The 243,132-nt window shown below is 43.4% G+C and overlaps 18 protein-coding genes and 2 long non-coding RNA genes across 22 annotated transcripts; 18 read left to right on the top strand and 2 right to left on the bottom strand.

Annotated features, from left to right (window-relative positions):
* The first annotated feature begins 15,092 nt into the window (after positions 1 to 15,092).
* Positions 15,093 to 52,918, top strand: LOC132996765 (histone deacetylase 4-like). Its single transcript, XM_061067120.1, has 25 exons — positions 15,093 to 15,207; positions 24,144 to 24,481; positions 29,070 to 29,220; positions 30,817 to 30,940; positions 32,508 to 32,626; positions 39,328 to 39,456; positions 39,587 to 39,696; positions 40,472 to 40,606; positions 40,745 to 40,937; positions 42,935 to 43,158; positions 46,515 to 46,727; positions 47,187 to 47,382; positions 47,480 to 47,613; positions 47,737 to 47,839; positions 47,984 to 48,030; positions 48,424 to 48,531; positions 49,130 to 49,185; positions 49,476 to 49,563; positions 49,953 to 50,072; positions 50,245 to 50,342; positions 50,636 to 50,754; positions 50,908 to 51,041; positions 51,529 to 51,613; positions 51,943 to 52,087; positions 52,876 to 52,918. Exons 1-25 carry the CDS (start codon positions 15,093 to 15,095, stop codon positions 52,916 to 52,918), a joined length of 3,327 nt encoding a protein of 1,108 aa, XP_060923103.1.
* A 5,715-nt stretch (positions 52,919 to 58,633) lies between these two features.
* On the top strand, positions 58,634 to 66,222 carry LOC132996769 (ribose-phosphate pyrophosphokinase 2-like). The gene is made up of 7 exons (XM_061067124.1): positions 58,634 to 58,926; positions 61,503 to 61,686; positions 62,796 to 62,894; positions 63,497 to 63,621; positions 63,808 to 63,981; positions 64,251 to 64,410; positions 65,041 to 66,222. Exons 1-7 carry the CDS (start codon positions 58,805 to 58,807, stop codon positions 65,131 to 65,133), a joined length of 957 nt encoding a protein of 318 aa, XP_060923107.1. The 5' UTR covers positions 58,634 to 58,804; the 3' UTR covers positions 65,134 to 66,222.
* Positions 66,223 to 67,618: 1,396 nt separating this feature from the next.
* On the top strand, positions 67,619 to 69,771 carry LOC132996770 (thymosin beta-12). The gene is made up of 3 exons (XM_061067125.1): positions 67,619 to 67,708; positions 68,639 to 68,751; positions 68,913 to 69,771. The coding sequence occupies exons 2-3, from the start codon at positions 68,652 to 68,654 to the stop codon at positions 68,945 to 68,947; spliced, it is 135 nt and encodes a 44-aa protein (XP_060923108.1). The 5' UTR covers positions 67,619 to 67,708; positions 68,639 to 68,651; the 3' UTR covers positions 68,948 to 69,771.
* Positions 69,772 to 94,916: 25,145 nt separating this feature from the next.
* LOC132996844 (transcription elongation factor A N-terminal and central domain-containing protein) lies at positions 94,917 to 96,736 on the top strand. The gene is made up of 2 exons (XM_061067210.1): positions 94,917 to 94,980; positions 95,162 to 96,736. Exon 2 carries the CDS (start codon positions 95,167 to 95,169, stop codon positions 96,118 to 96,120), a length of 954 nt encoding a protein of 317 aa, XP_060923193.1. The 5' UTR covers positions 94,917 to 94,980; positions 95,162 to 95,166; the 3' UTR covers positions 96,121 to 96,736.
* Positions 96,737 to 99,519: 2,783 nt separating this feature from the next.
* LOC132996657 (ras-related protein Rab-9A-like) lies at positions 99,520 to 101,390 on the top strand. Its single transcript, XM_061066985.1, has 2 exons — positions 99,520 to 99,638; positions 100,448 to 101,390. The coding sequence occupies exon 2, from the start codon at positions 100,518 to 100,520 to the stop codon at positions 101,121 to 101,123; it is 606 nt and encodes a 201-aa protein (XP_060922968.1). The 5' UTR covers positions 99,520 to 99,638; positions 100,448 to 100,517; the 3' UTR covers positions 101,124 to 101,390.
* A 4,322-nt stretch (positions 101,391 to 105,712) lies between these two features.
* On the bottom strand, positions 105,713 to 121,892 carry LOC132996656 (neuronal membrane glycoprotein M6-b-like). The gene is made up of 7 exons (XM_061066984.1): positions 121,760 to 121,892; positions 108,949 to 109,135; positions 108,708 to 108,867; positions 108,105 to 108,273; positions 107,003 to 107,076; positions 106,851 to 106,916; positions 105,713 to 105,865 (listed from the first exon to the last, which is right to left on the bottom strand). The coding sequence occupies exons 1-7, from the start codon at positions 121,827 to 121,829 to the stop codon at positions 105,713 to 105,715; spliced, it is 879 nt and encodes a 292-aa protein (XP_060922967.1). The 5' UTR covers positions 121,830 to 121,892.
* Positions 121,893 to 124,765: 2,873 nt separating this feature from the next.
* Positions 124,766 to 126,377, top strand: LOC132996653 (tubulin alpha chain-like; the record flags this gene model as incomplete). Its single annotated transcript, XM_061066977.1, has 3 exons — positions 124,766 to 125,000; positions 125,174 to 125,322; positions 125,406 to 126,377. Coding segments are annotated over 3 exons (1,356 nt in total), but the record flags the coding sequence as incomplete, so codon positions are not given.
* Positions 126,378 to 133,136: 6,759 nt separating this feature from the next.
* gemin8 (gem (nuclear organelle) associated protein 8) lies at positions 133,137 to 135,037 on the bottom strand. 2 transcript variants are annotated; one of them, XM_061067067.1, is made up of 4 exons: positions 134,986 to 135,037; positions 134,784 to 134,834; positions 134,158 to 134,491; positions 133,137 to 134,072 (listed from the first exon to the last, which is right to left on the bottom strand). In XM_061067067.1, the coding sequence occupies exons 2-4, from the start codon at positions 134,784 to 134,786 to the stop codon at positions 133,813 to 133,815; spliced, it is 597 nt and encodes a 198-aa protein (XP_060923050.1). In that variant the 5' UTR covers positions 134,787 to 134,834; positions 134,986 to 135,037; the 3' UTR covers positions 133,137 to 133,812. The 2 variants fall into 2 exon arrangements, with proteins under 2 accessions (XP_060923050.1, XP_060923049.1); XM_061067066.1 differs by having other exon boundaries at positions 134,784 to 135,028.
* Positions 135,038 to 136,571: 1,534 nt separating this feature from the next.
* LOC132996918 (uncharacterized) lies at positions 136,572 to 137,925 on the top strand. 2 transcript variants are annotated; one of them, XM_061067277.1, is made up of 5 exons: positions 136,572 to 136,700; positions 136,837 to 137,166; positions 137,362 to 137,482; positions 137,598 to 137,634; positions 137,707 to 137,925. In XM_061067277.1, exons 1-5 carry the CDS (start codon positions 136,637 to 136,639, stop codon positions 137,815 to 137,817), a joined length of 663 nt encoding a protein of 220 aa, XP_060923260.1. In that variant the 5' UTR covers positions 136,572 to 136,636; the 3' UTR covers positions 137,818 to 137,925. The 2 variants fall into 2 exon arrangements, with proteins under 2 accessions (XP_060923260.1, XP_060923262.1); XM_061067279.1 differs by having other exon boundaries at positions 137,598 to 137,925.
* Positions 137,926 to 143,788: 5,863 nt separating this feature from the next.
* On the top strand, positions 143,789 to 147,068 carry LOC132996995 (uncharacterized). Its single transcript, XM_061067366.1, has 7 exons — positions 143,789 to 144,022; positions 144,251 to 144,371; positions 144,487 to 144,523; positions 144,596 to 144,641; positions 145,889 to 146,218; positions 146,450 to 146,570; positions 146,686 to 147,068. The coding sequence occupies exons 1-7, from the start codon at positions 143,896 to 143,898 to the stop codon at positions 146,765 to 146,767; spliced, it is 864 nt and encodes a 287-aa protein (XP_060923349.1). The 5' UTR covers positions 143,789 to 143,895; the 3' UTR covers positions 146,768 to 147,068.
* A 16,353-nt stretch (positions 147,069 to 163,421) lies between these two features.
* LOC132996854 (nectin-4-like) lies at positions 163,422 to 166,688 on the top strand. Its single transcript, XM_061067220.1, has 6 exons — positions 163,422 to 163,494; positions 163,727 to 163,816; positions 163,975 to 164,229; positions 164,730 to 165,056; positions 165,845 to 165,944; positions 166,100 to 166,688. Exons 1-6 carry the CDS (start codon positions 163,455 to 163,457, stop codon positions 166,224 to 166,226), a joined length of 939 nt encoding a protein of 312 aa, XP_060923203.1. The 5' UTR covers positions 163,422 to 163,454; the 3' UTR covers positions 166,227 to 166,688.
* An 813-nt stretch (positions 166,689 to 167,501) lies between these two features.
* On the top strand, positions 167,502 to 188,434 carry LOC132996649 (OX-2 membrane glycoprotein-like). The gene is made up of 7 exons (XM_061066976.1): positions 167,502 to 167,558; positions 168,425 to 168,763; positions 168,995 to 169,222; positions 187,024 to 187,062; positions 187,151 to 187,232; positions 187,396 to 187,452; positions 187,559 to 188,434. The coding sequence occupies exons 1-7, from the start codon at positions 167,507 to 167,509 to the stop codon at positions 187,683 to 187,685; spliced, it is 924 nt and encodes a 307-aa protein (XP_060922959.1). The 5' UTR covers positions 167,502 to 167,506; the 3' UTR covers positions 187,686 to 188,434.
* On the top strand, positions 169,426 to 171,127 carry LOC132996650 (uncharacterized). The gene is made up of 4 exons (XR_009677123.1): positions 169,426 to 169,501; positions 169,827 to 169,892; positions 170,015 to 170,143; positions 170,435 to 171,127. It is a non-coding gene; the product is annotated as an uncharacterized LOC132996650 (long non-coding RNA).
* LOC132996651 (uncharacterized) lies at positions 178,993 to 179,719 on the top strand. The gene is made up of 3 exons (XR_009677124.1): positions 178,993 to 179,099; positions 179,222 to 179,350; positions 179,650 to 179,719. It is a non-coding gene; the product is annotated as an uncharacterized LOC132996651 (long non-coding RNA).
* Positions 188,435 to 192,215: 3,781 nt separating the features above from the next.
* On the top strand, positions 192,216 to 194,968 carry LOC132996993 (OX-2 membrane glycoprotein-like). Its single transcript, XM_061067365.1, is given in 5 exon segments — positions 192,216 to 192,276; positions 194,077 to 194,412; positions 194,570 to 194,722; positions 194,725 to 194,846; positions 194,948 to 194,968. Coding segments are annotated over 5 exon segments (684 nt in total). The 5' UTR covers positions 192,216 to 192,224.
* A 5,891-nt stretch (positions 194,969 to 200,859) lies between these two features.
* Positions 200,860 to 203,437, top strand: LOC132996992 (OX-2 membrane glycoprotein-like). Its single transcript, XM_061067364.1, has 4 exons — positions 200,860 to 200,919; positions 202,480 to 202,821; positions 202,970 to 203,272; positions 203,349 to 203,437. The coding sequence occupies exons 1-4, from the start codon at positions 200,865 to 200,867 to the stop codon at positions 203,435 to 203,437; spliced, it is 789 nt and encodes a 262-aa protein (XP_060923347.1). The 5' UTR covers positions 200,860 to 200,864.
* A 4,110-nt stretch (positions 203,438 to 207,547) lies between these two features.
* LOC132996991 (OX-2 membrane glycoprotein-like) lies at positions 207,548 to 210,766 on the top strand. Its single transcript, XM_061067363.1, has 8 exons — positions 207,548 to 207,844; positions 208,939 to 209,277; positions 209,434 to 209,595; positions 209,816 to 209,854; positions 209,943 to 210,024; positions 210,179 to 210,244; positions 210,362 to 210,490; positions 210,610 to 210,766. The coding sequence occupies exons 1-8, from the start codon at positions 207,790 to 207,792 to the stop codon at positions 210,764 to 210,766; spliced, it is 1,029 nt and encodes a 342-aa protein (XP_060923346.1). The 5' UTR covers positions 207,548 to 207,789.
* Positions 210,767 to 215,602: 4,836 nt separating this feature from the next.
* LOC132996990 (OX-2 membrane glycoprotein-like) lies at positions 215,603 to 219,594 on the top strand. Its single transcript, XM_061067362.1, has 7 exons — positions 215,603 to 215,651; positions 217,206 to 217,544; positions 217,682 to 217,972; positions 218,518 to 218,556; positions 218,645 to 218,726; positions 218,890 to 218,946; positions 219,051 to 219,594. The coding sequence occupies exons 1-7, from the start codon at positions 215,603 to 215,605 to the stop codon at positions 219,121 to 219,123; spliced, it is 930 nt and encodes a 309-aa protein (XP_060923345.1). The 3' UTR covers positions 219,124 to 219,594.
* Positions 219,595 to 220,997: 1,403 nt separating this feature from the next.
* On the top strand, positions 220,998 to 234,304 carry LOC132996989 (OX-2 membrane glycoprotein-like). Its single transcript, XM_061067361.1, has 7 exons — positions 220,998 to 221,072; positions 231,884 to 232,213; positions 232,351 to 232,665; positions 232,742 to 232,780; positions 232,869 to 232,950; positions 233,105 to 233,170; positions 233,280 to 234,304. The coding sequence occupies exons 1-7, from the start codon at positions 221,021 to 221,023 to the stop codon at positions 233,404 to 233,406; spliced, it is 1,011 nt and encodes a 336-aa protein (XP_060923344.1). The 5' UTR covers positions 220,998 to 221,020; the 3' UTR covers positions 233,407 to 234,304.
* Positions 234,305 to 234,956: 652 nt separating this feature from the next.
* Positions 234,957 to 236,818, top strand: LOC132996988 (piggyBac transposable element-derived protein 4-like). The gene is made up of 2 exons (XM_061067360.1): positions 234,957 to 236,276; positions 236,399 to 236,818. Exons 1-2 carry the CDS (start codon positions 234,957 to 234,959, stop codon positions 236,816 to 236,818), a joined length of 1,740 nt encoding a protein of 579 aa, XP_060923343.1.
* Positions 236,819 to 243,132: the final 6,314 nt, after the last annotated feature.

The raw sequence follows: 243,132 nt of genomic DNA, 5'->3' as shown, positions 1-243,132 counted from the left end.
CCTCTGCCAACACACACACACACACACACACACACACTAGGGCGTGAACATGCACATCACCCCTCCCCTTATGCCCTCAGCTCCACCCCTCCTCCACCCACCTCGCCCTCAGGCAGTTTTACCCATTCTATTTGTGGTGGTAAAGTTGACTTGAAGCTCCGGGCCCGAGCCGTGATCACATCTGACACCCCCCCCCCCGGCCGGAGGAATTCAGGCTACGCTGTGAAAACAAAGAAAAGATCATTTATTAACACAAACAGTGAAAAGAACAATCATTTACACGTCCAAAAACAAAGAGAAGAGCATTTATTCGCAGAACAAGTACACGAGTCAGAGGTTTCCATTTCCATCTCTGAATAAAAAAGTAATTTTAGCTTCTTTTTTCCATGTTACTTCTTCATCCTGGAGCAACAAAGTAAAAAAGAAACTGTGTCTGGGACCAGCAGTTTATTGCCAGGTTGGGTTTCAGCTCGGTCCAGCTGAAGCTCGAGGTTGAACTTGAGGGCCTATGGACTTTTCGATGGTGGTCTCGGATCAAGAGTTTTATTTCTAAAAAACCTTGAGTGCGTTTAAAGAGGCAGTCGTCTGTAATTGGCGAGAATAAGAAGAAAAAGGCTTTTAAATTAAAAATGATGTGTGAAGTTATTGGCAATTATCATCTCAGCATATGAGGGATTTCCCTGAAGGTTTCCAGAGGTCGGAGGTGCTCACTGCTGGAGTTTGAAATTATTCAAATACAACTTTACGTTATTTAAAAAAGATTTCCACTTTGTTTTCAACTGCTATCATTTCCATATACCCATATTTGTAAAAGAGAGCCGGCTACATTTATTGCACATTATTGGCTTATTACCTAATGTTAACCTTAGATTTAGTGGAGGTATCTTTATGTAATGACAATTAACTAGCTTCACTGAATAAGGTTAATTATTTTTTATGAATATCCATGTTTATTAGCTTGGTTCGCAGTTTTCTTAGCTGTTAAATAGGCTACATTAGTTTTATCTTCTGCCTCTCTCATACTCATACATTAGTTTGAGTATGAGTACTTTCACTTGGCTCAGTTTGGCTCAGTTCGGCTCAGTTCGGCTCAGTTTTGCTCCACGTACGGGAAATCCCTGCAGGAGAAATCATTTAAAGTCTGCAGTTGCTCAATTTGCATTTCAGCAATATACACAATACAGGTCTTGCCATTTAGATAATCTATTTTCTGTGTCTGTCTGGCCTAGGTTGGGGGGGGTTGCCTTTTGAGTCTGGCTTTTAAAACGCGTATCATTTAAGTGATTAAATAATAAGTAAAGGTCTCATTTGCTGGTGAACTGAATATCTTTGTGTCTTGTAGTGTTCATGTGTCAAAACCAGAACTGTAAAGTCATTTTTAAAGGGTTGGTAATTTGTGTTGAGCAATGCCTGACATTTCATAAGTTATTAATCAAGGAAATGATCATAAATTACTCAGTTTTTTAAAGCAGAGTGGTGATGTGGTCCTTTTTATCCTCTGTCAGGTTGGTGCTGGTGCCAGACATCCCACTGCTGCTCTGATTGGACTAACCAAATCAAAAGGCTCATGGGGATTGGATGCTGCTGCTGCTTGGACGTCTGCTTCCTGTTTCCAGCCTTGAGGGATTCTCGAGGGAGCGTCCTGAGTGTTGGCTCAGCCTGAACCCGAGCACACACACAGACACACACACACACACACACACACACACACACACACACACACACACACACACACACACACACACACACACACACACACACACACACACACACACACACACACACACACACACACACACACATACACACACACACAGACCTCTCAATCCCAGACATCCACAGTTTTGGCAGAACACAGCCTCTTTATTACCACCCTGTAAATCACATCTGCACAGACACACACACACACAAACACACACTGATCGCCTGCCGTACAGCGTGGACGCCCACCCCCCCGATCTGTCAGTGATGACATCACACAGCCACCAAGGTAAGATCATCACTTTTACTTACTAGCAATTAAAAACCATTTAGGATAAAGTTAGAATATTACAATTTGACTCTTTAATGGGTAATTTCCAGGTTTATATGACGATGAAGATGATTGGCTGATGATGCATCCACCTCATATTCACATTTCATCTGAAAACCTCTGGACCCACAGTAAAGGGAGGATCTTCTGCTTAATGCAGCCATTTATTCATGTTTATGGGAATTGGAAAACCATATGTGTCAGTTGGATATGTGCAGTCGATTAAAGCTGATTTAAGAAGCAGCTCGTGCTCTGATATCAGTGAAGCCTTTTTGCATCGCAGGTTTCGATTCTGGGGGAAACTTTAAACGCTTGTAAGGTGTTGACATCAAACTGATCCGACACCAGTGAGTTTCAGAACTTACTTTAACAGCTGTGTGTCTCCCCTGTATGTAAGATAGATATCATTGCTGCATGGCCGGGCTCAGGTTAAAACTTAACTACATAGAGACAGGGAATGCCACAGTATTTCTAGTTTGACGGGAAAATAACCTTGCTTGAAACTGAAGTCTATTGTATTTGTCGCTTTTTTACTCTTGGGACTTTCCAGTGTGAAATATTTCAAAATTTCGGACTTTTTTTTCGCTTGTTCTGACAAACACAACTGGAAATCACTTCTTCTTGAGTTGATATACAGGAAAAGAAAATTCCAGCTTTATCTGCAACTAATATACTTCATAGACGTGGTATCACTACATAGATTTGTGTACTTTTCTTTGCACAAGTACCAGAGGTATTTATGATGCTGGTATCAGTATTGGTAAATCTCTATATGCCAGTGTAGGACAATAACACAACCAGCTGATCAAACTTAGTAGCTTCCCCTCAGCCTCTGCACTGAAGAAACATCAACACATTACTGCAGCTGAAGCAAACTGGGAATCTTGACTTGTGGAGTAATGAGAATCTAGCTCCTCGGCCCATTCCCATTAAGAGAGATCTCTCCGCCGCCACACTAATATATATGTGAAAGTTTTGTTTAGGAACGCAGACGGATCGCGGCCGGCTGAAACGCAATAAAACATTTTAATCTGGTTTTATCGCTGTTAATTGACTTGATTCAATATGGATGAGCTCCACAGTGCGAGAGAGAGAGATAAAGTCCATAACACACGGCTCATTAAGAGACTCTGCTCTTCTCTCTGACACCTAATCAGGCTCAATTTAAAAGCTTTGGCTTGTGTTTTAGAGGCCAGATAAATAATTTGGTGAGCAGCTGGCAGACGAGAAGGTCGCTGCGATACCTGACAGTGTCCACCGTGTTTGCTGTGTACACCTCGGGAGTGTGTGCACTATAAATACCACAGCTGAGGTAACCAGCGCTCCCCGGGGGGGACGTGAGCGAGCGGCGGCCCCCCGACGGCGCCCTCAGCCCTCCGACATCTCCATCACTGACAAGCCCGAGCACCTGATACACATGTCTGTGGTGGGCGCCCGTGTCTGTACCTCCCAGAGATGACACGTTGCCACGGTGACAGCTCACTCTCCCTGTCCCCCAAGCAGGCGAAGCGCATTATATTGTTAGATCAACCTGGGATTAGCGCGGCTCAGCACCAGTCATCGTTAGACGGCCCCCTTTCTAATTCCTCCACTCGCTCACTTGTCTCTGACTGCGGAAATTAACGCCGTGTTAATCCTGAGAAACGACAGTGATGTGCGGCAACATCTGCAAAGTGACATGTTAATTAGTCAGAGGTGTTCATCTTTAAATAAATGATCAAATATAGTCAAGTATAGAACGCTGATGCTTTTATATTTCCTATTTGTCCTGAGCCGAGAAGTTTATGTAGTTTATATAGATAAATATTTTGTTAATATAAAATCATCTTGCTCGAAAAACCATCCACATGCAAAACAGACATTCAGACGTTTGAGCTTAAAATACAGTTCTGTCACAATTATGTTGTAAATTGAAGGCTACTTATTTGTTTCTGGGCTGGTTTTATGATTAAGCTGTCATATATTCTTAAAAATATCTCAAGAATGATATTAAGCCAGACGTCCTCTCTCTTAGTTGACTCATAACTCTTTTTTTTGCTATTTTTGTGGTTAGTTTGAATAAATATTTTGTTTCTGTACAGTTCTGCCGTGTCCAAAAGGTTTTTAAAAGTCTAAATATACAGTTTGGATGTTTAAATTCAAGGCTGATTCGTTTCTGAGCTGGTGTTGTGATTTAGAAAAGTGTTAAAAATAAAATCCGACCAGTCGTGCAGACTCGCAGTCTTCCCCTAATCTGTGTCTGAGCTCATTAATCATAAGCGTTATGATTTAAGCGTATCTCAAAGGCTTTGAAAAGTCCTAAATATAGAGTTGTGATATCTATGTCTTGTGAATGGGTCGTTAGATGAAGTGGTTTTAAGTTTTAATTTGCTCGTGTTGTGCTTCTATAAAGGAGGCGCTCAGGAAACATCCTGTAAAAAATGGTCAAAATTGAAGCCTCTAGTCCCGAGTACGTGTCCCATAATGCACCTCATTAGGAAATATCATTTATTAGATCTTCTGGAACTCACAATTGCTTTTATCTTTTAATAATTGTGTGAAGTGATACCTCTGTCATTATCATATCATAATACGATTCTGTTGGAGGAAGACAAACAGTGATATTGAATCAGTGCCCAGCGCAGAACGCAGCCAAGACGGGAAACTTCCTTCTCTCCTCATCATTGGCTGCAGCAGCTTATGTAGCAGATAAACTAAGCAGCGTCTGTCAAAATATAATTTAGCTGTCTTTAATTTCCCCAACCTGCCTCCCGCCGCCTTTCATCCCCACAGTTTCACTTCCCCGAGTTGGGATCTCGCCCGTGTTCACTCGCCTCCCGATCAAAACACAGAGAGAGATGCTGTGATCTTTCAGCGCGAGTCCGGGAGAGACGACTCCGACCTGCAGCTGCTGCTCCTCACTGTCTCCTTCTCCTGTGTGAAGCCTGAGGAGGAGAGGAGAGGAGCCGGGTCCTCCGAGGCGCTGCCAAGTGTGGGCGTCAACTCGAGGTGTTGCTTCTCTGGTTTGAGTGACAGCTCGGAGACAGCCTGGTTGGAAGGGAGCGAGATGGAAACAGGCAGCCAAGACACATTTAAAGACATGAAATGTGCAAAGTTCTGGCCTTGTGGTGCCTGTCTTCTTCACTGAAATATTTCTGGCGGGGACGTTTAGAGAAGTAAGAGGAGTTTCTCCTGCTTTGTGAAATGCTGCCGTTCGATTTCTCTTTTTCTAATTGTCCTTTAGAGAAGTAGATGAGGGCAAATTGATCCTCTGGCTTCAGATTGCATCAGGGCTGTCTGCCACCGCCACAGTCAAATTGAATTTGTTTTACATTGAGTGTAATTAGACAACACTGGCTTTGTTCTCAGGGCGAACAATGAGACTCTGAGATCACAGCTTTGTTGCTTTTGCCGTGGGATCCACAGCTGCCAACTTTTTTCTCCTGCACTTGCTTTGCACTTATTTCCGATCATCTACCAGTGGGTGAAGCCCTGGGAGTGTGTGTGTGTGTTTGTGTGTGTTTGTGTGTTTGTGTTCACCCCCGTGCAGCCGTCCTGTTGGCGAGCATGCGTGTGTGTGCCTGCGTGCCTGTGTGCCATTTTTGTAATCTGTAAATGAGCTTACCAGCACGCATGTTTTTTTATCCAGGACTTACTCATTTTCTTTATTACAGCAGCAGTGGGATTTTTAGATTAAATATCATTTACCATTAATCTCTTCCTAGAAAAGTGAAATATGAAACACTTATTTTTTCGGGGTTTAGGTTTCCCAGAACAAAAGGGGTCAGACTGATAAGACCTGTCATTTTTTGCGGGGGTTATCTGCAAAGGGAGTGATTACTCTGTGTGTAACATTAGCAGGCGACATTAGTTTTAATCTTACGCTTAGCATAGAGCTAACGTAAGAAGCCAAAAATATGTTTTGGGAGGTCACAGTGACCTTGACCTTTGACTGTCAACCTGCAGATTCTAATCAGTCAATCCTTGAGTCTGAGTGAATGTCAGCACCACATTAAGAGACATTCCTTCAAGGCATTCTTGAGATATCATGTTCATAATCCAGGGCGGATGGATGGACGACCCAACACAGGAAGCGTTATTGTCCAAAGCAGAAACATTTGAAGTCAATATCTTTGTCTCCTTTGTGATTCATTGACTCTTTAAAGGTTTATTTCGCTGCTCTTTCACAGGCCACCTCTCAGAGAAGCTTCACCTCCGTTTATCTTGTTGCCTCTTTTCCCAGATGTTGTGAGGCACCTCTGTGGTTGTGCTCACTTGCCAAGAACTCTTATCAGATCCCGGTGACAGTTTTGGTTTCCCCCACTTTCCAGATGGAGAGAGAGATTATAGCAGACCATGTTTCTGTGGGTTTGCGAGAAGCAGAGAAAAAGCCACCTGTGATGTGAAGACGGGTGAAGTGTAGAAACGTGAAGGATGCAGATGCACGGGTCAGTTTCAACCCGTCTGAAAACCTGGGGAGTGCTTTTATTTTGGAGGACTGGTGTCCAGAGACCTTGAGATTATCCGACGATAAGCACCGAAGCTTGCCTGCGTTGTTTTCTGTGTAGTCACACACACCAGTTGTCAGGATTCACCAGCGACTCATTAACAAGCATCAACTGTGTGTGTGTCTGTGTGTGTCTGTGTGTGTCTGTGTGTGTGTGTGTGTGTGTTTGCGTGTTTACTCAGGCAACGGTTTGATACACATTCGCTCTTTGGATCGATCTCATTGACTTTACTTACCTACAACGCTCCTTCTGTCCATTTGCCCAACAAGTGACACCCGGTGAGCATTAACACATTATTCCAGATTCTCCAAGGAACCAAGAACTAAGAGAATAATTGATGCATATCACTGATTTGACACAGATTGTATTTAAAGGTGAATGACACCCGGGATATGTCGGCTTCATTTCTGGATAGAGGGTGGAAGAAGTCTACGTACAACGGCTATTTCTTCATTTCTTCTTTACCTTCACCATCCAACAATGCATTCAGTACATTATATAGTTGGCTGATGTGAACGAGAGAGTCTGTGGCTGAAGCTGGACGGGCCGGTTAACATGTAGCAGCCATCTTACTCAGGTGTTACAGCGTCTTATTAAATAGGGAAAGTGATGCCACTACCTGGCAACCATTTATTTTTGTTGTAGTCATAAATGCTCCGGCTTTCCAGGAGAGTCTGCCGTGTTTACCACTGGAGCGAGAACTGGGTGTGCACATGACACACACACACACACACAAACTCTCACACACACACACACACACACACTAAGAGGTTAGTAGTTAGTAAGTGCCAGGTACAGTAAGTGATTATTCTTGAATGAGCGGTTTGAACTGTACATTGTAAAATGCAAAAATTAAAAATTAACACATTCCACGGACACTATCAGGAGCTGTTCTCCAGCAGGAAATAAACTGTGCTCACCGTTGGTTTTATTGCTTTATTTTTTTCGAGTGTGTGTGTCTGTGTGTGTGTGTGTGGGCGTGAACCCCTTTTATGGCTCTGAACCGCTGAACTTGACACAGTGCTCCTTTCCTCGAAGGCTCAGCCGTATCTAGGTTACAAGTGCAACGGTTTCTATACGGCCGGGAAACACAAGAAAAACCAGAGAGGGAAATAAAATAAAGTGGAATAAACATTAATGAGCGGGGGGGTCAGGACTCTGGAGATCGCATCGTTTCTCTCGAGCCAAGGATGAGAAAAGTCACTTCAGGCCTCAGGGAGCTGTCAGATCCATCTGTGGGTTTGCATTTAGAGATTTACTTTATTTGTCTCGGACACACTTGTCAAATTTTGATAATCGTCATTCATCAAGATTAGATATATTGACACAGGTTAAATGTAAATACAATTATTTTTCTCAGTTTGCACTATTTCCATGCTTATTTTTCTTTCTGGAAACGATTTTCCTATTGGAGCGTGCACGCACAGACTCACACTCACGGTGTGTTCAGGGGCTGTCGTAGAACTCAAACTCTCACATCCTGATGAATGAGGCGTCTTGAATTGAAGCCTCCGCCGCGGCGTCTCTTCATGGTGCCTTCTGAAGTGTTGATGAAAAGAAATCCCACCGGTGGCGTCTCGACTTCTCTTTCATACTTTCAAGGTAATTGTTGTTGTGACAAAAAAAAACAAATCTTGACGGTTCATTAGCGCAGGTTCTAGTAAAACCTTTTATCACCCGTCTGCTGACAGAAGTGTATTTACACTGAAAGACACTTTTTTGACGTCTTAAATTACCATTCAAGCTTTTTCCCGGCAGCTTTGGGATGTTTATCTCTCATTAATAATTTCATGGCCCATTTTGCCTCATCTGAACCATGTTTGTGTCTCTAATAAACCGGCTGGACAGTATATCCAGAGCTCTCATCAGATAGCATGAACTGGGCTGCAGTGTGGTCTAAGGAAGAGACACACTGGTTTGTACCGGCTGGTTAATGAGGAGAAGTAAGAGGACAAGACACATAATTCATAACTGGTGCAATAGAGCTGCCACAGAGCAGCCAGGCCATATGTCACATCCATAACGATCCAGAGGAGCTGGGAAAAATAAAGTGTCATCTTACTGTAAAGATGGGAATATCAGGTCAAAGACGGTCGATAGTTCATGCATTAAATTTACATTCCCCTCCACCTGCTGCTGCTCTCCCTCCTCTGGACCTGCTCGCTGACCCCTTTTCATCCACTTGTCCAAACGCACGCAATCACACACATCACGCTGCTTAAATCCAGGGGTGAAGGGGTTAAAAGCTTTCGCTGCAATAAAGAGGGCCCGGCTTATCCCTGGGTCTATTTTTAGAAGCACACACACAAGATATGCGCACGTGCATGCATGGCGGACAAACAATCATTATTTTCGGTGCCTTACGACTGAGCGGTTTGTTTCTGCTCGTGTGTGTGTGTGTGTTGTGCAGCTAAAAATGGACGAGTGCACGTATGACACAACCGCTGGCTCTTTAGTGCGGCCGGTCATTGTGACACGAGCAGGAGCCAAATCGGTGACAATTTCGCCAACGCTTTTCGGCGTCCGCTTGTGCCGACATGTTGTTTTTACCCCACCGAGTCGAAATTATGAAATTGTTTGCAGATTGCAAAATGCACTTCCCACAGTGCCGCGCCCTCCCTCCCGCGCCGGTGGAACCCGGTAAACAGAGGAGAGAGAGAGGAGGCTCCTGCCAGCCAGACGGTTCACCAGCTCTCACCTCCCGGGGGCCACCGACCCGGCCGAGCACGGCTCTCCGAACAAAAACCAGGGGGTCTCTCGTGCAGCGGCTGACCACTGACATGTGCGTGCTCTGCTTTGTCCTTGTGCACATGGGGTGCAGCACCCAACCCCCCCCCTGCAGAAACAAATGCTCAATCAAGGCCTTTTTGCACGGGGTGGTGGATATCCCGGTGCATTAGAGAAACTATTTTTAATTGGTAGTAGGACAGAGGCGGCGCGGAGGGAACATGAGCTAATGAAAGGAACGGGACGCGTCTTTTGTCCCCGTGTCTTTTGTCTCGCCCCGGCCCGAGAAACTGGATACACTGTGTTCAGCCAACGAGCTGTCAGCGGCAATTACGGTTTACACCGCCGCCTCGGAGCCCTGGGCCGGTGCCTTTTGACATAGTGCTCCACAGGGCTCCACACAAAGCACGGATGTCTGGCCCGGGTATCAGACCGCCGTGATCCAAACGGCTCAAAGTACGGTAACAACATGTAAATATCAAATGGCGTACCTGTGCGTTTTAGCCAGAGGTGTAAAAAGTACTGAAATATTGTACTCAAGTAAAAGTACCTTTACTTTGATTAAATTTTACTTAAGTACAAGTAAAAGTACCCATCTAAAAATCTACTCAAGTAAAAGTAAAAAGTAGTTCATTTAAAATGTACTTTAAGTAAAAGTTACTTAGTTACTTCCAACAACTTGATGGGGGTCGCACCTATACAGTGCAAAAAAAGGACAAGGGGTCATAAATCCTATCCAACAACAGTTATTTTTAATTTAATGAGAATATTTACAAATATAAGTGCAATGACATTAAACATGTCAAACATTAACATTTAACATGTCAACACAACATTTAAGAACTTTTGGGAGGACATGTCAAGTTCAGTTAATTTCATAGTTTTAAGGTGGAAAGTGAGAATGAAAGACTTAACTTGTTTTTTGGAGAAAACTTTATCCATCCATATGAATCAATCATGTTTTTTTTTTAAATTGTATTATTGCTAATTTTGCGTGTTTATTTATTCATACTCTGCACACAAAAGGCACAACAAATCAAAGTTTTGATACATTTATTTTGAAATGGTTTCTTTTAGTTTGAAGAGGCACTTCCTGAAAAATACGGAAAAGATCGCTACTGGCAGGTGTGCCTGGCTGTTGGAATGAACGCGTTCACTGTCTACCACTGCAGTGAGAAGTGCCTTGCGCCTTGAACTATGTTTTTTTTTTACTCAGTAACGGATGTAATTTCAAATGTAGCGAAGTACAATACTTCAGTCAAAATCTACTTAAGTAAAAGTAAAATTTCAAAAACTACTCAAAAAATTACAAAGTACACAAAAAAACTACTCAATTACAGTAACTTGAGTAAATGTAATTCGTTACTTTACACCTCTGGTTTTAGCTGCATGTTGTGGGTGTTTGTTGTCGTGAGGAAACCGGCCCGGCTACTGGGGCTTCACAGTTGCATCACACATCTCCTAGCAACCGAGTAGCACCGTCGTCCATTAACAGCCGATGCAAATGATCTCTAAATATATCGGAACCTCTCGGGGACGATGTACATGAAAAGTGGCGCCTGCAGGTCAGCTCAATAATTCATGCATCTTCTCTGTCTGCCTTACCTAATTATTTGCTGCACAGGGTCACCGCAGGGGGGGGCTGCGATGTTTCCCAGAATGCACTGGGTGAAACTTCAGGGGAAACACCCCTCCGCTGATGCTCAAGGGCTTTCCACCATGGCTGCAGCAGCACCCTCCACGTAGTGTTGTTGTTGTGTTATTATCTTCCAAAGCGATAAGCAGCACAGGACAAACCAGTCGGACGTCTCGTTGCCAGAGTTGTATTTCTTCACTCTCACAGTTTGCTCTTATTTAAATGACAATGTTCTTTAAATTGGGAGCAGAAGGAATGTTCCCCTGCACCCGTTTTGTTGAAGTCGGATCAGATGAATAAAAGGTGTTGGCAGCTTATCCACATAAATTTGCAGCTTTTTGAGCAGCAGCGCTAAAACCTCCGCTCCTTGAATTATAAATGAGGGAGTAGCAAATCACATACAACCCCCCCCACCCCCCCCCTCTCCCATCACACACAGCCACGGTCATATTAAAGTCATAAATCTGAGCTGCGGTTTTAACACAGGCGTTAACACCAATGCTTTGTATCAGAAACTTTATTCTAACGTTTCAGATCTTTCTTCTCTTCACTCCTCTGTTGACCTCATGACTTTGTGTGTTTTTGAACATCTTCAGCTTTATTACAAATCACAAACTAATGACAACACTCATCGAGAACCGCAGAGAAGCTCCTAGACGCCAAAATTTCATCACCGCTTCATTTTTTCCAACTTGACCAGCGTGGGAAATGAGGGTCAGATGTTTGCTTCCGACTGTTCACGCTCACACAGGGGTCACCCATTCTCTGTTCTCCGTCGCCATGACGTCAGCCCGCTGCCCTCGGGAGAAGCAAATCTGCGACCCGGAGGGAAAAAGGCTCTTCAAGGAGAGGCGTGTTTGATTAATCGTATTGTTCCTGTCTGGATCACCTTGCTCGCCCGAGTCACCCGGGGAACGAAAGCCGCCAGAAACGGAAGTGCGCTGAATGTAATGAGGCTGGAGCATCCTTCCTCTCTTCCTCTCTCTCTCTCCGTCGCTGTCCCTCTTTGTGAACGGCCACAGACAGACATCTCATTCTCATCCTCCAGCACAACAAAGGCCTCTGTCAGCAGACAGTGAGCGGTCCGAGGTCAAACCCCCCCACCCCCCCCCGTCTCCCTGCGCTGTCACAAACCTACATTTAGCAACGCAGCACACACGCCTCTCCTCCATTCGCTCGCTCATTACTCTTCGTCCTTCGCCCGATTATCAGCTCCGATCACAACATGCATGTTTCTGACGAGCGCTAGCTGCATTAGCTCGAGTCGACTGCCTCTCCGCCCCGGGGCGAGCCGAGGCTATTTATAGCTCCCCGTCTCCCGATGCTCGCCCAGTGGGACCGAGTGGAGAGGAGGAGGATGGAGAGAGAGAGAGAAGGAGGGAGAGAGCTGGAGGGAGGAGGGGGCTGCTGGGTAACTAGGCTACATTCAAGATTGATGGGGCCCTGTTGCCAAGGTGTAGAGCACTCCTCCTTTGCCGGCGTGTGTTGTGAATAGGGTTGCAAAGGGGCGGAAAGTTTCCGGTAAATTTCCGGAAACTTTCCGGAAACTTTCCATGGGAAGTTTAGCTCGGGAATTTTGGGAATTTTGAAAAAAAAAAAAAGTATGCAGGGAAAACATATTAGCATGCTGATTGAGGATTGTTCATCTGTTCATCTAGCCTATTTCCATTCATTTATCCATCAATTGTAAAATATGTTTACAGACTATTCCAATTGTTTGGCTAACTATTCATATCTCTGGCATTGCATTAGTGTTTTTTTACAAACTTTTTTCTCATCTTATTCTACAGAACAATGCCACGTGCACTATCTCATGTGTGGAGACATTTCACCCCATCCAATGTAGAAGGAAAGGCTGTGTACATTTGCAAATACTGTGCAAAGACCTATGGACTCAAATCAGCTTATGACAAAACAAAATGTTTATATTTATGTCTGTATATGACAAGGTAAATACAGTTAGTATAAATTACCCACAACATTTCCAGTTTATTCCCGTTAATTCCCGTATATTCCCGTATATTCCCGTTTATTCCCGTTTATTCCCATATATTCCCGTTAATTCCCATGGAAAGTTTCCAACTTGGAATATTCCCGGAATTTTGCAACCCTAGTTGTGAATGTGGTTTGTTGCCTGATTGCCGGGATGTGTGTGTCCGTACACACCTGTGCCCCCCCCCCCACGTGCAGTCTCAGGTATCACCCGTGCAGTTTGGACTTGGAGGCTTATCCACTCTGCCTAACCCACCGCAGACAAAGACCTCCGCCGCCCCCCCCCCCCCCTAATCACCCGCACTTAAGTCGGAGATGTAAAGCTCCTGCCGGCAATTTGTGCAAAAGCAGGTGTCGAGTTCCCCCCCCGAGCCACAGGTGTGATCACGTGGCTCATTTCCATTGCAAAATCCAGCGTGTGTGTGTGTGTGTGTGATTTGAATAAGCTCATCAGGAGATATCAGCTTTCTTGGGCGTGTTTGTTTTCGGAGAGCGGGCGGACGTGACCTCCTCTCGGCTCCCGACGTGTTTCCCGACGTGTTTCCCGACCTTTTTACATAAAGTCCGACTCCGTGTTTGTGTGCGACGCTGCACGTTTGTCCCCGAGTCGGGCGAAAGTGTTTGAATTTGAATGTGGACGGCACCTGTTTGGAGGGCGGACGGGCGGCGGTAACTGGCAGCCGGCCGCGGGTAGGATTTAGGAAAATAAAAGAAGCCATGTGTGTTGAGTTTCGTTTGAACAGGACCCAACGTGATGTTCGAGTCCACACCCAGGTCCTCACAGAGCCTGGTGCATCGGGGGGGCGGGGGGGGGGGGAAGGCCGTGCATGCTAGGTAGTGCGAGACGAATACACACACATAATCAGCGTGTGAAGCCTCCTCCAGCTTCATGGCTAATTAAGTGAGTGTGTGTGAGTGTGTGTGTGTGTGTGTGTGTGTGTGTGTGTGTGTGTGTGTGTGTGTGTGTGTGTGTGTGTGTGTGTGTGTGTGTGTGTGTACTCGTCTGATCCGAGTGAATTCCAGAAATAGATCCTGCTCAGTGAGATGTCTCTCCTGCCTTCGCCCCCTTTTATTCCTCCAGAGGGATTTAACACGGGTTTCATCTCCCGTCCAAAGAAATAATTGCATGTTTGTGTGTCTCAGATGTTTTTTTTTAAAGCTCATGCTCAGAATATATATGGCTCAGGTGCTTATGATGACTAAAAATACATGCATGTGTATATGAATATATATTTATATATATACAGTATGTAGTGAATGTGTTTGTCAGCATCACAGTGTGTGTGCAGTCGTGATGCATGTCAATTCCATCCTCTCCTTTTTGCACCGTTTCATTGTTTCTCCTCCATCTTTCCACTGCCTCCTCCTCCTCCTCTCTCCCCTCCTTACCTCTGTCTTCCCCCTCTCCCCCGATGCGTCCTCCTCCTCCTCCTCCTCCTCCTCCTCCTCCTCCTCCTCTACCACCCCTCTCTGTCGCTCTGCTTTTTATAGCCATGTCTTCCCAGGGCTCGGCAGCTACAAAAGCCTTTTCATGTTGCCACTATAATTACAGCCTACACACTTTGCGCACAACACACGCACACACACACACACACCCACGGACACGCATGCATGCACACACACACACACACACATGCGTGCACACACACACACACACACACACGCACGCATGAGGAGCGCAACAGCAGCTGTGCGTCTGTGTCTCCGCGTGTGTGTGTGTGCGTGCTCCGCATGTGCCGCTACACACAAAAGGGTGAGCTATTTTTACCTCGCTCCCTCCCTCTCCTCCGCTCCACTGCCCCCCCCGCCCCCCCCCACCACCACCACCACCACCAACCCCCTCATCCCTCTCTGCCGCTGCTGCCAGCCACATTTGCTATGCTGAGCACAGGCGGTATCAGTCGAGCCCCAGCATCCCTCCTCCTCTCCTCTCGCACCGGACTCGGCTGCTCCCTCGGCGTCCCTCCGCTCTCCGGCTTGTTTCCCAGCGGCTCCGCGGCCGAGCGTCTCGGCAAAACACCCTCCTCCGCTCGCTCTCCCTCGCCGGTCATGGATCGGGCGGCCGCTCAGGTGGCGGTGGCGGCGCCGCGGCATGCGCTCTCCGCCGTGCAGATGACCTGAAAGCCCACCCCCCCCCTGCTGCTCCCTCCCCCTCGGACGGTGGTCTCTCTCCTGCCCCCCCCCCGATTAGCAGATCCGTCCCTGGAAGCTCGTCTCGATGTTGCGGACCATATTTGAAGCGGAGTGTTCTCTCTCTCCCACAGAGGGGATCTTGGGGAAGGAGCAGGCGCTGGAGGTTCTGAAGACGTCTGCGCTCAACCACATCCCAACAGGTTGGTGTGTTTGTTTGTGCATGTGTGTGTGTGTGTGTGTGTGTGTTTTGCATGAGCTCCTATAAAGCAAAGCTGTGTGTGTGTGTGTGTCAGTGTGTGTGTGTGTGTGCACCTACGTGATTTCACTATTAACCGCCTCCTGTGTGACTTTGCATGCAGAGGTGTTCTTGCTCGGCTGTGTCCGCATGGCGCGATTGTTTCAGACCAATTACAGCTCAGTTGTTTCTGAAGTGACCTCACTGTAAACACCGTCCTCCTGCAGCAGCATCGTGACAACTCACGGTTTGTGTGTCTTACGTAAGCGACACCTCACAGTTGTCCTGAGAGTCCACCGCGTGCACCTGTACGTTCTATTTATGCCGTTTAGCTGAATGGGAACAACAGCAGCCTTAACGAGGACGTGCTGGTTTTTGGAGCTCGTGCGAAAGTGTTGTCGGATGTCTCGGGAGACGCACAAAAAAACAACACACTGCAGAACAAGCGATTGTGCAACCTGGGGAAGTGTCTGCTGCAAGTTTTCTGACACACTTTGATAGTCCCGGAAAACAAATCAGAGCCACCTTCCTCTCCAGCTTCCTCTGAAAAACAGTTCTTTCTCACTGGATTCCCACCGACCGCAGCCTCCGCTCCGCTGTGTTTACTACAGCTTCCTCCCGCTCCGGTGAGGATGAAGATACAAGTAGTGAGGAAGAGGAGGAGAGGTGAAGCAGTGCAGAGGGAGGTGTAGGAATAAAAAAAAAAAAAAAAAGGAGCACAGATGGAGATGAGGTAATGTGGAGGAGAAATGAGTCTGAAGTGATATATGCATAATGCATCATCTAATTCCACAGCGGGGGGGCGGGGGGGGGGGGGCTTGAAGTGCTCTCTGCATTTCATGTGAGACCACAGAGAACAATTTGAAATTTCCCACCGTAGAAAAATAATGAAAAATAGTGGAAGGGTGATTCATAACTCTCTCTCTCTCTCTCTGTCTCTCTCTCTCTCTCTCTCTCTCTCTCTCTCTCTCTCTCTCTCTCTCTCACGCTGCTCTCTGGATTCAGTGATTTGACAGAGCACACGCACACATCCAGCCTGTTGCTGAAGGAGAAAGTTTTATCTTTATAGTTTGTATCTGATCATCTTCTTCACTTCTTCACTCATCTTCCTCTCCTTCGTTCTCTCATGTTGTTGTCGGGGGGGGGGTTATTTCCTGCGTGCCTCTGGCTAGGCTGATCAAATATTGAAATTCACTGGAGTGACTTCATCAGATATTCTGGAAATCTGTTGTCTTGGATACGGAGCTGCCGGGGCGTCCACGTTGGGTGGCGTGTGAGCGTGACCCCTCGGGGGGGGGGGGGGGGGGGGAGTCCAGCACCTGTCCAGCAGCGTTTACAGAGCACTCTGTTGCCTCCTCCTGCCTCAGCCTGGGATCGTTTCCTCATTGAAAATGCAAAATGCAAGTTTTTGCATGGTTCACATTATGGGCTCAGGTGCTGGTGGATGCATTAGAAGCTGGTTGAGATGCAAAGCAGCGGCTGCACCTGCAGGTTGAGCTTGAGACTCAAAGTGAACACCAGAGTTTGGTTTCACTCACAGTAGCTACTGGTCGTTTTACAAATCTACTTTTGTCATTTTCTAACGTTTATTGGAGCCTCTATTGTAGCTGTAACAATATAAGACACACTATCAATTGATTGTTCTATTCTGTAGTAATTTGTTTCTGGGTTTTGGACTTTTAGTCACACACACTTATCTAATCAAACTATTTATTTAATTGAGAAAATAATTGGCAGATACAGTTAATCAATGAGAATTATTGTCAGTTGCAGCCCGGTCCAAATACGGTAGATATCTTTTAATCAACAACCTTTTGGGTCATTATCAGAAACAATATCAGTGGTTCTGGTATTTGTTGTTTTATTGCAGATTTCATATTTTTGTATTGTGGTCTGCTTCGACAAGGAGTTTGTGTTTTTATGTTTGCGTTTGTCTGATGCAATTCAAGTCTAGAGCCGTACTGGATCAAGGGGCGGATTTATTTTTCCTCTTTCTTTAACATTGTCATTTATTTCTCAGAGAACAAGTGAAGGATTTTGATGGAATCATTGAATTTTTCAAGTTGTCTGCAAACTTATAGGAATGAAAACAACCAACGAAAACAGCAGCAGTGCTCACATATCGTAAAATAATAAACTAAAGTAATTATAAAATAATGGTACAGCTCTTTCACCTGCTCTTATCTTACTGCACATACACTGATAAAGATTAATAAACAATAACAATGAATTTGATTGGCTCCTGCCCCCATTGCAACCCCTTAAAAAACAAGCGGTATAGATAATAGATGGTTCATTAAATTTTCAAAACCATGTCTTTAAACCCTGGATGCATGAATCTGAAATGAAGGAACTCATCATCTTTTACAGCAGGTCGAACCCCGGCAGGAAGGTTTGATGTGACACATCGCCCCCCCCCCCCCATGCCATGTATCACATTGTTATGTCTCTGCCTCGCCGCCGCCCCCCCCCCCCCCCTTCCTCCTCAGCTGCGATGCTGCAGACCGTTGTATGATGTCATTGAGACCGCGACGAGTCGGAGCACGCTTCTGGCAGAACGAGTCTCTCTGCACCTCCACACGTCCCTCCGTCACGCCCTCCCCTCTTCCTCTCCGTATCCTGTCTAGTTTTTCTTCTTCTTCTTCTCAAGAGGTCACGGTGCCATTTTCGGCAGCGAGATCACAATCAGTCTCTTTGCCGGGAGCCTATCACCGAGGAAAAGCTCTCATCGTCTCCTGAGAGTTCGAGCTTTTCGTGAAGGGAAATTCAGAGCAGCTGAGGGAGAGAGAGAGAGAGAGAGAGAGAGAGAGGGAGGCTGATGCTCGCCCATCTACCCACGGAGACCAATCAGCTTCTTCCTCAACCGTCAACAGATGTGCGACTTGTTGCCGCTCATCTCGCTGAGCAGCCAAATCCAGCGTGAAGCCCTCCGCGGAACATCTCCTCTTCCTTTTGTCGTCTCCTCGCTGGGTTTCTCAGACACATTTTCACCGAGGCCACGCTGAACAGCTCGGCTCGGCTCAGTGTGACTTCTGTTCAGCCCAACGAGTGCGGAGCTCAGACCGTGGGATACACACGCTGCAAACCCAGTCTCGAAACCAGGGTCGCCAGATCTCTGCATTGTCTGGTATAAATAGATCTGCGATTGGATCCAGAAGAGTTGTGGAGTGTGCCCGAGGGCTTGTAAACAGATTGGGATTTGTTGAGGGGGAGATGGAGGGAGGAGAGAGATCAGGAGGGAGCTACCGAGCGAGAAGGGATGGAGGATGGAGGGAGGAGAGAAGAGGAACTAGGGGTGGGAATTGGCAAAAATGTGACGATTCAATAGTATTGCGATATTTGGGCCACGATTCAATAGTATTGCGATTCTGCGATATATTGCGATACTGCACGTATTGCGATTCGATTCTGCGATATATTGCGATTCATGTCCCCCATATTATTCAAAGGCATTACAAAAAATGAGGAAAATAAGACTCAACTCACTTCAAATGTCACATTTAATTCTGTGAACAACATTGTCTTCTACACATTTACTGAAATGCAACAACTAAGAAAGGGTCGTGCAAAAACTTTGTCCTTGAACATTCAGGACACAGGACCTTTGTAATTATTTTCTGAATAGGAGACCTCTCACCCAAAATGTTAAATTCATTTGGGAATATTGGCGTTTTTGTTCAGAAAAAGGAGTTGGTCAACATGCTCATATGTTAAAGTTCCTCTGGGCCGTTACTAGATCTCCTTTCCTTATCCTTTCCACAGACACACTAGGTATCTTTTAAACTCTGAAACTCTCCTCGTCATGCTTTGCCAGCCAGGGGCTGTTACATATATAATTGTAAATAAATATTAAAATATTTTTTTAAATATTGCAATACTTTGTGCTACAGTATCGATATAATCGCGGGCGCAAAATATCGCGAAACTGAACAGAATCGATTTTTTCCCCCGGCACTAAGAGGAACCCAGTGGAAAGGGAGGATGGGGAGGGTTCAGGTGGAGCTGAAGGAGAGAAAAGAGTTCAGTCATGTCATAGCAGAAGAGGAGTGGAGAGACACGTTTGCCCCGAGTTGTTTAAATCATAATTAAACGTTGCCGTGGAGATTCCCCCTCATGCTTCAAAAATGTTCCATATCAGACTTAAGGAAACTTTAAACGCTTAAAGGAAAAGAGCGAGAGCAGAACTGTGAGGTCTCCTTCCTCTCTTCCTCTCGTCCTCTTTTCCTTTTTCCCGGCGACGTCTGTGTTGAATCCGACCTCAGATGCTCCTCTCGTCAAACTCCTGCTGATCCAGATCACGCTGTCAGTCGTGTGAAAGACGCCTGGAGGCTCCTCCTCCCCCCCCCGAGACGGCACCTTGCCTTTGGGTGTTTTCTCCGACTGCCCCCATGTTGCTTCTATCTGTCGCACTTCAGTAAACTGAGCTACGTGCCCGACGTCACGGTGAGAGATGTGTCGATATCGGAGTTTATCTTGGCAGACGGGTCGATCGGATTGGATTTGCATTGGCCCGTAAATGTTGTTATAATCGGCCTGTGCAGCATCATTCACTGGGGTTCAACTTGTGTGCATTTCGTTGAGTTTGACCAGGACTTATCGCTCTTATCGCCCAAAGCTCACAGATCTCGTAGTCTCGCCAAGTGGACATCTCTGTGAATGTCTATTGCATTTATGTCTCCTCTTTGTCATCCTGAGATATTTGTGTTCTTCATGTTAGAAACATTAGAAACATCTTCATTTTCCTGCTGTATTCTCACATGGGCTCACTCCGGACATATCACTGACCTCGGACGTTTGCGTTCTCACACACAGCCTCAAGCAAAATGCCTGGAAGTGGATTCAATCACATGCTTAAACGTGTCTTAAAAGACTCTCAGCTGCTCCTGAGAATAACCTGTGATAAAATGACCGAGACGACAGCAAATCAATTATCCGAACAGAGATGCCTGATTTGACTCTGATTTGAATCATCCGCGGCGCCTCCCTGCTGGGTCCTCACTCCGCTTCACCTGAAACCATTTTGTGGTTTCATTTGTTTGGGAAAATGCTGGCAAATTCCAGGCCAGGAATTTGAGCACACAGTATTAAACCGCATGAGAGAGAGTGAGAAAAGTGAGGGAGAAAGAGAGAGAGAGAGAGAGAGAGAGAGAGAGAGAGAGAGATGGTTATACTGTAAGTAGAGGAGGGTGTGTGTGTGTGTGTGTGTGTGTGTGTGTGTGTGTGTGTGTCGGGAAGGAGGCAGAGACATTTGAAGCACTACAAACCGACGTGAAGGGTTTTCCTTGGCCTTCGAAGCAAGGAAAGCAGGTTGAGCGGGGAAAAGAGCAGACAGGGTAAGGAGAGAGAGAGTGTGCTCTGTGTGTGTGTGTGTGTGTGTGTGTGGCTGTGTGTGTGTGTGTGTGTGACGTTGGTTCCTGGAAAAGCAGAGGGCTGCAGAATAAACAGGCTGCATGCCTGAGACTGCCCTGTGATGTCACCACTGGGCAAACCAGGGACGAGGGGAGGAGAGAGAAAGGAGTAGAGCGAGCGAGAGAGAGGGAGGGAGGGAGGGAGGGAGGGAGGGAGGGAGGGAGGGAGGGAGGGAAAGAGAGGGAGAGACAGTGACGCCCATCAGGTTAAAAACAGGAGAGGGGATGAGCGAGGAGGCAAAAGTGACGGCGGTGGAGAGCAGGAGGAGAAGTCAGATGAACGGAGGGAGCGTGCTGTCGTTCCCTGTAACTGAGTGAAGGAAGAAGGGAGGAGGAGGTGCAGTGATAAGGAGAAGAGGAGGCTGCTGTAAAGAGGAAGAGGAGGAGGAGGAGGTGCAGTGATAAGGAGCAGAGGAGGCTGCTGTAAAGAGGAAGAGGAGGAGGAGGAGGAGGAGAGCACTGATGGGTAACAACCGCACCAATTCCCACCTCTTTTGCTATCTCTCTCTCTCTCTCTCTCTCTCTCTCTCTCTCTCTCTCTCTCTCTCTCTCTCTCTCTCTCTCTCTCTCTCTCTCTCTCTCTTCTGTGGTGAACAATTAGCTGCTGCCGGTGTGACCGAGATGCCGTACGAGGTGTGTTTGTGCGTTTGTGCGTTTGCGTGCGTCACCGTTCCAAGTGTGCGAGGCTGTTTTGTGTTGTGTCAGGGACTCGACATCCGGAGAGGAACATTGTGTACAGGGGGAGTGTGTGTGCACGCGTCTCTGTGTGTGTGTGTGTGTGTGTTATGGATTTTAATTAGCCCCGAGATTGGAGCCGCAATGTTTTGAGGGTGAAGTGCAGGTTTCAGTCACGGCCACACGTCTCCGGTCCTGTCCGTCCTCCAGTGCGTCTGATATGAAAAGACCGATGAGCTCCACGTGCAAGTTAAACTCGTATTAGATTAGAATAAAAAGCAAAAGATGAAAAATTAGGCCTGGGATCGCCGAGACATCACCCGTCACGGTGCATGTTTACCTTTCACGTCAGCATCCAACTGACCCTGAAGACTTAACATGGAGTTCCTGTTGCTTCTCAGCCTGTAGCCAATGAGACTCCTTCATAGTCAGGAGGACGTTGACTGAGGATCTGAAACTGTGGAGTGACTCAGACGGATCCAGGTGAAATCGGGACGCAACTCTGAGAGGAAATAATACTTGAGAATGAAATGAAATGTCACCGTGAATCAGACAATATGATTATTTTGTGAGAATACGACAAACTAACAAACCTCCTCTCTCTCTCCGTGTGTTCTCGTCTCATCAGCTGCCAAACTGTCAAACGAGCGCGGGTCAGAGAACGGCCAGAAAATCCGAGGGAGTCTCTGCATTTAATTAAATATCGAGCACCTTGTTCGGCAGGTTTTCCAAAAAACGGCCAAAAAATCTCGGTGCTCCTCTTCTCGTAAAAAAGGAAAACCGACAGAGGGACACAAAAGGAGACTGGAGAGAAATGAGGGAATGAAAGGAGGAAATGTCCGACCTCATGTCCCGCGGGGGTCGCAGCTAATTTTCACTTTGGTTCCCGGTTGTAATCAGATTACAACTGTGTCGCCGGCTGACTCATGTGTTGTTGTCACCCGGCACATGACGGCCGTCCTTAAGGACCTGTTGCGTGTTGTTGCTCTCGCCTCCTCAAGGCCTGGACCACAATAGTGTTTCACCTGCTGCACGGGAAACACAAAAGACCGAGTGGAGATTATGAGAACGCCATATGGGTTTGATAATAAGCGACGAGCGGCTGCTGTTTCGCAGATTGATGAAACTCCTTCTCAGCTCACGCCTGGCAATCAATTCAAAATGATCATGTTTGAGTGTTTCACAGCTTTAATTCTCCGTCTGGGAGAAAGATGCACCGTAGATCAAACGAGAAGAAAGTGCGGGATGCTTAGTTCTCCCTGTCAGGAAATCTGAGGAAGACAGATGTGTGTTGTCGCCTGTCGCACGCCCCTCCAATCATTTTGTCATCGTGGGCCTGAGAAGCTGTTTGTCAAGTCGAGTGCATCCCCGATCATCGGCGCCTTATTAAAAGGGGTTTTTTCACACTTCGGTCTGCGTGGTGCTGTCGGATGCTTGAGTGCAACGCTGACGGGCTCGAAATAATCATGAGAAATCTCTCTGGGTTTGAGGCAAAGCACGGCTGCTCCAGGCCGGTGCAGCACAAGTGGAAATTCGCCTCTCGCAAAAATTGCATTTCCTCACATTTGAGTGGCTGCGTGGAGCCGCCGCCGCTGCTAAGTGCGCCCGCGATGGCGTGTTTGCCTCTTTATTAACGGGCAAGTGTCCCTGGCTCCTGCCGGGCTCTCTGCAAACATGTAGGTAAATAATCAGCCAATCGGCTCCTGTTTATTCAGATTTAATGGGGAGGAAGCGGCGTGATTGGAGGGCTTCCTGTGCAGTGATTTGTGGGCGGCTGGCCCCGGCTCAAGGTCTGAGGCCGCTCCGGGTCAATGCAATCTTTGTCAGATGTCGTCGGCCTTCGTGTGTAACTGCGGCATCATTCATTGGGTAGTGTGCGTATGCAGCAGGCGGGGGGGGGGGGGGTTCTTTCTTTTTCTAGTACATAAAGAGGGGATGAGATCAGAAAGACACCGATGTCAGAGGCTTTTTTATTTATGTCACGCGATGATGTCTCTTTCCCAAGGTGGTCGGATCTCACTGAAAATCATCGGTGCGATTTCACTCAGAGCAAAGATGAATTACTTTGAAATAAATGCAGCCGATTTAATTCATACTCACTCGTCTCCAAACATATGCAGCCTTTGTATTTTATTTGCAATTACAGAAAATTACAAATCACACATCTTCAAATCCCTTTCCCGAACCTTTTAGATGCTTCAGAATTGATGTTGACACCAGATATCACTCCAATCTTTTTTCATATTACCACCGAGCACACACACACACACACACACACACACACACACACACACACACACACACACACACACACACACACTCTAAAAAGCTTTGATTTAATCCCTCTCGGCTGCACAGGTTCTTTCCCGTGCGGTTTGCCTTGTCGGATCAAATGTGACGCACGACAGTGATTTTATTTTGACATGACGTGACGTGCAGGTGTGAAGGTAAAGAGCCGATGACCCCGACACCACCGGACTGAAATCGAGCACATGACTAAATAATGAACGCTCTGTGCTTTATTTCACATCTTTTTATGTCGCTAAAAATACGACTGGCGCAAATTGAGAATCTAGAAGTGGAGAAAGGGTTGTTATGATCATCTGTCTGTGACCTTGAGTGGTTTCAAAAAGCCGCGTATTGAATTTCTCTTCACTCTGACGTCCGTCAAACTCTGAATTACTGCAGTTTAGTGGATGTGACACCTGCCAGGATCAAACCATTTCCTCTAACAAGATAAAGAGGAGCGTGTGTGCGAGCTGTCCCCCTGTGATCACCAACCCCCCCCCCCTCACCTGCTTTTCCTTCCTCCCTCCAGTGGACATCAACTCGGCGCTGCCCCTGCGTCTCCCACCGGCCGCCATCCCCATGGACCTGCGCGTGGACCATCACCAGCAGCAGCAGCAGCAGCAGCAGCAGCAGCAGCAGAAGGTGTCCTCCCTCTCCCCGCCCGGCCACCAGGCGCCCGGCTCCCTCGGAGGCCCGGGCCAGGGGGGGGCGGTGGCGTCCTCGGTGCGCGAGCAGCAGCTGCAGCAGGAGCTGCTGACGCTGAAGCAGAAGCAGCAGATCCAGCGGCAGATCCTCATCGCCGAGTTCCAGCGGCAGCACGAGCAGCTGTCCCGCCAGCATGAGGTCCAGCTCCAGGAGCACATTAAGGTACATCACTTCAAAACTGTAAAAGAATGATTTTTATCTATCACATGACCTTTGAAGATACCAGAGTTTGAGATCTTAAAAGAAATTCCAGTCAAATATTCCGTCGTCCTAGTCCAGGATTCGGAGACAAGGTTACCAAACTCGAAACGTCAATATTTAAAACCAAATTCCTTCTTCTGATCGTCCGTACGCCAGAGGAAAATGTCAGGCTCTTTACGATCCATATTTTCACTCTTAAATCATCATCCCTCGTACAGTACAGAAGAAACTGTGCCTCACTTTCCACCTCTAAATCACACACAGCTCACGTAATCGGTTTCTCTCCCCAAATATGTTTGAATCTGCCAAACTCGATGGAAGAACACCTGGCGTGAGGGAAATAAGTGAAAAGGTCCAAAAACACCTGATCTCACTCTGATAAAGTGATAAAAAATCGCTCATTAGGGGGATTTGGTTTTTCCGGGGGGCCCTAATCTGGATCTGCGCCAACATTTAATGAGTTCTCTCTTGGCAAATTTCCCGTTCTCCCGCCAAAGCTGCGTTCACACATGCACTGACCTCCGGGCATTTTCCTGAAATTATCCAGAGAACGAGTATGTGAGAAAGCAAACGTTCGAAAAAGACGCTGACAAAGATGTCAACTTGGAAAGGCAACGAGATCTGATGATGTCCGGCCTCCTGCATGCGTCTGATCCCAACAATCTCCTGCTGGATTATGAGAAATGAAAGTGAAAACCGTCCAGACCAAATATTTGCAGACTTTGCTTGTGTGAAAACAGCTCACGTTTCAAGAAAATCATTTAAGTAGTTTAGTTTAAATCCTGTTAACACAGACAGAGGAGTCAAAATACAGTTTTATTTAAAAACCTCGCCAGGTTTGTCTCCCAAACCTATTTAAAGACAGAGACAGCTCTTAATTTACTCAGCCACCGGATTCTTCATTAACCATCAGCTCCGTCAGCTCCGACCTCCTCTGCAGAAAACAAGGAGTCACTCCGGCTCCGCGTCCTTCAGGGATGGATGAAAGTCAGGATTGCGTAACTCCACCCTTTTGCACCAGGTTGGAAACTTTCCATGGGAATTAACAGGAATAAACGGGAATTAACAGGAATAAACTGGAAATGTTGTGGGTAATTTATACTAACTGTATTTACCTTGTCATATACAGACATAAATATAAACATTTAGTTTTGTCATAGGCTGATTTGAGCCCTGAGGAAACTTTGGGCACTTGACTATACGCTTCTGCATCGTTGTGTCATTCTTAACATAGGTCTTTGCACAGTATTTGCAAATGTACACAGCCTTTCCTTCTACATTGGATGGGGTGAAATGCCTCCACACATGAGAGAGTGCACGTGGCATTGTTCTGTAGAAGAAGATGAGAAAAAAGTTTGTAAAAAAACGCTAATGCAATGCCAGAGATATAAATAGTTAGCCAAACAATTGGAAACGTCTGTAAACATATTTTACAATTGATGGATAAATGAATGGAAATAGGCTAGATGAACAGATGAACAATCCTCAATCAGCATGCTAATATATTTTCCCCAGTAATATCATGGAAACTTACCTGACTAGTCCTTCACTCTACAGCCTCAATAGCCCTGCTGTAGAGTGAAGGATGCTGGGAATTATCTGTGCATGTGATGGAAGAATGAACAGTGGAGGGTTGTAACTCAACGTGCAGTGTGTGCTGCATTCCATACATCTTTAAAATAGAGTTTTGAGTGATGTTTTTATTGCTTAGCGTTTAATTTGCGTATTTTATTTTATTTTTTCAAAATTTCCAAAATTCCCGAGCTAAACTTCCCATGGAAAGTTTGATTACCAGAAGCTTTCCACCCCTTTGCAAATCCTACTGGTGTTTGCTTTCTGTACGATTCCGATCACATTCCCATATTGTAGTGACCTGGAAACACAAAGTGAATCTGGATCATCACGCCCACACTCTGACGCTCTGAGACATCGGGACCCGCGAGAGCAGCCGAGCTCCTGTGGGGCCGACATGTCACCGAGGAGTTTTCCTGTGTTTGTTCTTCTTCAGCCGCGTCTCACTGCTGTAATATGAATTGTAATACACGCACATACAAGTGAGCCTCGGCTTTTTCCAGGGCTGATAATCAAATGTCTAAAAATGGAGTGAGTGGGCAGCAGATTAGATTGCACACGGCAGGAATACGGCGTTCGGAAATTAATCATTTTCATCACTCCTCTATAAGTTGATTTGTTCTTTCTTTTCTCGCTTTTTTCCCTTAAATTCCTCACCCTTCTTTCTCCTCCTCCTTCCCTCCTGTCCTGTTTTACTGCCCTCCTGTCAGCTCTCGTAATTTTTGCCGCTCGTCTTTATAATCTCATCTTTTTTTTCCGTCTCCTCTGTCCTTTCTTGCTTCTTCTTTTTCGTCCTTTAGTTTTCGTCCTTCCTCACTGTTAATGCCTTTCTTCTTTCTTCTTTTATTTCCTCTCTTCCCTACTTTTTTTTCCCCATCTATCTTCCCTTATCGCTTCTTCCTTGTCATCCTCTTTTCCCCTTCTTTTCCTTTCCTTTCCTTGCTCACTTCCTCAGTCTTCCTGTTCTCCTCTTTCCTCTTGAACTCCCGTCTTCCCACCTTCTCCTTCTTCCTCTGTCTTTTGTTCTTTTCGATAAATTATCTTTGCCGTGCTATCTTCCATCTTCTTTCCCTCCCTCCTTCAGGTCTGTTAGCACTTCTGAAGAGCATCTGTAATAAATAAAAGATCTACACGGGAAAGAGTTGTTTCAGCTCTGACACGTTTCCACGTCGTGTTGGACGCTGAGTGTTTGGCTCCTGCAGGTGAACCAGTGTTTGGGATGAGTGATGCTGTCTGAGGGTCCGTCTGGCCTGTGGGGGGGCTGCAGGACCACTCAGGTGGAGGCCGCTGACGCACAGCCGGAGCAGGGAGGCCCGCTCTCAATCAGACCCATTCACTGGCCCTGTGTGTACTCACACACAAACACACACACACACACACACACACGCTGCAAGTTGTACAGGCATTAAAACATACACATCCTCTCAAATGTCAGCAAACACACTGACACACACTTGCCCGGTTTGCCTCCACGTTAGGGACAGCAACACACACACATGCAGATATCCTGAAGCTCTTGAGATTATTAGTCAAAAGGAAAAGTTTGTGTGTGGATCTGTAATCTATTGAGCCACAGGGGTTTTCGGTGTGTGTGTGTGTGTGTGTGTGTGTGTGTGTGTGTGTGTGTGTGTGTGTGTGTGTGTGTGTGTGTGTGTGTGTGTGTGTGTGTGTGTGTGTGTGTGTGTGTGTGTGTGTGTGTGTGTGTGTGTGTGTGTGTGTGTGTGTGTGTGTGTGTGTGTGTGTGTGTGTGTGTGTGTGTGTGTGTGGGTGGGGAGGTTACTTTGAGCCGTCCCACCCACTCAATCCCAGATCCCCAACCTTGTTTGAAAGGCATAATAAAAAAAAAAAAGCCGGATGGAGGCTTCTGGGCTGGAAGCGAGCCAGCCACAGCGCCCATGCACTCTTCTCTCTTCTCTCTTCACCTTCATCTCACCTTCAGCCGCTAATTTATTCCCCGACTCGTCTCAAGTGTTCGAGTCGCCCTTACGGTAAAACACCAGTGCACGTCCCGGCTACTGAGTGTCTGTTTACGGTGTTTTAATAAACGCAATCAGGAGTTGATTACACGCAGTTATGGCAACTGATCAAATATTGCCATTGGGCGTGCGGTGACAAGCAGGGAGAAGTGTCGAATCCTCGGCACGTGGGGTCATTATGTGGCTGGCGGAGTGCACGCGCAGACAGCTCGGCCATTTATTGTATATTACAGAGACATTAAAGAGTAATTGGGACTCTTGATTTGGGGGCTCAGCTTGTCACAAGGCATTACGGCACCGAAGAAGGTGAAAAGCCCGATCCACCGTGCGCTTGTGGCATTTAATTGGCGCTCTCAGCCACGGCGACTCACTAAGAGCCCCGGGTCTCGCTCAAGGACGCTCGAGAGGTGTGGGCGAGCACATCCAGGCTTTTATGTGGATTTTAATTTTGACCTTTTGGTTACAGGACAAATCGTGCGGCCCCAGCCGAGCAAGTTTGTTTGGTTTAAACGCCCCGAGGAAGACAGACTTTAAAGCGTTTAGCAGATGTTCTTCCCCTCACTTCTCTGCGAGCAGATTGGATTATGTGTCTTGGTAAAGCCTCACCCGCAGTTAAATTGTTTATACTTGTTTAAAAGCTCCAGCTCGTAGCCCGAGGTTTTTTTTCATGGTATTGCAAAGGTTTTTATTTTCTGGCTTCAAACACCTGTCGGACTTAATTATTCCTGACGGTGACTTTAGCGTAGCACGAGTGGAATGTTAATAGGTGTTCAAAGTCGAGAAAGTAATGAGTTGATTATGTGGAGGACAGAAAACCAGAAGTGATGGTGTTTCATGTATCTTGCACTTAGGAGGGCTTAAGAAGTGAATTTGTAAAATGTTTTAAATGTGAACTCTGCCAAGACGTTGTTTACTTCTTCCTCGCACGTCTCTCTGAACTCTACCGGCGCTCGTGAGGTGACCTGAGTTTACTGACGTGACTCTGATGTTCTCGTCCACAGCAGCAACAGGAGCTCCTGGCGCTGAAGCACCAGCAGGAGCTGCTGGAGCACCAGAGGAAGATGGAGAACCACCGGCTGGAGCAGGAGCTGGAGAAGCAGCAGAGGGAGCAGAAGCTGCAGCTGCTCAAGAACAAGGAGAGAGGACAAGAGAGTAAGTGGCAGCGGGAATGGATTTCGGGTGTGTGTTCTCAAAAGAGTACGAGGAATTTATCATGGCGAAAGGAATACAAACATGAAATGCAGCAGAAAACCAGGAAACCCAATTCAAATAATCCGATAAATTCAATAACGACAGCTCCAAAGCAAAGATAGATAACCGACAAACTGGTTGTTCATTGTTGTGTAAAGATTTATTTATATTTGTGTCCTTTCTCAGATAAATAACTGTTAAAGTAGATAATAAAAGAAGTTCAAATACGATATCGGCTCCATAATCTGTATCTGCCGATATCTACAATCCCAAATATTGGAATCAGTATCAGGAGGAGAGAGGGAATCAGAACATCTCTCCCTCCCGATGCTCCCGATGTATTTTCGTCTCCACACTCAATATGTTTGGTATCTTCTGCCAGCGTGTTCCGAGCTGCTCTCATTCAAAACGCTCCAAGGTTGGAAAACGACCGTTGAGATCAGTATTCACAGAGTGTGTTTCTGTGCATGTTAGTAAATGTGAGTGTGTGTGTGTGTGTGTGTAATGTGTTTGCAGGTCTATGTGTTTCCATTTTACTTGGAGAACCTGTGTGTTTACTGTGGGAAACGAGCTGTATTAGCCGGTGGCCTTGGCGGTGGCTGAGCCGCGTTATTACCGCTGCCTGCTGGATGTCTCTCAACAGTTCATTGAAAGAGAGTGGACAGGAGTCCTTGAGAGCAGTTTGCACACTGTATGGAAAGTGGTTACAGATCGAGGCTGGTGAGAGAGAGGGAGAGAGAAAGGGAGAGCGAGCGAGCACGGTGGGTTTGCTCTCACGTGTACCTGCGGGTTCTGTCAGTGGCTTCAGTTTTCTCAGCATTTTGCAACGTTTTCAGTTCTTCTTCTTCTTGCTTTCTTGTTGTTCCTCCCTTTTCTCCGGTGCGTTAAGTAAGTACCGAACAGGAAGAGGGAAGCTGACTCATAACGATCACTTTCGATATCCATTCTGCTGCTTTTCATTTTAAGCGTCAATTCCTCGGTCTCTAAAAATACTGAACATTGTGAAACTGGTAAATATTTTCTTGAAGCCCAAAGTGACTTTAAATTGGATTTTACAACTGAGGGGGGAAAAAAACACAGAATATTTGGTTTAAGAGAATTTAGGTTGATTTTCTGCCCCTTGACTAATCAACTAATAGTTTCCGAGCATATTGAAGTTGGAAGATAGAATTTAAAATGGACTTTACCTCTTATTTCTGAGTAATTTATTCTCTGATTCTGCAAGATTATGTTTACATGTATTCACACTGAGGCGGGTTGGTGGCCCGAGAGTTCAATGCCTAACAACCCCCAACATTAAAATGCCAAACATGCCTTGCAAGCTTTTGGCGAAGCTGTCTCTCCAAATATATATCTAAATTAATAATTTTTTAAGATTTCCATTTGACCATTATGTAACCTCGATGTTGCATCTGGCTCCAGCCCCCCTCTCAACCCCTAGAAGGATAAAGGCTATAGATAATGGATGGATAATCATGGCAGGATATTTTAAACATCGCTGCAGGCCACAGGGAGGATTTACATTTCCTAAAGTATAATCATGTTGACCTCCCTCAGGTGCCGTGGCCAGTACTGAGGTGAAGATGCGTCTCCAGGAGTTTGTCCTGAACAAGAAGAAGGCGCTGGCCCAGCGGAGCCTCAACCACGGAGGCCTCCCCAACGACGCTCCCTACTGGTACCGGTGAGGAACAGTTGACTTAGATAAAGTTTAAAAAGGTAGAATAGATGCATATAGATCCGGCTGTTGTGGACATGCTACAGATAATCCAGCGAGTGGTTTGCATTATAAAGTAAAGCATCAAACCCTGTGTGCTTTTAAAGACTCCTGCTGCCTTGCTCATATCCCTGACTGCCTGTAAGCAGGATGATACAATGGAAGCGATCTGCAGATCATTATAAGTTTAGAGGGTAATTCTCTCTCTTGACAGCCGATGAATAATGCATCGGACTGTGTCTTCATCTGTCAGCGAGCTTCCCGTCTTCCTCACCTGCCACACGATGTGAGCGCCACTGAGAGATGCACCACGCGGGGTTATAAAACAAAAATGGGAATACACATGCGCCCTCACACACGCGCGTGCACGTGACAGCGGGATAATTGGAACCCGATGATGGCGGCTCTAACGCTGAAAGCTCTGAGTGTTTATTGTAGCATCACCGGCGCCCTGTGCAGGTGTGCACACTCGCTGCTTCCTCTCCGCTGGGGGCCGCGTGAATTTATTGTGCCCAAGGAACCATAAAGAGTTCATTATGCAAATTGGGTAACAAATAAATCAGTCAGTCTCTCAGACATTAAATGGAAGCAAAAGATTATCCCGCATTATGAAATTTGGTATTTCGCTGCAGCATTTTTTGTTGTAGGTGGCTGTGACCGAGCAGATTTATCATGCGAGTGTTTCCTGTAAATCTTATTTTCCCAAATTTTAAAGGAAATGGTAATTTAAGTGAGAATGAACATTAATATTTAGAATTTTTTGTTGTTGCTATTAGATTCTCTGTGTATCTGAACAAGAAAGAATCGCAGCAGTAGAACAAACACCTGCAGATTGTAAACTAACAAGAGGGAGATTTTTGTTTGTTTCATACGCTGGTTACATGTTTTCAATGATAAATAATGTTAAAAGTAACTTGTAACTACAGCTGTTATATAAATATAGTAAAGAGCAAAGCACGAAGCATCACCTGAAACAACCCGAAAGAATGTTTCCATCGCAGTTGAGCACTGGACATGTTTTCTAAAAATAAGATCTCCGCGATTATGTATTTCATCCTGACAAAACAAAAGCTCTAAATCTATAAAAATGCAAATAAACAACGTTGCGTAATCCTGATGAGAGACAGAGTGAAACACCCACGAGCGTTGACTTCCAGCAGCTCAAAGTAATGCAAAGTGTCTCTCCCTATATCCTGTCTCCCTCGCCGGACCCTCAGCCCCCTCAGCGGTGGAAGAGATGAACGTGTGTACATCCGCTCGTCAGGAACATGCATTTGGGCCGGAGCCAGCTCGGCTTAACTTTGCCCACAAACACCAACTCACTCTGTAGGCAGCCAGCAGATGGTCTAACCAGGGGATTTACATGATGCTTTAATCATACAGATCTGTGACAGCCATGAAGTTAGTTACTCTGTCTGGATCCCTCATCGGGTCACATGTTCACAGAGTTACCAGTGTCGGGCCTTGTTTCATAGGATTTAGTTGTGTGACGTTGTGGGTCATCTGTAACTCTATGTGTGTGTTTGTTCCGTAGTAAAACCCAGCACAGCTCTCTGGACCAGAGCTCGCCTCCACAGACTGGGATGTCCACCTACAACCACCCGGTGCTGGGCGTCTACAACCCTCGGGATGACTTCCCCCTGCGGAAAACTGGTAACTGACACACACACACTTACACACACACATGCTTACACACACATGCTTACACACTTGGCTCTTGCAGTGCAGTCCTGTTTATTTGCTCCTGATAGCAAACCCCAGGCTCACTTTTTGAGATTACACACCTATTGGAACAGTAATGACCAGTGGCTGCTCTGCAGATTCACATCTAACACAATTGAGATGGCATCAGAGGACCACACCATTAATCACTTCCACATTAGGCCTTCAGGGTCTCCCAGCTCCCCCCCCCCATGAGGGGTGTAGAGGACAGGTAAGCGTAGGTGGTTCAAGAGTTCAGGATAGTGGAAGAGGTTTTCAGCAATTTAGCTCCTGGTGTTTTATTAAATTTGAATAGTCCCTTAACCTCTGGGCTTGTTTTGAATCAGCTCTTCTGTTTTGTCTTAAGAAACCTGGGCTTAATGCTGACGGTCTTAATACTAGGGTCGTTTGTGCTCGGCTCAGATTCTAGATATTAGTTTGTGAGAGATTATAAGAGGTGTTAAGTAGTAGTAATTTGAATGCAGCACCTTGCTTCTCCCTTTAATTCATTTAGTAATTGCATATTAAAACTAAGTGGGTTTGACACGTCTCACTTGAGGGCGAAGCCAGTCGGGAACATCTCCTCTTTGCAGTGCAGCAATTACTTTTGGACTTCCCCAGGGCTCCATTCTCGGCCCTTCATTGTTTATCAATTTACGTTCCACAGTAAAACCATCAAACTTTTCCTCTGTGTACTAACTCATAACATTGCAATCATCGAGGCGGTAGTTTGCTGCTGTTAAATGCTGATAGATCGTCTTTGTGCACAAAGCAAATCAGGGTAATGTATTGCAGGTATTGCAGGCAGAGGTCCAGTAGGGGTCCGGAAATTCACATCAAACATTTTATTGAGGCAACAACTAAATGTCTATTTTCCAGGACATTCATTTTATTAATTTGTACAAAACAAGCACGTGAAACAAACATCTATTCGTCCAACACCTTAATTGAACTGCTGACCCTGTCTTATTCTGCATATGACTAATAAAACTTGAAACTTGAACGATATAGATATTTTTTGACCATCAAACCAATCAAATGACCTCTTTCAGCTTCATGGTTTTTACAATATCTTTATAACACAAGCACGTTTTGTCCAGAGTTGCACTTATTACTTGTGTCCCTAGGAGTCGATTTTAAAAAGTGTCTTATTTAATTTGACTTTAACTATTAAGTATGTAGTGTGTGTGTCCTTTGTGCTTCTTGTGCCAAAGCACTTTGTAAACTTGTTTCTGGAATAGTGCTGTCCAAATAAAGGTTATTAATGCACTGCACTTGAACTGCTGCTGCTGCACAGTGCAGATCCGAGGGTTTTTAGAATCAGGGAGTTCATGTTTGTCTTTTTAATTGGTGTCAAAAGCCATTACCAGACCTTTACAAACCAAGAGTCATTACAAGTGTTAAAACTTCTACAAAAAGCACCAATGAAAGTTGGTGAAGTTTTTCTCGTGGGCTACAATTTAAACTGTTTGCAGTGTGTTTTGGTCAGGTGTGTGTGAACAGCTTTGTGTGTCTGTGTGTGTGTGTGTGTGTGGTGGTGTAGCCGTGAAGCAGCGGTCGTCTTACAGTGCAATTATTCACTTAGCGCGGCGGCAGGCGGCTGCAGCCAAAGCTCTGGGCCTGTTGACTCTGCTGGATACGATAGCAGATAGACCACAGTTGACTCTGGCTCCCGCAGCCACATTCCACCCTGAGAGAAGTGAAGAGGACGAGCGAGAGAAAGGAGGGGAGGAAAGAGAAGAGGGGGACGGAGAGAGAGAGGAAGATGAGGGGAGCAGGCTTCGGCGGCCTCACTGACCAGTTGGAAGACCTCGAAAAATATTTGAGGCCCGAGATGGAGGGAGTGTCGGTTTCCTTAGGAAAGCAGAGAAATGGAGGATGAGGTTCTGGCGAGCAGGAGTGTGAACCCGATCCGGCGAGCGCCACACAATGATGCCACACTCCCGTGAACTTGCTTCACACGGAGAAAAGAAAACCGGCGGGAAGATGGCAGCGGGGGAAAAGGTCGTCCCTGGAGTGTCAGTTCCTCCCGTGGTGTCTATAAGGCTGCGGATTGTGCTCGGTGGAGGAATCCTGTGCCACCCTGGTATTTGTCCACAGCGATGACGTGCTTTGCGGGGTTTACTTATGTTAATGCCAGCCCAGGGAGGTTAGAGGCTCTTTTATATCACCGCCTGGCCATAAAGCAGCGGACTGGCACCCAGGGCTCCCGGCAACGGTCAAAGGAAGCAACAGCGCTCTTTTGTGCGTCCGATTTTTTTATTTTTCACCGCGGCTGATGTGTTCAGCCGATGCGACAACAGAGGAAGCCAAAAAATGTGTTTACGGCAAGATAATATAAAAGTCTTAAAAGTTGTAATCCTCGAGATTTCAGTGCCCGGGGTTTATTTGGCAAGGACTGTGGTTGCCGTGGTAACAGCGGGCAGCGTTCGATACGACAGCAGCTGCTCCGTCGGAAGAGCAACTGGTCCGTGTTGAACGGTGCAGCCGAGGAATCCCTCAATATTTTTAATGAGGAAATCGATCAGAAACAATTACAGATGCGACCTGAAGGAGTCGGAGGTGCTCGCTGCTCCCGGCAATATTTTAAATGTAGTCGCTGGCAAAGTAATCCCACAACTGGTCATGTTTTCTCAACGGATTTTATATTATGACTAACCTCTGCTTACTCAGTCAACACCAATGAAAACTAGCATTTACCAACCAAATACCAAGAAGCCGGCCCTGGCAGCTCATCACCCGAAACCCTCATCCTCCCTCCCTGGCTCCTGGTCAAGTTCTTCCTCACGTATAAAATCCTCCTCTTCGTTCTGAGTCCTTTTTGTCCCTCGACGATCTGCTTCCATCTGGGCCGGTCCTGAGCCATGTGTTGGGCCTCTGTTCTTCTTCTTCTTCTGCATATTCTGCTGTTTCCTCTTCATCATCTTCTTCTTCTTCATCATCTTCTAATTCATCAACTAGTTCACCTTCATCTACGTCATCATCCTCTTTATTTTCTTCTACTTCTTCCTTCTTTCTCTGCATGTTCCTCTGCTATTTCTTCTAATTCTTCTTCCTCTTCTTCTTCTTCTGTTTCCTCTTCATCATCTTCTTCTTCATCATCATCTTCTAATTCATCAACTAGTTCACCTTCATCTACGTCATTATCCTCTTCATCAATCCTCTTTATTTTCTTCTACTTCTTCCTTCTTCTTTCTCTGCATATTCTTCTGTTTCCTCGGCATCATCTTTTTCTTCATCATCATCTTCTAATTCATCAACTAGTTCACCTTCATCTACATCATTATCCTCTTCATCAATCCTCTTTATTTTCTTCTACTTCTTCCTTCTTCTTCTTTCTCTGCATATTCTTCTGTTTCCTCTTCATCATCTTCTTCTTCATCATCATCTTCTAATTCGTCAACTAGTTCACCTTCATCTACGTCATCATCCTCTTCATCAATCCTCTTTATTTTCTTCTACTTCTTCCTTCTTCTTTCTCTGCATATTCTTCTGTTTCCTCTTCATCATCTTCTTCTTCATCATCTTCTAATTCATCAACTAGTTCACCTTCATTTACATCATCATCTTCTTCATCATCCTCTTTATTTTCTTCTACTTCTTCCTTCTTCTTCTTTCTCTGCATATTCTTCTGTTTCCTCGGCATCATCTTCTTCTTCATCATCATCTTCTAATTCATCAACTAGTTCACCTTCATCTACGGCATTATCCTCTTCATCAATCCTCTTTATTTTCTTCTACTTCTTTCTTCTTCTTCTTTCTCTGCATATTCTTCTGTTTCCTCTTCATCATCTTCTAATTCATCAACTAGTTCACCTTCATCTACGTCATCCTCTTTATTTTCTTCTACTTCTTCCTTCTTCTTCTTTCTCTGCATATTCTTCTGCTATTTCTTCTCCTTCTTCTTTATCATCATCATCTTTTTATTCCACTTCTTATTGGAGGTATTGTATGAAAACATCCTCTGAGTTGCGTGACTAGAGCTGCTCGCTGAAAAGCCTTTGCATTTGCAGAATGCCAGTTTTCTTTACAATCACCCAAACACCTCTTTATCCTGCACAGATTCAAGGGTGAGAGGGCATCACATGAACATACAGCGTGGCCTTTCCGGAGCATGTTCTCACATACATGTGAAAGCCTCCGAAACATGCGGACCGGCTGGGAAAGTTTGAGCCCCTGTGACTCACTGTGCTCTTTGACAGCGGCGGAGCACGGCACGCTGTTCCCGTCTTTTCACTGATGAGCGAGCGTGTTTTCCGTGGCCTAACTGGGGCAGCACGTCCTTCACATGGACACAATGGCACATCGGCAGACGGGTCCTCCGCAGTACACGCCGTTGGTTGATAACCAGACTGTGCTGCTCGTCCCTGAATAGACGGAGCACCGTGCGGCTGTCTGAATTCAGCACGTCACTCGGTGAATACACAGCCTTTCACCCCTGTGCTGAGGCCCACTTTAACAGGGCAACAATGCGCCGTTTGTGCATTGATATCATGTGTGATTGTATGTGCTCCTCTCAGAAGGAAAACTTTACTTTTCTTATGAAGAAGTTGAAAGAAAACCAGTGAAGACTTCGCATTAGCTATATTTTCCAAATATGAGACACAGCACTGTCCATGTTGTCTTACTTGACATGAAATGAGTCAAAGGGAAAATGATTTCCCAGAGCTAAGGAGCGGAGACGCAGTATGGATCCAAGACCACACACTTACAATCACGCTTTTGTCCAGAGACACTTCCTTGATATTTACCAGCTGCGTTTCTGTTATTTTTCCTCTTCATTCCTCTCAAATAGCCGAGGAAAGCGCTTTTCACAGGTATTGACGTTCTCCCCTTCAGCTCCGCTCGGCTTATATTCTATCTTTGCTGTGATTAATTATGGTGCCGTGTTACTGGATGTTTTTTTTTATTCTGGCGGAACCAAAAAACCTAATTACCGCTTCAACAGGCTAATTACTGCCCCCTTTTTTTTTTTTGCTTAGAATTCCTCTCAAACAGACGCTGTCCTCAGATGAAATTCTGAGAAAATAAGCTCCGTCATTAGTCCTCGGAAACTGTAAATGATGTGTCACTGCTTTTCATGTTTCAACAGATAATTTCAATTTGAATCTCTGAGAAGAACGTCGTGATCTTCTATATTCAGACTCGAACGTGAATGGAGATGCACACGCGTAATTTCGCCAATTAAAATAATTGGCGAAATTCAAGTGACACGAATCTCTCAAACATTAAACATCCGTAAAAACCTTAATTTAATGTTATTTAAGGATTAATATTTCATGATCTAACAGCGGACACTCTACTCTCTGAATATTATAATAAAAATCAGCCTTTGTCTTAATAATGTGGTTTAATTAACTCAATTACCTGTTGGAGCAATTGGTCAGGTGGGAAATCCCATTGCTGCTGATTTCCTAAGAAAATAACCTTCTTCCTCATTAAATTACAACTTAATTATCGTGATATAATTACATGATTCTTCAACAAAATATGTCCCTGATGCTCGGTTGTATAAATTGTGTCCAAAGATCTGAAAATCAAATTCACTGACAGGGAACATCTGATTAGAAATAAACTGGCTCCACAAACATGGACTGGTTTGCTTCCATCTGGCCGGAGCTCTCTCTCCCACTACGTGTTACTGTACCTTCACACTTCAGAGTTCTCACTTCACTCTTGCTCCACACATTTATTTTTTACCTGACACTTGATTGGGAGCGAGTTCATTTTCTTCTGAATGTTTTCCGAAAAGGGAAAAGTTTGCTCCGGGCTTCGTCCCTGTACCTTTCAGGGTTAGATTAATCTGGTTGAGTCAAACCGTGGTTAGTTATTTGGATTCAGCTCCTCTTTGATGATTAAATATTGGATAATGAATGGTGAAATTATCCAAGGCCACTGATTGGCAGGGCAAAGTAAACAGAGCATTAGCCTCTGTGGCCGGAGCCAGTGTGACATGCCGTTCCCTTCTCCCTGTCTCCATTCACAAGACTGTGACAGTGGACACAAAGGACCAAAAGGCCTTTTGGCAATCAGACACGGCTCCCAAATTGGAGCTAATTGCTTTTTAGCCGCCGTGTCTTTGGGAAAATGGATCAGAATCTGTCCTGTTCAGAAAGCATCTAAATAGGAGGCAGTAAATGAATAGCAGCGTGTAACAGTTTGTCTGGCAAACAGGTTTCATAACAGAGCAGCTGTGGGGAAGGCACTTCACGACAGATCGATGTGAGCAGCTCCGAGCCTGTGAGACCGGGGCTCAGGTAACTCTCCCACCCTTTTGGATTGATTGGTGCGAAGCTGCACAGCCGCCAGTGATCAGCCTGACTTCACAGATGCTTGGTTTAAAGATGTGTTGGAGTTGTTGCAGTTTCATGAAATCCTGCAGGTCAAGGTGCTGCACAGGAGAGAAACTCCCAAACGTCAACAGGGCTGCACCTACAGCCAGTCACCCTCAGTGGATCAGGAGCTGAGTTGAAAAAGTATTATAAATTAGAAAGAATAAGTCTGAAACTATGGAGCAGAACTACAACTTCATAAAGCTATTCGTGGTATTACTACACACGAGTCTATTTGGATTCCACCAAATGTAACTTTGGCAGCCAGACTGTGAACGAATGAATCATGTTCTGGTTGCTCTCTCTCCTTCCTCCTCGCAGCCTCGGAGCCCAACCTGAAGCTGCGCTCGCGGCTGAAGCAGAAGGTGAGCGAGCGGAGGAGCAGTCCGCTGCTGCGGCGCCGGGACAGCCCCATCACCACGGCCAAGAAACGCTCGCTGGACATGGCAGGCAAGAGACACGCAAACACACTGGCCTCCCGATTTGTGTTCAAATGCTTCAAAATTTCAGTTTTAGGCTGATGTGTTTTCTTGTGACTATGCGTATTTCATTTTGTTGTGTCCATGCGTGTGCGTTTCAGACTCTGCATGTAACAGCGCTCCGGGCTCAGGACCCAGTTCCCCGAATAACAGTTCACACAACATCCCCAATGAGAACGGCATCGCTGGGTCACTGTCCAACAACCATGAGGTAACACACACTCACACACACACACAATACATGAATTTGTTGATATATTGACCTGTTATTGTTCTCATTTAGTTCGTGTGCATCTTCCTCCACACTCGGTTTCTTACTACGTTTTATTGAGTAGTTGAGTTCTTCTGTTAAAGACATTCCTACCATCTCTCTAAACCCAAACCTGGGAGCCGCTGGTCATAAACAACTGCAGATTTCCTGGCTGTTACTGATGGTGTGAAATGTTTTAGCGCCGAGATGCTGATTTACTTCTCCCCTGCAGAAAATACAATCACGTGTGAAAACGACATATTTGCATCAAACTTTCCCAGAGTGAAAAGGTTATAAATCTCTTTAATAGGAACAGGGCTTTAAAACTGAGGATTTATACAACAACAAGAAGCAGCACTATAACTATGGATTAATTATGCATACTTTTAGTGTCAGGGTAGCTTTGCTGTTTTTATGTGGCTGCTGGACTACAGGTGCTGGTTATGAGCTTTTAATCTTGGCAGCCCGGAGCGCGAGCAGAAAGGCTCAGAGTGAGGGATGAACCGATAATGGGAGTGTAGAGGGAGGAGAAGAGCGGAGGAGATGGCGAGATCCTCTCTGTGGCGGCCATTAGGGCCACTCAGGCAGCGTGGAGGGAGCTCGTGGCGGCGAGGAATCGAACCGCCGGCGGGGTGCAAACAGCTCTCTCCCCCATGTGTGTGGACGTTTGCTGTTTGCCCTGCAGCGATGTTTTCATGATGCAAACGCAGATCAATCATTTGAATGTGCTTCCCAGGCGTCTCTGGCCCACAGGCTGAGCGGTGGCGCCGAGCACGGCTCCGTTAGCCAGCTGTCCCTCTACACTTCGCCGTCCTTACCCAACATCACCCTGGGGCTGCCCGCGACTGCCACGGCCACGGCTGCTTCCAACGTAAGGAGCAAACTGCTGCCAAGCTGGCGGAATCGCTCGCAGATTGACTGTGAATCTATTTAACTGTGACTGTTTGGTGTTTCCCGACTGTTACAGTTTTATCAGCGCTGGTGTTCTCTCCCTCCGTCCGTCTCCCAGGTGACCTCGGCCCAGCAGGACGGAGGTCTGCAGCCGGCCCTCTCCCTCAGCCCGCCTTTCCTCTCCGGTGGCCACTTGACCCCCTACCTGGCGGAGGCGGGCGGGGGGGCAGGCGGACATGGCGCCCACAGTCCGCTGCTCCAACACATGGTGCTCATGGAGCAGAGCCAGGCACAGAGCCCCCTGGTGACAGGTGAGAGTAACATAGTCAAACTGAAGTTGCCGAAGCGGTTATTAGTGGCAAAAGTAGCAGAGAAAGCTGAAGTAGTTTCGGTGAAAATTGATCTTTATAAGAAAATCAAATCCAAAAAAGGATTTGCATTGTTCAGTTTCGCTCCTGTCACTCGCCGGCGACCCACAGAAAGAGAACCATCACCGTGTGTGTGTGGTACACTGTGTGCCCCCCCCCCCCACGCTGACAGACGTCCATTCATTAGCTCCGACTAATGAGCTCCTTTCATATGTCAGCGTATGCTATGAGCCTGTGACATGGTTGCTTTGTGCGCCCTTTCCCATCAGCTCATTTACCGACCTGCGACAGCGCGGCTATTTTTGGGGCCGGCGGCATCGGCAGTGAATGGGCGATGACGCACACACGGACATGTGTATGTGTGAGACCACGCGGGCGAAAGACGTACAGACAAGGACGTCACACGCCCACACACACAGGAGAGCGAGATATCACAGCCCACTTGCAATAGATTCCATCGGAGCCATAAAGCAAAGTCTCCACGTCCAACTTTACCCTTTAATATCCGCTCGTTCTTCTTCTGCTAAGTCTTTCCACGGCTGCTCTGCCATGTGGTAGCATCAACATTTATCTCCTCAGATCATTTCCCAGGCTCGACTGGAGTCTGCGTTCTCACTTTTCCTCCTCCGGATGTTACACTGTAAATGCATCTGAGACGTTTCCTGTTCCCTGGCTCGTATCCTCACAAAAGGAGAATACTTACATCATATATTTACACATTTTAGACACATAGACTCGTGTATAATAATTAGGGACGGGAATCGTGAGGTTTCGCTGCTCTTCGCTTCTCTGGCATAAATGAGAATAAAACAAATATCTCAGAGTTTTGGACTTTTGAAGATGCTATTTTGGGTTCTCATTAGGGTTGCAAAGGGGTGGAAAGTTTCCGGTAAATTTCCGGAAACTTTCCATGGAAAGTTTAGCTCGGGAATTTTGGGAATTTTGAAAAAAATTAAAATACGCAAATTAAACGCTGAGCAATAAAAACATCATTCAAAACTCTATCTTAAAGATGTATGGAATGCAGCACAGGCTGAACGTTGATTTTTAACCCTCCACTGTGCATTCTTCCCATTCATCACATGGACAGATGACTCCCAGCATCCTTCACACTACAGCAAGAATACTTACATCCTATATTTTTACATTTTAGACACATAGACTCGTGTATAATAATTAGGGACGGGAATCAGCAGAGACCTCCGGATACGATATTATCACGATACTTAGGTGGCGATACGATATGTATTGCGATTCTGTAAGTATTGCGATTCGATATTACGATTTCCTGGGATTTCTTTTGGTTATTTTTTTTTTTTAAATACTGGACCATGGAAAAATGTTGAATCATTCCTTCAAATACAACACAGTCAAATTCACTTAGAGCTTTACCAGTTTCATTTCAAATATTAACATTAACTTAATGACTGCCGGGCAGCCAATAAAGAAAATAAATAAAAATGTGCCCTATTATTGTATAGCCCCTGTCAACTGCACACAAACTGACAGATTAAGAAATGTATGCCACTTAGGCTACTTTTAAACAATAAATAAAAGGTAAATTAAATAGAATGAATAAAAGTTTACCTAAAATATAAACCTTGAAATAAACAAAAAGTAGGCTCAAAAGTTGTTTGCATGTAGCCGATGCAAAGCTAGTGCTTAGGTATGTTTAGATTCTTGTGCAAAAACAAGAGCTGGTCAACTTGCTCTGGGGTGATGTTGCTCCCCCCATATATCCCCCCCGGTATAAACCAATAAATATGTTTAAAAAAAATAATAATAATACATTTTTTCCCCCATCCCTAATAATAATAGGAAAAGTAATATGTAAGTGTCTTGACTGAACAACTTTTCCCTGGGAACCCGCCTGGCGTTCGTATCGACTCTGTGATCTTTGGTTTCACCGCCTCTCACACGCTTTCCTGTTCGTCCCCCAGGCGTGAGCGGCCTGTCCATGTCCCCGGCAGCGTCCATGGCCAAGCTGCAGCGGCAGCACCGGCCCCTGGGGAGGACCCAGTCGGCCCCCCTGCCCCAGGGCAGCGCGGCCCAGGCCCACGCCCAGGCCCTGGCCCTGCAGCAGCTGGTGGTGCAGCAGCAGCACCAGCAGTTCCTGGAGAAGCACAAGCAGCAGTTCCAGCAGCAGCAGCTCCACCTCAACAAGGTGAGAGACACCGAGTCATCCTGATCTGGGCTCCTTTGACCTCTTCTTCCATCCGTTCCTCCACTCTTCCCACGTGCACCCTTTAGTTTTGACTCTTTATAGTTGTACATGTTGTCATCAGTGGTGTATAAAGTACTAGAAAGTCATACTTGAGTAAAAGTACAGATATCTTACTTGAAAGTGACTTCGGTAAAAGTAAGTCACCCGTCACAAAATGACTTGAGTAAAGTATATATGAGTATATAATATATGAGTTACTTAAAGTAACTCATATATTATATACTTATATATATTTATTATATTATTATATCATATATTGAAATGTACTTAAGTATCAAAAGTAAAAGTACAAGTACCAAAATTAAAAATGCAAAGTGCTTTTTATAGTAGTCATATACAGACACAAAACAACCCAAAATGTTTCTCCTCAAGATTTATCTCAACTGACTGAAAAATTATAACAACAATAGGAATATAATGTATATAATGTAAAATTTTACAAATTTTGAACCCTAGATGAGAGAGAGAGAGAGAGAGAGAGAGAGAGAGAGGTGTGCGCGTGCAGCGCCAACCTCCGCTGCTCAAGTAACGAGCCAGTTTGAGAATGTAAGAAGTAGAAAGTACACATATTTTTGTTCAAATGTAACGAGTAAAAGTAAAAAGTCGTCAGGAAAAAAAATACTCAAGTAAAGTACAGATATGTGAAAAATCTACTTAAGTACAGGAACAAAGTATTTCTACTTCGTTACTTCCCACCACTGGTTGTCATTATTATTGTTATATAACATGTTATCAGCGTTTAGATAGAAGAGATCTGAAGTTGTATTCAAATAAACTGATAATTAATTAGGCCGATACGCCACAGTGGGGCTGTAGTGTAGTTGTTTGTGTAGGCGGCAGCAACTTACACAGCCAATAGTGTGTTGTAGCTGTGTGTATATATGTGTGTGTGTGTGTGTGAGAGAGAGAGAGAGCTTCTTGATTTTATTCAGCCGTTCTTTCTCTCTCTGCTTCTCCCTCTGTAGTATTTGTGTTAGCGAGGCAGGTACGGGTTAATGTGTACAGCGCTCTGTGTGTGTGTGTGTGTGTATGCTTTTGAGAATGGTTGCGTCCACGTCTCCGTGTGACTGTGGCTGAGACAGTTGCCACGGGCTGCCTGCACGGTAACCGTGCGCTGCCATGGCAACGCAGCGGAAGCCGTGGCCTAATATGGTCAGGGAGGAAGCACCGCTGCTCCGGACGGTTTTTACCTATTCGAGCAGAGTACTCGCTGGAGGAGAGGTGGGTGGATGAAACAAGGGATTTCCTCTCCTCCTACGCCTCCCCCGCTCTCTCTCTCTCCCTCTCTCTCTCTCTCTCTCTCTCTCACTCCCTCCATATGTTTGCGAGCTCTCAAGTGGCAGCTTTTCACACAAACATCTCTATAAAAGCCTCTGGCACACCAAGGACAGATTCTACAGGAGTTTTTTTGTCAGGACTCAAATGAAAATCTCCTCCTCTCGCTCCGAGTTAATCAGAATACAAGAGGTTGGAGAGCTTCTTTTTATTATTCACACAAAAGACTTCCTGTTTAATATCATCTTTGGGTTTTGAACTGTCGAGCTATGATCGAACTGAATTGGCGTCGATAGTTCTGATTCCTGACCTGATTGATATCGTAGAAAACAGAGAAAACCCTCAATCTGCATGATTCTGGACTATGTGAGGAAACCCAGATTATGTCTCGGCCTGCAGCTGTAGCTCATTGGGATTATTCTTATGTCACCAGGATGTAATTGTATAATATCTGGATCCATCCTCAAAAGCAGACATCACACCCACAGTTTGCGGAGCCGGAGCAAAGAGCAGAACACGACACTGTATTTCATTTGTGTTCGTTAAATTTGACATTGACTCTCACGCTGCGACACGACAACACCGCGGCTGATTCCAATCTCACAGATCACTTGTGCACATCGCTGCATCCTGATGTTTCTCTGAGCTCCGGGGGGAATTGGGAAATCGCAGTTGTAGCTCTGAACGCGATCAATTCAAACGACGTAGGACTTCACACACGTTGAAGGATTAATTGATATGTAGCAATTGTTGTTTTTTTCTGCACAAATGAGAAACATTGACTGGGTCCTGCTTCTCACCTGTGAGGATTCGCTGCTCTTCTCTGTCATAAATGAGAATAAAACTAGGGCTGGGCAAGTTAACTCGTTTGAATCGAGTTACCTCAAGTGATGAGTTAACTCGATTAATTATTTTATCTCGCATTAACTCAGGTTTGATTATTTATTGTTTTATTGTGAAAGTCAGGCTTTTATTTTGTGAAAGTCTGTTGCTGACTGCTGCAGAACAGGAAAAAAGAAAATAATTGGCGGATAAACAATCGAGTTAACTCATCACTTGAGTTAACTCGATTAAAACGAGTTAACTTGCCCAGCCCTAAATAAAACAAATATCTCAGAGTTTTGGACTTTTGAAGATGCTATTTTTGGGTTCTCATACATCGGATTCATCTTCCTATAGCTCACTGCTTTTGTGATTAAGGAGGAAACGATTGAATGTGAGAGAGAGAGGTTTAGGGGGGGTGGCAGCCACGCAGAGGAGGGCAGCTGGGTCGAGGGAATGTGAGGCAAAAAGAGGGCAGCGGGGGGGGGGAAGTTTGTTTGGATGCAAAGAAGACAGTAGAATAGTATAGAGGGAGTGGGGGGGGGGGTAGGGGTAGGGGGGGACGAGAGCTGGTGAATGCTCTGACGTCAATGCTGTCCCCTGGCACGGAGCCAGGGGACCCTGAGGCTTACAGCTCTGGGAAACACACACACACACACACACACACACACACACACAGACACACACACCTGTAGATCGAACCCACTCTTGAGGTTTTCTCTCACATCACAAACAGTCCCACTCACGGGGGGCCGGTGCTGCTGCTCGGCTTCTAACGGCTCCGCGAGTCGTCCAATGTCGGCGACGGCGGATGAATAGACAATTGAATCACTTCTCGGTGAACAGCAGGCCCCCGGAACGAGTCGATGGAAAGTGGCACAACAGGCCGCGTGGAATGTCTCTGTTCGCCGAGACACATTCCGCCCCGGGGGTACAGTCGGCGGAGCGGCCTCTCACATTCAATTAGAGCGGATAGGTTTGAAACGAGCAAGACACCGATCTGACTCGGTAATCCAAATTAAGCTTGTTAAAAGAAGAATGCTCCAGAGAAAGGGAGCGATTTGCCGGGAATTAGATTCAGAGAAGAGCGTGCCTGTTTGTCTGTGTGGAGCCTCACACATCGCGGGGGGGGGGGGTTTCTCACATCCTGCTGTTTGATTATGAAGTAAATCTCACCCTGCTCGCCTCCCTCCCTGCAGATGATGGCCAAGCCCAGCGAGTCACCCGTGGGCCGGCAGCACCAGAGCCACCCGGAGGAGACGGAGGAGGAGCTGAGGGAGCACCAGGACGGCGGAGCTCTGCCGCCGGGGGTCTCCATCAAGCAGGAGCCCCTGGACCCGCAGGAGCTGCAGGAGGAGGCCATGCAGCAGCACCGGGAGAGGCAGGTGGAGCAGGAGCTGCTCTTCAGACAGGTACAAAGAAGGGGAGCGTGACATCCGCTCCGGCGTACAGGCGGAAACCAAACATGGGCGGAGAGAATCAATATGACAGTAGCAGAGAATTGATTCCTTCTCGGCTCGGCACCTCCGTATTGCAGACGGTTCCCGGGTTCGTCCTGGGGAGGTAACATCTCAAAACAGGCGCGACAACAGTCATTTGAGCTGTTCAAACGTTGCTCTGATCCCCGAGGCATCCCGGTGATTAAGCGCTGAAGGGAAGTGGAAACTACATCATTTGTTTTGGCTGCCACCATTCGGCCATAAGTTGCGCTCGCGATATAAAACACGTCAAATCACTTTTCCCTCCCTTTCGTCCTCCAACACATTTTACATCCGAGGCGTTTCACAACACGACTCATCACGACAAGTGGCCAATTCATCTTCTTTATTTGTGTTCTGCCACTCTCTCGTTTATTGTGTGGGCATGAGCAGCAGGCCTTGTTGCTGGAGCAGCAGCGGATCCATCAGCTGAGGAACTACCAGGCGTCCATGGAGGCTGCCGGCCTGTCAATCTCCTTCCCAGGACACCGGCCCCTGTCCCGGGCCCAGTCCTCTCCGGCCTCGGCGTCCTCTTTTCAAATCAGCGTCCCAGCCCCCGATCCTCCGGTCAAACCTCGCTTCACCACAGGTCAGCATCGCCAAGTTCATGCTCACATTCCAGATCAGAGTGACGCCAAATAGTCAATGATACGACGAGTGCATGTTTCTGTGTGTGTCTCCCTCAGGTCTGGTGTATGACTCGTTAATGCAGAAGCACCAGTGCATGTGTGGCAACACCAACAGCCACCCGGAGCACGCCGGACGCATTCAGAGCATCTGGTCCCGGCTGCAGGAGACCGGACTCCGATCGCAGTGTGAGGTACGTGAACGGTGGAAATATCAAATACATCCTCGCTGAACGTTACGCAAAGGATGAACTGTATCTGAGAGTTGGGTTCCTCTTTGTGTGTGTGTGTGTGTGTGTGTGTGTGTGTGTGTGTAGTGTATCCGTGGGAGGAAGGCCACGCTGGAAGAGCTGCAGACGGTTCACTCTGAAGCCCACGTCCTGCTGTACGGAACCAACCCTCTCCGACAGAAACTTGATTGTAAGCTCACGCACACGCACACACACACACACACACACACACACACACACACACACACACACACACACACACACACACACACACACACATCTTATTTGCCTTCACCATGTGTCTCTAATTTACTGTTAATTTCCTGATCCCCAGGTTCAATCACTCCCATGTTTGTACGGCTACCGTGTGGTGGTGTGGGGGTGAGTACAAGTTGTTCGAGTGTATTAATGCAAGTTTATATTGCGATATTAAACGGAAACGCTCATCTGAAAGGATTCAAGGTTCTTAAAAATGTCAGACACTTGGTCTTCAATGCGTTCAAGTAGGTGTTTATGAGTAGAGTTAAGTATCATTTAACACTACTTCTGTCACACTATTGAATATAAATCTTTTCTTTCACAATGATACAGATATTAGCACTTAAATAAAACTAAAAACATGATCAGCGGTATTTTCTACTTGGCTACTTCACCTTATTTGTTCATTATGCTCTTGAAAGGGTTTTTAAAAAGTCAGAGAAACCCTGTGTTTCCTCCCCTGTGTGTTTCCTCAGCTCAGGTGTGTGAGCAAAGTGTGTGTTTGTGTGTCTGCAGGTGGACAGCGACACCATTTGGAACGAGGTGCACTCCTCCAGCGCGGCCCGGCTCGCCGTCGGCTCGGTGGTGGAGCTCGTCTTCAAGGTGGCTACCGGCGAGCTGAAGGTAACCACGTCACACTCGTCCAGTCATCGTCTCTTCGGCTGTTTCATCTTCTTTAAGATCTTACACGGGCCCCGACAGTCTTTGATAATCCTCAAATGTTTGTCTTGAAAGCACTCATCTGCACATCCTTAGTGAAATACAGACGTAAACGATTTCAATAGAATTTATTAAGAGTCTGTAACATCCAATTATCCTTTAATTGGTTGAGTTTAATTAATCGATCATTCGTTAAATTTAATATTTTGCCTGTTAACACTTGATATCAATTCGTATTCTTTTTCCGAGGTTTAACGCTCCAGTAGCTCCAACAGCTCTGCTCCTGTTCATAATATCAGACACGCACTGGTGTCGAGACATTTTCCAGAAATCTCCCTGACGAGGCTGAATGTGAGAACGCCAAAGTCTGAGTTGTTTGCTTTGGACACATTCAGGAGCTTCACTTGCCAGGACGCTGGTGGGATATTTGGAAAATGCGGGCGCGTTGGTGAAGTTTCTAACATGCCACGGATATGACATCAGGCTCCGCCCATCGGCTGAATGCTCTGGACGTTTCCCTGTTGTTGCGAACGTGTGATCAGCGTCTGTCTTGTCTTTCCAGAACGGTTTCGCTGTGGTCCGGCCTCCTGGACACCACGCAGAGGAGAGCACCCCCATGTAAGGCCACAGCCACACGTTACCCATACATCTACAAACACCAGCGTCTGGAACTGATGTGACACAAATCATAAATCACTTTATAAAGTACAGAGTGGCTTTTATCCTGCCAGCTGTTTCAAGGACTGCTGTATTTATTTCTCATATCCTTCTCACACGTCGTGAAAATGCACAGTGGAAACATGAAAGTGGAGCAGGAGAGTTTCTCTCGGCTCGGCTGAGTTTCATAACGAACCAGGGGACTCAGCTCTCTCTCTCTCTCTCTCTCTCTCTGCTTGCTGCTGTTTCAGGGGATTCTGCTACTTCAACTCGGTGGCCATCGCAGCCAAGCTGCTGCAGCAGAGGCTCAGCGTCAACAAGATCCTCATCGTGGACTGGGTCAGTCTGCGTCCCAGTAACCTGTCTCAATGGGAGAGGGAGCAGTTTGCATGCAACGGGACCAGTTCGATTTAGACTTCCTGTAGTATCTGTTTTTTAAAAAGCACGCAGCGTAAATAGGACTGTATATTCAAGATTCAAGATTCAAGATTTTTATTGTCAAATGAACAGAGATAACATGAAGTAGTCACTGTCAATGAAATGCTTGGGTCACTCACACACTCTCTTTAAGCAATGCTCAGTAATTTCAACCCAAAAAAAAATAAAATAAAAATAGAAATCGTATAAAATAGAATAAAATAGAATAACAATGAAATAGAATATCAAAAATTTAAGATAGAGAATAAAATATATACATCTAAATATATGTGTGTGCTGTTTACCCTCAGGACGTTCACCATGGCAACGGCACCCAGCAAGCATTCTATGAGGACCCCAACGTCCTTTACCTGTCTATTCATCGCTATGACGATGGAAACTTCTTCCCTGGAAGCGGGGCGCCTGACGAGGTGAGTGTGTCTGTGTGTTTGTGTGTGTGTGTGTGTGTGTGTGTGTCTGTGTCAGTGTGTGTGTGTGTGTGTGTGTGTGTGTGTGTGTCAGTGTGTGTGTCTCTGTCTCACTGCAGGAGACTCGCTGCTGCTCATGAACGTGACTCACAGGTTCTTCTTCTTCTCTCTGCAGGTGGGCAGCGGCCCGGGAGTCGGCTTCAACGTCAACGTTGCCTTTACTGGAGGCCTGGATCCTCCGATGGGAGATGTGGAGTACCTGGCTGCCTTCAGGTAACACACACACACACACACACACACACACACACACACACACGAACCGACACACACTTTAATTCAGATGACCAGCCTGACAGTGAGTCAGGGCAGGTAAGAAGGTAACTAGTAGCGTGTGGAGGTAAAGAATGGAATAGATAACATTTTAAATGTGATAATTCAGAATTATTCACTTTGCCATAACCCGACACTAATCTCCCTTTTATCCTGTTTGAGCATCTTTGCCGTGCACATTGAAAAATTGGCTGTTCCGCTGTTTGATCTTTTATTCTCCCCCCTCCCGTCCACAGATCAGTGGTGATGCCCATAGCCAACGAGTTTGCTCCGGACATCGTGCTCGTCTCTTCAGGCTTCGACGCCGTGGAGGGACACCCGTCCCCGCTGGGCGGCTACACCCTGACCTCCAAATGTGAGTGAAGTGTGTTTCTTATCTCACACTCAAAGTAAACACAACTCAGGGACTAACAACAGTTGTGAGTCTCTTGGGGAGACGATGTGATTTGAATTCCGAGCACAGCACCGATTTACATAAACCCACGTCTTGTGTGTAACCTTCCTCCAGGTTTTGGCTATCTGACCCGGCAGCTGATGACCCTGGCTGGAGGCCGCGTGGTCCTGGCTCTGGAGGGGGGGCACGACCTCACCGCCATCTGCGACGCCTCCGAGGCCTGCGTGGCCGCCCTGCTCGGCCAGGAGGTGAGGTCGTCTCTGCCAACGCTCAAGATCCGAATCCTAATTAACGATGATAAATCACAGTGTTAACGTTTGGAAGTGAGGAGCCATTTTAATGAAGAGCTATTTCATTCATTATAATCTCATATTGATCTTCTGTGGTGGAAATGTAATAAGAATGAAAATGCATTTAAAGAAAACATGATATTGTTCTTATGCCAAAGCTGTAATTCCATCCCCTTCATCTTCCAGCTGTCTGATTTATTCTTATAATATATTGAGGTGGTTGTGGAATTAGTGGAATTGATTCATTTTTCAGCTCAAATGTTGAAAAATTAGATTATTGCATCAGAAAATGACAAAAATCCTTCATTAGGTCTGAGAGTGTAAAGAGCTGATGTCCCACGGTGCATTCCTTCCAGGCCGACCCCTTGTGGAAAGCATTGGAACTGCATCCTGGTACATGCTGGTGTTTACATGTTCCCTGTGTGTGTGTGTTTGTCCCGTGCAGCTGGACCCGCTGCCGAAGGCCGTCCTGGAGCAGAGGCCCAACCCCAACGCCGTGCTGTCGCTGGAGAAGGTTTTAGAGACGCACAGTGAGTTTGTGCACAACAACACGACACTGATACTCACACAGAGGATCTTTAAAGGTCCAGTGTGTAAGACTCAGGTGAAAGGGAAACATTGAAAAATTAATACAAAACAAGTGTTAATGGGTCCTTTATATATAAATACTTTATATTTACATCGGGAGCGGATCCTCTCTTAATTATTTAATACACACCAGAAGAAAACCTTCAATTGTTTATGTGTCTTTCCTCCTCCTCCTCTTCTTCCTCCTCCTCCTCCTCCTCCTCCTCCTCCTCCTCCTCCTCCTCCTCCTCCTCCTCCTCCTCCTCCTCCTCCTCCTCCTCCTCCTCCTCAGGTAAGTACTGGCGCTCGGTGCATCGCTCCTCGCCGCTCTGTGGGCTCTCGCTGCTGGAGGCCAAGCGAGGGGACTCGGAGGAGGCCGAGGCCGTCAGCGCCATGGCCTCGCTGTCCGTGGCCAACACCAACACCATGGATCAGAGGTAAAGGATCCACAGTCTAAGAAGTTTCACAAATCTACCATTTATAACCTTAGATGATTCAGATTCCAGTTAAATAGATGAAATAGGTGAACACGAGAGAACATTGCGGAGTTATTGCACCGTCACCAGTGGTGGGAAGTAACGAGGTAGAAATACTTTGTTTCTGTACTTAAGTAGATTTTTCACATATCTGTACTTGACTTGAGTATTTATTTTCCTGACGACTTTTTACTTTTACTCGTTACATTTGAACAAAAATATGTGTACTTCCTACTTACATTCTCAAACTGGCTCGTTACTTGAGCAGCGGAAGTTGGTTCTCTCTCTCTCTCTCTCTCTCTCTCTCTCTCATCTAGGGTTCAAAATTTTTACATTATATACATTATATTCATATTGTTGTTAAAATTTTTCAGTCAGTTGAGATAAATCTTGAGGAGAAACATTTTGGTTAGTTTTGTGTCTTTATAGGCCTACTATAAAAAGCACTTTGCATTTTTAATTTTGGTACTTGTACTTTTACTTTTGATACTTAAGTACATTTCAACACCAGATACTTTTTATTCTTAAGTACTTTTAATATGAGCTACTTTAAGACTTTTACTCAAGTCATTTTCTGACGGGTGCCTTCTACTTTTACCGAAGTCACTTTCAGGTAAGATATCTGTACTTTTACTCAAGTGTGGCTCACTGAGGTCAGGAGGTCATCAGCAGCAGTGGAAGATGATATTTTACAAGTGGTTTGTGTTCTGAGGTCTGACGTCTGCTTGTGTGTGCGTTTGTTTCCCCAGCCGGCCGGAGGAGGAGCCGATGGAGGAGGAGGAGCCACTGTAACGGCGGGAAACACCAGGGTGTCACACTGTTACCATTGACCTCCGCGGAGAGCGTCCTCTTTGAGCCGCGACGAGTCTGGACTGAACCCTTCATTTAGTCCCCCTAAACCCCACCCACCACGTCAGTCACCTTGATTGGCGGCCCCTCGGCCAAAGAAACGAGGGGGGGGAGGAGGGGGTGGGCTCAGCCTCAGAGAAGGGAGCCAATCAGGAGACGGAGGACTGAATTGGGGGAAAAAATTAAACATGACAGCGTCGCTCGCTTTGGCGGCACTCGCTGAGAGACACTTTTTTTCTGTCAGTCTTCACACCCCGACGTTAGCCCCCAGCGGCTAACCACGTGAGGGGGGGGGGTAGATCGGGTCTCGCCACAGAAAGGTGTGATAACAGGAACATACGGTGCTTTACGCCGCTGCCCTTTGACCTCGCACACACACGTGGACACACCCGGGACAGCAGACGTCCCCGGCTGTCAACCGCAGCTCGGGGATTCTCTTTTCTCTTTTACTCGACTATTTTTCCCCCCGACAAAACCAAGGGCACCGCGGCAACTGAGATAATATTTTACAAGATGCGTTCACTGTGGACTTTGGTCGGCCGAAGATTTGCCGGTGAGTCTGTCGCCGCGCTGGGCCGGCCGGTCGCCGAGAGGAGACGAGGGAGAGGAGTGCCTTGAGGGAGGGTCCGCTGGATTTCAGGATTGTTCAGAAAACAGATTGCCTTAAAGTTTTCGGTGCGAAGGAGGGAGGGAGCGAGGGAGGGACGGAGGGAGGGGGAGATAGAGCGAGTGCTTCGAGCGCCGGAAATAAAGCAAACAATCTTTCAGCATGTTTACTTGGATCGTGATGAGGACAAACGTTGACGTCTCTCACGGCCTCTCGTGAAGAGTTACTTTACTTTTGGATGGATCTATTTTTCTGTAAAACAAAAACAAAAAAAAAAAAGAGACAAAAAGACGACGCTTTGTAAAAGGTCGTTTCCAGCTTCAGTAGAAAAAAAAAAAGGTGCAGACGCGGAGACCTTAGAAATTAGAAAAAACGGCCGAAAAAAAAAGGTTTAGCCTTTAATGTAGCTTCCCTTCAACCGAAGTCGGCGCTTTGTGAATCACGGAGCATGCGCAGAGCAGAGAGACCCGGCCTTTTCCGCAAGATTTTTTGAATGTCGTCCAAACAGAGAAAGCCAAGCAAGAAAAGCCAAAGCATGAGTTTGCATCTACAGTAGTTCTTTCACTCCACTTAGCTGGCGAGTCGACAAACCTTTCTCGTACTGGTCCTTCCAGATAAGGCTCCTGGTACCCAGTTCAATGTTTACTAATGTAACCCTTCACTGATCAAGTGAGCTTCTCCTTTCTTTTTTTTTTACACGTGTGCCGACCGACCTCCCATCCTTTTGCCGGTCGGCGACTCCCTTGGTTACCGGTGCGAGCTGAACACTCGTCATGTATATTGAATTGAATATATTTTAAGGGGCAGTATTGGAGTATCGCCCGTTTGTATCTACATGTATTGTTTCCACATCAAGTTGTCAATTTACAATTTCAACAAAAAAAAAAAAAAATAACGTGTTTGGTAAGCGTGTCCACTTTTTATTTTTTTATCGTACAAGATTATTTTTCTAACTTTTTTCATCCATAGATTTGGTTCTGTGTTTTTTATCCGTTTTCTGGATAGTTATAGGGCTGATGTTCACCGTGCTGTCGTCACTCGTCGGAAACTTTCTTTCTCTCTTCTCGTATTTATCGGAAACAAGGAGCGACTCTTTTCTTTCTTTCTCTCGACGGCTCCTTCTGCATTTTCATCGACTGTGTATTTATAACATGTACTGTTTATAGGAGATTTGTATATGGAAAATTTATAAATGTACTCTAACTAATGACAGCTATGATATTGTGAGCAAGAACCAGTGATATTACTCCACGGACAAAAAAAAGAAAAGCAGCGTATTTAACTCGTCATCACCTGCACTGTTTCCACGCCGCCCTGAACGGGTCTTTACGCGGCGCCTCAAATTGACTTTTCGACAACATGTGATCACTTTGTTGCCTAATGGATCCATTTTCCTCTCGTGCACGGGCGAGATGCACTTAACCTGCACTTAACCTTTCAACTGTGACAACATCACACATCCCAAAAAAGAGGTTTAGAGGCCATTTTATGTAGCTAGCCGAGTTTTGCTCGGTGGGAAAAGAGAGGAGGAGGACGCGGAGGTGAAGGACTTGGAGTTTTTTCGGCAGGAAATGGAAGGAAAACGTGAGCCGATCATTTTTAATATCCACTCTGAGCATGCATGAAAATCAGAGTCTTCTAGAGCCTGACCGATACGGATTGTTAGGGAGTTTTTTAAAATTCCGATACCGATATATACCAGCCAATATTTAATATACTCTATAAAAATGTCAACACATAGTAATCAAACCTTCAGTGAAAAGAAAAGAAATGTACTTGTGTTTACATTCTACATATTTAAACTCTATATCTCTATTTATTCTGTATATACTAATATTCTTATTTGGAGCAAGTGTAGTGAAACCCGATAAATATTTCAGATTCTTGTTATTACGAGACATTACAGTCTTACTTTATTATAAATAACACCAAATGAAAATCAATCAAACCAACTATATAGAAGATGAATTTAGAAGGTAAAGTTAAGTACGTATAATGTAAACATAAATGCACATCTTTTCAGCCTCACTCATTCTATAGAGTAAAGTTATCGATAGCATCGGTCGGGCTCCGGTGTCGTCCTCTTCCCTTCTCCCCCCCCCCGAACAGATCCGATGCTAGAACATTCAAATCCCATCAGTCACCTGCTTTGTTTACACCCGATTAAAGACGACCACCATGTTTATATAAGTTGATATCATCCTATAAACTTGTACAATTTGACATCAAGTAGATTTTTATTTCTCATCTCCAACATTCCACTTGTTACTCGTTCAATTTGGCTTATCATGTTTTATTTGTTGTTGGTTTTATTTAAAGACGAATCTGAGGTTTTTTGTAGAAACTTTTTTACTACTACTCTTTTCTTTCGTTGCCGTCTGCTCGCGCCAACTTTAACTCTTTGCATGGATTGTGAGTCAGCATGCCTGCTTGTCTATGTAATAAAAAAATGTATTTGCACAATAGAAGAAGAACACTGGAGGACTTAAAAAAAGGAAAACCTCCCAGGGCGCCTCCCCCCGCCCCCAGAGGGCACCAGGCGGGACGGCTTTCTTCCTCTCTGGTGTTCGAACCGTTCAAAAGACTTTTGTCCAAATGGCTCCACTGGGAAACATTTGATATTGTTCTTATTGAATATTGTCTCCAACAAGTGATTTTGACAAGCACTAAACAACATGTATGGACTTTGTTGAGGAGACACGTTCTCTGACAAACCTCTGCCACGTTCACAACTTTTAAAAAAACAAGACTCTCCCAAAGAATGTTCCTCTTTCAAAGATTTTTTTAAACGGGCACAGAAATGACGGATATCTGAAAGGTTGAGAAAGAGTTTGGAGAAACAAAAAAGGGCATCGTCGATTGATTGTCACACCCACCTCAGCCAGTTCAATATATATATATATGTATATATATATCTAGGTATATGTATATATATATAACCACTGTGGCTCAAGAGCAATTCTTGGTTTACATGTAAATGGATTGAAAAGTTATTTTTTGTTTGTTGTTCGTCTCTATCGATGAAAACTGTTATCTTTCTTTGGGACCTACGCTTTGGACATTTCATCTCTGACATCATCTATAAAATATATTTCTGAAAAATAACAGCGTCTCTGGTTGTGTTGACTTTTTGTGTGTCTCCGCGCTGGTGACACCCGGTGGCCGGAGGCATCGTGGTTTCTGGTCGTCCATCCTCGGTCTCTTTCTTGAGAAGACGCTATCTCAAGAACATGTCAAGAAGACCTTGAAGGAATTTCTTCAGATTAAAGTAAATATAGAATTTAGTGGCGAAAGGTCAAGGTCACGTTGGCCTTTATGAACACGTCCTCCTGAGAACCATTTCAAGTTTGGTAAAAATGTTCACTTAGACTCAAGGATTGATTGATTAGATTATTATTTGTGTTAAATTAAATTAAGGGACATAAAAGATGTTCAGCGGTTAAATAAATTCATGTTTCCGACTTTTTCTGCTATTCCAGGAATTTCACATCAATAACGGTCTAGACAATAATCCAGTATCTGCTCTTAACTCCAGACGAGATGGTCACGCTTCAGATTATTCCCCCGATGATGAAGTGGGATTATCAACTGACAGAAAACCTGAGAAAGCTTTTTCTTCACCTCAGTCCAAATCCATGTTTTCACAATCCAAGTGTCAATAATCAATACTGCTTGTTGTGTGGTCGTATAGATCGTGGGATTCCTGAGATGTTTTCAGAAAGATACAAACCCTCCTCGTCTCGTGCACCAGTGTGATTCCTCCTGTTTCTGATTAAGCTCTGGATCTGAAGAACGGCCAAATTATCTGCCCGGCACATGACCATCGTCACCAGAGTGAAGAAGGAAGGTCGTTGGTTTGAGGAGACGTACGAGAGGGAATGAAGTCTCAGCTGACTCCTCTCTTGAGTGGAAAATCTAATTGAGAGAACCAATATCACAAGTGTTCACGCCGGATTTAGGCAAAGTCCAAGGCAGCAGCTGTCAGGTGACCTGCTCCTTTTGGTTTCTGTCTGAGTTTTATCTGACGGCTGTGAGGAGTCTAAAGACCAAAGGGCTGCAAGGCACTGATTTGAGGTTTGATCTATAAAAGGAAAATGGAAGCAGGGGACTGAAGTGACTACAAAAGTTTGATTTGGAGTATTGATCACATGCAAGCATATCTGGCCCACTTAAATGTTATATCATAATTATTTTACTCAAAAAGCAAGAATTATTGCTAGAAAAAGAAAAATTCCAAGAAAACTACAAAATGTGTGCTCAATGTGTGTTGCCTCAAATATATTTGTAAAATATAATACGATAAAAGCCAGTAATCAAACACTTATGAGGCCAATTTAAAAGGGAATGCTCCCAATAATAATTTTTACAGGCCTTCAAGGTTGACAAAGGGGATATTTCCATGCACACATATAGGTGAGACTAATCAAAATACTTTTAAAACAAGGTTAAAATAGTCTTTGTTTATTTCCTGTCAACAAATCCAATATCAACAAGAAGAAAAGCAACAAGTACAAAATAAATGCATATAGTCTGCCGATACCACTTATACACAGACGTTATTTAATTGGCTTCCTGAGGTTTGTCATTAAAAATGGAAAAACGAGACAAACCAACAAAGAAGAATTGTATAAAAATCCTTTATCACTTTTGTATTTCTCCTTTTAAACGTCCTATTTATTAAAATTTTAAAAATATACCACTTTAACAGATACACCCCTATTTTTTCTGTCCTTACCCTTGTTCTGTTAAACTAACATATTCTCTTATATTTAATTTCATCCATTTTTCATCTGTTTTCTATGTTATTGCCTATTTTCATGCTCTTTTAAGACAAATAACTGGATAATTCCTATTGTATTTTATTTTGTAGTGTGGATTATTAATGTATGTTTGCTTTAGCTGTATAAACTTCCACTTGGTTATTGAACCAACACTTGATGAACCCCTGACAGATGCTAACGACCCGGGTGCTAATGGTTCCCAGTCCCGTCCAATGAGGGGAGGTCACTTCCCTTCTCCTCCACAAACACCCGGCCCCCCCCCCCCCTCTCTGCTCTCGGTCCTCCCCGCTGCACAGTGCGATGCTCCGGCTGCAACACTAGCGAACCTCACCCCCACACCTCCGCTCCTCAACGGCCCTCCAGAGTCGTTTCACCCCCTCTTCATCCACCTTCCTCCCCGCCTGAGTCGAGAAGAAGCCCCGGCCGGGTGTTTTTCCGGACATGCCGAACATCGTGCTTTTTAGCGGGAGCTCCCACCACGACCTGTCCCAGAAAGTGGCCGACCGCCTGGGGCTGGAGCTGGGCAAAGTCATCACCAAGAAGTTCAGCAACCAGGAGACATGGCGAGTACCTTCCGCTCCCGACCCGGGGTTAGGGCTGCTCCTCCCGGGGAGCACATGTTGCTTCCCATGTGGACGCGCTAGCTCCGGAGCTAACAATAGTTTAGCACACGTGACCTAGCTAGCCACATGTAAACACAGCGGGCTCCATGCTAAGCTAACTAGCTAGCTGCTTTGCTAGCCCAACTGCGTGTTAAAGTCTGCTAGCATCGTTAGTTCATATTAACGTGAAATGTTAGCGTAGTTAGCTGTTGTGCTACTTCATTTATAGTGAGTCCGCTGCGTGTCAAGCTAGCTAGCACAAGCTAACACGAAGTTGCATGTGTTTTTCCTGAACATGGAGGCCGAGAATCGAACCTGTGATGCTAAGTCACCTGAAGCTAACTCGTCACGGTCCAAACTCCGTAGAGAAACTTTCTAAATGAACAGTTCTTAGCTACGTGGGTTTTCTAAATGTTTAGCCTCAGAGCTAAAGTTGCTAATTTAGAAGCATTTAAAGTTGTGTCCAATATTTGACGTAACACCACCACAACGCAGTCACTTAGCAAAATGGCTACTAGCTAGCTGTGTCCAACCAGGAGACACGTAGATACAAGTGTATAATTCACACAACCATTAAGCACCAGTTTAATGGATTTATAAAGATGCACCTCTTGTCCAATATCAGCGGGGAGGAAGCGCTTTAAATCGAGGGGTGAGTCTGTCCGATAATGGGCTCATGCTAGCTAACTGTCCTTAAACATGGCTTCCACGTACCCCAGGCGATAACGTGGCTCGCAGGGAGCACTGCACACGGCCTCTGCATGTGTGTAACATGTCAGCTCCTGTTAGGGTTATTACAGCCTCCATGCAGGTTAACCCTAACCCTGCATGGAGGTTGTAATAAAGATGCATAAGGTGTTTATTTAGGGGGAAGTGTCCACAACTGCAAAAATCACATGCACTCCATTAGTCTTCATTTCCTCTGCAGCCCAGTTCATTATGCAAACCAGTGTGTGCACGCCCAGCTACAGTAGCCTGGCACGGGACTTCTCTCGTGACTTTAGCCTTGAGCAGATCGGTAAAGGTCACAGGTTTTAACCCCCCCCCCTGTAGGATGGCCTGTCTGCAGAACCCATCACCACGGTGTTCGATTCCCGCCGTGTGATCTGAGTGAACTGTTGATTCGCTGGAACAGTTTGATAATGCATTCTGGGTAAAAGAGCCCTGCATCCACCTCACTACCTATGTTTCCTTTACAACTCTGCCGTTTCCTGGCTTAGACAGGGGGCCCTGACCCCTTAATCCCCCCCCCCTCTCTCCCTCCTGTTGTACAGTTTCCACCCACAACCCTGAAGATCCACGTTCTCACCAGGGAAAGCAGCTGTTTGGGTGACGGGTGCAAAAACAAATATTATTTTCTCATCCTCTCACGCCCTCGGGAGGGGAGGTGAGAACAGTTCGCTGATAGCAGCTCTTCTCACCGGCTCGGAGCGGATTCCTGGGAATGGAGAAGAAGGGAGAACTTGTGTTTGTTTGGGCTGCTACTCAGTCTGAAACAGTGATCTGACTTCTGGGTCACTCCTGGTTCCTGTGTTGTGCCCCCATGACTGAGGCTTCATTGTAGCACCTGTGGCAGGACAGGTTCCGCCGTCCTTAAAGCTTGAAGAGAATCATGTCTCCTGCTTGTCTCTGTCAAACTGTAATCTTTATTTGCTCATGTTTAGATGAATAAAAATGAAATACCCAATAGTATTTGTTAATACGGTTCAGAGAGCAACGACTATTAAAGTGAGGGTCGATGTTTGTTGGTTCAGCTTATCAAGTTTGAGGTTTGCAGTTTATCAATATAATTTAATATCTGTGTATATGAGGGATTAGTTTACCATAAAATATATATGTGTGTAAATATATATAGTAAACTAATCCCCTCTAGGTTTTGAAAATAAGAAATTCTAAACTTGGAATTATTTGAAAGGACCAAACGATAAAGCAGATTAACTGAGAAAATGGATTTAATGAAAATATCATTATTTGTAGCCCTTGCTGGCTCCTGATTGGCCAAGTGGTTGTCTTTGGAAGCTGTATCTTGTCTTTATAGCCGTCCTCAGTCATGACTTAAGTTCTGGACTAAACGAGTTAATAAAGAGTGAGCGGCTGCTGACATGTGAAGAGTTGGCCTCTCTTAAAAACAACCCCGGCCCATGTGACTGTCTGTGCCGGCCCCGACTCTCACCCTGAACAATTGGGAAAAAAAGTACATGTCCACTGATCACATGACCGAAGCCGGGAGGACCTGGTAGTGTCCCACAGTGGAATGTTTCACACGCACACGCTGCCCGGGCTGTGACTCCTGCACGTCCACACTGTGTTTGAGCAGCTTTCCAAACATCCCCACAGCGGCTCGGCCCAAACCTGTTTAACAGTCAAGGTTGTGCCGTCATAGTTACAGCTCTCGTAGATCTATTGTTATAAATGTGGAGAATGTGGCTGCAAAAATGTGTTTATTCATGTGGATTAGTGCTTTTATTTTCAATTATGAAGATTATAAACGTTTCAAGCAGTCATCTCATGCTCTCCTCTCTCTGTTCCTCCCACAGCGTGGAGATCGGCGAGAGCGTGCGAGGCGAGGACGTCTACATCGTGCAGAGCGGCTGCGGCGAAATCAACGACAACCTGATGGAGCTGCTGATCATGATCAACGCCTGCAAGATCGCCTCCTCGTCCCGCGTCACCGCCGTCATCCCCTGCTTCCCCTACGCCCGGCAGGACAAGAAGGACAAGGTGCGCTCACACACACTCAAATCTACTTGTGCTCTTTTCAAGCCGTTATTCTGAGGGAACGGTCACTGCAGCTTCACCTTTAACCAAACGCTTACTGTTGTTGTCGCAGGTTGACATGTTAAGTCGTTTTGCAGTCACGTATTAATGAGAAACTTCACAAGAGTGTTACTGCAGAGTTGAGCTGTTCTGCATATCTGAAACAAACTCATCCAACATACCAGCAGCCGCCTGAGATACTGGTTCCTGGTGCTCGCTAATCTCGTGAATCATTATCTCCTGTTGCCTCAGTTGTTTGTTGATGTAACCGCGAATCGGGTCCAAGTGCCAGCGGCGCTACGGTTTGCTACTAGCTCACCGCAAGAGAGGAAGAGGTATTTTTATTAATGAAGTGTTTCTGCTCTGTCTGCACATGCAGCTCTGCTCATTCAGAGCTTTCCAAAGAAGTGACTCACATGAGGGTGGAACATGTGAGGATCTGTGGTTTACCTCGGCCGAGCTCGCGCGCCGGTTCTTCACTAAGATTTCACTTTGTGAATCGTGCAGAACTCCGTGAATTTCGAAATTTTACGCACATTAACGTCCTGCTCACATTTCACACGAGAATGTTTTTAATAATGTGGAAGATCAGGAGCTGCAAAGAGAAACAGCTCATGATCTGTGCATGTGTTTCCATTTTTTTAAGCAAATGAATTGAGCTCTACCTGGGCTGCACCTCCTGTTTCAATAATCCTGAATCGCATCTCATTTATGTTGTGTTAAAGCAGCGAGTCGACCTCGATTCCTCTGAGCACTCACACAAACATAGCTCAGGTAGTGTTTTGTCAACAAGCCTTGAAGCTCGGTGTCTTGCGTCTACAGCGACAAGGCGTCTGGTTCTTTCAGAAAAACAGCCAAAGCGTGGCAGGAAATTCCAGATTCTAAGTGACGCACCATAAAGGAAAGGTCACAGGTGGACTCGAGTCCTGCAGAAATGTCCTTGGCGATAAGAAATCCACCGCCGTCAAATAAAATCAACAACTTTCCCGTGTGTCCAACAACATCGTGCTGCTTTGTGACCGTTTTCTTTACTTTACTCACCTCAAGCGACTCTGTCTTGATGCTTGTCCCAGAGTCGAGCACCCATATCTGCCAAGCTGGTGGCAAACATGTTGTCTGTGGCCGGCGCCGACCACATCATCACCATGGACCTGCACGCCTCACAGATCCAGGTCAGTACATCGCTGTGGGATCTCAAAGTCTGTGATCGGGTAAAGGGTTTTGGTTAGAAACGGTCTGTAGTTTAAACGATTTAAATATGTATATATGAAACTACCCAGCTTTCTGTTCTGTTAAACCTGACTCCTTCACAAATCCCCCCCCATGGAGTTTCTCTCCTACTTTATTTAAGAGTGCTGTGTTTCATTTTGAGAGCATTATGTCTTCATTTCCTGTTTGGATTTCTGTTAATGCTCTCCCTCTGCTCCTGCCCACACCTGTGTGTCTGCACTAATGTCCAGCTTGTGTCTTCTGTCTGCTTGTGGGAGCTCGAGTTCTGCTCTCAGGTTTAATATTCAGCAAACAGAAAGTCAGGTATCATGCAGAGTCAGCCAACAGGTATCATACTTTGTTCAGAGATGAGAGGAAATGTGCTGTTATGAGTTTCTTTAGACTCATAACAGCACACTCTCAATGTGGATTTAATGTTATGTTGGTCTTTACTTTGCATCCGTGCAGTTTAATTTGATGTCAAACATGAAAAAATTACTCAATTGTTTGACATCTGTGTGATTCCTGAGCTTTCTTTCTCTAAAACCTGTTTGTTTTCGTAAAGGGTTTCTTCGACATCGCCGTTGACAACCTGTACGCTGAGCCCGCTGTCCTGCAGTGGATCAGAGAAAACATCCCTGAGTGGAAGAACTGTATCATCGTGTCTCCGGACGCCGGAGGAGCCAAACGGTGAGATTCAGTGACTGCGTTTCTCATTCACTGTGGAAATAATAGGTTCTGTAGCACCTCAGTGTTGTTGCAGGGTAGATTACTGTCTATATCTATATATTATATAGAGTAAACGGTCCAGTCTGAATTTGGTGTCTCTCTCCTGGCGCTCACTGTCTCCGTCCCTCTCTCTCTCTCTCTCTCCAGCGTGACGTCCATCGCCGACCGTCTGAACGTGGACTTCGCTCTCATCCACAAAGAGAGGAAGAAGGCCAACGAGGTGGACCGCATGGTGCTGGTGGGCGACGTCAAGGACCGCGTGGCCATCCTCGTGGACGACATGGCCGACACCTGCGGCACCATCTGCAAAGCTGCTGAAAAGTGAGTTCCATTTTAAACCCTGTGATGAGAGCGTTGTCTTGCTGTTGCGGATTTGAAACCACATGCAGTGTTTTGCACAAGGATTTTCGTGGCTCTAGCTTATTGACATTCAGCTGATAAGACGCTTTATCAATTGTTGTATTGCGACACAAGTTAACACACACTAAAGGAAACACCTCATCTAAACTTCACAGGAATCTCTGTAACAACTTTGCTCGTATTCGAATACATCGTAAGTGTATATGTATTTTCCTTCCCCCACCTTCTAGGCTAATTGACGCCGGAGCGATTAAGGTCTACGCCATCCTCACTCACGGCATTTTCTCGGGTCCGGCGATCTCTCGCATTAACAGCGCCCCGTTCGAGGCGGTGGTCGTGACCAACACCATCCCGCAGGAGGAGAAGATGAAGGCTTGCCCGAAAATACAGGTACACGTCACACAGTCACTTATCTGGAGCTGTTTCAGCTTCATAACTTAGTCGTGATAACAAGTGGTTAAACTGTTCATTTCTAACGCGACATAGTTGTCATCAAAAATGTCTACATTAAACTCTTTAGAACTGCTTTTAATTTGCTATTTCATTTGTGTTTTATATTTCAATTTTTTTGCCTTTGCCTTTGTTTGCTTTTCATTGTCTTTGAGCATTGTGAAAAGCCACATATAAATATGATATATTCTTATAATTGTTATTATTGTGTAATACCTGTGCAGATGTTTACAGCAAGTCTGTTTTATTTATGTCGCCCAAAGGGACAGAAATGAAAATATGATGAAGGTTTAAAGTGTCAAACAAATTCCTTAACAAAAATCCTCCTCACTTATAAATCCCTCCAGGCAGAGATCCTCAGCTCCACATCACTGGAACTCCATATAAACTCATTTTAACAGAGACCTGACCGCTAGTTTCTTTCTCCACAGCTCGCATTTGAATTTCTGTCCTTGGTCTGTTTTATTCTTATTCTTGATTCCTCTCTGAAGCGACCTCGAGCTTCTTGAAACTAAATACCTCAAAGTTGTGGTTATTTTCCCAAAATGAAAGATTTATTGTTTCCCTTAGGTCATCGACATCTCCATGATCCTGGCGGAGGCAATCAGAAGAACCCACAACGGCGAGTCCGTGTCCTACCTCTTCAGCCACGTACCCTTGTAGAGACCGAGAGAGGGGGGGCAGCTGCCGGCCCGCCACCCGTCCCCCCTCCACCCCTCCAGTTTGGCCACTCAGCCGGCACTGTTGGCCACATATCCTCCGGAAAGGCTCAGAGAGAAATGAGAAAAGGCCTGGTGGTTTTTCTGGCCAGCCCCATGTGACTGTTTAAAGGTCACGCCCACACAGTCGTTGACATTTCACCCAGGAGGCCGAGCGAAATATCACTTCCTTCTCTGAAGTTTGTATTTATGAGTTGCTCTTTTTCTCTGTTTCCTTTTTTTCCCTAATTTCCAGTCTCGCCAACCTTGGAGCAGCAGAGTCTGGCCTTCACTTTAACCAAAGGGTCCATTGTGTAACATAGTGTATTATTTGAAACCTCACTTTAAAAGAAGCATTCCACTGCGGCAAACCTTTTTGGCCACGAGTAATAAAAGTAGTGAAAAAATGAGACGCGAGCACCGTCTCCCTCGGGTGTTTGCAGCTGCTGCAAGTATTAAGATAATAAGGTTATAGTCTAATCATGAACTAGCTACAGCACCATGAACTTGTAGATTGTATTAATAGTTGATGTTCGGCCGCACCACAAGTAAAAAAATGTCGATGTGCCCACGGACGGAGAAAAGAGTCAAATTAGACGACCGGACACTTGATTTACCCACTTCCTCTTTTTCTTACTGAGCTGTATCGAATGTTGTCGCGTCTTTTCCAGACACGCTGCTGCCACCCGGTGGTGACACATCGGTACGGCAGCCTCCTCTAATACCTCCAAATGTGCTACAAAAAAAAACAAATACGTAAACCTTAATAGCAGCTTTCCAATCCCCCCCCGACAGGTTTGCTGTTGATTTAATGCGAGGTGTGTTGGGTGCTTTGCCCATCTTCCAAAAGGTCATGATGTGTAATTGAGCCCAAAGCTTGGTTTATTATAGTGTTATTATGAGATTTCAATCTTGAATTGTCATTAAAAAGAAGTGTGATTGTCATAGCTGTAACAAGGCAGGTGTCACAGTTGGTGAAAAAGCATGAATTCAATTTTTCTTTTTTTATATGTAACACTTTTCTTTGACAATAAAGCTTTGACAATGGCTTAAAGAGACGGTGTCCTGCTTGTCTTGATCGAAGTATTGCAACGTGAGATATCCTGATTGTGCGTTTTACATTTTTACACCAAGACGTGATGACAACTATCTGATTTAGACATAAGTTGAATTTGAGCTCAAGGGCTTAAAATGACACAAAACATCCCAGGAGATGTGGTTAAAGGCTCTGGAATAATTCCAGTAATTATTGTTGTGAAAACCTGTTCTGCTTCTCTGTGCCTGTGTATTCAAATTGCAGCAATTTAACTTCAGTTTGTCAAATTGAAGCAGGACAAGGTGACGTCCTGACTTGTTTGTCTGTAGCCCCACCTTTCCCATCATGCATCATTGTCCAAGCTCTATTGCTGACTCTTACTATGACATCATCACTTTCTCAGCCCCTGACTTGGAGATGTGGTTGAAAGCTCTGGGTAAATTCCAGTAACATTATTTCATTATTCTTGTGAAAACACACTGTCTGTAGCTGTGTATGTCTGTGTGGAGTTGTCTCCAGGTCTTCTGGCTTCTCCCAGTGTCCAAACACATGCAGGTTGGACTCAGGTTGCATGGAGACACTCCATTGAGAGTGAAGCTTGTCTGTCTCTGTCCCCGTGATGGACTGGTGACCTGTCTGTGGATTTGTCTTTATAAAATGTTCATATTGCTGCAGAACAAAGTGTCATATCCTCACTTGTTGTCCCTAAAGGCTCCATAACGCTGTGTCCTACATGTCCCATGATGCATTCTGATAACACTGTCCACGCTGTATCTCTGATGACATCACTCTGGCATCATCAGGCCCCTGATGTAGTAGTGTGATGGTACATGTGGTTGAAAGCTCTGGGAATATTCCAGTAAGTGAGGTATTCATTTAAATTGCTTGACGCTTTGCATTGATGTTTTCATGTCAAGCATTTTTTAATAAGTGACAATTCTCAGATTTCTCTTAACTTCTCACAAATACAGATTAAGAGAAGTCTGAGCATTCATATCGTTAAATGAACACCAGGGGGCGCCGTTCCCTCCCTCGTGCACCCACACACAGGAGAGAAATCAGATTCGACACATTTTGTTCAGTTTGAGTGATTTTCTCAACAATCACAGTAAAAATCAATGCTTTGTTTCAAATCTCAGGACAGATGTGTTAACGGTGAGCAGATGTGTGAGGGGTGACGTCACTTGCTGACGTGTAACAGTGATACAATAAGATGATCTATTGGGCAGCACGTTGCTCACAGGGAAGCGCCATGAATCCGCATGTTTCCATTATTCCTCTTCCGGGAGCTGAAGACCATGTGAAGCTTTGCTGGTTTCCAGTAAGAGGACGAAGGCTTGCAGGTGCCTCGTCCCGCCACTAGGGGGCCCACCGCGGGCGAGGAGCACGGTGATGTCAGCGTCATTAGCATATCTCTGAGTATAAGTGATGCCTGCGCAAAGACGCGCCACTATATTGCTGCACCACCTCGACCAGAGACCTTCATCCACCAGACAGCTCCAAGGTGAGTCCACGTTCATCTCCTTTCTTCTTCTTCTTCATCCACAGCAGGGGCGGGTGGACACGACCAGAGACCTGATGGATGATGTTTACCAGAAACACCAGATATGACATAATGCGAATAATCCAGAGGAGGCAGCTTGTTTCGTGGCCGCGGAGCAGGAGTGTCTTTTGTCCTCTTTACGCACAGACTCGTACGTATCCGCCGGTTCCCTTTGTCACCGGAGCGGAACGCGTCCGGTCCCGTTATAATCTCAAATTAAAAAAAAGGATGCATCGAGGCGTCCCAGGCTTATTTGTTAAATAATTCTAACGGGTTTTATTTTGAAAACGCGGGGTTGACCATGGTGATGGAGCTGGTGAGGATCTGGGCGGTGGTTCCTGCAGATCGCGTCCCCGGGGGGGGGGGAGAGAAGTACGTGACAAGTGGAATGCGGACAAGAGGAAAGTCATCTTTATTCTCCTGATGGAGTTTAATAATAAAAACTGCGCATTTACAGGGAACTCCCCCACCAGTGTTATGTAAATGTGGGATTTGAACGCATTGCACTGGTTTCCATTGTCTGGAGCAGCGTGGTCCCCCAGTGCCCAGCATCCCCACTGCACTGGGTAGACTGGGCTGTGATGGGAGCCACATCACGCTGGGCAGAGCCAGGAGAACAAAAGGAGGGATGGGGGGGGCGAAGAGAAGGAGTCCGCGGCTGCGCACGTAGAGAAAGTGAACAGAAGGTTTTTTTTGGGGGGATGAAGGCAACGCCCTTCGATTCAGGGTCGATTTATTAAAATGCCTTTTTAATAGGATACCTTAAGTTTGGGACTCCTTATATAACCACATGTTTATGGAGTCATTCCCTGCACCTGTAGTTTGCACATCTTTATTATCCATGTTTATTGTCCTGGTTATTAACTCCTCCCCTTCCTCTCTGATCCTCAGACTCTCTGCAACCATGAGCGACAAGCCCACTCTCACCGAGGTCACCTCCTTCGACAAGACCAAGCTGAAGAAGACCGAGACGCAGGAGAAGAACCCCCTGCCCTCCAAAGAGAGTAAGAGCCGTGTGTGTGTCTGTGTGTGTGTGTGTGTGTGTGTGTGTGTGTGTGTGTGTGTGTGTGGGAGGAGGGAGGCTACACGTTGCATCACATCTCGTATGAACCCGGTTCTGTGCTACATGTGTAAATTTACATCTCTCTCTCTCTTTTCTCCGCAGCCATCGAACAGGAGAAGGCGGCTGCGACGTCGTGAAGCCCCCCCCTCCATGTCATGCACTGTACACCCCCCACTCCTCCTCCACCACCTCCTCCTCCTCCCGCATTGCCTTGTTTTCAGTCACACCTTCTTAGCCGTATAACGTTGTAACCGAAATTATGAAAACGACAAACCGAGCCCCGCCCCCCCCAGCCGCCGCCGCACGTGGACGGATGATGCCTTTGCCAGGGCAGTCAGCGGCCGCCTCGGGGGGGCACCACCTCCGCCGCCTTGAGGAAGAGGAGAGGGGGGGCAGTAGTCTTCTTCTACACCACCTGAACCGAGAGAGACCCCCGGCGGCCCCCGAAAAACCACCAACATCCAACTTCCTGTGTGGCTGCGTTTGCACCAAAGCTAAAGGTGTCGAGCTTTTTTAAAAAAACGTTTTTTCCTTTTTGTCGTTTTTCGTCTTCTAATTTTCGGGAAAAAAAAATGCACAACTTTATTTGTACGCCGGCCAAAATGTAAATGCCCCCAAAATTGATACTGTTTTCTGTCACAGTGTTTGTTTCTTTTTTGTATGTACACAAGGTTTAAAAAGAACGTGTGACTGATTCCATCGAGATCTGGGAGACGCACACATGGACCTTCTTCTTCACGGTTGCATTGTAACATGCTTCGGCCCTTTTCTTTCTCAGAGCTATTGGGGATAACTTATCTGTCGTAACCTCTGCAAGATAAAAAACCACCGGCGACTGATTCCATGCATTCGCTTCGAGCCGTAGATCAAAAGTCCCAGTCGTCATGTTACTCTGCCACAAAACCCATTGCCAGAAAATGGAGAAACCGTGAAATGTTGTAATAAAAAGTTTGTTACTAAAGACGTGTCCTCAGACGTTCCTCCACACCTACACACCCGTCTGGGTTCTAACCCACTTCTCACTCTGTGTTGGCAAACAAACCTTCAGCTTTAGTTAAAGGATCAGGCTGTGCCCGACGGAACGGCTTAATGTCTCTGCAGCAGGGACTTACACAGGAGATGAATGTGTGTGTGTGTGTGTTTGAATGTGTGTGTGTGTGGGGAAAGACTAATGGAAATGAAAGTTGTTGGACCACCTGTCATGCTCACTTCCAAACCACTGATGATTACAGAAAACAATAAAGCAGAATGGTCCTGCCATCCAGGAAGTAGACGCAGCCTTTTCAGGAACTTAATCTAAAACTTTATATATAAAACACTGGAAGATATTTGTATTTCTTGAATCTGGGAAGAAGTTGTGTATCTGCTCGCTGGTTTGATACCATCGCTGAGCAGTGGCTTATGGGACGGCGTGCCGTGACCCCACACAGGGCGGAGCCTCAGCGCGGGAGATTTACCTTCGTCCTAAATTAGCCTCCACCTTGAACGGCTTAATGTCATTAGCATGACATCGCTGACATTTCCTGTAAAGTCACTCGGAGCGTGGTCATGTGACCGTGCAGCTGCACTCGGGCTTCAGAGGGAATCCCTCACAGCCTGACTCAGCAGCCAGGATCCATTTTGGACGCTTAAGCCGCAGGCTAGGGGGGGCGAGGCCGCGTGTGGGGGGGGCGGGGGGCATGAGTCGACATTTCTGAGCCATTCAAGATGTTTCCCTTCGTTGCTGAATTCACTGCAGTGCATCTGTGGACGTGGAGGCTTCAGCTTCGTCTCCTCACTGATCTCAGGCCGCTCGGCAGACCTGAGACCTCGGTGTAAGTGGATTGGTCTTAAGTCAGTTGCTCTTAATAAGGCATTAATCTGCATTGAGGAGGAGGAGGGTGGGGTGGACGTGGAGGTTAGATGGGGGACTTAGGCCAGAACCTTGCAGCTCCTCTCTCTCTCTCTCGCTCTCTCTCGCCCGGATGGGATTAACACCTCAACACGCCGTTCTCCTGCTGCAGAGCCTCCCAGAGAAAGCGATGGGGAGGATTTGAGGTGGTGCAGCAGATGGGGGGGGTGTGTGTGTGTGGGGGGGGGGGGAGAACACGAGATGTGTCAGCACCGTCCTGCCCGGTAACCCATGGCAACAGCTGCTGCTGAGTCACTTCCTGCACGCGGGGTTGGGCTGCGGGACGCTGGTCGTGGAGACGGCTGCTGAGCGGCGTGGTTTGAACGCTCTGGAGATTAGGATGTGTTTAGATGTAAGCGTCCATCTGTCCTCCTCCTCCTCCTCCTCCTCTTCCTCCTCCTCCTCTTCCTCCTCCTCGTGTCTCCACTACAGACTCGTCTTCAGGAGCCTGATTGATGTCATCGCTGAGGGCTCATTAGTTTGTGGTCGCGTTGGAGGCTCGTGGATCTGTGTGCCTTTGAATCAAAGGACGAGATGAGACTGGTTATAGAGACGCTGTGGAGATCAAACTGTTTTTGTCAATTTGATGATTTTGTTTGATTTTAATTGGTCTGGTCAAGATTTCATCCCTGTCCTGGAATTTCACATCACTTTTTGTTTTGTTTTTGTGACATTTTCCTTGATTTCTCGGCGGATAAAGCATGAAACTAATCAGGCCCTGATATCCGAGTGTGTGAGAACTGGTGCGGCTTGGGTTTTAGCATTTAATGTGTCCTGGCGACCACAGCTGCAGAGGTGCAAACAGGAAACGCCCGTATATATGTCAGTGCTACGACTTCCTGTCCAAACCAAACGATCTTTCTCTGCATTGATATCGTTCCTCAGCTGTGAGAACACAAGTCCTCTGCAGCCTGGAAACATGCACCACTTGTTCCCTCTGTGTCTTAAAGTTCTTATAAATCGACATATGGCCGTGGCAAGCATCTGAGGTATGAGCAGCCATGTTTTGAAGGTCAAGGGCCATATTGTGTGTGTGTGTGTCATAGGATGTGACCTCAGAGCGTAATGTAATCCAGCAGTCGACGCCATATGGTCGTGTGGACCAACATGAAGCTGCTCGGATCCCCAAACTTATTAAAGGAGGATTTCAGGGAGATTTGAACCTGATGCTTATAATAGAAATGCACAAGCCGCTGCCGTTACATAATATAACATATATAATATATATTTTTAGATAATCCTGTGTGTTTTTAAAAGGATTACCATGATTCTACAGCGGTGTTGTGCCACATAAAGGAAATATATTGTGAAAATGGCTTCGGCTGAGACATTTCACTGATGGAAATGAGTTTTTAAACATGTTTAAAGCAGAGAACTGGATTAAACAGGTTGAATTGATCCTGGAGTTGCTCTCCCGAGTGAGATGTTTATTTGAAGCGTCTCGGCAGTCACGTCCTCCCTCTGTTTGCAGAGTGTTTACAGATAAGTGCTGCTCTGCGTCCGGAGTGAGCAGGAAAACAGGAACTGCTGTTTTTTTCAATAGCTCCTTTCTGAACAAAGACGCAGATGATATAACACTGAAAGAAAGAGCAAACGCTCCGTTCTCCACTTTAATGTCAGCGCCGGCTCGCGATGCATTAACGGTAATTGCGTTGGATCCTGTGGATGGAAGTGTGTTTAACGGCTGCAAGTTACAGCACGAGACTGATGCATGAAACCCAGCTGCTTGTTAGGAGTGAGGGCGCCGCCCTGCAGGACACACTGGGCGTCTCCAGCTTCAGACACACTGGGGGTCTCCAGCTTCAGACACACTGGGGGTCTCCAGCCGCACACACAGACACACTGAGGGTCTCCAGCCACAGACACACTGAGTGGTCTCCATCCACAGACACACTGAGGGTCTCCAGCCGCACACACACACACTGAGGGTCTCCAGCCACAGACACACTGAGGGGTCTCCAGCCTCACTGAGGGTCTCCAGCCGCACACACACACACTGAGGGTCTCCAGCCACAGACACACTGAGGGGTCTCCAGCCTCACTGAGGGTCTCCAGTCGCACACACAGACACACTGAGGGTCTCCAGCCTCACACACAGACACACTGAGGGTCTCCAGCCTCACACACAGACACACTGAGGGTCTCCAGCCACAGACACACTGAGGGTACTCCAGCCGCACACACACACACTGAGGGTCTCCAGCCGCACACACACACCAAATGAGGGTCTCCAGCCGCACACACAGACACACTGAGGGTCTCCATCCACAGACACACTGAGGGTCTCCAGCCACAGACACACTGAGGGTCTCCAGCCGCACACACAGACACACTGAGGGTCTCCAGCCACAGACACACAGACACACTGAGGGGTCTCCAGCCACAGACACAGACACACTGAGGGTCTCCAGCCACAGACACAGACACACTGAGGGTCTCCAGCCCCCAGGTGAGACCCCTGATCGATGTAGCCGCACAACACGCCACATCGACTCATTGTGTCGTGATGAGGTGGTCCTGGAAAGTAAACCCTCCGAGGACAGTGGACAAAGGAGTGTGTGTGCGTGTGTGTGTGGGGGGGGGGTCCTGTGTGGGGGGGCCCCGGGACCACGTGAGCAGCTGGAGACTCGTGCGTGCATGAGTCACCTTGATGCAGCCGGGGAGTGTGAACACGGAGAAGCTCTCGGCCGCCTGCTCTCCAGAGGGCTCATGCGTAGTGACAGCTCTGACATTTCCCCCCCCGAGCGCAGAGGCCGCAGACGAGACAGCCCCCCCCCCACGCCCCCCCCACGCCCTCGCTGCTGGGCACACATCTGGGCCTCTGGCTGCAGGAGATGATGTCGCTGGCACTTCTGGTTTCTCCTACAAAACGCCACAGAGAAGATTTCTGTCGATAGGAATCAGTGAAACTAACCAGCTCCGATTCACTCAGACAAAGAAATTTTCTCCTCAAAAACAAACTTCTTATTATCATGTCTTGTAAAATTAAAGACTCTCATCTTTGGACACAAAACATTTAGAAAAATGTTAATTTAATTTGATTATTTTGCACATTTCTGTCAATTTCATTAGTATTTTCCTCCTCCAACTTATTTTGAATTGTGTTGTACAGATGTATCCTTCTTTTTTACTAGGCTGCTGATTTAATGTTAATTATTCGCGTTAATTACCCAGAATGCCCCAGGAGAAAGCTGCTTCAACCTTGCCCCCTTGTTGACAACAAACTCGTGTTCTTGTTTTGGTGTTTGTTGATCGGCGAGGGACCAGCATGCAACAGTGCAGAGCGAAGGGTCACTTTGACATGCCTCCCCCCCCCCCACCAGCTCTTGTTGTGCAATAGAGAGGAGGTGTGATCACTCATGGATCTTGATGGTAAAAGGAGGGATGTCTGCAGCTTGATTGGAGCTTGGTGAAGTTAGATAGAGTTTTCAACCTCAGACGAGAAGATGTGTTTGTTTGACTCGTGTAAAAACGTATAAACACTTCCATGCATCGATAGATACGTGTGCAACGTGTGTGTGTGTTTGCAACCGAGGGATTCATGGACAGACGCGAACCCAGCCTGTGTGTGTGTAGTCATTTATCACCGTGCTCCCTCTCCTGCAGCTCAGGCCCAAGGACGCCTCTCTCGACCCGCTGCTGTGTGTGTTGCACCACAGGCGCTGATTCGGGTTTTTGGAACGGCGCCCGTGCTCCTTCACACAGTCGATGAAGTCATGTGCATCACGTGGCTGCTCACAAAGACAAATCTGGTGCGTCTTGGTGGTGGTGGTGCAATCCTTAATCAGTGTGTATCAGGGTGCAGTTGCAGCTGATAGCGTTATCAGTCTGGTGCATTTCTGGACTCGGTCGGTTTTTTATAACAGGGGAGTGAAGCACGTAATAAAAAGTCTCAGTTCTCTTCAGCACGGCGTCTATCACATGCACTAAAATGACCTGAAATCAAACACGTTATTGTGCAACACCTCAGCGGCGTCTGAGCTGCACTCAGGGTCAGACCTGAATTCTGTGTGTTTAATGGGAATCTGCAGCATCACGTGTGTTTATATGGAGGTCTCACACTCGGGGGCTCCAGCCAACAACACCCCCCCGTAATCCACTTAACCTCATGTCTCATGTTTTCTTGACAGGACGGTTGTTTATTGTTTTTATTTCCCCTTGGCCTTACCCAGGCCAGTGGCGATAACACTCACGGGCACGGCAGTGAGTCCAGGGATCAGAACCTGGCTTCTATTGACATAAATGGTGTTTTTTTTCTCTTCAGGCTGATGCCAAGAAAAACTGCTTTAACACATAGCCCTGTATCTACAGAGGGTTGTCATGGTTACAGAGATTAGGATTCAGGGGTAGAATGAAAATGAGGCACGTTCACCTGCTGTGGATGTTCTCACAGACACACACCTACGCAGACTCTGTGGCACACTTTTCCATGGAGCTCACCGTCGTTATCTGGACGTTTTGTCTCTGAGGCTCTGGGATCTGAGGGCAGGGGGTGTGTGTGTGTGTGTGTGAGTGTGTGTAGATAATGATGTCACTTTCTCTCGGCTACATCTGCAGTTTGATTGTTGCTGAAGGCTTTTGCTTGTTTTTATTCGCCAGTGGACAGAAGCTTTATGTTCTCTGGTTGTCCGTTCGTCACCGTTATTGTGAACACGTCATCTGAAGAACGTCTTGAGGGAATTCCTTAAATTTTGGTACATATGTGCATTTAGACTCACAGATGAACTGATCAGATTTAGGTGGTCAAAGGTCACAGTACATATACAGACTGAATCAATAAATCAGTCTTTGAAGGTTTGAAGATTACAGTCCAGGCAAAGGCGTTTTACGACCGACTAATTGTAAAAGAATTTTTTTTCAGCATAGATAATTTCTATGAGGTGTCCAGAACAACATACTAAAAGTCCTAAGAAATCCTAGTTGAGGAAATATGTTTAATTCTCATCAATGTGTGCCAATAAGGCCCGGCAACAATACACCCCAAAAAGACTATTTTTTTCCTTTACTCCTATCAAAATAAAACTTTACACAATGAAAGTAACCATGAAACGTAACATTTTTTGTATTACAAGTTTCTTTGAAAATGAATTTGACAAGCACATGAGCTCCACACTTGTTGAATATGTCCTAATTTGCATAGGCAAACACCATTCATATGTATTACAAACACATACATAAATTCCTTTTCAAAGAAACTTGTAATACAAAAAATGTTACGTTTCATGGCTACTTTCATTGTGTAAAGTTTCATTTTGATAGGAGTAAAGGAAAAAAATAGCCTTTTTGGGGTGTATTGTTGCCGGGCCTTATATGCACACATTGATGAGACTTAAACATATTTCCTCATCTAGGATTTCTTAGGACTTTTAGTATGTTGTTCTGGACACCTCATAGAAATAATCTATGCTGAAAAAAATTATTTTACAATTACTTCTATTTTTGGCTCCAAAATGGGCTACTTTGCCTGGACTATTAAGAACTTTGTGTTTACTAGCTAAGTTCGAATCTTCACTTAGATCTGTGCTGCTGCTCTGCCGTCGACCTTCCAGCTCAGTCGAGGCCCTCGCTCGCCACAAAAACCTCATTTCACCAGGAATCCCAGGAATCCCTCCCCACCTGTTGTTTGGTCTACAGGAAGTGACTGGTTTCAGTGAGAGCGCCGAGCAGGAACTCACTGAATGAAGACGCTGTTGACACATCACAACCTCGACTCACGGGTTCTATTCTATCAGGAAGTTGCAGGTTTTTCTGTGAAGAAATCTCAGTGTTGGCATCGAGACCAGTGAGAGTGTTGGTGTGAAGAAACCTCAGCCTGACCTTTGACCTGAGGAAAATCGAATTTCCCAACAGGGTTTGTTTGACTCTGGATTCATTCTCAGTGCAGTAGTTTGCACAATTGTTTTGGAGTTGATTTCTCTCATGTCTCTGCTGCCAAGCTTCAACTAAATCTGGATTTGTGGGATGTGGAATTCCAGCAGTTTGACGCTGCCAGAGTTTGAGACTGGGATCAGATTCTTCTTTTCTCATCTTTAGGATCCTCAGGGTTTTTTTTATTTACCCCACGTGGAGAAATAATCCCCCGATCGCTGCCAAGATCGGCTCGGCTCTTCCTGCCCCCTGAATCTCCCAGCATGCCTTTCCAGTGCTGTGTGTGTGTGTGTGTGTGTGTGTGTTTGTTTTAATAAAGACGGCCTTTTGTGCACCTCTTGCTCCGTCCAAAAAAACAGGGAAGTCTGGCTGCACTTTTACTTCCTCTCACTTTGTGTCAGGAGTCAGTGAGCTGCTGCTGGTGACGTAGTTTCGGAACTATAATGTTTTGAACCGTTTGTGCCTCCGGTTGGAAACGTCAGGCGACGACAGGCAGGCAGAGGATTCTTGTTTTGATCATTTATAGAACTGATGAGAAGGAAGAAGTTACACAAAGGTTTAAGGGAACCACGATGAACCACACTCACACCGCTGGAGTCTGAGCATCTCACCTAATGGGTTCATCCAGAGAGCATTAACACCGACTGCACTGGGGAGGAAGTGAGCGGCGTAATGTGGAAACTCGGCTGCCCTCTCCCCACTCTGCATGCAAATCGTGCTTCCTGCTGTCAGCGTTTCATACAGTGCACGTCCGGGTCGGTTATTTATTGACCTGTTGTGTCACCGAATAAGTCACTTAACTCTCGCAGGCCACAGTGTTTGTTTGTCCTCTGTCAAGCGGGAGAACAGAAATATTCCCAGACTGTGACTCACTGATAGTGTGAAAGCAATCTGGGTCAACACCCAATCAATAAAGATAACGAGACCCGCTTTACTGGCAGCGTGCGTTATAATCTGTATTGTGAAAGTACAGTCGGGGGGGGGGGGGGTTTATCGAGGTCAATTATCTCGGGAGATTAAAACTGTTTGTGTGTAACTAAGCCGACAGATTAGCAGAGTTATGTCCTCATATTTGCCATTAAAGCTGCAAATCAGAGGTAGAACTCGTCTTTCTGTGGACGTGAGAGTTGAAACTCGCTCTGTCCTCCACAGCGAGACCCCATGAGACCCCCGGGTGGAGCAGGTCTGCACGAGGAAGTGGAGGAGGTGATTGCTCTTCCTGTTTTCTGGGTGCCAGTCGGCTCTGTTCCTTTCTGCCAAGTTCCCTGCGGGTGCGGCTCAAAGGTGAAGCCGGGGTTGCTCTGAGGTTAATGAATCGTGGAGGTTTGCGAGCAGCGGGCGATCCAGCGAGAAAAACCACGAGGAGGTGACACCGGCACGCTCACGCCGATGTGCTGCTGCTGTAAATCAGTGGACGCCACTTCCTGCTTGGTCTGAAACCCTCGCCTCACAGATTCAGAGCCGTTGCCCGGTGAAAAGAATCCCAGATGCCTGAGCGCCCCTCCGAGAAACAGCCGCTCCCTGTGTCTTTTTGTTCCGTTGAGGCCCCCTCCTCGCATAAAGGCCCCGGTCAGACGTGTGCCTACATTCCCTCGTCCCCCCCCCCCACCCCCCCTTCCCCCCCCTCTGCCGGCCCACTCCCCAAGTCCGACTGGCCTCCTGCCCGGAGGAGAGCCAGCTCGCCGGCTTTGTCTGCGGATTCTGGCAACTGGCACCGTGGGCCCGGCTCCAAACGCCACCCACGCCTTTATTGTTCCTTGTGCCCCCTAAGCCCCCCCGAAGCACGGTCGCAACGCCAAGACGGGCACAACAACAACAATAGTGTCGGTGCTCATGTGTAACCCGGCTGTAACGGCCTCATCGCCTCGGCCCGGCACGCTTCTGTTGTCGTCTGGATCGTCTCCGTGTGACGGGATTGAGACAAATTTCTTTTTTACGATGACTTGGCAGCAAGAGACATGTTTTTTTTTTCTCGCAACCGCAACTTAATGATGTTCGTCGGCACTAAAACACGGCAGATGTGATGAGTAAAGACGTGTTTGAAGGAGATGTTCCACAACCACGTCCCTGGCACTTGAGTCTTGCCACTGGGACCAAAAACAAAACCCCATATTTCAGCAATAACCACAGATGAGTTATTATTACAACAGATGTCAAGATCTAATGAAGATTGACGCTGAAATGAAAGTCGAAAGCATCTTGAATTCTTCCTGTGACTTGTTGAGTAGAAGAAGAAGAAGAAGAAGACGAAGAAGAAGAAGAAGGAGAAGAAGAAGAAGAAGAAGTCAGATTCCGGCCTCGTGTTCTGAAATTGCTCCCATCAGAATGTGAATGTTTGGAGTGGCACGGGGGGGGGTGAAACTGGGGATTCATCCCATCTGTTGCACAACAGATTAGCATTCTGATGTGGTGCGGACCGCGCTGCTTGCAGGCGGGAATAATTGAGGTGTGGGGGGGGAGGGAATTTGAGCCGGCGTGCTGTAATAACAAATCTCAGAAGAAGATTTCCAGTGCGTTTAGCAGCTTCTCTGAGATCAGCCCGATGACGACGTGTGAAATGAAACTCGCTCCTTCAGCCAGAAGATTGAATCTGAGCTCGATATCTCCCTCGTGTTTTCACTGGATTAAAAAAGGAATGAACGTTATTTAACCCTCACCTCCGATGAGACGGGAGCAGAGGATTAGCATGAGAAGCAGAGAGACGTGAGGGCTGGGAAGGAGACGTAGAGAAAGCTTCTTCCTCCTCCTCCTCCTCCTCCTCCTCCTCCTCCTCCTCCTCCTCCTCCTCCTCCTCCTCCTCCTCCTTTCACTCGGCTCCAGAATGTGGACAGTGGCTGTGAGGAGTGTGTGTCGTCTGTTGTCGCTCGTGTGTCTTCAGCCTCTGTGTTAGGAATCAGATGTAAGGGTTCGTTGTAGGGATGGGGGAAAAAATCGATTCAGTTACAAATCGCGACTCTTGTGAATAACGATTCTAAATCGCCATGCTGCCTCCCAAATCGATTTTTTTTAAATTAAAAAAAATATATATATATATATATATATATTTTTTTTTTAAAACATATTTATTGGTTGGGGATATATGGGGGGAACAACATCACCCCAGAGCATGTTGACCAGCTCTTGTTTTTGCACAAGAATCTAAACATACCCAAGCACTAGCTTTGTATCGCCTACATGCAAACAACAATAGCCTTCTTTTTGTTTATTTCAAAGTTTATATTTTAAGTAAACTTTTATTCATTCTATTTAATTTACCTTTTATTTATTGTTTAAAAGTAGCCTAAGTGGCATACATTTCTTAATCTGTCAGTTTGTGTGGAGTTGACAGGGGCTATACAATAATAGGGCACATTTTTATTTATTTTCTCTATTGGCTGCCCAGCAGTCATTAAGTTAATGTTAATATTTGAAATAAAACTGGTAAAGCTCTAAGTGAATTTGACTGTGTTGTATTTGAAGGTATGATTCAACATTTTTCCATGGTCCAGTACTTAAAAAAAAAAAAATAACCAAAGGAATCCCAGGAAATCGTAATATCGAATCGCAGTACTTACAAAATCGCAATACATATCGTATCGCCACCTAAGTATCGTGATAGTATCGTATCGGGAGGTCCCTGTCGATTCCCGTCCCTAGTTCGTTGCATTGTGTCTTTACAGATGCACATTTAGTTTGGTGTGTGGCAAAGCGTAGATTAGAGCTGTTTTCTGACACAAACTCCATAAAATGTCCAGAAAATAGTCTTTCATATATGTAGAACGTAGAATATATACACAAATCAAGTTTATTATTATTATTCTATCTGTGTAGCTACTAAGTTCGTACCAAAACATCACGTAGAACAAGGTGTGAGGTGAAGCCCGACAGAATCTTGTCTTGGACGTTCGATATAATGACTGGAGGCCTTGTCATGCCCGATGTTGTGTAGTTAAATAGTACAAATGTATATTGGCATCGTTACATCGACGTTCAACTTGCTTTTCCTGCAGCTTTGCACACGACCTGAGAGTGAAGCTCTGCAGCCTCCGCCCTCAGCATGCAAGCGGCTACAATCGTCCTAACGTCCTGATTCCAGACACAGTGGGTGTGTCAGTTTGGTGTAGCCGGGACAAAATGGCTCCAGATTGTTTACGATATATCTTTTTGAAGTCGTGTGTGTTTTAACCGAAGGGAACACGGATAAAGTGTGTTGACACTGTGACAGTAAAGTGGAGACAAACACCCGATTGGCTGGAAACGTCCTCGAGCTGAAGTCAAACAACGTCTTTAAACAGAGAACTCCTTATTTCCACCTTGTTTACATTCGGTGTTAAGTGCTGGAGTCCAAGTCTCGGTCCGATCGTCAGCTAATGACACGGAAACAAAAGGCTGATGTCGGGCTCTGGCTGCCGCTCGCATTCCTGCGTCCAGCAGACAGGTCCGCCCCCCCCCCCCCGCCCTCACTGGACGCCACTCAATTTACACAGGGACGGGAACAGCGCTGCTAAATGGATTCTCTCCCCTTCACATCTATGTCATATCGGGGCTCGGCAGTGGGGAGTGGGGGGGGGTGAAGTGGTTTGGCCGGGGGGGCACGGTGCAGATAAATAGGACAGTGAGGCAGGGAAGCTCTCGACACAATGACTTCTTGCTTTTCTCTCTCTCACTGCTTTCATCAGGATGTTCCAGACAGCAGCAGCAGCAGCTTCTGATGCTTTTCATGGTTAAAGCGATTTGAAGTTTTTGGCTTAAGAGCATCATGTTTACAGCTTTCATGCCAGTTGCTTAACCCGACCTTAAACGTCAATGTAGAGAGGCTGAATTTGTCGTCTAAAGTCTCACGTTTAAAAGATGCCACATTCGCTTATCTGCGTCCGATATACGATGGCATGGTGGTTCAGGGATACGTCCACTAGAGGGCAGCGTACAGTCGAGACTTTGTGATGCCACGTGGAAAAAACGCTGGTTGACTTATTTGCGATTTAAAAAGTTCTGTTGTCTTTATGGTCGTCTCGATTGGACTAGTAGCTACACTGCCCAACCCACGATTTCCCGTAGCTTGTCTGGTTTTGTTGGTTTCGTCCCCTCGTGCGTAAATATCAATAAAACAAACGATCCCGGCTCCGTGCTAGTCTGTCTACGTGCACAAATCAGCCCCAATGCTATTTTCATCCATTGGCTTGCTGAGTGTATTGTAACGGGATTCTAGGAACATGTTAATGGGGCGCGATTTTATTGGCTCCGACTCCCCCAGACAGTCGGAGAAAACACACAAACACTAATCCAGGCCGACAAGATGCTGATCAGACTGGGGGGGGGGGAGATGCCAGATACTTCAGATACAGTAGCTGTGCGAGTCCTGTCAAGCAGATGTGATGTGTGTGTGTCTGTGTGTGCGTGTGTAAGTGTGTCCACAGGCTACATCTTACGTAACCACAGCCAGACAGTCGCACACAGATAAGGTTTGAGGTTTCTCGGAGCCGAAACAATCCAACTTTTCTGCTTCCTGCTGTTGTCAGAGCTGAAACTGACAACTACCATTGTAAAGCATTTATTATCTGACACTGTCGCCCACGGAAGATTATGCTGAGTCAGCAGGGGGTCCCAGGCATGCCGAAGCCGAATGAATAACCGTTCTTTTAAATTGACTCAACTGTAAAGGAGAAGTCATTTCAGGGAATAAGCTCCTCTCTCGTCCTGCTGACTTGGAGGAGAAGTGCGATGCCACTTGTGTGTTTTCACGCTAATAATAAACTAACAGCCAGTAAATAAAACACATGTGCAATACAGCTTTTTCCAAATTGAAATATAACTAAATAAGTGAGATCCCTGATTGGTTAGTTAGATTAAAGCCTGGTTGGTTTATCTGGAGAGATTCTGTCTTTAAATAACCTCTGCTTTAAATATACAATCTGTCATTATCAGTTAATTAAAGCCCTGAAACCCCATTATTACGTCCGTCTGTTGAAACTGAGACTCACTTCACCCTGTAATTCATATTCTAAAGATGCATTTTAAGCCTTTAAATCAAGAGCTTGTGTTTTATAGAGTATCAGCCCAGGGAAACTGAACATCTCAGCGATACCTTCACTCAGACAGGAGGTTGGTGAGTGGGAGCTCTCAAAGCCCTGAGGAGTTAGAAGCTCATGGTTCCATTGCCAGAGCAGAAGGTCATGAAAGGAGATCTCCTCACAGACACAAGGAGTAACCTGTTTTCATGGGAACTGGAGCAGTGCTTGCTTTCTCATTGGGCCTGAAATACATTGTAGAACCACAACTTCCTCTTAAAAACACCCTAACGTGGAACCTTTTTTTCTGTGCACCAATGACAACTTGTTTTCATTGCTGGAAAATAATAATAAAAGCCCGTTCCCGTCTGTTTGGAGAACGTTGATCCAGGATTACAGCTCATCTGGGGCCATATCAGCGGCAGACATTTTAATACACGTTCAAAAGAGGCAGGAGAGAATTAACTTCTCCACAGAGCAGATTGTCGACTTAAATGGGACCGTCCTCCATTTATCAACACTGCGTTGTCATGGGAATGCTCGGCCGGGGCCAAAAGGGAGCAGATGGCTGGAGGAATCGATGGCTGGGACTCAAACTCGCTGCTCTGCTGATTTGCTTCAGGCCCAGCGGGAGAGTGTTTGGAGTTTTCGCTCCGTTTGTGCTTCAAAGGCTGTGTGTGTGTGTCAGTGTGTGTGTGTGTGTGTGTGTGTGTGTGTGTGTGTGTGTGTGTTTGTGTCAGTGTGTGGGTGTGTGTGCAGCATAAGATCGGGGAGAAAACATGAACAGGCCTGCTTCTCTCTCCACCGTGGTCTTCTTACTTCCCAGTAATGTAAAGAATGCGGCTGTTTGCAGAATTCAGCTTCACAGTGAAACAAACTGAAATAGGTTGTTTGCTGAGACACTTGTTTTCAGGCATTTAAGAGTCATTTGAGATGTGTTACCAGTCTTTCACAGGGTCATGTGCAGAGAGCTGAGGTCAGTGCTTCTTATTGTTAATTTTAGGAATGAGTCCAAAAACCCAGAAATAAGGTTTGCACTTCTGGTTTTCGTTGTGCGGAAGCCTGAGTGTTTTCAATTCTATATTTAAAGTAACACTGCAGCAAAAGTAACTTCAAGTAGGAGTGGAAGCCGTTCGCCATAGCAACCATCCACTCAAGGGTTTGAAGCTTAGGATATAGATGTTCGTGCACATTGACTCCAGAAAATTAAGCCAATGTGGGCGTGTCTGAAACCTGTATTCTCTCAAATGACCAGCAGAGGGCGATTCCATCAGTTGCAAAAAAGAAATGCGTAGCGTCAGTAACCTTTTTCCAACCTTTGTTGACTAAATATCTTGTTTCAAGTCGCTTTGAATCCAGTACGATGTTCATTTTTGTAAATTATTGTCCAGCTTCGCGTAAAATAGACGATAAATTACAAAATGCATGAGAACGTGGATACTAGCATTTGATTGACAGCCTAACGAACCAATGAGTGACGTCATGGTGGGTTCCCACTTGGCAAAAAATACGTCCAGACAGATTTGACAAACAAACAAGAAACCCCTTACGCAGCTTTCTGTAACCCTGTCTCAAGTGCCCGTCACTGTGTCAGCTTGTTTCTCTTCCCGGCTCTGTTTATAGCTCTACCCTGAACAACGCCGTGGGGCTTTTATTTTGAAAACCGCTGCACAAATAAAGAATGGATCTCATTGTTGTCCTTTCGCAGCCACTGCATCTATGTTGGTATTAATATCAATAAAGCCTCCGGCCCCTGAGAAAACATTCAGTCAGACTGACCGTCTGCCCTGGATGCTGCTTTCCAATATTACCCATAATCCACCGGGATGCATCTGTGCAGACCGGGCCAGTTGTCATGCTTAGAAGCAGCCAATCGGACGTCTTCTTATGTAATCCCTGACACACACACCCACACACACACACACACACACAATTAGACCATACACTTGCCATTGTCCCTCTAGACAAATTTTGTCTTCATTCGCCCTTCAATCTTTCACGCACACACATACACACACACAGACACACACACACACACACATAATTCGACCTGGCCGGCTGTAATATATTAAACATTCCTCCCCCCGAGCCAACAACGTCTCCTGTTGTGCATTCCTCAGAAATTAGACCGGGCCTCCACCGCCGCAGCAGATGGGACATTTCTGTTCCACTTATGTCATCACACACGCCGTATGTGAATTAATGGTGACGTATGAATCTGCGTGTGCTTGGGATGTTTGCTGGATGCTGTGAGGCAGCGGGCATGTGGAAACTTACACTTGTGTTTATTGCACTGAGGGGAGATTAAGGCAGTAAAACAGTTTAATGGATATTTTCTGGCTCCAGTGGATGTGAGGCCCGTTTTTCCAGCCTCTCACTCAGTGTTCTGTTTGAATAAGCTATTAACAGAAGCTCAGTTTTCACATTGATGGTTTTCCTACTACTGCGTCCCACTTGCCTTCGTAATGACTGAAGTATCTCACTTGTGTTCATGACATCGCCGCTAAATTCTGTAAGATTCAAGTAAAAAGCTGATTTCAGAGGAGGTTGTGTTTTCATTGCCGTTTGTCTGTCTGTCACCAGTTTGAGGCAATAACTACTGAATTGATTCTCTTGAAACTTAGTGGAAGGACGGGACAGAGGCATTTTCATCGATTTCTAAAGAGCGTACTTAATATAACTGGATGAACTGGCAGATTTCAGGGACTGATATCGATGAATGTGTGAAATCCGGTGCAGCTTGACCCTGAAGCAACTGTTGTTTTTACTACTCTGGTAGATTCTCTCTCACTGTCTCAACTAAGATGAAAATAACTTGATGGTTGTTTTCTTGTGACAGTGCCAAGTTGTATTGTGCAACCTTTTAATCTTTAGATAGGAAGTGGAGCGTAAGTTTCACCCTCATGCCCCTCGAATGATAACACTCTCTAACTGTAAAGTTGGTGCTAAAGAGAGAGAGAGAGAGAGAGAGAGAGAGAGAGAGAGAGAGAGAGAGAGAGAGAGAGAGAGAGAGAGAGAGAGAGAGAGAGAGAGAGAGAGAGAGAGAGAGAGAGAGAGAGAGAGAGAGAGAGAGAGAGAGAGAGAGAGAGAGAGAGAGAGAGAGAGAGAGAGAGAGAGAGAGTGTGTCCATTTTGCAGTTGTAGTGACCCCCCTTCCAAACCCTCACCCATCTCCCCCCTGCCTCCTGCCTCCTTTCTGTCTTTTCTTCTTCTCCTTCTCTCGCTGTACAGTATTAACTCGCCCGTGGCGGAGAAATCCAGGCGTGCTGTTGTCTGATTGGGGGGCCGCCGTTGGGGCGCGGACAACAGACGACCAATGAGAGGACCCCCCTGCTGAGAGCCGGTGGTCTGTGGGGCATTCCTGCTCATTAGGAGGCTTTGTTGTTCATGTTGTGTGTGTGTGTGTGTGTGTGTGTGTGTGAGCTGCATGATGAATCGACAGTGGCAGGTAAAATATGAGGGAGGAAATAAATATGCATGAGTGTGAGGACGTCTTTGTGGCTGGAGACAAGTCGTCGGTTTGAGCCCAGCAGGTGCAGCGAGCATCAAGGCTCCTCTCACTGTCTGACCTGTGGCTGGCGTGAGGCTCCACCTGGGGTCAGAGGTCGTCTGCTGCCTGTCATCACGTGGGCGTCAGAAAATGAGCTTTTCTTTCCCTGTCGGGACGCACACACCTACGGGCTCTTCTCTGTCGCTCTCGCCTCATTTCTCCCTCCTGTCCGTGTGCCAGCACGCTCCCATATTTGGACAAGAGTGAACAAAGTCTTGTTTTCTGTGCAGGAATTTTCTCCGTTTGGCTTCTTATCTCTGGCAGTCGCAGCTAATGATCGGTTTGGCCGAGGAGAGCATCTTCCAGGGAAGAGAAGGAATGTGAGGAATAAGTTACGCCACATTTCAACCCTAGAATTATGAAGTCGAAACTCTCATGAAGATTTCAAGCTGGAAAAAATCCACTTTCACGCAAAGCGAGGCTGGTTTGATTCATTTTTAATGCGTCAGCCCGCGTTGGGATTCACGTTCCCACTTTTGGGTTATTTAGAGCCGGGAAAAACAGTTCTCAAGCATGAGGTCAGCTCGAAGGAATGTGGGCCGTCCCTTCCTCTGTTACACTGAAAGCAGCCTGATAACCTGCACATTACAAGGACAATACGTTACCACATCCAGTGGAGCTGCTCTCTCTCCTCTCGCCCGTTCGGCCCTGAGCTGCAGAACCTCTGTTTTTGGGAGAGAGAGAAGCCATTGTGTCAGGAATGTGGGAGGGGCCGTGTTTATTATGGCGAGGACATTAACTCTGGCCTGAAACGTCATTGGATTTTGTGGAAAACTGTCCTTAGTGCGGTTCTGCACACTCACACGCTGCAATTGTCTTGTTTTAATTGGTTCAATCGTCTGGGAACGAGCCGAGTGTCCCGAGGGACGAACACTTCGACCAAACACCTTCTAGTTAGTGTGTAACTGAGGCGTGTGGGATTGTTATTCATTCAGGAGGTCACCAGAAAGGTGCAGCTTGGCACTTTACAAGATTTTTCACTGTCTTTAACATTGCAAGATAGTTTCCCAGGGAATGATTCATGGATCTTGATAATCTGATATATATTCAAGGGACTGATATCTGAGTGTGTGAGATTTGATGCAGATTCATGTAAAAATCCAAACCTAGCAGATTAAAATGTGATTTCTCAGTGCCACTCTAGTGTATTTGATGCGTTGTGGTCGACTTTCCCAAAAAACAACAACAAACACAGGCATCAAGTCGCATCATGTCACAAGTGACCTCATGTCAGGGATGAGAGCTGAAGGTCGGATCATGCTCAAAGAAAGAACTAATGTGTGGTCCGACCATGTACCAGGGCAGACATTAGATTAGAGAGAGGCCTGGGATGTGATAAAGAAAAACACATCATTATATTCAGTTTTCTATGTTTTCTTCCACTTTGCTGTTATTTCACTGTACCTCAGAAACAGCTCTACCTCCTCTGATGAGAGATTTCTCTGATCCACTGTCACGAAGCTCCAAATGCTCCAGCACATGTTTTCTATTATAGTTTGTGATGAAAATCAATTGAAACGGTGGATCCAATGAGAGTGTGTTGTTTTACTTTTTAATAAAAAAGGCTTATGCAGGAATAGCCCTCAATTTGTGAACGCTGATGGAAGTGATGAGGAGGAGGAGGAGGAGGAGGAAGAGGCTCAGAGAGAGAACTGAGAGCGGCCTCACTCCAGCCTGAACCACCTCCACTTCTGCATTCGCTCTTCCGAGGAGGAAGTGGGTGCATGTGGATTTTTCGGCCGAGCGATTTCTCTCTGCGCTCAATAACACTCGCTGAGAAATCTATCACGGATAATGGACGGATGGATGCATCATCCTTAATGACTGTATATCTGTGCACTGTCTCTGTGGGATATCGATGTCGAGTCATTATTTTAACTTCCAGCCAATGGTCTTCAAGATCTCAGCTCAATCGATTCAACACAACTTTGCTTTTGATACTTCACCCTTATATATATATATATAATTATTATAATTCCGGGCTTATCTTTGCATGAATTGAAATACAGGAAACAGCACAGGAAGTGTGACCCAGGCCTGATAACAGCACCCAGCAGACAATGAGGAGTCTGTTCTGTTTCCTGTTGGTTGTTTGGTCCCAACGTGTCTGAATGTGTCAAAATGAACAGTTTTGCTCTGAGGACTCGGTGACGGACAAAGAAACCTTCACACTCACGATTCCTAGAATCAGACAGGAACGCAGCTCAGCATCAAACCAATCAGAGGCCAGAAACTTCAGGAGTCAAGAAGCTGACTGGATAAATCTCCAGCTATTGTCATTCAGCTTTCACAGCAGACGCACTGAGTTTGTTCGGCTGCTGCTCCGCATCAGTCTTGGTTTGATGGAAACCTGATGAGGAATTTTGGCCTCTGAAACCTCACTTCCTTCCTTTTTGTTTTTCATCCACGTGAAGCCAAATAAGGCCAGTTTGCCACATCTGCTGAAACCCGAGGCCTCTGGGTAGCTGCTGGTCAGCGCCTCAGCGTTTCGCTCTGACTCAAAGAGGAAAGGAGGTGTGATGCTCGTGTGTTTGCTCCGACCTCATGTGCGTCTCCTACGATGAAACATATGTCATCATCTGGTTTCTTTCCCATCTCCTACCCTGTGAACCTTTGCCCTTTTCCACTCCCGACCACAGCTGCTGTGTTTCAACCACTGTGACTACGCACAATTAACTATCGTGCAAAGTCACACCTGCAAAAAGTCACTCTGCAGCTTTTCTGCTCATTTCATGACGTTTTCTCACATCTTGGGTCATATTTTGTGCGAGTTGTATCATTTTCAGTAAAATAAGCTGTCGAGACTCGAGGTGAGACTCTGGCTCTGCTCGCCATCTTCCTGTTTAGTGTTGCTTCCTCTTAGGTTGGAAACAAGTGTCTGAAAAGGAAGTGAGACACATTGGTTAACCTCAGACCAGCAGAGCAACAAAGGTTCAAAGCTGAGGGGACTGAAGAGAGCGTGACCTTCAGATGTCACTTAGAGTCGTGTGTACGCGTTGGTCTCATCTATGCAAACCCCGTTGAAAGCCCAGCATTCGTCCCTTTAGTAGTGTCTAGCTGCAGACAAGATCCAGCAGCTTCTACCTGTTGTGTATCGCTCCACAGATTCCACACGATCAGCAGGTCAGAGGTCAAATATGTGACGAGTTGAGACGACACCAACAGCCGAGTCGTGTGTGAGAAGTCCTGGGTTGGACCAGAGATGGTTTTTGGGTGTTTGTTCACACGGAGCATGTTTGGAACGTTTGCTTTTCCTGTGCAATTCAACCCACATCTCCTCTATTGTAGTTTAATTCCACTAAATTATCTTCAAATCAATTGTTCCCTCAAAGTAAACACTACTGGTATGAAAACCGCATGAAAATGAAAGTCACTGAACCTGAGAAAAGCTACTTCTCAGTCCTGGAAGCCGAGGCTACGTGACTTCTGCTGCCTGGCAGCAATTGTGGCCTCAAGTGGTATTTACAAGATCGTGGTTTATTGAATTCGCCGCAGTTTCCCCCTCGAGAGTCCATCGAGTCAGCAGCTGTAAAGACGTCGTCATCGTCTGCGCCGTGTGGAAATGTAGTGGAGCGGCAGGACAAGTGGAGACATTCAATCTGTGTTGGACAATCTAGAATATAGCTGTGTGTGTGTGTGTTTATGTACTTGTGAACGCAATTGTGTTATTTCCTCTTTCCAAAGCCACTATAAAGCAAATGGAAGTGAAAGTGGTTTTATTCTTGTTCAGTGCAAATAACTGAAGGTTCAAATGAAACTGTGTGTGTGTGTATGTGTGTGTGTGGGGGGGGGCTGTGTGTGTGTTCCTGTATTGGTTACTCAAAGGCATAAACAGTGAGGCTGAGACTCTTGTTCTCAGTTGGCTGTTGATGTCTTTGGTGCATGACCACACAGGAATTTGTGTATGTGTATGTGTGTGTGTGTGTGTGTGTGTGTGTGTATAGATTTCTATTTGGCTTGTGTCCAATCACAGTTCTCTAAACACCTCATACGACAGCTTCTTTCACACTTTCTTCTGTCTTCAGATCCAAGTTTCTCTCACAGTCGGATTCTCCAGCCTCCCGATTGTGCGTCCATCAGACGGCTGAATCGGAGGACTGGCGCCGATGAAAGAAATGAAGGATGTGGGAAGGGAGGAATGTGTGAGCCGGGGGAGCAGTGAGGTAGAGGAGGAGAAAGAGAGTCCAGGGAGGTGAAGAGCAGGAAATCAAGGAGAAGGAGGCAAAGGGTAGAGAAGAGGAATGAAAGGTGAGAGGAGTAAAGACTGTGAGGGTCCTGTCCGCAAACCCTGCAGGTCCATGACTCCAAACTGTGGGACATGTGGAATTCAATCACTTAGTGGGAACTTCCAGGGAAGTGGATGAGAAGAGGAGGAGGAGGAGGAAGAGGAGGTCGCTGGCTAAAAATGTGAAAAGGACAGTACATGCTGTCTCTTTCCATTTTGGGAAAAAAGAAAAAACGTTGCTCATAGCTTTGATAGACGCGTTGCAACAAAAAAAGAAAAACCCCAAATTAAAAGATGAATTCTAACGTGAGGAAAGTTTCTCGTGTTTGAACAGCAGCAAAACCTCGATGTTATGTCACAGCTGTAAATTACACTCAGTTATCACCTGCAGCACATTCAGCTCTTATCTTTCATGAGCTGGATCACACCTGTTTAAACTGCGTCATTGCAAGTAGATATTTAACTGTACACACACACACACACACACACACACACACACACACACACACACACACACACACACACACAGAGGAGGAACAGGAACAAAGGAAGTTCTGTGTGACTTGACCCGTCCTGTAACAATAACTGGAGGCCACCATGGCTGTGATTGATCTCTGGTTGATAGAGATTAGTTACAGATGCTGCAGAAGTTGACATTTTACATATTTGAGTCATGTTTTTAAAGGTACTATATGTAAGTTTTTTTTTATTACTCATTTAAATGTAAAAAGCTTTTATAAACTTGTCATAAGACACTGCTTTTATTTGCAAAGAGCTCCATGATGCTACTTGTTAGGATGGAAACGCTCATCTGGTGCCACGTTGAGTTGATCCCACACACAGCTGAACACCCCCCCAACCACACACACACACACACCTGTGTACCAGTTTGCACTTTGAGCCTCGCCGCCTCCATTGTGATCCCACTGGAAACGTTCAGCCCCAGTAGCTGCTGCACAACTGGGACCAACACGGGAGGATGTGGTTTATTTGTGACCCACAATCCCGCTGCTGGAGGGTTTCCCATGAGGCCGAGCGTGTGTGTGGGAGAGAGAGAGAGAGAGAGGGGGGGGGGGGTTCATGGGAAAACAAATCGGCGAATCAATGTGGATAAATGTTGGTGCACTCGGAGGGAACATATGGTCACAAGCACAGAGGAGAGAAGTCATGCGTGTGAGGAAGATTATTCAAATCAATACTTTGACTTTAATATTTCAGGTCACTGCTATTGGTTTATTGGATTCACGGAGATTCTTATAACAACATGAAGTTTCCCCCAATGACAACAAACCCGTATCCTGTGATTCTGTCTCAACCTGATACACGTTTTACTTCTTTATAAAGCTTTGACGAGTCTTATCAGGAAAGGACAATATTATGATCAGCCGGAGCAGACACTCAAAAACAGTCGTGGTAGTTTCTGTCGTTGCATCACTTCCTGCACGAAGGACGAAGCTCCGAGTAGAAACCAAACAATAAGTGCAAAGTCTGAGGTCCAAAATAGAATCTTGAGAAACACAGAGAAGACATTCAGTCCACTCCAGTCATCTGGGATCAGCCTCAAGGTCATGAGTGGGTTAGTGGGTGGGTGGGTCACACACACACACACACACACACACACTGTCAAGAGCATTAGGCACAGATATGAAATAGAGGTTGATTTTTCTCTCGCAGCATGAAAACCTCAGCTCTGTGAACTCCTGCGAGTTTCAAGGGGACGAAGCAAACAGACAATAAATCTGTCGTCGTGGCTGAAAAACAATGGAATAAAAATCAGTTTAGGGACTGTATGAAAATAACTGGGTTGTAATGTGCAAGAAAATCGTCCTTTGTCACTCGTAAAATCTTGCTATTTTTACTATATTCTTCCTATAGTAAAAACAACTTGAAACTTTCATCTTTAGTTCAAAAAAGACAAAATTATAAGGTGATTAGATAATAAAGCTTTTTTTTAAGATAAAGTTAAAAGTACTGGCCACTCGATCAAATCAGTAAACAAAGCCCCTTTGTTTGAGTCCGTCCTGCAGCACAGGGCATCATGGGAGTTGGAGTCTTCACCACAATCGCTGCTGGAAATCTACCTGATGCAACTCAAGTGAAAATCAGCTTCGACTGACTCACAAGCTAACACACTGTGTTTCCTTTATTCAAGGAAATGTGAATATGAAGTTTTGAACATTTTGAACATTTTGTATAATGTGAGTCCACAAGTCATCAACATGTTTTTTATTTATTCAGACATTTAAAGAGGAATCGTTACATGTTATATCTTTATGGATGAAATGTGTAAGATTAGAAGCGATGAGAAAATCAAATCCCTGAATCTAGAGACAGGATTTCTGGGACCAGAATAGAACAAAGGCCGTTTAGACCTGTCATGCATACTATAGAAAAAACCCTCAGAATGAATTTTCACTTCCTTTAATAGGTGGAATATTGAAAGAACTCGCTTCATATTCATTATGTGGGTATTTTCCTTCTTAATCTACGATAGATATCCTTTTTAATACCTTTTATTCTGTTGTGTGTTGTGTCTCGGTCACACACGTGTTCATGCAGTGCGACACACTTGTGCTTGATGTGTGTGTGTGTATGGGGGGGGACTTGCAGGGGCTTACCATGTTGTCATGAATGTCTGCCCATGAAGAAACTGATCAGTTTAACAAGAAGGCCTCCCACCTCCTCCAGCTCAGGGCGGGGCTTTGTGTGTGTGTGTGTGTGGGTGCCTGCTTGTGTGCGTGTACGTGTGTGTAAGTGCGTGCATGTGTGTGTGTGTAAACGGTTATGTGTACATGCCATCAAGTGTGTGGCGTGGTCTGCACAAGAGGAGGAGACAAACAAAAGCAGGATGTGATACAGCAGGACTCCACTTCCTCACAGGGCTCCATTCAGCCCAGCAGCAGTGCAGGGAGCGCCACCTATTGGCGAGAGCCCGCCACAGCTGCGGCGTGCTGGTAAAATTCCATTCCATTATTTGATAAGATCCGAGGAGCCTTGTGAGTGTTTTCGGGAATTCCAGTCATGTGTGGCTGGAGAAACAAAAGGCAGGGGGCCTGCGGTGTGTCGGCTGGTGAAGAGGGTCTTTCTTTTCTGTTTTGTCTGTTGCACATGTTCCCTGAAGGCTGAGCTGGACCCCACCCATCTCTACACACACACACACACACACACACACACACACACACACACACACACACACACACACACACACACACACACACACACACACACACACACACTGCAGAGGCAAGACACACCTTGAGGAGGGGTGAGACCCTCTTGTGACTGAGAGGTCACGGGTTCAATCCACTTAACTTCAACCTGATTGGCAGCGAAACCAACATCTTCCTTTGCACGTAGTCGTCAGGAGAACTCTTAGAAGGAAAGTTAGACGCTTCCTATAGAAGCTCTAATGTCCATTTGGGGTTTTAAGAGCTGCTGCTTGAAGACGTGAGAGCCAGAAGCCATTACACCAGGAGACAGTGCATCCGTTTTCCCACAGGGCCTCACTCCACCGCTCTCGGCCCCGGCTGCATGAATCCTGAAAGCAAATGTTTAATATATGTCTGAGAGGGTGATGTCATAGCGTGGGTTACATAATGACACCCTGCTCGTCTGGATCACAAGGAGCTATCTGTCTGGGTGATGATATATCATTTGACAAGGGTGTACTTTCCTGGACTTAACTGGCTCTCTGGTTCGGGTTGTGTCTAGTTTCAGGAAACTACCTTGGCCAGGTTTTTTCAGTGGAGTGTTTCCAAAGGGCCGTTTGTACAGATTACAAACCGGACGCCTCATTGTGTGTGTTCACGACTCTTGGCACAAGCATCAATAACATCCTGACAGATGTGATTTCCCTCAAGGCAGTGAATTATTAAGGTGGCAGGTTTTTGTTTCGCCCTAACTTCGCAGATGTATTCCCCAAAATCCGACAAGTGAAGGTTTTAAAGCCTGAAATCAATTCATTTGGATTGAATTTGTTGATTTTTGCTGCAGAAACTAATCGAATCTGTGTGAATAGTTTGACGGTTTTGACCTTCGACGAAGCTGGAATGTCTAGAATCCAGAAAGCTGTGGTAGATTATTCACTGTGTCACAACATTCACTGTTATTCAACTTCTGCTACTAGAGACTAGACCAGAAGACATGTGACAGGAGGTGATGGTGCAAATATGTGTTTTGAATAAGTTGTGTGACTTTATAGTTCTATTACCAATATATACTCGTCTGTCCACTGTATTGGTGCTGAGGCTCGATAACTTTTCTCGAAGTGACACAACTGGACAACACACAGAAAACTCCTCCTTTTAAAGGACATTTCAACATCTGCAGGACAGGCTGAGACAAGTCCCTCAACCTGCTGAGACAAGTCCCTCAACCTGTCCTGCAGATGTTGAAATGTCCTTTAAAAGGAGGAGTTTTCTGTGTGTCAGCTCCAGGTACATTCAGTTCCAGAGCTAGAGACTCATCCAGACCCTTCAGAGTCACCCTAGGCCTCTGATTCTCTGAGGCTGCAGCACCATCTAGTGGCCAAGGCGGGTAACCTCACTGCTTTGACGGCATGACACTATTCAACATGGCCGCTCCCATGCGGACGTGATGTTGTTGGTTCCTGTTTGTGTGAAGAAGCAGAAAAACAATGAGCGACTTCAGGTAAACAAACATAGAGAAATTCATCAATTTCAATAGATTCAAACTGCATAATGGAGCTACTTGCTTTTGCATCTGTGGCAAAGGCCTCCACATTCAATTTAGGATTTTTACTGATTCTTTTCTTAAAGGTTAAGCATCTTTATGTTTTGCATTCAGGACCTTAACTGTTTAATCTCTCCAGACGCCATGGAAGCCAAAGCAGTGGTTCGCTGTGCGCTGCAGATCGAGAAACTGACCTCGGAGAGAAGCTTCGGGAACATCTGGATCCTCCTCGGTGACCTCGAGGAGTCGCAGGTCACGGCCGAGCAGCTGGAGGTCACGGACATCGTCAGGGTTCTCTACAGGCTGCTGAGGACCTGCTCGGACGAGGGCGTGAGGAGGAAGGTCAAGAGCCTGTTGTCCAAGTGGAAGAGGCAATACAGCAAAGTGAGATGCAGAGGGGCGAGCGAGGAGGAGGGAGGGGGGTCCGGGCAGGAGGAGGAGCCCCCCGGTGGTTCAGCACAGGCAGGTGATGGCGTTGGGAGAGTGAAGGTTGAGGCAGAGCGAGAAGCATCATCCACAGTGGAGCAACACGACCTCCAGACTCTCACTTCCTCTGTGTCATCATCAGTGAGAGATAAGTGTGCTCAGCTGCTCCTCGCCGCCCTCCCCCCCGAGCCTCCGGACCAGGACCGGGCCGCACGGCTCGCCGGGGACATCGAGCGCCACGTCCACGAGCTCCACAGCCACAGCGAGGTCAAGTACAAAACCTGCGTGAGGAGCAAGGTCGCCAACCTGAGGAATCCCAAGAACGACCACCTGCCCCGGGGCCTCCTGAGCGGCGTCCTGACGCCCGAGGCCTTCGCCCGCATGTCGGCGAGGGAGATGGCGAGCGAGGATCTGCGGCGGCTCAGGGAGGAGTACTCGTCCCGGGGCGTGAGCGAGAGGCAGCTTCCTCAGGTGTTAGAGGGGACGCCGACGCGGAGGATTCGCTGTAAAAAGTGCGGAGGGACGGACTGTAGCGTGACGCAGGTGTCCAGGGGCGCCCTGTTCCTGCCGGCGTGGGTGAGGCGTGGCGGCGCCGACGAGGATGCGATGACCTTTGTGACCTGCAGGGCGTGCGGGCAGCAGTGGTACCACAGCGGCTGGGTCTGTCTCTGAATCCAAGTCAGGATGATTGGATCCACGAAGGAGGCGGAGTTTTCCTCTCCCGATGTTTGTTAGTACGATTACACAAAAACTACTGAACTGATGAATCGTAATCTTGCTTAAAACAAGTATTTTCTCAGCGGCAGAAACGGTGAAAACCTTTAACTGGAGGCGTAAAAGCCAAACTTTCAAACTGAAACCACAACTTTTCACGAGGCAGATCATCATCATCTTCTTCTTCTTCTCTCTGAATCATTTCCTGTCTCCTCCACTCGCTCTAATTGTCCGTCAGCGTGTCTCTCATTAACTTCCCCTGGCTTCCACATTTCACCTTTCTCCCTCGCTAATGCAAGCGTTCATTGATCTGCAGGAGAAAGAGCAGGATCCTGTTGCACTGATTTCTAAGCCCCTCTGAACTCTGGGTAAATTCTTCTGCCGACAATATCCCATTCATTTGGAGCAAACTGGATTGTGCGGATGAGCCATGTGACCTTAGAGAAGGAGCATGTGAGTCAGTAATCTGCCCCTCTGAGCCTGGGCCTCGGGGGGGCTGGATACCCGTGGTCCCGCTGTGTGGGGGGGCAGCCGACGTGGCGCTGAGACTCGCCGACACGTCAGCGTGACATCACGGCGAAGGGCCGGTGAGGCCGCCGCCCTGGAGTTTCAGAAAATGTCTCTTTTTTTAATAGAAATAAAGGTTTCCTCAATCAAAGAGGATGTTTTCCACTTTTTTCCCACAACTTCACTTGGTTTTTAAATGACAAACCACACGGGTCGTAGTAAAAACCCCCCCAGCTCTTGTGATTAGTTGCATGTGTTCAGATATGGGTGCTGAGATACAGTAGGAATGTGTGTGTGTGTGTGTTTGTGGTATCTGCAGCGCTGTGGCGTCTCTCTGTGTTGTGTCTCCTCTCAGATCCTCCATATCTTTCTTCTGGTTGTTGTGTTGTGTGAAGGATTTCACCCCATCAGTCACAGCGGTGTGTGTCAGTGCTGCTGCCTCCACCCTCCTCCACCTCACACTGACAGAGAGAGAGAGAGAGATAACGTAGGTGGAGGTAAGAAGATGGAGCTGGTAATGACTCCAGTTGATTTTCATGCAGTTTGACAAAGGGTAAGAGGTTTTAAATATAAACCATTTTGAGTTCTAAACCCTAAGATGTATCACTCACCAGTAGATTCCAAAGACGTGAAATGTCACCCGCCCTCAACAGTTGTTTAACAGATGAATTTCTAAATGGAAAATAACTGGATTTATATATTTCTTGTCTTATAGAACACTCAAAGTGATTCAAAGTTATTCACTTATCGGCTGCTGGGACATTTAGGTTTGTAGCGTCTTGCCCAAGGACACTTCGGTGGGAACCAGGGACATGATGGATGTAGGACTTTGTAACTCTTATCAAGATATTAAATATTCTTTGTTGCTTTATTTAGAAATCATTTTTTAAATTGTTTTACTGTGCAGTCATCTATTAACCCCTGATATTTATTTAGGGTCTTTTGCTTCAACCCACTGATCCTCGTCTAGATTTTAAATTCGATGTAAAGGTTTTGTTTCCTGGATGAGCAGCAGAACAAAAGGACAAAGAGTCAACTCTCTTTTTTTCTAAACGGATGAGAGAAGTACGATGCAGCACATGATGGGAGGGGGCGTGGCGGTCCCGGGTCATATGAGCGTCACCGGGGGGGGTGCACCACCTCAGCTCCTTGTGCCCGGCTGACAGCTGCCCCCGGCCGGCCTGGAACTTTCATCCTCAATGGGGGGGAATGCGTAGTGAGTGGAACTGTTGAGTGCGCCCTTTATCGGACAAGCAGCTGGCCGCGTCGTGTCTTTACGCATTCCGTTACGCACAAAACTTCGATACGCACCGGATCCACCGCTGGAGCATGTAAGTTACCTCGAGTGCTACTTTTATGATAATAAACAATTAGTTTTTGTATTTCCGCCATCATGCTCCCTGCTGCTCTTTGCTCCAACTTCAACAAAACATGATCTGCACCGGTTTGGCTGCTCGTCCGGAAATGGAACTCGAAATAAGAAAAGCATTTTTGCCACAAATATCACAGCCACTCGAATTTGTGTCTTTATCTGGAAGTAAACATCAGTTCGAGTTGTAGTTCCCTTGTGTTGTTGGATTATAAATCGAATCCAGTGATAATAAATGAGCCTTAAACTCAATCTGAGTCACATGAAATAATCCTCTTCGTTTAGAAAATATAAAGTTATAGTACATTTCATTTTAGTTTAATCGTGTGTTGAGTTGTAAACTTTTTACAGTCTCCTCCTCCTCTGTTGAATGAAGCATATGACTCAAGAGTGTGTGTGTGTGTGTGTGTGTGTGTGTGTGTGTGTGTGTGTGTTTCCACTCATGCTTCAACACAGCTTCTTAGATTTTCTCTTTTAAATGTTAAAGTGACAGCACCACAGTCTGTGTTTCCCAGGACAACGTGGACATTTATCTAGATCCTATATTTAAATATATTCCCTTCAGTCTCACTTAAACCTAACTTCATCTAACAAGCTGCAGATTTGCTCAGTTTAGGCCTAATTGGCTGCGGACTGCACCAAACCTCCTGTTGTGTAATGTACAGATCGTTGAAGACAGGAAATTATGAAACCTGGGGTCAAATATTGAACTGTGTGTGTAACGTTCTGTCCAACGTCTTTTTCTTATGTATAGTTACCAGCTTGAGGGTGAAATAATTAAATAATAATGTAAAGGCAATGATGGAGTTTGCAGAATTCATGAAACTTTACAGTGCCTCTGCAGGACTTGAGGTAATTTAAAGAATTGGTTGGGTGATGGAATTCAAAATACTTTTATTACCTACTACCTCTTAAAAAGCAAAAGATAATTCTTGTTTATTTTTTTTTCCAAGCCCAGTGTGACATATTCAACTGGTGCTTTGGTCCAACCATTAGTTTAAAAGCTAGAACCAGCACATATTCTTCTATGTTATAGGATTTGTGCTTTAAAAATGTCAGGAACCGAATAATTAATCAATAATTGCTCGTTAATTGTCACAACAACCGATAGACACACCCAGCCTATCACGAGTGAGGGTGAGCTGTCAATCATGACGTTTAATTTCTATAGCATCAAATAACTAAACACAACCAAACTTATCGGAAAAGTGATAAGTTAGCATCTGAGACTTTGTGTCTCTGGCTGGTCTCAGTGTATCTCAGACTGATACCAGGACAGCAAGTGATGGACGGGTGCTCCATCATATTATCTCAACTGTGGCAGGGGGTGCTGATCCTGTCCCCCCCCCCCCCTAAAGCTCCTCCTCCACCCCATTTAAACCTGCTCCCTAAGATTCCCCATCTACTTTCCCGAGCTTTATGGGACGGAGGTGGAAGGATCACAGCGAGTCTCCGTGTGTCACAGGATTATAATCCCACTTAAATCCTCATCAGTCACTTTGTGGGAGCTGAGCCTGTGAGTGGGAGCGAAACTTTAATACTTTCTCCGGTTCTCTCTTCACAGATTGTCGGACAGGATGAGCCACGTGCAGACATCACGGTGAGGAATCTTCCTTCTGGTGCTGATGACTCACGGGTCCTGTGATCAGGGTCCATGTGATGCTCTCCACTGATCCTTTCACACACGTTACACAGTGTAGGAGGTTGGTTTGTTGCGTAGTGTAATTAGGGGGCAGTGGCTGTTTAATAGGATTAGCTCAGTGGACTGACTTTGGTCTGATCTGCAGTTCTCATGTGAGGAAACATGTAAGCTCTCACAGGAAGTGGAATGTTGATCGAGTCTGCGTATTAAATAGCTCTTATGTGTATTTTCATTTTAAATAATCTGTCTGGTTTTCTTCTGATTGTTCCCTTTATTCTGTTAAAGGTCAGAAAACTCACGGAGCTTGTTTAATTCTATCAAATGCCCAAAACCCAAATGTAGTCAGTTAATTATCATTGAATAAATTGTAGTTTAGTTAAATATCTTATGACAAAAGAAGTTTAAAATTGTCATTTATGAGGATTTGGAACCAGGTACGTTTTTTGAAAATGACAATTCTGTGGTTCATCTGTTGATGTTGCCATGGCTTTATTCTGGTTATGTCCACCAGATGGCACTACAGAGAAGACTTTTCATACCCTCCTTAGTGAAGCTTTCATACTATAGATTGTGAATAAAGATGGACGACATGACAGCTCTTCAAAAGTGAAGCCACAGCGTCTGAATCGCCCCCTGGTGGCGGGCTGCAGTGTAGTTAATAGATCCCGCCTCCTCCATGTTAGTGGATAGGAGATGGACCAGCTGGAATGTTCTAAATTGACGTTGTTGTTTTGCTCTTTGGTGTTAAATGTTTTCCTGCTCCTCAGGTGAAACCTCTTCCTTCACTGTTGGCGTCCTCACACTTCCGTGGAGACTGAAGCTGGTCTGCCTGCGACCATGACGTCCAAGTCAACGTTCCTGAAGGTGATCCTTCTGGGGGACGGCGGCGTGGGAAAGTCGTCCCTCATGAACCGCTACGTCACCAACAAGTTCGACTCGCACCTCTTCCACACCATCGGCGTGGAGTTCCTCAACAAGGAGCTGGAGGTGGACGGGCACAACGTCACGCTGCAGATCTGGGACACGGCGGGTCAGGAGCGCTTCCGCAGCCTCCGCACGCCGTTCTACCGCGGCTCGGACTGCTGCCTGCTCACCTTCAGCATCGACGACCGGCAGAGCTTCCGCAACCTGGCCAACTGGAAGAAGGAGTTCACTTATTACGCTGACGTCAAGGACCCGGACAACTTCCCCTTCGTGATTCTGGGCAACAAAGTGGACGTGCTGGAGCGCCAGGTGTCAGGCGAGGACGCCAGGCGCTGGTGCGGAGAGAATGGCGGACACCCGTACTTTGAGACAAGCGCCAAGGATGCTACGAACGTGGCGTCGGCCTTCGAGGAGGCGATCCGCGGTATCCTGGCGATGGATGACAGAGCGGATGACCTCATCCACACCAACACGGTGGACTTACAGAGAAAGACTCGCCCGAACCCCAGCTGCTGCTGAGCCGAGGGAAACGCCCCCGGCTCACGTGAGGCTCCATGCAGTTTGTGGTTCGGCCAAAAGAGGAACTGGTGTTTGCTCAGCTGCGTCTGAACATTCTGCGGTGTTCTTCTCACTTCAGCCTTTTTAAGACAGATGAAAACATTTCAAAGAACGGAAGACACTCGGTGCCAATTTTCAGGATTTCCTTTTTTACCATCAAGGGACCGGAAACCTCCGTGGACCAGCTCGAAGTTCGGAGACTCGGTTATTACTTGATGAAAAGCAATAAAGAACGTCAAATTAAAAAAAAGCTCTAATATATCTTTGCAGATTCCATAGATTTATTTGTGGTTAGTAACAAACCTCAGTTACTGATGAATAATTGGTTGATATACCTCATTAATAATCACTTAGTATGTGTTGTACTTGCCACATTACACCAACCAGCTAGAAGCCAAAGAAGCTTCAGGAAAGTTGGTGAGAAAAGTGATTTTTTTTTCATCAGTTAATATTCTTCCTCCACTATGACAGTATGTAAATTACACTCTAGATTATAACCAGTTTATGTTGACAAACAAAATTACAATTTCTTAGTACAACACAATTAAATAGTGACAAACCGTTTTGAAATATTATATCACGACTTTGCATCTAAATTTGTTATAATTATCTTAATAGATTAGATTTGATGTTTTTAATCACATGATCATCTTGTATATTTGCTTGTTGGTGAACGGTGCCACAGCAGAGATTGTTTCTTTTAATACAGTTGTTGCTATAATGTGTGTGTGTGTTGACCCTGAAGTTCCTGGGACACTGTGGCCTCTCTGATCTCATTCCTCCGAGGCACATGACTCCCAGTCAGTGGCCACGAATGAAATAGAGGGAAAATACGTGATATCTTTTTTTTGAAAACCCTCTTTGTCCCATTTACCAAAAATCAGAGGTTTTCCCCCATTTGTGGTTTCATAGACACACTGCTTCGGATGATTTCTCCAGTTCCAATTTGAATGTGCGTACTAAATGAACAGTGTTATATCCTTTGAGTGAATGTGGGTCAGACTCTGCAGTGTGTGAGTGGAGACACCTGCAGGACTGCGGTTGCGGTTGTTTCAGTAGTTTCACAAACGTAATGTGCTGGAACCACATCCTGATTCCACATCAGAGCTGTGAAGAAACAAACTGACGGTTTCCACTGAGGTCTGAGGAATCACACAGCTCTCGATTGAGGTGAGATGTGGTTTTGTTTTGTGGAGGCAGCGCTCAGGAGCTCAGTTATTCAACCAGCAGAAAGGTTCAGGTTACTACAGGTGTAATTACAAATCTATCATTTCTTTATTGTTGTGGTTAAATTATTTTTATGGGTTGCATGGATTCATTTAAGCACCTTATTCCGATTTTATGATTCCAGCATGCTGTTTTTCTGTTTCTTACATTATAATCATTTAATACCTTGAGTTGTGGAATGTTGCTTGAATATAAAAATCTATTTTCAGAGGTCATCCTGGGTTTTATGGGTATTTTTACTCCCCAAAGGAGTTTTCATCTGCATTTGTTTTCCTCTTAGTTGTAGCAGGATTACCCAAAAAACTACTTAACGGATTAGCATGAAACTTGGTGGGAGGAGGAAATATGGGTCAGGAGAGAATGGCTGCGTTTCTGGTGTGGATCCAGGAATTCTTTTTTCACTTTAACATTGTGAGAGTCTGTTTTTCCACATTCTTCTGGGAATTTTCTGAAGAATTGGGGCAGAAATCTTTATTAAGAAACGAGGCGTATGCAGAGTGGGAAAGTTTTGAATCAAATAAACTTACTGTATGGTAATAAATATTCCTTTCAACCACATTTGACGTTGATTTTAGATTCTTCGATCACTTCAGAGACCCGAACTCAAGAAAGAGGCAGGAGACGACGGTGTCACGATAATAAAAAATATCGGTTTTACTAGAGAAGGTTACAAAAATCATCACTATATAGGAGTCATATAACTATTTCCAACTTAAAAAATAAAACCAATAATGAAAACACCTACAGGGGGACTACAATGCCATCAAAGTACAATGGAGTTTTCTTTAGAAAAGAGTGGGTGGAGAGGGGGACGGGGGAGGAGGAGGAGGAGGAGGAGGAGGAGGAGGAGGGGGTCAAACACCGCCTACCATAGTTGTCAGAACAATTGACTACACATCACCTGAAAAACTGCAAAGACACAGTCATGTCTCCTTCATGCAAACAACAAGGAAACAACAACACCCTGACACGCATCGTCTTATAGGAAATTGAAGTTTGCCTTTACATCAACCTGGCGGCAAAGCACGTATATTTATCAAACATAACACACATGGCAATATAGTCCTTTTTTATACAGAGTAGACAGCTGCACACATGGACGATACCGACATGCTTCATCCCATCAAAGTTCAAAAATGTGTCTTCTTCAGTGTTTTTTTTTACGGGTGAACTAACCGGTGACGTTCCGTTTGGAATATCGTTTATGATTATCAAACCATATTTGATTATAAAATCAATGTATGAAAATTCCTGACTTGTTTTATGCAGAGTGTAAACATCCAAACCAGTTTCTGTGGCTCACATGAGAAGCATGACGTCGAAAAAGCAAAAAGGAAAGAATACAAAAAAAAGTGACGTGTTTTTTCCAACTCGAACAAAAATAAGCAAGAAAGAAAATCATTGTTACAGAATCACAAGCTGCCTAAAACTGATCAAACGATAAAAATCAATTCCCATTTTTTTTTCTTAAATAATTTTAAAATGTACACGTCACGAGCACCTCAATCCATCATATCATGACTGCACTGTTTCCCTCTCACGACATATCATTGAAGATGTTACATTACAATTATTATATCAAATGCAGAACTAGTATTTGAGTGCTAAACACATATCGCAAAGGGTACATTTACATATATTTGTGGAAAAATAATAATAATAATAATAATAGAAGAGCATGGCAAAATCACTGATTGTGTTCTCCTTCTGGGAGACGTGTAAATCTGGATTTTTTTTTTGTGAGATTAGAATATTTACAGGTGAACTTCATTCACAAAAGGAGAAGTTTTACAAAATTAGGGAATCATATTGAATATATAATTCACACAGGACAGCGAATCAATCCAATAAGGATAAGTGTTTGGAAAAGAACGCAACGGGCTAAGATCTGATTTGGTTTGATACCTGAGGTGTGTTCGTGTGTGTTCGTGTGTGTTTGTGTGTGTGTGTGTGTGTATGTGTGTGTGTGTGTGTGTGTGTGTGTGTGTGTGTGTGTGTGTGTGTGACTTTTTCTTTACGGAAAAACAAGTCGGAAAAGAGTTGTTTCATTTTTGCTGCCGCTGGTGATAAGTGTAGCAAAAGAAACGTAGAAGTTTAAAAAAGAATGGGGAAATAATGGATTCTTGCAAAGATTTAGATGAGAAGATTGATATTACATCAGAGATCATGATGAAAACATCAAAGAACATCAATTACTAATTTAATAATATAAGTAATAAAGTATATTTTGCTCTTTTTTAATTAAGTGGTTGCATGTAAGTTTATAGTCTTTAGCTAGTTTGTTGCACCTGCCAAGATCTACTCCGGCCATTGTAAACCATAACTTGTTGTTTTTACACTTTTGTGTAAATAAAACAAATAATATTTAATGTGTTCATTTGTGAGTATTAGAAATGTAGGTAGGTGGATTTTGGACCCTTGGACCTTCAGCTAGTTGTCTTGTGTTTGAAGCTTAACGTCACACACACATGAGAGAGAGAGGTTTCAATGTTCTCATCTAAAAACTTTCCCAAAACTTTTCCTTGTAAAAAAAAGAAAGAAGTGAGCTACACCTCTGGTCTCTGGTTGATTGATGTAAATGTTCATGATTTGAGATTTTTTAGGTATTTTTATGAGCCGGGGGGGAAGGGGGAGGGGCCTGGGGTGCTTTGTGTTTTTAGGGGATTTTTTTCACTCTCCTCGTTTTTTTTTCTCTCTTAAATAGTGCAACACGTATCAAGCATTAGAAATAGAAAGTTAAAGATGGAGAAGAAAAGTAAAGGAGAGAAAAAAACAATGAGCGCAAAAACGTCGAAAGAAGAGAAAGAAAGGTCATTATAGTACCTGGCATACTTTTCAGAGTATTAAAAAAAACAACAACATTCATACACATTCGCACAATATATTCATATTCATATATATATGCATATAAAACACCAAAAAAAAAAATGGAGGAAGTTGGTCGCTGCCTGGCTTCTCTGTGGCCGACAGTGAACAATGTTTTTTTTTCCGGCTGAGAGGAGAGGCTGTGCTGGCTCAGGGCGCGAGGCCGTCACAGCCGCGCCATGTTCACGAGCCGCCGCCGCCCACAAGCACGGGGGGGGGAGGAGACGCTTCCCCCCGATCCTCCATCCTCTTCCCCTCCTGGTGCGGGTCGCTCCCACAGCGCCCAACAAACATGGCGGAGGAGGAAGAGGATGGAGCATCATCGGGCTGGGGGGACGATCAAACACGACCGAGGTGGTTTGTTTTAACAGAGGGAGAGGGGTGGTGGTGGTGGTGGGGTGAGGGTTGAGGTGTGGAGGAGGGGGGGTGGGTGGCGGCGGGGGAGCGGCCTCTCATCCTTATGAGTAGGAGGAGGAGTTCTGGCCGTCCTTGGAGCGCGCCTCGGCCTCCAGGTCGGCGTCGTCCTTGGTCTTGATGTCCTGGTACTCGTGCGTGGACACGGCGCTCTTCAGGTAGGCCCAGTTGGCCGCCAGGATCATCAGGTAGTGGATCTGCAGGGAAACAAGAGGAACTGTGATGCTGCTTCCTGATTCCATATATGGACTTAATGTCAGAATCATGGCGCCAGATCTTTCCTGTGATCTATTGATGACGCCTTCAGGAACACAGGACAAACCAGAGCAGATCATTCTCCTCCTAGTGGATACTGATGCTCTTTGGCTCAGTTGCTTCTCTCTCTCTCTCTCTCTCTCGCTCTCTCTCTCTCTCTCTCTCTCTCTCTCTCTCTCTCTCTCTCTCTCTCTCTCTCTCTCTCTCTCTCTCTCTCTCTCTCTTCTCTCTCTCTCTCTCTCTCTCTCTCTCTCTCTCTCTCTCTCTCTCTCTCGACAACCAGGGACTAATGTCATTGCTCTGTTTCCTGCCCTGGTAAAAAGCCAGAGTTGTGGTTGATTTCAGGTTTTATGAGCTGAATGCAAAAATCTCGAAACATTTAAGGATGCATGGTGTGTCAAAGAAGCGATCTGCACTGTAAAAGAAAATTAATTGCATTTAAGCCATATTTTATAATTTATTTTAATGTTTGTTATCATTTTTAATCTCTATTTCTTTGATGGAAAGGAATAATTGATTGCCCTACTCTTGTTCTGTAAAACTGAATAAAGTAGGTATTTAAAAATCCAAAAAAATCCCTCTCTCTCTCTCTCTCTCTCTCTCTCTCTCTCTCTCTCTCTCTCTCTCTCTCTCTCTCTCTCTCTCTCTCTCTCCATCCACCGCCCACAGGTAGTTGGCTGTAAAAACACTTTCAGGACTTTGACCCAACACAACATCTGGAGAGGTGCTTCTCTCTTGTTCTAGTCGCTCCCATTTATCCGAGCGCGTAACAAAACGTCCGCCTCCGCAGCCGAGTGGAACACTGACCCTGCGTGAGCGCTCGCTCAGAGGCGGAGTTGCTATGGCAACAGATGCACGCGCCATGGCAACTTGCATATTTTCGAGCAGCCCTTTATCAGCGGCGATCAGGGGGGGGGCGGGACTTACCAGTGCGATGACGGTGGCTCCGGCGCCGGCCAGAGCGACGATGTAGAGGTGGTAAGACAGGTAGAACTGTGGATGGAGAGAGAAACCAGTGAGGGGGCGGAACGGAAAGATGGATTGAAAAGAGGAGAGGAAGAGGGTCAGTGTCCTCTCACCTCACTCGTGTTACAGATGTCTCCGAGCGCCGCTCCACAGGCTTTTCCCGGAGTGGCGTTCCAGGGAATAATACCTGCGGGATCAGAAAGATGAAACGTGAATCACACACAAAGAGACAAGAGGCTTTTATTTTTCTCCCCCGAGTCCGACCGTATGATTGAAGGCATTATGAATCATGGATAAAGATTAAAGGAAACAGGGCTGCTGCTGTCCGAGCCTCTGAGCCTCTCTCTTGAATCACTTCTTTACATAGGCAGGGATTTTTTTTTATCAATTCTTCTCATCAAAATCTCCTTTTTTGCCGAATTCTTTCCCCAAAAACAGTGATTAAAAACGTCTCCCACGATGAATCAGCTTGCTTCAGAGAAGAATTTGACGTCTGCCGGGTAATTGGAGTTAATATTTCATGCAGAGCAGCAGCTCGACTGCCAATGAAGCATATGTGACCCTCGTCCTGCTCTGTACGGGCCAGCTGTCGTTCAAATGTGGGTCACATGCTGTACATTAGGCCATCGAACACATGAGCACAGATGCAATCACAGGAGAGTGTTACTGTGCCATAATACTGAGGATTTTCCTAGAGGCCCAATCCAGCTCTTTAGTCGCTGGATTCGAACGTGTTTCGTTTACACGGAGAAAAAGCAGAACACGTCCTTTTGAATCATTTGTAAAACGCCTGGTTTAATAGTCTGCGTCCTGCAGGTGAGCCTGGGCTGCACGTTTTCTCATGTGCAAATGTTTCTGAGCTGACTTTGCTTGATCAGAGGAATTTCTCCTAAACTTTACAGGCGAGTTGCTCAGCGTGCCATCAGAATGCAGCAGGGAGATGCAACGTGTTTAAGGAGTTTATTACTTTTCACAGAATGTGCCAGATTGTGTTTCTGGAACACATTTAACCCATTAGTCCAAAGAGCTGAGTTAGCACCACAGCAGTCTGGTCAGTGTGCAATAGACTCGGTTTGTTCACCATATCTTTTTAGATTCTATCTGGAGGGTCAAAAAAACGTTAATGTTACAGAATAGACAAAGCAGAAAAAGGTGTACGTACAACAAAGCATCAATTACATATCTTTGTCTTAATGGTTTGATAATGACACTGACCATACTGCCTGACGTCCACACAGATGGAGTCGGGCACGGTGATGTTGGCGTCAGGAGACCTCATGGCGGCGCAGGTGCTCCACATGTTGAAGAAGAGGAAGACCGGGATCGCCGTGAAGCCGAAGATGGCCAGGAAGGCCAGGAAGAGGATGTAGGTCAGGAACAGGAACTGGAGGAAGGAGAACGTTTCAGCCGTGAGTTCATATTATTCTTTCCACATTCACAGTCCATGTTTAAGCGAATGTTACTGGACATCTGCAGCAATTGGAGTAATCAGGCTGGAAAGGACAAACTGTGTCAGGGGTCGCCTCAAGGCTCGAGTGTTTGCGTCTTGCTTGTGTTTGTGTGTGTGTGTGTGTGTGTGTGTGCATAAACATGTGGAGGTGTGCGGTTGTGCCTCCAACATGACCCTTGTCCCGGCTTGTTACGCACAATGACTCACTGTTTCCACTTTTCTGAGCCTGTAAACACTAATTTAAGAAATAAATAAATAAACGTTGAAGTAATTAAATGTCATTCGGAGGCTTTAATGTGGAGAGACCGGGGTCAGTGTGTGTGTGTTGATGTGCAGCAGCTGCTGGTGTGTGTGTGTGTGAGACGTACGAAGGCGGTGATGCAGCGTCCGCAGGCGGTGGTCTTGAAGTCGCTCTGCAGCTCCTTCTTGATGGCGCTGGTGGTGTAGAAGCCCTCGGCCAGCAGGAGGATGGCGTAGACGAAGAAGAAGGAGGCCACGCCGTAGATGATGTACTGAAAGATTTGGATCCTGGAAAAGAGACGAGAAACTTTAAACACCAAAAAGCCGTGAGACCCATTTTGAGATGTGTGCTGCTGGCTGGGGACTTACACCAGGGCCAGGGTGGCGTGGTCGCTGGTCACCGTGGAGAAGTGGTTCTCCAGCATGGTCAGGGTGCCGGTCAGCGCCACGTGACCGCAGCCGCAGAACAGGGCCACGCCTGAGAAGCACAGGATGGTGGCCACCAGGGAGGCGTAGGGCACCCCGCCCAGACACTTGATGCAGCACTCGAAGCATCCTGCAGGGGGAGACAGAGAGGGGAGAGTTACTTCACAAAGAGGTTCCTGTTGCATTTCAAAAAGAGATTTGGACCCTACAGCGAAAAAAGCTTTAAGGAGCATCCAAGGAGAAACCGTCCAGGTCAGATGTGAAAGCGAACAAATGGCTGAAGGCCCGACTCAAAGAGGATGTGAGTGCAACGTGTCACGTGACTCCTCCCAGGCTCGCTCTGCTGACGACACCGGGCGCAACACGGCTGTTTGATTATCACTCGTGTGCAGCAGTCTGCAAGATTCATGATGAGACTGTGGAGGCATGCGTGTCACGCTCGTCTCCCCCCCCCCCCCCGAGTCCAAAGAGGAGGAACAACAGTCCTCCCTCTTCTCTCACAGTCCGTGCTCGTCGGCTTCGAGCTCTGAATATTACATGTGCGCTTAAAAAACTGTTTGTCTTTTAAGAAAAAACTTCTAAAAGTTTCTTCTTCCTTACGACCAGGCTGCATAAATAAGTCATGATCTCATCCTAAATAAGTAATTTCAAAATAAATGACTGGAGCTATTTTCCAGGGGGCGCCGGAGGGATGATGTGGAAGTGGCGCTTGTTAGGAGTTGTTCCCCTAAAACACTGACGCTTGTTTTCTGTTGGATTAAGATTCATTTACTTGTGAATTTGCATGTGAATTTAAAAAGTCTCATCATTCCCATCTCCCAAATGAGGACGGAGGATAAGTGATTCCTCGTGCTGGAGCGCTCTATGCACAGCGATGATGATGAATTAGTAAATTTGTTTTCCATTAACCGAGGCAGCATGTGAAGCCCCCCCCATGTGAGTAATGGGCTTCAGATATGCAGGTAGAGAAACGTACCGTGAATCCTCTTCATCACCGAGGACCGAGAGGAGATAACACATTTTATCCAGCACAAGAGTTGCGTCTTATATAACGCCTGATAAAAATAGCTCCTCTGGCAAAGCAGGAAGTTAGTCCGGGAAAAAAAAAAAAAGAAAAAAAATGAAAGAATGAACTGTCTTGTGTGTGCCACTTTGCTGTTTCCATGACAACCCGCTCCAATTGGCAACTCGGAGGCATCATCATTATTTCATGTTCAGAAGTTGGTTGAATCGAGACGCTTCTATTTGTAAAAGCCCCGAAAACACGATTGACCACTTTAGATCGCGCTGGGATGTCGAGCGCACACATGACGTAACACAACTAACACATAAAACACACAACTGGGTTCCGGTGATGGTTGTTCGTGATGTGCACCGTATATGACAGGTGCTCCAGAGAGAACATGAGATTTAGTAACACTCACACAGGCTGGAGTGAAATCAGCGGTTGTCAAACTCGATTGATGGAGTCTGACGGGAGGTGATGGCCTTCCATGAAAAGCGATTAAACCACAAACACAGACACACACAGACACACACAGACACACACAGACACACACAGACACACACAGACACACACATACAATTGTGTTGCAGGAGAACATCCTCACCAAAATACTGAGGAAATCATTTTATTTTGAAATTGATACCCTCATCTCCTCTTTGTCCTCCCAGTTGTTATTGACTCTACTGCTCAGGTAGTGTTTCAACCCCTGTGGACATTTGTTATCGATGTTTCTGAGGCTCCACGTGCCGGCCCCATATTCCACGTCTGAGTGAATACAAAAATACAAAGCCACAAATCTGCGAAGCGACCGCTCCCCCTCCAAAGTGTTTGGCCGCTGACGAGTTCTCTCCGGTTGCGTAACGCAGCGGAGCCTCGTTGCATAATAGATCCAAATCCTATTAATGTTAATGAAGGAAGCGGGCGGATGGAGAGAGGTGGAGCTGATGAGGCTGGACGGCTCCTGAGCCGAGGACCAGGCCTCGGGAGGAAAGGGAAAGGAAGGGATGGACTCACGGGTCGATACCGTGATGACAAGGGAAGCTGTTTAAAAGCCGCTCGACACTCACACTCCATCCTGCTGTTAAAGGTCGATCCCAACAGGTAGTTGTGGGAGGTTTGTCTTCCTGTCGACTTTTATTTAAAGAGTTGAACAAAACCTGCCGCTGAGAATCACAGCGTTTGACTCTGCCTCATGTCAAGCCGCCGTGAGGCCGTGAGGCAGGTGCTCTGACTCCGCCTCCTCCCCTGGCCCCATGCAGCTTCAGGGATGAATTCATAGATTCCTTTTAAAACACCCTCATCCGGTTCGCCTGCAGCTGTGATGGCTGCTCGTCAGCCTCCGTTTTAAAGCGTGCTAATGGGAACCAGACGGAGTGGTCAGCCCCTGCCGGCCCTAATGGAAATCAATGGGCTATTCATTGGAGTAGAATTTAGGTGACACACCGAGGCCGACCCATTGCTCTGGTGTTACACCTCGCTGCATCTCGCTTCCTCCGCTCCTGCCTCCTCTTCTTCTCTGCTCTTAGTTTGAAATATGGCAGCGAGCCGGCTGGAGTTTATCACTGAGACAATACGTTAAGCCCCTGTTGGAATTCTCCGTCGTGTATCATCGAGACAATCTACTGAGCGACGACGATGCATCGGTTTTTCTGGGGACGTTTCACGCACTGTCTCTTAAAGCAAAAAGGCTGCTGCTGCCGGCGGGATGGAACTCGCAATTAGGATTTCAATTTGCGGCCGTGGGCGACAGTTGAGCAAAAAGAGGGATAATAGATTATTTCTCCAACTGCAAAGACAAAAGGATGGAGTGAGAGTGGGAGAAAAGGCAAAAGAGTGAGGAGTGTGAGAGACGGAGAACGAGAAGCAGCGCTGAGCGGAGAGGAAGGCCGGGTGGAGGCTTGATGGGAGGCGAGCATAGGAACAAAGGGAAGAGGAAAAAGACGAGATGGAGGTGAAGAAAGAGGCATGGCGAGCAAGCGAGCAAGCGAGGAAGAAAGAGGAGAGAGAAAGAACGAGAGCGAGCGCGCGATGAGAGAAAGTGTAAGCGAAAATCAGCTCTTGGCCCCAGGGCCGGCAAATAGCAGTTGCCATAGCAACATGTTACCCACGACCCAGTTCAGCGGTAGTGTCGTCCTCCTCCTCCGCCGCTGCCTCTCTCTCCTCCCTCACACACACAGACACACACCGGTGAAGCAGCTTCAGTCAGAACCCAAAGGTTTGGTGCTGAATTGTAACAATTGCCCCAAATTTTTAGCAGATAAAACAAACAGAAACCCAACATGGATGTAAAGGAAAAGAAAGCGTTGACAAGAAAATGGAAGGAGGGAGATGTAGATTCTCCTCCATCCACGTTTATGCTCTGGATTCCCGGATGTGGGTCAAACTGAGATCGTATTATTTTGAAGTCAAAGGGAGACAGATGCAGGAGAAGAGGAGGTTTTCTCTCCCGGTTGCTAAGATACGCATACGGCAGATATGAAGCATCGTTATCACACATTCAGATCCTGAATTCACTTTTCTTTAAGCTTCGAGTTTGGTCTCCACCCGGAGGGGAAACAAACATGGCTGCCAAATGCTCCAGTTTGCTTATATACAAGCTAATTCTAGACGTTTTAGGTTTAAATTATTTCGAGCATTTACACAAGATTACACAACTGCCCGGAAGGAGATAATCCCCACAATACAAAACCGTCATCTGTCATTTTTTTTGTCTTTCATCGCATTCATGGTTCAAGTCGTTTCATTGGCCGAGACGGTGTTTCGAGCTCTTTGATTGGACGAAGGAGGGCGTGGCTTGGCGTAGACACAGGACCTGTCACCGGTGGCTGACGTCTTTTGTCCATCGCGCTCTGCTTCCTGTCAATCACCCGACACCCACGGCTCCAAGTGAGGGGCGTCGGCCTCGGAATAATAATCCCCCCCCGATGCCTGTCGCCTCACACGCGTCACATTGAACTCGTCGCATTTAAAACCATCCCAGAGCACTGAGGTTAATCTCATCCGTGTTTCCCTTGATCTGCAGCGTTCACCTTAAACTGAATCCATCCATTCTCCAGCAGAATTGATTTCTCTCTCTCTCTGCCCATAAAGCAGAGATTTAAATATAAATCACGAGCCGAGCACAGAGAGAGATTATACAGCGACTGTCCTGGTAGTTGATGATTTGCTATAAACTGTAGAACTCAGTGGCCCGGCGTGATTATCGCCAACTGTTCGGACGCGTGGTGCATCTGCCAGGAATAACGACATTAGAGCTTTGTGAATATTTCAGCGGCCGGTCTGGTGCCTGCCTGCGGCTGTACTCCAATTTGGAAGTGCTGTATTCATTATGGGGCATTTTCCCCCCTCACAGTGCATTATGGGTAGATTGCTCAAGAGTCGAGGAGTGCTTCAAAGAGAGAGAGAGAGAGGGGGGAGGAGAAAGGAAAGGTGAGGTAGAGTAAAGGAGGAAGAGATGGGAGGATGCATCTCTCCTCTGGTAGAGATGAAAAAGAGAGTCCCATCTGTTTGATGGCAGCAGACGTCACACACACGCACACGCACACGCACACGCACACACACACACACACACTCACACAAACACACACACACACACACACACACACACAAAACGACTCGTAACCTCATAACTTCAGCTCGGGTGATTTCCATCTTTTCACTCGAGCCGAAGGATGAAAAAAACTCCTCGGAGCTTTGATGAAAGCTTTTGATGAAACACTGAAGCTGCATCGTCATAAAGAGAAAAGCAAGACGGAGCGACATTAAAGAATCATTCCGGTTTGTCACAACCTTATTTTGCACTTTTGTCGACCACCAGGGGGCTGAATAAAAGATACGGAAGGAAACTCGAGCACTTGAGTGATCAGAAAAATCAAGAAAGAAGTCTAGTACTGTTATCTTAATGAATCTTGACTCAGAATTTGATCACTCTCTGCAAAGGTGTCAAAACAACTCATGATTTATATGATGAAGTAACTTGCCGACTACTTCCTCAGCTCATCAATCACTTGTTTTGTTAGATGTCAGATAATAGTAGAAAAAGAAGGAGGCGAGAGAACGTAGCATCTTCCACCAGCGATGTGAAAGGCACAAGATGGCGGCTCCCTAATCCAAAGTTGCTCTTCCCGTTCACAGAGCGCTTTAGAACATCCATTTAGTTCAATTTCCCGTTAGAGAAAATCACCTTAACCCCCCGGTGGTCCCGTGCTTAACCCTGAAGCCCATTCATCCAACACGAGGCAAACGTGAGTCATCGGCTTGAGGAGGCAATATGCTCGGCGCCAGGTGAGAGGACGATGCCAGCGGCCGTCACCGTCCTCGACCAGAACCATTGTTCCCCCCCCCCTATTTTTCCCACGGTGCATAACTGACCCTAATCTTTTGTTTGTGAGAAGCCCTGGGCTGGGTGTGCAGCATTATGAATACCACAAGGTCAGCATCTGGCTCGGGGTAATTGAGCGTGATGAACCGCACAGCTGTTAAATCCTGTTATTAGCGAACCTCCGAGTGATCAATACTTTTACCCAACTGATCTGAGGGATGTTGGTTCACTCTACATTTGTGTGTGTGGTCAAACTGGGCCAAACTCTGGCAGCTGGGCGAGGGACAGCGAGCGCACCGAGCCATGTTGGACGCACAAAAAACAAGTCAACAAACACAAACAGATACGCAGATGGGCCGAGGAGCAGACGCTGGAACCTCTGCACGCCAGGAAACAACAGCTCCCTCACGAAACCACATTCAAATAAACTAGATCCAGGGTTTGGATTTACACCAAATAGCACACGTTCATAAAAACCAGTCCCCTAAACATGTCTCTACTTTTAATATCAAGATTATTCTCTGGGAAATTGACGAACATTTTACAAAATACCCCCAAAAAATAAAATAAACTCACTATATATTCATTTCATCTTTGCAGAAATGGGCTTTTACTTGTTTCCTTTAATTAAAAAGTGGCTGCAGATTCCAGTGAGAGTGAAAACTGTCTGAGCAGTGTCCTCTCGTCTCCGGTGGTCTCCGGTGGTCTCAGGCGAAGAAGCCGGACCACCTGTCCTGAGATGCTCGACCGAGCGGAGTGAACGCTTTTAGTTTGAGTCTTGTTCAACCAAAATGTAAAATGGCCCCCCTGGCCAGGCGTGCCGTGGCCAGGCAGCTGGATGGCTCAGCTGTTACGCAACTCACTTGGCTAATGTCACTTTCCCTGAGATGTCAAAGAAGTCAGCGGCCCTCCGCCTCCGCTCCACCCCCCCTTCGCCCTGATGTGATTATTAAGATTCACTTTCCAGCAGCCTCAGGGGGTCGATTAACATTGTGTGTGCGTGCGCGTGTGTGTATGTGTGTGTGTGTGTGTGTGTGTGGTTGGCACAAGGTTCCCCACTGAGCATGAGCTCTCAAATATGAGATCCTGCAGAGAGTCTCTTTCTTTAAAGGCTGATTTCAGTTACTTCAGCCAAGGAGGGAACACTTTCATCTACATGTGTTTGTTAGTTCTCAGGATTTCCACGACACTTTGTGGAAGGATGCGGTCTGGGTCAGGAAAGATTTTATGAAAACTGTGGAGAAACTCCGATCTGAGAGCAGCACAATCAGCACAAGTGGGCTGGAAACCGACCCCACCCTAAACGGAGGTTGTTCGGTGCGCCGCGGTCGTTTGTCAATGTCAGCCGTCTCCGTGATGAGCGCTAATCGGCATCAGGCTCTTTGCGGGCCGTGGATGAGAGGAGCAGATTGGGCATCAGTGGGCGATGGAACCCGGCCAGAGGAGGTTGGCATGAGTCAGGAACAAGACACGCTGCGCCAGCCTGCCGCTGCTATTCATACACCCGCCGCCGAGCCGGGCTCTAACATGGAGGGCGATGACATCAAGATTTCTAAACTCTTTACAGCTGAAATAATCATTTTATTTATAGATTCATCTCAATAAATAGTCTATTAAACTTCTACTCCTTTTGTTTGTCCGTATCACCTCCATTTTGCATCATCATTCTAAGTTATAGTTGCACAAAAGCAGTTTTCTTATCGACAACATTGCTCTAAATTGCTTGTGCTTTTTTAGTCAGCGTAACAGTGACTGAGGCTCATGGGTATTGTAGTCTTTGGATCTGGATTCTCAGTTTACGACCACTCTATGGAGTCAATCAATAGATCTAATCAATTATCAGAGTAGCAGAGGATTGATTAATACTGGAAAAAAAGTGTATTTAAATGGGACCACATTGTTGCGACTGAGTGGGCTGAAGACCACACACATAAGATAAAGCACCGACACACACATTCCCCTCAACCAACCCTGGTCACTGACACGTAAACAACACACACACAAACACACACACACACACACACATCCAGATGGAGGCTGACAGCATGCTTTGGGCCAACGGCTTCAAATGAGGAACACATGAGCTTCTCCCTGTGTGACGGCTCTCACATGCTCACACAACCTCACACACCTCCGGGCCGAAGGGTGTGTGTGAGGGAGTGTGTGTGTGTTTGTGTGTGATGGAGTGTTTGTGTGTTTGTGTTTGGGAAAATCTATAAGCAGGGGAACCTTAAAAGGGACACATCCAAGAGGATTGTGGGAGTTTAATAAAAAGGATTCAGGGTATTTGGACATGAGAAGATGTCCACATCATGAGCGTAATTGATTTTAATGAGGAGTCTCTCGTCTTAGGGGATTTTATTTTTATCTCTTGCATGCGAATGAAAGCAAAGAAAACCGCTGTCAAGTTTCCGTTCAATTTTCATCGCGTTTGACCCAGACTCCACGTTTTATCTTGGATTAATCACGTGACTGTAACAGGAAGAAAACAACCAGCAGCTTTGTGTGGGCGCCTTTATTTCCCAATATTGTCAGTCAAGCTCTGATTAAAGTGTCGTATTCTACCGCGTTGTGTTGTGGTTTGGTCACCTGCCTGTGAAGATTAAAGCCAAACTCAAAGATCAGAGGCTGCAGTGCACACAAGCAGTTCTCAGAAAAATCACCCAAAGCAGTTGACACAACAGGATCCTCAGTGACGCTTCCCACCTGCTTCACACCCTTTTTCTTGGGTTGATGCCGTCAGGACGTGTCAGGTTCAGAGCCCCTGTGCAGGAGAGGGCTGCTATAAAAAATCTTTGATAGGAAGATAATCTTTTCTAGTAATTTATTGTGTCTTGTGTGTGTTACCATACACCAATGAATCATATTTTTAGCCTGTTCAGCTCTTTAAACATGCTTTATACTTTATATATATTCTTAATACCAACTTTGGACAGCTTCGGATTCCTCAAAATGACTTTTTATAATAAGAAACCACATCACATTAGACAACAAGCACTTTGTTTTTTTTTACACTGACATTGTGTAAAGTGTGTGTCTTCTAAGTGATGATTTACCCTCTCTCCGCCCTACATTTTTATTCTGGACCCACACAAACCTAATAATCACTTTAATTTACTTTCGGAGTTTGGAGTGGATGCTTCTGATGATTTGTGTGTGTGTGTGCTTTGCAGGTTATTATACTTGAGGTCAAATGAGGGATTCAGTGTCTCTCTCTTCAGTGTCTCTATCACCTTCTCTGCAGCAGCTATGATCCATAAAGAATAATAATGTTTTACACAATATGAAACATGTGATGCTTGAGACACCAGCTCCTCTTCGGTCGCCACACCCGACTGGAGCGAATCCAACAGGGGTCGACCTTTAGATTCCCACCGCTGGTTTCTGATTTACTCAAATGACCCCCCACCTGTGTGCCTTTCATCCTTATGTAACATCTATTGGAGGTCTTCAGGAGACAACCTTAGGGATGCAACAAATATTGACTTCTTATTTTCAATATCAGGTGATTATTTGCTCCACTTTTAATTCAACTTCTGTATAAAATGTCAGGACATATTGACATCAAATGTCATAGGAGCACTTAATCCCATTTGAGAAGCTTTTTACTTCAAACAGCGATTGATCTAATTAATTATCCTATTAATTAATTACCTAACGCAGTAGCTCCCACTCTTGGAAAACACCAAATAAATCTACTTGCAACCTTTTGGCGAGAGGACGTCCCTTCCTGAGGACGTTTGGGTGCAGTTTAAAAGTAAAATCTAATTTCCTCTTCGGCTGGTTGGTTTGGTGCAGATCTCTTTATTCAACATTTTCGTCGTTTACCCAGAGAAATTCGAAATTTCCTCAAGTAAGATGTGATGAGAAACACTGATTAAGAGGAAACTCTCTTTGTGCTTCAGACGCTGCAGCAGAGAATTCAACAGAACCTGCACCGCTCCAGACGATGATGTAATCTCCTCCGGTTCTGAACTGAGCATCATGGCAGCTGAGGACTGAGGAGCGTTATGTAAGAGATTCACACACACACACACACACACACACACACACACACACACACACACACACACACACACACACACACACACACACACACACACACACACACACAAACACACACACACACGCACGCACACACACACACACACACACACACAAACACACACACACACACACGCACAGAGAGAGAGAAGAGGAGGAAGGTGTGTGTGAGCATTTCAAACAAAGGGGACGACAGACAGACGTGGACAGTCCACTCCAAAGCCGCTTTTCGGGAGCCACATGAAAGGTTCAAATAAAAGCGTCTCATGGGAATTTCTCTTTCTCTAATCAAACCGTCTCGTACTAATGGAATCAGATTTGATTGTGCCTCAGAGAGCGTCGGTGATGTCTCGTTATCCGCCGTCCTGAGCGCGGCGTTCAAACCTCGACAGAGATGCAGATGAAAGATTATAGGAAGCAATCAAGCAAAAAAGATCAATCCATTCCATATCCCCACCAACAACAACAGCAGAGGCATCAGCAGCATCAGCAGCCGCTCCCCCGGATTATAAACATGCCCGTGTTCCGTGTTGATTTCTTCCAGTTTGTAATTACTCTCAGCTCAGTGTCATGCAGAGACGCCGCAGAAAGACACGACGGCGCCGCAATCAAGACCACGGACTGTTTACCATCATTAAGGCGGCTAATGCAGTCGCAGCCATTCAGCGGCTGTTCACCACAAAGACTGGGAACGAGACAAACGGTCAAATTAAAGCCACATATGGGCTAGAGTCATCAGTGTGGAGCTAAATCTTATTCATTTAAAGACTTAATTCAGGTTAAAATACAAGCATTTTCTGATTATTGCTTTTTTAAAGAAGCAAAATGCAACATGTTAACTATTCCTGTTTAAGGCTTTACGGAGAACTTAACTTTATACCGGATCATATTTCATGTTTAAGAAAATGAAGAAACTGTTTTCATTTTTTGTATGAATTAGAATTTGCTCATTATGTGATATTGGCTCCAAAGGATGAGCAGTATAGATAATGGATGGATGGAATTAAGATATGATCTAAAAAGTAATACTAATACTGATGATTTCCTGTCGGATCATTTTACACAAAGAACAAATCATTTATCCTGAAATATTTGACCCAAATCTACCAGTGGTGGAACAAGTACTCTGTTACAGATGTAACCTGAGTATTAAAAGTATTGTGTCAGTGTTATATGATTAAACATTGGATTACTGTTACATCCTGTTGGCTGCAATGCATCACATTAATACCCTCCGCTTTATACTATGTATTAGTCTGTAATGTGTCTATCTAGTTGTGTGTGAGTGATGTTACACACTGTGCACTGGCATCGACTTGAACTGAATCCCATCAATAACTAATGGTGTTGGAAAATGGAAACTACCCTGCTCTTAAATAAAGATGTATGGATGGTTCTTAAGTGAATTCACAACTTCCTGAATCCGGAACATGTGGCGATGGGGCTGAAGAGGCAGCGCTGGCGTGAACACTTCGGGCACAAGCTCCTTACACCACAGCCCTCGCCTCCTTGCCCCCATCACTGTAAATCTCCAGCGTCTTGATGGATGCTATAAGCTTATGGTCACAATCCAGATGTCAAAGGCACACACACACACACACACACGAGTGATTACACTGACAAACAGGCCGTCCTCCAATCCAGTCTAAATCGGTCCAGTACGCGCTGGTGTGGGCGGAAATCGGTTGTGCAACATCCCACCTGGAGCACTGGAGAGGTTGAACTGGGTGAGTGGGATACGTTTGTCCGCTGCCATGTAGAATGGCGATTAAGGAAATCAGAGGGTTAATTGCTAAGTATAAATATGGCCGCCCTGCTGCTCCACTATCAGCTGAAGTTGCAAGTGGGCTCTCATTGGGCACTGGCCTGTGTGGTAGCTGCACGCCTCGGGAGAGGATGATGTAATGTCTCTTCTCTTTTCACCGTTGAGGGACGATTGTGATTCGGCGACTCGGTGACCCTCAGCTCCAGCTGCAGGGACAACAAGTGGCCACGTGACGCACAGATGTTGAGAAGGTCGCAAAGATCTGACTAGAGAATAAAACGTGCAGAAGTTTCAAACATGGCCGCCTCTCATCCACCGGTTGCAAAGATATGAGTGGAACTGAAATCTGCTTCCAGAGTCGCACTGAAGGTGGAAATCAGATTGTTTGTGTCCAGATGTTTTACATTGGAAGACGTCCGACCCAACACACTGGCACACATGAAACTGAAGGGTGGTGGTGAGGTGTGTGTGTGTGTGTGTGTGTGTGTTTGTGTAAATCCCCCTGGGTCCATGCACTCCTACTCGGTGTCATGCGCTCCAACAGCCAAGAGGCCAAAGAGGCTTCATGCCAGATCAGCTGCAACCCTTCTCCTCACGGACATAGTTCTAAATTAGAGATAAGACCCCTTGAATTTTCATTATGCTTAGTTTTCCCCCCCATTTTTCATTTTTGCCCTCACACCCCTGCAACATCTGCACGATTTAATGTGTTTAAACTGTGCGTCGATATCTAATTTGTTCGATAACCAACATGGAGGTGCCATCCAGGAGCTCCACAACCCACAGTCCCTTCCACTCTGTATGGAGGGGGGGGGTCCTCCAACACACAAAGACACGCCCACACGCACACACACACACACACACACACGCACACAAACACACACACACACACTGAGGATGAGCAGCAGCAACAGTTTGATGCAGATTTGGACTAAATCCGCAAATTTGAGTCTGATCTGCGGCGCGCACCTAAAGCACCATTGCTGATTGCGCGTGCACGTCGCAAAAGACACCAGGATCCGTGCGTGTTTTTCCGTGCGTTCGATCCCCTCGGTGAGAATAAAGAGATGATGGGGCTGGAGTGTGTGTGTGTGTGTGTGTGTGTGAGTGATGGACACACACATCCATCCCTGTGCGTCAGGAGCATCGTCTCTTCTGCAGCCTCCTTCGTGTCTAATGAACCTCGTCACACACACACACACACACACACACACACACACACACACACGCACACACTCGGCTCCGTGCGCTGCAGCCGTCGATCCGCTTTATTTACCAGCTGGGAAAATAAGCTCCCGATCATGCATTGATGCGAGGAAAACAAATTGTGCGTTATTATTATTACGCTTCATAAACCCAGCACCGTGCACCCCCCCTTCCTACCCCCCCACCCGCCCGCCCACCCTCTTCTTCTTCTCCACAAAACGACAAAATTGCAGAGAATGCACACGCATACTGGATACTGATTTATACTGATATATTGGAGAAACGGCACGGAACCGCTATTGTGTCGTGCACGAGCATGGAGCCATTGCAAGTAGGTTAAACCGATCAGGGCTGGCGCGCACACGCAAATGGGGGGGGGGGGGGGGGCTTGAGGACACAAAGCTGCGCGTACCTTTGCTCTCCTGTCCCTCCTCGGGGGTCTCCTCCGCGGTGGACTCCAGGGCCGGCTTTGTCCCGTCCATGATTCTAGAGGAATATAGTCTCCTGGTGCCTCTCGTATACCTTCAGTGTGATGATGGTGGAGCTTCTCCTGGTGACTGGATGCTCTCCCTCTCCCTCCCTCTCTCTCTCTCTCTCTCTCTCTCCCTCCCTCTCTCTCTCTCTCATGCACACCCTCCCTCTCTCTCCCTCCCCCTTCTCTCTCTCTCTCTCTCTCCCTGCTGAAGCTTAGCACTGCCTCTCTCTCTCTCTCTGTATATTAACAATCCAGTTTTCAAGATGCAAACGTCCTGTCAGATTGGATTTATCAAATGATGCCTGATAACACTTCCCAGTCCCTGAAACCAGTCTGAACTGGGCAGGGGGAACCAGGTGGTGTGACACACTTCTCCTGCTCACATGTGATTGTCTCCACAGACCATCCTTCCATTCCTCTCTTTAAATCCCACTCGTTCCTGTGTGAGCGCTGCTTTCCTCCGTGCTGTGCCTCGGTGAAGCAGAGGAGGATATAAGGACAAAATGTGCAAAGGGATGTAAATATGCAAACTCATGGGTAACCATGTGTAGGCTATGCATGAACACACACATACAACCGCCCCCTCTCCATCTGGTGAGCTGAGAGAGAAACAGGAAGAGGAGGGAGAGAGGGGAAAGAAGAAGATGTGGTGTGGTATCAGAGAGTGGAAGTGTGTAGTGGGAAAGTGACGCCAGGAACTGACTGGTTTTCTGATAAAGACAAACAAGTCAAAGCTCCAGTAGAGTTGATTTAACACTTAGTGGTGAAATTTGACGATGAGCTGGTCCCACTGGGAGAAATGCTCACGTCTCTATTTGTTGGTTGTGTGGTTTCCTTGGTTGTGGTTCTGTTGACCATTGACTCAGAGCAATGGACCAATCAGAGCGTCTCATCACCCAAACAGCCACGCGCCAGGCTTTACCCTTTGTTTGCCTCCGAGGATCCTGATTGGCCCGAGCCCAGGATCCAGCAATCCAATGACAAGTCAACCGAGGTGACACCCTGAGGCCCTGAAAAAAAGGTTCACAGGAGGGGTGTGGTGTGTTTATCCACAGACGGGTGGGGTGTGTGTGTGTGTGTGGTGGTGGCGGGTGTGTGTGTGTGGTGGTTGTGGGGGGGGTGGGGTTCCATAATTCACCCCGTTTTCTAATAATAAACACATCCTCAAACAATGGGACGCCATCTGCCCCGAATCCTCTTAAATAAGGTTTTAAATCAGGCCCACGTGGCCTTGTTTCAGACAAAGCTCCGGCCGCCCCCCCCCCCCCCCGACAAACCACACAGATACACACACTGCAGACAAAGGGGACCCCCCCCCCACACCCAACCCCAAACCCCTGATGTTTCATACGACAACAACAAAACATCAGACGCCAGAGCAGCCAACCTGACATATATGACATTTAGTGGATCCATCCCCCCCCCCCCGAGGGCTGAAATTAACACCCGCTCCTCACCATATGCTGCTGGAGCAACGAGAGGTCGTCCATCACTCGGACCTGAAGGCCTCACTTGCGCAGAGACCCGTGAAGAAACCTGAGTATCAATTAATAACAAACAAACATTCTGGAATTGATAAAGCCAATGGACTCACAAAACAACCAACAAGAACATATTCCATCTACTATGTCGTGTTTGTGTTACTGTAATATAAACTGTGTTTTGCTCCTGTGTGTAAAGAAAATACAATTACCTAATTCAGAATTCAAAAGCCTTGTGTAGTAACATCGAAGTGCACTCACACACAACCTCTTTAGATTGTCAGTTATCAGGCTTTGGGGGTGAGTTTCAACCATTTTTCTCCCAGAAGGCCCATAATCCTCTGCTGGGTCACACAGATTAAGGACTCTTCCAGAAGATGAGATACACTGCTCCCTGGCACTCCTCACCCTCACCCCTGGCACACAGACTCACGCACACACACACACACACATACACACACACCATCACACACAGCTTGGTCTCTGGGCCAAACTAATGCTGCATTTCAGGGGGCGTCAGAAAGTCCCTTCAGAGATCAACGCAACAAAATGTGTGTTGAAGTTACAGCTTCAAATTTTTGTAATGTATTGGATCCATCAAATCCAATGAACTACTAAACATGATAGGCATAAACTTGGATCAGAGACTTTATTTTTGATAGGTTTATTCAAGTTACAGTTGGGACAGCTCCATCAGGAAGCTTTATGGTGGAAAGTAGTGCAGCTCAGAGTGTCATTTGTCCGATATTGTTTCCTTTTATGATTAATGACTTAACTTATAATAACTTCACATCACCAAGGGCTGGTGATCCACCCAAGATGTCTTGCTTATCTCTCTGTTCCCAAAATCTATTTAATAAATGGTCCCCAGGTGGGGGATACAAATATATAATATTCAAAAAGCAGGCCGAAGCATGGGGGGGAGGTGATCTGTATATGATGGTAAATCTGTATATGAAGTCTATAGTAAGTCTATTACCATAGACTATATACAGACTTACCATAGACTTAAATTAAGTCTATAGTAAGTCTATCACCAAAGACTTTATACACAGTCTCTGGTAATAACTGGGACTTAAAATGTCTTGAAATACAAATGGAATGTAAAGGAGCTCCTTTGATCTAAGGAAACTAAAACCGAGGTCCCATAAACAGGTCCCAAAACATTTCTCTTTACACCTCCACCTTTTACGCCTATTAACTAAACGAAGAAGTAGATGAGTAGGCATTACACATTGAGGAGCCACAGCTGTCCATTGGCAAACAAGTAGAAAGGCAGGAGCTACATCTAGCTTTCGATAAGAGGGACAATCTATTTCTTATACTCGTTCCTGCTGAAACGTCGGAGGGAGCAAACATCTTCAGAGAATGGTGAGTGTTTCTGTTAAACATTTAAACCACACTCTGTATCAGAAGTTGTCTAACATGGATTCAACTGGAGACTGACCTCTGATCCCTTCTCCTATCTCTAAAGCGTGAGTGTATCTCCATTCATGTCGGCCAGGCCGGCTGCCAAATTGGGAATTCGTGTTGGGAGCTCTACTGCTTGGAGCACGGCATCCAGCCGGACGGGCAGATGCCCGACAGCGGAGTCGGTGGAGGGAGAGACAACTCCTTCAACACCTTCTTCAATGAGACTGGATCTGGAAAACATATTCCCAGAACAATTTTTGTCGACCTGGAGCCAACAGTCATCGGTAAATAACTTGAATTGACAAAGGGGAGAGGCAGGGGCATAAGACTTTTTCAAACATTGTTGAAATTAGGAAAAATGCTGTCAAACAGCTTATTTAAATGATTAATCTGACATTCTCTCATTTAATATCTGATAACGGAACACAACTGATTAGCTTTTCTCGTTGCTCCTCAGATGAAGTTCGAACTGGAACCTACCGGCAGCTCTACCACCCGGACCAGCTGATCACGGGGAAGGAGGACGCAGCCAACAACTACGCCCGTGGTCGCTACACTACCGGACAGGATATCATCGAGCTGGTTATCAATAGGACTCGTAAACTGGTAAGCTCATCTTCTCACGTGTTAGGTTTTCCATTGTGATCCAAGCGACATCACAAGGTTTTAACTTCCCTGTTTCCCTGCAGGCCGACCAGTGCACGGGTCTCCAGGGTTTCTTCATCTTCCGTTCCTTTGGAGGAGGAACCGGCTCCGGCTTCACCTCTCTGCTGATGGAGCGTCTCTCTGAAGAGTACGGGAGAAAGTCCAAGCTGGAGTTCGCCGTCTATCCAGCTCCTCACTTGTCCACGGCGGTTGTGGAGCCCTACAACGCCGTCCTGACCACCCACTCCACCCTGGAGCACTCCAGCTGCACCTTCCTGGTGGACAACGAGGCCATCTATGACATCTGCTGCAAGAACCTGGACGTGGAGCGCCCCACCTACTCCACCCTCAACCGACTGATAGGACAGGTGACCTCCTCCATCACCGCCTCCCTGCGCTTCGACGGCGCCCTGAACGTGGACCTGATCGAGTTCCAGACCAACCTGGTGCCCTACCCTCGGATCCACTTCCCTCTGGCCACCTACGCCCCGGTCATCTCTGCGGAGAAGGCCTTTCACGAGCAGCTCTCCGTGGCTGACATCTCAAACGCCTGCTTCGAGCCGGCCAATCAGATGGTGAAATGCGACCCCCGTCACGGCAAGTACATGTCCTGCTGCCTCCTGTACCGTGGAGACGTGATGCCTAAAGACGTCAACGCCGCCATCACCGCCATCAAGTTGAGGCGCAACGTCAAGTTTGTGGACTGGTGTCCCACCGGGTTCAAGGTGGGCATCAACTACCAGCCGCCCACGGTGGTTCCTGGTGGAGACCTGGCCAAGGTGCAGAGGGCCGTGTGCATGCTGAGCAACACCACCGCCATCGCCGAGGCCTGGGGTCGCCTGAACCACAAGTTCGACCTCATGTACGCCAAGAGGGCCTTCGTGCACTGGTACGTGGGAGAGGGAATGGAGGAGGGAGAGTTCTCTGAGGCCAGAGAGGACATGGCCGCCCTGGAGAAGGATTACGAAGAGGTCGGAGCCGACACCGTTGAAGACGAAATTGACGAAGAAGAGTAGTAGATGACCTCCTCTTACTTGTTCTGTTTTATTGCCTACTCCACGATTTACTGATTGATTAGAGTTCAGAGGTCAGAGGTCACTTGTTAAATATAGAAGTGATGTCCGTGCACTCATTCTTCGTCTTGTGGACGTGGAGTTCGGAGATCAGCAGGTAGATGAATCAGAGGACATCAGAGCATGCATCATCATCATCATCATTAACGATGTTGCTTTGAGGTTATTTTAGTGTAGTTTAAATTTAAAAAAGAAAATTGTTTTTCTTTGGCGCTCCCTCGCCCTTTTCTCAGACTGTGACCTCTGTGGGCCTGCAGCCACAATCATTGTCTCTCTCTTCTCCTGACAACAAAATACAATAAAAAATATAGTCAGTTGTTGATACCACACATCGATACTTATATTTAAGTATCCCACTGAATCATAATGCTAGTTGACATTATGATGTGTGTGGACCTTTGGTGGAGTGATCAGTTGTAATCTCTCCTCTAAATGTCACTAAATTCTCCATTTGGCAGCTTTTAAAGTTAAAGTTTAATGTCCAATTAGGCTAAACAGCAGTTTTTAACCCTGCTCGCAGCATGGCTCAGGAAATGTTCATGGTCCCAAGAGGATGACCTGCCCATTAGCCCCAGCTGAATGCTGTATTTATTGCCCATTAGCAAAAATTGAACATGAGAAACACACTTACTCAACCATTAGCACCCTGAGTGTAAATTACCTCAGTAGTTTCCTTTGAGTCAAAGGTTAAAATGCATTCTTTAATCTCTTTAGGACTGTTTTTATTTGTTTTTATAATATTTATTATTCTTATTACTAGTAGTAGTATTAAGATTGTATAGATTGTGATTATTGTTTCCTTCCCCGGCCCCCTGGTGTCTCTTGTGATGCTCAGCAGCACCACAGGCATCGTGTTGACCTTTTAACTGCCGCCCCGACTCGCTGCTCCAGACCCGTGATGAAACTCTTTTGTCAGACGCTGACACCGGCGCTGAGGCTGTGAGCTCTGACCCCAGAGGTTGACCTCAGCGTGACCTACAGTGGGTCTCACGCCTGAGGAGATCACTCACAGCTCTGAGTCTCCATCTCATACAGGACTCTGGGTCACGGAGAATGAAATGACATTTGAGGATTTTTTTTGTGTCACCATCTTCTCCCGCACTCGCCAGTGTCGCCTAGCAACAGAGCTGCAGTTGGACACGGCGAGAAAGTTTTAGCACGTGTGCTGTTAGCCGTTTGATTCAGTTGAAACATGATTCATTTGTTGTTTTAGTCCCATTTATAGGAGGCGATAATAAATAAATGCTGTGACGCAATCGGCCTTCAAATGCAGCCTCCGAAGGACACACACGTCTTGTGTACTGTTTCAATATGAGGAGAAATCCAATGTTTTTACACCACACACTTAAGTGTAGCTGCACTAGACACCGTGCACCTCCTGCACAGAAGTCAGCCGCGTCTCATCCATCATCCGCAGTGTGTGTGCGGGTTGAAGAGGAAACCTCCACAAAGGCTCTTTCAGGTGCGCAAACTAAAAGCCTGAAGAGTATGTAGCCTTGAAAGTGAAAAGCAGGAAATCCTTTCACAATGTGACGAGAAACGACTCAAACTCAGATGCTCTCCTCTGTCTCACCCTGTGTGTTTCTGCCTGTATTGATGTATCGGCCTCCATTAGCCAAGTGGGAGCGTTTTATCAGTGACGCTGGAGAGAAGCCATCACTTCAGTTCACACAAACGTACAAAGACGTCAGCCTACACACTCACGCACACGGGGAAACAAGCGGCGTGTCTCTGCGGCGGCTTTACGAGCCTCCCGCTGTCGCTTAGTCTAATCCGTGCCATTTTAATGGGCTTCTGGCTTCCTCTAAAAGGGAAACCTTTGGCAGAGAGCGACACGGAAGCTCTGGCCTCTGTAGTGTCTTCACCTGAGAGGTTCCTCGGGTTCCTCTGCATGTTTGTGACAAGTGTGTGTTTGTGCGTTTGCTTGTCTACGTGTGTGCGTTTGTGCGTTTCCAGATCCGGGCCCTTAATCTGCGGTGGTGATGATGACCCAGTTTCGCCGCCGCCACCCCCTCCCCCCCCCCCGCCACCCCGCCAGAGGAGACGCTTCCCTCTCATCCCCGTGCAGAACCATTGGATTCTGACAAAGGTTAATCCATCTCTAACACACACACACACACACACACACACACTGAATAGGTCTTAATTCAGGTCAGTCTCATTTGGATCTGGTGTTTTTAAAGGAATATTCCACACAAATGCAGAAGAGATTTTGTTTATTAGCCGGGAGTTTCTATCTCTCCCTCTTTCTCTGAGTGAGGATTGAAACAGGAAGCAGGCACATGGGCACAGCTTTGATGGAAATTCATGCAAACGAATTCCTCTTGCACTTCTGCGCGCACACAATTTGCACACACACACACACACACACACACACACATACACACACCTGACTGAATGCCCACCTTCTACGACCAAGATCAAATCAGAGCAAAAGAGAATCATCGATATCTCTCATCTCTTTTTCAATATCTCACTCCGCTCTGTACGGATGGCTTAACCTTCAAACACACACTCCTACACACACACACACACACACACACACACACACCCCCCTTCCGTCCAGCAATTTATCCGACGAGCTGCTAATCCCGTTGGCCCAGATTTGGCCCACAGTCTGCTCCACATGATGTTACGTTGTCGTCGTCATCCCAACAACTGCACACACACCCAACGCCAAACCCCCACACACACAAACACACACACACACACACACAAGCATAGGCTGCATCACGTGACTCCTGCGAGAGTCATGTGACTCAGGAGCGGCAGCACCTGTGACCTACTGTACCGAACCACAGCACACACGCCAGCAGCCAAGTGGGATGAGCGCGGCTTCGGTGTGCGAGCAAACCATGAGTCACTGTGTGTGGGGGGGGGGGGAAGCAAAGCAGGGTGGGCTCATCATCTCCATCATCATCATCATCATCCTCACTGCAGAGGTGGTGGAGCGGCAGGAAGACAATCCCCTGCTCTCTGTGGCTCGTGTGTGTATATTTATCTAAAGTCTATTTTGTGTCTGTGTAGGTTCGTGTGATCAGACTCTTCGCATGTGCCCAGATCCGATATGACGCCCCCCCCCCCCTCGGAGCTCTGTGCATCGCCGCGTCACCATGGCAACAGGTCCTCTCAACGATGACTGACTCCGACACACGAGAGTCGCCGTCGGGCCGAATGTAAACGCTAAGACGAGCGGAACGCAGCCGAAAATATGAAAGCAAATATGAGGTGGGTGTGTAGAAAGCATGAATGCAGGCTGGAAATAATGCAGAAGATGAATTCTCTGTCTCCTTCACAAGCTTGAGTCGGATCCAAATAAACAGCACACAGTTCAACTCATATATATGATACCAGCACGATAAAATACCATCACATCACCTTTTGTTTCCAAAGCTAATGCAGTTTAAACCAACCTCTTACAGCCCATGTTCCCCAAAGGAACTTCTCTGAGCCACTTCCTGGTTGGACCAGACTTTTAAACGTCTGGGTTTTCTTCCCTTTGGTCTCGTCTCTCACTGCAGCTCGAGGAAAAACCAATAGTTCTGCCAGGTCCGCAACCTTCAGAGTCAATTTAACACATTTAACACGTTTAGTGTGAGTGAGCGAGCAAACAACTCTCGTACCAACACAGTCCTGGTAATTAACACTGAGAACTCTGCACTTGTTAATGCTGGAAACTGTGGGAAGCACTTATGTGTGAGCGTTTTGAGATGTTTAACTATATAATTTGCTCGTGTCTCATCTTGTGTGTATGTCACACGCTGAATAAACACTATTTTAAGAATTGAAGGCAAAATATAAGCTTTTCTTCCTGTTTGTACCAAATTTGAGCTCCTGTCCTGAAATACCAGCTTTCAAAAAACGTAGAAATTTAAGAAAACAAACAACTTAATTAAAAAGGTATTTATTATTTGTAATCAGCGATCCTCAGACTGTTAATATGACCGTATGGCCCCAGCTCAACAGTTGGTCGACTGCTAATGTAATCAGGTCAGCGGATCGCTCCACTTTCTCTGTCTTCTCCCAGCTGAGAGAGAGACAGAGAGAGAGAGAGAGAGAGTGATCATTTATTCTGTCAGAACGAAACAATCCTTAAAAACAGAAAAGGCTCTTGGAGTCTCCGAACATTCAACATCCACTCGGGGATGGACGGGAGAGGACGAGAGAGGATATGAAATTTCCACATTCAGCCGAGCCCAGAGATGAACTGCAGCAAAAAAAAAATAGCACAAAGAGCGAATTCATGAAGGAGGACGCGTGGGGGAGAAGAAGAGGAAGGAGGGAAATGGAAAGAATAATGATGGAGACAATGAGGAGGAGGAGGAGGGGGGTGATGAGAGAAGCAGATGCAGATAAAAGACGGGATGATGTTGATGTTTTTTTGGGGGAAAGGAGGTGAAGAGAAGGTTGTTTTTTTTTACGACGGCTCCCTGCAGAAAAAAAAATTGCTCCGGTTCCTCCATCGCTCTAACTCATGTCACTTGGCTCCATCCTGTCTGTTCTCCACTTCTCACCGGGCCTGAAGGCGATAAACAGATTCATTGGAAACAGATGTTGTGAATGGGAAAGAGACGGCAGAAAGATAGAGAGAGGTGTTCAGAGGCCTAATGAGATCCTAATGAATGGGGCTAGATCTGAAATCTCCATCAATAGCTGCATTAAAAAGTCAAATATATCCATGTATTGCTTTTGCATTGTGTAAACACATTGAAGAGGAATAACACATGATTATTTGTGTTTGTTCAAAACCGTCAATCAGGGGAAACATCAGCTTAAACTTATAATAATGTGATATTTATCGTGATGATTATTACGTTTTTATCACATCCACCTGGTTTCGAATCAACCTCGGCTGAAGCCTGACCCCAGATCAGCCTCTGGGGGCAGCAGCCGTTACTTCTGACAGCTTTGATACGGTGTTTACAACTAAATAAACTCAAGTCACCTTCAAGAGTTTTACTACAAGATGTTGACTTTTCATGCACGATCAACTGGTGTGATTTATATCAACATCTATCTCTGTGCACCCCCCTGATTGAATATGTGTACTACACGTAAAACTGCCTGAGATATAACCTTGGGGTTTTTACGCCCTGGCCTCACACTGTGGCCTTGGTCATGTTTCTCAATGTGATCCAGTCCTGACCAGGGTCAAACGGTGGAATTAACTGTGGACCGTTTTTTTGGAAATATATGACATCTCATTCCTCCTCTTAAATCTCGGTGACACTACCTGTTTGAGTAGAGCTTAGAATTTATTTTTCCCTTCACTTCCTGCCTCCTCCTCCTCCTCCTCCTCCTCCTCCTCCTCCTCCTCCTCCTCCATATGTAAAACACCTTAGGGAAAAGTTGCACTTAAGTCATGCTGGATTTTTCAGCCCCTCATCACTTGTCTCTTGTCTTTAATCAAACCATAAAACATGTCTTCACCTCAGATTTCAATGATTTACATTATGGGGTCTTGCTCTTTGTCCCCATAAGGAAGACAAGTCCCCACATTGTGACTGTTTAATCAGATTTAAGTCCCCACAACATGAGTTTTACTTGGACCACACACACACACACGCACTAAGCAGCTGCAATGCACAGATCTACATGCATTTTCTTTTCCGTGGACACAGACATGGAATTTACTAATGATTTAAACAAATGTTTCCTCTCCCTCTCAGTTTTCCTTCTCGTGATGATGTTCATTGGCAAAATGATGTGAGAACTCCGGGGTGAAACTCAGGACTGAGTCTGAGGCTCGAGACTGATCAGCAGCAGACGTGCAAGTCGGGACTCGAACCCCCGGGCACTCACACAACCAGAGGAGACAGCAACCCAAACCAGAGCAGATACAGTGAACAGGAGAATCCCTGTGTTTCTGCACCGCTGCTGAAAGAAGAAGTGAGACGGAGAGGGAGGAGAAGTGCAGAGGAAACGTTCACCTACCCATTGTTCAGCTGCTGTGGTGGAAACTGAACCCGGGAGAAGAAGAAGTGGTAAGAAGTACCAGATGATGTCCACAGGTTGTTGGAGGGGGTGGGCCCTGTTTCCCAAAGGGGGGCGGGACCATGAGTGGATCATTAGTCCCAACAGCCCTCAAATACACAGAGTATCTATTACACTGCAAAAAACAAGCTTTATTAACTTATTTCTACATTCATTCTATACATTAAATGTGCCTAAATACCAAATACACTTGGTCCTAGTAGGAAAACGTACTGAGGTTGTTACCCAAGGGATCAGTCAAACTGAAACTGCCCTGGCCTGATATGAATGTGAACATGTAGATAAAAGAGAGAGGATAACAAATCCTTTCAAACATCCTGCGGCTCCGTCCGGCGTTTTCTTTTTCAAGGATGCAGATTGTAAAAGCTTCTGTTTTGTCTTTGCATAAAAGATAAAGCCCGTGGATCTGTGAGCACTTCTTTGAGTTTGGCCCATTTTCACATTCACACGCAGCGACGAGGTCAGAAGGGCGGCGACCTCGGAGGAACACGTGCGTCACAGTGTGTCCTCTGTGTGCGCTCGGACACACGCTGCACTCGCACATCAGCAAGACACAACGGGAAAGAGAAGCTGAACCGTGTCAGACGCCTGCGAGAAATGCTTCTGCAAAGGGATAAAGCTGGATGAGGTGTTTTATGGCGGTGATGTAATCAGGAGTCCACAGAGGAAACGGAGAAATCAGGACAGACAAAGCTGGTTTTATCCGGACAAATACCACTTTATTATAAACAGAATTCATTCAACAAAAATTGTGCCGGGCGGAGGAAACACCGGAGAGACTTGTCCACATCCCTCCTGATAAACCACACAACAACGCTTTTAACCCGATGAAATGTCAGAGTCTGAGCCGCACAGTTTAGAAGGAAACAACCAAATCAGAGGCAGCGATGCAGGACGTGAACGGGGGGGTGGGGTGGAGGGGGAGTGGCTTCTGTGCTTTAACTGAGTTGACAGGCACAAGAGGAGCTGCTGCAGCGTGAAGCCTCACCGAGCTGCAGGGGGAACAAAACCAGATTAGAAAGAAACACGCAGGCACGTGGTGTTTGAATGTGTTCACGTTACCTGCGGGGGGGGGCTACACTGTACCTCTGACCCTCAGCCAATGACAAGGCGGCTTCTGCCCTTAAAAAAATCAAACATGAGTCCCGCGTCACAGCCGTGTGTTTCCGTCGGGGGGGCAGCAGCTGACAGCTCAGTGACGCTCCACTAATTCATGCAACTTTTAAAGGGCTTAAAATAACTTGCATCCCTCGGCCGAACCCAAACCGCTGCTTCCTCATCCGCGGCTCCGCCAGCCAACAATCCGTTTCACGCCCACGCCGCAGCGTCCGTGAGACGACAACCTCGCCGGACCCTCTGCGGCCCCTTCGCTGCCCGCGGGACGTCACAGCTTCAGCGGGATGACGGGCCAGTACTTGGGCTGCTTGACGTCGCAGTTCCTGTCGAAGGAGAGCTGCATGGCCGCCTCCATGGCCTGGATCTTGGGCGCGTCCTCGCCGTACAGCTTCTTCATCTCGGCGCCGCGTCTCTCGCCGGGCCGCTCGTGGGGGGGGGGCGCCGTGCTTCGCCAGGAGGGGGCGCGCAGGTCCCGGTCGGCCGGCACGTAGCTGTCCTGCTCCTCGGCCTCCAGCTGCTGCTGCTTCTCTGGAGGAGCAGAAATGTTTTTCGGTCACGTGTCTAAAACTTGTATTTATGATTACGAAATAAAAGCAATCTCTCGTCCTCTTACTCAGCTCCTCCCTGTGTCTCTCCGTCTGGGCGAAGTACTGCCGCAGCTCCTCGCTGATCTCCATGTTGCTGACGTCACACTCGATCTCGCTGTCCGAGCTGCTCTCCTCCTCCCGGGCGCTCTCCTTCCCGTGCCAGTCCGCGTAGCGCTGGTGGCGCCGGCGGCTGCTGGGAGGCGGCTCCTGGCCGTGGGCGTGGCCGGGCCCGTAGCCGGCCTCCAGGGCCTTTCTGTAGGCCCGCCGGTGCTTCTGGTTCCAGGACATGGCCTGGTGGTAGTGCTGCCAGTAGCGGCTGTAGACTGGACTGGAGAACCAGTTCATCACCATGCTGACGTCCTGGTGGAGAAGACAAAGATCAGAGGACAGGATTCAGCTTCTAAGTTCCTTATTGATCTGTGCACCTCTAAACGCTTCTATGGCTCTTAAGCTATTCCTTATTTACTTATTGTATTTATTTAATCTTTTAAAGCACATTGAGCTGCATTCTACATAGAAAAGATGACATTTAAATACATGTTATTCCTTAGAGGGATGCTAAATAACTTTAAAACTATATAAACACGCCCTAAGCAGCTTTATTGTATGATATGCCCAAGCTGAAGACTCCATTTCCCAGAATTCAACTCACCATGTCTGGAGCTCCTCCTGCTAACGGTGCTAACGATTAGCCAACGGTAGCCTGCAATGAAAGGACAGAAGAGCTAGCACCAACTAGCATGAGCTAGCTAGCATCAGGCTAACTCCGCGTTTCAACAACGTGAAGGCGACGCAACGCTGCGTGAATAACAGTGAGTATAAATAGTTAACGCGTGTTATTTACACACGTTTACCTCAGTGACGTCTGCTCTGATCGAGCTGCTTCCGCACACACAATCTCCCAGAATCCTTTGAGCCCCAGCGACAGCAATACCGGCTGTGTGGCGCCCCCTAGTGAGCACAGAGCGAACATGCAGGGTTTTAATATTCAATGTCACATTTCAAGCTTCGGGATTTAGGTGAAAGGATTAAAATGTGAAAATTAAATATCAAATAATTCAGTGATCTTTGTTTTACCCTAAAATGGGCCGTTTATATTTATATACCTTTTGTTTATATCCGGAGCAGCTCCTCTCTGCAACCTCACCACTAGATGTCGCTAGATTCTACACACAATTATCAAACGACAGAATGTGCGTCATGAACAGAATGATCATCTTCTCACAAGACTTTGCATTTACAATATATACTTGTACATTATTTTTTCATATTTAATCAATTCACAGCGGCAAACAATTTATTTGTATTTATTAGAGTAAAAAGCATTGTTATTATCAATAAAGTGATATTAATGGCACAAGACAAACAACAACATAAAGGAAAAAAACAAGTAGTATTATCAAGTAAGTGCTCTACAAATAAGGCTTATATTTATTATTATTGTGTAAAATAAGGTGAATTTAAATAAAATAAAGCAGCAGAAATGATCTCAAAGTTCTGGTTATGATACAGTTAATGTTTATCTACGTCTTCTCTCATTTTCTGAGACAGAAATGATGTATTTATATGTTAGGGCCAAACCTTTGCATGTACATGTAGATGTTTGCATTAGTCGACACACACACTGAAACCTAATGTGAGCAGGCGAGCAGATATCTGACTGTGATATTTTGGGGAGCAGGTGTGAAGCGGAACAATGGGCCAGAGTGTTTGAGTGCGCTGACTCATGTTTGATTCCATATCTGGGTCACGCTTCAGCTCCGGGCTTCAGAGCTTTCAGAGGAAAAGACAGATGTGCCTTTTCAAAGTGTGTGTTGTTTGCATGTAGATTTTACTAGACCTATTCTTATCTAAATTTGTTCTGCCTTATTATATATTTAATATATTCAAGCCTCCACAACCATATATTTATATTTGGTTAATAATGATTAAGTTAATTAATAGAATCAATTGTAAAGTCACATTTATATTATAGTAGTAATCAGCCCGTGGCTCCAGGATCCTGCTCTGCTCTGATCATCAAACACCTGAAACACATTCAAAAGCCTTGTTCTCACACGTTCTTGTGAACGCAACATCTCAGGAACACCTCAAGGGGATTTCTGCCAATTTGGTACAAACGTTCACTTGGACATTAAGATGAACTGATAGATTTAGGTGGTCAAAGGTCAAAGGTCATGACGGCTTCATACAACGTGTGTTTTACCTCCTGAGCACGAGATCTCACTTCGGAGCTTCGACATTTAACCTCAAGGCAGTAATTCTACTTCTAATGTTGTCCTTCACATGAAGGTATAAATGAAGACGGTTTGTATATATATATATTTTTTCATCACTTTCTCATGCGGTCTGTGTTCATTCTTTATATACAGTCTATGATGGTAACAGAAGCCCACTTCCTGTTTGGACGCCCTAACTCTCTCTTCTGTGTTGGAGGTTGAGGTCTGGTGCTGCAGATTCATACACGAGGCTGAGTTCTGGTGCATAAGTGTCTTGACCAGTAAGATGCATGGACTGAAACTATGGTTTGCTCTGCTTCTGTCGCTGATCTTCTGTGTTGAGAGCCAAGGTATCGTACAGAAACTACTACTTACAGCGTACAACTTACAGGAGACTTACTGTTCTCTGTTTATCCTTCTTTCTATGATAAGTGGAATATGTGGAAAGTGTTTATTTAATTCACTAATGCATGTTTTATCTTTCAGGTTCTAGCTCAGTGCCTCTGCAACATGTAAATACCACCGGGAAAGAACCGTACTTCGCTCCAGTCTGCGGAAATACAACCGAGGGTTTCATCATATTTCTACAATGCACCATCATAACAGAGAGAAACAGCGGATCACAGTGTGAACTTTTGTATTATCATGGAAAGGACTTTGAGAACAGATGTGACTCCAGGTTCAGATTAATGACGGAGAATCAGACTTTGTTCCTTCATCTGAGCAGCTTGACTCCAGAGGATGAGGTGATCGTCACCTGTGAGTGTTCAAGTCTTGATGGAACATTTCTTCTGCGTCTCAATGTCACTGTGGAAGGTGAGTGAATGTTTAATGTGTAATGACCTGTTTACGTCTGTAAAGTTAAAAAACACAATCCAGAAATCTTGGTGTTGTCATGGATTAATGACCTTAAGAACATAACAAGGTTTAAAAGATTTGTCTCAACAGGATTTGAAATAATAATAATATGTATATATATGATGCTTATCTGACCATGTTTTTTCTATGCAGAGGAGGCAATCGCCAGCATCTTGTCTGAAGAGCTAATTCCTTATGTTGTAATCGGTGTAATTCTCTTCATGGTTACATCTGGAGCGATCCTGGGACTTATCTGCAGAAACACTTACAACGGGTAAGAGACTAATATGGTGCTGATGGAGAATAAAGTGTAGTTGTTTTAAAATAATCACATGATTTTATAATAATATGATCAGAACCTAATGAGATGTTTGTCGTTCACTCCACAGACGACAACAGGAAGCCACCAGCGGTCGTCCAGACGTGGTACTGAGCACCAAAACCTTTGTTTCTTATCAAATAATCCAATAACAAAATGACCGGGTGTTGCTCAACAAGGAACCAGGAGACATTGAGCCATACAGCACCTTCACCCAGAGAGAGAGGGGACTTTATTCTGTTGTTAAAATATCCAGATTTAATTCATATTACATTTCAAGAAAGAAATAATTCACGTGTGTTTGCAGGAGATGAAACAGATTCAGGGACAGTTCTGTAGCATCTTCCTCCATGTGATGCTTGTTTTCATGTTGATGTAACAAACTTAACTTTGGGCTTTAATCATTTAACTCAAACTTGATTGTTTCGCTTGTGTTTTATTCACTTTGAGTTTAATGTTTTTGTTTTTAAAATAGTAAAACTGTGAATAGATGAGTGAACCAATAAACTCTTGTTCTCTTGTTGTCTTGTTCTCTCTCTCTCTCTCTCTCTCTCTCTCTCTCTCTCTCTCTCTCTCTCTCTCCCTCTCGCTCGCTCTCTCTCTCTTTATATTATATATATACATCATTTAGGAGCCTGCATATATTCAAGAGACTAACACATAGGACAGTTGAGTCAATTACACCATCAGCATCTTTAGCTAATTTAGCTTTTCCTTGACTGGAAGAATCTCGATGAATGCCACCGTTTCTATCAATAATTCAGTACTTGACTTTAATCATGTGACTGTTTGGGTTCAATCGGAGAACCTGACCTCAGAAAGAGAAGCCTTTATTTACTTGAACGTGTTTTGCAGTTATTGTGGAAGGTGAGTTTGTCTGTGCATGTTTCACTTCCGCTGAATCAGAAGAGATGTAAATAACACACTAGCCCACTACAGCACTGAAGTGTTAAAGTACTGACTTCCACTTCAGTGTCAGTAGAACAGAAGAAATAGTTTCATGCAGCCCGTGGCTCCAGGATCCTGCTCTGCTCTGATCATCAAACACCTGAAACACTTTCAAAAGCCTTGTTCTCACACGTTCTTGTGAACGCAACATCTCAGGAACACCTCCAGGGGATTTCTGCCAGTTTTGTACAAACGTTCACGTGGACATTAAGATGAACTGATTAGATTTAGGTGGTCAAAGGTAAAAAGGTCATGGCAGCTTCATACAACGTGTTTTTTACCTCCTGAGCACGAGATCTCACTTCGGTGCTTCGGCATTCAACCTCAAGGCAGTAATTCTACTTCTAATGTTGTCCTTCACATGAAGGTTTAAATGATTGTTGGTATATATATTTTTGTTTTCATCACTTTCTCATGCGGTCTGTGTTCATTCTTTATATACAGTCTTTATATACAGTCTATGATGGTAACACAAGCCCACCCTCTGTTTGGACGCCCTAACTCTCTCCTCTGTGTGAGACTTTGAGGTCTTGTGCTTCAGAGCCGTGCACGAGGCTGAGCTCTGGTGCACAAGTGTCTTGACCAGAAAGATGCATGGACTGAAACTGTGGTTTGCTCTGCTTCTGTCGCTGATCTTCTGTGTTGAGAGCAAAGGTATCGTACAGAAACGACTTCTTACAGCGTACAACTTACAGGAGACTGTTCTCTGTTGATCCTTCTTTCTTTGATAAGTGGAATATGTGGAAAGTGTTTATTTAATTCACTGATGCATGTTTTAATCTTTCAGGTGCTACTTCAGTGGCTCTGCAAGATGTGAAAACCATCGGGAAAGAACCGTACGTCGCTCCCCTGTGCGGAAGTACAACCAAGGCTAGCATCGCATTTGTACAGTGCAACATCATAACAGAGAGAAACAGCGGATCCCCGTGTGAACTGGTGTATCTTCATGGAAAGGGCTTTGAGAACAGATGTGACTCCAGGTTCAGATTAATGACGGAGAATCAGACTGTGTTCCTTCATCTGAGCAGCTTGACTCCAGAGGACGAGGTGAACGTCACATGTCACTGTTCAGGTTTTGATGGAACATTTTACCTGCGTCTCAATGTCACTGTGGAAGGTGAGTGAATGTTTAATGTGTAATGACCTGTTTACGTCTGTAAAGTTAAAAACCACAAAACACAATCCAGAAATTTTGGTGTTGTCATGGATTTATTAGAGATTATTAGCACCTTAAGAACATAACAAGGTTTAAAACATTTGTATATATATATATATGATGCTTATTTGACATTGTTTTTTCTATGCAGAGGAGGCAATCACAAGCAGCTCGTCTGAAGAGCTTATTCCTTATGTTGTAATCGGTGTAATTCTCTTCATTGTTACATCTGGAGCGATCCTGGGACTTATCTGCAGAAACACTTGCAACGGGTAAGAGACTAATATGGTGCTGATGGAGAATAAAGTGTAATTGTTTTATAATAATCACTTGACTTTATTATAATATGATCAGAACCTAATGAGATGTTTGTTGTTCACTCCACAGACGACAACAGGAAGCCACCACCGGTCGTTCAGCCATGGTACTGAGCAGCAAAACATTTGTTTCTTATCAATTAATACAATAACTTCAAACTTAATTGTTTCCCTTATGTTGTATACGCCTTGAGTTTCATATTTTGTGTTTAAAATAGTAAAACTGAATAAATGAGTGAACCAATGAACTCTTGTTCTCTTATTGTCTCTCTCTCTCTCTCTCTCTCTCTCTCTCTCTCTCTCTCTCTCTCTCTCTCTCTATATATATATATATATATATATATATATATATATATATATATATATATATATATGCATAATTTAGGAGCCTGCATAGATTCAAGAGATTGACACACAGGACAGTTGAGTCAATTCCACAATCAGCATCTTTAGCTAATTTAGATTTTCATCGACTTGAAGAATTTCGATGAATGCCAACGTTTCTATTAATAATTCAGAAATTGACTTTAATCATGTGACTGTTTGGGTTCAATCGTGGAACCTGACCTCAGAAAGAGAAGCAGTGCTGCTGATGGATTTTGCAACAAATCCTTATCATGCTTGTATCTCATGACTGTGATGTCCCAACATCCTTTATATTCTTGAATGTGTTTTGCAGTTATTGTGGAAGGTGAGTTTGTCTGTGCATGTTTCACTTCCGTTGAATCAGAAGAGATATAAACAACACACTAGCCCGCCACAGCACTGAGGTATTAAAGTACTTACATCCACTTTAAGATGAACTGATTAGATTTAGGTGGTCAAAGGTCAAAGGTCATGGCAGCTTCATTCAACGTGTTTTTTGCCTCCTGAGCACGAGATCTCACTTCGGTGCTTCGGCATTCAACCTCAAGGCAGAAATTCTACTTCTAATGTTGTCCTTCACATGAAGGTATAAATGAAGACGGTATGTATATATTTTTTTTTTCATCACTTTCTCATGCGGTCTGTGTTCATTCTTTATATACAGTCTTTATATACAGTCTATGATGGTAACACAAGCCCACCCTCTGTTTGGATGCCCTAACTCTCCCCTCTGTGTGAGAGGTTGAGGTCTGGTGCCGCAGAGCCATGCACAAGGCTGCGCTCTGGTGCATAAGTGTCTTGACCAGAAAGATGCATGGACTGAAACTGTGGTTTGCTCTGCTTCTGTCGCTGATCTTCTGTGTTGAGAGCAAAGGTATCGTACAGAAACTACTTCTTACAGCGTACAACTTACAGGACACTGTTCTCTGTTCATCCTTCTTTATTTGATAAGTGGAATATGTGGAAAGTGTTTATTTAATTCACAAGTGCATGTTTTAATCTTTCAGGTGCTGCTTCAGTGCCTCTGCAACATGTGAAAACCACCGGGAAAGAACCGTACGTCGCTCCAGTGTGCGGAAGTACAACCAAGGCTAGCATCGTATTTGTAAAGTGCATCATCATAACAGAGAGACACAGCGGATCACAGTGTCAACTGGTGTATCATCATGGAAAGGACTTTGAGAACAGATGTGACTCCAGGTTCAGATTAATGATGGAGAATCAGACTTTGTTCCTTCATCTGAGCAGCTTGACCCCAGAGGACGAGGTGAACGTCACCTGTGAGTGTTCAGGTTTTGATGGAACATTTCTTCTGTGTCTCAATGTCACTGTGGAAGGTGAGTGAATGTTAAATGTGTAATGACCTGTTTATGTTTGTAAAGTTAAAAAACACAAAACACAATCCAGAAATCTTGGTGTTGTCATGGATTAATGACCTTAAGAACATAACAAGGTTTAATCGATTTGTCTCAACAGGATTTGAAATAATAATAATAATATATATATATATATATATATATATATATATATAATATATATATATATGATGCTTATCTGACCATGTTTTTTCTATGCAGAGGAGGCAATCGCCAGCATCTCGTCTGAAGAGTTTATTCCTTATGTTGTAATCGGTGTAATTCTCTTCATGGTTACATCTGGAGCGATCCTGGGACTTATCTGCAGAAACACTTGCAACGGGTAAGAGACTAATATGGTGCTGATGGAGAATTTTGTGATTCGTTTTGTAATAATCATATGATTTTATAATAATATGATCAGAACCTAATGAGATGTGTGTCGTTCACTCCACAGACGACAACAGGAAGCCACCACCGGTCGTTCAGACGTGGTACTGAGCACCAAAACCTTTGTTTCTTATCAATTAATCCAATAACAAAATGAAAACCTCTTTCTAACCGTGTGTTGCTCCACAAGAACCAGGAGACATTGAGCCATACAGCACCTTCACTCAGAGAGAGAGTGGACTTTTATTCTGTTGTTAAAATATCCAGATTGAATTCACATTACATTTCAAGAAAGAAATAATTCACGTGTGTTTGCAGGAGATGAAACAGATTCAGGGACAGTTTTGTAGCATCTTTCTCCAAGTGATGCTTGTTTTCATGTTAATGTAACAAACTTAACTTTGGGTTTTAATAGTTTTACTCAAACTTGATTGTTTCGCTTATGTTTTATTCACCTTGAGTTTCATGTTTTTGTTTTTAAAATCGTAAAACTGAATAAATGAGTGAACCAATGAACTCTTGTTCTCTTATTGTCTTGTTCTCTCTCTCTCTCTCTCTCTCTCTCTCTCTCTCTCTCTTTATATTATATATATATATATATATTTAGGAGCCTGCATAGATTCAAGAGACTGACACACAGGACAGTTTAATCAATTCCACAATCAGCATCTTTAGCTAATTTTGATTTTCCTCGACTGGAAGAATCTCGATGAATGCCACCCTTTATTTACTTGAATGTGATTTTCAGTTATTGTGGAAGGTGAGTTTGTCTGTGCATGTTTCACTTCCGTTGAATCAGAAGGGATATAAATAACACACTAGCCCACCACAGCACTGAGGTATTAAAGTACTGACTTCCACTTCAGTGTCAGTAGAACAGAAGAAATAGTTTCATGCAGCCCGTGGCTCCAGGATCCTGCTCTGCTCAGATCATCAAACACCTGAAACACTTTCAAAAGCCTTGTTCTCACACGTTCTTGTGAACGCAACATCTCAGGAACACCTCCAGGGGATTTCTGCCAATTTGGTTTAATATGTTAACTTGGACATTAAGATGAACTGATTAGATTTAGGTGGTCAAAGGTCAAAGGCCATGATGGCTTCATTCAACGTGTGTTTTACCTCCTGAGCACGAGATCTCACTTCGGTGCTTCAGCATTCAACCACAAGGCAGTAATTCTACTTCTAATGTTGTACTTCACATGAAGGTATAAATGAAGACGGTATGTATATATATATTTTGATATCATTTTCTCATGCGGTCTGTGTTCATTCTTTATATACAGTCTTTATATACAGTCTGCGATGGTAACAGAAGCCCAATTCCTGTTTGGATGCCCTAACTCTCTCCTCTGTGTGAGACTTTGAGGTCTGGTGCTGCAGATTCATACACGAGGCTGAACTCTGGTGCATAATTGTCTTGACCAGTAAGATGCATGGACTGAAACTGTGGTTTGCTCTGCTTCTGTCGCTGATCTTCTGTGTTGAGAGCCAAGGTATCGTACAGAAACTACTTCTTACAGCGTACAACTTACAGGAGACTTACTGTTCTCTGTTGATCCTTCTTTCTTTGATAAACAGAATAAGTGGAATGTGTTTATTTAATTCACGTATGCATGTTTTAATCTTTCAGGTTCTAGCTCACTGGCTTGGCAACATGTGAAAACCACCGGGAAAGAACCGTATGTCGCTCCAGTCTGCACAAATACAACCGAGGGTTTCATCATATTTGTAACATGCATCATCATAACAGAGAGAAACAGCGGATCACAGTGTAAACTGGTGTATCATCATGGAAAGGACTTTGAGAACAGATGTGACTCCAGGTTCAGATTAATGACGGAGAATCAGACTTTGTTCCTTCATCTGAGCAGCTTGACCCCAGAGGACGAGGTGAACGTCACCTGTCGGTGTACAAGTCTTGATGGAACATTTCTTTTACGTCTCAATGTCACTGTGGAAGGTGAGTGAATGTTTAATGTGTAATGACCTGTTTACGTCTGTAAAGTTAAAAACCACAAAACACAATCAAGAAATCATGATGTCACAGATTGATTACAGATTATTAGCACCTTAAGAACATAACAAGGTTTAAAAGATTTGTTTCAACAGGATTTGAATTAATAGTAATAATAATAATAATATATATACATATATATGATTCTTATCTGACGATGTTTTTTCTATGCAGAGGAGGCAATCACCAGCATCTCGTCTGAAGAGCTTATTCCTTATGTTGTAATCGGTGTAATTCTCTTCATGGTTCCATCTGGAGCGATCCTGGGACTTATCTGCAGAAACACTTGCAACGGGTAAGAGACTAATATGGTGCTGATGGAGAATAAAGTGTAATTGTTTTATAATAATCACATGATTTTATAATAATATGACCAGAACCTAATGAGATGTTTGTCGTTCACTCCACAGACGACAACAGGAAGCCACCACCGGTCGTCCAGACGTGGTACTGAGCACCAAAACCTTTGTTTCTTATCAATTAATCCAATAACAAAATGACCGGGTGTTGCTCAACAAGGAACCAGGAGACATTGAGCCATACAGCACCTTCACTCAGAGAGAGAGTGGACTTTATTCTGTTGTTAAAATATCCAGATTGAAATGAATTCATATTACATTTCAAGAAAGAAAGAATTCTTGTGTGTTTTCAGGAGATGAAACAGATTCAAGGACAGTTCTGCAGCATCTGCCTCCACGTGATGCTTGTTTTCATGTTGATGTAACAAACTTAACTTTGAGTTTTAATAGTTTTAATCAAACTTGATTGTTTCCCTTATGTTGTATACGCCTTGAGTTTCATATTTTGTGTTTAAAATAGTAAAACTGAATAAATGAGTGAACCAATGAACTCTTGTTCTCTTATTGTCTTGTTCTCTCTCTCTCTCTCTTTCTCTCTCTCTCTCTCTCTCTCTCTCTCTCTCTCTCTCTCTCTCTCTCTCTCTCTCTCTCTATATATATATATATATATATTTTATTGTATTCAAATATACCGGCTGCTATGACAACTTAATTTCCCTTCGGGGATGAATAAAGTACTCTATCTATCTATCTATCTATATACACATCATTTAGGAGGCCTTTGTCGCTCTCTTGATATTCTAGTGTCTCAGCTTCCTGTCCCCTGACGTCACAGATGCTCTCTCACCTTCCTCTGTACTGATCTCCAGCACACAGAGCTTTTCATAACCGACTACATTCAGGCAGAATCAGACGTTGTCTCGTCTCAGATGCAGTTTATGTTTCCTATTCTTTCCCCATTATAGGACTAATAAAGGAATATCTTATCTATCTAGATGTGCCTTTTCAAAGTGTGTGTTGTTTGGATGTAGATTTTACTAGATATATTCTTTTCTAAATTTGTTCTGCTTTATAATATAAAACATATATTCATATTTGGTCACTAATGATTAAGTTAATTAATAGAATCAATTGTAAAGTAATTTTTATTTTTCACAATGTCAGTAGAACAAAAGAAATAGTCTCATGCAGCCCTTTGCCCACTTCCTGTTTGGACGCCCTAACTCTCTCCTCTGTGTGAGACCTTGAGGTCTGGTGCTGCAGAGCCATGCTCGAGGCTGAACTCTGGTGCATAAGTGTCTTGACCAGTAAGATGCATGGACTGAAACTGTGGTTTGCTCTGCTTCTGTCGCTGATCTTCTGTGTTGAGAGCAAAGGTATCGTACAGAAACTATTTCTTACAGCGTACAACTTACAGGAGACTTACTGTTCTCTGTTTATCCTTCTTTCTTTGATAAGTGGAATATGTGGAAACTGTTTATTTAATTCACTGATGCATGTTTTAATCTTTCAGGTTCTAGCTCAGTGCCTCTGCAACATGTGAAAACCACCGGGAAAGAACCGTATGTCGCTCCAGTGTGCGGAAGTACAACCAAGGCTAGCATCGCATTTGTACAGTGCACCATCATAACAAAGAGAAACAGCGGATCACAGTGTCAACTGGTGTATCTTCAAGGAAAGGACTTTAATACCAGTTGTGACTCAAGGTTCAGATTAATGACGCAGAATCCGACTGTGGTCCTTCATCTGAGCAGCTTGACCCCAGAGGATGAGGTGAACGTCACCTGTCAGTGTACAAGTCTGGATGGAAAATTTCTTCTGCGTCTCAATGTCACTGTGGAAGGTGAGTGAATGTTTAATGTGTAATGACCTGTTTACGTCTGTAAAGTTAAAAACTACAAAACACAATCCAGAAATCTTGATGTTGTCACCGATTGATTACAGATTATTAGCACCTTAAGAACATAACAAGGTTTAAAAGATTTGTTTCAAAAGGATTTGAATTAATAGTAATAATAATAATAATATATATATATATATATGATTCTTTTCTGACGATGTTTTTTCTATGCAGAGGAGGCAATCACCAGCATCTCGTCTGAAGAGCTTATTCCTAATGTTGTAATCGGTGTGATTCTCATCATGGTTACATCTGGAGCGATCCTGGGACTTATCTGCAGAAACACTTGCAACGGGTAAGAGACTAATATGGTGCTGACAGAGAATAAAGTGTAATTGTTTTAAAATAATCACATGATTTTATTATATTATGATCAGAACCTAATGAGATGTTTGTCGTTCACTCCACAGACGACAACAGGAAGCCACCAGCGGTCGTCCAGACGTGGTACTGAGCACCAAAACATTTGTTTCTTATCAGTTAATCCAATAACAAAATGAAAACCTCTTTCTAACTGTGTGTTGCTCAACAAGGAACCAGGAGACATTGAGCCATACAGCACCTTCACACAGAGAGAGAGTGGACTTTATTCTGTTGTTAAAATATCCAGATTGAATTCATATCACATTTCAAGAAAGAAAGAATTCTTGTGTGTTTGCAGGAGATGAAACAGATTCAGGGACAGATCTGTAGCATCTGCCTCCACGTGATGCTTGTTTTCATGTTGATGTAACAAACTTAACTTTGAGTTTTAATAGTTTTAATCAAACTTGATTGTTTCCCTTATGTTGTATACGCCTTGAGTTTCATATTTTGTGTTTGAAATAGTAAAACTGAATAAATGAGTGAACCAATGAACTCTTTTTCTCTTATTGTCTTGTTCTCTCTCTCTCTCTCCCTCTCTCTCTCTCTCTCTCTCTCTCTCTCTCTCTCTCTCTATATATATATATATATATATATATATACATCATTTAGGAGGCCTTTGTCGCTCTTTGTCGCTCTCTTGATATTCTAGTGTCTCAGCTTCCTGTCCCCTGACGTCACAGATGCTCTCTCACCTTCCTCTGCACTGATCTCCAGCACACAGAGCTTTTCATAACCGACTACATTCAGGCAGAATCAGACGTTGTCTCGTCTCAGATGCAGTTTATGTTTCCTATTCTTTCCCCATTATAGGACTAATAAAGGAATATCTTATCTATCTAGATGTGCCTTTTCAAAGTGTGTGTTGTTTGGATGTAGATTTTACTAGATATATTCTTTTCTAAATTTGTTCTGCTTTATAATATAAACCATATATTCATATTTGGTCACTAATGATTAAGTTAATTAATAGAATCAATTGTAAAGTAATTTTTATTTTTCACAATGTCAGTAGAACAAAAGAAATAGTCTCATGCAGCCCTTCACCCACTTCCTGTTTGGACGCCCTAACTCTCCCCTCTGTGTGAGACTTTGAGGTCTGGTGCTGCAGAGCCATGCACGAGGCTGAACTCTGGTGCATAAGTGTCTTGACCAGTAAGATGCATGGACTGAAACTGTGGTTTGCTTTGCTTCTGTCGCTGATCTTCGGTGTTGAGAGCAAAGGTATCGTACAGAAACTACTTCTTACAGCGTACAACTTACAGGAGACTGTTCTCTGTTTATCCTTCTTTCTTTGATAAGTGGAATATGTGGAAAGTGTTTATTTAATTCACTTATGTATGTTTTAATCTTTCAGGTTCTATCTCACTGGCTTGGCAACATGTGAAAACCACAGGGAAAGAACCGTATGTCGCTCCCTTGTGCACAAATACAACCGAGGGTGTCATCATATTTGTAGAGTGCACCATCATAACAGAGAGAAACAGCGGATCACAGTGTAAACTGGGGTATCTTGATGGAAAATACTCTGAGAACAGATGTGACTCCAGGTTCAGATTAATGACGGAGAATCAGACTTTGTTCCTTCATCTGAGCAGCTTGACCCCAGAGGACGAGGTGAAAGTCAGCTGTGAGTGTACAAGTCTTAATGGAACATTTCTTCTGCGTCTCAATGTCACTGTGGAAGGTGAGTGAATGTTTAATGTGTAATGACCTGTTTACGTCTGTAAAGTTAAAAACCACAAAACACAATCCAGAAATCTTGGTGTTGTCATGGATTAATAACCTTAAGAACATAACAAGGTTTAAAAGCTTTGTTTCAACAGGATTTGAATTAATAGTAATAATAATAATAATAATATATATATATATATGATGCTTATCTGACCATGTTTGTTCTATGCAGAGGAGGTAGTTGCCAGCATCTTGTCTGAAGAGCTAATTCCTTATGTTTTAATCGGTGTGATTCTCTTCATTGTTACATCTGGAGCGATCCTGGGACTTATCTGCAGAAACACTTGCAACGGGTAAGAGACTAATATGGTGCTGATGCAAAATGTTGTAATTCGTTTTGTAATAATCACATGATTTTATTATAATATGATCAGAACCTAATGAGATGTTTGTCGTTCACTCCACAGTCGACAACAGGAAGCCACCAGCGGTCGTCCAGACGTGGTACTGAGCACCAAAACCTTTGTTTCTTATCATTTAATCCAATAACAAAATGGCCGTGTGTAGCTCAACAAGGAACCAGGAGACATTGAGCCATACAGCACCTTCACACAGAGAGAGAGTGGACTTTATTCTGTTGTTAAAATATCCAGATTGAATTCATAGTACGTTTCAAGAAAGAAAGAATTTTTGTGTGTTTGCAGGAGATGAAACAGATTCAGGGACAGTTCTGTAGCATCTGGCTCCATGTGATGCTTGTTTTCATGTTGATGTAACAAACTTAACTTTGAGTTTTAATAGTTTTACTCAAACTTGATTGTTTCCCTTATGTTGTATTTGCCTTGGGTTTCATGTTTTGTGTTTAAAATAGTAAAACTGTGAATAAATGAGTGAACCAATGAACTCTTGTTCTCTTATTGTCTTGTTCTCTCTCTCTCTCTCTCTCTCTCTCTCTCTCTCTCTCTCTCTCTCTCTCTCTCTCTCTCAGAGACTGACACACAGGACAGTTGAATCAATTCCACAATCAGCATCTTTAGCTAATTTAGATTTTCCTCGACTGGAAGAATCTCGATGAATGCCACCGTTTCTATTAATAATTCAGAAATTGACTTTAATCATGTGACTGTTTGGGTTCAATCGTGGAACCTGACCTCAGAAAGAGAAGCAGTGCTGCTGATGGATTTTGCAACAAATCCTTATCATGCTTGTATCTCATGACTGTGAGGTCCCAACATCCTTTATATACTTGAACGTGTTTTGCAGTTATTGTGGATGGTGAGTTTGTCTGTGCATGTTTCACTTCCGTTGAATCAGAAGAGATATAAACAACACACTAGCCCACCACAGCACTGAGGTATTAAAGTACTTACATCCACTTTAAGATGAACTGATTAGATTTAGGTGGTCAAAGGTCAAAGGTCATGGCAGCTTCATTCAACGTGTGTTTTACCTCCTGAGCACGAGATCTCACTTCGGTGCTTCGGCATTCAACCTCAAGGCAGAAATTCTACTTCTAATGTTGTCCTTCACATGAAGGTATAACTGAAGACGGTATGTATATACTTTTTTTTCATCACTTTCTCATGCGGTCTGTGTTCATTCTTTATATACAGTCTTTATATACAGTCTATGATGGTAACACAAGCCCACCCTCTGTTTGGATGCCCTAACTCTCCCCTCTGTGTGAGAGGTTGAGGTCTGGTGCTGCAGAGCCATGCACAAGGCTGCGCTCTGGTGCATAAGTGTCTTGACCAGAAAGATGCATGGACTGAAACTGTGGTTTGCTCTGCTTCTGTCGCTGATCTTCTGTGTTGAGAGCAAAGGTATCGTACAGAAATTACTTCTTACAGCGTACAACTTACAGGACACTGTTCTCTGTTCATCCTTCTTTATTTGATAAGTGGAATATGTGGAAAGTGTTTATTTAATTCACTAATGCATGTTTTAATCTTTCAGGTGCTGCTTCAGTGCCTCTGCAACATGTGAAAACCACCGGGAAAGAACCGTACGTCGCTCCAGTCTGCGGAAGTACAACCAAGGCTAGCATCGTATTTGTAAAGTGCACCATCATAACAGAGAGAAACAGCGCATCACAGTGTCAACTGGTGTATCTTCATGGAAAGGACTTTGAGAACAGATGTGACTCCAGGTTCAGATTAATGATGGAGAATCAGACTTTGTTCCTTCATCTGAGCAGCTTGACCCCAGAGGACGAGGTGAACGTCACCTGTGAGTGTTCAGGTTTTGATGGAACATTTCTTCTGTGTCTCAATGTCACTGTGGAAGGTGAGTGAATGTTAAATGTGTAATGACCTGTTTATGTTTGTAAAGTTAAAAAACACAAAACACAATCCAGAAATCTTGGTGTTGTCATGGATTAATGACCTTAAGAACATAACAAGGTTTAAACGATTTGTCTCAACAGGATTTGAAATAATAATAATAATAATATATATATATATATATATATATATATATAATATATATATATATATGATGCTTATCTGACCATGTTTTTTCTATGCAGAGGAGGCAATCGCCAGCATCTCGTCTGAAGAGTTTATTCCTTATGTTGTAATCGGTGTAATTCTCTTCATGGTTACATCCGGAGCGGTCCTGGGACTTATCTGCAGAAACACTTGCAACGGGTAAGAGACTAATATGGTGCTGATGGAGAATTTTGTGATTCGTTTTGTAATAATCACATGATTTTATAATAATATGATCAGAACCTAATGAGATGTGTGTCGTTCACTCCACAGACGACGACAGGAAGCCACCACCGGTCGTTCAGACGTGGTACTGAGCACCAAATCCTTTGTTTCTTATCAAATAATCCAATAACAAAATGAAAACCTCTTTCTAACCGTGTGTTGCTCCACAAGAACCAGGAGACATTGAGCCATACAGCACCTTCACTCAGAGAGAGAGTGGACTTTATTCTGTTGTTAAAATATCCAGATTGAATTCACATTACATTTCAAGAAAGAAATAATTCACGTGTGTTTGCAGGAGATGAAACAGATTCAGGGACAGTTTTGTAGCATCTTCCTCCATGTGATGCTTGTTTTCATGTTAATGTAACAAACTTAACTTTGGGTTTTAATAGTTTTACTCAAACTTGATTGTTTCGCTTATGTTTTATTCACCTTGAGTTTCATGCTTTTGTTTTTAAAATCGTAAAACTGAATAAATGAGTGAACCAATGAACTCTTGTTCTCTTATTGTCTTGTTCTCTCTCTCTCTCTCTCTCTCTCTCTCTCTCTCTCTCTCTCTCTCTCTCTCTCTCTCTCTCTCTCTCTTTATATTATATATATATATATATATTTAGGAGCCTGCATAGATTCAAGAGACTGACACACAGGACAGTTTAATCAATTCCACAATCAGCATCTTTAGCTAATTTTGATTTCCTCGACTGGAAGAATCTCGATGAATGCCACCCTTTATTTACTTGAATGTGATTTTCAGTTATTGTGGAGGGTGAGTTTGTCTGTGCATGTTTCACTTCCGTTGAATCAGAAGGGATATAAATAACACACTAGCCCACCACAGCACTGAGGTATTAAAGTACTGACTTCCACTTCAGTGTCAGTAGAACAGAAGAAATAGTTTCATGCAGCCCGTGGCTCCAGGATCCTGCTCTGCTCAGATCATCAAACACCTGAAACACTTTCAAAAGCCTTGTTCTCACACGTTCTTGTGAACGCAACATCTCAGGAACACCTCCAGGGGATTTCTGCCAATTTGGTTTAATATGTTAACTTGGACATTAAGATGAACTGATTAGATTTAGGTGGTCAAAGGTCAAAGGCCATGATGGCTTCATTCAACGTGTGTTTTACCTCCTGAGCACGAGATCTCACTTCGGTGCTTCAGCATTCAACCACAAGGCAGTAATTCTACTTCTAATGTTGTACTTCACATTAAGGTATAAATGAAGACGGTATGTATATATATATTTTGATATCATTTTCTCATGCGGTCTGTGTTCATTCTTTATATACAGTCTTTATATACAGTCTGCGATGGTAACAGAAGCCCACTTCCTGTTTGGACGCCCTAACTCTCTCTTCTGTGTTGGAGGTTGAGGTCTGGTGCTGCAGATTCATACACGAGGCTGAACTCTGGTGCATAATTGTTTTGACCAGTAAGATGCATGGACTGAAACTGTGGTTTGCTCTGCTTCTGTCGCTGATCTTCTGTGTTGAGAGCCAAGGTATCGTACAGAAACTACTTCTTACAGCGTACAACTTACAGGAGACTTACTGTTCTCTGTTGATCCTGCTTTCTTTGATAAACAGAATAAGTGGAATGTGTTTATTTAATTCACGTATGCATGTTTTAATCTTTCAGGTTCTAGCTCACTGGCTTGGCAACATGTGAAAACCACCGGGAAAGAACCGTACGTCGCTCCAGTCTGCACAAATACAACCGAGGGTTTCATCATATTTGTAACATGCATCATCATAACAGAGAGAAACAGCGGATCACAGTGTAAACTGGTGTATCATCATGGAAAGGACTTTGAGAACAGATGTGACTCCAGGTTCAGATTAATGACGGAGAATCAGACTTTGTTCCTTCACCTGAGCAGCTTGACCCCAGAGGACGAGGTGAACGTCACCTGTGACTGTTCAAGTCTTCATGGAACATTTCTGCTGCGTCTCAATGTCACTGTGGAAGGTGAGTGAATGTTTAATGTGTAATGACCTGTTTACGTCTGTAAAGTTAAAAACCACAAAACACAATCCAGAAATCTTGGTGTTGTCATGGATTAATGACCTTAAGAACATAACAAGGTTTAAACGATTTGTCTCAACAGGATTTGAAATAATAATAATATTATGTATATATATATATATATATGATGCTTATCTGACCATGTTTGTTCTATGCAGAGGAGGCAATCACCAGCATCTCGTCTGAAGAGCTTATTCCTAAGGTTGTAATCGGTGTGATTCTCTTCATGGTTACATCTGGAGCGATACTGGGACTTATCTGCAGAAACACTTGCAACGGGTAAGAGACTAATATGGTGCTGATGCAAAATGTTGTAATTCGTTTTGTAATAATCACATGATTTTATTATAATATGATCAGAACCTAATGAGATGTTTGTCGTTCACTCCACAGACGACATCAGGAAGCCACCAGCGGTCGTCCAGACGTGGTACTGAGCACCAAAACCTTTGTTTCTTATCAATTAATCCAATAACAAAATGACCGTGTGTTGCTCAACAAGGAACTGTGATGGGAATTTTGTATTTAGACATGTTTATATGTAACAGATTACATTTATATAGAAAGAAGTTTACTGAAAGATGTATTTCTGTGTTTAAGACTCATAGTCAGAGTTTAGCTCAAGTTAACACTATGCATAATACTCTTGAAGGGCCTTATAGACGTGGCCTTCTCAGTCTAGTGTGAACAAAAGGTTTCTCAACAGGGGCCAATTAAGTCTTCTGCAGCAGGGAGCTTCAAAGGCTAATAGGTGTGACCTGCAGAGACAGGAGATCTCTGAGAAACTCAACGGGTCTGGAACAAGATGCGTTTAGCATCTTGTTCAAACTTCAAAGAGACCGCCAGAGACCAATGTCTGGTCTTCCTGTAACGACATGGAGAGAAGCTGATTGGACAAATGTATTTTACTGTGGAGAGGAGGGATCTGATTGTATAAATGGAGTGTACTTTTGAGAGCTCATTGCCATTGCCCTAACATCTGTCACCGTGATGTTTGAGCTCTGTGCCATTGAGGTCAAGTCTGTTGTCGTGACTTGACCTTTGTAAACCGTCCGCAGACGGTTTGAATTAAACATCCAGAATTGATAATTGCTTGTTGTGTCATGATATGTAATAATTTCCCATTACAGAACCAAGAGACATTGAGCCATACAGCACCTTCACTCAGAGAGAGAGTGGACTTTATTCTGTTGTTAAAATATCCAGATTGAATTCATATTACATTTCAAGAAAAAAATAATTCTTGTGTTTGCAGGAGATGAAACAGATTCAGGGACAGTTCTGTAGCATCTGGCTCCATGTGATGCTTGCTTTCATGTTGATGTAACAAACTTAACTTTGAATTTTAATAGTTTTAATCAAACTTGATTGTTTCCCTTATGTTGTATTCGCCTTGAGTTTTAATGTTTTGTGTTGAAAATAGTAAAAATGTGAATAAATGAGTGAACCAATGAACTCTTGTTCTCTTATTGTCTTGTTCTCTCTCTCTCTCTCTCTCTCTCTCTCTCTCTCTCTCTCTCTCTCTCTCTCTCTCTCTCTCTCTGTATATTATATATATATATATATATATGTATATATATTTAGGAGCCTGCATAGATTCAAGAGACTGACACACAGGACAGTTGAATCAATTCCACAATCAGCATCTTTAGCTAATTTACATTTTCATCGACTGGAAGAATCTCGATGAATGCCACCGTTTCTATTAATAATTCAGAAATTGACTTTAATCATGTGACTGTTTGGGTTCAATCGTGGAACCTGACCTCAGAAAGAGAAGCAGTGCTGCGGATGGATTTTGCAACAAATCCTAATCATGCTTGTATCTCATGACTGTGATGTCCCAACATCCTTTATTTACTTGAATGTGTTTTGTAGTTATTGTGGAAGGTGAGTTTGTCTGTGCATGTTTCACTTCCGTTGAATCAGAAGAGATATAAATAACACACTAGCCCACCACAGCACTAAGGTATTAAAGTACTTACATCCACTTTAAGATGAACTGATTAGATTTAGGTGGTCAAAGGTCAAAGGTCATGGCAGCTTCAGTCAACGTGTGTTTTACCTCCTGAGCACGAGATCTCACTTCGGTGCTTCAGCATTCAACCTCAAGGCAGAAATTCTACTTCTAATGTTGTCCTTCACATGAAGGTATAAATGAAGACGGTATGTATATATATTTTTTTTTTCATCACTTTCTCATGCGGTCTGTGTTCATTCTTTATATACAGTCTTTATATACAGTCTTTATATACAGTCTATGATGGTAACACAAGCCCACCCTCTGTTTGGATGCCCTAACTCTCCCCTCTGTGTGAGACTTTGAGGTCTGGTGCCGCAGAGCCATGCACGAGGCTGAACTCTGGTGCATAAGTGTCTTGACCAGTAAGATGCATGGACTGAAACTGTGGTTTGCTCTGCTTCTGTCGCTGATCTTCTGTGTTGAGAGCAAAGGTATCGTACAGAAACTACTTCTTACAACGTACAACTTACAGGAGACTGTTGTCAGTTCATCCTTCTTTATTTGATAAGTGGAATATGTGGAAAGTGTTTTTTTAATTCACTTATGCATGTTTTAATTTTTCAGGTTCTACCTCAGTGCCTCTTCAACATGTGAAAACCACCCGGAAGGAACCGTACGTCGCTCCAGTGTGCACAAATAAAACCGGGGCTATCATGTTTGTAAAGTGCATCATCATAACAGAGAGAAACAGGGGATCACAGTGTAAACTGGTTTATAATCATGGAAAGGGCTTTAATACCAGTTGTGACTCCAGGTTCAGATTAATGACGGAGAATCAGACTGTGTTACTTCATCTGAGCAGCTTGACTCCAGAGGATGAGGGGAGCTACACCTGTGAGTGTTCACGTATGGATGGAACATTTTACCTGCGTCTCAATGTCACTGTGGAAGGTGAGTGAATGTTTAATGTGTAATGACCTGTTTACGTCTGTAAAGTTAATAAACACAAAACACAATCCAGAAATCTTCGTGTTGTCCCCGATTGATTACAGATTTTTTGCACCTTAAGAACATAACAAGGTTAAAAGCTTTGTTTCAACAGGATTTTAATTAATAATAATAATAATAATAATAATAATTTATATATATATATGATGCTTATCTGACCATGTTTTTTCTATGCAGAGGAGGCAATCACCAGCATCTCGTCTGAAGAGCTTATTCCTTATGTTGTAATCGGTGTAATTCTCTTCATGGTTACATCTGGAGCGATCCTGGGACTTATCTGCAGAAACACTTGCAACGGGTAAGAGACTAATATGGTGCTGATTGAAAATGTTGTAATTCGTTTTGTAATAATCACATGATTTTATTATAATATGATCAGAACCTAATGAGATGTTTGTCGTTCACTCCACAGACGACATCAGGAAGCCACCAGCGATCGTCCAGATGTGGTACTGAACACCAAAACCTTTGTTTCTTATCAATTAATCCAATAACAAAATGGCCGGGTGTTGCTCAACAAGGAACCAGAAGACATTGAGCCATACAGCACCTTCACACAGAGAGAGAGTGGACTTTATTCTGTTGTTAAAATATCCAGATTGAATTCATAGTACGTTTCAAGAAAGAAAGAATTTTTGTGTGTTTGCAGGAGATGAAACAGATTCAGGGACAGTTCTGTAGCATCTGGCTCCATGTGATGCTTGTTTTCATGTTGATGTAACAAACTTAACTTTGAGTTTTAATAGTTTTACTCAAACTTGATTGTTTCCCTTATGTTGTATTTGCCTTGGGTTTCATGTTTTGTGTTTAAAATAGTAAAACTGTGAATAAATGAGTGAACCAATGAACTCTTGTTCTCTTATTGTCTTGTTCTCTCTCTCTCTCTCTCTCTCTCTCTCTCTCTCTCTCTCTCTCTCTCTCTCTCTCTCTCTCTCTCTCTCTCTCTCAGAGACTGACACACAGGACAGTTGAATCAATTCCACAATCAGCATCTTTAGCTAATTTAGATTTTCCTCGACTGGAAGAATCTCGATGAATGCCACCGTTTCTATTAATAATTCAGAAATTGACTTTAATCATGTGACTGTTTGGGTTCAATCGTGGAACCTGACCTCAGAAAGAGAAGCAGTGCTGCTGATGGATTTTGCAACAAATCCTTATCATGCTTGTATCTCATGACTGTGAAGTCCCAACATCCTTTATATACTTGAACGTGTTTTGCAGTTATTGTGGATGGTGAGTTTGTCTGTGCATGTTTCACTTCCGTTGAATCAGAAGAGATATAAATAACACACTAGCCCACCACAGCACTGAGGTATTAAAGTACTGACTTCCACTTCAGTGTCAGTAGAACAGAAGAAATAGTTTCATGCAGCCCGTGGCTCCAGGATCCTGCTCTGCTCTGATCATCAAACACCTGAAACACTTTCAAAAGCCTTGTTCTCACACGTTCTTGTGAACGCAACATCTCAGGAACACCTCCAGGGGATTTCTGCCAGTTTTGCACAAACGTTCACTTGGACATTAAGATTGAACTAATTAGATTTAGGTGGTCAAAGGTAAAAAGGTCATGACGGCTTCATACAACGTGTTTTTTACCTCCTGAGCACAAGATCTCACTTCGGTGCTTCGGCATTCAACCACAAGGCAGTAATTCTACTTCTAATGTTGTCCTTCACATGAAGGTATAAATGAAGACGGTATGTATATAAATATTTTTTTCATCACTTTGTCATGCGGTCTGTGTTCATACTTTATATACAGTCTTTATATACAGTCTATGATGGTAACAGAAGCCCACTTCCTGTTTGGATGCCCTAACTCTCTCCTCTGTGTGAGACTTTGAGGTCTGGTGCTGCAGATTCATGCACGAGGCTGAACTCTGGTGCATAAGTGTCTTGACCAGTAAGATGCATGGACTGAAACTGTGGTTTGTTCTGCTTCTGTCGCTGATCTTCTGTGTTGAGAGCCAAGGTATCGTACAGAAACTACTTCTTACAGCGTACAACTTACAGGAGACTGTTCTCTGTTGATCCTTCTTTCTTTGATAAGTGGAATATGTGGAAAGTGTTTATTTAATTCACTTATGCATGTTTTAATCTTTCAGGTTCTAGCTCACTGGCTTGGCAACATGTGAAAACCACCGGGAAAGAACCGTACGTCGCTCCCCTGTGCACAAATACAACCGAGGCTAGCATCATATTTGTAAAGTGCACCATCATAACAGAGAGAAACAGCGGATCACAGTGTGAACTTTTATATTATCATGGAAAGGACTTTGAGAACAGATGTGACTCCAGGTTCAGATTAATGACGGAGAATCAGACTTTGTTCCTTCATCTGAGCAGCTTGACCCCAGAGGACGAGGTGAACGTCACATGTCACTGTTCAGGTTTTGATGGAGCATTTCTTCTGCGTCTCAAAGTCACTGTGGAAGGTGAGTGAATGTTTAATGTGTAATGACCTGTTTACGTCTGTAACGTTAAAAACCACAAAACACAATCCAGAAATCTTGGTGTTGTCATGTTTTAATTACAGATAAGTTTCACCTTAAGAACATGACAAGGTTTAAAAGATTTGTCTCAACAGGATTTTAAATAATAATAATATGTATATATATATGATGCTTATCTGACCATGTTTTTTCTATGCAGAGGAGGCAATCACCAGCATCTCGTCTGAACGGCTAATTCCTTATCTTGTAATCGGTGTAATTCTCTTCATGGTTCCATCTGGAGCGATCCTGGGACTTATCTGTAGAAACACTAGCAACGGGTAAGAGACTAATATGGTGCTGATGGAAAATGTTGTAATTCGTTTTGTAATAATCACATGATTTTATTATAATATGATCAGAACCTAATGAGATGTTTGTCGTTCACTCCACAGACGACATCAGGAAGCCACCAGCGATCGTCCAGACGTGGTACTGAGCACCAAAACCTTTGTTTCTTATCAATTAATCCAATAACAAAATGACCGGGTGTTGCTCAACAAGGAACCAAGAGACATTGAGCCATACAGCACCTTCACTCAGAGAGAGAGTGGACTTTATTCTGTTGTTAAAATATCCAGATTGAATTCATAGTACGTTTCAAGAAAGAAATAATTCTTGTGTGTTTGCAGGAGATGAAACAGATTCAGGGACAGTTCTGTAGCATCTGGCTCCATGTGATGCTTGTTTTCATGTTGATGTAACAAACTTAACTTTGAGTTTTAATAGTTTTACTCAAACTTGATTGTTTCCCTTATGTTGTATTTGCCTTGGGTTTCATGTTTTGTGTTTAAAATAGTAAAACTGTGAATAAATGAGTGAACCAATGAACTTTTGTTCTCTTATTGTCTTGTTCTCTCTCTCTCTCTCTCTCTCTCTCTCTCTCTCTCTCTCTCTCTCTCTCTCTCTCTCTCTCGCTCTCTCTCTCTCTCTCTCTCTCTCTCTCTCTCTCTCTCAGAGACTGACACACAGGACAGTTGAATCAATTCCACAATCAGCATCTTTAGCTAATTTAGATTTTCCTTGACTGGAAGAATCTCGATGAATGCCACCGTTTCTATTAATAATTCAGAAATTGATTTTAATCATGTGACTGTTTGGGTTCAATCGTGGAACCTGACCTCAGAAAGAGGAGCAGTGCTGCTGATGGATTTTGCAACAAATCCTTATCATGCTTGTATCTCATGACTGTGATGTCCCAACATCCTTTATATACTTGAACGTGTTTTTCAGTTATTGTGGAAGGTGAGTTTGTCTGTGCATGTTTCACTTCCGTTGAATCAGAAGAGATATAAATAACACACTAGCCCACCACAGCACTGAGGTATTAAAGTACTGACTTCCACTTCAGTGTCAGTAGAACAGAAGAAATACTTTCATGCTCTGCTCTGATCAGCACACACCTGAAACACTTTCAAATGCCTTGTTCTCACACGTTCTTGTGAACGCAACATCTCAGGAACACCTCTAGGGGATTTCTGCCAATTTGGTTTAATACGTTTATGGACATTAAGATGAACTGATTCGATTTAGGTGGTCAAAGGTAAAAAGGTCATGGCAGCTTCATACAACGTGTTTTTACCGCCTGAGCACAAGATCTCACTTCAGTGCATCGGCATTCAACCTCAAGGCAGTAATTCTACTTCTAATGTTGTCCTTCACATGAAAGTATAAATGAAGACGGTATGTATATACATTTTTATATCACTTTGTCATGCGGTCTGTGTTCATTCTTTATATACAGTCTTTATATACAGTCTATGATGGTAACAGAAGCCCACTTCCTGTTTGGATGCCCTAACTCTCTCCCCTGTGTGGGAGTTTGAGGTCTGCTGCTGCAGAGCTGTGCATGAGGCTGAGCTCTGGTGCATAAGTGTCTTGACCAGAAAGATGCATGGACTGAAACTGTGGTTTGCTCTGCTTCTGTTGCTGATCTTCTGTGTTGAGAGCAAAGGTATCGTACAGAAACGACTTCTTACAGCGTATAACTTAGAGGAGACTGTTCTCTGTTTATCCTTCTTTCTTTGATAAGTGGAATATGTGGAAAGTGTTTATTTAATTCACTGATGCATGTTTTAATCTTTCAGATGCTACTTCAGTGGCTCTGCAACATATAAGAACCACCGGGAAAGAACCGTACGTCGCTCCCCTGTGCGGAAATACAACCAAGGCTAGCATCACATTTGTACAGTGCACCATCATAACAGAGAGAAACAGCGCATCACAGTGTGAACTGGTGTATCTTCATGGAAAGGACTTTGAGAACAGATGTGACTCCAGGTTCAGATTAATGACGGAGAATCAGACTGTGTTCCTTCATCTGAGCAGCGTGACCCCAGAGGACGAGGTGAACGTCACCTGTGAGTGTTCAGGTTTTGATGGAACATTTCACCTGCGTCTCAATGTCACTGTGGAAGGTGAGTTAACGCTTAATGTCTAATGACCTGTTTACGTCTGTAAAGTTAAAAACCACAAAACACAATCCAGAAATCTTGGTGTTGTCATGGATTTATTACAGATTATTAGCACCGTAACAATATACGACCACGACCATAACACCACGTGGTCGTGGTGTTGTCATATATATATATATGATGCTTATTTGACATTGTTTTTTCTATGCAGAGGAGGCAATCACAAGCATCTCGTCTGAAGAGCTTATTCCTTATGTTGTAATCGGTGTAATTCTCTTCATTGTTACATCTGGAGCGATCCTGGGACTTATCTGCAGAAACACTTGCAACGGGTAAGAGACTAATATGGTGCTGACGTAGAATAAAGTGTAATTGTTTTATAATAATCACTTGATTTTATTATAATATGATCAGAACCTTATGAGATGTTTGTCGTTCACTCCACAGACGACAACAGGAAGCCACCACCGGTCGTCCAGACATGGTACTGAGCACCAAAACCTTTGTTTCTTATCAATAAATCCAATAACAAAATAAAAACCTCTTTCTAACTCTGTGTTGCTCCACAGGAACCAGGAGATATTGAGCCATACAGCACCTTCATGCAGAGAGAGAGTGGACTTTATTCTGTTGTTAATTTACCCAGATTGAATTCACGTGTGTTTGAAGGGGATGAAACGAATTCAAGGACAGTTCTGTAGCTTTTGCCTCCATGTGATGCTTGTTTTCCTGTTGATGTAACAAACTTAACTCTGAGTTTGAACCGTTTTACTCAAACTTGATTATTTTTGTTTTTAAAAAAGTAAAACTGTGAATAAATGAGTGACCTAATAAACTATTAACTGTTTGCACCTGCACTTTGTCGCTCTCTTGATATTCTAGTGTCTCAGCTTCCTGTCCCCTGACGTCACAGATGCCCTCTCACCTTCCTATGCAATGATCTCCAGCACACAGAGCTTTTCATGACCGACTACATTCAGGCAGAATCAGACCTTGTCTCGTCTCAGATGCAGTTTATGTTTCCTATTCCTTCCCCATTATAGGACTAAAAAAGGAATATATTATCTATTCTGTTTTTATCTTCTATCATCTTTCTCTTTTTCTTTCACCCTCTCTACTTTCTCTCTCTCTTTCTCTCTCTGTCTCCCTTTCTTCACTTTCCTTTTTACGAATCACTTGGCAAAAATTCTGATTCGCCAGAGAAAAGTGAAAGCTTTTGTCCACAAGGTGGCGCTGTTCTGCTATTTTAACTGTTTTTCGATCAGGGCAAAAATCCTTATATTTGTCAGATTTCTCTGGACCCATTAAGAACATTATAATATCTGACAGAAACATAATGGTGATCATGACCCGCCTTTTACTTTGAATCACTAACTATACTTCATATGTAAATAAATTAAAAAACACTTTTTATTAAAATACCTGTTTTTAGTGTAGCCTGACGTCCTTTGACATCTGTAATTTATAACAAAGTCTTGATGCATAACATTCATGTTAATTTCGTCCCTGTGTGTTCAAGCGTGAGAATAATGTTCTTTCATTCTCATCTTCCCCTTTAAACCTTCCCCTTTATTTCCAGAGGAACTCTGAGGTCACGAGTTGTGACAGATGAAACCAAATTTAATCAGAAGTGAGGCAGAACAGGAAAAACCAGCTGGGAAATACAGATATACTTAGACATGTGAAACTGTACACTTCTCATAGTTATTCATTTCATTTCAATCATTATGTATTTGTATGATCAAAAAGTAGTAAGAAAGGTCTACTTGAGTAACAAATAAATACACAAGTATAGTACAGTAATAGTACCACATTCAATTTGACATTTTCTACTTGGGGAAAGGTAAGTTGCTTTTAAATATACTTAAAGTAATATTGTAAGGACTTGTTAAAAGTCAAAGTAAGTTAGTTTTATAGAAAAACTGCAGATGATGATACTAAAAACACATTGTTATTGTCTGAATGTTTCTTCATCTGGGTGCTGCTGCTGCTGCAGGAGGCGGGCTCGCTCTGATTGGATCACTGAACCCCTGTCATTATTGTTTACTTAAAACTGAGAAGTACCTGAAATTAATCTACTTATAATTGTACCTGTAAACTACATCCATCTGAAACTAATAATTATTGCTCATGTATTGCATTATGTATGTAATATTGAAAATGAAACAGCTCTTATGTGTCATATATACACTCATGTCCTGCTCACTGCTCCTCCCTGGATTCATGGGATGTTTCCTGTACAGTCACTGTACAAACTCCACTCATGACAATGTGTCAAACTTGTATGCTTGTATCTTTTGTCGTCTTTTGTATTCTGTGTTTAGCCTTTTTCTTTGCTCTTTGTGAAATTGCCCTTGTCATGTTTTTGTAACACAATAATTTTTCCCTAATTGGGATCAATAAAGTGCAATCAATCTCTTTGGTAACCCCCCTCCCAGTTTACTTTCTCTTTCTTTTACGTCTGTTAAAGCTCCCAGGCAAAGTGAAAGCACACAGTCCATTCTACAGCACTGAGAGAAGATGTTGCACATTCTCATCCTTGGATGTTTGCAGTTTTCAGGTAAGTGACACCATCTACATCCTGTGTAGTATTACAGGACAGATGTGCTCTTTGTTTTATGTCCTAATTTCTTTTCCTGATGTGACCACTCACTGGAAATTAAAGGTTATACTGTATTACTGAACTGTATGATGAATTAATAGCCTATTTACATATGTGTGTGTGTGTGTCTATATATATATATATATATATATATATCAAGTCTGTGCTTATTGACTGGTTTATTTTCCAGCCTCAGCCTCCCTAATTCATGGATATGGAAATACAATAGCAGATTATGGTGGGGAGGCACATTACAGCTGCTCAGTGGCCCACCCAACAGGTGAGAGTCTTCTTTTAATTGTTTTATTTTGAAAGCGTAATTCAACTGTCTCAGGTAACATCTCAGGCTGTTTTCAGTGATCTCTCTGAACAGCTGCTGTCAGCCCTGCTGTGTGTTCACTGTAAATATTGATGTAGAGATCTGTGTTTGTTTCCCAGCTGGTGTGCTGCAGGTCACGTGGCAGAGGCTTTTTAAAGATGGGCCGATAGAGAACCTGGCAACCTTCAGCAAGCGGTTTGGTCAGCAAGTCAACGCGCCTTACCTTGGAAAGGTCACATTAACAGAAGCGTCCCTGAACTCGACCTCCATCAGTCTGAGCAACGTCTCGTGGCAGGACGAGAGCTGCTACATCTGCTCTTTTAACGCGTATCCCGATGGCTCCAAACAACAGCAGACTTGTCTCAGCGTGCAAGGTAACGTACACAGAACTGACAGATGGGGGGTTTGGGGTGGAAACTTAAAGGAGATCTATCCTAGCAGCTGTTAGTCTTGTTTCTGCTGCCCTCATATGGTTGAAGCCAAAAATATCTACATTTTTTATTGAATTTTACTTTGAAACCTTGAATCTTCGAGGTGTAATCATAAATAAATATGCACGACCCGTCTTCCTCCCATTATCCAGAAATGAAGCCAAAATATCCTGGATACAAACGCCGCCATCTGCGCATTTGGTCATCCACTAACATGGAGGAGGCAGGGTATGTGATACTGCAGTTAACCACCAGGTGGCAATTGAGATGCTTTGGCTTCACTTTTGGGGGAATGTCATGTCGTCCACCTTTATCTGTCCTACTCTGGGTGTAGCCAATGAATTTAAGTGGTCAAAGTATAAAGTTTAACATTCAGTGATTGTATAATCTTTGTCGTAAAACCTCCCAATTCTCAGAATGACAAGTTTTACTTCTTCACACAGGAATATCCTCGGTGGAGACGGCGTATGTTCCCAGAGCTTCACGTGGGGGAGACGGCATGGAGGTGGAGTTCAGCTGCTCTGCCACAGGGAAACCAGCTCCGACCATTGACTGGGACGTTTCACCCGGTGCTGCCCGTCTGCACCAATCACAAACTACGACAGAAACTAACGGTGACCACACGTTCACCAGCAGTGACAACATCACGCTGCAAGTACCTGAAGGCTGGAGTGGACACGTGGACTGTCTGCTGAACAAGAGAGCGAGAGGACAGAGGCGGGAGAGGATCCCCTTCTCTGTAGGTCATCAGCATCCGAAGAAGGAGGATGGTAATAACAATACATCTATTCTTTATCTATACCACTTTTCCTTTTGAGGGTCAGGTGGGGAGCTGAAGCTATACTGTATGTATGTAAAGAAAAACTTATTCAGCTAAGAAGTTTATAATGGGTACAATGGATTGTGGTGTACCAGACTATTGCTAGTTGCCTTTTACACCCCAAAAAATCGAACCTATCGACCAGAAATTCCACATACAAGATTATTATGAGCAGACTAGTCATTGCTTATTAATGTGTCATTGTTCAGTGAACAGGGAAGTAAAGGAAAACCCTGAAACCTATCTTCATGTGACCTAAAGAACAATGAACCTTGTGGTTTAATGCAACAAACGGTCTGACTTAGAGTCATGGGAATTTAAACCTCACGTTGTGCTTAGCTTTGATTTGGGGTCATTCCCTCCCTGTGACGTGTAGCAAACCCCCTGTGCATGCTTTAATCTAATAGACTTCAAATTAATACAGAAAACAGAAACTGATCCATACACTGACAGGCAGGTCCTCCCAACATTTCCAGCTTAGGGCCCCCAAACGTACAGGGCCGGTTGTTTGTTGTTTTACAGAGTCAGCTGTGCAGTGGCTCATTAAATGAGGGAAGTTTCATTTTCAACTCTGACTTTAGCTTTCATTATTGATAAATAAAAACCTATGGTACAATAACCTCTGATGACTCTGAAAAAAAGCTGACTGGGAGAATTTCCCTTCGGCCTCATTTGAAGAAACACATCTTCTCCCTGAAGAGAACCTGATTAACCTCCTGTTTGTTCTTCTCTCTCTAGAGAACAGACAGCCTCACCTGTTGCTCTCAGTTATAATCCCTATTCTTTGTATTATCACCTCCATCGCTGCTGTTGTTGTTGTCGTCACAAAGAGAAAACGGTGAGATACAAAACTGTGTGTTGTTTCCTTTAATGCTAAAATGTGATTGTGTAATGTGTCAATCATTAACCTAGTGCCACAATATCCTGTATCTCATGTGTGAGTAATGTTCTGCACACAGTAGGATAAAGTCTGTTTGTCTCTTTGCTTCGCAGCTTGATGCAAAGAATAAACCATCATTTAAAGAGAAAGGAGCAAGACAAAGATGTGGACATTGAGACATCCTTGCATTTAACTCATAGAGAAGTCAAAGCAGCAAACCAAGAATTGACTACCTGTTGAATTTTCAATTCTTTTTCACCTCAGATCTCAGCACTTTATTCCTGACGCATGAGGCAGAAAGCGTGTCTAGGATGTGTAGAATGTAAAAATATAAGAGAAAGGACTGATGTTAGGAGGAGGAGCCTGAGCATGGGAATCCTGAGACAAAAGCTAGATTGCTCTTCAACTTCACTCTCATTGATGTGTATGCACAATTAACACTTTGCTTATGACTTTGATCCATCAGAAGTTTGAAATGTTTGTTCAGGATCATCTGGCTTTTTGCCTTCATCCTGGCGCCCCCCAAAGTCCATGGTAACACTCCTGAGAAGAGTTAAAGCCTCAATTAAAAATACTTTGTATTTAACTTCAATGCAATAAATATTTACTTAATGCTAATCTAACCTCACCGACCTATTGATAGTGACTTATGTCCTGATTCAATCTACATCTGTATGAATATTGAGGGTTTGAATCAGACATAATATTTAATAAACCATATTTTTGATCTGCATATTTATTTTGATTGTTAACTGTATTTTTCTTGTGATATTGCACATATCAGCATTATTTATTACTCACATATCTAGAAGGTAAATTTACTGTATGGTTGTGTGTGTGTGTGTGTGTGTGTGTGTGTTTGTGCGCATCTATGTTATGACATGATCTCAATCATTGTATCGTAAACATATGTTATGCTTTGTGTGCTAATTATTTAATTTATTTTCCAATTATGCCCATAATTGTCAATTAAAATATTCTGCTTTAATGTCTGAACGTGATTTCATTGCTCTTCACAATAAATTAGGATCCTCACATGATGGCATTTGGACAAATATATATTTTCCAAAAAACAAATACGCATAAGGAGCAATAAAGAAAAGAACTGGAGACATGGTAGTAAATTATAGCAAGGCTGAGATCCAAAGTTTAATCATCAGGACTGAAAAAGAGAGATGGCAGGAAGAAAGGGACAGAGGAAAAGAAAGTAGATGAAATGAGAAGAAGCTCCAGAGAAACAGAGGAAGAGGAGATAGTATCAAGAATGAGTCACAGGTCTCAACATCATCCTGAAGATGACGAACAGGCAGATCTGACAGCTGCAGGTAAAGGTGGAGCATTTATTTATAGTCTCTCCACAATAAACGAGACAGAAACTTAAAAACTCACTGATTTACACTCCAGACCTGCGGGTGGCGGTAATGCACTGATAAGTTGTTTAGGTGGGCGGAGTCAAACGTTGGATTCCTCTGAGCGCGCAATATTTGAATTAGTTCTTTCATGGACACTGTGGGAGAGAGATGATTCCTGCACTTACACTCGTCCTCTTTGCTTTAGGATTCTTCCAGACAGGTAAGAAAAATATAATATTATTAATTTAATGTATAAATAAATACTTAATGAAATTGGCTAAATACATCCAGTGATTGACTGAAGAGTGAATCCACCTGTCACCTGTCTCACCCCTTCAAACTAATGGTTTATTCTTAGCTCGGTGAGAAGTGATGTTTTAAATATGTGAGGAAATACCAAAATGTAAAGTCTGTGGATCAGAAGAGAGAAAGAGAGAGAAAGCAAACACCTGTTGACAGTTAGTTTCCACAGAAAGGTGAATCCATGAATCACAGTTTATTACACCGGGTCACACTGCTGCTGTTTGTGTGTCACAGGTTCTCAGTTGTGTGGTGTTCATGTAGCCGAGGGTTTAATTCACCTTCACTGAGAAGACACAGGGAAATAAGATCTGGAACCAGGAGACATGTTTCTTTTCCCGCACAAAAAACAATCACTTTCGTTTAGTGACCCTTCACAATACAGGTCCCACATAGACACACTGTTTATGATGACAGGAAACAGATTCACTGACCAGCCTTTCAGAATAAGGTGACTAAATAAAATGACTCACATTCACACTGGGTGATGTTCAGGTTTTATCTTGAAAATTGTCATAATTGTGTGAGAGAGAGCGATAGATAGAGATCGGGTTTTATTGCAGTGCAGGTTTGCCAAGCAGATTTACACATATAAGTAATTTGCTGTGTTGTATTTGTGCAAGTTTAAATATAGAAAATATAAAAATAGGAAACAACAATTGAGAAAGAAAAACTTCAAGCTAAAATAAATGAAAAGCTCAGACGTCAGACTCACATCCTTTGTTCCTGCACGCACATGCTCTGTTGAGACCAAACATCCGGATGTTCTACTGTCTTCTCCTGTAGGTCTCACATCTGTAATCCAGTCTGTGGAGACTGTGGAGGAGGCAGTGGGAGAAGATGCTTTCCTCAGCTGTCAGATCCTACTGTCTAAACATGTGGTGCAGGTCACATGGCAGAAACAGACACAGGATGGGGTGATCAATCTCGCCATCTCTAACAATATCAATGGCTCCAGGGTGATCCCGTACTTCAGAGGCAAAGTGGAGGTCATAGGTCGTGGACTGCACAACAGCTCCATAGTGATCAAGAATGTGATGGAGGAGGATGAAGACTGCTACCTCTGCCTCTTCATCACCAACCCTGATGGAGCGCTCACTGGCAGAACCAGCCTCAAGGTCTATGGTGAGAACCTGACTGAATAAACCTGTTGAACGCAACTTTGACTTTGTACGTTCTAGTTTGAAATGGTAATAAGACTGTGACTCTACAGTACATGGGTTGAATCAAGAAAAGAACAATAATGTCATTTAATAGTGGGACACATTTCCCTCTCCCTAGAGCTTCATGAACCCATTCTACACGTGAGAGAATCAAATTCAACTGATGAGTTCCTGGTTTCCTGCTCCGCCACAGGACGACCTGCTCCAACCGTAACTCTCAACCTCACACAGCAAGACTTCTACCTCTCACAGAACCAAACTGTGGTGATCAACACAAACGGTACATTCACTGTCACTGCCACAGCCGTGTTGGCAGGTTTCCAGGACGCCGGCACACGGGTTGGATGTGCCGTGCAGGTGCTCTCCCGACGTAAAGAGGCATTTGTGGAGATTCCTGACGTGAAACTGACGCCTCCTAGTGGTGAGAAACACTTCTAAAGCCACACATTCATAGACTGAACACTACTGAATGATTCTGATATTTTTCTTTGTCCCAGGTTTTGATGAGGGATCTCGATCTGCTGCTTTCAGTAAGTTAACGTTCACAAGTCTCTCATTTGACCTGTGGACCAGTCGTTGAGTGTAAGATATGAACAATTCCTCCATTTTGTCTCACAGTCGGGATGTGGATTGGGGTAGTGACCTGTCTTTGCACTGCTTCAGCTCTAGCTGTCCTGTTAATACGAAAACTACGGAGCCGGTACGTCTTTCAACCAGAATCTGTTATAACCATAGACTGTAAATAAAGATGGATGACGGTCTCCACTTCCTCCCACTATCCAGATATCAAGCCAATATATCTGGGATACGAAAGCTGCCAGCTTGAGCGTGTGGAGTCTGATATGTGCTTTCACTCAGTTTGGTCCATGTCCCATCCACTAACATACCGTATCCAATCACCAAAGGGCGATTGAGATGCTTTGGCTTCCCTTTTGGATGGCAGTCATGTCGTCCATCTTTGTATACGTCTATATCCTCTATGTTAGAGTCTGTGAGTGTTAATATTCAGCTTTAACTGTTCTTAGATCCTTCAGACTGTCACACAGAGACCAGGAGAAGACTGAGGTTCCTCAAACTGCAGACGCTGACACGTGAGTCACTCTTCATATACTGGTCTTCACACTTTATTTAAACCTGCCTGACCTTCACTAGTCTGGATGATTTGTTTGTGCAATAGAAGCTGAGTAATGAAATATTTTGTTTTTATTTTTAGGGTCAAAGTTCCTTTGGTCACACCAGAGAAGAGTTCGGTCAGAGAACGGACACCTCATTCGAAATCGCAGCAGAGAAAAGGGACAGACCCTGAGTCGTATTCAACAGCCAGAAGAATTCAATCTGACCAGTAGGTGGACCTCAGACATTATATATTATTAACTATATTTTTGTTCTGCATATTTATTTGGATTGTTAACTGGGTTTTTCTTGTTATATTGAACATATCAGCTGTATTTATTACTCACATCGAGAAGGCAGATTTACTGTATGTTTGTGTGTGTGTCTGTTTAAGTGTGCATCTATGTTCTGACATAATCTCAATCATTATATTATTTAAACCTGCCTAACCTTCAGCATTGTGGATGATTTGTTCGTGCAATGGAAGCGGAGTAATGAAATATTTTGTTTTTATTTTTAGGGTCAAAGTAGCATTTCTCCCACCAGAGAAGAGTTCAGTCAGAGAACAGTCACCTCCTTTGAAATTGGAGCAGAATAAAGAGACAGACCACCTGTCGTCTTCAATAGCCAGAAGACTTCAATATGACCAGTAGGTGGACCTCAGGTCTCCACTGAAAGTCCAATGAACGGGGGTATCCAGCACTTCTACAACAGTCTTCAGACATATCCTGTGGTGAATCTCCAGAGAACTGGCTCCAGACCTTCTCCACAGTTTTCCTTTCACACATGCACGATGCATACGCTATACGGACCCAGAAATATTATTATGTTTTCATGGAGCGTTTCTGTATTAACCCGCGCAGCTTTTTTGTCTCTTTGCGGTAGTAAATCCTGGCAGCAAACGGTAAATTTTACTTCTCTTACTGAACAAGAGAAAGTTGGAACAAAGAGAAAAGTTAAAGGGATTTAGTTGTTAATATATGTCGAGATTGTTCAAATGTGAAATGTACTAAAGAAAAACTAAGAAAAGGAGAAACTCAAACTACATATTTTTATTTTCTTCCCAAATTAAGCACGTTATTTTAAGATTCCTTTTTCTGAAGCTCCTCACGCAGTAAAGTAAGAACTTAAATGTCCTGAATCAATGTTTATCTGTATGAATCTGTAAAGTTTAAATCGGAAATTATATTTAAAAAACAAATTTTTCTGCAAATTTTTTTTGATCAATTGTATTTTATATCAGCTGCTCAAGAATCTCAAACCCAAATATCTTTTCTATGAGACTGTGAGTGGGTGGAGAGAATTACCTGTCACAGGGGAGGAGACTAGAGAAGGGGAGGCTGTGGGTGTGTCCTCTTCAAGCCCTTTGTTTGAGACCATGCTGACACCAGTAAGTTTGTCTGTTTTTCTTGTATGATTAGAGAATGTTTAAACGCAGTGCATCCTAATTTATTTCATATCTGACTTAACAGACCAAGCTGTATTGTTACCAAGCCGACAGCACCACAAAGAGGAACCTATGAAGTGGTTTATTGTTCTTTATTTAATTATATTTTTCATGAACGGGACCAAAGGAAGGCCTGAAGCATTACTTCTTAACGTCGCATTAAGTAGTACGCAGCACTTTTGTTGTATTTATTGTTTTGGTGTGGAAAGATGTTGTGTTGTGTTTTGTTCATTGAACAGAAATCATCCATTCCTGCAGCCTTCATCAACCTCAGCACTAATTAATGGTTAAATGGCTCTTGGATCTTTGTGTTTGAATGTGCACACCAGCTAGAGGTTCTACGGTCCAGTAATACGGCAAAACCGAATCAAATATAATATAGAAATCTTACCACAACAAACAACAGATCACTGGAGAAATAAAACAGTTAAGTCACACAGCTGCTCTCTATGAACAAACTAAATTCATTCATAAATTAGCCAAACAACACAAAGCACAGATAGACTTACATCACAAAGAAATATAAATAAACTGATTCACAACACCAGTGGTTAGAAATAAAGTTTCACAAACGGATTCAGATAACGTAAACAGAGAATATGTAGTACATGTAACTTTATATATGATATAAGGAGTTTGAACAGATGGTGTATAATACAGACAATGTAAATATATGTAATATTAACGGAACAATTTATGGGTGGATGACATGACGCATGATTTTTCTGTAACTAAGTGTGAATGTCTCTTTAGATGCATTTAACCACTTAAACAACACATGGATGTGATGCATATTAGGGTACTTTGTTTTAAACTTATGATTTTGTATGAAATATCTGTTATGTTTTGATTATATTTTAAGGTGAATACGCAAAATGTCCTGCAGTGTGACCGTAACATAGGTGAAGCATTAAACTTACATATTAACAAAATGAACCAGAAATATCTGGAGCAGGTAATAACTGCCTTGGCATTATATTGTATATGACTTTATTAATATTAGGTTTTAATATGCACAAAACTAGTATATTAGTTTTTACAGCAAAATAACTTTCGTAACACAGATGCTGTCCTGTGGTGTGACATGGAAAATCAGATTTTTGAAACGGCAGTTACATGGACAACTATAGGGGCCCTTAGTTTATTCCACTACCAGGAAGCCCCCCAGATGTTGGAATGTACTGTGTATGTTGAAAGGTGACTGTTAACCTCTGATTTATTTCATAAATGTCACTCTTTCTGTCAGACAATGAATGTGTCATTTTTTTGAAAGTCCTGTAGTGTGACGGCTGTAGTTAAAATGTGTACAAAAAAAATTGTACAACATTTTTTTAATTTTTTTTAAAATTTTTATTTCATTAAACTTATTAAGGTTAAACTGTGTTATTATTCAGTTAGCATAATAGCTAAGGTCAGTCTTGTATAGCAATCACTTAAAATGGCCACAAGGATGAAAATGGCCTGTGGTGTGACGGCCAGTCACACCACAATGAAATTATACAAAAAATCCAAAGAACACTAGCAGTTTAAAAAATTCCAGCATTTGAACATTCTAATTTCATACAACTGTACTCCTCATTAGAACTTGATTAAAAAAATACTGTTTCACCCTTATTTGTCATCTACCCTTATACTTGATGAACAGTGTATAATATCAACCTCGTGATCTGAGGCTGCTCTTTGATTGGTTGTTCCAGGTTTACCTCTGGGCGTAGACACTCTAACTTGTAGGTATTGATTTACGTTTTTGGTCGTGGACGTGGTCCTCTGACCGAGGAGAAGAAAGACACAGCGCGTTGCTCCACAACGAATACGTTAAGTCAGTTCTCCACATCTGCCTCGTCAGTCGTCACACACGTATCATGTCAACAACACACTCGACACAGCTCAGTTCAGTTCATTGTGTTGATCACCAGCGTCACACGAAAACACTTTACGTGGATCTTGCCACGCAAAGTGTTTTAATTCTCCATAAATCGCTGCGTCTCCTGTGAACGATGCGCATCGGTTCGTGAAGCCTGTTGAGTGAACAGAGTTTATTCAGGGTTAGGACCATCATCAGGTCACATGGTGATAAGCAGCAGGCAGGGAAATCCCGCTTTATATGATGTCTCACAGAGCTTCCCACAGAGGCGCTTTGTGAAGCAATCTGGAACCAACCAATAACTCATGGATCCAGCCGTTGGAGGCGTGGCAGATGAGGATCAGCCACGATGAACTGTAAAACCCGGACATAGTATGAAAGAGAGATGAATCAACATGCACTCACACGTGTCCTCTTTCTGTTAGGACTCTTCCAGAAAGGTGAGAACACTGATTATTACTTTAATTCAGCTGAATTTTATTTATCTGTCTTAAACTGAAAAGACTCATGTGCGCTCGCTGTGTGTCTTTTATTTGATTGTTTCTTTGGGTATTGTGAAGATAATAAGGCACAGATGTGTGTTTTAACCAAAGACTGAAAATGAAACGGTTTCAACCCAAAATTCATATTACATCGAGCTCAGATAAATATCAAGCGCAGACTTCCTCGCTCAGACAAGCAGCCTTTGTTCTATACACACATGTGGAGGGAGATTAAACAAGAATAGTATTCAAGTAAAAGTATTGTTACTTTATGATTATAATGACTCAATTTGAAGTAAAAGTATTCATAAAACTAAGTACTTGTATAAGAATAATTACAAATGAATTGGTCAAAAGTTAGGGTGACAGTTGAATGCCAATTCGGGTTCACCAAATATATCCAAGGTAAAGGCTGATATTCCAGAAATAGACAATTTATTCAAATTGTACAAATTATTTAAAAAGACTGATCAAACAGCACAGGATCATGTGCAAAGTGTGGAGGACTGGCCTGTACTTTATATAAATACCAGATTAAAAAGAGAGAAGTTAAAAGATCCAGACCCAATTTTTAATAAAATAAAACAAATAAAACAGAAATCAAACCAATTAATCAGAAAGAAACTAAATCTAAACAAGGCCAAATAATCTAAATGAAATCTAAAGGTGGGAAAAAACAGTGACCGTAAATATCCTGCCAGAAGGCTGCCCTTCAATTAATTCAAATAAAGCAGAGACCCATTCTTCCTGTTCCCATTATTGTGTTGGTCCACGCTGACGTGAAGTGTAGTGAAGTGGTTTATTGTTCTGTATTTAATTATATTTTTCATGAACAGGACCAAAGGAAGGCCAATTGTGAAATGTTGTTAAGAAAAACTAAGAAAAGGAGAAACTCAAACTACATCTTTTTATCTTCTAAAATTAAGCACGCTATTTTAGCTGCCTTTTTCTGAAGCACTTCACTGTCAAGTGAGAACTTAAATGTCCTGATTCAATCTATATGTGTATGAATCTGTAATATTTTAGTCAGACATTTTATATTAAAACCTTTTTTTACATATTCTGCTTTAATGTATGAACGTGATTTCATTGCTCTTCATAAGAAATAAGACTCATCACATGATGCATCTGACCAGCAGAAATCTCACTGCAACAAAATCAAACCTGGCGTTTTGACAAATATATATTTTCCAAAAAGGAAAGAAAACACAGTAAGTAAGTAATACAGAGAAGGGGATTGAAATCAAGCTTGAACGAATTATAAAGTAACAATAAATAAATATGTAAAAAGGAGCAACAAGGAAAAGAACCGAAGTTGTGGCAGTAAATTATAGCAACGCTGAGATCCGAAGTATAATCATCAGGACTGAAAAAGAGAGACGGCAGAAGAAGAGCGTCTCCTTCCTGTTAGTTCCTGCTCACGTATGAGTGGAAGGCAATGAGAAGTCATTAGAACGATCATCCATTCACATACAGGCACCAAGAACAGAAATAAAAACCTTCATTCATGAATATAGTCACAAAACATGACAAGAACACTGGGATTTAAATGACACAGGAAGACATCTGTCTAGAATTCGGGATTAAATTAATCACTTCATAAAATAAACTCTGCGAACACGTCAAACAACCAGAAACTGTCACTCAGACCGGCCCACATAATTAGCCGAGCACATCTGCCATTAAATTGACGTAACTTATGTCTTCTAAATGTCTTAAAGTAGCTCATATTAAAAGTACTTAAGTATCAAAAGTATCTGGTGTTGAAATGTACTTAAGTATCAAAAGTACAAGAACAAAAATTAAAAATGCAAAGTGCTTTTTATAGTAGGTCTATACAGACACAAAACAACCCAAAATGTTTCTCCTCAAGATTTATCTCAACTGACTGAAAAATTAGAACAACAATATGCATAAAATGTATAATTAGAGAGAGAGAGAGAGAGAGAGAGAGAGATGCGCGCTCACATGTCTGCCTCCACTCGCTCATCATTGTCGAGTCCTCCTCGCTCGTCTCCCGGCGCACCTGCTGCTGCTGGGCTGGTGAACCCGGCACCACATAGGTCCGTCAGTTTGGCACATTTAGCAGCCTCCACCTCCAGAGACTTCAGCTTTTTTTCCCGATGCTTCTCAGCGCCACCCGGGCGTTTTTTTACTCTTATTATCCATTAAGTTAAGTTTCTGTCTCAGCAGCAGCCAGTCCCGCGACTCCCCCCGCCAATGCCATGAGGTCCCGCCCCCCCCGCCCCCGGTTTGTGTTGTGATTGACAGCACTGTTAGGGCTCTCTGAGCCTGTCAGCCCATGATTGATTGACAATGACAAACAATAGACCAATAATATGTGTCGATGCTGGCAACACACTGCTAGCCCTCTGTAGCCAATTGGCCGGCCCAATTGTGGGGAATTTAGAGAGGAAGAAGAGAAAAAAAAAACAACAACAACATAGCGGACCAGACCGGCCCACATTGGGTCAACGGCCCACCGGGATTATGCCCGGTATGCCAGATGGCCAGTCCACCCCTGCTCAGGGGCGTTTTTAGGGTTGAAAGAAAGGGGGGGCCTAGCCCCTAAGGATGCTAAATGTTTGCGCGCTGCGCGCGCCAATTTTTTTGGGGCCCATTTGGGGCTGCGGATATCCATTGTTTCAGACAGTTCATAGATTGGTTCAATCAGAAAGAGTGTGATTTTTCTCTGTATCTTTGCTTGCATTCATTCAGTATGAGATAACAGAAGAGACAGAATTTCAGGGTCATTGTGAAATTTGACAACACAAATATGAACTTTTCTCAAATAGAGAGAAATAATTTTCAACTTCTGAGTTGTTTATTTGTAGCTAGCTTAGTGTAAACATAGCTCATTACAATATTCCCTTTCATTTGCCTCAAGTAAAACTAAATTTAAGCAGGTAACAATCATTAACAACTACAGATAGCCACATTCTGTAACTACCTGTACTAACAATTTCACTCCGTGCATCATTTACTATGAGCTAAACTCCGTGGCTGTAATCCTGCTGTCTTGATGAGAGACGTTACTTGGAGTGAGAAAGCCAGCGCAGCAGCGATGCAGACTCTCCAAGGTCCTAGTGCCCGTTTTTTTTGTTAAGTATGATGAGAGGCTATTGGATTGTAATTTGATGGTGGAGAAATCATACAAACCAGAAACGCACTCATATATGTAGCATGTGAGACTTATAAATAACTTGTCCATGTGTAAAACAATAGTTTAATTTTTTTTTTTAATTAAAAATTAAAAAAAAATCCCAATAATTATTTTGGGGGGCTGAAGAACATTTTAGGGGGGCTTCGGCCTAACGACGCCCCTGCTGTCACTCAAGTATTGATAGAATGGAACAAATATAATGAGCAAAGAACGGAATTACCATCGGGATTAAAAGATGAAAAGCAAAATATCACATAAAAAAAACTTGAAAGAAAAGACATCAAAGAATAAACATCATCTTCTCATGAATTATTTTAGAGAAACAGAACTTAAGGCAATGATTACATTTTAGTTTATTTGTGTTTGCTGCCAATCTACTGCTCCACTCTCCGATCCGTGAAGTGTCCGTAATGCACCAATAAGATGTTTGCCATACGACATTTAACACCAGAAGAAGAAGAAGGTGGGGGGAGTTAAACGCTTGTTTCCTCTGAGCGTGCAATTTTTTGTACTTTGATCTTTCATGGACACTAAGCGACAGAGATGATTTGTGCACTTATACTCGTCCTCTTTGCGTTAGGACTCTTCCAGACAGGTAAGAAAAGTATAATATTTAATTTAATGTATAAATACTTAATGATATACTTAATGAATACTTAATCTCAGTTGTGTGGTGTTCATGTAGCCGAGGGTTTAATTCACCTTCACTGAAAAGTCACAGGGAAATAAGATCTGGAACCATAAAGACACAGCACAAAGTCCAGCTCATATAAAAATAAAACACTTCAGTCTAGTGAACCTTCACAATAAAGGTCCCATACAGGCACACTGTTTATGATGAAAGGAAACAGATTCACTGACCAACCTTTCAGAATAACGTGACTAAATATAATACTTTATACACACTGGGTGATGTTCAGAGTTTATTTTGAAAATTGTCATAATTGTGTGTGTGAGAGAGATAGCAAGAATCAGGTTTTATTGCCGAGCAGGTTTACACATACAAGGAATTTGCTGTGTTGTATTTTTGCAAGTTTAAATATAGAAAATATAAAAAGGAAACAATTGAGAAAGGAACACATCAAGCTAAAATAAAAAAAAAGCTCAGACTTCTGTTCTCAGACTCGCACCCTGTGTTCCTACATGCTCTGTTGAAACCAAACATCTGGATGTGCAACTGTCCTCTCCTGTAGGTCTAACATCTGCAATCCAGTCTGTGGAGACTGTGGAGGAGGCAGTGGGAGAAAATGCTCTCCTCAGCTGTCAGATCCTAAAGTCTGAAAATGTGGAACATGTCACATGGCAGAAACAGACACAGGATGGGGGGATCAATCTTGCCAGCTCCAACACTATCCATGGCTCCAGGGTGATCTCAGCCTTCAGAGGCAAAGTGGAGGTCATAGGTCGTGGACTGCACAACAGCTCCATAGTGATCAAGAATGTGACAGGTTTCCATGACGCTGGCACACGGATTGGATGTGCCGTGCAGGTGCTCTCCCGTCGTAAAGATGCGTTTGTGCAGATTCCTGATGTGAATCTGACGCCTACCAGTGGTGAGAAACACTTCTAAAGCAACACATTCATAGACTGATAACTACTGAATGATTCTGATGTTTTTCTTTGTCCCAGGTTTGGATGAGGGATCTGGATCTGCTAGCAGAAGCTTCAGTAAGTTAACGTTCACAAGTCTCTCATTTGACCTGTTGACAGGTCGTTGAGTGTAAGATATGAACAATTCCTCCATTTTGTCTCACAGTCGGGATGTGGATTGGGGTAGTGACCTGTCTTTGCACTGCTTCAGCTTTAGCTGTCCTGTTGATACGAAAACTAAGGAGCAGGTACGTCTTTCAACCAGAATCTGTTATAACCATAGATTGTAAATAAAGATGGATGACAGTCTCCACTTCCTCCCACTATCCACATATAAAGCCAAGATATCTGGGATACGAACGCTGCCATCTTGAGCGTGTGGAGTCTGATATGTGCTTCCAATCAGTTTGGTCCATGTCCCATCCACTAACATACCGTAGCCAGCCACCAAAGGGCGATTGAGATGCTTTGGCTTCCCTTTTGGATTGCATTCATGTCGTCCATCTTTATATACGTCTATATCCTCTATGTCAGAGTCTGTGAGCGTTAATATTCAGCTTTAACTGTTTTTAAATCCTTCAGACTGTCACTCAGAGACCAGGAGAAGACTGAGGTTCCTCAAACTGCAGACGCTGACACGTGAGTCACTCTTCATATACTGGTCTTCACACTTTATTTAAACCTGCCTAACCTTCACCAGGGTGGATGATTTGTTTGTGCAATAGAAGCTGAGTAATGAAATATTTTGTTTTTATTTTTAGGGTCAAAATACCTTTGTTCACACCAGAGAAGAGTTCGGTCAGTAATCGGACACCTCATTCGAAATCGCAGCAGAGAAAAGGGACAGATCCTGAGTCGTCTTCAACAGCCAGAAGAATTCAATCTGACCAGTAAGTGGACCTCAAACGTGATATATTATAAACTATAGTTTTGTTCTGCATATTTATTTGGATTGTTAACTGGGTTTTTCTTGTTATATTGAACATATCAGCGGTATTTATTACTCAGATCGAGAAGGTAGATTTACTACTTTGTTGTGTTTGTGTGTGTGTGTCTGTTTAAGTGCGCATCTATGTTCTGACGTAATTTCAATCATTATATTATTTAAACCTGCCTGACCTTCACCAGTGTGAATGATTTGTTCGTGCAATGGAAGCGGAGTAATGAAATATTTTGTTTTTATTTTTAGGGTCAAAGTAGATTTGTTCCCACCAGAGAAGAGTTCAGTCAAAGAACAGTCACCTCCTTCGAAATCGCAGAAGAATAAAGAGACGGACCACCTGTCGTCTTCAGCCAGAAGACTTGACTTTGACCAGTAGGTGGACCTCAGGTCTCCACTGAAAGTCCAATGTACGGGGGTATCCAGCACTTCTACATTAAGGCCTGCGCATGCTTCTGCAACGACGTCGAAGCAACGCAGTTGTGACGCAGGACTCGTTGTCATTCATGGTTTTCCAAGCGTGTTGCCATGCAATTCCCCGCCAGAACAATAGGCGGAGTAATGTTTTTTGTCGAAGTCGGCTCCGTAAGGGCTCTTACGCTTCCGGGCCTGTGAAAACGCAGAAGCATGCGCCGGCCTTCAGTCTTCAGACATGTCCTGTGGTGAATCTCCAGAGAACTGGCTCCAGACTTTCTCCAGTTTTCCTTTCACACATGCACGATGCAGCGGAACGTTTTCTATACAGACGTGTTCACAACAACAACAACAACAAATCCTCCTGTTTCGAACCCAGACGCCGCTCTATAAGGACCCAGAAATATTATTATGTTTTCATGAAGCGTTTCTGTTTTAACCTGTGCAGCTTTTTTCCGTCTTTACGGTAGTAAATCCTGTCAGCAAACGGTAAAGTTTACTTCTCTTACTGAACAAGAGAAAGTTGGAACAAAGAGAAAAGTTAAAGGGGTTTAGTTGTTAATATATGTCGAGATTGTTCAAATGTGAAATGTACTAAAGAAAAACTAAGAAAAGGAAAAACTCAAACTACATCTTTTTATTTTCTTCCCAAATTAAGCACGTTATTTTAAGATTCCTTTTTCTGAAGCTCCTCAGGCATTCAAGTGAGAACTTAAATGTCCTGAATCAATGTTTATCTGTATGAATCTGTAAAGTTTAAATCTGAAATTATATTTAAAAAACAAATTTTTCTGCATATTTGTTTTGATCAATTGTATTTTATATCAGCTGCTCAAGAATCTCAAACCCAAATATCTATTCTATGAGACTGGGAGTGGGTGGAGAGAATTACCTGTCACAGGGGAGGAGACTAGAGAAGTGGAGGCTGTGGGTGTGTCCTCTTCAAGCCCTTTGTTTGAGACCATGCTGACACCAGTAAGTTTGTCTGTTTGTCTTTTATGATTAGAGTGAATGTTTAAACGCAGTGCATCCTAATTTATTTCATATCTGACTCAACAGACCAAACTGTATTGTTACCAAGCCGACAGCACCACAAAGGAGAACCTGTAAAGTGGTTTATTGTTCTTTATTTAATTATATTTTTAATGAACAGGACCAAAGGAAGGCCTGAAGCATTACTTCTTAACGTCGCATTAAGTTGTAAGCAGCACTTTTGTTGTTTCCTCCATCCTTCATCAACCTCAGCACTAATTAATGGTTAAATGGCTCTTGGATCCTTGTGTTTGAATGCGCACACCAGCTAGAGGTTCTACGGTCCAGTAATACGGCAAAACCCAATCAAATATAATTAATAGTTTTTTTTCTATCAGCATTTGTGTTAATTATTGCTCACAAAGCCACAGTGCGCATTGTGTGTCTGGTGTGTTTCCATTACTCTCTATAAGAAACAAGGATCCTCACACGACACAACTAAACAGCAGAAATCTTACCACAACAAACAACAAATCACTGGAGAAATAAAACAGTTAAGTCACACAGCTGCTCTCTATGAACAAACTAAATTAATTCATAAATTAGCCAAACAACCCAAAGCAAAGATAGACTTACACCACAAAGAAATATAAATAAACTGATTCACAACACCAGTGGTTAGAAATAAAGTTTCACAAACGGATTCAGATAACGTAAACAGAGAATATGTAGTACATGTAACTTTATATATGATATAAGGAGTTTGAACAGATGGTGTATAATACAGACAATGTAAATATATGTAATATTAACGGAACAATTTATGGGTGGATGACATGACGCATGATTTTTCTGTAACTAAGTGTGAATGTCTATTTAGATGCATTTAACCACTTAAACAACACATGGATGTGATGCATATTAGGGTACTTTGTTTTAAACTTATGATTTTGTATGAAATATCTGTTATGTTTTGATTATATTTTAAGGTGAATACGCAAAATGTCCTGCGGTGTGACCGTAACATAGGTGAAGCATTAAACTTACATATTAACAAAATAAACCAGAAATATCTGGAGCCGGTAATAACTGCCTTGGCATTATATTGTATATAATGACTTTATTAATATTAGGTTTTAATATGCACAAAACTAGTATATTAGTTTTTACAGCAAAATAACTTTCGTAACACAGATGCTGTCCTGTGGTGTGACATGGAAAATCAGATTTTTGAAACGGCAGTTACATGGACAACTATAGGGGCCCTTAGTTTATTCCACTACCAGGAAGCCCCCCAGATGTTGGAATGTACTGTGTATGTTGAAAGGTGACTGTTAACCTCTGATTTATTTCATAAATTTCACTTTCTGTCAGACAATGAATGTGTCATTTTTTTGAAAGTCCTGTAGTGTGACGGCTGTAGTTAAAATGTGTACAAAAAAAATTGTACAACATTTTTTAATTTTTTTTTAAAATTTTTATTTCATTAAACTTATTAAGGTTAAACTGTGTTATTATTCAGTTAGCATAATAGCTAAGGTCAGTCTTGTATAGCAATCACTTAAAATGGCCACAAGGATGAAAATGGCCTGTGGTGTGAGGGCCAGTCACACCACAATGAAATTATACAAAAAATCCAAAGAACACTAGCAGTTTAAAAAATTCCAGCATTTGAACATTCTAATTTCATACAACTGTAATCCTCATTAGAACTTTATTAAAAAAATACTGTTTCACCCTTATTTGTCATCTACCCTTATACTTGATGAACAGTGTATAATATCAACCTCGTGATCTGAGGCTGCTCTTTGATTGGTTGTTCCAGGTTTACCTCTGGGCGTAGACACTCTAACTTGTAGGTATTGATTTACGTTTTTGGTCGTGGACGTGGTCCTCTGACCGAGGAGAAGAAAGACACAGCGCGTTGCTCCACAACGAAGACGTTAAGTCAGTTCTCCACATCTGCCTCGTCAGTCGTCACACACGTGTCACGTCGACAACACACTCGACACAGCTCAGTTCAGTTCATTGTGTTGATCACCAGCGTCACACGAAAACACTTTGCGTGGATCTTGCCACGCAAAGTGTTTTAATTCTCCATAAGTCGCCGCGTCTCCTGTGAACGATGCGCATCGGTTCGTGAAGCCTGTTGAGTGAACAGAGTTTATTCAGGGTTAGGACCATCATCAGGTCACATGGTGATAAGCAGCAGACAGGGAAATCCCGCTTTATATCGATGTCTCACCGAGCTTCCCACAGAGGCGCTTTGTGAAAATAACCAATCTACAGCCGACCACACACATGGAACCAGCCGTTGGAGGCGTGGCAGATGAGGATCAGCCACGATGAACTGTAAAACCCGGACATAGTGTGAAAGAGAGATGATTCAACCTGCACTCACACGTGTCCTCTTTGTGTTTGGACTCTTCCAGAAAGGTGAGAACACTGATTATTACTTTAATTCAGCTGAATTTTCTTTATTTGTCTTAAACTGAAAAGACTCATGTGCGCTCGCTGTGTGTCTTTTATTTGATTGTTTATTGGGGTATTGTGAAGATAATAAGGCACAGATGTGTGTTTTAACCAAAGACTGAAAATGAAACGGTTTCAACCAAAATTCATATTACATCGAGCTCAGATAAATATCAAGCTCAGACTTCCTCGCTCAGACAAACAGCCTTTGTTCTATACCCACATGTGGAGGGAGATTAAACAAGAATAGTATTCAAGTAAAAGTATTGTTACTTTATGATTATAATGACTCAATTTGAAGTAAAGGTATTAATAAAACGAAGTACTTGTATAAGAATAAATACAAATGTATTGGTCAAAAGTTAGGGTGACAATTGAATGCCAGTTCGGGTTCACCAAATATATCCAGAATAAACAGGAGTGAAGGCTGATATTCCAGAAATAGACAATTTATTCAAATTGTACAAATTATTTAAAAAGACTGATCAAACAGCACAGGATCATGTGCAAAGTGTGGAGGACTGGCCTGTACTTGATATAAATACCAGATTAAAAAGAGAGAAGTTAAAAGATCCAGACCCAATTTTTAATAAAATAAAACAAAGAAAACAGAAATCAAACCAATTAATCAGAAAGAAACTAAATCTAAACAAGGCCAAATAATCTAAATGAAATCTAAAGGTGGGGAAAAACAGTGATCGTAAATATCCGGCCAGAAGGCTGCCCTTCAATTCATTCAAATAAAGCAGAGACCCAGCCTTCCTGTTCCCATTATTGTGTTTGTCCACGCTGACTGGGGGAGATTACGCTGATACCGTCTCACACACACACACACACACAGCTGGCCAGCACCTGGCGTCCACACCTGCTGCGCCCACGCTACACTTCCTCACAGGACCGGCAGTGGAGAGAGAGAGAGGGAGATTGAGAGAGCTATACGGTGTTCCTAAATAAACTTAGCCGACTCGCCACATCCTATAGGCATCGCCGTCCTGTCAGGTAAATTAGAGCTGTGATTTTATATCTACATTACCACAAGCATCACTTGGAAAATAACACTGCTAAAACTATCCTGTTTTAGCTAAAGCTTTTTATTAAGGATTGACCCCATAACATAAAGATGTATAAAAAACAACTCAAGTGGTGACACTTCATTAGAATGAATTGTGTTCAAACAGGATTTAAAGAGGTAATAACATTGTAAAGTGCACATTGATTGAATTAATAAAGTGAGATATTAAAAACTAGGGCAAAATACCTTTACCTCTGAAATCTAGCCTCAAAATGCTCACCTGATTAACACAAGACAGGAAGATGCAGACATTCAAAAACAACGTATTCTTCTATATAGAGTAAAGGCTCCAGTATGCTTCTACGTATCCGTTTCTCGGAGAGGGCTCCACGGTGGGCAAAGAGTCTTTTTGATTTTAACCTCTCCGACCACTGTACGTCGAAAAAAATTCACCGCCAAACCCATAGGTGGCGCAACGGAAGACGAGCTCAGAGAAGCCTACCCCATTTGGGAAGAAGAAGTCCACGTGTGTCTGTTTACCTCTGTTAGCTTGCCTCCCACACACTGAACCATGGCAACTAACAGAACTAAATAAAGTGACACCCAGCGGGTCAAAATGCTGATGTAATCGTTTCTTAGCGCAGCGGTTCTCCGGTCTTGTTTCCGAACTGTGTTGCTGATTCCACAGCTTGAAGCTCCGTGTAGCTTGAAGCTAGCTCCCCTCCCAGCTAGCTTCCACACACAGTCAGCAGGGACTCCCGACACTAACTACTACTACCCAGTGTTTGCTTCTATCCTGGCGGTATTATAGAAACAGTGTCATGATAGAAGTGGAATTAAAGTCGTGACGGCGAGTTTTTGCTCTGTTACCACCGCAGTTAGCATGGTGGCTAGCCCGCTAGCGCCGTTTTGAAAGCTCGTTATAACCGTATGTGACAGTGCACACATGCCGTCAGTGCTCTAACGAGCCACCGTCAGCCGGAAAACTCCGCTGGCTTAACACACACGTCACATTAATCGTAGAATCGAAGTTGTGTTTGGGTTTATTGTCAAGCAGGAAGTTTAAGGTCCGGAAATGTGAAATCCGGAAATGACGTCGTAGGGAAATGATGTCGTTCGCGGACTAATCACAGCCAAGGTCTGTCCGTGGTCTCTCCGACATAAACACGGACAGTTCGAAAAATCAGAGGTGTACGAAAAGCTGTCCGAAGCCCTCGGAGAGGGCGTTCCATGACGGATAGGGCGGTCTTATCTGTCCGTAATAGAAAAGACGTAGAAGCATAAATTGGCCTTTAATCTTTACTACTAATATAACTACTATCAGAAGTACAATTTAATGAGAAAACTACTCAAGTACATGTAACGTGTTTCTACCACATGTGCTCTGTTGAAACCAAACATCTGGATGTTCTACTGTCCTCTCCTGTAGGTCTAACATCTGTAATCCAGTCTGTGGAGACTGTGGAGGAGGCAGTGGGAGAAGATGCTCTCCTCAGCTGTCAGATCCTACAGTCTAAACATGTGGTGCAGGTCACATGGCAGAAACAGACGCGGGTAGGGGTGATCAATCTCGCCATCTCTAACAATATCAATGGCTCCAGGGTGATCCCGTACTTCGTAGGCAAAGTGGAGGTTAAAGATGGTGGACTGTACAACAGCTCCATAGTAATCAAGAATGTGATGGAGGAGGATGAAGGCTGCTACCTCTGCCTCTTCATCACCAACCCTGATGGAGCGCTCACTGGCAGAACCTGCCTCAAGGTCTATGGTGAGAACCTGACTGAATAAACCTGCTGAACTCAACTTTGACTTTATATGTTCTAGTATGAAATGGTAATAAGACTGACTCAAGTCAAGAACACTAAAGTCATTTTAGAGTGTGACTAATTTCTTTTCTCCCCAGAGCTGCATGAACCCGTTCTACACGTGAGAGAATCAAATTCCACTGATGAGTTCCTGGTTTCCTGCTCCGCCACAGGACGACCTGCTCCAACCGTAACTCTCAACCTCACACAGCAAGACTTCCACCTCTCACAGAACCAAACTGTGGTGATCAACACAAACGGTACATTCACTGTCACTGCCACAGCCGTGTTGGCAGGTTTCCATGACGCTGGAACATGGGTTGGATGTGCAGTGCAGGTGCTCTCCCGTCGTAAAGAAGCGTCTGTGGAGATTCCTGACGTGAAAGTGACGCCTACTAGTGGTGAGAAACACTTCTAAAGCCACACATTCATAGACTGTAGGTGAACAGTACATGTGTGAAGACGCTCACTCATCATTTCAGTCTGCTGTGTGGAAACACTTCAGTTTCACAGAAACAGGTTCAGTGCAAACACAGCATCAAACCCTCTGTAGACAACGAGTACATTTTTTTGAATAAAATACATATATTTAATTATGATAATCATACAATACAATAACAGTGCAGTTTGTACAGTAAATGTTCTACGTGCTGCACTTTAATCGATATTTATTTTACTATTTTTATTTATTTAGTTATGAGTGTTTATTTTGTAATTTTACTTTTGTAAAAATTACTTAGGTAAGAAAGACACAGCCATAGTTAACCAGGGTGGAATAAAAAGAAACAAAAGCTCAGTTAAAACTTTTCTGCTCCTTGTTTCTACCGTACGGAAAACGTATCGAACTTTGACCTGGAAACCGAGGTACGCACAGAAAACGTTGTGGACCGTCACTCCCTTCATGGACTGATAAATACTGAATGATTCTGATGTTTTTCTTAGTTCCAGGTTTGGATGAGGGATCTGGATCTGCTAGCAGAAGCTTCAGTAAGTTAACGTTCACAAGTCTCTCATTTGACCTGTTGACCGGTCTCTGAGTGTAAGATATGAACAATTCCTCCATTTTGTCTCACAGTCGGGACGTGGATTGTGGTAGTGACCTTCCTTTGCACTGCTTCAGCTTTAGCTGTCGTGTTAATATGGAAACTAAGGAGCAGGTACGTTTTTCAACCAGAATCTGTTATAACTGTCGACTATTGAGACGCTTTGGCTTCACTTTTGGATTGCCGTCATGTCGTCCATCTTTATATACGTCTATATCCTCTATGTTAGAATCTATGACCGTTAATATTCAGCTTTAACTGTTCTTAAATCCTTCAGTCCGTCACACAGAGACCAGGAGAAGACCGAGGTTCCTCAAATTGCAGACGCTGACACGTGAGTCACTCTTCATGTACTGGTCTTCACACTTTATTTAAACCTTCACCAGTGTGGATGATTTGTTTGTGCAATAGAAGCTGAGTAATGATATTTTTTTTTTTAGGGTCCAAGTAGCTTTGTCCACACTAGAGAAGAGCTCGGTCAGAAAACGGTCACCTCCTTCAGAATCCAAGCAGAGAAATGCGACAGACCCTGAGTCCCCTTCAACAGTCAGAAGTCTTCAATTTTAACTCGTAGGTGGACCTCAGGTCTCCACTGAAAGTCCAATGTTCTCTACTGTAGACGGAGCTTTTTCATCCAGAGATATTTAAATTTCCTTTTTTATTTTCATGTTCCATCTGTTGCGTGTTAGAAGCGTCTTCGACCCTCTACTCGTTCGTTTTGAACCCAGCGAGGGAACCCCCGGACTTTCTCAAGTCTTTACACTAGGGGGCAAAAAAATGTGTCTGCTTTCAGACGTGCACTGAACTTCAAAGATCCTTCAGATGGATTCAACCAATACAATGAGTCACATGATGAGGTCGACTAGTTGTGTGGGACTTTGTGTGTTTCTATTGTGAAGAGCAGTAGTGAAGTGACTAGGTTCTCTTCATTTTTAGTACCGTTAAGTTGTTCTGGTGGTGTAAGGGTTTACAAGTGTTGTTAATTTACTGATATCTAGATAGTTTCTGTTCCTTTTTGACATTTGTCAGTGTGTATTCATTTTGCAGTATTCATGGTTCTTCGTATGGGTAGAGTGCGATACAAGAAGAGAGAGTGGAGTCAGCCAAGGTCTTACTTGATTCTTGATACGTGTCAATTTCATATTGTTTTTGGAAGTTTGTGGCAGCTAATGTTAAATTGTTAAATCATTCTTAATTTAAAGTGACATAATGTTGAACAGTGCCTTGTTCACCTACAGTAGTTTTAAATACTGAGAGGAGAGGGATATTTATATATTGTGGCTGATGTTTTTCTACTTATTTTGTTTAATTTGATGTTTCCCGTATTTTGTTTGCCCTATTGTGTTGTTTTCTGAAAGAGTGTCTGTATTTTTTCTACATTTGATAAAAAAATAAATATCAACATGATAAGAACGTGTGATGTTTCAATTGATGTAAGACCCAGATAATGGAATAATGGTTTCTTCTTCATTTATCAATACGTATATTCCAAACCAGGCCAGTAGGGGTCGCTGTCTCCTCAGGTTTCATGTCTGAGGGGGAGTTGAGGAGGTGACAGAGACTCTTCAGTAAAATCCTTCAGCAGGACCACGAAAGTCGCTCAGTCGTTTAAAAGTAGGAAACATGGATTGTTCTGCTCCACTTTGACACAACCTGCAGCACAGGCAGCTTCTCCAGTCTCTCACCAGTCCTCTGTCAGCGGGTGAGTTTACTTTCACAACACAAAAGCTTACTTTCTGTCAAAGTTCTGAGTTTTCAGCCTTTTATCTGTGAATTTAAACTTGATCCAGCAGTGTCAACGTTTTTCTGATGACTACAATCTATGAGGGGAGGTTGTTTAAATATATATGGCTGTTGTGCTGGAAATAACATTTCACTTTATTTCATAATATCTTTTTGTTTCCTCTAATAAATTAATCTTTCTTTAAATTAACAAATATTTCACCGAACTGAACTGAATTTATTTAACCTAAATTAAATTGCGACAACCTGTTTTTTCTTCTGGCACCTGTTAGGTACATTAATGTTTCATGTTGATTTATTTTTTATTTTCTGCCTAATTATGATTATTTTATATATTAGATCTGACAAGAAGAACCCTTACCCCTATGAACAGATGGTGTATAATACAGATCATATAAATAGAGGTAATATAAACAGAAAATATATGATATAGACAAAATAAACAGTGTTTGATACCAACCACGTGATCTGAGACTGCTCTTTGATTGGTTGTTTCATATTTTCCTCGGGAAGCAGACCCTCCCACTTTTACTGACAGCCAATAGGTACTGAAACAACATCTGGTGTCAAACAGCAGGCAGGGAAAACCCGCTTCACTCAGAAAGGTGAGAACACTGATTATTACTTTAATTCAGCTGAATGTAATTTATTTGTCTTAATCTAAAAAGACTCATGTCCGCTCACTGTGTGTCTTTAATAATAACAAACCATATTTTTGTTCTGCATATTTATTTTGATTAACTCTATTTTTCTTGTGATATTGAACATATCAGCGTTATTTATACTCACATATCTAGAAAGCACATTTACTGTATGGTTGTGTGTGTGTGTGTGCAGCACATGATGCAACTGAAGACCAGAAGGAGAAGGTGGGAGAACGAACACGTTTGATTCCTGTGACCGCAAAATATTTGATTTAGTTCTTTCATGGACACTGTGGGACAGAGATGATTCCTGACCTTACACTCGTCCTCTTTGCGTTAGGACTCTTCCAGACAGGTAAGAAAAATATATAATATTATTAATTTAATGTATAAATACTTAATGAAACTGGCTGAATCTCAACCCTACAAATGAATGGTTTATTCCTTGCCGCGTTGAGAAGTGATGCTCAATATGTGAGGAAAAACCAAAATCTAAAGTCTGTGGGTCAGAAGAGAGAAAGAGAGAAAGAGTGAGAAAGCAAACACCTGTTGACAGTTAGTTTCCACAGAAAGGTGAATCCATGAATCACAGTTTATTACCCGGCTCACACTGCTGCTGTTTGTGTGTCACAGGTTCTCAGTTGTCTGGTCTTCAAGTAGCCGAGTCTTCATATACTGGACTTCAAACTTTATTCAAACTTGCCTAACCTTCACCAGGGTGGATGATTTGTGTGTGCAATAGAAGCTGAGTAATGAAACATTTTGTTTTTATTTTCAGGGTCAAAGTACCTTTGTTCACTTCGGTCAGAGAACAGACAGCTCATTCGAAATCGCAGCAGAGAAAAGAGACAGACCCTGAGTCGTCTTCGACAGCCAACTCAATATGACCAGTAAGTGGACCTCAGACATTATATATTATAAACTATATTTTTGTTGCGCATATTTATTTTGATTGTTTATTGGGTTTTTCTTGATATGTTGAACATATCAGCGGTATGTATTACTCACATCGAGAAGGCAGATTTACTGTATGGTTGTGTGTGTGTGGGTTTGTGTGTGTGTCAGTTTAAGTGCGCATCTATGTTCTGACATAATCTCAAACATTATATTATTTAAACCTGCCTAACCTTCACCATTGTGGATGATTTGTTCGTGCAATGGAAGCGGATTAATGAAATATTTTGTTTTTATTATTAGGGTCAAAGTAGCTTTGTTCACACCAGGGAAGAGTTCGGTCAGAAAACTGTCACCTCCTTCGAAATCGCAGCAGAGAAAATCAACAGACCGCCCATCGTCTTTAACAGCCAGAAGAATTAAATATGACCAGTAGGTGGACCTCAGGTCTCCACTGAAAGTCCAATGTACGGGGTATCCAGCACTTCGACATCAGTCTTCAGACATGTCCTGTGGTGAATCTCCAAATAATTGGCTCCACGATGCAGTGGAGGCTTTTCTATACAGACAGCATCAACAAATTCTCCAATTTTGGAACCAGACACCGTTCTATACGGACCCAGACCTATTATTAAGTTTTCATGGAGCATTTCTGATTTAACCTGAGCATCTTTTTTCCTCTTTACGGTAGTGGATCCTGGCAGCACACGGTAAAGTTGACTTCTCTCACTGAACAAGAGAAAGTTGGAACAAAGAGAAAAGTTAAAGCTGTTTAGTTGTTAATGTTTGTTGAGGCTGTTCAAATGTGAAATGTTGATGAGAAAAACTAAGAAAAGGAGAAACTCAAACTACATCTTTTTTTATCTTCTAAAATTTATATCTGTATGAATCTGTAAAATTTTAATCAGACACTATATATTAAAACCTTTTTTTCCCTACATATTTGTTTTGATTAACTGTATAGCATATTGCACATATTATTATTTGTTTATTCTTCACCTAGCTAGAATGCACATTAAGTGTGTGTGCTTGTGTGTTGACTCAATCATTGTATCATCAGCCTACGTTGTGCTTTGAGCTAATTATAGTTTTTAATAATTTTATTTATTTTCCATTTATCCCCATTATGTGAAAAGTAGATTAACATATTCTGGTGTAATTCATGAACGTGCATTCATTGATCTTTATAAGAAATAAGGATCCTCACATGAAGCAACTGACCAGTAGAAATCTCACTACAACAAAATCACATTTACAATCAAATATGGCATTTGGACAATTATATATTTTCCAAAGAAGAAAGAAAACACAGTAAGTTAGTCATTCACGAACTCAGTCACAAAACATGACCAGAACACTGGGATTTAAATGACACAGGAAGACATTTGTATAGAATTCGGGATTAAATTAATCACTTAATAAAATGGACTCTGCGAACAAGTCAATCAACCAGAAACTGTCAGTCACGTATTGATAGAATGATCAGATGTAATGAGCAAAGAACGGAATTACCATTGGGATTAAAAGATAAAAAGCAAAATATCACATTAAACAAACTTGAAAGAATATACATCATCTTCTCATGAACTATTTAAGAGAAACAGGATGTAAGGAAATAATGAAATTTTAGTTTAGTTGTGTTTGCTGCCAATCTACTGCTCCACTCTCCGGGCAGTGAAGTGTCCGTAATGCACCGATAAGTTGTTTGCTAACCGACATTAAACAACAGAAGAAGAAGAACGTGGGCGGAGTCAAATGTTAGATTGCTCTGAGCGCACAATATTAATTTTGGACTTTGATCTTTCATGGACACTGTGGGACAGAGATGATTTGTGCACTTACACTCGTCCTCTTTGCGTTAGGACTCTTCCAGACAGGTAAGAAAAGTATAATATTATTAATTCAATGTATAAATACTTAATGAAACTGGCTGAATAGATTGATTGACTGAAACGTGAATCCACCTGTCACCTGTCTCACCCCTTCAAAGTAATGGTTTATTCCTTTGTCACGGGGAGAAGTGATATCTGAGGAAATACCAAACGTAAAGTCTGTGGGTCAGAAGAGAGAAAGAGAGAGAAAGCAAACACTTGTTGACAGTTTGCACAGAAAGGTGAATCCATGAATCACAGCATATTACACCGGTTCACACTGCTGCTGTTTGTGTGTCACAGGTTCTCAGTGGCGGCTGGTGAAATTTTTTTGGGGGGGGGCGCACTTGGGCGGCGCGGTTTAAATAGCCCACCGCAATGAGAAAAAAAAAACTCCGGGGTGCTCCGGTCCGGGACCCGGTCCGGTCCCGGTCCGGTCCCGGTCCGGTCCCGGTCCCCGGGGAGGTGCTCCGGTCCCCGGGGACGTCCCGGTCCCCGGGGAGGTGCTCCGGTGCTCCGGGAGGTGCTCCGGTCCCCGGGGACGTCCCGGTCTCCGGAGCACCGGAGGGAGGTGCACCCGGGGACCGAGACCGGGACGTCCCCGGGGACGGTCCCGGAGGAGCACGTCCCCATGCACGTTAACATGTGGTTAAAAATTTCAGCTGATTATTACTGATCGATAAAACTACACACACGACACAGTAAACAACAATGATTCTATCTGTCCACTGTCTGTCCTCTACCTGTCTCACTCAGTGCGTCGGGACCGGAGCTGCACCTCCGTGCAGATTAAAAGTATCTGCTAACTATGCAGCTCCTGTAGATCAGTGATAAGGTCTCTGATTGGACAGTCCTGTCAGCATGATGTATAAGAAACCCTTTCATTGGCTGTAGGCGCAAGTGAAGTGCGCCCATGGCTCGAACTGTCATCCGCCATTGAGAAGCTGTCCTTGCTCAAATGTTCCTGCCCCTTTTGTTGGCTTCCATAGACTTCCACTTGCCCGGCGCCCACAGGGAGGAGTGGCTTCTCTCTCAGTGATAATGAATGGCAAATATATTACCAAATATAATATATTAAGTGGTTTTGACCGGGGCTTACGGTCTCCGGCACACATTTAACGCTTTAAAACAGTACATTTCTTATTAAATTATTTGATATATAATGTTTTTTGACATGTCATTTTTTTTTTTTTTTTTTTTTCATCTCAAAATTGTAGGGTGGGCGGCGCCCCAGCGCCCTGTATGACGAACCTACACTGTTCTCAGTTGTGTGGTCTTCATGTAGCCGAGGGTTTAATTCACCTTCACTGAGAAGTCACAGGGAAATAAGATCTGGAACCAGGAACACACAGCACAAAGTCCAGCTAATAAATCAATAAAACACTTCAGTTAAGTGAACCTTCACAATAAAGGTCCCATGCAGACACACTGTTTATGATGAAAGGAAACAGATTCACTGACCAACCTTTCAGAATAAGGTGACTAAATATAGTAGCTTACATACACACTGGGTGATGTTCAGGGTTTATTTTGAAAATGGTCATAATTGTGTGTCTCAGTGAGAGAGAGAGAGATAACAAGAATCATGTTTTATTGCCGAGCAGGTTAACACACAAGGAATTTGCTGTGTTGTATTTTTGAAAGTTTAAATATATAAAATAGGAAACAGCAATTGAGAAAGAAATACTTCAAGCTAAAGTAAATGTAAAGCTCAGACTTCTGCATTCAGACTCACATCCTTTATTCCTGCACACACGTGCTCTGTTGAAACCAAACATTTGGATGTGCAACTGTCCTCTCCTGTAGGTCTAACATCTGTAATCCAGTCTGTGGAGACTGTGGAGGAGGCAGTGGGAGAAGATGCTCTCCTCAGCTGTCAGATCCTACAGTCTGAAAATGTGGAACATGTCAAATGGTTGAAACCGACTCTGGATGGGCTGAGATATCTCACCTCCAACAATATCAATGGCTCAACGGTGATCTCAGACTTCAGAGGCAGAGTGGAGGTGAAAGGTCGTGGACTGCATAACAGCTCCATAGTGATCAAGAATGTGACGGAGGAGGTTGAAGGCTGCTACCTCTGCCTCTTCATCACCAACCCTGCTGGAGCGCTCAATGGCAGAACCTGCCTCAAGGTCTATGGTGAGAACCTGACTGAATAAACCTGTTGAACTCAACCTTGACTTTGTACTTTCTAGTATGAAATGGAAATAAGACTGTGACTTTACACTACATTGGTTGAATCAAGTACAGAACACTAAAGTCATTGTACAGTCTGACTCATTTCTTTTCTCCCCAGAGCTGCATGAACCCGTTCTAGACGTGAGAGAATCAAATTCCACTGATGAGTTCCTGGTTTCCTGCTCCGCTACAGGACGACCTGCTCCAAACGTAACTCTCAACCTCACACAGCAAGACTTCCACCTCTCACAGAACCAAACTGTGGTGATCAACCGAATGGTACATTCACTGTCACTGCCACAGCCGTGTTGGCAGGTTTCCATGACGCCGGCACACGGGTTGGATGTGCCGTGCAGGTGCTCTCCCGTCGTAAAGAGGCGTTTGTGCAGATTCCTGCTAGCAGACGCTTCAGTAAGTTAACGTTCACCAGTCTCTCATTTGACAGGTCGACGGTTGTTGAGTGTAACATGAAAAATTCTTCAATTTTGTCTCACAGTCGGGACGTGGATTGTGGTAGTGACCTGCCTTTGCACTGCTTTGGCTTTAGCTGTCCTGTTAATACAAAAACTAAGGAGCAGGTACGTCTTTCAACCTGAATCTGTGAATCTGTGCGTGTGAACTCTGATATGTGCTTTCACTCAGTTTGGACCATGTCCCATCCACTAACATGGAGGAGGAGGGATTTATAACTTATATAAGTTATAAATCCCTCATATAAGTTATAAATCCCTCCCCCTATAATATTACAGCCAGCCACTAGAGGGCGATGGAGACGCTTTGGCTTCACTTTTGGATTGCTGCCATATCGTCCATCTTTATATACAGTATATATCCTCTATGTGAGAGTCTATGAGCGTTAATATTCAGCTTTAACTGTTCTTAGATCCTTCAGACTGTCACACAGAGACCAGGAGAAGACTGAGTTTCCTCAAACTGCAGACGCTGACACGTAAGTCACTCTTCATATACTGGTCTTCAAACTTTATTTAAACCTGCCTGACCTTCACCAGTGTGGATGATTTGTTTGTGCAATAGAAACTGAGTAATAAAATATTTTGTTTTCATTTTTAGGGTCAAAGAACATTTGTTCACATCAGAGAAGACTCCTCCTCCTTCAGAATCCAAGCAGAGAAAAGAGACAGACCCTGAGTCGTCTTCAACAGCCAGAAGAATTCAGTATGACAAGTAGGTGGACCTCAGACATTATATGATATAAACTATATTTTATTGTTATGCATATTTATTATCATTGTTAACTGTATTTTTCTTGTAATGTTGAACAAATCAGCGTTATTTATTACTCACATTTCTAGAAGGCACATTTACTGTGTGTGTGTGTGTGTGTGTGTGTGTGTGTGTGTGTGTGTGTGTGTGTGTGTGTGTGTGTGTGTGTGTGTGTGTGTGTGTGTGTGTGTGTGTGTGTGTGTGTGTGTGTGTGTGTGTGTGTGTGTGTGTGTGTGTGTGTGTGTGTGTGTGTGTGTGTGCGCACATTTATATTCTGACAGAATCTCCATCATTTTGTCGTAAACTTACGTTGTGCTTTGTGTGCTTATTCTAGTTTTTAATTATTTCATTTATTTTCCAATTATACCCATATCTGTCAATTTAAATATTCTGCTTTAATGTATGAACGTAATTTCATTGCTCTTCATAAGAAATAAGGATCCTCACATGATGCAACTGACCAGCAGAAATCTCTCTACACCAAAATCAAACTTACGATCAAAACTGGCGTTTGGACAAATATATATTTTCTGAAATACAAATACGCATAAGAAGCTGAGTAATGAAAAATATTTTGTTTTTATTTTTAGTGTCGAAGTACCTTTGTCCACACCAGAGAAGTATCGGCCCAAAAGAGGGGCACCTCCTTCTAAATTGATGAAAAATAAACCAACAGACCCTGCGTCGTCTTCAAGAGCCAGATATATTCAGTATGAAAAGTAGGTGGACCTCAGACATTATATATTATAAACTAGCGTTTGGACAAATATATATTTTCCGAAATACAAATATGCATAAGGATCAATAAGGAAATGAACTGGAGATATGGCAGTAAATTATAGCAAGGCTGAGATCCAAAGTATCATCATCAGGACTGAAAAAGAGAGATGGCAGGAACAAAGGGACAGAGGGAAAGAAAGTAGGTGAAATGAGAAGAAGCTCCAGAGAAACAGAGGAAGAGGTGAAAGTATCAAGAATGAGTCACAGGTCGAAACATCACTTCTCATCGTAGCCAGCCACCAGAGGGAGATGGAGACGCTTTGGCTTCACTCTTGGATGCCATCATGTCGTCCATCTTTATATACGTCTATATCCTCTATGTTAGAGTCTGTGACCGTTAATATTCAGCTTTTACTGTTCTTAGATCCTTCAGACTGTCACACAGAGACCAGGAGAAGACTGAGGTTCCTCAAACTGCAGAGGATGACACGTGAGTCGCTCTTCATATACTGGTCTTCAAACTTTATTTAAACCTGCCTGATGTTCACCAGTGTGGATGATTTGTTTGTGCAATAGAAGCTGAGTAATGAAATATTTTGTTTTTATTTCTAGGGTCAACGTACCTTTGTCCACACCAGAGAATAGTCGGCCCAAAAGAGGGGCACCTCCTACGAAATTGATGAAAAATAAACCGACAGACCCTGCGTCGTCTTCAAGAGCCAGATATATTCAGTATGAAAAGTAGGTGGACCTCAGACATTATATATTATAAACTATATTTTTGTTCTGCATATTTATTTTCATTGTTTACTCTGTTTTTCTTGTTATATTGAACAAATCAGCTGCATTTATTACTCACATATCTAGAAGGCACATTTGTGTGTGTGTGTTTGCATCTATGTTCTGACATGACCGCAATCATTGTATCATAAACAGAAGTTGTGATTTGTTTACTTATTCTATTTTTTTATTATTTCATTTATTTTCCAATTATGACCATAATTGTCAATTTAAATATTCTGCTGTAATGTCTGAACGTGACTTCAGTGCTCTTCATAAGAAATAAGGATCGTCACATGATGCAACTGACCAACAGAAATCTCACTACAACTAAAGAGAAACTGTGTAATGAAATATTTTGTTTTTATTTTTAGGGACCGAAAAAGCAAGATTTCGGTCAGACAACGGATATCTTCTTCAGAATTGATGAGAAATAAAGAGACAGACCTTGAGTTGTTTTCACCAACCAGAAGTCTTCCATCTGACCAGTAGGTGGACCTCAGGTCTCCACTGAAAGTCCAATGTACGGGGGTATCCATCACTTCTACATCAGTCTTCAGACATGTCCTGTGGCGAATCTCCAGAGAATTGGCTCCAGACTTTCTCTACAGTTTTCCTTTCACACATGCACGATGCAGTGGAGGGTTTTCTATACAGACGTGTTCACAACAACAACAACAAATCCTCCGGATTCAAACCCAGCCACCGTTCTACATGGACCCAGAACTATTATTAAGTTTTCATGGAGCGTTTCTGTTTTAACCTTTTAAGCTTTTTCCATCTTTATCGTAGTAAATCCTGGCATCACAGGGAAAGTTTACTTCTCTCACTGAACACGACAACGTTGGAAGAAAGTGAAAAGTGAAAGCTGTTTAGTTGTTAATATTTGTCGAGATTGTTCAAACGTGAAATGTAGTGAAGAGAAGTGAAGAAAAGGAGAAACTCAAAGTACATCTTTTTATGTTCTTCTAAAATTAAGCACTTTATTTCAAGATGCCTTCTTTTTCTGAAGCTCCTCACAGTCAAGTGAGAACTTTAATGTCCTGAATCAATGTTTATCTGTATGAATCTGTAAAGTTTAAACCAGACATTATATTTAAAAAACACATTTTTCTGCATATATTTTTTTGGATTAATTGTATTTTTCTTGTGATACTTCACATATCAGCTGCTCAAGAATCTCAAACCCAAATATCTATTCTCTGAGACTGGGAGTGGGTGGAGAGAATTACCTGTCACAGTGGAGGAGGCTAGAGAAGTGGAGGCTGTGGGTGTGTCCTCTTCAAGCCCTTTGTTTGAGACCATGCTGACACACCAGTAAGTTTGTTTGTTTGTCTTGTATGATTAGAGTGAATGTTTAAACACAGTGCATCCTAATTTATTTCATATCTGACTCGACAGACCAAGCTGTATTGTTAACAAGCCGACAGCACCACAAAGGAGAACCTGTAAAGTGGTTTATTGTTCTTTATTTAATTATATTTTTTAATGAACAGGACCAAAGGAAGGCCTGAAGCATTACTTCTTAACGTCGCATTAAGTTGTAAGCAGCACTTTTGTTGTTTCCTCCGTCCTTCATCAACCTCAGCACTAATTAATGGTTGAATGGCTGTGGATCCTTGTGTTTGAATGCGCACACCAGCTAGAGGTTCTACGGTCCAGTAATACGGCAAAACCCAATCAAATATAATTAATAGTTTTTTTTCTATCAGCATTTGTGTTAATTATTGCTCACAAAGCCACAGTGCGCATTGTGTGTCTGGTGTGTTTCCATTACTCTCTATAAGAAACAAGGATCCTCACATGACACAACTAAACAGCAGAAATCTTACCACAACTAAACAGCAGATCACTGGAGAAATAAAACAGTTAAGTCACACAGCTGCTCTCTATGAACAAACTAAATTAATTCATAAATTAGCCAAACAACCCAAAGCAAAGATAGACTTACATCACAAAGAAATATAAATAAACTGATTCACAACACCAGGGGTTAGAAATAAAGTTTCACAAACTGATTCAGATAACGTAAACAGAGAATATGTAATACATGTAACTTTATATATGATATGAGGAGTTTGAACAGATGGTGTATAATACAGACAATGTAAATATATGTAATATTAACGGAACAATTTATGGGTGGATGACATGACGCATGATTTTTCTGTAACTAAGTGTGAATGTCTATTTAGATGCATTTAACCACTTAAACAACAAATGGATGTGATGCATATTAGGGTACTTTGTTTTAAACTTATGATTTTGTATGAAATATCTGTTATGTTTTGATTATATTTTAAGGTGAATACGTAAAATGTGCTGCGGTGTGACTGTAACATAGGTGAAGCATTAAACTTACATATTAACAAAATGAACCAGAAATATCTGGAGCATGTAATAACTGCCTTGGCATTTTATAGTATATAATGACTTTATTAATATTAGGTTTTAATATGCACAAAACTAGTATATTAGTTTTTACAGCAAAATAACTTTCGTAACACAGATGCTGTCCTGTGGTGTGACATGGAAAATCAGATTTTTGAAACGGCAGTAACATGGACAACCATAGGGGGCCTTAGTTTATCCCACTACCAGGAAGCCCCCCAGATATTGGAATGTACTGTGTATGTTGAAAGGTGACTTTTAACCTCTGATTTATTTCATAAATTTCACTCTTTCTGTCAGACAATGAATGTGTCATTTTTTTGAAAGTCCTGTAGTGTGACGGCTGTAGTTAAAAATGTGTACCAAAAAAATTGTACAATTTTTTTTTAATTTTTTATAAAATTTGTATTTAATTAAACTTATTAAGGTTAAACTGTGTTATTATTCAGTTAGCATAATAGCTAAGGTCAGTCTTGTATAGCAATCACTTAAAATGGCCACAAGGATGAAAATGGCCTGTGGTGTGACGGCCAGTCACACCACAATGAAATTATACAAAAAATCCAAAGAACACTAGCAGTTTAAAAAATTCCAGCATTTGAACATTCTAATTTCATACAACTGTAATCCTCATTAGAACTTTATTAAAAAAATACTGTTTCACCCTTATTTGTCATCTACCCTTATACTAGATAAACAGTGTATAATCAACCTCGTGATCTGAGGCTGCTCTTTGATTGGTTGTTCCAGGTTTACCTCTGGGCGTAGCACTCTAACTTATAGGTATTGATTTACGTTTTTGGTCGTGGACGTGGTCCTCTGACCGAGGAGAAGAAAGACACAGCGCGTTGCTCCACAACGAAGACGTTAAGTCAGTTCTCCACATCTGCCTCGTCAGTCGTCACACACGTGTCACGTCAACAACACACTCGACACAGCTCAGTTCAGTTCATTGTGTTGATCACCAGCGTCACACGAAAACACTTTGCGTGGATCTTGCCACGCAAAGTGTTTTCTCCATAAGTCGCTGCGTCTCCTGTGAACGATGCGCATCGGTTCGTGAAGCCTGTTGAGTGAACAGAGTTTATTCAGGGTTAGGACCATCATCAGGTCACACGGTGATAAGCAGCAGACAGGGAAACCCCGCTTTATATCGATGTCTCACCGCACTTCACACAGAGGCGCTTTGTGAACCAATCTGGAACCGACCAATAACTCATGGATCCACCTGTTGGAGGCGTGGCAGATGAGGATCAACCCCGATGAACTGTAAAACCCGGACCTAGTGTGAAAGAGAGATGATTCAACCTGCACTCACACGTGTCCTCTTTGTGTTTGGACTCTTCCAGAAAGGTGAGAACACTGATTATTACTTTAATTCAGCTGAATTTGATTTATTTGTCTTAAACTGAAAAGACTCATGTGCGCTCGCTGTGTGTCTTTTATTTGATTGTTTATTGGGGTATTGTGAAGACTTCCTCGCTCAGACAAGCAGCCTTTGTTCTAAACACATGTGGAGAGATATTAAACAAGAATAGTATTCAAGTAAAAATATTGTTACTTTATGATTATAATGACTCAATTTGAAGTAAAAGTATTCATAAAACTAAGTACTTGTATAAGAATAAATACAAATGTATTGGTCAAAAGTTAGGGTGACAGTTGAATGCCAATTCGGGTTCACCAAATATATCCAAGGTAAAGGCTGATATTCCAGAAATAGACAATTTATTCAAATTGTACAAATGATTTAAAAAGACTGATCAAACAGCACAGGATCATGTGCAAAGTGTGGAGGACTGGCCTGTACTTGATATAAATACCAGATTAAAAAGAGAGAAGTTAAAAGATCCAGACCCAATTTTTAATCAAAGAAAACAAAGAAAACAGAAATCAAACCAATTAATCAGAAAGAAACTAAATCTAAACAAGGCCAAATAATCTAAATGAAATCTAAAGGTGGGGAAAAACAGTGATCGTAAATATCCTGCCAGAAGGCTGCCCTTCAATTCATTCAAATAAAGCAGAGACCCAGCCTTCCTGTTCCCATTATTGTGTTGGTCCACGCTGACTGGGGGAGATTACGCTGATACTGACACACACACACACACACACACACACACACACACACACACACACACACACACACACACACACACACACACACACACACACACACACACACACACACACACACACACACACACACACACACACACACACACACACACACACACACACACACACACACACACACACACACACACACACACACACACAGCTGGCCAGCACCTGGCGTCCACACGCTACACTTCCAGGACTGGCAGTGGAGAGAGAGAGAGGGAGATTGAGAGAGCTATACGGTGTTCCTAAATAAACTTAGCCGACTCGCCGCATCCTCTAGGCATCGCCGTCCTGTCAGGTAAATTAGAGCTGTGGTTTTATATCTACATTACCACAAGTATAACTGGGAAAATAACACTGCTAAAACTATCCTGTTTTAGCGAAAGCTTTTTATTAAGGATTGACCCCATAACATAAAGATTTATAAAAAACAACTCAAGTGGTGACACTTCATTAGAATGAATTGTGTTCAAACAGGATATAAAGAGGTAATAACATTGTAAAGTGCACATTGATTGAATTAATAAAGTGAGATATTAAAAACTAGGGCAAAATACCTTGACCTCTGAAATCTAGCCTCAAAATGCTCACCTGATTAACACAAGACAGGAAGATGCAGACATTCAAGAACAACTTATTCTTCTATATAGAGTAAATCTTTACTACTAAAATGACTATTCTCAGAAGTACAATTTAATGAGAAAACTAATCGAGTACATGTAACGTGTTTCTACCAAACGTGCTCTGTTGAAACCAAACATCTGAATGTGCAACTGTCCTCTCCTGTAGGTCTAACATCTGTAATCCAGTCTGTGGAGACTGTGGAGGAGGCAGTGGGAGAAGATGCTCTCCTCAGCTGTCAGATCCTTAAGTCAGAAAATGTGGAACATGTCACATGGCAGAAACAGACGCAGGATGGGGGGATCAATCTCGCCGGCTTCAACGATATCTTTGGCTCCCCGGTGATCTTAGACTTCATAGGCAAAGTGGAAGTGAAAGATGGTGGACTGCACAACAGCTCCATAGTGATCAAGAATGTGACGGAGGAAGAGGATGAAGGCTGCTACCTCTGCCTCTTCTTCACCAACCCTGATGGAGCGCTCACTGGCAGAACCTGCCTCAAGGTCTATGGTGAGAACCTGACTGAATAAACCTGTTGAACTCAACCTTGACTTGTACTTTCTAGTTTGAAATAAGACTGACTTTACATTACATGGGTTGAATCAAGAAAATAACACTAATGTCATTTTACAGTCTGACCCTTTTCTTTTGTCCCCAGAGCTTCATGAACCCGTTCTACACGTGAGAGAATCAAATTCCACTGATGAGTTCCTGGTTTCCTGCTCCGCCACAGGACGACCTGCTCCAACCGTAACTCTCAACCTCACACAGCAAGACTTCTACCTCTCACAGAACCAAACTCTGGTGATCAACACAAACGGTACATTCACTGTCACTGCCACAGCCGTGTTGGCAGGTTTCCATGACGCCGGCACACGGGTTGGATGTGCAGCGCAGGTGCTCTCGTGTCGTAAAGAGGCGTTTGTGGAGATTCCTGACGTGAAACTGACGCCTACTAGTGGTGAGAAACACTTCTAAAGCCACACATTCATAGACTGATAACTACTGAATGATTCTGATGTTTTTCTTTGTCCCAGGTTTGGATGAGGGATCTGGATCTGCTAGCAGAAGCTTCGGTAAGTTGACGTTCACAAGTCTCTCATTTGACCTGTTGACAGCTCGCTGAGTGTAAGATATGAACAATTCCTCCATTTTGTCTCACAGTCGGGACGTGGATTGCGGAGGTAACCTTCCTTTTCACTGCTTCAGCTTTAGCTGTCCTGTTAGTACGAAAACTACGGAGCAGGTACGTCTTTCTACCAGAATCTGTTATAACTGTCGACTATTGAGACGCTCTGGCTTCACTTTTGGATTGCCCTCATATCGTCCATCTTTATATACGTTTATATTCTGCTCTAACTGTTCTTAGATCCTTCAGACTGTCACACAGAGACCAGGAGAAGACTGAGGTTCTTCAAACTGCAGACGCTGACACGTGAGTCACTCTTCATCAGTGTTGTGCATGAACGAACGCAAAAGAAGGCGTTTATTGAACACGTTCACTTTTATGAGAATGATGAACTGAACGCAACTCAATGACAAATAATGAATTTGAACGTTGAACACATTCATATTGTAGCATCCTCGCTTATAGACGACAGGAAACTTCTCTCTTTATGTGTAGCTTTATTTAAGTACAAAGAACACGACACACTTCTTGTTCGTAACTCCGACACTCCTATCATCCACCACTGTATTCAGAATCAGAATCAGAATTCTTTTATTTGCCAGGTATGTTTGCACATATAGGAAATTGACTTGGTGTCGTTGGTGCACTGAACATAAAAACAACAATATAAGAAAAACAACAATATATAAGAAATAGAATAAAATAAAATAAAATAGAATAAAGTATGTTCTTCACTCCACTTCCTCATTCACCCTTGACACGCCAACTCATCAGCCAATGAGAGCCTGCCATCCCACAAAACCCTACAGCCATTGGCCTTGAACTGTCACGTGCCCCACCCCTACCTGTTCACTGACCCTCAGGACATTTCTATACTTTCTCCTGAGGAAAGACGCCGTCTAAATCGAATGCTTGAACCATGTCTTTGCTCAGTGCCCGTGAAATGTCCGCGATGTAGCCTAACCTAAACCAACTAACTCGACTTCGCACTACGTTACCCATGATTCATCGCACACACATGTAGACCAAACAAGCAACGTATTCCAAGTGTTTTCTTCTGTGGCCAGTGTCTTGGCTCTGAGCCGTAGTCGGGAGCTCAGCTCACTGGTTATCTTGGCTCGCTGTCTGGCCGGTAACCAGCCGTCCGGAACACTCTGTGGATAAGGAGGAGGAGATGTTTCTTAAATTGGAATGCGGCCACTTTATTTCTCGGATATACAGCAGGAGCAACACTCTCATCACCTCTAGGTGGTCCGTCACTTCTCCTTATACACACACTTTGAGCGTCTTTTCCCATGATACCCAGGTGCACTACGTCACACACTACACACTTTCCTTAAAGGGGCAGGCCATACCTGCAACACAACAGCTCTTGGTCACATATACAAATTGTAAGTGAAAGCAGAGACGCAGACTCAGCGACTACAGCCGATGCAACTTATTATTATCTGAGGGATTTTTACACACTGTCTGATAAAGATTCCGACAGTAAAGGCAAGGGGTAGCGATGGATACAGTTCTTTAAAAAACAAGTTAAGTCTTTCATTCTCACTTTCCACCTTAAAACTATGAAATGAACTGAACTATGAACTCGTTCAGAATTTAAATGGTGAACTCTGAACATGAACTATTCATGTTTACTTGAATGAACTGAACTTTGAACTAGTTAATGAGAGGTGTGAACTTGCACAACTCTGCCTAGTGCCACAATATCCTGTATCTAATGTGTGAGTAATGTTCTGCACACAGTATGATAAAGTCTGTTTGTCTCTTTGCTTCGCAGCTTGATGCAAAGAATAAACCATCATTGAAAGAGAAAGGAGCAAGACACAGATGTGGACATTGGGACATTATGCATTTAACTCATAGAGACGTCAACGCAGCAAACCAAGAGTTGACTACCTGTTGAATTTTCAATTCTTTTTCACTTCAGATCTCAGCACTTTATTCACTTTATTCCGGGCGCATGAGGCAGAAAGCTTGTTGAGGATGTGTAAAATGTATGAATATAAGGGAAAGGACTGATTATAGGAGGAGGAGCATATGAATCCTGAGACAAAAGCTTATTCATAACAAATAAGGATCCTCACATGATGCAACTGACCAACAGAAATCTCACTATAACAAAAGAGAAGCTGTGTGATGAAATATTTTGATTTTATTTTTAGGGTCAGAGTAGCTTCGTTCACACCACAGAAGAGTTTGGTCAGAAAAGGGACATCTTCTTCAAAATTGATCAGAAATAAAGAGACAGACCTTGAGTTCGTCTTCACCAGCCAAAGACTTCAATCTGACCAGTAGGTGGACCTCAGGTCTCCACTGAAAGTCCAATGTACGCGGGTATCCATCACTTCTACATCAGTCTTCAGACATGTCCTGTGGCGAATCTCCAGAGAATCGGCTCCAGACTTTCTCTACAGTTTTCCTTTCACACATGCACGATGCAGTGGAGGGTTTTCTATACAGACAACAACAACAAATCCTCCGGATTCAAACCCAGCCACCGTTCTACATGGACCCAGAACTATTATTAAGTTTTCATGGAGCGTTTCTGTTTTAACCTTTTAAGCTCTTTCCATCTTTATCGTAGTAAATCCTGGCATCACAGGGAAAGTTTACTTCTCTCACTGAACACGACAAAGTTGGAAGAAAGTGAAAAGTGAAAGCTGTTTAATTGTTAATATTTGTCGAGATTGTTCAAACGTGAAATGTAGTGAAGAGAAGTGAAGAAAAGGAGAAACTCAAACTACATCTTTTTATGTTCTTCTAAAGTTAAGCACTTTATTTCAAGATGCCTTCTTTTTCTGAAGCTCCTCACGCAGTCAAGTGAGAACTTTAATGTCCTGAATCAATGTTTATCTGTATGAATCTGTAAAGTTTAAACCAGACATTATATTTAAAAAACACATTTTTCTGCATATATTTTTTTGGATCAATTGTATTTTTCTTGTGATACTTCACATATCAGCTGCTCAAGAATCTCAAACCCAAATATCTATTCTATGAGACTGGGAGTGGGTGGAGAGAATTACCTGTCACAGGGGAGGAGACTAGAGAAGTGGAGGCTGTGGGTGTGTCCTCTTCAAGCCCTTTGTTTGAGACCATGCTGACACACCAGTAAGTTTGTCTGTTTGTCTTGTATGATTAGATGATGTTTAAACGCAGTGCATCCTAATTTATTTCATATCTGACTCGACAGACCAAGCTGTATTGTTAACAAGCCGACAGCACCACAAAGAGGAACCTGTGAAATGGTTTATTGTTCTGTATTTAATCATATTTTTCATGAACGGGACCAAAGGAAGGCCTGAAGCATTACTTCTAAACGTCCCATTAAGTTGTACGCAGCACTTTTGTTGTTGTATTTATTGTTTTGGTGTGGAAAGATGTTGTGTTGTGTTTTGTTCATTGAACAGAAATCATCCATGCCTTTATCCTTCATCAACCTCAGCACTAATAGATGGTGAAAAGGCTCTTGGATCCTTACGTGTGAATGTGCACACCAGCTAGAAGTTCTACGGTCCAGTAATACGGCAAAACCCAATCAAATATAATCTTTTTTTTCCATCAGCATTTGTGTTAATTATTGCTCACATTGTGTGTGTTTAGTGTTTCCATTGCTCTCTATAAGAAACAAGGATCCTCACATGACACAACTAAACAGCAGAAATCTCACTACAACAAACAGATCACCCCCCCCCCCCCATCACAGAAAGTTTTTTTTTTAGAAACTTTATTCATTCATTAATTAGCCAAACAACACAAAGCACAGATAGACTTACATCACAAAGAAATATAAATAAACTGATTCACAACACCAGGGGTTAGAAATAAAGTTTCACATAAACTGATTCAGATAAAGTAAACAGAATATGTAATACATGTAACTTTATATATGATTTAAGGAATATGGTGTATAATACAGTTCATGTAAATATATGTAAAATGAACAGACAATATATGATATAAACAAAATAAACAGTGTAAAATACCAACCTAGTGATCTGAGGCTGCTCTTTGATTGGTTGTTAAAGATTTTCCTCGGAAGCAGACACTCCCACTTTTACTGACAGCCAATAGGTATTGAAACCACGTCAGGTGTCAAACAGCAGGCAGGGAAAACCCCCTTCACTCCTCTCAGCGGCTCGGAGTTGAAGTGAGATGTGTATATATATATTTTTTTACTCATATGATTTATATCTTCATCTCACCGAGCTTCACACACAGGCGCTTTGTGAAAATGACCAATCTGCAACCGACCAGTAACACCTGGACCCAGCTGTTTGAGGCGTGGCAGTTGGCAACAAGCCACGTTAACCTGTAAAACCCGGACATAGTGTGAAAGAGAGATGATTCAACCTGCACTCACACGTGTCCTCTTTGTGTTTGGACTCTTCCAGAAAGGTGAGGACACTGATTATTACTTTAATTCAGCTGAATGTTATTTATTTGTCTTAATCTGAAAAGATTTATGTAAACTCGCTGTGTGTCTTTTATTTTATTGTTTATTCTGGTTAAAATAATCTGGCACCGATGTGTGTTTCAACCAAAGCCTGTAAATGAAACGGTTTCAACCCAGAGTTCACATTACATCGAGTTCAGATAAATATCAAGCTCAGACTTCCTGCCTCAGACAAACAGTCTTTGTTCTATACACACATGTGGAGGGTAGGTAAAACATGAATAGAACTCAAGTAAAAGTATCGTTACTTTATGATTATAATGACTCAATTTGAAGTAAAAGTATTCATAAAATTAAGTACTTGTATAAGAGTAAAGATAAAGATAAAAAAAAACGACTCATGTATTGAGTTACTTCATTAGAATGAATTGTGTTCAAACAAGATAGTAAGAGATAACATTGTAATGTGCACATTTTTTGAATTAATAAAGTGAGATATTAAAAACTCAGCCGAAGTACACGCTGCTAAGTACAGTTTGCTTTCAAACTCCGAGAAACAACCTTCACTGAACCAATCCTGAAGACATGGAAGCAGTCTGAGCATGTGCACCCAGTTTCCAAGACAAACTGAAATCTAACCTCAAACTGTTCACCTGATTAACACAAGACAGGAAGATGCAGACATTCAAAAATACAAATCATACATTAAATTAAACAAAATAATTCTTTGCCATATGATCTACATCTTTAGAACGAGGTGGTAAGATAAGCAGGTGAAGAGCACACCTATGCACATGGTTTTGTTTCAGTGCCGAATACAGAACAAGACAAAAAACAATTTACATGGAATAAAAACTGTCAATCCCTGCAGCAGTGGCTGAGATGCAGTCATTCAAAATCAACGTATTCTACTAAATAGAGAAAATCTTTACAATTTAAAATATGTAACAACTGAGTAGAAGTAAAAAGTATTCTGCAAGATAAATACTCTCAGAAGTACAATTTATTGAGAAAAATTGAGTACATGGTGCGTGTTACTACCACACGTGCTCTGTTGAAACCAAACATCTGGTTGTGCTACTGTCCTCTCCTGTAGGTCTAACATCTGTAATCCAGTCTGTGGAGACTGTGGAGGAGGCAGTGGGAGAAGATGCTCTCCTCAGCTGTCAGATCCTACTGTCAGAAAATGTGGAACATGTCACATGGCAGAAACAGACACAGGATGGGGGGATCAATCTCGCCGGCTTCAACGATATCTCTGGCTCCAGGGTGATCTCAGCCTTCAGAGGCAAAGTGGAGGTGAAAGATGGTGGACTGCACAACAGCTCCATAGTGATCAAGAAATTGACGGAGGAGGATGAAGGCTGCTACCTCTGCCTCTTCTTCACCAACCCTGCTGGAGCGCTCACTGGCAGAACCTGCCTCAAGGTCTATGGTGAGAACCTGACTGAATAAACCTGTTGAACTCAACCTTGACTTTGTATGTTCTAGTATGAAATGGTAATAAGACTGTGACTTTACACTACATGGGTTGAATCAAGTAAAGAACACTAATGTCATTTTACAGTGTCACACTTTTCTTTTCTCCAAGAGCTGCATGAACCCGTTCTACACATTAGAGAATCAAATTCCACTGATGAGTTCCTGGTTTCCTGCTCCGCCACAGGACGACCTGCTCCAACCGTAACTCTCAACCTCACACAGCAAGACTTCCACCTCTCACAGAACCAAACTGTGGTGATCAACACAAACGGTACATTGACTGTCACTGCCACAGCCGTGTTGGCAGGTTTCCATGACGCTGGCACACGGGTTGGATGTGCCGTGCAGGTGCTCTCCCGTCGCAAAGAAGCATTTGTACAGATACCTGATGTGAAACTGACGCCTACTAGTGGTGAGAAACACTTCTAAAGCCACACATTCATAGACTGATGATAACTACTGAATGATTCTGATGTTTTTCTTTGTCCCAGGTTTGGATGAGGGATCTGGATCTGCTAGCAGAAGCTTCAGTAAGTTAACGTTCACAAGTCTCTCATTTGACCTGTTGACCAGTCATTGAGTGTAAGATATGAACAATTCCTCCATTTTGTCTCACAGTCGGGACATGGATTGTGGTAGTGACCTTTCTTTGCACTGCTTCAGTCTTAGCTGTCCTGTCAATACGAAAACTACAGAGCAGGTACGTCTTTCAACCAGAATCTGTTATAACTTAAGACGATGGAGATGCTTTACCTTCACTTTTGGATTGCTGTCATGTCGTCCATCTTTATATACGTCTATATCCTCTATGTTAGAGTCTATGAGCATTAATATTCAGCTTTAACTGTTTTTAGATCCTTCAGACTGTCATACAGAGACCAGGAGAAGACTGAGGTTCCTCAAACTGCAGACGCTGATACGTGAGTCACTCTTCATATACTGGTCTCATAAACTTTATTTAAACCTGCCTGACCTTCACCAGTGTGGATGATTTGTTTGTGCAATAGAGTAATGAAATATTTTGTTTTTATTTTTAGGATCCAAGTAGCTTTGTCCACACTAGAGGAGAGTTCGGTCAGAAAACGGTCACCTCCTTCAGATTCCAGGCAGGAAATAGCGACAGAACCTGGGTCACCTTCAAAAGTCAGAAGTCTTCAGTCTGACCAGTAGGTGGACCTCAGGTCTCCACCGAAAGTCCAATGTTATCTACTGTAGACGGAGCTTTTTCATCCAGAGATATTTCAATTTCCTTTTATATTTTCATGTTCCCTCTGTTGAGTGTTAGAAGCGTCTTCGACCCTCTACTCGTTCGTTTGGACCCCAGACTTTCTTCAGACTTCAGGGGGCAAAAACATTTGTCTGCTTTCAGACGTGCACTCAACTTCAAAGATCCTTCAGATGGATTCAACAACTACAATGAGTCACATGATAAGGTCGACTAGACGTGTGGCACTTTGTGTGTTTCTGTTGTGAAGAGCAGTAGTGTAGTGACAAGGTTCTCTTCATTTTTAGTGTGCTGTTCTGGTGTTGTAAGGGTTTACAAGCGTTTTTTATGAACTGATATCTAGATGACATTGACATTTGTCATTGTGTATTTATTTTTTAATATTCTTGGTTCTTCAAATGGGTAGAGTGCGATACAAGAAGAGAGAGTGGAGTCAGCCGAGGTCTTACTTGATACGTGTCAATTTCACATTGTTCTTGGAAGTTTGTGGCAACTAATTTTAAATTGTTAAAACTAGATATTTTTTATTATTATTATTTTAAAGTGACATAATGTTGAACAGTGCCTTATTTAGTTACAGCAGTTTAAATAATGAGAGGAGAGGGATATTAATATATTGTGGCTGATGTTTTTCTACTAATTTTGTTTAATTTGATGTTTCCCCACTTTTGTTTGCACTATTGTAATGTTTTCTGAAAGAGTGTCTGTATTTTTTCTACATTTGATAAAAAAGAAATATCAACATGATAAGAACTTCTGATGTTTCAATTGATGTAAGACCCAGATAATGGAGTAATGGTTTCTTCTTCATTTATCAATACGTATGTTCCAAACCAGGCCAGTAGGGGTCACTGTCTCCTCAGGCTTCATGTCTGAGGAGGAGTTGAGGAGGTGACAGAGACTCTTCAGTAAAATCCTTCAGCAGGACCACGAAAGTCGCTCGGTCGTTTAAAAGTAGGAAACATGGATTGTTCTGCTCCACTTTGACACAACCTGCAGCACAGGCAGCTGCTCCAGTCTCTCACCAGTCCTCTGTCAGCGGGTGAGTTGCATTTCACAACACGAAAGTTTACTTTGTCAAAGTTTTGAGTTTTCAGCCTCTTATCTGTGAATTTAAACTTGATCCAGGAGTGTCAACGTTTTTCTGATGACTACAATCTATGAGGGGAGGTTGTTTAAATATATATATGGCTGTTGTGCTGGAAACAACATATAACTTTATTTCATAATATCTTTTTGTTTCTTCTAATAAATGAATCTTTCTTTAAATTAACAAATGTTTCACCGAACTGAACTGAATTTATTTAACCTAAATTAAATTGCGACAACCTGTTTTTTCTTCTGGCACCTGTTGGGTAAATTAATGTTTCATGTTGATTTATTTTTTATTTTCTGCCTAATTATGATTATTTTATATATTAGATCTGACAAGAACCCTAACCCTTATGAACAGATGGTGTATAATACAGATCATGTAAATAGAGGTAATATAAACAGAAAATATATGATATAGACAAAATAAACAGTGTATGACACCAACCAAGTGATCTGAGGCTGCTCTTTGATTGGTTGTTTCAGATTTTCCTCGCGAAGCAGACCCTCCCACTTTTACTGACAGCCAATAGGTAGTGAAACAACATCTGGTGTTAAACAGCAGGCAGGGGAAACCCGCTTCACTCAGAAAGGTGAGAACACTGATTATTACTTTAATTCAGCTGAATGTAATTTATTTGTCTTAATCTGAAAAGACTCATGTGCGCTCGCTGTGTGTCTTTAATAATAATAAACCATATTTTTGTTCTGCATATTTATTTTGATTAACTCTATTTTTCTTGTGATATTGAACATATCAGCGTTATTTATACTCACATATCTAGAAAGCACATTTACTGTATGGTTGTGTGTGTGTTATGCATTACATGATGCAACTGACCAGCAGAAATATCACTACAACTAAATCAAACTTACATTCTAAACGGGCGTTTTCTAACCACCATTTAAAGACCAGGGGCCTCATTTATAAAAGAGTGCGTAGGATTCATACTAAAAGTGTACGTACGTACAAAATCCGGAAATGGCGTACAAAAGATAAAGATAATTCCGATTTATAAAACCGTGCGCACGTACAACTGAACGCAATGTTCGCTTTAAAAATCACAGTCCACTGGGAAACGTTCGTACGTGGATCTGCCTCCAAATCCGCCCTCCACACGCCCACTTTCAACCATAAATGGTCAACGCAAAGCACAGCGTGAATATTAAATGATGCTGCTGACCAATGGGTTTCCACCGTGAGTCCTGACGGAGTCACGGCATCAAGCGATGTGAAGAGGAAGTGAAACTTTCTGACACTGACAGCGGGGTGTTTGTTAGTGAGGTGGAGGTGAAGAGCGACTTTATGGGACAGCAGCGATGTCACTAATAAAGAAAATACACTGATACTCTGCTGCTGCTGCTGTGGATCACACACTGTGTGAGATCAGAGATCGCTGAAGCCTCGCTTCCTCCTCGTCCTCCCAGTCACATGCACACATCGAGCAGTTCCCCGCACCGGTGTCACGGCAGTATTTATTTATTTAGAGCATCGGACCGATTCCCTCACATCAGTGGATCCTCACCTCTTCTGGGATATTATTTGGAAAGTTTCCTCATTTCTTATAAGTGATCTCCAGTGCGCTCTGTGCGCTCTGTGCGCCCTCTGGCTCAGTCCCGTTCACTGCAGCGATCTGATGATACACGCACAGTGTTAGAAGATATTATTAAAACCTATTAATGACTCGGCTCCGTAACTCGGCCGTTAAATCGAATCTGAACCTTATTTGCTTAAAGTTGTTTTATATTTTTTTTAATTAAAAGGCTCATGTGGAGCAGATACGTCGCGCGAGAAAAACTGTTGGTTTTAATGTAAATGATGAATTGGATCAATAATCTGCTGCAGTTCACCACCTCACGTCTGTGTCGCCGTTTTCCCGTCTCCCCAAAACGCTCGTACGGGAGGGTCTAAGTTTGCGTAGAAATACGCACATTTTCGTACGCAACGGTTATAAATGAGGCCCCAGAAGGAGAAGGTGGGAGGACGAACACGTTTGATTCCTCTGACCGCGAAATATTTGATTTAGTTCTTTCATGGACACTGTGGGACAGAGATGATTCCTGCACTTACACTCGTCCTCTTTGCGTTAGAACTCTTCCAGACAGGTAAGAAAAATATATAATATTATTAATTTAATGTATAAATACTTAATGAAACTGGCTGAATCTCAACCCTACAAATTAATGGTTTATTCCTTGCCGCGGTGAGAAGCAGAGGTGGGACCAAGTCATTTTTTTGCAAGTCCCATAAGTCTCAAGTCTTTGCCCTCAAGTCCCGAGTCAAGTCCCAAGTCAAGACTGACAAGTCTCAAGTCAAGTCCAAGTCCTGCAGTTTGAGTTCCGAGTCCTTTCAAGTCCTTTTGATCACAGAGTAATAATATATTTACACAGATCATGTATGCTTTTAAAATCTGTATTTATTTATTAAAACAAGTGCAATTGAAATTGCACTTGCGGGGGCCGCTCCTATGCAGTGCAAAAAGGACAACGGCTCATAAATCCAATCCAAAAACAGTTATTTTTAATTAAAGGAGGTCTTTACAAATTTAAGTGCAATGACATTAAACATGTCAAACATTAAACATTGAACATGTCAACACAACATTTAAGAACTTTTGGGAGGACATGTCAAGACATGAACCACATGACAGCTAAAATGAAAAGTTAAAATGCCGCTGTCCTACTGTATATTTAAACTTTTGGTTAACTTTGGTCCACCTTTAGAGCACTAGTCTACAAACTTCTTGTTGAGTTTGAGCAGCAGCTGATTTTCAAGGTGAGTAGAACACATCCGGGTTCACTTTGCAAACAGCAATCCAGCACAGCTGAAGAGTCACCCGCAGGCGGCCGAGGCAGGTAGGCCAGTAGGCTATTGAGTTTCAGGCAGTGTTGTGCATGAACGAGTTCAAAAGAACGCGTTCATTGAATACGTTCATTTTTATGAGAACGTTGAACTAAACGCAACTTAATGACAAATAATGAATTTGAACGGTGAACACGTTCACATTATCTGAGGTCAAGCTGAAACGTTACGTAATGTTTTCCTTCTCCTGAGGAGAGACGCTGTCTAAAACGAATGCTTGCACCATGTCGTTGTGATCGTTGTTGTGTTTATTTGAAATAAAATGCAGTCTTACAGGGCAAAATACCGTCTGAAAGTTGCAATTCCGTTTTTCAACTTTTTTTTTGGGGGGGGGGGGCCTCTTGCATAGAGCGCCAAAAATGCTAGGGCCGCCCCTGTGTAGCGCAGTGATTCTCAAACTGTGTGGTGCGCCCCACCGGTGCGGCGCCGAGAGATAACAGGCGCGGGACCGAGGGGAGAGAATGGGAGGCGGAGCTAATATTATACCCGAACTAATGTTTTGACGTCCGCATCTCTTTAACGGCGGAGCAGTAAACAAATCGCTCTTCCGCCGTAGCCAGGGGTCTGCAGCCCGCGGCTCTGCAGCCCCTCCGCAGTGGATCCCTGTGCAGTGTTGTGCCTGTTGCGCATATTTTTTGCGAACAGTGAACTTTACGATCAGTTTTCATATGTTGAATGTGCACGTTAGGGAACGTCATCCACTCTATGCAGCATCTACCACTGCAGTGAGAATTGCCTTGCCTTTCGTTACTTTACACCCCTGACGCACACATACACAATGATGATACAGAGCGTTCCTTAATAACATACTTTTTAATCTTTGGGTTTTGGGGAAAGGAGCAAGTCTTATCAAGTCAAAAGGCTCAAGTCCAAGTGAAGTCACGAGTCATTGATGTCCAAGTCGAGTTGCAAGTCTCTTTACATTTTGTCAAGTCGAGTCTAAAGTCATCAAATTCATCACTCGAGTCTGACTCGAGTCCAAGTCATGTGACTCGAGTCCACACCTCTGCCAGTAACACATGATTCCATCTGTTACAGTTGTGGCAGTTTGTGATCAGCCATGATGAAATGAGAACCCGGACCTCGTGTGAAACGGAGATGATTCCACCTTCACTCACTCTCTTTGTGTTTGGACTCTTCCAGAAAGGTGAGAAAACTGATTATTACTTTAATGTTATTTATTTATCTTAATCTGAAAAGACTTGTGTGCACGCGTTGTGTGTCTTTTATTTTATTGTTTATTCTGGTTATTGTGAAGATATTCTGGCACCAATGAGTGTTTCAACCATAGACTGTAAATTAAACGGTTCAGATTCGAGTTCAGATAAATATCAAGCTCAGACTTCCTCGTTCAGACAAACAGCCTTTGTTCCTACACACACGTGGAGGGAGATTAAACACGAACAGTACTGTAAAGAAAAGGATTGTTACTTTATGATTATAATGACTCAATTTGAAGTAAAAGTATTCATAAAACTAAGCACTTGTATAAGAATAAAGATAAATGTATTGGTCAAAAGTTTAGGGTGACAGTTGAATGCCAATTCGGGTTCACCAAATATATCCAAGGTAAAGACTGATATTCCAGAAATAGACAATTTATTCAAATTGTACAAATGATTTAAAAAGACTGATCAAACAGCACAGGATCATGTGCAAAGTGTGGAGGACTGGCCTGTACTTGATATAAATACCAGATTAAAAAGAGAGAAGTTAAAAGATCCAGACCCAATTTTTAATAAAATAAAACAAAGAAAACAGAAATCAAACCAATTAATCAGAAAGAAACTAAATCTAAACAAGGCCAAATAATCTAAATGAAATCTAAAGGTGGGGAAAAACAGTGATCGTAAATATCCGGCCAGAAGGCTGCCCTTCAATTCATTCAAATAAAGCAGAGACCCAGCCTTCCTGTTCCCATTATTGTGTTGGTCCACGCTGACTGGAGGTGATTATGCTGATACCGTCTCACACACACACACACACACACACACACACACACACACACACACACACACACACACACACACACACACACACACACACACACACAGCTGGCCAGCACCTGGCGTCCACACCTGCTGCGCCTACACTACACTTCCACACAGGACTGGCAGTGGAGAGAGAGGGAGATTGAGAGAGCTATACGGTGTTCCTATATAAGCTTAGCCGACTCGCCACATCCTCTAGGCATCGCCGTCCTGTCAGGTAAATTAGAGCTGTGATTTTATATCTACATTACCACAAGCATCACTTGGAAAATAACACTGCTAAAACTATCCTGTTTTAGCTAAAGCTTTTTATTAAGGATTGACCCCATAACATAAAGATGTATAAAAAACAACTCAAGTGGTGACACTTCATTAGAATGAATTGTGTTCAAACAGGATTTAAAGAGGTAATAACATTGTAAAGTGCACATTGATTGAATTAATAAAGTGAGATATTAAAAACTAGGGCAAAATACCTTTACCTCTGAAATCTAGCCTCAAAATGCTCACCTGATTAACACAAGACAGGAAGATGCAGACATTCAAAAACAACTTATTCTTCTAAATAGAGTAAATCTTTACTACTAAAATAACTACTCTCAGAAGTACAATTTATTGAGAAAACTACTCGAGTACATGTTAGGCATTTCTACCACACGTGTGCTCTGTTGAAACCAAACATCGGGATGTGCAACTGTCTTCTCCTGTAGGTCTAACATCTGTAATCCAGTCTGTGGAGACTGTGGAGGAGGCAGTGGGAGAAGATGTTCTCCTCAGCTGTCAGATCCTACTGTCTAAACATGTGGTGCAGGTCACATGGCAGAAACAGACGCTGGGTGGGGTGATCAATCTCGCCATCTCTAACAATATCAATGGCTCCAGGGTGATCCCGTACTTCAGAGGCAAAGTGGAGGTGAAAGATGGTGGACTGCACAACAGCTCCATAGTGATCAAGAATGTGACGGAGGAGGATGAAGGCTGCTACCTCTGCCTCTTCATCACCAACCCTGATGGAGCGCTCACTGGCAGAACCTGCCTCAAGGTCTATGGTGAGAACCTGACTGAATAAACCTGTTGAACTTAACCTTGGTTTTGTACTTTCTAGTATGAATTGGTAATAAGACTGTGACTCAAGTCAAGAAAACTAAAGTCATTTTACAGTGTGACTAATTTCTTTTCTCCCCAGAGCTGCATGAACCCGTTCTACACGTGAGAGAATCAAATTCAACTGATGAGTTCCTGGTTTCCTGCTCCGCCACAGGACGACCTGCTCCAACCGTAACTCTCAACCTCACACAGCAAGACTTCCACCTAACTGTGGTGATCAACACAAACGGTACATTCACTGTCACTGCCACAGCCGTGTTGGCAGGTTTCCATCACGCTGGCACACGGGTTGGATGTGCCGTGCAGGTGCTCTCCCGTCATAAAGAGGCGTTTGTGGAGATTCCTGATGTGAAACTGACGCCTACTAGTGGTGAGAAACACTTCTAAATCCACACATTCAATGACTGTAGGTGAACGTGACGCTCACTCATCATCTCACTCATCTGCTGTGTGGAAACACTTCAGTTTCACAGAAACGGGTTCAGAGCAAACACAGCATCAAGCCCTCTGCAAACAATGTGAACGAGTACATTTTCTTTTAATAAAATACAAATATTTAATTATGATAAGCATACAATACAATATCAGTGCAGTTTGTACAGTTAATTTTCTACATGCTGCACTTTAATCGATATTTATTTTACTATTTTCATTAATTTAGTTATGAGTGTTTATTTTGTTATTTTCCTTTTGTAAAAATTACTTGGGTAAGAAAGACACAGCCAAAGTTAACCAGGGTGGGAAAAAAAGAAATAAAAGCTCAGTTAAAAGTTTTCTGCTCCTTGTTTCTACCGTACGGAAAACATATCGAACTGTGACCTGGAAACAGAGGTGCGTACAGAAAGTGTTTTGTACCGTCACTGCCTTCATAGACTGATAACTTCTGAATGATTCTGATGTTTTTCTTTGTCCCAGGTTTGGATGAAGGATCTGGATCTGCTAGCAGAAGCTTCAGTAAGTTAACGTTCACAAGTCTCTCATTTGACCTGTTGACCGGTCGCTGAGTGTAAGATTTGAATAATTCCTCCATTTTGTCTCACAGTTGTGACGTGGATTGTGGTAGTGACCTTCCTTTGCACTGCTTCAGTCTTAGCTGTCCTGTTAATACGAAAACTACGGAGCAGGTACGTCTTTCAACCAGTATCTGTTTTAACCGGAGACTATTGAGACGCTTTGGCTTCACTCTTGGATTGCCGTCATGTCGTCCATCTTTATATTCGTCTATATCCTCTATGTAAGAGTCTATGAGCGTTAATATTCAGCTTTAATTGTTCTTAAATCCTTCAGACTGTCACTCAGAGACCAGGAGAAGACTGAGGTTCCTCAAACTGCAGACACTGACACGTGAGTCACTCTTCATATACTGGTCAAACTTTATTTAAACCTTCACCAGTGTGGATGATTTGTTTGTGCAATAGAAGCTGAGTAATGAAATATATATCTTTCAGACGTGCACTGAACTTCAAAGATCCTCCAGACGGATTCAACCACTACAATGAGTCACATGATAAGGTCGACTAGACGTGTGGGACTTTGTGTGTTTCTATTGTGAAGAGCAGTAGTGTAGTGACTAGGTTCTCTTCACTTTAAGTGTGTTGTTCTGGTGTTGTAAGGCATTGCACGTGTTTTTTATTTACTGATATCTAGATAGTTTCTGTTCCTTTTTGACATTTGTGATTGTGTATTTATTTTTCAGTATTCATGGTTCTTTGTATGAATACAAAGAACAAATGCAATACAAGAAGAGCGAGTGGAGTCAGCCGAGGTCTTACTTGATACTTGATAAGTGTCAATTTCATATTGTTCTTGGAAGTTTGTGGCAACTAATTTTAAATTGTTAAAACTAGTCATTCTTATTTTAAATGACTCAATGTTTAACTGTGCCTTGTTCACTTACAGCAGTTTTAAATACTGAGAGGAGAGGGATATTTATGTATTGTGGCTGATGTTTTTCTACTTATTTTGTTTAATTTGATGTTTCCCCACTTTTGTTTGCACCATTGTGTTGTTTTCAGAGTGTCTGTATTTTTTCTACATTTGATAAAAAATAAATATCAACATGATAAAAACCTGTGATGTTTCAATTGATGTAAGACCCAGATAATGGAATAATGGTTTCTTATTCATTTATCAATACGTATGTTCCAAACCAGGCCAGTAGGGGTCCCTGTTTCCTCAGGTTTCATGTCTGAGGGGGAGTTGAGGAGGTGTCAGAGGCTCTTAAGTAAAAATCCTTCAGCAGGACCAGGAAAGTCGCTCAGTCGTTTAAAAGTAGGAAACATGGATTGTTCTGCTCCACTTTGACACAACCTGCAGCACAGGCAGCTGCTCCAGTCTCTCACCAGTCCTCTGTCGGCGGGTGAGTTTCCTTTCACAACACGAAAGTTTACTTTCTGTCAAAGTTTTGAGTTTTCAGCCTCTTATGTGTGAATTTAAACTTGATCCAGCAGTGTCAACGTTTTTCTGATGACTACAATCTATGAGGGGAGGTTGTTTAAATATATATATGGCTGTTGTGCTGGAAATAACATTTCACTTTATTTCATAATATCTTTTTGTTTCCTCTAATAAATGAATCTTTCTTTAAATTAACAAATATTTCACCGAACTGAACTGAATTTATTTAACCTTAATTAAATTGCGGCAACCTGTTTTTTCTTCTGGCACCTGTTGGGTAAATTAATGTTTCATGTTGATTTATTTTTTATTTTCTGCCTAATTATGATTATTTTATATATTAGATCTGACATGAAGAGCCCTAACCCCTATGAACAGATGGTGTATAATACAGATCATATAAATAGAGGTAATATAAACAGAAAATATATGATATAGACAAAATAAACAGTGTATGATACCAACCACGTGATCTGAGGCTGCTCTTTGATTGGTTGTTTCAGATTTTCCTCGGGAAGCAGACCCTCCCACTTTAACTGACAGCCAATAGGTAGTGAAACAACATCTGGTGTTAAACAGCAGGCAGGGGAAACCCGCTTCACTCAGAAAGGTGAGAACACTGATTATTACTTTAATTCAGCTGAATGTAATTTATTTGTCTTAATCTGAAAAGACTCATGTGCGCTCGCTGTGTGTCTTTAATAATAATAAACCATATTTTTGTTCTGCATATTTATTTTGATTAACTCTATTTTTCTTGTGATATTGAACATATCAGCGTTATTTATACTCACATATCTAGAAAGCACATTTACGGTATGGTTGTGTGTGTGTGTGTGCATCACATGATGCAACTGACCAGCAGAAATATCACTACAACTAAATCAGACTTACATTCTAAACGGGCGTTTTCTAACCACCATTTAAAGACCAGAAGGAGAAGGTGGGAGGACGAACACGTTTGATTCCTCTGACCGCAAAATATTTGATTTAGTTCTTTCATGGACACTGTGGGACAGAGATGATTCCTGAACTTACACTCGTCCTCTTTGCGTTAGGACTCTTCCAGACAGGTAAGAAAAATATATAATATTATTAATTTAATGTATAAATACTTAATGAAACTGGCTGAATCTCAACCCTACAGATGAATGGTTTATTCCTTGCCGCGGTGAGAAGTGATGTTCAATATGTGAGGAAATACCAAAATCTAAAGTCTGTGGGTCAGACTTCCTGCCTCAGACAAACAGCCTTTGTTCTATACACACATATGGAGGGAGATAAGACACCAGCAGTACTCAAGTACAATTATTGTTACTTTATGATTATAATGACTGTCGTAGAAATTTCAAGGACAGAGTTATACAATTGTCTTTCTGTAAGTTTAATTCCTAAACATCTGCAGATATTGTATGACCTTGTGTTTTATATTAAACTGGGCCTAGTGCCATGTATAAACATAGCTACCCTGTTATTGTGCATTCAATACTAAACTATTCAAATATTACAGAGTTTCATATATTAATGTTTTTAATTTAAACATGTGCAAGGTACAGGGTGGCCATGCCACTGCCTTTTATAAACATACATATTGCATACAACACTGAGCTATTACAATAATTCACAGATTCATGTTTATTTTAAACATACACGTAGAAGAGACAGTGAATCCTCAAGCCATCTGTGGATGGCACGCATATTCCCACATTAGTGAGATGTCGGATAGCCAGCCACCAGAGGGCGATAGAGACGCTTTGGCTTCACTTTTGGATTGCCGTCATGTCGTCCATCTTTATATTCGTCTATATCCTCTATGTTAGAATCTATGAGAATTAATATTCAGCTTTAACTGTTCTTAGATCCTTCAGACTGTCACACAGAGACCTTGAGGAGACTGAGGTTCCTCAAACTGCAGACGCTGATACGTGAGTCACTCTTCATATACTGGTCTTCAAACTTTATTTAAACCTGCCTGACCTTCACCAGTGTGGATGATTTGTTTGTACAATAGAAGCTGAGTAATGAAATATTTTGTTTTCATTTTCAGGGTCAAAATACCTTTGTTAAAACCAGAGAAGAGTCAGCCCAAAAGAAAAAAAAAGAAAAATAAAGCGACAGACCCTGAGTCGTCTTCAACAGCCAGTAGAATTGAATCTGACAAGTAAGTGTACCTCAGACATTATATATTATAAACTATATTTTTGTTTTGCATTTTTATTTTAATAGTTAACTGTATTTTTCTTGTTATATTAAACATATCAGCGGTATTTATTACTCACATATCTAGAAGACAAATTTACTGTGTGTGTGTGTGTGTGTGCGCGCATCTATGTTCTGCCATAATCTCAATCATTGTAACGTAAATTTACGTTATCTTTGTTTGCTACTTCAAATTTGTTATTATTTCATTTATTTTCCAATTAAGACCATTATTGTAAATTTAAATATTCTGCTTTAATGTCTGAACGTGACTTCATTGCTCTTCAAAAGTAAGAAGGATCCTCACATGAAGCAACTGACCAGCAGAAATCTCACTACAACAAAAGAGAAGATGAGTAATGAAATATTTTGTTTTTATTTATAGTGTCAAAGTTCCTTTGTTCACACCAAAGAAGACTCCGGTCAGAGAACAGTCACCTCCTTCAGAATACAGGCAGAGAAAAGAGACAGACCCTGAGTCGTCTTCAACAGCCAGAAGAACTCAATCTGACCAGTAGGTGGACCGTAGACATTAAACGTTATAAACTATATTTTTGCTTTGCATATTTATTTCAATAGTTAACTGTATTTTGTTTGTCATATTGAACATATCAGCGTTATTTATTAACCAAATATCTAGAAGGCACATTTACTGTATGGTTGTGTGTGTGCGTATCTATGTTCTGACATAATCTCAATCATAATATCATCAATTTACGTTGTGCTTTGTTGGGTGATTCTAGTTCTTAATTATTCATTTATTTTCCAATTATGCAAATAACTGTCAATTGAAATATTCTGCTTTAATATCTGAACCTGACTTCATTGCTCTTCATAAGAAATAAGGATCCTCACATGATGCAACTGACCAGCAGAAATATCACTACAACTAAATCAAACTTACATTCAAAACTTGCGTTTGGACATATACATATTTTCCTGAAATACAAATACGCATTAAGGATCAATAAGGAAAAGAACTGGAAATATGGCAGTAAATTATAGCAAGGCTGAGATCCAAAGTACCATCATCAAGACTGAAAAAGAGAGATGGCAGGAACAAAGGGACAGAGGGAAAGAAAGTAGGTGAAACTAGGGCTACGTTGTAGCACTAACGGGCCCGAGCACACAGGCGATTTCAAACCTGTTGCGGCCGGTGAAGTGAGAGCGATCAATGACCAAGCGCTCGTCTCTGCGTTGGAAAGGATGAATGCTTCACTTCCTGTAGCCAGCAGATGGCGCTGTGATTTTAAGTCATGATTTCTTTGTAGATGTCATCAGGTCCCTACTCTTGTCTTACATGCCTAGTTTGGACTCAATTGGACCAAATATGTCTGAGATACAGAAGCTCGTGTTTTAATGGCGTGTAATCAAACTTTGATGACAGGCCACGGTAACACGGTGTGATGAAATCAAATATACCGAGTCGGATTATATCTCCATTTTGTTTAGGTGACATTCCCAGAAGTTGAAGTTGAGCTGATGAAAGCCCTACGACAAGTTCATCAGAGTAAAATTTTAGAAAATGGCCAAAATGGCCACCAAATCCAAAATTGCGGGCTTCCTGTTTGGTCTACCATATGTATCCAAGAGACTTATTTCTTTGTCATGAAAAGACACATGTCCCTATAGATTTTTGTAGATGTAGGCCAATCGTAGTGCGGGGGCTGACCTTTAGGGGGCGCTAGTCAGTGATCGTGCCATGCCTATTCCTTAAAATCATCTGAATATCTTCAGGGGGGGGGGGGCTGTTGCTACACACATGTAGTTTGAGGGAGTTTGACCCATGAACACGGAAGTTACAGCGATTTCGTGTGTCATGGCGAGTTGATGAACTTTGATGCCACGCCATTGATATGCCGTTTGACGGAAAGTCACAGTAATCTTATGCCTACATTAATGTCTTGAGACACTTGACACAGTTTGACATGGTTTCGCAAAGTGGATGAGGAGGAATGTTTCCTAGTGTAAGACGTTCCAAAAACAAAACAAGTCATGATTTCTGTGTAGATGTCTTCAGGTCGAGACTCTTGTCTTATGTGTCTAGTTTGGACTCGATTGGACCAAATATGTCTGAGATACAGAAGCTTGTGTTTTGATGGCGTGTTATCAAACTTTGACGCCACACCACGGTCACACGGTATGAGTAAAGTTGAGATTCAAATAACTTTAAATCTCCTTCTTGTTCTGATTAGACTCATCTTAATTTTAAGTTGATCTTAGCCCTACGACAAGTACGTCAAAGTAAAAATGCGGAATATGGCCAAAATGGCCAGTAGATCCAAAATGGCGGGCTTCATGTTGCGTTTTTTTATAATGCTCCTTGTGGCTTTTTTTGTATGAATAGTCATGATACACTTGTGTCCTGATTTTGGTGAAGATCGGTTATGTGGAAACCTAGGGGCTGCGTTCTACGTGACGCTGTTGAGGCATTCTTTTAAAGATTTTTGAGCCAATTCATTAGCTCAGAAGAATCCTTACAATTTCAATAGGGCCTCACCTGTCAGTGCTGGGGCCCTAATAAAGATTCTCTCTGTTCATGAAGAAAATAACATCACGGAGCTGAACAAGCCTCTATCGTCATGACAACACATCTTCACTAGCAGCTCATCTTTTCACCTGTCGAGTACAAAAATAAATCAAATCCACAGAGAAACTTCTGTTAGTTTAAAGAGGCCTTTACCTCCGTCTATGGAGCAGAGTCAATCTAATCTCAATGTTTTGGAGTTCACTTAAAGGGACTCTTACCTTTGTTGCATTTTTACACTTTTTGTGGATAAGGTTAAATTGGTATTAATAAGGTAATGACACTCTAAAATGCAAGACAGGCCCACCAGGAGTTAAAGCAAACAATTATTTCACTCTCGTAATATTTAGTGAAAACTTCAACCAATAAAATTCTTCGGACCGAAGGACCTTATTGGCCGACAGACCTGTCTGTTTGCTGCATGGAAACAGACAGGAAGCCCGTCTGCTTCTTCTGGCGCATTCGGGCCCGCGTCATCAAGGCGCGTCCTCAACTATAGGGTTTGTTTTGATTCCACGGCAGACAGTAGCGAGTAGCGACCGTATCGACCGTAGCGACTGACGATGGCAGACCAAAGTGGTCCACGGCGTACTGAAACAGCCGCTCCCAGGGGGAAAAACAAAAGAAAAAACACCGAGGATGGGAACGAGGGGGTGGGGCATTGGAGGAAGGCGGGATGATTCGAATGTGCTGTAATTCTCAAATGCAACATAGGTAAGAGTCCCTTTAATGAGCAGCTTCATTATTGATCCATATTTGATCAGATGAAAGATTCATTAGGAACTGAAGCAGTTTAATACAAACATCACGTTTAAATCAAAGCTGGACTTTGATTTAAAGCTTTTTCTGACACAAGATATAATTTGATCGGTTTCTTTTTTCAGAAAAGTAAAGGATCAGTTTCAGGAGGAGGTGAGAGAGGAGGTGAGAGAGAGGAGGGAGAGGAGGTGAGAGATGAGGTGAGAGAGGAGGTCAGAAAGGAGAGAGGAGAGAGAGGAGAGGAGGTCAGAGAGGAGTTGAGAGAGGAGGTGAGAGAGGAGGTCAGAGAGGAGGTCAGAGAGGAGGTATGAGAGGAGAGAGAGAGGAGGTCAGAGAGGAGAGAGAGGAGAGGAGGTCAGAGAGGAGTTGAGAGAGGAGGTGAGAGAGGAGGTCAGAGAGGAGAGAGAGGAGGTGAGAGAGGAGAGGAGGTCAGAGAGGAGAGAGAGAGGAGAGGAGGTCAGAGAGGAGGAGAGGGAGGAGGAAAAGAGGAGGTAAGCGACGAACTTTGATCAACAAACATTGAGACAAAAGAAGTTAAAGATTTACACACAGAATCTAAATCAGTGCTTTTAATGACTCGAGTCTATTTGAGTTTACAGAACTTAGCTGTGGATCCAGAACAATAAACCCCGACTCCAGCATAGAGAGGCTGAGTGAATGTGGTCTGGACTCTGTGGAGGAGAGTGATGGTGTCAGAGACGCTGTAGAAGGACAGAACACCTGCACTGTGATCCAGGTACACTTCTACTCTGGAGGACCAAGGACCTGACACTGGAGTCCTGATGCTGTTGTTATAAAAGTAATAACTGTTTCTAAAACAATATAATGAGCTAGATTTATCATTGTATCCAAATGCACATTCAAGTGACTCTCCTGCTCTGCTGATATTCTTGTATGTGACTGCTACACCCATTCTTCCTCCTCCCCCCACCTTCACCTCCACCTCCCAGTAACAACGTCCAGTCAGACTCTCTCTACTGAGGACCTGAGGCCAAAAGGTGAATCTTGGGTGATTAGAATAAGACTGATCTTCTCTCACCCATGTTACTTTTCTGTGTCCCTCAGATAATAACAGACGTCTGTTTACTGTGTTTGGATCCATTGTGATTTCCTGTGAATAACGTAAGAAGTCAGCTCTGGTCTCTGGCTCTGGTTGTGGCAGTAAAACATCCACTTGAGACACAATCAGTAAAATCTCTGTCTTTGTCTCACTCAGAATGTCCTGTAGTCGACCTCTGACCTGTGACACAGCTGCTGTCACGTCCTCAAAGTTCCTCAGAGGACGGAACCTGATGCTGGATGAGTGTGTAGATTCACTGAGTGGTGACAGTGAGAGGTAGTTGTGTAGAAGCTGGTTGTGATCCTCTGTGTCTGAGAGCTGCTTCAGTTCATGGTATTTCCTCTTCAGCTCAGTGATCTCCTGCTCCAGTCTCTCCTGAAGCTCTCTAACTCGACTCACTTCAGTTTCTCCAGCAGACGGATCAGCTCAGTGAACATCTCCTCACTGTCCTCCACTGCTTTATCAGCAGAGCCATTGACGGCTCATTTCATTTATGGCCTCCTCCGTAAATGATACCTAATCGTAATCTCAATCTTATATAGAGGGGACTGAAGACGCTGGAGGTGTTTTTGGAGGTGTTTTTCACAATAAGAGGCCAAACAAACCAAACAGAACTTGAGAGCGTTTTCTCCCAGTGCACACATCAGAGGCCACATCTTCAGGTCCAGCATAGCAGTGATCAGCAGGATCAGCTAGGAGTCCAGTCTTCTTCAGCTCCTCCACTAAATCAGCTAACAAGGTGTTTTTCTCCAGGACGGGCCTCAGTGTGAAGGTCTGTCTACACTGAGGACAGCTGTAGCTTCCTCTCTCCTCCTCTTTGTCCCAGTGGGTGTTAATACAGATCTTACAGTAGCTGTGTACACAGCCAGTAGTCACCGGATCCTTCAGTAGATCCACACAGATCCAACAGCAGAACCTTTCTCTGTCCAGTTGATTTTCTTGCTGCTGTATTTCAGCTGCTGCCAGAGACTGAAGAACAGATTCACTTCCTCTGAACAGAAACAGATCTCTGCTCCTCCCTCTCTCCTTCACTTCCTCTTTTCCCCACGTTTTAACACACTATTGAAAAGAGCAACAGTCTACCTCTCCTCAGCAGTGTTGTCACACTGTTCAAAGGCAGCTGCCTTTACTGTAGCTGCCTTTGAACAGTGTGACATACTGTTATATTTTTAGACTTTGATGCGGGCCAATTAAAAGTGGATGGCGGGCCGCAGTTTGGACACCCCTGGTCTAGCTAGCCTGTTAAGCAGCAAACATTGTTATTTTCAGAACTGCCTCGTACCGCTAGATACTGATGCAACATATCATTAGAAAGCTAGGATTCTTCCGATTCGACTGATGTAAACCATTTCAAGATCCGATCACGACAGCCGGTACAGTTAACGTCACAGTCAAGACACTAACACAAAAAAAACAATCACAAAGTCGACGTCACTCACCTAAGAAGCATCATATTAATCCACAGATCGCTAACATTCCAACGAAAACAGTCTTGGTACATTGCCAAAGGTCCAGACGATCCAATCCAGTAACATAATCAGTCCAAAACACACTATTACATCAAAGAATAGCCACAGTCTGCTGTTGTGTAATCTCAGCGCAGCCAGCATCAAGATGTAAACAACATGAAAGATGTTTATTTGTATACATTTTAAACCATATGACCGGTTTTGCCTCCTTTATATAAAAGTATGATTTTGAGTGTAAAAGTAGCCTTTCTAGCCTAGTTGGTTGCCATAGTTCCAAGTGGCCTGTGTGGAAAACGCCTAGACATGCCCTGGGGAAAAAATCTGTGAAATATTAATTTTCTGTGGTATTGTTATCAAATTTGAACCTGGGCTAGTCAAGGCTTCATGCTAGGGTCCCATTGGGTTTTCCAGCTCATAAGTCCCAGATAGAGTCATCTGCAGGCATCTGTTTAACAAAAAATATTCAGGTGGAAATAAAAACCTTCTACTTCACTGTGTTCCAACTGCTATTACTCAATGTCAGTAGCACTTAGACTGATTCTGACTGTTGGGGGGGGAAAGTTCAGAATGTTACCTTTCAAAGAGACCAAGATCATGCATGTACTCCAAATGGTTCAAGAACAGCGCTCAATTTACTTTCGGTACTTCTCAGACAGGCATTTTAGGCGAATCTCACCCGCTGCTTAAGAGGCTACACCCTGTAAAAGCCCAAAATGGCAAATAATAATAATAACAAGACATAAAGATTCCTTTGAATTATGACCACTGTCTCTGCAGGACTGGAGTTGTTTGTTTACGGCTCAGCATCAAAGGATTCATCGTCCATGTATGTCCGCGTTACAGAACCTCGTGTTTTAATGGCATGTAGTCAAACTTTGACGCCACGCCACGGTCACACTGTGTGATGAAAAATGTATCTTTGGATAACTTTTAATCTCCGTCTTGTTGTGATGACACATCTCAATTTTAAGTTGATTTGACGAAAACTCTACGACAAGTACATCAAAGTAAAAATGTGGAATATGGCCAAAATGGCCACTAAATCCAAAATGGCGGGCTTCCTGTTGCGTTTTTCATAATGCACTGATAGACTTTTTTGTGCATCTGGTCATGATACACAACGGTCCTCATTTTCGTGTGGATCGGTGAATGCTAAATGAGGGGCTTTTCCGTAGGTGGCGCTGTTGAGGTATTTTGACACGCCCATTTCAAATTACTCCAGAATAATTTTCACCACTTTCTAATTTACTGCAAACCTTAGAAACTTTTTGAGCATGGGAAAGCTCTCAAAAAGCCCATTCACTACGCTCAGAATAATCCTTACAATTTCAATAGGGCCTCCCACCGTTTCGGTGCTCGGGCCCTAATGAGAAGAAGCTCCAGAGAAACAGAGGAAGAAGTGATAGTATCAAGAATGAGTCACAGGTCTCAACATCACTTCTCATCGTAGCCATTCACCAGAGGGCGATAGAGACGCTTTGGCTTCACTTTTGGATTGCCCTCATGTCGTCCATCTTTATATACGTCTATGTCCTCTATGTTAAAGTCTGTGAGCGTTAATATTCAGATTTTACTGTTCTTAGATCCTTCAGACTGTCACACAGAGACCAGGAGAAGACTGAGGTTCCTCAAACTGCAGACGCTGACACGTGAGTCACTCTTCATATACTGGTCTTCAAACTTTATTTAAACCTGCCTGACCTTCACCAGTGTGGATGATTTGTTTGTACAATAGAAGCTGAGTAATGAAATATTTCGTTTTCATTTTTAGGGTCAAAGAACCTTTGTTCACACCAGAGAAGACTCCTCCTTCAGAATCCAAGCAGAGAAAAGAGACAGACCCTGAGTCGTCTTCAACAGCCAGAAGAATTCAATCTGATCAGTAAGTGGACCTCAGACATTATATAATATAAACTATATTTTATTATTATGCATATTTATTACCATTGTTAACTGTATTTTTCTTGTTATGTTGAATAAATCAGCGTTATTTATTACTCACATTTCTAGAAGGCACATTTACTGTATGGTTGTGTGTGTGTGTGTGCACATTTATATTCTGACAGAATCTCCATCATTGTGTCGTAAACTTACGTTATGCTTTGTGTGCTTATTCTAGTTTTTAATTATTTCATTTATATTTCAATTATATCCATAATTGTCAATTTAAATATTCTGCTTTAATGTCTGAACATTATTTCATTGCTCTTCATAAAAAATAAAGATCATCACATGATGCAACTGACCAGCAGAAATCTCACAACAAACAACAGATCACAGGAGAAATAAAACCGTTTAGTCACACAGCTGCTCTCTATGAACAAACGATAACAAGTGTAACCCACTCCCCCCCCCCTCATCACAGAAAGTTTTTTTTTAATAAACTTTATTCATTCATAAATAAGCCAAACAACACAAAGCACAGATAGACTTACATCACAAAGAAATATAAATAAACTGATTCACAACACCAGGGGTTAGAAATAAAGTTTCACATAAACTGATTCAGATAAAGTATACAGAGAATATGTAATACATGTAACTTTATATATGATATAAGGAGTATGAACTGATGGTGTATAATACAGATCATATAAATAGAGGTAATATAAACAGACAATATATAATATAGACAAAATAAACAGTGTATAATATCAACCACGTGATCTGAGGGTGCTCTTTGATTGGTTGTTTCATATTTTCCTCGGGAAGCAGACCCTCCCACTTTTACTGACAGCCAATAGGTATTGAAACAAACAGCACGGAACAGCAGCACGGAAAACCCGCTTCACTCCTCAGCGGCTCGGAGTTGTAATTTTTTTTTTACTCATGATTTATATCGTCGTTGGAGGCGTGGCAGTTGGCGACAAGCCAAGATGAACTGTAAAACCCGGACATAGTGTGAAACAGAGATGATTCAACCTGCACTCACTCGTGTCCTCTTTGTGTTTTGACTCATCCAGAAAGGTGAGAACACTGATTATTACTTTAATTTAGCTGAATGTTATTTATTTGTCTTAAACTGAAAAGACACATGTGTGCTCGCTGTGTGTCTTTTATTGTATTATTTATTCGGGTTGTTGTGAAGATAATCTGGCACCGATGTGTGTTTCAACCAAAGACTGTAAATAAAACGGTTTCAACCCAAAGTTCATATTACATCGAGCTCAGATGAATATCAAGCTCAGACTTCCTTCCTCAGACAAACAGCCTTTGTTCTATACACACATGTGAAGGGAGATTAAACACGAACAGTACTCAAGTAAAAGTATTGTTACTTCATGATTATAATTACTCAATTTTAAGTAAAAGTTAAGATTAAAGATAAAGATAAAAAAAAACGATTTAAGTATTGAGTTACTTCATTAGAATGAATTGTGTTCAAACAGGATAGTAAGAGATAACATTGTAAAGTACACATTGATTGATTTAATAAAGTGAGAAATTGAAAACTCGGCCGAAATACACGCTGTTAAGCACAGTTTGCTTTCAAACTCCGAGAAACAACCTTCACTGAATCCTGAGGACATGGAAGCAGTCTGAGCACGTGCACCCAGTTTCCAAATCAAACTGAAATCTAACCTCAAACTGTTCACCTGATTAACACAAGACAGGAAGATGCAAACATTCAAAAATACAAATAATATTAAAATGAATTAAACAAAACAATGATTTGCCATATGATCTACATCTTTAGAACTAGGTGGTGAGATAAGCAGGTGAAGAGCACACCTATATGCACATGGTTTTGTTTCAGTTCCTCAGAAGTACAATTTATTGAGAAAACTACACGAGAAAATGGAACGTGTTTCTACCCAGTACCACGTGCTCTGTTGAAACTTCTGGATGTGCTACTGTCCTCTCCTGTAGGTCTAACATCTGTAATCCAGTCTGTGGAGACTGTGGAGGAGGCAGTGGGAGAAGATGCTCTCCTCAGCTGTCAGATCCTACTGTCTGAACATGTGGTGCATGTCACATGGCAGAAACAGACTCAGGATGGGGAGATCAATCTCAACAATATCTTTGGCTCCACGGTGATCTCAGACTTTATAGGCAAAGTGGAGGTGAAAGATGGTGGACTACACAACAGCTCCATAGCGATCAAGAATGTGACGGAGGAGGATGAGGGCTGCTACCTCTGCCTCTTCTTCACCAACCCTGCTGGAGCGCTCACTGGCAGAACCTGCCTCAAGGTCTATGGTAAGAATCTGACTGAATAAACCTGTTGAACTCAACCTTGACTTTGTACGTTCTAGTATGAAATGGTAATAAGACTGTGACACAAGTCAAGAACACTAAAGTCATTTTTCAGTTTGACTCATTTCTTTTCTCCCCAGAGCTGCATGAACTCGTTCTACACGTGAGAGAATCAAATTCCACTGATGAGTTCCTGGTTTCCTGCTCCGCCACAGGACGACCTGCTCCAACCGTAACTCTCAACCTCACACAGCAAGACTTCTACCTCTCACAGAACCAAACTGTGGTGATCAACACAAACGGTACAGTCACTGTCACTGCCACAGCCACAGCCACAGCCGTGTTGGCAGGTTTCCATGACGCTGGCACACGGGTTGGATGTGCCGTGCAGGTGCTCTCCTGTCGCAAAGAGGCGTTTGTGGAGATTCCTGATTTGAAAGTGACGCCTACTAGTGGTGAGAAACACTTCTTAAGCCACACATTCATAGACTGATAACTACTGAATGATTCTGATGTTTTTCTTTGTCCCAGGTTTGGATGAAGGATCTGGATCTGCTAGCAGAAGCTTCAGTAAGTCAAGGTTCACAAGTCTCTCATTTGACCTGTTGACTGGTCGTTGAGTGTAAGATATGAACAATTCCTCCATTTTGTCTCACAGTCGGGACGTGGATTGTGGTAGTGACCTTCCTTTGCACTGCTTCAGCTTTAGCTGTCCTGTTAATACGAAAACTAAGGAGCAGGTACGTCTTTCAACCAGAATCTGTTTTAACCGGAGACTATTGAGACGCTCTGGCTTCACTTTTGGATTGCCTTCATGTCGTCCATCTTTATATTCATCTATATCCTCTATGTTAGAGACTATGGGCGTTAATATTCAGCTTTAACTGTTCTTAGATCCTTCAGACTGTCACACAGAGACCAGGAGAAGACTGATGTTCCTCAAACTGCAGACGCTGACACGTGAGTCACTCTTCATATACTGGTCTTCCAACTTTATTTAAACCTTCACCAATTTCGGATGATTTGTTTTTGCATTAGAAGCTGAGTAATGAAATTTCTTTTTTTTTAGGATCCAAGTGGCTTTGTCCACACTAGAGAAGAGTTCGGTCAGAAAACGGTCACCTCCTTTGGAATCCAAGCAGAGAAAAGAGACAGACCCTGAGTCGCCTTCAACAGTCAGAAGTCTTCAATTCTAGCTCGTAGGTGGACCTCACTTCTCCACTGAAAGTCCAATGTTATCTACTGAGGCGGAGCTTTTTCATCCAGAGATATTTCATTTTTCCATCTGTTGCGTGTTAGAAGCATCTCCGACCCTCTACTCATTTGTTTTGAACCCAGCGAGGGATCCCCAGACTTTCTGCAGTCTTTACACTAGGGGGCAAAAAAATGTAGCTGCTTTCAGACATGCACTGAACTTCAAAGATCCTCCAGACAGCTTCAACGACTACAATGAGTCACATGATAAGGTCGACTAGACGTGTGGGACTTTGTGTGTTTCTATTGTGTGTCAATTTCACATTGTTCTTGGAAGTTTGTGGCAACTAATTTTAAATTGTTAAAACTTGTCATTCTTATTTTAAAATGACATAATGTTGAACAGTGCCTTGTTTTCTTACAGTAGTTTTAAATGCTGAGGGGAGAGGGATATTTATATATTGTGGCTGATGTTTTTCTACTTATTTAGTTTCAGACATGCACTGAACTTCAAAGATCCTCCAGACAGCTTCAACCACTACAATGAGTCACATGATAAGGTCGACTAGACGTGTGGGACTTTGTGTGTTTCTATTGTGGAGAGCAGAAGTGTAGTGACTAGGTTCTCTTCACTTTAATGTGTTGTTCTGGTGTTGTAAGGGTTTGTACGTGTTTTTTATTTACTGATATCTAGATAGTTTCTGTTCCTTTTTGACATTTGTCATTGTGTATTTATTTTTCAGTATTCCTGTTTCTTTGTATGAATACAAAGAACCATGAATGAGTGCGATACAAGAAGAGAGAGTGGAGTCAGCCGAGGTCTTACTTGATTCTTGATAAGTGTCAATTTCATGTTGTTTTTGGAAGTTTGTGGCAGCTAATGTTAACCTTTGTGTCGTGTTCGGGTCAAATCTGACCGATTTCCATTTCGATCAATCCTAAATATTGTGTTTTACATTTTATTGTCTCAAGGGCTTATGATATCCTCCACACTAGGCATTTGAACATTTACAATTGCTGATCACTACTTTCATTGAATTTTGAGTTGTTTAGTCAACTTTGTAACACCTGTGGTGTTCCCGGTCAAAAATGACCGCCATAGGAAATGAATGGGTGACCCTAGATTGTGTTCATTCATCAGATAGTACACAACCACAAATCCACCACCACACGCACACACAAACACACCTACACGCACACACACACACACAAACACACCTACACGCACACACACACACACACACACGCACGCACATACACGCACGCACACACACACTCCACCCCACGTGAACCCCTTTCAGACTGACCATGTGTCCTCTCTTTCCCGTGCTTATGTGCCTGTCCCCCTACGTGAACCACACCTTCCAGACTAAACGTGTAACACTTCAAAGTTACCAATTAGGTGTTTGTTATGGGAACCTGGCTCTTTCCCGGGCTAATGTGTCCATCCCCCCACGTGAACCACACTTTCGATACAAAACGTATGATATCTTCTCACAGATCCCCTATATATAGCTTGCTTGTGCATTGCTCTTATTTTACTCTGAACACAATGAGTCGGCGCCCGATCAGACATTTTTCTGTCAAAGAGGCTCTTGACCTTTTTTTTCAAACTGATGAAGACGGGATTGGAGTTGAACCAGAAATAGAGGAGGATGTTTCAGAAATAGAAGACAACGATCCTGATTTTGATCCAGACCATCATGAGACCGAACAGTCAACATATGGCGAGGAAGAGGCCCCTGAGGAAGAGGCACCTGGGGAAGAGGCCCCTGTGGAAGACACACCTGAGGTGACATTCCAGTCCAAGGATGGCAACTTGCTCTGGTATTCATCCCCCCAGGACAGAGGAGGCAGAACAAGAGGGGAAAATATCATTAGGATGTCACCAGGGCCAACACGGTATGCAACATCTCGTGTGGATGACATCAAGTCCAGCTTCCAACTCTTTTTACCAGAGTCCATTGTGGAAATTATACTGGCGATGACAAACCTGGAAGGGGGGCGTGTGTTTGCGGACACATGGAAGGCCTTGGACCAGGTAGACCTCCAAGCCTACATGGGTCTGTTGATTCTAGCAGGAGTACATCGGTCCAACAATGAGGCTACAAAAAGTCTGTGGGATGCAGAGTCAGGGAGGCCTATATTCCGGTCAACTATGTCCCTGCAACAGTTTCATGTCCTCTCAAGAATTATCAGATTTGATGACAGAGCTACACGACCTTTCCGCTGGCGAGACGACAAACTGGCTGCCATCAGGAACGTTTGGGACAGGTGGATGGAGCGCCTACCACTGATGTACAATCCAGGCCCTGAGATGACAGTGGACGAGCGCCCGGTCCCTTTCAGAGGTCGCTGTCCATTCAAACAGTACATCCCAAGCAAACCAGGCAAGTATGGGATCAAGATCTGGGCAGCATGTGATGCCAGGAGCAGCTATGCCTGGAATATGCAGGTTTACACAGGGAAACCTGTTACTGGAAGGCCAGAAAAAAACCAAGGCATGCGTGTTGTGTTGGACATGACAGCCGGTCTCAAGGGGCATAACATCACATGTGATAACTTTTTCACATCACATGGGCTTGGTCAGGAGCTGCTGAAAAGAAAGCTCACCATGGTGGGGACAGTGAGGAAGAACAAGCCTCAACTTCCCCCTGCACTGGTGTCGACCAGAGGGAGAGAGGCACTCTCATCCAAATTTGCTTTCACTGACACACACAGTCTTGTGTCATATTTGCCCAAGAAAAATAAAAATGTCATCCTGATGAGCACTCTACACAAAGACGCCGCTGTCAGCGAAGCAGAGCACAGGAAGCCCCAGATCATCCTGGACTACAACAGAAACAAAGGAGGCGTTGATTGCCTTGATAAGGTAATGTATATTTTCATCTGTCATGCATTTGATTTACTTGTATTCATGTAAAACATTGCATTTTGTGTAAGACAGGTTCAATATTGTTTCCAATCTATTCATTATTGTTTCTTTCATTGCAGCTTACTGGTACATACACCTGCAAGCGAATGACAGCTCGTTGGCCTGTGGCTGTGTTCCACAACATCCTCGATGTGTCTGCATGTAATGCATATGTGGTGTGGACAGCGATCGACCCAGCCTGGAATCAGGGGAAATGTTTCAAGAGGAGACTCTTCCTGGCAGAGCTTGGGAAAGCTTTAGTGACTCCTCTAATTCAACGGCGCCTTCCCCGCACACCAGCCTCTTGCAGTCTGGTGAGGAGTCTGCAAGCCCCAGCCACGGCCCTGGCCACTCTCCCCCCAAAACAGGGGCAGAAACGGAAGAGATGCAAGCTATGTGCCCCTAGAGACAATAAGACAAGTCTTACATGTTTCAAATGTGATGCCTACGTTTGCAAGACACACTGTGACCTGATTGCAAAATGCCACTCCTGTGTCTGAACAGGCTCTAGAATAGGATTAAAGCCATATTTTTTCAAACCTTCAGTGTGAAACAATGCAACAAAATGAATATTCATCAATGCAAAGTTAAACTTTGGTGGCAGATTTCTGAGGATAAAATACAGAGCACCTATTTTGTGAACACCACGTTTTGAACCTAGTGGGTTAGCAGTCTCAAAGACGTCAAAACAACTGGATTTGTAAAGAATTTGGGTGTTTAGAGAACAATGGATGTGTCTTAGAATAACTTCCATCACAAAAGTCTTCGTATCTGTCAGGTCTTGATATACAACTTTCCCCAAGCAGTTTACAAATATCCGCATTTCGGCACATGAATTTGATTGTTTCCAAAATTGGTATGAAAACAAATGTATCGTTCACTGGGACTTGATCATAAGTACCTGTTTGTTTATTTCGCCTTGTATCAAATCGAATTCCTAGAACTCTTTCGACTGGCTCCACAACACCCCATTTTTTGTTGAAATAATTCAGTCTTTTACTTTCAGTACTGAAGTTAATAAATGGGTTTTCAAAAGTCTGCAGATCTTTTTCCAATGTAGCTCTTACAGGATTATCTTTAGGCACAGCAGACAGTACTTGCTGCTTAACCTGAGAGTGCAGTCCACTAGCAAGTTCTTCCAAATCACCAACAACTGATGAAACAACACTATTTGCTATGCCACTTCCTTGTAGTTTAGCAATAATTGAAGCACAAATATTTTCTGTATTTTCTTGGTTTCTTTGACCTGATCCATCCAAACGCTGAGACTCTGGGTTCTGCATGACACTTGTTCCAGCAACTTCTGAGGTATCTTGGAGCATGTGGAAATTAGTTTGAAATGACTCTGGCCTTGCTGCATCTCCACTTTGACAAGAATCGTTCTCATGAGAACTAATTCAATGTTTTTTTAAACCTGAATATGTTGAAAACTGATGCCTACAACGATCTTGTGCACAAACTAACTTATACCTGGTGCTAGGATAAAAACTGTGATCAAGTCTTAGATGAGAGATCAAGGACTGGCAGGGAACATGCACAGCTTGACAAATGAAACACTTAAACGTTTAAGTACTTTAGTTGAAGACTTTAGCACGAAACTCACAAACTCGCTTTCGCCTGCTCACTTGGGTCTGTACACCAGAAAAGTTGAGTTGTTAAACAAGCCATGGCAAACTCTCTCTGTGTGTGTGTGTGTGTGTGTCTCAAAGAAGTCCTTGCTGCTGAGGAATTGTAAATCCTTTTGTTTGAATATGCCTTTCCAAGTAATTTCAAATTGCGTTTATACATATAAAATACTGGCTAATTGGAAATTAAAAAAAAAAAAGATGCAGTGGACAACATTTTGTCCACTGCATCACTGGGGCTTATCTTGGTCCTCTTCCGTCCAGCTGTGGGTGGCAGGACATGGAGGAGCAGCAGCAGAGAAGCCATGTCACTGTCCCAGGCTATCAGGAGGAAAATGAGGTGAAACAAGCCATTAGTATCAAGTTAGAATGCACAAAGTAACCAGCACTTGCTGTTAGGAATAAAAATCAATCATGTTGATTAGCTTACTGGTGTCATCGGTCTCTGTCAGTTTCTCAGCAGCTTTTAGAAGTTGGCTCAGCTCAATTGACTGAGTCAGGTGTTTGGCCTCATTGATAACGATAATGATTTTAAGTCACGATTTCTGTGTCGATGTCTTTGGGTCGCGACTCTTGTCTTATGTGTCTAGTTTGGACTCGATTGGACCAAATATGTCCGAGAAACAGACGCCCGTGTTTTGATGGCGTTTAATCAAACTTTGATGCAACGCCACGGACACACGCTCTGACAAAGTTGATTTTTTTTATAACTTTAGATCTCCATATTGTTGTGATGACACTCGTCTAAATTTTAAGTTGCTCCGATGAAAGCCCTACGAGAAGTACATCAAAGTAAAAATGTAGAATATGGCCAAAATGGCCACTAAATCCAAAATGGCGGGCTTCCTGTTGTGTTTTTCATAAAGCACTGAGAGACGTTTTTGTGCGTCTGGTCATGATACACAACCATCTTCTTTTTTTCGTGAAGATCGGTGAATGCTAAATGAGGGGCTTATCCGTAGGTGGCACTGGTGAGCTATTTTGCCACGCCTATTTCCAAATACTCCAGAATACGTAAATTTTCACCACTTCCTAGCTCCCTGCTAAGTTTAGCAACTTATTCAGGCAAATGAATTGGCTTTTTGAGGGTTTTAACATGCTCACCTACTGTCCTTCCCGTCCATGTCCAGCCAGGATCCCGGCTTTCAGAACGAAATGGCCGCTGAAAGGGAAGACCTCTCGAAAGGAATCTTTCACGAGGAGACGGAGCTCTTCCCCGCTCCTGTTGAAGAGCAGGGCGTAGTGTTTTCCTGGGCTGCCTGGGAGGCTCAAGCACAGTCCTTCCCGTCCATATACAGCCAGGATCCCGGGAGCGCCATCCAGGATGCCGGGAACGCTGCCCCTAAGGCCAAGGTAGGGTGCCTGATCAATGTTGTTATGTGGTTTGCTGCTGTGTACTGAACTCTAGTGGTGACCAGCAGTGATAACAGAAACAGAAATTTGTCACTAGTGAATTACTATTTTCTTTTCTTTCTTCTTCTTCTTTCTTTCCCAAATGGCCGCTGACAGGGAAGACATGTTTTATGAGGAGGATGCCTTTAGGGCTCAGGTATGGTCCAACCCATCAGGTTCGAACGCCAGCCAGGAGGATGCCTTTTGGGCTCAGGCATGGTCCAACCCATCAGATTCAAACGCCAGCCAGGAGGATGCCTTTAGGGCTCAGGCATGGTCCAACCCATCAGATTCGAACGCCAGCCAGGAGGATGCCTTTAGGGCTCAGGCATGGTCCAACCCATCAGATTCGAACGCCAGCCAGGATCACGGGAACACAGTCCAGGATCCCGGGAGCGCCATCCAGGATGCCGGGAACGCTGCCCCCAAGGCCAAGGTAGGGTGCCTGATCAATGTTGTTATGTGGTTTGCTGCTGTGTACTGACCTCTAGTGGTGACCAGCAGTGATAACAGAAACAGAAATTTGTCACTAGTGAATTACTATTTTCTTTTCTTTCTTCTTCTTTCTTTCTTTACAGGGATGGTGTGATTTCGAAAAGCCAGCTATGACGATAGTGGTGGTCGGGGGCTGTTTGACAATAATAAGTGCCATTGTGAGTGGCTTATTTTGGTTGTTCAAAAAGTCTTAGAAGCGTCTCCACTGACAGCATCTTCGACCCACTCATTTGTTTTGAACCCAGCGGGGGATCCCCAGACTTTCTGCAGTCTTTACACTAGGGGGCAAAAACATTTGTCTGCTTTCAGACATGCACTGAACTTCAAAGATCCTCCAGACAGCTTCAACCACTACAATGAGTCACATGATAAGGTCGACTAGACATGAGTGAATTACTATTTTCTTTTCTTTCTTCTTCCTTTCTTTACAGGGATGGTGTGACTTTGAAAGACCAGCAATGACGATAGTGGTGGTCGGGGGCTGTTTCACATTAATAAGTGCCATTGTGGATGGCTTATTGTTGTGGTTTAAAAAGTAATAATAAACGAGGCGTCGCACACGAAGGAGCTGGTCGACCCCGTCACTAGACAGAAGGTGACGTACAAGCAGGCGATGGATCTGTGCCGGAGTGACGTCAGCACCGGGCTCCTGCTGCTTCCTGCCGGCAAGAATGGTTTATAATTCACAAAATCAATTTACAACCTTACAACAAATGAACAGGTAACAATATATATATATATATATATATATATATATATATAGCCTATTAATCTTTGAACATTAACTTAAATCATCCCTTAATCTTTACACACATACACATACTGAACATTAACTACACACATCAGCAACATCATACTTTGTTAGGTGTTTTGCTAAATTAAACAAGGTAACTAACAATGCTAACATCTGGTGCACACATGCTTACCACGTGATGCTACCACTGCACAAACTAGCTGCACAAACAGCACACTCACAAATTCAACCATCAAAACATTATAATCTTGTAGAAAAACAGGTCAATAACATATTCACGGAACTTAAACATTCATTTCCTACCTGAAAAGGGGAGACGTGAATAACGTGACTCAGACAAGGTGCTTCTTCTTCTGCAGCTTCAGCAAGAATGACACCGGTGCCCAGAGCTCCCTAATCCGGCCTCTGCAAGTGTTGCTAATCGATCAGCAGATCTTTCAACCAGGCTCTACTAATCGAGTGCAGATTAACTAATCTAAGATGGAAATCATTCATTTGAACTATCTATCACACCTCCACCGACGCCGCCAACACTCCGTCATACTCAGGCTACAAATTCAACCGATTTTAGACGTGCAGCTTGATTGAGATGTTACACAACCACTGTTGCTAGAGGCCGAACATCAAAACATGTACTTGTAAAGAAATAGATGAAACATTTTAAATGGTCTCACACTTTTGAAAACAAAAAAAAACATTTAATTTCTGGTGTATCTGCTATTTTCTTTTCCTTCCTGTGTTGGATTTTCTGTAAAAATGGGGAAAATGTTTTATATGTTTTGTTTTCTCAGCTTTGTCAAAGTAACTCCTCAGCAAGTTCTTATTCAACTCCACAAAGTTCACACCCATGTTTCTCTCTTCTTATTTCAAATATTTACTCTCTCTCTCTATTTACTTATTCAGTGCAAATCAATTATGTAAATTCTGCACAGCGGCTGAGGGCTGGTGATCCCTGACTGTTCCTCTAGCGCCACCATCAGGTTGACTTCAGTGGTTTTAAGTCAAACAGCTCAACAATTGTTTCAAGGGATCCCATTCATATCACATTCATTCTTCCAGACGAATTATAATGTATAACTTCCCATTTGTCATTACTTTAATTTGTCAACGTGACAAAATACTAGTTACAGTTATTGTTGTTTATATAAACTTTACAACGACTTCCTCCGTTAGACGGTGAGTCACCTGCACGTCTCTAACACTGTACCTCATGTCAACAAAGCTGTTCGATGCTCGTAAACCCCGACGAGTCCAATGCTTGGAAATGATGGATTAAGGAAACAGATTAAATATGACTCGCGCACCAGTGTGCTAAGTTTAAGAAGGTCACACTCCTGCGTCTGCATGGACGAGGCACGTGTCCAACAAAAGACCACGTGGATGTTGAAAAAACAACTAAACAACTGTTATAACAACAAAAATATGATAATTTAAAATCAAAGACAAGTGAAAGAGATAAGAAACAGTTAAATAATAATGCTGAACCAGGGGTCTCGGGGGTCTCGGGGGGCACCGTTGAGCCATTTTGCAACGCCCATTGAAAATTCCTCCAGAATACGTAAATTTTCACCACTTTCTAACTTTCTGCAAATGTTGGTAAGAAGTTGGGCATGTTAAAGCCCTCAAAAAGCCAATTCATTTGCCTGAATAATAATAATAATAATAATAATACATTTTCACCACTTTCTACCTTTCTGCAAATTTTGGTAAGAAGTTGAGCATGTTAAAGCCCTCAAAAAGCCAATTCATTTGCCTGAATAATAATAATAATAATAATAATAATTAAAGGGATCCTCCAGAAAATGTCATAAATTCAGAGGACTCACCAGAGACGTTGGAGTTGATGCACAGTCAGAGATAACCTGGATGTAAAAGTAAAGCTCAAAATACACTGGATCCAATGATGATATCAGTTTCTCCCTGGTCTGTTGGCTAGTACATAGCCCAGTGCAATCAGATGCAGAACAATATCAATAATTATAATCCCATATTTCTTATATTTTTCTTCAATTGCAATATTAAAATAATAATAACTAAAATTTCTAGGGCTGCAAAGCAGCACTGAGTGGGCCCGAGCACATGCATTTTGAAGCGTTGCATGCTTTTTGCCTGAAAAAACTAAAATAAAATAAAGTTTCCTTTGATCTAGGAAGACAGACACTGCAGGAGTGGAGTTGTTTGTTTACGGCTCAGCATCAAAGGATTCATGGTTCATGTATTTCCGCGTTATCGTGTTTTAATGGAGTGTAATCAAACTTTAACGCATAAAGTTGCATCTTTATATACGTCTATATCCTCTATGTTAGAGTCTGTGAGTGTTAATATTCAGCTGTAACTGTTCTTAGATACTTCAGACTGTCACACAGAGACCAGGAGAAGACTGAGGTTCCTCAAACTGCAGACGCTGACACGTGAGTCACTCTTCATATACTGGTCTTCAACCTTGATTTAAAGCTGCCTGACCTTCACCAGTGTGGATGATTTGTTTATGCAATTGAAGCTGAGTAATGAAATATTTAGTTTTTATTTCTAGGGTCAAAGTACCTTT

Source organism: Limanda limanda, chromosome 23, assembly GCF_963576545.1.
Source record: "Limanda limanda chromosome 23, fLimLim1.1, whole genome shotgun sequence".
Classification (NCBI taxonomy): Eukaryota; Metazoa; Chordata; class Actinopteri; order Pleuronectiformes; family Pleuronectidae; genus Limanda; species Limanda limanda.
This window is presented reverse-complemented; position numbering and strand designations above follow the sequence as displayed.

Excerpts from the sequence above, each read along its gene's own strand:
- LOC132996765 (XM_061067120.1), top strand. The coding sequence starts at position 15,093 with ATGTTGCGGACCATATTTGAAGCGGAGTGTTCTCTCTCTCCCACAGAG. Across the intron at positions 49,564-49,952 it reads AGATCCTCATCGTGGACTGG|GACGTTCACCATGGCAACGG; the intron begins GTCAGTCTGCGT and ends GTTTACCCTCAG. Across the intron at positions 51,042-51,528 it reads CCGCCCTGCTCGGCCAGGAG|CTGGACCCGCTGCCGAAGGC; the intron begins GTGAGGTCGTCT and ends TGTCCCGTGCAG.
- LOC132996769 (XM_061067124.1), top strand. The coding sequence starts at position 58,805 with ATGCCGAACATCGTGCTTTTTAGCGGGAGCTCCCACCACGACCTGTCC. Across the intron at positions 61,687-62,795 it reads GGCAGGACAAGAAGGACAAG|AGTCGAGCACCCATATCTGC; the intron begins GTGCGCTCACAC and ends TGCTTGTCCCAG. Across the intron at positions 64,411-65,040 it reads AGGCTTGCCCGAAAATACAG|GTCATCGACATCTCCATGAT; the intron begins GTACACGTCACA and ends TGTTTCCCTTAG.
- LOC132996770 (XM_061067125.1), top strand. The coding sequence starts at position 68,652 with ATGAGCGACAAGCCCACTCTCACCGAGGTCACCTCCTTCGACAAGACC. Across the intron at positions 68,752-68,912 it reads CCCCCTGCCCTCCAAAGAGA|CCATCGAACAGGAGAAGGCG; the intron begins GTAAGAGCCGTG and ends TTTTCTCCGCAG.
- LOC132996844 (XM_061067210.1), top strand. The coding sequence starts at position 95,167 with ATGGAAGCCAAAGCAGTGGTTCGCTGTGCGCTGCAGATCGAGAAACTG.
- LOC132996657 (XM_061066985.1), top strand. The coding sequence starts at position 100,518 with ATGACGTCCAAGTCAACGTTCCTGAAGGTGATCCTTCTGGGGGACGGC.
- LOC132996656 (XM_061066984.1), bottom strand. The coding sequence starts at position 121,829 with ATGGACGGGACAAAGCCGGCCCTGGAGTCCACCGCGGAGGAGACCCCC. Across the intron at positions 107,077-108,104 it reads TGTGGACGTCAGGCAGTATG|GTATTATTCCCTGGAACGCC; the intron begins GTCAGTGTCATT and ends CTGATCCCGCAG. Across the intron at positions 105,866-106,850 it reads GAGCCACCGTCATCGCACTG|ATCCACTACCTGATGATCCT; the intron begins GTAAGTCCCGCC and ends GTTTCCCTGCAG.
- gemin8 (XM_061067067.1), bottom strand. Across the intron at positions 134,073-134,157 it reads GAGACACAGGGAGGAGCTGA|AGAAGCAGCAGCAGCTGGAG; the intron begins GTAAGAGGACGA and ends CTGCTCCTCCAG.
- LOC132996918 (XM_061067277.1), top strand. The coding sequence starts at position 136,637 with ATGCATGGACTGAAACTATGGTTTGCTCTGCTTCTGTCGCTGATCTTC. Across the intron at positions 137,167-137,361 it reads TCTCAATGTCACTGTGGAAG|AGGAGGCAATCGCCAGCATC; the intron begins GTGAGTGAATGT and ends TTTTCTATGCAG. Across the intron at positions 137,483-137,597 it reads TGCAGAAACACTTACAACGG|ACGACAACAGGAAGCCACCA; the intron begins GTAAGAGACTAA and ends TTCACTCCACAG.
- LOC132996995 (XM_061067366.1), top strand. The coding sequence starts at position 143,896 with ATGACGGAGAATCAGACTTTGTTCCTTCATCTGAGCAGCTTGACCCCA. Across the intron at positions 144,642-145,888 it reads CACCTTCACTCAGAGAGAGA|GTTCTAGCTCAGTGCCTCTG; the intron begins GTGGACTTTATT and ends TTAATCTTTCAG. Across the intron at positions 146,219-146,449 it reads TCTCAATGTCACTGTGGAAG|AGGAGGCAATCACCAGCATC; the intron begins GTGAGTGAATGT and ends TTTTCTATGCAG.
- LOC132996854 (XM_061067220.1), top strand. The coding sequence starts at position 163,455 with ATGTTGCACATTCTCATCCTTGGATGTTTGCAGTTTTCAG. Across the intron at positions 165,057-165,844 it reads GCATCCGAAGAAGGAGGATG|AGAACAGACAGCCTCACCTG; the intron begins GTAATAACAATA and ends TTCTCTCTCTAG. Across the intron at positions 165,945-166,099 it reads GTCGTCACAAAGAGAAAACG|CTTGATGCAAAGAATAAACC; the intron begins GTGAGATACAAA and ends TTTGCTTCGCAG.
- LOC132996649 (XM_061066976.1), top strand. The coding sequence starts at position 167,507 with ATGATTCCTGCACTTACACTCGTCCTCTTTGCTTTAGGATTCTTCCAG. Across the intron at positions 187,063-187,150 it reads ATCTGCTAGCAGAAGCTTCA|TCGGGACGTGGATTGTGGTA; the intron begins GTAAGTTAACGT and ends TTTGTCTCACAG. Across the intron at positions 187,233-187,395 it reads ATATGGAAACTAAGGAGCAG|TCCGTCACACAGAGACCAGG; the intron begins GTACGTTTTTCA and ends TAAATCCTTCAG.
- LOC132996992 (XM_061067364.1), top strand. The coding sequence starts at position 200,865 with ATGATTCAACCTGCACTCACACGTGTCCTCTTTGTGTTTGGACTCTTC. Across the intron at positions 200,920-202,479 it reads GTTTGGACTCTTCCAGAAAG|GTCTAACATCTGTAATCCAG; the intron begins GTGAGAACACTG and ends CCTCTCCTGTAG. Across the intron at positions 203,273-203,348 it reads GAAACTGACGCCTACTAGTG|GTTTGGATGAGGGATCTGGA; the intron begins GTGAGAAACACT and ends TCTTTGTCCCAG.
- LOC132996991 (XM_061067363.1), top strand. The coding sequence starts at position 207,790 with ATGATTCAACCTGCACTCACACGTGTCCTCTTTGTGTTTGGACTCTTC. Across the intron at positions 209,855-209,942 it reads ATCTGCTAGCAGAAGCTTCA|TCGGGACATGGATTGTGGTA; the intron begins GTAAGTTAACGT and ends TTTGTCTCACAG. Across the intron at positions 210,491-210,609 it reads AGAAGTCTTCAGTCTGACCA|AAGCGTCTTCGACCCTCTAC; the intron begins GTAGGTGGACCT and ends GTTGAGTGTTAG.
- LOC132996990 (XM_061067362.1), top strand. The coding sequence starts at position 215,603 with ATGATTCCACCTTCACTCACTCTCTTTGTGTTTGGACTCTTCCAGAAA. Across the intron at positions 218,557-218,644 it reads ATCTGCTAGCAGAAGCTTCA|TTGTGACGTGGATTGTGGTA; the intron begins GTAAGTTAACGT and ends TTTGTCTCACAG. Across the intron at positions 218,727-218,889 it reads ATACGAAAACTACGGAGCAG|ACTGTCACTCAGAGACCAGG; the intron begins GTACGTCTTTCA and ends TAAATCCTTCAG.
- LOC132996989 (XM_061067361.1), top strand. The coding sequence starts at position 221,021 with ATGATTCCTGAACTTACACTCGTCCTCTTTGCGTTAGGACTCTTCCAG. Across the intron at positions 232,666-232,741 it reads GAAAGTGACGCCTACTAGTG|GTTTGGATGAAGGATCTGGA; the intron begins GTGAGAAACACT and ends TCTTTGTCCCAG. Across the intron at positions 232,781-232,868 it reads ATCTGCTAGCAGAAGCTTCA|TCGGGACGTGGATTGTGGTA; the intron begins GTAAGTCAAGGT and ends TTTGTCTCACAG.
- LOC132996988 (XM_061067360.1), top strand. The coding sequence starts at position 234,957 with ATGAGTCGGCGCCCGATCAGACATTTTTCTGTCAAAGAGGCTCTTGAC. Across the intron at positions 236,277-236,398 it reads GCGTTGATTGCCTTGATAAG|CTTACTGGTACATACACCTG; the intron begins GTAATGTATATT and ends CTTTCATTGCAG.